At 38.1% G+C, this 242,031-nt stretch overlaps 2 protein-coding genes and 2 pseudogenes across 6 annotated transcripts; 2 read left to right on the top strand and 2 right to left on the bottom strand.

Moving 5' to 3' along the window:
• Positions 1-75,576: 75,576 nt before the first annotated feature.
• On the top strand, positions 75,577-130,032 carry APPL2 (adaptor protein, phosphotyrosine interacting with PH domain and leucine zipper 2). Of its 2 annotated transcripts, none has more exons than XM_004446780.5 (21): positions 75,577-75,864; positions 85,036-85,134; positions 98,024-98,083; positions 98,744-98,815; positions 102,772-102,859; positions 104,501-104,542; positions 104,699-104,757; positions 106,546-106,692; positions 110,390-110,472; positions 112,051-112,209; positions 113,670-113,858; positions 115,233-115,275; positions 115,361-115,417; positions 115,512-115,600; positions 120,261-120,419; positions 120,576-120,628; positions 122,246-122,420; positions 125,906-125,942; positions 126,154-126,294; positions 127,538-127,585; positions 129,076-130,032. In XM_004446780.5, the coding sequence occupies exons 1-21, from the start codon at positions 75,811-75,813 to the stop codon at positions 129,082-129,084; spliced, it is 1,863 nt and encodes a 620-aa protein (XP_004446837.1). In that variant the 5' UTR covers positions 75,577-75,810; the 3' UTR covers positions 129,085-130,032. The 2 variants fall into 2 exon arrangements, with proteins under 2 accessions (XP_004446837.1, XP_004446836.1); XM_004446779.5 differs by having other exon boundaries at positions 128,862-130,032.
• Positions 88,515-88,604, top strand: LOC111762127 (U6 spliceosomal RNA; annotated as a pseudogene).
• On the bottom strand, positions 106,691-228,527 carry WASHC4 (WASH complex subunit 4). Of its 4 annotated transcripts, XR_187743.5 has the most exons (35): positions 228,353-228,527; positions 225,399-225,538; positions 221,555-221,608; positions 221,396-221,461; positions 220,638-220,683; positions 219,630-219,697; positions 213,000-213,082; positions 211,382-211,424; positions 210,468-210,571; positions 209,756-209,876; positions 208,038-208,161; positions 207,799-207,926; positions 206,860-207,020; positions 190,938-191,064; positions 185,882-186,007; positions 176,781-176,888; positions 176,136-176,282; positions 175,930-176,009; positions 171,744-171,849; positions 171,043-171,159; positions 169,816-169,984; positions 169,393-169,547; positions 166,675-166,749; positions 165,849-165,953; positions 154,762-154,896; positions 153,328-153,436; positions 150,597-150,663; positions 150,089-150,175; positions 145,157-145,304; positions 142,302-142,398; positions 141,474-141,670; positions 141,047-141,146; positions 136,245-136,320; positions 108,585-108,670; positions 106,691-107,304 (listed from the first exon to the last, which is right to left on the bottom strand). XR_187743.5 is itself a non-coding variant. In XM_004446777.5 (34 exons), exons 1-33 carry the CDS (start codon positions 228,411-228,413, stop codon positions 136,253-136,255), a joined length of 3,522 nt encoding a protein of 1,173 aa, XP_004446834.1. In that variant the 5' UTR covers positions 228,414-228,527; the 3' UTR covers positions 134,108-136,078; positions 136,245-136,252. The 4 variants fall into 4 exon arrangements, 3 of the variants coding, with proteins under 3 accessions (XP_004446834.1, XP_004446833.1, XP_071075142.1); XM_004446777.5 differs by lacking the exons at positions 106,691-107,304; positions 108,585-108,670 and adding an exon at positions 134,108-136,078; XM_004446776.5 differs by lacking the exons at positions 106,691-107,304; positions 108,585-108,670 and having other exon boundaries at positions 134,108-136,320.
• LOC139440176 (putative COBW domain-containing protein 7) lies at positions 136,865-138,179 on the bottom strand (annotated as a pseudogene).
• Positions 228,528-242,031: the final 13,504 nt, after the last annotated feature.

The following is a 242,031-nucleotide window of genomic DNA, read 5'->3' as shown; positions in this document are numbered from 1 at the left end:
GTGTCCATTTGCTGTATGTCCACTTATATTCTTGTTAGTGGCACCGGGAATCTGTGTCTCTTCTTATTGCGTCATCTTGCTGCGTCAGCTCTCTGTGGGTGCAGCGCCACTCCTGGGCAGGCTGCACTTTTTTCACACGGGGTAGCTCTCCTTATGGGGTGCACTCCTTGTGTGTGGGGCTCCCCTATGTAGGGAACACCCCTACGTGGCAGGGAACCCCTTGCGTGTATCAGCACTGCACATGGGTGAGCAGGCCCTGGATTTGAACCCTGGACCTCCCATGTGGTAGGCGACTGCTCTATCCATTGAGCCAAATCTGCTTCCCTAATTTTCTCCTAGCCAAACTTCTAGTTCACTTCTAGAGCTTCTCTGCCTTCTGTAATCTACTGCTAAATCCAAGTATTGAGTTCTTGATTTCAGAAATTTTATTTTTTAGTTCTAGAATTACCAGTTGATTCTTTTTTTTATAGATTCCAGTTCCCTGATGAAATTTTCTATGTTATCATCTATTTTTTGAATATATAAATCATGATTATATTAAAATCTCTGTTTGATCATTCCAAAGTTTGGATCACCTGTGGGTTTCCCTTTTTTCTATTTTTTCTTTTGGTTCTTGTCTTATTTTGCCTGAGCTGCTATCACAAATACCCCACAAAAGGCTGGGAATTCATTTTCTCTTAGCTTTGGAGGCTGGAAGGCTGGCTGCCTCCTGTGATTGAGAGCATTCTGCTGCTGGCTTGCTGGTAATCCTTGGGTTTTTTGGATTTCTCTCTGCTTCCTGTGAGGATGGATAGCAACATCCTCTCCTTTCCCTTCCAGGTTCCCACTGACTTCCTACTTCTGTAGCATCCTTGTAAGGCCTCTGGTAATCCGGGTTAAGGTCCACCCTGGTTCAATTTGCCACACTTTAACTAAAAATTATATCTTCAGAAGGTTCTGTTTATAACGAGTTCACACTCTCAGAGATGTGGATGAAGTTGAAGAGCATGTTTAAGTTGGAGGTATAACCCAACCTACCATGGTTTTTAATCATTCGATCCTGACTCCTGGCATGCTGATCATTTTTTTTAATTGAATACCAGACATTTTAAAATAAAAATTGTAAAGAAAATTTGAGGATCTGGCTGCTGTTATCTTCTTTCAGTGAAGGTTTACATTTGCTTTATAATAGGTGGTTAGAGTATGGGTAGACCACCTTACTGCATTCTGGGGTTCAGCTGACTTAAAGTTGGGTTTTGATCTTTTGTGAGGGCTGTTCTATTTACACTTTGCCCTTTCAGGGCTTACCCTTTGGGGGATCCTAACTGGACATCTTGGGTAGCTGAGAGCAGCAAGAGCTTCCAAAAGCAACTTTATCAGGAAACCAAGAGACAAAATATCTACCCAATAATTTTTCAGCATAGAGAAGGGCTCATTTAGACAGCTTGCTCCTAACTAGATTATATTCCTAGGCACCAACAACACATTTTCCCCGGCAGGGGGGCCTTTCTCTGCTGCTCCTTCTCTGGTGCCCACTCTGCTTGGCAGAAGAAGTGGAAACAGGAATCCCCAGTAGCTCCCACCGTCCTAACAGAGCAGATAGGCCTGTCTGGATGGAGAGCACTTCCATGCTCCTCTCTGCCCACTGGTCCACTCACTCCTTGGGTCAGGTTTGGCATAAGCAAAGCAGGAATGTATTGACTTATAAAATTGAAAAGTACCTAAGCAAGGACAACTTCAGTGGTGCTTTGACAAGATGCTCAAAGTCATCAGGACTTAGTTTGCTCCATCTCTCAGCTTTGCCTCCATGTCAGGCTCCACATTGCGGTGGCACGATGGCTACAACAATCCTCAGGTGTTCTCAAGTTCAAGGGCAATGGGAAAGCCCATGCTCCTTTTCTGGTCATTCCTGCTAAATACCCAATAGTCATTCTGACTAGGCCTGATTGTCCTCACATGCCCATCCCTGAATCAGTGACGAGGATGGGAGGATGTGGTGATTTGATTGCCTAGTGCTCCACTCAGGCTACAGTGGATTAAGAGTGGGAAGGGGAAGAGCTGTGTAGACAGATGTGATGTAGGCATCAAGATGGTGCCCCTTCCCATTCCAGTCCAAGCGCCAAAGACTGACTTTTCAGAATGCAAATTAAATCAAATCCCCCTCTCCCATTTTCCTTGGAACCTTCAATGGCTTCCCATTGTTCTTATGGTAATGAAATGCCCTAATTTGGCCTAAAGGCCTGGCTTGGTTGAACCTCTAATCTGCTACTCCTCCTACACTCCCTCAGTTTCAGGACCTGTTTCTACCCCTCCAGCTCTCTGTGCCACCTGCCAGCACTGGGCATTTGCACAGGCTGTCCCATTCCTTTCTGGCTAATTCTTCCTTAGCCTTTAGAGTTGACTCAAATGTTATTTCTCTAGGAAAGACTTTCTAACTGTCCTAAGTTAAATTTCCCTCATAGAGACTCTCAGTCCTCGAGTGGTTATCACAGTTGCAATTTTATGTTTATATATGATTATTAGATTAACATCTGTCTCTCTCACTGAACTAGAATATTTGGGAGAGTCCATCCATGCCACCATGGAGCTTAACTTCTGAAAGGAAGAGAGACAAAACAGACAAAGTCACCAATTGGAATAAGTGTAATGAAGGTGAAGCTCACAGAAACCTGAAGTTAAAAACAAGAACAATGAATCTACCTAGATAGTGTGACCTGAGGATAGGAAGGAGCTAGATCAGTGGCTTTCCCATCTTCTTGGCTTCATGTTTCAATCAGATATGGCCACCTAAAGGGAGTCAGGACTCAGCACATAGAACCAAGGGACAGGTGGAGCCCAGAGGGCAGAGAGAAAAGTCAGCTGAGCAAATTCCCTAAGATTTCAGTGTGAGAAGGAAAATCTCACTATAGGAAATGTGAGATTTCCAGGAAATCTGGAGATTTCACTTTTACAGGAAATATGGTCTAGCCCCCTGCCATCAGGCATATGGTGAGGCCCCATTTTAGATGGCACACATTGTAGCTACTGCCTTTTATCTAGGCTGGTGTCTATTAGTTTTTATATACTATTAGCCATTTTATACACTATTAGCTCATTCCACCGACCCTCCTCCCAGTTCCATGGATAGTCCAATCCAACTCCCCCATCCTACTCCCTGTCATAGACCAGCACAGCCGAACCCAATCACATCACTGCACCACTGTCATGCTCATCCACTGCAGGGTCAGAGGCAGTAGCAGGTGAACTCTGGGGATTTGCAGGTCTGTGGTTAAAACTACAATGTTGGGAACGTTCCTTTGGCAAATATGGTAGGGGAGAATGTGGATGTGAGGGGGGTGGGTATGAGGGACAGGGTGCACCTGGGGCAGGCTTCTATGGACTATGTAAGTGTTCCTCTTGTCATAGTGTGTTATGTCAATGGATGGAAACCTACATAATAAACAGGAAAATATCAAACTCCCAACCTGGGGAGTCCTGCAATGTTCTCAGCTAGAGGCACAAGAATCCCTCAAGAACATAGGCAGTATCCAATAAAAGAAAACAGGCCAATATGTCAAACCCTCAATATTATTCGAGTAACTATCAATCTTATTCTTCAAAAATTGAAACTTCATGGTTACCCTAGGTTCTGAGGGGAGTGGGAGAGAAGAATAGAAAAAATGGGATGTAGGGCGTGTTTAGAATATTAGAATTGTTCCTCATGATCTTGCAATAATAGAAATAGGCCACTCCAAATTTCACCAAAACCTATAAAAGTGTATGATGCAATATGTCAGCCATAATGTAAACCATTGACCATGGCTAGTAGCAATGCTTCAATATTTGTACATCTGTTGTAACAAATATAACAGTGGTACCCACATGTAAAATGTTATTAATAGGGGAAAGGGGAAAGGCACTGGGTATATGCAAATCCCCTATATTCTCTATGTGACTTCTCTGTATCCTAAAACTTCTTTGAAGATAAAATGAAAGAAAAAAAAAAAAAGACATTGGGAGACTATATGGAAGAAAATGTCATTGTATATACAAGAAAACAGATCTTACAGTGATGAAAGACACAATATCTAAAAATATTTTTATTTCAAATAAAAAATTTTTGTATTTTATTGGTTATTTGTTATTATTTCATTTTCTTATTAATTTTATTTGATTATTTTGTTGTCTATTTTTGGAGAGGTTTTGGATCACAGAAGGATCATAACAGTGGTAGGGGAGGATCGCTGTTGCAGGGTGTCAATGATGGGGGGATGCATGGGAAGGCGTTCACCCGGGGCATGCATATGAATATGTTCAAGTGTTCATGGAGCATTTCTTGGTGGGTGGAGATCTACACAATAATCAAAAGAATATTGAATTCCTATCCTGGGGAGGTCTGCTAAATTCTCTAATAGGATAGTAAGAATCCCCCAAGTACAAGGGCAGTGCCTGGTGAAGGAAGAGAGACCATTACGCCAGGTCCTTGGTATTGATGATTGTACTTATGAACCTTTTCTCATGAAATTGAAACTTAGTCTAGAATTATATACTGCCTAAGTATATAATTATATACTGTATATATATACATACTGTATATATACAGTATATATGTATATATATATGTATATATATACATACAGTATATATATACTGTATATATATACTTATATACTGTATATATAATTATATAAGTATATATACAGTATATATACTGTATATAATTATATACTGCCTAAGAGTTACCTCCTATTTGTTGCTCAAATGTGGCCTTTCTCTAGGCCAAACTCAGCATATAACCACACTACTTTCCCCCTAGTGTGGAACATGACTCCCAAGGCTGAGCCTCCCTGGCACTGAGGAATTTATTACCAAGTTCCAACTAGCAAAGCAACTAGAAAAAGGCCTTGACCAAAAGGGAGAACTAGTAAATACAAATGGCTTTTTATGACTATAAGATTTCAAAGTGAGTCAGGAGGTCATTCCAGAAGTCACACTTATGCAAGTCTCAGCAGGATATCATTGACTGCCACAGTAAACAGTGCCTCAAATAGTGGGGCTCCTGAGGGCTCTAGAACATCCAAAAACCATAGCAGGGCAGACAGTTCAGAAATTTGGCACCCTGTCAATGGACCTTACTTTGGAATTTATGCACCCCAGTGTAACAGAGTGACACTTATTTATAGGTTCTCTACACATGGCTTTTCTGCCTTTTTATTTGAACCCATAATTAGCATTATACTTGACAAATATATATCCCAGAGATATATATTTATGTCTTTGATCCATCCATGTACCAAGTGAGCCCTGAATTTCAGCAGAGTTGCAACACTTACTTTCTTTTTTTTCAAAGATTTAATTTTTATTTATTCTTTCCCCTTATCCCCTGCCCCCATTGTCTGTTCTCTGTGGCCGTTTGCTATGTGTTCTTCTGCGTCCGCTTGCATTCTTGTCAGCGGCACCGGGAATCTGCATCTCTTTTTGTTGTGTGATTTTGCTGCATCAGCTCTCTATGAGTATGACGCCACTCCTGGACAGGCTGCGTTTTTTTCACACAGGATGGCTCTCCTTGCGGGGCGCACTCCTTGCATGTTGGGCTCCCCTATGCAGGGGACACCCCTCCGTGGCATGGCACTCCTTGCACACATAAGCACTGCACATGGACCAGCTCACCACACAGGTCAGGAGGCCCTGGGTTTGAACCCTGGACCTCCTGTATGGTAGGCAGATGCTCTATCAGTTGAGTCAAATCTGCTTCCCACACCTACTTTCTAGTTCATTGGACACACCCAGGACAACTAACTAGGAGATGATGATGGACAAATCCCATCCCAAGGAACAGAAAGTGTCTGCAACTGCAAGCAAAAGGGTTCTATCCATCTGCCCCATGGGATCTAAGCTCCCTCTCAATTAGCAGCAGAGTGGGCATCACCATCCCAAAATCTTCAAGTTTGGGGAATGAACAATGGACTAAAGTAGACTTATTATTCTACTATAGACTTATTATTATTCTAGCAATGTAAGAACTCTTATCATTGATGTAAAGGCAGTGGCCACCAGAGTTTCTGAGGGATGGGAGAGGGAAGAATAGGTGTAATATGGGGGCATTTTTGGGACATTGGAGTTGTCCTGCATGACACTGCAGTGACAAATACAGGCCATAGTATAGTTTGTCATAACCTACAAAATTGTACTGGACAGAGTGTAAACTATAATGTAAACTGTAATCCATAGTCAGTAGCATTGCTTCAATATGTGTTCATCAATTGTAACAAATGTACCACACTAATGAAGGACGTTGTTGATGTGGAACAGTGTGGGAGGGGGAGTGAGTAGGGTATATGGGAATCCCTTATATTTTTTATGTAACATTTATGTAATCTTAATCTTCTTTAAAAATAAAAGGAGAGGAGTAGCAGGTCAAAAATAGGCCTGTGTCCTCAATCCCTTTGTAAAGCATCCTTTTCAACTCAGCAGTCATCATCATGAGCCCTCATGATTTGATGTTATTACATTGTTTTAAATTGAGGTAAAATTCACATAACATAAAGTTAACCATTTCAAGGTGTAAATTTCAGTGGATTTTAGTACATTCACCATGTTGTACAGCCATCACCTTTATCTAGTTCTAAATCATTTTTATCACCCCAAAAGGAAATCCTATATTCATTAAAGGGTCACTCTCCATTTCCCCTTCCCCAGCCCCTGGCAACCACCAATCTACTTCTGTCTTAACAGTTGTATCTATTCTGGGCATTTCATATAAATGGAGACATTATATCTTAAATGTGGGTTTATTCCATAGTATTCTTTACACTATTGGAGCTTGTACATTGTTTTGTGTTCCTGTGGACTTCCAGGCTGAAAAGTTCCAACTGACATCAGGAGTAAAAGGTTTTATTCTGAGTTAGTGGTTGTTCATTATAATGAAAAACTAGGGGAAAATTTACAGCAAGCAAGTTGACAATCTCTTTCTCAGTGCCTAATTGGCACCACATATAAAATAAATAATGTTATGTCCTTTTCTTGGAAGCAAACAATTTGGAAAATATCATCATTTCCTTCAAAGAACTGTAAGCATTTTCCTTGGATGTCTGAGTAATCAGGATATGACAAATATCCATCTATTAGCTTGTATCATGTGGATGAGCTTGCCATTATGAATTGAATTCAAACCATGAGCAAGAAGTAGTTTGCCTAAAAATTAGCATTAAGAATTATTTTTGAAAATTTGCAACATCTGAATAATCTTTGATGGTTTAAAAACACACAGAAGACTCTTGATTGTTATACATCCATTTACAAATTTAACACTCAGTGACAATTATTAACTGAATACAGTACTTTCACTTGCATCATGTTTTAAGAACACATATTTTAAATGGTAAAATAGTATCAAAGCTTATAGAAACTTGGAATGACAGCTTACATAGATATATATGAAGTCTTTATTACAATAAACTGCCATTTTATAAGTTCGGTAAGAAATGGGGGCGGGGGTGGATTTTGGTTAACAGCTACATATTTGTTTCTTTAAACAGGAAAATTAAAGGAAGCTTGATACTGAAATTATGAAATCAACATTTCTCCTAAACCTTGTTTTCTAAAGAAAATCCTCTCATGCCTGGATTTTTTTTTATAGACTACTTCAAAAGAAACCAAATGAACTGCATTCTTACCATAATTGCTTTTCAAATGTGTTTGGATTCGTTTTCGGGACTTGGAGTTGTCCTGGGTGATGCTGTAGGGACAGTTACTGGACATTGTATGTCCTCCCATGGCCCACTGGGTGGAACATGGTAGAGTATGGGCTATGATGTGGACCATTGACCATGAGGTGCAGCGGTGCTCAGAGATGTATTCACCAAATGCAATGAATGTCTTATGATGATGGAGGAGATTGTTGTTATGGGGGGAGGAGTGGGGGGACGGAGGTGGGGGGGTATATTGGAACCTCATGTTTTTTGAATGTAATATTAAAAAAATAAATAAAGACCAAAAAAAAAGGCAGCCACATTGATATGTTCCAACATGCTAAGGAAACTTTTTCTTTAGTTACAACACTTTCATTGTCCAAGTATACTGACTATTCATAGAGATCAAACCTTTATGCTAGAATCTCAAACATTTGGCTAATATAGCTAGACTGTCAATATCGTTTCTAAGTTTAGTCGCTAATTGCCCTATCAAATGGTCCCGTTGCCATGACTAACTAAACAATATACGTGAATGGTTAAGGTTAAATGGGTTGGAAAAGAGGGTGGGGGGGACTGGAAAGTGAAAAGGAGACACTTAATCATTAGCTAAAGCAAAAGGAATTTGGACTCTATGCTTGGAAACCTAGGCTAAGAAAGATTCCTAAAAGGATGTGATTTCTAAATTCAGGCCCTTTTAGTAGAGAAGATCTGCCAGGATTCAGAGAGATGAGAACATTAATTCCTCATCTTAAATGCTTCAACAGATGACAAGAAGAAAAAAAAAACTTTATTAAACTACTATCATGTGCTTGAAGATCTTAAAATTGGACTTCAGATGATGCTTCAGGCTGGAAATGTCCTGCTTCCACATCTGTTGATTCCCAAATACATTGAAACTGCACTCTGAATCCCAATTTCTTACAGACTTTAATCCACCCACCTTGAGTTCCTCCAGTTTCACAGCCAATTGGCTGCTTCTACCCCCATCCTAAATCAGAATATTCCAGATGATTCTTTGTCTAATTCAACAACTGATTTTCTAAATGCCTTAACGGTAGCTGTGGTGAACATTATGTTTAAGATAGAACAGGGCATTAGGACTTGGAGCCAGACAAACAAGGGCTCAAGTTCCTGCCCTGCCATTTATGGCTGAATAATCTACAGCCTCCTGATCTATTTAAATCTATGTATGGATTTAATCTGTATACAATGCACAGAACACAGACTCTAGAGCCGGTCTGCTTGGGTTTGAATCTGAACTTCACTACCTACTAGCAAACTGTTTAATCACTGTGTCAGTTTCCTTATTTGTTAAAAATAAATAAATGAAAGGAAAGGAAAATAATAATACCTATATAATAAGATTGCTATGAGATTAAGAGGGCTAATACATCTATAAACCACTTCAAACAGCATCTAGTACGTGGTAAAATACTAAATAGAGTTAGATATCAGTAATAGTAATAGCAGCAGTAATGTTATTGTCATGAGTAATAGTTTTGTATGGGAAGTGAATGAGGTCATACGTGTGAAGTGCTTAGAGTACTCAGCATCCAGTGAGCATTCAATCATCTGTAGTTATTGTCCATGCACAACTTCAGAAAGTACAAAGGCAAAGGATGTTTAATCTCATTCATTTAACAATACACATTTTGAGTTTATTGTTTAGATTAAGTTGTGTGACATCTAAATGGGACCACACCATATGACTGGTGGCAGGGGACTGGCCCACATTTCCTGAGACCTGTCTGTGCCAGGTACTTACCGTACAAAGATGCACAGACTGGAGGCCAATCCACAGCAGTACCGCAGGCTAGCAGGGAGAGACATGCAGCAAAGTGTTCTAGGTGCTGTGCTGCACGTTTCCACGGGAGTCAGCGGCCGCCCATAGGAAAGGGTGGTGGTAAGGACATCAGGAAGATCAGGGAAGACTCCCAAAAGGAGGTGACACTTGATCTAACTCTTTAAATATGAACATGGCTGGCTAGCCAGATGGAAAAGGCAAGGGGCCATTCCAGGAGAGGAAGCAGATGCGTCCCACACTGCCACCAAGTGTTCCTTCTGTTTTAACACACCTGATCCTATCTTTCTCCTGCTTTAAATCTGATCTTGGCTTCCCACTGCCAAGAAGATAAAGGCTAAACTCTCTAGATGTTATTCAAAACCTTTCCACAATCTGACCCTACCTCCCTTTGTAGCTGGCCACTCGTCTTCATGAGCACTGTCGTTGGTTTTGTTTGTTTGTTTGAGCACTGTGTTTTAAGCACTGCAAACATGCTGTCACCTCTACATCTTTGCTCACACAGGGGTTCTGCCTGGCATGCCCTTCCCCTGGAATCTACCCAGTACCTTATACTCAACCTTCAAGACCTAACCAATGTCACCTCCACGACAAGTCTTCTGCTGTCCCCAGAAAGAACTGATGCCTCTTGCACCATAACTTAGGCACATTCCTTAACACACCGTGTCACTTCTTGCTTACCTCTCTGCTGCCAGCTCCACAAGAGGAGAGACTGGGTTTTATTCAGGTTCACATTGCCAGAGTTTAGGCTGGGTAAGCTCTCCATAAACCTGAGCTACTATTTCTCGGATGGATGCTGAACAAATGTTCATTGAGTGAAGGGAGTCAGTGTAAGTAGAAGTTGTTTGAGGAAGGAGTCAATAAACTAGATCAGAGATTGTTCAAAGCAATTTTGTGCAGAGATAATCAAGTACCATTTCCTGACTTCCTCACTCCTCAGTCTCTCAACCACTGGCTGTTGAAATGTACAGCCAGTGAGAAAAAAAGCAATTGAAACAAATTACACCTTTTGGGCCCCACATCCCTGGGAAACACGCAGTCCTCGCATTTGAGCTTCTCTTGCCATCCAGTGAGCATTTATCAGCTATTAAAGACTGTGACCTAGATTTGCCTGCACAATAAATTGGAAGTAACTCCTAACTATTGGCACAGAATAAAATTCTCATCCACCATAGCTTGCCAGAGACGTACATGAGGCCATTTCAGGCTCTGTTATTGGGAAAAGGGCCTTGGCCCTCAGATTTCCACACTGAATGGTGCTGAAAAGTGCTTCACCAAAGCCCCTGCAAAAGAGCAACACCCAGTAGAAGAGGGCCTGCGGCAGCAAAGGTGAAATAAGGTCCACCAATATCTCTACATTACACAGCTCCAGGGGCCACATTCATATTGTATTCTTTAGAAATGGCTGCCCTGGCGCACATGGAGTACAATGAGAACATGCCCCTTGGAGATGTGCAATACAGCAACACTGGACTGGTGGACCTAGGTCACTAGTTATCAGTTTTTACTAAGCATCAGGATGAGATGGGGTTTTTAATAAAAGTGCAGATTCCTGGGCCCCAGCCCCAAAGATTTAGATTTAGTAAATGTATTAGTCAGCCAAAGGAGTGCTGATGCAAAATACCAGAAATCTGTGGGCTTTTATAAAGGGTATAAAGCATAAGTTACTTCCCTCACCAAAGTCTGTCCCCACGTGTTGGAGCAAGATGGCTGCCAATGTCTGCCAGCGTTCAGTGTTCTCTTCCTCCTAAGACTCCATGATCCCAGCTTCTTCCAACACCAGCTATAGGCTGGAATAAGTTTTGTCTCTCTCCTGGGGCTCATTTCTCTCCAGGCTTGAATGCTCTGCTCTCTCCACAAGAACAGCTATAAACTGTAAGGCAAAAAGCTCATCTGTCATCCTTGGGCCTCTGCCATGTCTAATGAAGGTTCTCTCTTTCCTCACTTAACTGCTTCTCTGTGTTCTTCTCCTGTGTGTTTACTTCCCAGGACTCCAGCTCCAAAAACTCCAAACTCCTCCTCTGTCATACCATTTTCTCTGTGATTCCTTGCCCACCAAGGGGGCAGGGACTCAACATCCTACTGACATGGCCCAATCAAAGTTTTAATCATAATTTAATCAAGTAAAAGTGAAATCTCTAAATCCAATACAATATAACATGCCCAGAGGAAAAGCCCTGTTCACAAACATAATCTAATATCTATTTTGGGAGTTTATAAACAATATCAAACTGGTACCATAAGTCTGATATGGGCCTTGGAATCTGCATTTTTATTAACACTTCTCCCCTTTTTTCCACCCACCCAACCTGGTACCAATGCCAATTCCCTCTGCACCATCTGATGATCAACATTGACTTAGCAAGTACATTGCTTTGGGAATCATATTATATTTCCTAACATTTCCTCCTCCTCTCCCACCCCAGTCCAACTTTACATTGCTATGCATTTAAAATCAGTCACCACCACCCTACCCCTCTGCCCCTCATCTGCCAAGTCACCAGGGTTGGACCGCTGGGGTAGTCACATATTGTGGCCATGCTCACTAAAAATCAAGGCGTGTATTCATTATCAACCCACATACCATGTGTGAAAGTGCCTGCATATGATTTTTCTGCAAATAGGTAATTTTTCTGCAACCTTATGTCTTAGACACCACTCACTGCCATGGGAAAAGATATTTACCTTTATTGCTTTCTTCTCTTCCACAGGGGGCATCAATTTCCATCTCTTCCCTGGTTTTAAGCATGCTACAATCTCACCAATCATAGAAATTAATTCTACCATTCAAGTCCTATCTCCATGGGTCTTTCTAGCTGTTCTCCCTTTCTCTGTTTATGGACCACCTCTTACCTCTCCATCATCTCTTTCAATCTACTCATCAGCAGTATTTGTTGAGCATCTTCTGTGACCACCAACATCTGCACTTCTTGTAAGGGAAGACAAGCAAAATCTCCATTGTCCATAATACTGTTAGGTATTACTACTTGATGCTAAGAGCATACTAATTGATATATTAGGTGACCATAGGGGACTTCTTGATGTTTGCCTGCCCAACATCTCTTACCCCATTTTCTCATCACAAAAACCCAATTTTTGTTTGGGTAACTGTCTCTCATTCAGTGTGGTCCTCATGGGACTGTGCATGATGATAAATCAGTCAAACAGAGGAGAGGGCTATATTCCAAGCTAGACCAATTCAACTCTCTTCCAAGAATCTGAATCTTGAGCAGAGTGACACAAGAGTGGAAAGCAGTCCACTGATAGCAATGCCATCCTGATGCAATGCCCTCCCGATGCAATGCCCAAAAGATCCTGTCTATGGATTTCCCAGAGCTTTCCTAAGGTTGGTAATTCAATTCCTTCTTGATTTTTAAAACAATGCAATTTTCTTTCAGTATATTCCATTTTTCTTAACCTAAGTTGATTTCAAAGAAATGTGACAGATAGAGTGACTAATAAATATATTAGTGAATACTTCTTCAGAGACCGATCTAGAAGTACAAACTGAAATAGCTCATTGGCATTCTCAAGCTTTTGATTTCTTAAAGTGTTAATATCTCAAATGTGATTGTTCCATGGCTGATAAAAACCAGATTGGAGCTGTGGGAAACAGTTTGATGGATCCTCAAGAAGTTAAATATAGAATTACCATATAATCCAGCAATTCCATTTCCGGACATATACCCAAAAGAGTTGAAATCAGGGACTCAAAGAGATACTTGTACATGAATTGTTCATACCAGCATTATTCACAATAAATAGGAGAGGGAAACAACCCAAGTGTCTATCAACAGATGAATGATAAAGAAATGTGGAACAGTATATACACACAATGGAATATTATTCAGCCAAAAAAAAGGAATGATCACTGATACATGCTACAATTTGGATGAACATAGAAAACATTATGCTAAGTGAAATAAGACAAAAAGGACAAATATTCTGCGATTCCAATTATACAAAATAGATAAAATAAGCAAATTCATAGAGACAGAAAGTAGATTAGTGGTTGTCAGGGGATGGGGGCAACAAGGAATGGGGAGTTATCACCTGGGTACAGAGTTCTCTTTGGGATGATGGAAAAGTTTTGTTAATGGATGGTGGTGATGGTTGAATAACATTATGAATGTAATTAAAGTCACTGAATTGTACACTGAGAAATGATTAGAATTGCAACTTTTGTGTTTATATGTTACAATGCTTTAACTTTTTAATATATATATATATTATATATATATATATATATATATATATATATATATAGCCCAGGAATAAGATTCTTCAACTTTATTTTTTTATTAATAAATTTAAAAAAAATTTTTAAGATAAGTAGATCAAGAATCCCATATACCCAACTTCCCACCCACCCCACTCCTCCCACATCACTAAATTCTTTCATCAGTGTGGCACATTCTTTGCATTTGATGAATACATTTTGGAGCACTGCTACACAGTATGGATTATAGTTTACATTGTAGTTTACACACTCTCCCAGCACCTTCAGTGGGTTATGGCAGGATATATGATGTCCTGCATCTGTTCCTGCAGTATCATATAGGACAACTCCAGGTCCTGAAAATGCCCCTATATCACACCTCTTCCTCCTTCTCCCTGCCCTCAGCAACTCCTGTGGCCACTGTCTCCACATCAATGAAACAGCTTCTTCCATTGTTAGAGTCACAATAACTATATAGTAGAATATCTGTAAATCCACTCTAATCCATATTTTATTCTTCCATTCTGAGGACCCTGGGATGGCAATTCCTACTCTGCATCTAACTTGAGAGGGGGCTTAGATTCCACATGGCTTATGGATGGGTTCTCCTACTTGTAGTTGTAGATTCTCTCAGTTCCCTGGTGTAGTGGTTGACCATCCCCACCTCCCTGTTAGCAGACTTGGGCAAGTCCAAAAAACTGGAGAGTAAGTGCTGCAACTCTGCTGAGACTCAGGGAGCAGCCCGCACATAGTCAGTCCAGAGATTCAAGTCTCCCGAGCATATATACCAACCTCAGCACCAACCACAGGTTCAGTAAAAGTAACAGAAGAGGCATGTGTAGAGAGGTCACATCTGAGTCCAACTCATCACACTCAGGAGCATAAATTCCAAAGTAGGGGTCACTGACAAGGCACTGAACTCCAGAGCCATCTGTCATGACCATAGGACCTCGGTGTCTCTGTAGCCCTCAGGAGCACCACTACTTGGGGTTGTATCTATTTCGGCTATCTCTGAGATCCTGCTGAGATGTGTGTAAGCACAACCCCTCTGATGACCTCTTAACTCACTTTGAAGTCTCTTAGCCATATAAACCCATTTGTCCTTACTGTTTCCCCCTTTTATTCAATGTCTTTTTCTAGTTGCATCACCAGCTGGTGCTTGGTAAAAATTCCTTGGTGCCAGGGAGGCTCATCCCCGGGAGTCATGTCCCACACTGGGGGGAAAGTAATGCATTTATATGCTGAGTTTGGCTTAGAGAGTGGCCACACTTGAGCAACATGGAGGCTCTCAGGAGGTAACTCTTAGGTACGTTTCAGTACACAGGTTCCTAAACATAGTCATCAATATCAAGGGCCCATCATTGGAAGATTCTTCTTCACTGGTCTTTGCATTGCACTTGGGGAATTGTTGTTGCTCCATTGGGAAGTACAACAGAGATCCCCAGAATGGGAATTCAGTAACTCCCTCAGCTGTTTTATCAAACTCTACCCATTATGTCAATACCCAATGAACATCCAAACATATCTATATAATTTTTTAAAAAGATACTTAGATTACATAAATGATACAAAAAAAACATAGGGGATTTGCATATACTCCATTCCCAACCCCTCCCACATTTCCCACATTAATATCCTTCATTAGTGTGGTACATTTGTTACAATTGATGAACACATTTTGGAGCATTGCCACTAAGTGGATTATAGTTTACATAGTAGTTTATACTCTCTCCTGCACAATTTTGTAAGTTATGACAAGATATATAATGGCTTGTATCTGTCATTGCAATGACATTCAGGACAATTCCCAAGTCCCCAAAATATCCCCATATTACACCTGTTTTCCTCTCCCTTCCCTGAGAACCTCCAGTGGCCACTGCCTCCACATCAATGATGAAAGTTCTTCCATTGCTAGAATCACAATAAGTCTATACTAGAATACCAGTACGCCTACTCTAGTCCATCATTCATTCCCTATTCTTGAGGATTCCGGGATGGTGATGCCCACTCTGCCTCTAATTGAGAGGATGCTTATCTGTTCCTTGGGATGGTCATTCATCTCCTTATTAGTTGTTTTGGGTGAGTCCAATGAACTGGAGAATAGGAGTGCAACCTTGTTGAGATTCAGGGCCCAGCTGGCTCGTGAATAGCCCAAAGATTTAAATCTCTTGGACATACACCTATCAACTCTAGCACTAACTATAGGTTCAAATAGAAGGGGCAGAACAACTAAATTTTCAAAAATAGCCATCTCGGGGAAAAACAAAAAACAAATTGGAGTCTCTGAAATGTTCTTTAAAAGCAAGCTTTTATTCCAGTTGTTGATATATATATAAATAGCAAAAAATTACGTTTCAAAGAAGGCCTTCTGAATTTTGTTTGTTGCATTTTGAAAAATATAAAAATGGTTTAAAAAAAATATCTTCATGCCTTGGGAGCTCTACATTTCTGCAGGTCCCCTCTTCTAAGCTAAGGAATTTAATGGACCCAATATTTTCAAGATCCTTCACCCCACACCATTCATAATTCTTCCTAAGGGAGAACATGGACTCTAACTTGTATTATTTTAATTTGTTTTCTTGGAAAATCTTAATTTGATCAGCCAAGATTAGTCATGTAGAAAATCCTTTTCACTGCTAGTGGATGACAAGATGCTAATGTAGGAGAGTCCCAGAGAAGCTTCTTGGCAGGCTTATTGACTTGTAATGGTTTCTTAGAAGACTATTCTAAACCTCCACCCACAGCTTTAGATAGTTTTCTTCAAAAATGAAGTCTTTATCCTTTGGCAGGGAAAAATAATTAAGGCAATTCACTAGGACCCAAGTTCAAAGAGAACTATTTTGATAGAAGAGAGCACTTTTAGCTAAAAAAAAAAAAAAAATCCATTTAATTTTAACTATTTGCCATTATTTATCTATTTATTAAGGAGCATCAGGTACTTATTCTGGGCTCCATATGCAGACCTGTTAATATCATGTTTAGATACATTCACTCTAATACTCTCTTAGTAGAAATGTTGCCTTATTCTTATGATAAATTCCATCTACTGTCTTCCATCCTTGCCACTAGTTGCCAAGGAAACTTTTCTTCCTTGTATATAGTAGAATTTTATTGCCTCTTTAAAAAAAAAAACAACTCTTTGGGGCCAAGTGTAAATTGCATTTCTCACTTATTAGCAATGAGAGGGAAAGTGTAGTTTCATGATATATCTTAAATATATCATATTTCCAAAATATGGAAACACAATCACATATTATATATCAAAATACGGAAATGTTATATCTTAAATCATGTTTTGCCACATAAGCTAATACAGCAGTTTCCAAATACTAGCTCACATAAAAAATAACAGGGGAGGGAAGCAGATGTTGTTCAAGCAATTGAGCTCCCCCCTACCACATGGGAGGTCCCTGGTTTGATTTCCAGTGCCTCCTAAAGAAAGCAGTGAGCTGGCGCAATGGGCAGGCACGGTAAGCTGATGCACAAGAGACACAACAAAAGCAGGGAGCGGAGGTGGCTCAAGCAATTAGGCACCTCCCTCCCACATTGGAGGGCCCAGGTTTGGTTTCCAGTGCCTCATAAAGAAACAAGGAAGATGAACAGACATAACAAGTGCAAACTGAGGGAATAGGGAGAAATAAATAAATAAATAAAACAAATCTAAAAAATAAGTAAATAAATAACAGGGGCCCTTCTTTAAAAAAAACCTAAATCACCCACCCCAATCAACAAGCCAGAGTAAGGCATTTTAGAACTCCATCCCCCCACAGAAATTTTGAATAACCAGTAAGAGCTGGAATAAAGCTCCAGAAAATATTTAAAGGCCTGCAGTAACAGGACAAGCACCGAATCAAGAAAAAGGTTACTTAAAAGTGGTAGGATCCTGTGGTGGCCTGGCTGGCCTTTCCCTGACTCCTCACTGGCTGGTGTGCTGCCTGAGGATAGGGATGGCTAGATGTAGGACATACAGTGCCATGCCCTAGACAGTGAAGAAACTGTTAACTAGGGAAGAGCAGGCCCTTGTACCCACGTAAATGGGATTCATAGGGTCACATGCATGAGGCAAGGACAGGAAGGTCCCTACATTTTGGCCTGGAGCTATTCTCCAAACTCTATGTGTGATAAACCCAGAAGGAGAGCACTACTCAGGTCAATCTGCAAACACTGGAAAAAGTATTTTCTTTTTTCCTTTCTTTTTTTCTGTTAGCTCCTGGTTTCCAAAGAAACTTATCATAACATTAGCTGGATGCAAGCTTAAGGAACAGACATCTTCTAGTCTAAATTCCAGCAATAATACATTAATATATCAAAATGTCCATGTTTCTACAAAAGTTTACAAGATATACAATGAAACAGGAAGTGATGGCCTAAGCAAAGGAGAAAATTAAACCATTAGAAGCCATCAATGAGGAGGACCAGACTGGGACATACCAAGCAAAGACTTCCAAAAAGTGGTCCTATACATACTGAAAAAGCTAAAGGAAAGCATGAACAAAGAACTAAAGGAAATCAGGAAAATGGTAGATAAACAACACAAATAATATCAACAGGAGGGAAATTATGAAGAAGGACCAAATAGAGCTGAAGACCCATTAAAAATTCCCTAGAGGAATTCCACAGCAAATTGGAGTTGGTAGAAGGAAAAAAGAGTGAAGAAAAGTGAACAGAGCCTAAGGAACCTGGGGGCACTGTCAAGCATACCAATATCCACATTGTGGGAGACCCAAAGAAGAAGGAGGGGGTAAGAGTGAATATTCAAAGAAATAGTGGCTGAAAACTTCCCAAACTTAATTAAAGACATGAATATACACATACAAGATGCTCAACAAACTCCAAACAGGATAAACCCAAATAGGCCATGCTGCAGCATATTATAATCAAACTATTGAATGTCAAAAATAGAGAATTCTGAAAGTCACAAGAGAGAAGCAACAGGTCACACACAAGAGAGCCTCAATAAGTGTTGATTTCTCATCAGAAACCATGGAAACAAGGCAGTGGGATGACATATTTAAACCTCTGAAAGGAAAAAATTGCCAACCAAGAATTCTATATCCAATCAAATTGTCTTTCAAAAATGAGGGAGAGATTAAGACGTCTCAAGATAAACAAAAGTGAATTTGTCACCACTAGACTGGCTCTGTAAGAAATATTGAAGGGAACTCTTCAGACTGAAAGGAAAGGACCCTGTTGTCCTTTTGCATGAAGAAATAAAGACCTCTGGCAAAGGTAATGACATAGGTAAATACAAATGCCAGTACTAACGTATTTCTAGTTTGTAGCTTACTGTTTACTTCCTATGGAATAAAAAATGCAAATGCATAAAAAGTAAAGATAAATCAATGGTTTTGGACTTATAATGTATAAATATGTAATCTAGGACAAGAACTGAGTAAAGATCTGGAGACAGAAGGGTATAGAAACATAGTTTGTGCATGCTGCCAAAATTAAGTTAGTATCACATCAAAACAAGATAGTTATAGATTTAGGATGTTAAATTTAAGTCATATTGTAACTACAAAGAAAATATTGGAGAATATGCAAACTCATAGAGAAAGGAATTAGAATCAGGTTGATGGGGGTGGGCACAGAAAAGACAGGGAGTTAATGCAAAATGGATGTAGGGTTTCTGTTAGGGGGATGGGAAAGTTTTAGTAATGGATGTTGGTAAGGTTACTGCACCATAATGAATGTGATTAATCCCACTGAATGGTATCTTGGGAATGACTGAGCAGGGGAAGTTGATGTTATATTTACATAATCCCAGATGGGATTTTTTTTTCTTTTCTTTTTTCTTTTTCCTCCAGACAGGATTTAACAAGGGAGGAGAGAGGTCTCAAAAGGACATCATCAGGACTTAAAAAAAAAAAAAAGAATATAAATTGTAAGCTTTGTGTCACTGTTAAATTTCTTTAACTTGATAATGCCACTTAAGTGTGTATCCTTTTTCTTAGGAAATGTACATGGCAGTATTGAAGAGTCAAGAAGCATGATGTATACAACCACACTCAAGTGTTCAGAATATGGATAGACAGATGATATTATAGATAGATTAAGAGAGAGAGAGAGAATGAATTGATAGAATGATGGATAGACAGCTACAATCACATGGCAACTCTGGCAAAATATTACCATGAGTGGATCTGGGTATCAGGGGGAATAGGTTTATGTTTGTGTTCTGTCTGTGGGGTTTGTATTGTTTTTGTCACTGTCCTGAAAGTTTCAACGTATTTCAAAATAAAATGTTTTTTTAAAAATCCCAAACCTCTAAGCCTCACCTAATCAGAAACATTGTAATGGAATAACATGAACCATTTGAAAGAATGTTGTGGAGGTACATACGCTAAATAAAAATGTATCCAGGATAGAGTGACCTGGAAAAGCAAGCCGCAGAACAGTAGAATAATCACATTTGCTAAAAAAAGAAAAGAAAAGATAATGTACATGTGAGTGTATTATGCACCAAAAAAATATGGAAGCTATACACAGCAAAGTACTAGCAGTGGGGCATTATTTTAGGAAGTGCAAAGCAGAGGAGAAGGGATTTACTTTCTACTTTTCACTCTTCTGCATGGTTTAAATTGTTTTAACCAGAAGTATCTATTACTTTTATGATTGAAATTAACCAATCAACAGTGAAAATATGTTAAAAACTTTCTAAGGGATTTTGATAGTTAATTTTAGCAACCATTGCACCAGGCAAATGAGACAAAAGTCCATTAGGTCAATTTCTCAAGTAGAGGAATTGAGCTTTCTCTCAGGATACAAGTGCTTCCAATTATCCTGTAACTACCAAGCCTTAGGTACCTGCTAGCACTTGTCTACTCAGCAAGTAATAAAGAAGGGAATTTAAAATGGAGGAAAAACCAAACAACTCATATTGAAATTTGGAAGTGGAAACATTACAGCAGGGGTTATTAACCTTTTTGTTCCATGGACCACTTTGCCAGTCAGATGAAAACCATAGACCCCTTACTAATGCCACACTATACTGTGTATTATTTAATAAATATATCACGCCTACACTAACGTGTCCCCACAAGAATAATGTTTTTTTGAACTTCACTTCAAGCTCATGGACCCCTTGTTAAGAACTCCTGCATTATAGCCTGGGAGGAGAAAAAGAGCAATAAAACTACCTTCATAAGGACAGCAGACAGGGAAAATGAATCCCTGCTCACATCTCATACTTCCAAAACATAAAGGGCTTTGTTTCAGTTTCTTTAATGAAAAAATCCATAAATCAAGCTAAAATATTTACTGTTTTATTCCCTCCTGAAAAATGTAAATTTTGATTGTCAGTGGTCAACATATTGAGTGTTATTAAGTACATTGGTCATTTAACATTTTGAGGTAGGTCTTAATGAAATAGGCTGAATCAACCACAAATGGAATTATTTTAGTTTTGCACAATGGTAAAATTTCACTGCCACTAGCCAAAGAAATAAGAACTTTCTACTTCTTTGATATGGCTCTGAGACCCCAGCGTTTCACTTTGTTGCTCTCTTTCACCTCTTCCCTGTGCTAGACTGTTGGTCCAACTCTCCTTCCATTAGCTAATTAGAGATCAAAGCAACTGCGTGGCCATGTAAGGAAATCTCAGGACAAATTTCTGCAGGTAGGAATTAAGGAAGAAACAGATCATTCTCAACTCATGCCCTGCATCAGAATGACATGCAGTGCCTTTAAAACATTCAGATTCTTGGCAGCCACACCTGGAAATTTTGATTCAATATGTTTTGCCCAAGAATCTGTATTTTTAGCCAGTGCCCAAGTGAATTTGATGCTCCCCTAAGGGAAACTTTGGAGTGAAAATAGCTCTAAACTGAGAGTCAAAGGACTTAGGTTATAGGCTGAAGTCTCATGCTGTCTGGATTATTTTGGGAAATCCACATCACCTTGCAATGCCTTGCTTTTCTTCCTGGTGAATGAAAGATTAGATTACAATGATCTCTGATGTCTCTTCAACTTCTAAAGTTCTACTAAATTATAAATTATACTCAGGGATCCTTTAAATTTACTCAGGGATCAGGCTTTTCTGGAGGCTCTCCATGTTGCTTTCTAGTTCTGTAATTGCTTTTGTTACTATCTAATGCAAAAGCAGTTCATATCAGCTCTTCTGGAAAGTGAAGAATCAACGTCCTTTTTGTTGGATGTGTCTGCAACTTATTTTCAGGACCAGACCATGTATACCACAGAATTTCCCTGAAGTGCTGATCAAAAATTGCCAACAGGTCTCCCAGCAATGGATGAATTCATGTCTCTCTCCTGGCCTTGGGTAATTACCAGTTATCAGCCTCTTCTACCAGACTGTTCTAATCATATAATCATTCTAGGCAGATAGTAGTTGCTTACTCAACATCCCCTCCCCCACCCCCACCCCACTCCCCCGCCACCACCACATGCAATTTCCCAGTATTTTTTGCATCTAGGGATAATCATGAGACAAAGTTCTGCAAATGAAATATAGAGAGAAGAGTCCCTGGGGAAATTATCACTTCTTGAATAAAAAGGCAAATCCTCTTGCTCCTTTGTTCTATACCCTTCCTTCTGCTGCCCCTACCTCCTTCCACCTCTTTGGCCTAGAATTTGGATGTGAGACGTGGAGAAACAGTAATCATATTGCAACCCCAAGATGAAATACATGCGGATGAAGGTCTAGAAGCTTAGGATAGGAGAATGGAATGATGGAAAATGCTGGGATCCTGATGGTGTTACTGTGTCATAATACCAGTCCTAGCCTGTCAAGCCTAGACTTGAGACTAATAAACTTCTTTGTGTTTATGACACCAAGTGGGGTTTTCTAATTTTTGTAGAATCCAATAAAATGCATACCTGCTTAGCGTGATGGTTAAGTTCATGTATTAATTTGGCCAGGTTATGGTGTCCAGTTGTTTGGTCAAGCAAGCACTGGCCTGATGGTTACTGTGAGGATATATTGTGGACTTAAATTACCAGTAAGTTGACCGCAGCTATGGCTGATTACATCTTCAATCAACTGAGGAGATTGCCTTCAACAATGAGAGAAGTATCATCCAATCAGTTGAAGTCTTTAAAAGGAGGAGTGATGATTTCAGCATTCAGAAGGGGGAATTTCCATTTCTACTTCAGCAAGTCAGCTTCTCCTGGGGAATTCATTGAAACCTTCATTGGAGTTCTCAGCTTGTGACCTGCACTATGGAATGTGGACTTGCTCACCCACACAGTCACGTGAGTCAATTCCTATTTTAAAATCTCATAATATTTACATGTATATTTGCATATAGAATGTGTTAGATCTGTTGCCCTAGAGAATCATGACTAAAACAAATTTTGGTACCAGGGCAGTGGGGTACTGCTATTGCAAATATTAAATTATGTGGAAACTGCTTTGGAATTGAGTAATGGGTAGAGGCTGGAAGAATTATGAGATGCTAGATAGAAAAGGCCTGGATTGCTTTGAAGAGACTGTTGGTAAGCACTTTTGATGAGTCCTTAGACAGAAATGATGAATGTGTTACTGGAAACTAGAGGAAAGGTGATACTTATTTTAAAGGGACAAAGAACCTAGGGAAATTGAACACTGATGTTGGATGGAAGATAGAACTTGAGAGTGATGAGCTTGGATATTTAGCTGAGGAGATTTCTAAGCTAAGGGTGGAAAGTGCAGTCTGGTTTCTCTTTGAAGCTTATAGTAAAATGTGACAAGAAAGAGCAAAGCTGAGAACTAAGCTCCTGGGTACAAAGATACCAGAAATTGATGGTTTGGAAAATTCTGAGCTTCCAGAAAATGAGTCCTTAGAGAATAGTGTTCCATGTAAGGGTTTAAATGAACAGGGAACCAGTCAGCAATTTCTATGGAAGTCAGGATTGGAAATGAAGTTATCCAGGAAGGATCTATGGGAAGTTCTTTAGTCTGATGGTTTGGACCCCAGTGAACTACATGCAAAACTATCAAGTTTTTTGTATGATTTGTATGAATGGACTAAAGGGACAGATTGAAGGAAAAAGAAATCACTTCAAGGACAGAAGCTGGAAGCTGAAGACTGGACCAAAGACAAGTTCTCAGGCTAAGAGAGCAGACCCACCCATGTGTGTGGGAAGGGTGAGCCTGTCCTGGTGCTTGGAAAGGGCAGACCTTTCACCTTGTTCAGGAAGAGTGCTGCCATCCTAGTGCTCGGAGAGGGGAGGCCTATTTCCTGGGGATTGCGAAAAGCATGAACACCATCCTTATTCTTGTAGAAGGTTGATCCTTCATCTCAGGGTTCAGGGAGAGCATTGACACTGCACAAGTACCTGGAAGGGTTGGGGCTACCATTCCAGCAGGCCCAGAGAACAAAACATGGTTCCATAGATGATTCTCAGGCCCTGAAATCTAAAGGAGTATGCCCTGCTATATTTCAGAATTGTTTAGGACCCATAACTCCTATTTTCCTTATAATTTTTTCCCTATGGGGATGAGAATATTTATCTTATGCTTGTTCCTCCATTGTATATCTTAAGCAGATAACCTGTTTCACAAGTCCACAGACAGAGGGGAATTGTGCCCCAGGACAGATCATACTCATAACTGATTTTGATGAGACTTTGTTCTAAGCATTGTTTCTGAAATTACTTAAGGCTTTTAGGATATTAATGGAATGAATATATTTTACATGAAGAATGAACTTGCCTTTTTTGAGGTCTGGAGGGTGGAGTGTGATGGTTTGAAGTTGTATATACATGAGAAAAATATGTTCTTAAATTAAATCTGTTCCTGTGAGTGTGAACCCATTTTAAGTAGGACTTTTTGATATTACAATTAAGGTATGGCCCAGCTTAATCAGGATGGGTCTTAATCCTTTTACCGGATCATTATAAGTGGAATGAAATTCATACAGAAAGAGAAAGCCATGGAAACAAGAAGCTGGACATCAGTGGAACCCGGAAGAGAAGGGAGAGACTGGGAGATTCTGCCATGTGCCTTGCTGTGTGACAGAAGAGGCAAGGATCACCAGTAGGCAGCTACAGAAGGCTGGTTTTCAGGGAGAAAGCATTGCCTTGATGATGCTTTGATTTGGACTTTCTTTTAGCCTCAAAACCATGAGCAAAAAAAAAAAAAATTGTCATTGTTTAATTCAAACCATTCCATGGTATTTGCTTGAGCAGCCTAGGAAACTAAAACAACTGGCCAATGTGGTTCCCTTACTCCCATTTAAGAGATCATGCCTGCTAATCACCATTTTCTCTAAAATGCTTCCTTTTCTTTTTCCATCCTTCTTACCAAAGATTAATTAGCAGTGATTAATTTGCTAATTTATTTATTGATTTAGTATACGTTTTTTCATGTGTATTATCCGCAGAGCGGTGAAGGAAGAGAATAAGTCCCACTTTCTCCCCTGGAGTTGGGAATATAAGATATAGAATTCTGAAACAGTTATGTGAACATGCCAGACAGCAGGTGATCAAGTGGAAAAGAGTGTGCCTTGTTGAAAATATATTGCCATTCAGAGGGGGTTGGAAATAATACTAGCCAAAAACAATTTTCTAGACAAATATTTTTTCTTCTAGACAAAATTTTTACTTCAATCAAGCATTTTGGACAAGATTTTTTCAAGGGCAAATTGTAAGTCTATTTCAGAATAAGGAGGGTTAAATTTCTAAAAAGAGAGAGAGAGAATCAAAAAGTATTTGTAGAAAAAAGGAAATGTTTCCCTGCACGGCCCTCAGTTCCAAATATCTCATTATTTTTCCCAAGAGAGCCATGGAACCCTCGAGCAAACACAAAGCTCGATGCCAGATCATTCCTGAAAACTAGAACTCTAAAATGGTGATACAAATTATTTTCTTGCTATACCCTGTTTTTGTATGAACATAACATATTCTTACCATCAAAATCATATTCACATTAACTGCAAACCCTGGAGATGAGTCCCCCACAGTGCTAAATATAATGCCTCCTCAAATATGGAGTGGTTAAAACCTTTTGAATTGAATTACAAAGAGATAATGTATGTGAAAACACTTAAAGGCAGAAAAATGCTATAGAAATAAAGCTGTATAATTATTACAATATAAATATGGAAACAGGGTCCAATAAAAATTTTCATACTTTGGTCTCACTATACACTCATGCATTCTGTTCAATATGCTATGCAAATAAAATGTAGAAGCTATATGTTTAGAGAACAGAAATGTGAGCTCAAGTACCAAAAAACTCAAATTTGCAAATGGTCAGTATGGTGGTTTGAAACTGTACGTACCCCAGAAAAGCATGTTCTTAAATTTTATCTATTCCTGTGGATGTAAACCCATTGTAAGTAGGGCCTTATAATGAGACCACTTCAGTTAAAGTATGACCCACCACAATCAGGATGGGTCTTATTTCTCTTACTGGAATCCTTTACAAACAGGATAAATTCTGAGAGAGAAAGTCATAGAAGCAAGAAACTGAAAGCCATGAACACTGGAAAAGAAGGGAGAGACCAGCAGATGCTGCCATTTGCCTTGCCATGTGGCAGAGGAGCCAAGGATCATTGGCAGCTGGTCTTCAAAGAAAGTATTGCTGTAATGATGCCTTGATTTGGACATTCTCATGGCCTCAAATTGTAAGCTAATAAATTCTGATTGTTTAAAGTCAGTCCTTTTCATGTTATCTGCTTTAAGCAGCCCAGGAAACTGAAAGTCACCTTCCCTGAGTGGTAAAAAGTAAATTGTCGGGAAACGGACTTTGGCCCAGTGGTTAGGGCATCCGTCTACCATATGGGAGGTCTGCAGTTCAAACCCCAGGCCTCCTTGACCCTCGTGGAGCTGGCCATGTGCAGTGCTGATGAGCGCAAGGAGTGCCGTGCCACGCAAGGGTGTACCCCGCGTGGGGGAGCCCCACGCGCAGGGAGTGCGCCCGTGAGGAAAGCCGCCCAGCGTGAAAAGAAAGAGCAGCCTGCCCAGGAATGGCGCCGCCCACACTTCCCGTGCCGCTGACGACAACAGAAGCGGACAAAGAAACAAGACGCAGCAAATAGACACCAAGAACAGACAACCAGGGGAGGGGGAAATTAAAAAAATAAATAAATCTTTAAAAAAAAAAAAAGTAAATTGTCTTTTGTTAAATAAACAAACATATATTTATGTTTAAAAACCTATGAGCTTTATCAAATGTTTGGCATCATTTATCAGCCATACATCTATTATAAATATGTTTCTTTGGTTTGTCCCTTAAAATGTAAACATAAAAATGTTGATTTTAGAGTTGTCATTGATAGCTTTTACTCTTTCACAAATGCTAATAATAAACATCCTTAGGAGCAGGAAGGAAAGGATGTACAGATTTGTTTAAGGTATACCTGGACTTCCCAGCACAAAGCTAATGTCAAATATTCTATGCCATTGTTTTGGTACCTCTCTTTGGAGTGGTTGAACAAAGCATCCTTGTAGTGGGCATCTATTTGTCTTGTCTACCTAGCATCTCATGCTTTAGTAAAACTGCTCTTGGTTAGAGTGGGGACATGTGTAGTCACATGACCATTAAAAACTTTTTAGATTATTATGTCCTCTTGATCAGTTGACCTCCTCGTTATTTTTTTTTATAAAGAAGATTTTAACTATTTTCTTTTTTTAAAAAAGATTTATTTATTTATTTCTCTCCCCTTCCCCCCCACCACCCCAGTTGTCTGTTCTTTGTGTCTATTTGCTGCGTGTTCTTCTTTGTCCGCTTCTGTTGTTGTCAGCAGCATGGGAATCTGTGTTTCTTTTTGTTGCGTCAAATTGTTGTGTCAGCTCTCCACGTGTGCAGCGCCATTCCTTGGCAGGCTGCACTTTCTTTTGCACTGAGCGGCTCTCCTTATAGGCTGCACTCCTTGCACATGGGGCTCCCCTGTGTGGGGACACCCCTGCGTGGCACAGCACTCCTTGCATGCATCAGCACGGCGCATGGGTCAGCTAACAGAGTCAAGGAGGCCCGGGTTTGAACTGTGGGCCTCCTATGTGGTAGACGGATGCCCTAACCACTGTGCCAAGTCTGCTTCCCCTCCTCGTTATTTTGAAATGACATTTACCCTTCTTTATCCCTGGTAATATATTTTACTCAGAAATCTACTTTATCTTACACTTATATAGTCCCTCTAGTTTCCTTTTGATTAATATTTGCATGCTATATCCTTTTACATCCATTTACTTTTTTCTTTACATTTAACCTATTTTTGTCTTTACTTTTAAAGTATTTCTTGTAGGAAGCAAATACTTGAGTCTTTCTTTTTTTTTTTAATCCAGTCTGACAATCTCTGGCTTTTAATTGTCATGTTTACACCATTTACATGTAATGATTGATATGGTTAGGTTTAAAACTGTTCTCTTACTATTTGTTTTCTAATTGCTCTATCTGTCCTTTGTTCCATTTCCTTCTTTTTCTGCTTTCCCTTGGATTATATCCTTTTATTCTAATTTATTCTTTCTCTTGGCTTTTTTTTTTTGTATAGGACCTGGGGAAAGAACCCGGGACCTCATATGTGGGAAGCTGGCACTCAGCCACTGAGCCATATCGGTTGTCCTGAGCTGGATTTTTTGTTTTGCTTGTTTGTTTTTTTCAGGAGGCACCAGGAACTGAACCTGGGACCTTCCATGTGGGTACAGGTGCTTAACCACTTGAGCCACGTCTACTCCCCTCTCTTAGTTTTTAAAATATAATTCTTTGTTTTGTTATTTCATAGTTGCTTAAGTATTTATATAGTATACATCTTTCAACTTGTCACAGTCTACCTTCAACTGCTATTATACTACTTAATTTATAGTATGAGTGTGATACAATAGTATACTTCCATTTCTCCCCACCCAGTCTTTATGCTATTGTGGTCCATTTATTATACATAAGGAATAAAGCCCACAATACATTGCTATTTTTATTTAAACAGTTGATTATCTTTCAAAGAGATTTAAGCAATAAGAAAAACAGTCTTATACTATTACCCACAGAATTACATTTCCAGTGTTCTTCATTCATTTGCATAGAACCAGATTTCCAGTTGGCATCATTTCCTTTCTGTCTGAAGGACTCCTTGTAGTGTAGGTCTGTTGTTCATGAATTATTTCAGTGTTTATCTGTATTTAAAAATCTATTTCATCTTTGTTTTTGAAATACGTATTTGCTGGGTATAGAATTCTGGATTGACTGCTTTTTCTTTCATAATTTATTTTAAATAGGTTGCTCCACTGTCTTCTTACATTGTTCAAATGTAATCCTTATCTTTGTTTTTCTGTTCATGATGTGTTTCCCCCTGCCCACTCTGGCTGGTTTAAAGATTTTTTTTCTATTAATGGTTTTGAGCAATTAGATTATGATATGCTTTGGTATAGTTTCCTTCTTTTTTTTTAATATTTATTTTATTTATTTCTTCCCCTTTCCCCATTGTTTTGTGCTTGCTCTCTGTTCTCTGTGTCTGTTCGTTGTGTGCTCATCTTCTTTTTAGGAGGCACCAGGAACTGAACCCAGGACCCCCATGTAGAAGGGAGGTGCCTAATCACTTGAGTCACCTCTGCTCCCCGCTCATTGTGTTTTCCTCCTTGTGTCTCTTCATTGTGTCATCTTGCTGCATCAGCTCACCATGCCAGCCCATTGCATCAGCTTATTGTCTTGCTCGTCTTCTTTAACAGGTACCAGGACCCAAACCTGGAACCTCCCATGTGGTAGGCAGGTGCCTAACTGCTTGAGTGACATCTGCTTCCCAGTTTCCTTCATTTTTATTGCAGCTGGGATTTGTTGAGATTCTTGGAATGTTGATTTATAGTTGTCATCAAATTTGGAAAACATTTGGTCATTATTCCTCTAAATATCTTTTCTGTTCAAAATTCCACCCCTTTGTTAAATTCAATTACAGATATGTTAGGTTACCTCAAGATGTCCCAAAGCTCACTGATGCTCTTTATTTAAAAATTGTTTTCTCTTTGTTTCAATTTCTATGGCTTGAGAATCATTGATCTTTTCTTCTATAATATCTAATCTGCTGATAATCTCATTCAGAGTTTTTCTCACTTCATACATTGTAGCTTTCATCTCTGAAATTTAAATTGGAGACCTTTTTATATTATCCATGTCTCTAGTTTACATTTTATTATATGTGTTACCGTTATAATAACTGTTTTAATGTTTTCTCTGACAATTCTAACATCTGTTTCTGTTCTGTGTCAGTTTCAATTGATTGATTTTTGTCTGCATTATGAGTCATATTTTCCTGCTCCTTTGTATATCTGGTAATCTTTGACAGAATGCCAGACATTGTGAATTAGTCTTGCGGGGTATTGGCTATTTTTGCATTGCTAAAAATATTTTTTATCTTTATTCTGGGATGCAGTTATTTGGATAAGGTTTTTCCTTTTAGATCTTGCTTTTTAAGATTTGTTAGGCAGGATCAGAGCAGCACTTAGTTTAGGGCTAATTATTTCACACTACAGAGGCAAGACCCATCTGATTATTCTACTTAGTGCTCAAGGAGTTATAAGACTTTCCAGTCTGGCTTGTGAGAGCAGGCATTATTTCCAGCCCTGTGTGTGTTTTCTGGGAACTTTTCCCTTTAATCCTTCAGGATGGTTCTTTCCTACAAGTACTCTTCTGAATACTCTAGGGACACTCTTCAGATCCTGGAGTTCTTTCTCTATGCAGCTCTCTCCTCTCTAGTACTCTGGTAAACTGTAGCTACTTTGATCTCCCCAGACTCTCAGCTTCATTTCCCCAATTCAGGGATCTGCCAGGCTCCTCCTGGTTTCTGCCTTCCTGCATGGTGGCCTGGAAACTCTCTAAAGGCAGGAAGCTGAGGCAATTGTAGGGCTCACCTTACAATTCATTTCCTGTTTTACAGGATTCACTCTACTTTATTGCTTGATGTCCAATATCTTAAAAACTCTTTTTTCTTAAAATTTTCTGGGGTTTTGTTTGTTTGCTTCAGGTGGGAGGATATATCTCGTCCCTGTTACTCTGCCTTGATCAGAAGCAGAAGTTTCTGCCTTGTGGTTTCTTTGAAATATCTCTTTCTTAAGAAGCTACTAGAAGATTTTTACCAGCAAAATGATGTGTCTCTTTGGGATAGTCACATTGGGATAAAATGTAAGCATCAAGACAATTCCCAGTATAACACCAAGAGAAATTCTAAGGTAATAGCTATACTTTGGGTCTAGAGAGTGACTAATCCCATTTGGAGAAGAAAAGAATAATCTTCAAGAGAGAGGATTCCAGGGAGTAAAATGTAACTTACGCAAAATTGATGCCTTTGAGAGTTTAGAAGAGTATTGATAGATTTTGAAAGGTCTTTGATGGGAAAGATGGAAAATTGGCAATTATTAACCCCAGAAAAAAAAATAGTTGTACAAGACAGAAAACAGAGGCATGATCTACTGCTTTGTCTCAGAATATTCATATTTATAATTTGTAAACATAGTATAAATGTCGTCTTAATCAACTTGGCTCAACAGATAGAGTGTCCGCCTACCACAAGGCAGGTCCATGGTTCAAACCCGGGGCCTCCTTGACCCGTGTGGAGCTAGCCCACACAAAATGGTGATGCGTGCAAGGAGTGCCGTGCCATGCAGGGGTGTCCCCCGCGGAGGGGAGCCCCACGCGCAAGGAGTGTGCCCTGTAAGGAGAGCCGCCCCGCATGAAAAAGTGCAGCCTGCCCAGGAGTGGCGCCGCACACATGGAGAGCTGACACAACAAGATGACCCAATAAAAAGAGATACATATTCCCGATGCTGCTGACAAGAATATAAGCGGACACAGAAGGACACACAGCAAATGGACGCAGAGAGTAGACAACTTGGGGGGGGGGGGGGCGGGGCAGAGACGGGGAAGGGAAGAGAAATAAATAAAAAATAAATCTTAAAAAAGTGATTGCTTCTGGGAAGGATACTGAGAAGCAGGGAAACAGAAAGGAAGGTAGGCAGGGGACTGTTCTTTTTCATTTTAAGTCTTTTAGCATTATCTGGTGCTTTTTAATCTCTGTACATTAATTACCCAAGTGAAAATTTCTTTACAGAGTGGGGTAAATGGGAACCACTTATATTTTCTAATGTAACATGGATCTTTTTTAAAAAAAATGCCCTTGCACTTTTCCAATGCACCCTTTGGGGGACATACTCCCACTTAAGAACCATGGAAATCCTGGTCATCTCCAAACATCTCAATATTGAAGTAGCAATTACTGATTATTTCACTAAATTGGCTAACCACAAAAAAATAAAATAAAGCAGTACTCCTTTGCTGCATTTTTCTCCCCTGGGGGAAATAAAATTACTTTACAAAATTATTAAAGGTGTAGAGCTAGGCTTCTTCTTATATATAATGGACTGGGAGACTCTCACAAAAGGAGGTATGACTGAGGAGTGCCCGGGACAGTGCCAACAGAGGTTACTAAAGTACCAAGCCAAGCCCTGGAGTGACCTTGAAGCTCTTTACACTCAAGTGTGGAATCTTTTTCTACGTAAGTATGCAGGCTCGGTTCAAGCCTATTTTATGAAGTAAATATGGCAGGATTAGGTCCTTCGTAACGGTCAACCCCTTTGTTCTACCCCATCACCATTCACAGGGAGAAGGTCTTTTAGTACAATATGTTGAGGGTCAGAGAAAGAAGGAAGCATGTCAAGGGTGAGGAGACATCAGGCCCCATCTAATAGGTACTCTGAGCAGACTAGAAGGTGACTTAGAAGAAACAGACACATTCTTCTGACTCCAAGTGTGTCCATGATTGGCTACAGGTACCAATGGGTTCTTGCATGTCATGAACAGTATGATGCAACCAATACAGGGTACAGCCACAGGGTAATGTGTTTCAAATTTCACAAGCTAGAGAATCTGGCATGTGGTAGGCACTGAATATCAACAGATTTCTGTAGAAAACATAACACCTTTTCTCAGGTTCTTTTTCTTTTTTTTTTTTTTTTTTTGAGATTTATTTATTTTTATTGCATTTTTTTGAATATACATAGATCATAAAAAATGTTACATTAAAAAATGCAAGAGGAAAGTGGACTTGGCTCAGTGGTTAGGGTGTCCGTCTACCACATGGGAGGTCCACGGTTCAAACCCCTGGTCTCCTTGACCCGTGTGGAGCTGGCCCATGTGCAGCACTGATGCGTGCAAGGAGTGCCCTGCCACACAGGGGTGTCCTCCGCGGGGGAGCCCCACGCACAAGGAGTGCACCCCATAAGGAGAGCTGCCCAGCAGGAAAGAAAGTGCAGCCTGCCCAGGAATGGCGCCGCACACGGAGAGCTAACACACAAGATGACGCAACAAAAAGAAACACAGATTCCCATGCCACTGACAACAACAGAAGCGGACAAAGAACACGCAGCTAATAGACACAGAGAACAGACAACTGGGGGGAAGGAGAGAGAAATAAATAAAATAAATAAATCTTAAAAAAAAAAAATACAGGAGTTTCCCACACACCCCACACCCCCTTCTCAGGTTATTTTTAGTAAGTAATATATAACAATGAAATTATATAAGAGTGAGGCACATCGGAGTTTTAATTATTTCAGGATTTTGATGGAGAGTAATGTTAAAAGATACATTTTAGTTGTTTTCATCCAAATTCAAAAAATGTAGTCAATATCAAAAGGCATTTTCACCAAAAAAATTACCGTGGATATTTTCAGTAAATCTCATTTTCCTTCACCGAGAAGTATAAGGTTTAAAATTTTCAGATGATCATAGATTCTCAGGACCTAACCATATATGGTCATTAAATATTTGAAAGCCTTTTTATCTGGATCTAAACTACATTCCAACGGTGAGTTGAATTCTGCCTCTTGTCATTTTTAAAAATCCCTTTCCTTTTTAAACCACATTTAACCTCATCAATATCAAAGTATTAAAATTTTTCACTTGACATTCAAACCATGTGGGGATAAACAAAGAAGAAAATTAAGTTCCTCCCACCCTGTCCCACAATCCAGAGATAACTGTTGTCAACAGTTCTGCGCACATGCTGTTGCTGTGTATGTGTGTGTGTAACAGACATCTATTAAACATCTATGGGAAGTGGGCGTGTTAGATCAGGAGTCCTCTGACAGCTACTCCTTTGAATTTCCTGGCCTTCCCACTGAACTTCACTTAACTGTTTTTCCACACCCGTTTTATTGCTGCTTGCAGTCCATAACTCACGGATTATACGCCCCCACCCCAGCGGTAATGGTCACATCCACAATCTACACCACCCCCCTTTCCAGAGACCAGGAAGTACTTGTTAAAGTACTTGTGCAAGGTTTCACTTTAGGACCTCATTATTCACTCCCTTCTCAACATCAGATCAGGAAAAAAAAAAAAAATAGCAGACCTTACTAAAGGGGAAAACAAAGGAATTAAAATAGCTGAGAAAATAATTTTAGAAGGGCTTCTAAATATTCTTTTCTGTACTGGCCAAAGGAAAAGCAGGCCATGTTGACTGTTCTCCAGGGCTTCTCCATGTTCCTAATCTTGTTCCCTTGGCCTCGAGTCCTCCATCATTTTTAAGATGAGTTGTCCTGGGTGGTGTTTCATGGACAATTATGGGACATTGTAGATCCCCCCAGGGCCCACTGGATGGAACGTGGGAGAGTGTGGGCTATGATGTGGATCATTGACTATGGGGTGCAGTGATGCTCAGAGATGTTCTTACCAGGTGCAATGGATGTGTCACGATGATGGGAGCAAGTGTTGCTGTGGGGGGAGTGGGGGGTGGGGGCGGTGGGGTTAAATGGGACCTCATATTTTTTTAATGTAATTTTTAAAAATAAATAATTGGAAAAAAAAAAAAAAAAGATGCCTCCTTTTTCTAGCCTCCATTAGGAAACTATCCGCTCACCTTTCCAGAACTCACACGTCCTACTAGCAAGGCTTTTCTCACTCAAGTTCTGTCACCCACCAGATCAGTGCATTGCCCCTAAGTTATTCATTTCTGAATAACACTCCCGGGGTGCCAGTAGGACAACTCCCGGGGCTTTGTGGCTCCAGGTCTGGTCCCACTCAGGTCTCCTCAATCCTGAGCTGCAACTAGGTTTTAGTATTCTTCTGAGTGTTGAGTTGGGATCGGACACCCATGTAAACACATAGTCACCCCCCTTGCCTTGTTGTTATCAACATCTGCATCATTTCAGGATTGGTTAATATAACACTAGCTGCTGTAACAAATAAACTCCCAAATCTCAGTACCTTAACTCGTGAAGCTTAATGAGGATATTCGTGGTTGGTGGGGGCTCTTCCATGTTGTCATTCAGGAGCCAGACCCCACTTCCCTCTTACGGTCCTGCTGTCCCCTAAGGTCCTCATAATCCTCTCTACACACTTAACAAACCAAGAAAAGGGTGCGAAGGGTCATGAAGGGGTCCAGGCACCTGTTCTGGAAGTGGCATTCATCTCTTCTGGCCACATTTCATCCGTCAGGATGCAGTCACAAGGCCCCAACCACCTGGAAGAGAGGGAAGGACATTTAGTAGAGCTCTGTCCCCAGGAAGTAAAGGAAATGGCTTTTGTAAATACCTAACAGTCTGCCACAACCTCCACAGTCTCCATTTTAAGCAGCCTACCCTCTCCCTAATGCCACTTCCTGTGTTTCCAGATTATTTCCTCAAGTATACCAGTACAGCAATACATTTTCTTCCCCAGCCCTTCCCAGTCCCTTGATCTTGTCACTGTCTCTGGCCTCACTTCTTGTGTCATCACTTACCTTTTTACCTGGCTTGGATGCCAAGTTCCACCATTATAATCACCACCACCCCATGTGCACCCTTAACTGCCTTGTCCTTCTCTCCCTTTGTCTTAGAATGCCAATTGGTGGCTGAAAAACACCTCAAGAAAACTTGAAGCTATGTGTCAGGATCTACACATGTACCAGGAACAACTACCTCAGAACCCTCTACCTCAATATCTGGTTCAGGTCCTTGTGCTCTGCCTGATGACGTCATGGCCTAACCAATTCTCAGACAGGCCAACTCTCAACTCCATGAATACTGGTTTGGGGATTGATACCAATTAGTGATATTTGCTGATTTCTCTAAACCTAGTGTAACTCTCTGAATTCCTAATCACCAATCTGTTCCTAAAATCTCCTTAACAAAAGTTACTGCCTTGATCAACCTTATTTGTTCCCCTTTCCACCACATCAGCTACAGATCTCCTACTAAGTAATGACCACAAGCCAATGAATTTGGGCAAGAAAAATGGAGAGAGCCTTTCAAACAAAAGGAGCAAAATTAGCAGAGATGCAGAGGTGAGGCAATTGATAATAAAGTTCATTAGATTGAAGAAGGCCTCCTCAAACAGAAATTATAACTAGGTGATTAGGATCTTCTATTAGCCAAAGGGGTGCTGATGCAAAATACCAGAAATTAGTTGGTTTTTATGAAGGGTATTTATTTGGGGTAGAAGCTTACAGTTACCAGGCCATAAAGCATAAATTACTTCCCTCACCAAAGTCTTTTCCCACATGTTGGAGCAAGATGGCGGCTGATGTCTGCGAGGTTTAGGCTTCCTGGTTCTTCTCTTCCCAGGGCTCATTTCTCTCTGGGCTCAGCCCCTCTGTTTTCTCCACAAGGTCAGTTATAGACTAGGAGTCGCTCTAGGCTTTGTCTCGCTCCACAAGGCCAGCTGTAGACTATCAGGCGACCAGCTCTGTCTCTCTCCCCCAGGCTTCTGCAGAATAAAGAATCGCCTCTATTTCTCTGTGTTCTTTTCTTGTCTTTCCCTTCCCAGGTTCCAGCTCAAAACTCCAGCATCAAAACTCCAACTGACTCTTCTGCTCTGCCCTGTAGTTTTATGTGTCCTACTGACATGGCCCAATCAAAGTCCTAATCATAATTTAATCACGCCCAGGTACAGAGCAGTTTACAAATATAATCTAATATCTATTTTTAGAATTCATAAGCCATATCAAACTGCTGCAGATCTATTATTAGTTTCTGAGAAATATTAAAACACATTATAAAAGTACAGTAATAAGAACAGTGGTGTTGGTTTATGAGACAGACATACTAATGGAACACAATAAAAGATTTATAAGGTGATCTAAAATTATATAAGCATTTAGTATATGATGACAGTGGCAATTCAAATCAGTAGGAAAAAAATGGATTATTGAAATATTAGGACCAATACAACTGGGTAGCCATGTGGGAAAAAATTAAGTTGGAGTCATACCTCATTCCTTTCAGAATAAATTCCAGATGAATTAAAGATTTAAATGTAAAAAATAAACCTTATAGGTAGTAGATTAAAACTTATGAGAATATTTTACAAACATTGAGCATGAAAATCTTTTTAAGTATGAAACAATCTATGTATTGACAAAGAACGATTTCCAAGTTATATTGTTAAATGTGAAAAAGCAAGATGCAGAACAGAATATTTGCAATGCTATTATTCATGTGGGAAATAGGATGGATGAAAAAGAATGAATGGAATAAGATCTGTGTTTGAGTTAGTAGTATTATACCAATGTCATTTTCCTTGGTTTTGACTATATACTGTACTTAAGCAAGATGAGAAGCTGGGTGAAGGGTACACAGAAACTCTCTGTGATTTCCTGTGCTTCATAAACTATTTCAAAACATAAAGTTATGTTTCAAAAGGAATTGATGAATGTATACATGCATATATGTGTTTGCAGGTGAATGCATAAAATATCTGTGTGTGACACACAGTCAACTGACATTTATGGCCTCTGGGAAGGGGAGCTGGAGTGGGGTTTGGGGGGATAATTCTCTGTTCTTTATGAATTTCAAATCTGTGTGTGTGTGTGTGTGTGTTAAAGCAACAGCTTTTCAAAGAAGGATTTGCATAGTGAGGGTTCATGATGAAAATGAAGGAAGGCAAGTAATAATCATAAATGAACTGACTATTTCAACCCTGGGTTTCTTCAGAATGGGATGCCCCAGCGGGGAGATTAGTTTGCCCTAGGGCTCTTCCCTTAGCCCTCTCCTCTACTTTCTCTCTACTCCCTTGCTTTCAGAGACCATCTTTATGCTGATGATTCTCAGCCCTTCCCCACCAACTCCAGAATCATAGACCCACTTAGAAGTGCAGTAGGTGTCCGAAGTTTTATAGAACCAAAACAAAGGTATTTACTTCTCTCCACTTCCTCTCCTCCACCAGTTCTATATCTCCTTCCTCACTAAACCTTCAGTAAATTGCACTATCATACTCCCTCTTTCTAAAGCCAAAAACCTAGGGGTTATTCCGATTTTTACCTTTCCCTAAATCTTGCATTCAATCCAGCAGTGGATGTTGTCAACTCTACCTCCAAAATACAACCATCACTGGATGTTTTAGTACTTCCTCTTGTACCACCTTAGTTCAAGCCATCATGTGTGATCTCATCTTTGCAGCAGCCTCCCAACTAGTCTCCTTGCCTCCACTCTTACCTATACACAGCCCATCCACCACCCAACTGCCAGAGCAATGATTAGACTCTTTAACGCCTCTTCTTAAAGCCTACCAGTGGTTTCCCATTATGCTTAGATAAAAACCAAAACCCAACCATGACCTTCAGGGTCCTACAAGATCTCCAACCTCACCTCTGACCACTCTCACCCTCACTCACCATGTTCCCCTCCAAACACTCCAAACTCGTTCACACTTTGGGCTTGGTACTTGGCTGATCCCTCTGCCTGGCACATCATTCAACAGTCATTACATGGCTCCTTCTCATCAGTCAAAGCTTAACTCAGGTGTGAAGTCCTTAGCATGGTCTTCCAAATCCACCTGCCTAAGAACCACCTCCCCATTCGCTCTCTACCATACCAGCCCATTTTATCGTCATTACCTGAAATCACGGTATTTGTTTACTCAGTCACATGATTATTGCCTGTCTTTCTTAACTGGGGACTAAATTCCTGGGGAGCAGAGAGTCTTATTTTCTGCTATATCCCCACCGAAAAGGGGGTAAAAAACGATGTGTTAACTGACTGACTGAAGGCCAGAATTCATCCTACTCTGATGGTGAAGGTGACTCAGGAGCCAGGCCCTGGACCAAAGGCTGCTGTGGTCTGGTATTCCCATGGATGCGTGGGAAGATAACTTCTCTGAGAATAGGGAATTCTTTCCAGCCAAGCTATTTGCCATTGGTTCAAGGACAAGAAGGGCCTTAGCCTAGGAATCCCAGGGCTTCAGACATTACAGCAGGCAAGACATCTGGGCACAAGATTGCAAAGACTGTAGTGATAGTAGTAGCAATAGTAATAACAACATGTATTGAGCATGGTATTGATATTTGTTTTCGGCATTTAGTTTGTTAGAACTGTCCACGGTTCAAACCCCAGGCCTCCTTGACCCATGTGGAGCTGGCCCATGTGCAGTGCTGATGCACTCAAGGAGTGCCCTGCCATGCAGGGGTGTCCCCAGCGTAGGGGAGCCCCACGCGCAAGGAGTGCACCCGGTAAGGAGAGCTGCCCAGCGCGAAAGAAAAAGTGCAGCCTGTCCAGGAATGGCACCGCACACACGGAATCTGATCAGGCCAGCAATCTGTAACTCCATGCCTGCCTCTGGAGCATTTTCTCTCTCTCTCTCTCTCTCTTCTCTTTCTCTCTCTCTCCCTCTCTCCTCCTTCTGTGTCCGAAGTTCCTCTGCTTATAAGGACTCCAGTCATCTTGGATTAAGGCCCACCCTAATCAGTTTGGCCTCACCTTAATTAATAGGATCTTTGAAGATCTTATTGGCAAATGAGTTCGTGGCCACAGGACCTGGAATTGGGACGTGAACATGTTCTGTCAGAGACAGGATTCAACCCTTAGCAGGCACTATGCTAAAGGTTTTACAGGAGTTAACTCATTTAATGTTAGCAACTCTACCTAGGGGATGGTATTGTTTTTATCTTCACTTTATTGATTACAGGCTGAGTATAACAGATAAGAATGCATTCAGCTGTACTCAACAAAGTTTACTTGGGCTTGACAAAGGAATTGTTTATTTTTTCCCACTGAATAAGAAATCTAAAGTCCACAGCTGGTGCTGAAGCTACACAATATCCTTGAACCTCCAGGCTCTCTCTGTTTCCCTCTCCTCCCTTCTTGGCATGCTGGCTTTCCTTTCCAAGTCACAAGATGTTTGCTGCACTTCCAGCATCATGAAAGCATCCAGCCAAGAAGATCAAGGAGGGGTTTTCTCTTCCCAAGAATTTGTCTTATATTTGGGATGGATTCTGTCCCCACTCACCCCCACACAGACTTGCCCTTAAATATGGCCACACCTGGGTGGCAAGCCCACCTTTAAACTCATCCCTAGCCAAAGAGAATGAGAAATTCATGTCTGGCCAATGATGACTCATCCGGGGGCGGGGATAGGAGACCGACCACATCACACCAAGTGCTATCATGCCCATGTCTGAGCAGATCTAGGTTCTGTTGGCAGGAAGGTAGGGAGAGATGAAATAGATGATGTCAGTGAGACTAAAGTACAGAGATTCAAATCCAGGTAGCGTAACCATGAAACCTGCCATCCTAACCAGCTAACCAGAAGAATGAAAGGTCTGGTGCCCAGCAGAACAAGCAGATTTAATCATTGCATAGACTTTGTTATCTTAAGGCAAGAACGTGAATATAGGGAGGTGAAGATATCAGAATCCCCTGGATGGCTTTTCTAAACTTTAGCTCTCCACAGAAATTCTGCTATGACCGGGACTACAACTGTCCCATGCCCAGCCCCCAGTGGAAGTGGTGTGTTTTTTTGACCTACTGTTATCAGTGGCTTTGGATCAAGAGGGAAAAAAACAGATTAAGTACCATTGTCACAAGGAATATTTAACTAAAAACTTATTCAATTTTATGCCTTTTAATTGATTTTGAGGGCTTGTTTTTGTTTTTTCCACATTGTATTATAATAATATTTCTTTTTAAAAATTCTGAATCCTTGTTAAATTAAATGGGAAAGGGCTTTGTTTCTCGTGAGGCCAAGGTACTTAGGAAGATACTTTAAAGAAGCAAATGCCTAAATATTAGCCACTTTCAGGTTTTTTTCTCTTTTTTCAGCAAGATAAAGAAAAAATATTTTGAATGTAATATCTTTTAAAAAATGAGTAAATTGAGTAGAATTTGAGAAAAAAAAAGAATAAATAAATCCATAAATCTAGTTGCCTTTGCATTTAAGATTGTTAAATTGAGATTTAGTCAATCCAATTCCATTCAACTAACATTTACTAAGTGTTTACTGGCTACAAAAATGACCCCAGATCAAGATTGCTAGGTTCAAATCCTGCCCCTGCCACTTGGCTGTTTGAACTTAGGCAAGTTACTTAACAATTCTGTGCCTCAGTTTCCTCATTTGTAAAAGGAGGGTAATAAAAGCACATACCTCATAGGAGTATAGTGATGATTAAATGGGTTGATCTTTGGAAAGAGCTGAGAACAGTGTCTGACATAGTAAAAGTTCAGAATTGTTATTGTCAGGACGGGGAACTACCAGGAAGTCAAGGAGTTGAGGATATTTAGGGATCTGATGAATTAATTGGTGGACCATATGATCCAAGGTAGCTAAGGCAGAAATAAAATAAAGCTAGGAGGGAGCAATAGGCTTGGAAGGTAGATATGCATCAGAAAGCTGGAGGGAAAAATGGGAAAGGAAAGGATGGGGTTGATGGAGGTGAGATAATAGAACATATAGACTGATATGATATGTTGATAAGGGGGAATTTCAGAAATTTCAGTTTCTAGAGATGGCCCAGTTGGAGAAACAGCAAGTCTCGAGGTGTGATCAAGCAAGTGGAGGTGGCCAAATGCATTGGAGAGGAATATTATTGGAGCGGAGGTGCTGGGATCAAGAATCTGGGAGGACAGGGATGTTAGGTGTCTGAACTCAAGGATGTTGAAGGTCCCAGAAACAGTTCAGGCAGAAAAACAAAAAGCCAAATGCCAAAGTCCTATAATCCAGCTTGCTTTTCCCAAACTCATGAGCTCTCTGACCTTCCCCCTGCCCATCCAAGGGCCATTAATGGTATGGGCTCGTATTAGCCCTGGCTCTGCCTGCCTTCTACCCTCTGCTAACAGTACTTTCTTCAAGCCTCTATTTTCTAACTTGTAAAATGGGATGAATAATATCTGCCTAATAGGGTTGTAAGGATTGGATGAAGTGACGTGTGTGAAGCACTTAGTTCATACTTCGTGCTGGGAAAGAATACAAGCAGCCCTAGTATCCGGGTGCCGGTCTGACGCTCACAGGTAGTCTATATTGTTCTCTTGGAGACATAAACAACCTCGTGGGACATCAACGTCAGACGAGGCCACTCTGAGATTTCAATAAAGTGAGACAAAAACAAGGTTGCTGTGCAGCCCTCAAAATACCAAACATCTCCTCTCTGGGATAAAACGAGTGACTACTACTTCTTCACCAGGTACAGCTTTATCCCCACTAGTCTGATCTCCCTATACTTAAGCTTTATTAAGATGCCCAATCATAGACTTTCTGACAGCATCCAATCTAAAGCAGGCCCTCAGTTCATTAGACCCTTCCTGAAATTACTCAGCCAAAGCCCGGATCCTACAATAGGTTCTTTCTAACACCCTCTTCCTGAGATGTCCCATGGTTTCCCATGGTGTATGCCCTCCCTTAGTGCAGCAAGCAACAAACACAATTTGTTCAACTACAGGTATGCTCCTAGAGATGTTTGGCTGAAGAGTAGTAGCAGTGCTCAATTAATGGTAGTTATTATTTGGGAATTTATTTTCTCTTCCTCTTCTAATGTTGAAACATGTTCACAAAATGCAAGCATTTTATTTCTCATTGGTATTAAATTGGAAAATATAAGATTATCCTAGCTCTAAAGTTCTGAAAGTCTGGGATTCTAAATTTGATGCTCCCAAAGATTAAAGCAATTCCTTACCTTATCCTCTGTTATTTCACTTACAAATATATAAAGAGCAAGCATCTCATTGACATGTTTGTCTAGAAGTGTTTATGTACAGCCACTATTCTTAGACTGTACTGAAATAAAAATAAATTTCAGGAAAATGTCCAAAGCCATGTGTTCTACATTAAACTGATAACACTGTGACTTGGTTTCATGGAAGAAAAAAACAAAACAAAACCTTGGTGGTATTTTTCATCTCCTTCAGGATCACTGAGTGCTGGCAAAAAGAAATCTCAAGGTATTAAAGAATACTTTTCTCTTTATCTAGAAGTCCCTGCACAGCAAGTGCTGAGTTATTATTTGGATCAAAATCACTCGACACTTGTTAGTTCAGCCTGTCCCAGATTTGAAATGATACAAAGTTAGAGCCTTGTTTTTCTTGAAGGTTCATTCCTGATCCAAGAACTCATAGTCCTGTAGGAACATGTTGGTCCCTAGGAATGGGGACAGAGACAGTGACCATGACATTATGTAAGGACATGTAGCAACTGTTGATAGGCTCCTACCACTCCCCTTTTGCTTTTTCTCTTATCATATCCACTAAACGTTCATTAAAGTTCCTTTTAATTCTAAGATTCCAGCAGCATAATACTGTATTTTAAGACCCCTGGTCTAACAGGCTGCCATTCTATTTTTTTTCCACCCTACAACATGAAGTAAATGCAGCAAACATTCTCTGTGTTCCTTTTACGTGCACGGCATAGTATTAGGCACTGTGGGGAATGCATAGACGAATACGACATGCCCTTACCCCAAAAGAGCTAGAGAGTGGGCAGATAAAGTAGGGTGAAACAAGGATACAAATGACCAGATTCATGCAGAATGTGAAAAATGAGTGTGAACTTTTACAGGGAGGTGCCTGAGTAGAAGGAACTTGAAGAAAAGAAGCTGCTATTTAAAAGTTGCCAGCTGCTTCTCTAAATGGAAACAGAAATCATCTTGGTGCAGATTTTCTTTGTTCTGGGAAGAATTAAGTGGGTGGCTCTTCTTAGTAATGTATATGTAAGGAAAGTGGGTCCCTATTGTCCTAGAGGCATATGTAATAGACTCTCTGGTCTGACAAAAGCTACCAATGGGAGGAACAAGGGTATTATAAACCTGCTAAAGACTAATTTTTAAGGAGATTATAATGATGATTCTCATACAAAGTAAAATGAACATGTCAAAGGTTTTATTTAACTTATTTTTTAATATGGGAACTGGTAAAGTGTTGATTGTAATCAGTTCAAAGGAAAATGTAAAGCGGGACACTTATTTAGGTCAATCAGAAATGCTAAAAGGAATTTAGAACAGGTGCAAAACTGACTTTTTTGGAGGTAGGGATCAATTGTCTTTGGGGCAGACAGAATTCACATATCTATGGGAAAGTATCATTTGCATTACTAGTAATGCATCTACAATTTACAGATTTATCAAATAACTCAAAGATAATGAAAGGCCCCCAAAGAACCAAAGAACCCAGAAGAATGTGCTAGAAACACCTTGTTTTTCACTGAAGACATCAAGTAATTTTTTTTTTAGATGATACCGGGCATTGAACCCAGGACCTCATACATGGGAAGCTGGGGCTCAGCCACTTGAGTTACATCTGCTGCCAGCTCAGTAATCTTTTGGTCAGTTTCAAAGTTTTCACAATTTTTCCCTAGAAACCTCTCTGGGAGACTGAAATGGTCCTAACTGAACCTAACTGAATCCTGCTGGCAGAGAAAGAAATTTTCCACCAGGGAACAGCAGGCTCTAGAGGGCTGGTCCTGGCATGTGGCTGAAGCAGTCCCTCCGCTCCTAAACCCCTGACTGGGTGGCCATGCTGCAGGCGCGGTGACAGTATGTGTGAGTGTGAGCCCAAGAGCAGGCAGGTTGGAAGCTAAGCAGGGGGAAGCTTGCGCGGGCATCTTGGCCAACAAGGGCATGACCACAGAGTGGGCAAGACCAGTGACTGGACTGCACGGCTTTTCAGTGATGATATTGATAGTGGGTGAAAACCGGGGACTTCTAATAGCTGGCCAGATTTCCTAGGTGTTAAACTTCATGAGACTTTTGGAAATAGTCCTCTGGAATCAAGTTTGGGACCAATTGCAACCTAAATGGTGGGAACAGCATGCCGTAGTGTGTTCATGGGTGCCTATTGATATGTTTTAAGAAGGAATGGAGAGTGGGGTTTAATCAGCAGGATGTGCTAATGTGATGGATTGAATTGCACACCTCACTTTTGCACATGATATTGGAACTGGTCTACATTCTGGTAGATGTGGACCCATTGTTAATAAGATCTTGAAGGAGACCTGAACAGTCCATGGGCTCGCTGCTTGGCACAGCAGAGTAGACAGATGCACCAAACGAGGCTGGGAAGGAAAAGGGACAGGAGATCTACTCAATCTCAGATCTGCCTCCCTGTCAAAGGTTTTATTGTTGTTGTTTTTTGTTTGTTTGTTTTTATAACTTTTATATGGATTTGAAAAAAGGAGAATTAATCATAGACACAATTTGAAGCAAAAATAATTAATCATGGACTCATCCTTAGGAAGTGGTTTGAGGAGCTTTTCTAGTTTTTCTGCTCTGGTTAACACTAAGATACATATTCTGCCTTGTTCCTCTAAGTTTCACAGTGGCAAGAATAGGGAATGAGTGAAGCATTACAAGGATATGTGATACGTTTTCTTTACAAAGAAAGAGAAGCAAAAGGTCTGGCTAATAAACTCCACAGGGCTATATACTTTTCTATAGAAACTTTATGCCTACTCTAAGGTGCCTGCGAGGTTACGAGCATAATTTGTTTTGCTCACGCTACTGTTCATGCTACAAATTCCCTTTGATTATACTTGAGCTACAATTTCTTCAAGATGTTCTGCCAGTTAACATGTGGCCCTGCTAAATCAGGCTAGGCGCTAATGCAGGTTACCAGAGTCCTTTATAGATGGAGTGAAAGAGAAAGAATCCAGGGGGTGCTCCATGTGAAGTACGGTGTGACAGAAAAGCCGAGGACCAAGGGTCGGTGGCAGGCAGCCCCAGAATGCCATAGCCTTCTGGGAGAAAACATCAGCTTGCGGAACTCTCGATTTTGGAGTTCTAGCCACAAATGTTAGCCAATGCATTTCCTTGTTTAAGCCAGTCCATTGCATGATATTTGTCTTAGCAGCCAGGAAAATGAAACAGCTAAGTGGAGAATAATTAAGAGCGCTTCTATGCAATAGCTCACATCCATTGTGTTCTTTCTAAGTGCCAAATATCCAAACAATGCTTTAGCCTTATCTCATTTAATCTCGGCAGCCAATGAAATAAATGTTATTATTATCTTCACTTTAGAAATGAGAAAATTGGGGAAACGGACTTTGGCCCAGTGGTTAGGGCGTCCGTCTACCATATGGGAGGTCCGCGGTTCAAACCCCGGGCCTCCTTGACCCATGTGGAGCTGGCCCATGCGCAGTGCAGATGCGCGCAAGGAGTGCCGTGCCACACAGGGGTGTCCCCCGCGTGGGGGAGCCCCACGCGCAAGGAGTGCGCCCGTGAGGAAAGCCGCCCAGCGTGAAAAGAAAGAGCAGCCTGCCCAGGAATGGCGCCGCCCACACTTCCCGTGCCGCTGACGACAACAGAAGCGGACAAAGAAACAAGACGCAGCAAATAGACACCAAGAACAGACAACCAGGGGAGGGGGGAAATTAAATAAATAAATAAATCTTTTAAAAAAAAAAAGAAAGAAATGAGAAAATTGAAGCTCAAGGAGGTTAAGTCATTTGTCCAAGGACACATCAAAGTGTCAGTAACAAAATTTAACACAGAAGCCCTCATTCCAAAGCTGGTGTTTTTTACTCCTTCTGTACAATATTCCCTTTTAAGGATTGTTGGAAACTGAGGCACAGTGGCCTCACAAGGAGAGACGTGCTGACTCCATGGCTACACTTGCACCCTAAGAAATGCGGTAATTAAAAGTTCCCAGCAAATGGGATGAAGTTGTTAAAGGCTGAAAGAAAAGATGAGCACATACCTTTCGTAGTGAATAGAACACTTAGACTTTGTATCTTGAGATAAGATTTTTTAAAATTCCTTAGACTATGGGTAATGCTAATAGTTAACTGCATGTTGCTGCTTGTTGTTACATAGACTGGGGAATATAGAGAACCCCTTGTAAACAAAGTTGTCTGATGAGTCTCTACTCACAGACCCCCTGATGCCAGCTCTCTCGTTCTTTCTTCTTCTTTCTTTCTCTCTCTCTTTTCTTCCTTCCTTCCTTCCTTCCTTCCTTCCTTTCTTCCTCCTTTCTTCCTTCCTTCCTCCTTCCTTCCTTCCTTCCTTCCTTCCTTCCTTCCTTCCTTCCTTCCTTCCTTCCTTCCTTCCTTCCTTCCTTCGTTTTCTTTCTTTCTTTCTCACACTCCTTTTTCTCTTTCTTTCATTCCCAATACCCTTCGGGTCCAAATCTCCAACAAAGAACGTTGGTGGGAAAAAGGAGGAAAGGGAGAGAAAGGGTAGTCTCAGGGGTGTAACAATCATCCGTTATTTTGCCTCTTGAGAAGAGCACCCTGATTTTCCTCTGGAACAAAACCCTCCCTTGCTCTTCGGTTCACAGAGATCAGATGGGATTCACCCCCTCACCCCAGCTCCAGGAGTGAGCATGCCATGTGACCTGGTAATGGCTGTTGGAAATGCTCCACCCACTTAACCACAGTGATGAGCTGCGAGATGGGCACATGACTGAGGCCAGGCCAAGGAAGGTCAGGCCAAAGGCTTTTCCTAGTAATGCCATAAAGGAAGAGTACTTTTTCCCTCCCTTCTCCCCTCCCCCAAGATTGCTAGCCGAAGACGTGTAAGCCTAGAGCAGCTGGCGCATCACTGTTGGAGAAACTCTATATGAAGATGAAGCCAATCCAGGAAAGCAGAGCCTAGGAAAGAGAGACAGAGACCAATAACTAATCAGTTTTTGATCCAGTCATGCCTGACCTCCAAAACCAATTTCTTATAATGTACCCAGCATGAAATCCTAGTTCCTATCTGTGGGAAACGGTCAAGTTTAATTTTCACAAAGGGAAGCTGGAGCTAGCTCTGCTGTTGGAGGAGGGAGGGTAGGGGTTCCAGCAACTTTGGTGCACCAAGAATTTGAAAAGCGGCCCTGGAATGAGGGAGGGCCAATGGTGAGTGCTGGGGGCCAGGCCCGGGGAGAAAGCGGCGCCTAGCCCGGGCAGGGGACGGGGGAGTGAGAGAGCCGGGAATCAGAGCTGGCGCCAGGAAAGTTAGTTAGATCTCTCAGCTAGCTGTAACTCCTGAAGTATCCAATCAATGGGGAACAGGGGAGGGACCACGTGTTAGGTTTAGGTTATAAATATCAGTTTCTTGCTGTATGGCTCCAGGGCCATTTTGTCCATGTCACATGGCCGCCTGTTCTTGCAAGATAAAATTCTTTTCTCCTCCACAATCAGGTGAGCTTTTGTTTTCTTATACGTGCAGCATTCTTTCTAAACACTACCCTTAAGGAATTCGTGGTAGAACTTCGATCCCGTGGATATGTTTTTAAAAAAAACTTTAAAACTGTATTCCCCTCTTCAAACATGCCTTGTCTATCTAGTTACATCCCTTTTTTCCTTATACTTCCTGTCATTCCTCCATGACCCTCCTGACCCACTGCCAATGGCTAATTAAAATGCTTTTTCCCAGACTGGAAATATATTCCTGTTTAAGTCTATAGGATATCACACATGCACAAAAGCACACGCATTTTAGTGGTGGAACCTCTTTCCAAACAAAGTTTATCTGGAACTCCAGGATGCAGAAGTGTAGCCATTCAGATAAAAGGCGATGCAGGCAGCCTGAGGAGCAGAGGACAGCCCTGCTGTGACAACTCTTTTGTTGTTCTATCCTAGGGTTTTTAGTATATGATGCTGAGTTGAACAAAGTACAGAATAGAATTTTGACAAGCTTAATGATTTTTTAAAATTCTCTGTCAAATTTAGTCATATACTATGAGGATCCATCAAATTACAATCCCCAAACCCTTTCAATATCAGGCAGAAAACTCATTACATTAAGTGAAAAAAAAAGATATGTCTAGTTTCATCTCTCTCTCTCAACAATTATCTGTCTTATAAGCAGAATGTAGAAATTGAACCAATTCAGTCATTTAACTAGGACAGCTGTTTTTAAAGCTGTTCAAGATTTATCAGAAAATAGAGAAGGGAATCTCCTTGGATGGCTCAGATGTCTATTTTAAACCCCTGCAGCAGCAACAACACAGAAAGGTGAACATGTAGGATGTTTAAAAGTAGATGATTTTAAACAGTGAGTCAACAAAATCATTCTCATCTCTACAGTTTTTGGTTCTGAGCTGTGTCAGCACTGTGCTAGGTACCGTGAATACATCTTCTCATTTCCTCCTAAGTGCTCCCTACCCTCTTCGGGAAGTACTGATATCCTTGAGAGGTTAAGTGACTTCTTTAAGGTCACATTGCTGGCAAGAGGCAGAACTGGGACCAGACCCCAAATTTGCTTTGCTCTTCAAAGCAAGTGAAGTTTGTGAGTAAGCACTGGAACATGAGCCACCCAAATGGTCCAGGGGAGAACCCAGCCAGTATCTTCAGTACTTCCTCTAGTTTGGTCCTGTACCCTCTTACTCACCAAGATTTTATGGGTTGATTTATAATTCTGCCCCGCCCCCCCAAAAAAAAAGTTATGTTCAAGTCCTAACTCTGGTACCTATAAATGCAGTCATCTTATTTTCCTAGAACTGCCATAACAAAATACCACAAGTTCTGGAGGCAAGTTCAAAATCAAGTTGTCAGGTGAGCCGTGCTCTCTCTGATGACAGTTTGATTTGAGACTTCTGGCCTCCAGAACTATAAAACAATGAACTGCTATTTTTTTAGCCCACCAGTTTGTGGTGCTTTGTTACAGCAGCTAATACACAGGGAGAAAGGCTATTGTGGATGTTAAGTGGCAAAAGATTGGGGTTCAAGGTGAGGCAGTCTTCATTATTACTTGATCCTATCCTAAAGAAGGAAAAACAGATACATAGATTATGAAAATTTTCAGCATCATACAAAGAATCCTTACTAGAATAAATCTCTCCATAATGAACTACTGGGCAAAACCTATATCCTGATCTTCTTATTTCCCAACTTAAGGAGTCAGGGGTCTAAAAGTGACCTTAGAAACATCAAATAGCTAATGTTTATTTTACTTTTACTATATGCTTTACACACATATCATTATTCACACCTCACAGCAACCCCCTGCAATATGTACTATTGCTTCCCCCATGTTAGAAAAAAAGGACTCAGAGTTTCAAGGGTTAAGGAACTTGCTCAATATAACACAGCCATCTGGAAGTAGAGCTGGGATGTGATTTCGGTCAGTCATATTTTCAATCCATGCCAAACATACGAAAGGGTAATTTTCTAATTTTTTTGTTTGTGTAGAATTGGAACATGTTTTCTCATAGAAATAGTTTCTAAATGGTAGGGTTCCCAGGTCAACCTCTGGAAGCCTTTTTTTTTTAATGTTCTTTTTGTCTTTTTTTGTCCCCATATACCCCCCAGCCCCCTCAACCCACTGGAAGACTATTTGTGCCTTAATGTTGTTGAAACTCTACCTATTTGCAGGAAAATTAGCAGGAACTAGTTGTTTCAATCTTGGCAATGAAAGAAACTATGAAGCAAATATAATGAAAAAAATAACTTTTTAGGAAATCCTAAATATCTATGTTGGGAAAAGCAAAATCATTAGAGGGGGTAAAGAAAATAAATGGAAATTTTTGTAAAGATTCTGAAAATCCATCCTAACCAATTTTAAGCACTACAGAGGTGATTGCTGACCATTTATTATGGATTTGATCCAGATGCATCAGCCTCATTAATCATATGCTCATTTTAAAAATTAAGATTTTTATTTCTTTGTTTTTATTTTTTATTTTGCATCCAAGAGAGGTGTATGATAGAATGTGCACAAACTTTGGAATCAAACAGACAGGGATTATAAATCAAACTCTGTCAAATACAGAAGCAATTAAAAGATCTCTGTCCCACTTTAGCAAGACTTGAATGAGTTTGTATGTGGAAAACATTAAAGTTTGGATTCTGTAGTCATTTCTCCAAACAGAACAGTTTATGACATCTAGGGTACCTTATGTAATAGATAATTTGAGGAATTGGGGTGGCTAAGTTAAAAGGTTGGAATTAAGAAAGGTTAAAGTTAATCATGAAAAATGAAAAACAAAGTCTAAAGAGACCTGAGGAATTGGGGTGGCTAAGTTAAAAGCCTGAAATTAAGAAAGTTAAAGTTAATCATGAAAAATGTAAAACAAAGCCTAAAGAGACATTAGCATATTTTAAAAATCAACTCTGTTTCCAGACTTGAAGGAATCAGGCTAGGAACAAAATGAGAATACTAGTGATTGCCCAAAGGAAATCCCTGCACTCATTCCTTTTCAAGATGGTCTCCCTTGAATCAGGTCATAGAAGTAGAGGATAAGAAGAGACTATAAAAAGTGAGCCAGTTAGATAATACAAAGGATGGTGGTGAGGGCAGCACAACATTCACGTGAGTAATCCTGGAGGGGTTAACGTGGGGAAGTATATGTTGTACCTAGGATTCCAGCTAAAGAGACATGACAGTTAAATTCAATGCGTGGTCCTGGACATGCTTGATGGAGAAAAAAGGTTCAGAACAACTAATAAAAAACTAAACTATAGCTTTATATCAATGTTAAATTTCTTAACCCTTATAACTATATGTAAGGCGGTTACATAAATGAATATTCTTGTTCTTAGGAAATATATATAAAAGTATTAAGTGATCAAGGAACACGATGTATACAATCTACTCTCAAATGTTTAGAGAAAATAGAGAGATGACAATGATATGACAAATGTGGCAAAATGTTAAAAGTTAGTGGATCTGGGTATCTGGGTGGTCCTATATTGGAGTTTTCTGTACGGGTTTTGTATTATTTTTGAAATTGCTCTATAAATTTGAAATTATTTCAAGATGAAAAGTTTTTTTAAGTGCACCAATTAAATTTTCTTAAAATTGCTCTTACATCAAACCAGAAAGCAACCCTTTTTTTTTTTAATATTTTTTTATTTTTATTGACTTTGTAATAATATTACATTAAAAATATATATGTGAGGTCCCATTCAACCCCATCCCCCCACCCCCCCTCTCCCCCCCCCAACAACACTCGTTCCCATCATCATGACACATCCATTGGATTTTGTAAGTACATCTTTGGGCACCTCTGCACCTCATATACATTGGTTCACATCATAGCCCATACTCTCCTCCATTCCATCCAGTGGGCCCTGTGAGGATTTACAATGTCCAGTGATTGTCTCTGAAGTACCATCCAGGGCAGCTCCATGTCCCAAAGACGCCTCCACCTCTCATCTCTTCCTGCCTTTCCCCATACCCTTCGTCCACTATGTCCACTTTTCCCATTCCAATGCCACCTCTTCTATGTGGACATTGGATTGGTTGTGTCCATTGCACCTCTATGTCAAGAGGAGGGTCAGATTCCACCTGGATGCTGGATGCAATCCTCCCATTTTCAGTTGTAATCACTCTAGGCTCCATGGTGTGGTGGTTGTCCTTCTTCAACTCCATCTTAGCTGAGTGTGGTAAGTCCAATAAATCAGATTGTAGGTGCTGGAGTCCGTTGAGGCTCAGGATCTGGCTATCACATTGTCAGTCCAGAGATTCAAATCCCCTAAATATATCTTAAACCCCAACATTAACTGCACCTCCAGCACATTGGCATGAAAGTCTTATGAAGGGAGATCCCATCTGAGTCCAGATTCATCACACATAAACACCATTTCCAAAGAGGGGCCATCTGCCCTGGTAGTTAACCCCATCGGCCATGACCATAACTCCCGTGGGTCTCTTTAGCCCTCAAAGGAACCAATATCTGGGGGTTGTATCTGCTTTATCTGTCTCTCTGACTCTGCTTAGTTGTGCATGAGGGCAAACCTTCTGCCAGCCTCCAGACTCTTTTTTAGAAACTCGTAGCCATATAAACTCATTTCTCCTTTCCATTTCCCCCTTACTTTAGGTCAAACAGCATTTTAAAGTCATGGTATTTTATGTAGACATGGATATTCTGCTGATCCGCATTGAACCTTCCGTATAAGGTCATTTTCCAGTTGCATCATCAGTTGGTAGTTGATAGTGGTCCCTTGTTGCCAGGGAGGCTCATCCCCGGGTGTCATGTCCCACGCTGGGGGGAAGCAGAAAGCAACCCTTAGCCCTTTCCTCAAACATACCCACAAGACATTGCAAAAAACAAATCCTTTCTCAAGAACAATTGCTAGAAAATGAGATTTTTTTGAAGATTCAATAACCATCCATTTTTCCTGTATATTTTACGTTCTTTAATCTGCACTTTTGCAACTGGTCTTCAATAATATTGGTTGATAGATTTATTGGCTTTAAAAACCATTTCAAATTCTCACCTTGACATTCAAGAATCATCCAAATGTAGCTATTTACCCTCCTTTTTCTAATAAACGATTTTTTTTAAATGCAACAGGACTTTTCTCAGCATGTCCATAATATTTTCTGGCATGAAGTAAAGAAAGACCTGTAAATATTTTTTCAATATCAGTGTGTGAAACGTAATTTAAAACAAGATACTTCTTTTTCCATTCAGTAAATAAGAACACAGGAAAATAAATCAAAAGTTGATATCTGGTCCCTTGAAGAAGTTTTGCAAAATAGTGAAGATTTTCTCTTTTGACAATATTCTTCTTTCTATAAAAGAATGGTTTTCCAGGGGCAGATTTCATTATTTTAGCATTGGTGACCCTGTGGCCACAAGCTGAGAGAAGAACAAGGAGGTCTTTCAGGCTTCTTGAGATAAACGGTTCCCTTGGAAACCTGCAACACCTACTGTTTCCCCATCTCTAACGCAAGAGGAAGGTCACACTCCCACTGCCAAAAGCTTGAACTGGGTTAGCTTATGGGATTTTAAACCAAAGACTAAGGGCAGAGAGAGCCTCACAGCCATCTCCCAAGCCACAAAAGTTTCTTTAAGAGTCACTTTTTCCAAAGTTGCTTAAAGTCCTGGGAGTAACAATCTAGATGCTGCCTGTGTTATGAATGCTCAGCGATGGTGTGATGAGCTGGCAGTGTGGAGCACTCCAGGTGAAAGGAAACTGTTACAGCTGTGTTCACTGGAAGAGGGCAGCTTACCTGGTTTCCCTACCCCAAGAGCTCCTGTGTGTGTGTGTGTGTGTGCGTGTGTGCACAAGCCGCAGTGTTCACTTGACATTCATTTTCTTAGTTACTGCTCTCAACAGCTTCTTTAATACTTAGGCTTAAGAGGATTAAAAATTTGCCAGAGATCTTCAGCTAGTCTTGATAGAGCTGGAATATGAACCAGATTAGCCTGGATTGATTGTGATGGTTAACATAGCAGCACTTGTCAACTCAGTGTACTCCAGCATGGGCATCTCTGGGTCTGTAGGCTCTTCCTGGAACTGCATATGGCTACTTTGATCAGTAGGTGCTTGAAGCAGGCCAGAAACCAAGGAAATTACCACCACCCCTCCCCATTCCAAAAACCCTCCAAGTCCTTTATCCTACCCCCACCTCCTAGTCAGTTTTCCATATGCTGAGACCTCCAATAGCTCTCCAAGACTCCAACTCTACACCAAGCCCATTGCCCTTTAGGTAGAATTATTCTGAGATGTGTGTTTTACACCATTTCCCAATTGTCCCCCAAGGCAGCTGGACTAGGCTGTTTTCCCTCCCCTGTGTCACTTCCCTATCAGCGTTCCCTGCACTTCCCAGATAAACAACTTGCACTAAATCCCTGTGAGGGTCTGCTTTGGAGAAAACCCAAGCCAAGACAGTCATATAACCCAGTTTGGATATATAAATCCATAACCATGTGCATTAGTTTCCTAGAGTTGCCAACACAAATTGCTACAAAATGGGTGGCTTAAAAGAACAGATTTTTTCCTCCAGTTCTGGAGGATAGAAGTCTGAAATCAAGGCATCTGCAGGGTTAGTTCCTTCTGGAAGCACTGAGGGAAAATCTGTTCAATGCATCTCTCCTAGGATTGCCAGCAATGCTGGGAATCCCTTGGTTTGCAGACATATCACTCTGATCTCTGCAGCCGTCTTCACGTGGAATTCTCCTTTCTGTTTGTCTCTTTGTGACACTTCTTATAAGGATACCAGCAAATGTATTTAGGCCCTATCCTAATCTCGTATGATCTCATTTTAATTTACATCTTAATTATATCTGTGAAGACCTGATCTCCAAATAAATTCATAGTCAAAGGTAACTGAGGTTAGGACGTTGGGGAGACGCAATTCATCCCATTACACTATGTCTTTAGGAGTATTTTCTTTCAGGATTTTACAAAGGCCACAAAATGAAAAATTGTGACTGAGTACAGTATGGAAGAACTATACACATTAAACCATTATTTCATGTGCACCACTTGATGGTGTTTAACTACTATTTTCCTATTTCCTCTTCACTGAGGAAGTAGTGAAAACTGAAACATGAATGACCAAAGTAATCTCTTTCCTCTGGTCTTTAGTTTGGAATCAGTCATTCTGCTGATGTTCTTTGTACACCATTTTGGTGTGTTGGGTTGTGGCTTCTTGCATGGGGTTACTTATGCTTGGTCTCTGCTAATGAACTTTGTCAAGCTCTTAGCTATATAGTTTTTAATCAATTATATTGCCAAGATGTTGACCATTTACTTATTCCTCAGAGAATGGCTTCTCTGTTTGCTTAAGGACACAACTCTGTCACTTCACCTGTGCAAGGGATCCAATTCCATTCCTTTTGGTGGACAGTGAAACTTCCTGGGAGGGACCCAGGAAAAATTCCTCTCTGTGATCTGGTTCCATGACACTTCCTGGAAACATCAACCATCACCTGGGACCACAGGTGTTACTGCTCAGGGCTTTCTTATCCATTGCATTTTCAGTCCCTTCTTGCTCAGTGTTTCACAAAGGCCAGTGGTTCTCAACCCTATCTGTCTTAGTCATTTGAGAGATAACCAAGTTTTCTAATGATTTACATTTTTTATTTTAAGTTTGGAAAGATTCAAGGTTATCCTTATAATGACTTCAATTTCACTTGGATTTTAAAGTGTTTTCTTAAGAGAGAAAGGAATGGCATTAAAGCTAAGCCTAAGGGACTTAGAAATTTCCATAGCACATCAGAGAGTCATGGAGAAGGGACTGAAAACTCCTGGGGCAGTTTCCAGTCTTATACTAGGCAATGCTCAGTGTGTGGGAAAGTTGACTATGAGGTGTGGGCAGAAGGTGAGTACTGGAAGCAGAGGCTTACAGTTTTACGAAACAACTACTAGATAATAATAACTTATTATGGGCCAGCCACTATTCTAAACGCTTTGTATGTATTATCTCATTTAATCCTCAAAACAACAACAGGTGCTATCACCCCCATTTTTCAGAGTTTTAAGAACTTAACAGAGATCACAAAGCAACAAAGCTGGGAACAGAACCCACCAAGTCTGATTCCAGATTCTGTGTCCCTCTCTGTGACAGTTTGAAGTTTTGCAGATCCCAAAAGCATCGCGTTCTTTAAACTAATCCATTATTGTGGATGAGGATCCCTTTTGGTTAGATTCAGTTCAAGGACCTTTTGATTAGATCAGTTTAAGGCCTTTGATTGGACTACATCAGTGAGGTGTGACCCAGGTTAGGTCTCCACCCTCTTGCTGAGGTCTTACATAAACTGAGAAGTAGAAGCAGAAACATACAGAGAAACACAGCTGCCATTTTGACCCTGCTGTGCGAGAGAGGACTGCAGGAAGATGAGAAACCCTGAAAGGCTAAGAGAGAGGCTGGAGACTGGAATCAGCAGAGCAATCCTGAAGTGAAGAAAAGCTGCCATTCTGCCTTGCCCCATGGGTGAGTCCAGGATCCAGCAGCTGACCTTTGGTGAGAAACCATGTCTGATAATGTCTTGATTTGAACATTTTCACAGCTTTGGAACTGTAAGCTTTTACCCTAATAAATTCCCTTTATAAAAGCCAACCTATTTTTGGTATTTTGCATCAGAGCCTTAGCAAAGTAACAACACTCACTCTACCCAACATCCCCTTGACAGAAAGACTAATCTCAGAGTTTCTCAGTGTAATTCTCTCATTCCCAAAACTACCTCTTCTGGGAATGGCATGAAATTAGAATGGAGAGGAGGGCTGGTTTCCCTATTACTTTCCTCACTCATCTACTTATTCATTCATTCAATTGACAACTTTTTACTGAGTGCCTAGTATGTGCTAGGTATTGTGCTCAACTCTGAAATCTAACAGACAACAAGACAGACAAGATCCCTCCCATTCTCATGGAAATTATATCCTTTTGGGGGAACCAACAATAAACATATAAATAAACAAGAAAATGGTGACAATGAGAAGTGCCAAGAATACAATAAACATAAATGATAAAGAGAAGCTGGGGGCTACTTTAGAGTCAGTGGACAGTGATATTTGGGCTGAGATCTGAGTGATAAGAGAAGCTACCAAGAGAAAGGTTCCTGTTGCCACCTAAAGAGAAGACAAGCAGACACAGAAGAATGCACAGCAAATGGACACAGAGAGCAGACAATGGGGCAGGGGATAAATAAATAAATAAAACTTAGAAAAGATCTGAAGTGAGAGAGCCTCAAGCAGAGGGAAAGAAACCAGTTGATATAGTTTGTATTTGAAAACAGACTAAAGACCAGTTTTTCTGGAGTGAAGTGAGATAGCATGGGGGCTAGATGGGGACCAGATTATGCAGAAGCTTGTAAGCCATGCTAAGAATTTGTTTTTTTACAGTAAGTGTGATAGGAGGTGTGACGGCCAGTTCTGTGTTAACTTGGCTAGGCTATAGTGCTTATTCAATCAAACACAACTCTAAGTGTTGCTGTGAAGGTATTTTGTAGATACAATTAACATCTATCATCAGCTGACTCAAAGTAAAGGAGGTTATCATGCAGCAAAGCCACCAGACCAGGCCTAGACTGCCAACACTGGACTTTTTTGTGAGATAAATGAACGTCTATACTGTTTAAGTCATGGTTATTTTGGTTCTCTATTATTCATAGCTGAACCTAACCCTGACACTGTATTGGATTTTTTTGCTCCCTGGTCAGGATGTTTTGTAATAGACAAAAAAAAAAACAAAAAACAAAACACCTCTCCAGAGACTAGATGAGTCATATCTGGAATCTCTAAACTGGAAAATTTAATTTAATTTATTAATATCACCAAGTTTGTGCACGTGCTTATGTTATTGAATGCTTACTCTACATCAGATACTATTCTTTACTTCACATACATTAGTTTATTTAATCCCGATAAAAACTTTATTAGGTAAGGACTTTTATTAATTTTACCTTATCAGTGAGCATGTTGTGGATTAGAGAAGCTAAGAAAATAACTAGCGAGTGACTAAGGCAGAGCTGAGTTCCCCCAAGTCCATGCACTTCACCGCTACTGGATTATGCCTGCAGGGAAGGGTTGATGTGAGACCCTTTCTCTGCCCACCATAGAGCTTTACTTCCAAATCCACAGAGCACCAATGCTGCAAATGCCAAGGTCTTTGGGAATAGGATCCTGCTAAAAGCAAGGTCACTGTTATGTATGTCTCAGGAGAGACTTGCTAAATCCAGAGAAAACTGAAGAACAAAGAACTCCTCTGCTGACCTTTCTATAGAGATTGAGAGGATAGAGAAATTCTCCTCTTCATGAGTAGTTCTAGGTGGAGTGGACAACATGGGACCGAATGGAGTAAAATGGGTATGGGGGAGAATGAGTCTCACCACACAGGCAGAGAGCTGGGTAAGTCATAATGCCTAGATAGACCTAATGACACAGCCACATGGAAGCCACCAAGCCAGTTTCGTATTTGAAGCTTGAAGGATCAAACACTATAAATTCATAATTGACATGAAAAGCATTCAGAAAAAAGTGATTTACACATTTTGCTCTTCTGACCTCAACGATAGCACCCCAATCATACTGAAAGGGTAATTAATTCCCTTTCATCCTCTATGGTAATAAGCACTTGTTCATTCAAGAAATGAGTATTGAGGAAGTACTCTGTGAGGGGGCTGGGCTAAGCAGGGACTGAGACACACAGTGGAATAAGGCCCTCAAGGCTGGAGCAGTCAGGTGGGCGAGAGGACATGAGAACAGATCCTTCTGGCACAGTAGGCCAAGCCATAATGGAGGTAAGTATAGCGCTAGTGGCGCTTCAATGAGAAGCATCACACCTTGGGGTCTTGGAAGGTCTCCAAGATGATGGAGCAAAGTTTTGAGGGATGAAGGTTACATTAGTTCCCAAGGGCTGCCATAACATATCAAAACACCATAAACTGGGTGCCTTAAAACAGTTTATTCTCTTACTGTTCTGGAGACCAGAAGTCTGGAATCAAGGTGCCAGCAAGGCCAGACATCAAAAATTAGGAAAATTATAAATGAGTCTAACTGATACATTGGGGGAGATAGGTTATCATATATTCCAAGGTAAGGCCCACCGATGCGGTACTGATTTCCTGGGGTTGTCTGCCCTGCCTATAATGTCCAGATGGCTCTAGAGCCCCAGGAGCACCCCTACTGTTTACTGTGGCAGTCAGTGAGATCCTCCTGAGATGTACATAAGTGTAACCTCTAGAATGACCTCCCAACTCACTTTCAAATCTCCTGGCCATAAAAACTCATTTGCATTTAATATGCTCCCTTTTGGTCTAGGTCTTTCTCCAAATGCATTGTTAGTTGGTGCTTGGTATTAATCTATTAATCCCTCAGTGCCAGGGAGGTTCATCCCTGGGACTCATATCCCACATCTGGGGGAAGGCAGTGAATTTATACCTGAGTTTGACTTAGAGAGAGGTCACATTTGAGAAACAGAGGCCCTCAGGAGGAAATGCTTAGGCACTATATAGTACCAGGCCAAGTTTTGATTTTACAAGAACAAGGCTCATAACAAGTATCAACATCAAGGGCTTGGCACATTGGCCACACTCCTTTATTAGGTACTGCCCATGTAGTCCAGAGATTCTCACCACTCTATGAGAGAATTTAGTAGGAGTCACCAGGTTGGGAATTCAATATTCCATTGGTTATTCTGTAGGTCTCCACCCACTGAGACAATACCCCATGACCACATTAACACACTCACACTCCATAGAGACACATCCCTACACACACATCTCCCCCCCCACTGACACCCTGGACCAGTGATCCACCCCTACCACAGCTGCAACCCCTCTGCAACCCAAAACCTCCCCCAAAACAAAGCCAAAAACAATAAAAAATTATAAAATTAAAAATTAAAAAAAAATTAAAAAAAATTTTTTTTGCATTGTGACTTTCAGCACCATAAGATCTGTTATCTTTTATGCATATTGATAATTTCTTCAGTATGTTCGCCCAATGTCATTTTATTTTCAGTTTATTTTCCAAGATGCTTTATGTTACAGAAAATTCACATAGAAAATACAGGGGATTCCCATACACCCCACTCCCCTTGCCACATCCTACATGAGTATGGTATATTTGTTAACAGTTGATGAACAAATATCTAAGCATTGGTACTAACCAGGGTCAGTGGTTTATCTTATGGTTTACCTTTTGCACTGTATACTCTAACAGGTTCTGACAAAATGTATAATGGCCTGTAGCCATCAATGCAAGATCATACAGAACAACTCCAATGTCCCAAAGAAATCCCATGCTCCACCCATTCCTCCCTCCACCTCCTCTCAGAACCTATGGCAACCACTAGGTTTCAAATTTTGAAGAATAAGTTTCATAGTTACATGTGTTAATATTGAGGACTCGACAGTCTGGTCTGTTTTCTTTTATTAGGTGCTGCTATGTACTTGAGATGTTCTTGCCCCTCTATCTCAGAATATAGTAGGACTCCCCAGGATAAGAGTTTAATATTGTGTGGGTCTCCGCCTACTGAGATGAACACATTCATTTTCCATAGAGGCATGCCCTGGGTGCACCCTTTCCCACATATCCCCTCACCACCAATGCCCTGCACTAGAGGAGAAGAGATTCTTAAACCTATCCATTTAATGATATGCTACATCAAGTTTATATTTAGATAGTTAACAACATTCACAGGCCTTTTCCTTGAGAAAGGTAGTAGTGCCAAACTCTTCCAAAGAACAATGTAGTTAACCTGCTGTTTATACCTCACATCCACTCTGTCTTCCTTTCTAACAGAACACCTTCTCCAGGTTCAAGGGTAGATCCTTACTAGACTAGGCCAGAGATTGATGAATTACAGCCCATGGGTTTGCTACCTGTTTTTGTAAATAAAGTTTTATTGGAAAACAGCCACACCTCTTCCGTTACTTATTTTCTGTGGCTGCATTCATGCTACAACAGCAGCGTTGAGTAGTGACAGATGAGTATGTGCAAAACCTAAAATATTTACTACCTGGTCCTTTACAGAAAAAGTTTGACATCCTTGGTCCAGGCCAATGAGTGCACTGAATTCCTCTGGCAAATGTTATTGGTCCACAGGTGGACTTAAATTGACCAATCAGATTAAAGGGAAGAACTTATTAATATATTTGGTGCTTTGAGCATGGATTCCCTCACTTCCAGCAGATGCTGCATCAGCTGCTGCTAACAGCCATCTTATAACCACGAGCACTTCTATAGATGGCAGAACCAAGGGATAGAAACACCCGGGCCCCTTTTAACACTGTTGAACCACTAAATCAAGTAACCCTGAAGCCTGAAGCCAATTTGAATAAGGCTATCTCTTACTTGGAAGTAAAAGCACCCATTACTGCTATGTAAGGAATGCCACTTGGTCTAAAAGCCAGACTCACAGCAGGCTAAGTTACCTAAAACATAGCCACAAACCTGGAATAAAACAAAAGCGATCATGGTAAGAAGAAGCATTGCTACAAAGGCCATGCAGGTTGCCTGCAGAGAGAGGCTAGTGGCAGGCATGGACCCTTAAGCATAGCGTATTGGTATTTCCTGAAAAAAATTAAAATAAATAAAGCTCCCACTTCAACAAATGCAAGATGGTTTTCAAGGAACAGCAAATTAGATACAGTAAATTGGAAATTGAGGGTATGGGGAGAGTACTCCCAGGGGAAGCCTCTTGACATCAGCCCCTGAATTTACAGATTCAGAGGAAGGAGAAAGACACAAGAAACAGGAAAAGAAGAAGAAAAAAAGTAATTCAGGCCTATTAACACAATTATACATAAAGCATCTGGCACAATAGCTGCCATATATTTGTGACAGCTACCATTGTCTGCTGTTATTGTTGTTGTTGTCATTATTGTTTCTGAAGCATTCCAAAGCGCTGCATGTAATAGTTAATGTTGCTATAGAACAATTTCCAAGCTGCAGAAAAACAATCGCATCTGCCTTGTTTGAAACTTCAGTGACCTTTTGGGTGAGAAGAGTGAGCCAAAGTGCAGAGATTAATAATGCATCGTCTATGATGTGTCAAAAATCATGATTTAACTGCCCTTTATTTAAAAACCTAGAATTCCATGACAACCGATTCATGGATTGGGAATGAGTCCAAGGGGTCGTTTGATCCAGCTCCAAACATGCCATTGTTTAGCCCAGTCTTATTTAGATTAATGAAGTGCAATGAGTGGCTGAGGCAGTGGATGGGGTCTCTCCAGCCCCTGACAGGTGCTCAGAGGAGGAAGTCACCTGAGGGGACCCAAACTGTTCAGCAGCACCCAGCACTTAACAGAGGTGTGTGGAAATTAGCTTTTGACCCTCCTGCAAGGTCTCCACCTAAAACATTTCCACAATTCATTTCTCTAATTCATAGTTTCTGAAGTGAGTTTGCTTAGGCTTTCTAAAAAATTCTTCTTTTAGCCATGGTTAAGCATGAAAAATTTCCTCCCAGTTTGGAGAAAATTGGGGAAAATAAGCTGTGTGTGAGTAGGTACTTCTATAGAGAAGGCCCCAGTTATGTACATTCTTTACTACTGAAGAACGCTTTCAAACCTCAGGAGGGCAGAAGTTCTCCTCCCTCTTTGAGGAGAAAAGGGGTGAGAAGAGAAAATAGCCCAAGAACTCAAGCATCCAAACAACAAGTCTGTTTTCTCTCAGATAGCCTGAGCTGAGCTCTGGAGCCAACTCTGCCAAATGAGACAGACGTAGTTTTTTTTTTCTTAATATTTTTAAGATTAGAGACGTTGTAAGTTTACAGAAAAATAGAGTTCCCATATACCCCTTCCCACAGTTTTCCCTATTATTAACATTTTGCATTAGAGTGGTACTTTCGTAGAACTGATGAAACAATATTATTAAAATGGTACTATTATCTATAGTCCATAGTTTACATTAGGGGTTAAAATTTGTGTTGTATAGTCCTATGGTTCTTTTGAAAATTTTATTCTAGTAACATGTATAGAACCTGAAATTTCCTTTTTTAATCACATTCAAATATACAATTCAGTAGTGTTCACTACATTCACAATGTTGTGCCACCATCAGCACCGTTCATTACCAAAACAGAAAATTCTGTACCAAGTAAGCATTAACTCACCATTCCTTGCCTCCACCCTGGCCCCTGTTACCCTGTATTCTAGATTCTGACTCTATACATTGGCTTATTCAAATTATTTCATATTGAGATAATACAATATTTGTCCTTTGAGACACATGCAGTATTGCTTATCTGATACAGCATGTGTTTCAAGGAAGTAAACCTCAGATTTGTGAAACACTTAGGTGAGGGGAAAAGATTGAGAAGAGTATTCAGTGTGTAGTGACTTTCTTGAGCCAACAAGGAATAGCCTCTGGGAAAACTCAGTGGGAAGGCCTGAGTAGGAGCAGGAGCTAAAGGGTTGATTATGTTTCTGCTTTGTTAATTTTTGCAGGGGTGGGGGGAAATTTCTGGCAGGATCAAGCATCCTTCTCTTGGTACATGAGAACAGAACCAAGACAGAGAACACTGAGCAGGTGGAAGAAGAGAAAGTCTTAAAATATGTATGACTTGCTCTGGTTACCTCATGGGAGGTGCAGTGCAAAGGGGAGGAAGTGAAATGACATTTATTGAGAGTCAATTAGCATGTAAGGTCTTAAAGGGAAGGGACTTTGCCTGTCTTGTTTCCCAATGTATTCCCCAGGTCCTGGCGTAGGTCCTGACACGCAGTAGACACTCAGGAAATTTTTATTGAAGGAAGGAAGGAAGGATGACATGTCACAGAGCCCATTATGTAGTTGGCACTCAGTAAATATGTTTGATACAATTAATTTTTAATGAATCCCTACTGTTGGCCAGGCACCATGATAAATACTTCCTTCTTTCCATTCATTTTACGAATATTTTATTGATCTCCTACCATGTGCCATACACTCTACTGGACATTGGGAATTCAAAAAAGAAAACAGACAATTCCTGACTTCAGGAGCTTACAATCTGGTGGAGAGATAGAAACACAAGCAATGACAATGCAATACATGATTGCTAGGAGGCAGTGTATATGAAGTGCTGGGAAACAGAAAGGAGCATGTCAGCTTCTTGCAGGGAGTCAAGGAAACCTTTAAGAGGAGTCAGTCTCTGAGCTGAGATGAAGGATGAGCAGAGGTTTATAGGCATTTTAGGCAATGAGAACGGTATGAGAGTGAACTTCAAGTACTTCTTGAACTTCAACTTCAAGAATTTCAAGTTCATCCTTGCAGAAGAAAAACTTCTGAGGGGCAAGAAATGCCAGGGAATGAATGGAGAAAGGAAAGAGATAAGGTTTAAGCCTAATCATAAAGCGCCTGGAATTTCACTTGAAGCTGTTTGAATTCACCCTACAGAAAATGGGGAACAGGGCCAGCTTCGTAGGCATATGACCTGTGCATCAAACAGGGCCCCTAACTCAGAAGGACACCATGCTTGGTTTAATGCTCTGTTGTAGACAGCCTTGACATTCTGAATCACTTTATCTCTGAACTTGTGTTTTGTAAGTGAAGTTCCAGGGGACAACGGAGCATGCACACAAGCAGAGGAAAGATGTGCAATATGCGTGTTTGCATTTCCTTGCCTCTCTGTTAGTGTATTGCATCCTCCATGCCCCATGCACACAGAGTTCCAGGGGATTCAGTATGTTTGAGAGGTCAGCAAGTTCAAAGTGAGTACCAGGTAAGCACATTATGCTAACTGCTGTTTTCCATGCAGTACTGGTAGAATATGTGCGTATCAAGAAATGAGATAAAACAGTTAATTTTGTGAAATTTCCACTGTTTTGTTAGGAATGAAATACATATGTATGTACAGCTATAAAATGTGAATTGTGTAATTTCAGTGCTTCCACATTCTTGTTACATGCTCTTAAATCTGCATTTAAGACTGGCATTGAGTGCAAAAACGATGAACAATAACAGGCATGCTAATAATTTATCATTAAAATTTTTTTTTTGCTTAGAACACCATTAAATGGCAAATAAAAAAGCACCATAACAAGTTGAGAGAGGTACCATTTTGTACTTGGTCCCACAAATTATATGAGCTGTCGCTGATGAGAAGTCAGTGACAAACCTTGAGCAAAGAACAGACATGACAAGATTATCATTTTGGAACAATAACTCTCACCAGAGGGTGGAAATTAGAATGGAGGGAGGTACAACAAAGAGCAGGAAGACCCATCATTAGAGTAGCAAGGATTAAGGATAGGGATCTATGCGAGTGGTAGAGCAGGGACAGAGGGGATGGCTGGGCAGAATACCAGGGCTTGGTGATTCACTCCAAGTGGAGCTGAACAAGTGGGAAGGACAGAACTTGGACTCCCAGATTTCTGACAAGTGGGAGGAATAGAACTTGGACCCCCAGATTTCTGGCTTCAGCCACTGGGGAACCCCTTTGACTGAGATAGGGAGGAGGAAGACAAGGAAGAGGAGGAGGAGATCATTTGGAGTGGGTGAGGAAGGCCCCAATCACAGCTAGTGGTCCAAGTAGTGAGCGGGTGTCCTAAACCATCAGGGTCCTTCTCTAAGGTCTGCAGACTAAAGCTGCAAGACCTCCCTCTCCTTTCTCATACCAGAATGGAGTCTGCAGCTCCCAGTAAACATGGCCCCAGCCCTCGGAGACACAGGTCCAAGAGAATGAAGCCAACATGGAAAGAAGCATTTGGATGAGCGGTGCAGAGGGCCCTGAGAACTCTGAGTTGCTAGTTCCAGTCAGTTCCCAGATTTCCCTGTGCCCTTCCTGGTTACACAGTCTAAGAAATCCAGCCCCTCCCACCCCAACTCTCTCCCAGCCTTGTGTGTTTTCCTTAAGCTAATGTGAGTTAGATTTCTGTCATTTGTAACCAAAGGGTCATAGCTAATCCAGGACATATTAATAGATGCCTATGTTAAAGGCATATGAAAGGAAACGGATGTCGCTCAAGTGATTGAATGGCTGTTTCCCCCTTATCAGGTCCCAGTTTGATCTCAGGTACTGCTAAAAACAAAAATGAAAAAACAAACTCTTATTGGGGAGTGGGTGTAGCTCAGTGGGTGAGTGCCTGCTTCGCATGTATGAGGTCCTGGGTTCACTCTCCTGTACCTCATAAAAATAAAAAATAAAAAGGCATATGAGAGGTATTATCATAGAGAGGTATACTGAGGCTCAGAAAGGTCAGATAACTTGCCCAATTCTCCTGACTAGCAAACCACACTGCCACGACTCAAATGCTGATCTACCTCTAAAGTCAACAGCCTTTTCATGACCCTGAACTTCTCCCTAATCTGTTCATTATTCTTAGCATTCTTTTCTATAAACCCAAGGTTTCCAATTTGGAGATATGCATGCTACCAAGCTTCAGAATGTCTTAAATGACCAGCATTTCTGAGGATTGGACAATGCTTTCTCTGGAGCACTTCCCAGGCTCAGTAGCATTGAGCTGAGTTGCTAATTTTGCAGAAGTTGAAAGCCACTGACCTTGTGACTGAAAGATTACTTTCCTAAACTTTGTCTTGCTTTATGAATTCAAATGGGAAGCCAAGTTTTTAATTGCTATGAAGAGTTGCAAGGAAATGATTAAACTGAGCCTGAGCCTTCAGAACTTCAGAACATCTCTCTGTGAACTTTTCTTGGGCCAGCTTTTCTGTTTAGCGTTGCATTGTTTTCTTTCTCTTCTGTTAACCCAAACATTCTCAAGAGAGTCTTTCCTAATTAACTCATTCTGGAGAAGTATGACAGAGACAGTGGTCCCCAAATTGTTATTCTCCCCTTCTTTTTCAGTAATAGAACCCATGATTTAAAATTTTTAAATTTAACTTGAGATATGATTCACGTACTTTAAAATTCACCATTTTAGAGTATACAATTCAATGATTTTTTGTATAGTCACAAGGATGTATCCCATCACTACTACCTAATTTCAGATCATTTTCATTACCCAACCAATAAACTTCATACCATTAGCAGTTACTCTCTATTTCCCTGTACCTACCCCCATCTCCTGGCATCACCTACTAATTACTTTCTGTCTCGATGTATTTGCTTATTCTGGATATTTCATATAATTGCCATCAAAAAACATATGGCATTTGGTGTCTGACTTCCTTCACTTAGCATGTTTTCAAGGCTCCTTTATGTTGTAGCACATATCAGTACTTCATTCTTTTTTATTGTCAAATAATATCCAAAGTATAAATTTACTACATTTTGTTTATTCCTTTGTCAATGGATGACTGGGTTATTTCCACACTGAGGCCATTTAGGAACAGTGCTGCTGTGACCATTCATGCACAAATTTTGTGTGAACCTATATTTTCAATTCTCTTGGGCATATACCTAGAAGTAGAATTGCTGGGTCATATGGTAACTCGAAGTTTAAATTTTTGAGGAACTTATAAACTGTTTTTCCCAGCAGCTGCACCATTTTTCACCTCCATCAATAGTCTCTGGAGAAATCCTTTGAATTTTAGCAGGGCATACTGAACCTGGAAAAAAAACAATTTCTCGGTCTCCCTGTACCTGTGTGCAGCCATATGACTAAGCATTGGCTTATGGGATGTAGCAGAAGTGTTGTGAGTAATTTCTGGGAAGACATGTCCTTCTCTGTTGCATTCTTCAACCTGCCAGTTAGAAGGTCAACAAAGAGGAGGTGAAGCAGTTGTCTGGGCCATGGAGTGATTTTGGGAAAGGAAGCTGTGCCTGGTAGAGCATAGGATAGAAGAAGTCTGTGCCCGACACCATGGAGGTGCTCGCTAGCCCTGGACTACTTGCGTATTAGTTACAGCCAAACCTAACTGATGCAGTAAATGAATTTCTTCACTCACTAAGCAAGTTTTTGTTTCTTTTTTTATTGTGTTGATATTTATAACAAAAAAAATTCTTTTAACCATTTCAGTGGCATTAATTACATTTACAATATTATACTACCGATCCAGCAAACTTCTACTGAAAGCCCATTAGGGCCCAGGCCCTGAAACTGGCAATAAAGAAGTAAAGATGCACAAGCTATGGACTCTGCAGTTTAGGGACTCATATCTGAGGCAGGAGAGCTAGGCATGCAGATAAGACCATGATGTGTTAATAAGAGCATGCAGCAAATCCAATAGGCGACAGAGGAAAGACAGGTGAAATCGACCTAAAGCAACTTAGAGAAGGTTTATTTTTGCCTTATTGGTGTTTTCAAATTCCCCAAAAATATTAATCTTTGGAATTTGGGAACAAGAAATTGGAATTCCCGGGAAATCTCAGGAATTTCCAATATCATATGCTGTTCTTAAAATACTTCCAAAATTACTTACCCATTACAAATTTTTATAGATTTCTCAAAACTGTTTAATAAATAGGAAATATTAAGTTTAGTAGTATTTACAGAACTGCCACTTATGATGAATAATGAAACCCAGGGAAATGCCCATGAACATGATTTTTTTTTAAAGAGCTACTTATTTATTTATTTCTCTCCCCTCCCCCCCCCACCCCCGTTGTCTGTTCTCTGTGTCTATTTGCTGCGTCTTCTTTGTCCGCTTCTGTTGTTGTCAGTGGCACAGGAATCTGTGTTTCTTTTTGTTGCGTCATCTTGTTGTGTCAGCTCCCCGTGTGTGCGGCACCATTCCTGGGCAAGCTGCATTTTCTTTGGCGCTGGGCGGCTCTCCTTACGCACTCCTTGTGAGTGGGGCTCCCCTATGTGGGGGACACCCCTGCGTGGCAGGGCCCTCCTTGCGCGCATCAGCACTGCACATGCGCCAGCTCCACATGGGTCAAGGAGGCCCGGGGTTTGAACCGCAGACCTCCCATATGGTAGACAGATGCCCTAACCACTGGGCCAAGTCCGCCGCCCCCATGAACATGATTTTGTGGTATTTGAATAAAGTAATGAGTCTCTCCTTGGAAAGTTAACAGCACTACACAGAAATGTGCATCAAATTTCCAAATTAAGGGTGCATTTTTCTTCAAAAATTTGTTCTTTCTTGGAACACGATTCAAAGGATTTAGATAAAGTATACTACACATAGAAACATATTAATATTTACTTTACTTGCAGGAATGACTCATCCCTGGCAGTAGATAGGGCCATACACTTAAAACAAGGCAACACCTACAAACAAGACTGACAGATAGGTGGTAGCCGCTTTTCTCCTACACACTTCTGCCCTAATACCCAGAAAAGGTGACCTTCACCTTGGACTCTTCTACCTTGTGCTCCTTTTGTATCACGTGCATCCCTTAGCAGAACTCATCTCTTTTAACTGCTTGTCATCATTAGACAGTAAACGCCGTTAGAGGCAGAAAGCTCCTCTCCTTTACATGATTGACTCTCCAGTGCCTAGGTGGGTGCTTGGAACAAAGTGCACTCTTCCAATATGTATTAATTGCATTTAATTGACAGCAGAAGTGATAGAAGATGAATTTGTTAAGTGGTTGGTTGGGGAGAAGGGCATTCAAGGTGGAGGAGAATAATCTCTGCAAAGACACAGGCATTTGAAACAGTATATTTGCAAGGGCGACAATTAACTTTGTAATGACAGGTGGCAGGAGATGATATCAGCAGGGCAGGCAGGGGCTGGATCTGGAGGGGCTGTGTGCCCTGCTAAGGAATCCACAGACGTTATGCTGCAGGCAAAGGGGAGTATGGGGAGCTCCCAAGACAGACTGCCAGGGTTTGAATCCCACCTCTGAAATTAGCTAAGTGGATCTCAGGTAAGTTCCTTTTTTTAAAGATTTATTTTTTATTTATTTCTCCCCCTCCCCCCATTCCCCTCTTTGTCTGCTCTCTGTGTCCATTTGCTGTGTGTTCTTCTGCATCTGCTTGTATTCTCATTAGGCAGCTCTGGGAACCAATCCTGGGACCTTCCAGAGAGGAAGAGAGGCAATTGCTCTCTTGTGCCACCTCAACTCCCTGTTCTGCTACGTCTTCTTATTTTCTCTCCTCTGGGTCTCTTGTTCCATCATCTTGCTGCACCAGCTCTCCGTGTTGGCTGGCACTCCTGCGCAGGGTGGCTTTCCCTCACTGGGCAGCACTCCTGCATGGGGTGGCATTCTGTGTGGGCTGGCACTCCACATGGGCCAGCTCACCATGTGGGTCAGCTTGCCCTCACCAGGAGGCCCTGGGCATCAAACCCTGGACCTCCTATATGGTAGATGGCAGCCCAATTGGTTGAGCCACATCCGTTTTCTCAGGCAAGTTCTTTAAACTTCCTAGTCCTCAGTTTCCTCATCTTTAAAATGAGGATTATAACAGCAAACAAACAATAAAGAGATTAAATAGGTGAGATAATGCTGGTAAGATAACTAGTACAGTGCCTGGCACATATAAGAGCTCAATAGGTATATTTGCTATCATTATTATTTGTACTCTTCTGATTAAAATTATCACTAAAGGGTTTTTATATTGTTACTTTTATTAGAGAAGTTGCAGGTTTACAGGAAAAAAAGGTGCATAAAATACAGAGGCCAAAGGGTTTTGAGAAACATGGTCAAATTTGTATCCTGAAGGAAATTCTAAGGCCATTGGAAGGATGAATATTTCCTTCTTTCACTGTTTTCCATGTTGGTCTCCCAGACCTGAAGGATCCCTTCCTTGGTGTCTTAGGGGCTTTTCCTTTCCTCCCAGGGATTGGCTATAGGGAGGCAAAGTAAATAAAAGGACAACCAATGAACTATGGATTGATGTCCCAGGTGTGTGAGGTAAAGAAAACAAACAGTGATTCATTCAACAATCATTTAAACAACATTTGCTGTGGATCAGACAATATGCAGGTACCTGGGAGGGTGAGATGGAGAGAGTCCTAAGGTCACACAGTCATTGGCTTCCTATTGAGCAGGCTTCCTTCTTCCCTTTGCAGTGCAATGGGTATACTCCTGACACTCGGAACCTTGGCTCTGTCATGTTATCTGTTTAAGCCTCAGTCTCTGCAACGGTAAAATAAAGATAGTGATTCTTATGCTTTACCTTCCCATCTTCCAAGATAACTATTTCATATTCTCTTCTCGTTCCTCAAACCTCCAATATCTTCTCCACACAGTTGTTTTGAGGTGATGAACTTGCTTCTTATTTTACTTTTGGAAAAAGACTTCATCTCCGCCCATTTAATCTATCAACCTACTCTCCATATATCACTGAATGCAGTGTGTGCTTCTGTCTACAGTCATCCCATCATTTGTGATTTGGGTCCCTTGCTCTTTTGCCTATTCAAGGACTTTCCTCCTGTCCCTTCCCTCCCCTGTATCTTCCATTTTTTCCTGCTCTCCTGGATCATTCTTATTAGTATACCACAAGCTAAGAAGACCAGCCTTCTACCTCACACTCTTCCTATCCTTTTATGTTTTCTGTAAGTCAATTAAAGTTAGGTTTCTGTCATAATTAACCAAGAGTCCTGATTATTACAGGGTACATAAATAAATATCTATGCAAATAGCATGATATAGATATTAGCATTTCCATGTCATAGAGAAGTAATCTGAGTCCCAGAAAGGTTAAATAACTTGCTTAAAGTCTCCAACTTCTTCTAGTTTAAAACAAGGAATCAAATTTTTAAAATCTCCCTTGTTTACCAGACCACTCTTTGAAAGAATGATCTTTATTTGCTCCCTATACTTCTTCCCATCATTGCTCCTGACCACACTCCACCTTGCTTTGAAACAAAAATGTTCTTGTTCAGGCTCTTATCAAGGTCACCAGCAAATCCACATGTCAACTCCCAGTTTTTACTCTTTCTTGATCTCTCAGCTGCATTTGACATAGGGGGTCAAACCTTTCTGAGAACACTCTCCCCAGCCAGCTTTTAGGATAGTATTGTCTCTGATCTTACTAGCTGGACTTCTAGAGAGGTATTGTGGTCTTCTGGTTCTGCTACCTCCTTAGCTGCTGGGGATTGTTTGGGGCTCATTCTTCCAAACTCTTCTCTTTCTTGTCTATACTCAGTCCCTAAGAAATCTCTGGGCTCACATGGCTTTAAATATCATCTACATGCTGGTAAATTCACAATGTTATATCTTTAAGCCCAATCTCTCACCTAAACTCCAAGTAGTGTATACAAATACCCACATCATACCTTCACTTGGATGTTTAAAAGGTATCTCAGATGCAATGACACAAACAGAATGATTGATGCCACCACCACCAACCCACTCTGCCCCCCACGTTTCCCACATCAGTGAATCATGGGACCATTTACCTACTTGCTTCCTTTCTTTATCTCACACCCTGTACCCAGCATGTTCTGCCAGGTCAACTTTGAAAATATATTCAGATTTCAACGACTTCTCACCATTTCCACCACTGCCATAGATACAGATATCACTTTTTTTGTTATTGCTTGAATTATTGCAATAACCTCAGAATCTGGGAGATTCTTTAAAAATGTGTCAGTCGTGACCACTCATGTGCTTATATTTAGAATGGCTTCCCACCATATTTTTTAAAAGTCCAAAATTCTTACCATGCACTCACGGTCTTCAGTGACCTGGAGCTTGGTACTCTTCAAACTCATCTCCTCCCATTTTTCCTTGATGCAGAGCCTTAACAACATGGCTTACTCATTGACTTCATTCAATTCTCAGCTCAAACAGTGATCCTCTAAAAGAATCCTTCCTGATAAACCCACTTCCCATCGACCTGTCGTCCCAGTTCTTTTTTCCACCTAGCATTTAACACTATTATCGTATGCATCTCAGTTCCTTCTGTTTATGGTTATTGCTCATTTCCGAGTAGGAGCTCCATGAGAGCAAGGACTTCAGTTTGCTTCACTTCTGTATCCTCAGCTTTTAGAGGAGAGCCCAGCACATAGTAGGGGCTTAAGAGTGAATGAGTGACTGAAAAAACTTACAATGTGATGGTATCAAATGAAATGGTATTTATGGAAGCACTTTTAAAAATTCTGAAGTACAAATCATGTGCAAATTATAATAACATGAATTATATTTTAAAAAGCATTTACCAAACAATTGCTTTCTTGCTAGGTAATATGTTAGGCACAATCATTCCAGAAATAAATAAGACAAAGTTCCTCCTCAGTCTCTACCTGGAAGCTTGGGTGTGGGAGCAAATAGATGTGTTATTCTAGAATCATCTAGCCAAGTGCTATGGAAGCATATGGAAAGAAAGGAAGATTTATTTTGCTTACAGGGACAGGAATGAGGGAAGACTTCACAAAGAAAGTCACATTAAGCTAGGATTTGAGGGCTGAGGTTGGGTTTGCCAGGCAGAGAGGCAAGAGCCAGGGTGCTACAGGCAGAGGAAAGAACTTCAACGTCTGTGCTCTACTGTGCAGTTTGCTAAGTATCTGAAAGCACGTGCCTTCCTCTTGCCTACCTTTATCGCTTACTTCTGAAGCCCCAGGACTTCACTGACTGGTCCTCTGGCTACCTGTTTGTTTCTCACTGTGTCCTTTCCCAATTATTCCTCAAACGGTAAAAGGTTACTACTGCTCAGTAGAGTTCATCCTCTCCCTAGAGAACAATGGCAATTCTTGACTATCTGTCTTGATACTTCCTGTCAGCAAACTTGCAACTGTCTGGGGATTTCAGATGTTTGAAATCCACCCTCACAATAGCTTAATAGGATCAGATATAGTTTTTAAATGAAATATTTTTAAAATTTTCATATTAACTGCATGAAAATCCCTCATACATAGTTTCTCACAGATGAGCTTTTGAAAAAGAGGATATTTGACTTTAGAATTTAAAGGAGAACCATAACAAGGACAGTGCAAAATAAGTGGAAGACCCAGTGCTTAACATTGGGCAATCTATAAAATTTATTAAATGAATGAATGATTGAAATAATGAATGAAATTAATTTAGAAATATTTTGTATTCCTAGAGTTGGTTTTACAACCATAGTAGTTTTGAACTGGGGATGCATTTTCCCATAGAAACAATGTTATAAATGGTACTTAAGTGCCAAGAAATCCCCATAAGGCTATTTAACCCATAATGTAGGAATAAAATTCAGAAAAGTAATGGTATTGTGTAAGATACACAGTTTAAACAATTTCGAGTGCTGTTGAAAGTAAGTTTAATTAGAAACACATAAAGTGGCACATGAAAAATGTCATGGTGACCCCCAAGGGGACTCGTGAGATCTTTTGAGGGTTCTAGATGGTATTGCCTCCTTTGTATGTCTATTTTCCAGTTCATTTGTATGCATTTATTTCCTTTGGTACAATCATATCCTTGTACTAGTATTGCAATCAGCATATTGTTATTATTTGCCTGGTAGGCTGTCAATAGCTTACATTTTGGCTCATAGTTGGATGAAAGGGTAGAAACAAAGCAAGATGAAAAGAAGGGGAAATTTTTCCTAAGTTGTTAGAAAAGAGTTGGAAGAAATGAGCATGTCAAAAACAGCAAATATTTATTTGTTATTGTGTGCCTGTAGTATCCAAAGTAAAAGGAAGACAATACCCTATGCTCTTGAGGGTAGATCTATGGTATAAGATCTAGCCGTAGGAAGAAAAAGTGTTAAAAGGTAAGACATGTTGGATGACAATCAATGCACTAGCTGTTCAGAGGAGGGAGTGATCAATTGAGGCAAGGCAGTGGAAAGGAAGAAGTTGATTTTGGCCTTGAGTGGAGGATTTCAGTCAGGAGAGAGTCTGGGAAATTGTATTAGGTGCAATTAATTAACTGAATAGTTATTTGGTAGAAAATATAGGAAAAGAAAGCAACATCGCATGAGCACCATTCCACCTAAGGGGCAGAAAGAATATGGTGTGGAAAAAGAATGTTAGAAAGTTCCCTGGAAGGTCATAAAATGACCTCTGGCCAGAGGAGACAGAGAATAATGACCTTGGAGTTTTCAAAGGGATAGGCAGCAGGTAATCAGATTTCCAGAAATGTCTCCAATTCAGATTGTGCCTTAATATATCTAGGTGTTTCTATAGAATAAAGGATTTCTATTATTTTATTTTATATTTCCTGTTGATTTTGGTAAGAGTGGTCTATTAGACAAATGTTACTGATTTCTAAAGAAGGAACTTCTATAACCCTTGCCTTTGAGAGAAAATATGTCAAATTCCATTTGTCAGTATTTCTCCATCGTTCCTCCTCCCTCCTCGTTCCTCCTCCCTCCCTTCTCTCTTCTGTTTGACTCTGATCAGATCACTCAACTCTCTGGGTCCCATTTCCTTTTCTCTAAATGACAACACTGGACTACATTGTCTATCCCAATCCTAAAAATGTGATTATTAAGTTTCCCCAAATGACAAAACATAAAATATGACGATAAGACCTAATCATATTGCCCAAATCAGATAGCTGTGGCTTCCAAAACGGCTACTTCTGAATATCCCAGATAATTCAGTTATCCAGTTTTTCCTAGAACAAGGTGACTTCTACTCAGAGCTGTTTACGGGGCATTGAGATTGATGGAGGAAAAAAGTGGGAAGTTTAATATCTTCCTTCTATTTTAAAAGTGTGAACAAAAAGACAAACATACAAAAAAAAGTGCGAGGGACAAAAACAAAATCTATCTGCTTCTATCTCCGATTCAAAAGGCTTTCTGGGTTGACACACATAGATAAAACCTTTTTTCACGCTTCTGGGGGCTGAAACGCATTCACTGGTAAAGGGATCAGAAGGCCTTCAACTACTGAGTTCTAACACCCCTTGGGTTCACTGACCAGTGCGCAAAAACCTAGGGACTGCAGGCTCCCCCGAGCCATTGGACGCGGGCGGAAGCAGGGCAGCCACACTTCCGTTGTCCCGGCCGGGTACTCGCCACACTTCCTGTTGATCCAGCCCTGCTGAGGGTTGGGATGGGAGGAGGACCCGGGGGGCGGGCGGCGACGGCGGACGCTTGCGGGGCGTGGGCGCGCGAGGGGCCGCGGCGAGTTCGGAGCGTCGGTCCAGTTGCCTGAGTCCCGAGCTCCTTCGGCGGCCGCGCCTCCTGCCCTCCGTCTTTCTTTACGTCCTTCAGTCCGGCCGCGCGACACCATGCCCGCGGTGGATAAGCTCCTTCTGGAGGAGGCGTTGCAGGACAGCCCCCAGGTACATCCCGCCGCTCTGGCCTGCGTTGTCCGCAGGGGTGAGGCCGAGGAAGCCCCTCCAGCTTCGGGGAAGAAGCCGCGCCGCCTCAGGGTGCCTCCCCCGGGGTTCCTCGCGGCTAAGGAGGGGGCGGGCCCGGCTTTGCGTCTTGAGCCCGGGAGACCGCGGAATGGGGGCACCCCTGTGACAAAGCTGGAGAACCCGGGAAAGCCCCCTGGCGGGAATCACTGAGTCAAGATCCCTTCCCATACTCAGCTAAAACTGAGGCTGCCGTGTCTAAATCCTTCACTTACTAGCTGAGTACCCGGGCAGATACCTTAACCTTTTTATTCCTCAGTTTTGTCCGCTGTGAAATAGGGATACTAATTGTATCTGCCTCATCGGGTTGTTAGGAAGATTAAATGAGAAAATGCCTGCAAATTTGTTAGTGGACAACGTCTGGTATGGATGGAGTAAAGAGTCACAGTGTGTTATTTTTACTCCTGCTACCGATGTGGTGGGACCTGGTGAATATCGCGCCAGTATGGGAGGCAGTAGCTTGGCTTTCTTTCCATACGGTACCAGCCTCCTTTGGAACTGTTTTCCCATTTGTGAAAAAATTACAGTTCCTGCTCCATTTGCACACAGGGGAACTTCATTAGCACATTCGAGATACAAGTCAAGTCCTTTGAGCTCAGCGACGAAAGCTGGTGTGTAAATATAGCAATGAGTGCAGGATAACATTAGTTCATAATCCATTGTACCTTTCCCCAAGGAACGTTTGTTCTTCATTTAACTTTTCCCCAGCTTCGTATCTGTTCTTCTGGTTCTGCGTCTTTGGTCATTTAAATACATCTCTTAACTCCCTAGAGTCTCAACTCTGAAAAACTGGAATAGAATTCACCTGTGTTCCTTCACAGTTTCATCTTCTCTTCTTTTGCTTCCTTTTTCTCCTGGAATTTATCTTTATGACTTTACCTACACCTTCCCTGCATCTCTTCAGTTCAGAATAAGTAGTCAAAAAGGCTATGTGCTTAGTTTCCTTGTGCCCATTTCTTTGTGAATCTCCAAGTGTAGGCAAGGAACTGAGTGAGCTGTGATTTTCTTTTGGCAAATTCACATCCTCCGGTGTGAATAACTTTTCAAAGGCCTCTTTTATACAGCACTAGCCTTTCGGAATTTTAATGGAGAGGACCAAAGCCTTTAACATTTGGTGTATTGTCCATCGTCACACCTGTTGTGTGTGGGGTCTGGATATACTAAGTGTAGGATTTCTAATGATCATTCTGAATAAGGATTTCGGTTTGCTTTGTGTTGGGGAAACTGAGGTGCAAAGATACATTGCTTTCCAAGCTGATTATGATGATGGCTGAGCCAGGTTAGAGAGGAGTACCTCAGATAAACGAATATATACTGTTTCTGAGAGGTTTAAAAGAGTTAACTCAGCTATGAGGAAGTAGGAGGACTGGGGAACAAGTCAGGAGACCTGAGGTCAAATTCTGGCTCTGACACTAACTTGTCGTGTGATTTGGACAAGTCACTTTTTCTCATCTGCAGAATATCTGCAGAGCAAAGGACATGGAGCAGATGATCTTTGAGGTGCTTCAGAGCCTTAAATTTCTGTTTTGTCTGCATGGTTTATAATGAGCTTATATGTGGGAGAGAAGGTTTAGAGGCATTGTTACTGCTATTTAATATTCCTCCTAACATAGGGAATTTATTTGTCACTGCTTTGAGACTTAGCTGTCCCCCATGAGGCTTTTTGGTGAGGTTGTACAGAATGGAAGCAAGATTCAAGGAAGATCTTTGATAGTCATCAGATCCTGTTTATTTAGTAGTCTTGTATGTGGCGTATGCCTAGTACAACCTTTACTTCAAAGGATACTCATAGACTTGGAACTGGAAGGAATCTAATACAACACCTTCACCTTGTGGGTAAAGAGTAAAAACAATAGCAAGTGCATTTTATGTGCTAGGCACTGATTTTCCTCCTGACAACCGTTTAAAGTAGGCCCTCTATTAAAAATACCGAGGAATAAAGAAGTTAAATAACTGCCCAAGATTACACACTAGTTAAGTGGCAGAGGTAGGATTGGAACCCAGGCAACCTGGCTAGACTGGGGATGTTGCTCAAGTAAGCACAGCTACCTAGCACCTGGCTTTTCTGTCTTTGCTGACCTAAAATGTTTCATTCAAAGGAAAAGATCCTAAGAAACCATCTATTGTTCATTTTGTCTAGTTTTCTGTACAGTAGTTATGAGGCCTGTTCCAGTAACCTCTCTGCATGTGATTAATCAAATGAACACACAAACTTTTGTATTTGGACCAAGTGACCTAAGAAAAGCTGAATACCAGTAGCCCAACCTTAGACTCGTCTATTCATTTCCTCCTTTTTTAGGTTGCAGTGCAACACAATGTGTTATAAAACTAGTCTGTGTATTTCTGTTTATCTTGATATATGAGCAAATGTTTAAGGGATTAAGATACTTGCCTCCATTGCTGTTTGTGAAGCTCTGCAACTGCCAAGCACTGGGAGGTGGTAGGAACTTAATGATGAGTAAGGTAGGAGTGCCTGTCCTCCACTAGCTCACAGTCTGTTCCAGGAGCCAGATAAGTAAGGCAACAGGTCAGTAGTACGGACTGCTGTGATAGAAACACAAATGCAGCTTTGAGCTATTGCAGCTCACGCTCGTTCAGGGGCATAGTCTCATGTTCTGTAAGTAGTACACATTTGAGATAAGATGAAGACAAAAACATTGTTGCTTGCCTTTTTTTTTTTTTTTAAATTGACATAATTGAAGCACAGAGCTATTAAGGATTTAGTTCTGAGATTATGCAGTAAATGGCCTAGCTGGGAACAGTCCTTTCCAAACTGGACCCTTCTTTACTTGAGCAAGATGTGACAAAGCATAACCTGGATTGTTTCGTTTGCAGTCTTGTAGTGGGGCTTCTTCTTTCTATTCTCTTTGTTTATAAAATATTTTTTCCTTTCAGCAGACTTGATTCTACTGAGACATTTCTCTCCCTCTACCAGCCTATGGGTATATGCTTTTTTTTTTTTACAATCAGCTATTAACATTGTGTGAATTGTACAATCATAGGGTATTCTTGAGAGTAAAAAATTGTCTAGGACTATTTTATTAGGTTTCTTTACTCTTAAGATTGAGAGATGATATGGAGCTTATATCCATAAAGGGTTAGGTTTTGCTTATCTTGCCGAGCATACTGTTCAGAGTATAGGGTTATAGAGATGAAGGAAATCCTCCAGGGATCCCCCTTGGGTTCTTGCCTGGAGCAGATGAGTTGGAGTCCACACTGGGATGGTCATGAGAAAAAGCAGGTTTATTAACGATGGTGGAAGAACAGGAAACAGGGGTGTCTCAAATCTGCATTTCTCATATGCAGAAATTCTAATATTTTATAACAGGGTGCTAGTGAATAATTGGGGTGGAGTTTGCACAGGTTCTTTGATAAACATTGAGGGGCTGACCAGGATGGGGTGGGTATCAAATTGGGGTGAATCACAAAGTTACAATCATTATCAGAGATCAAGGAGTCTGGGAGAGGGGACACAGAAAGCAAAGGTCAAGGTTTTTCATATTAATTTCAACCAGATGAAGGTGGAATGGTCATTCTTTCAATAGAAACGTTTCTATGCAAAGGTAAGATCCTTCTGGAATAATGATTACAAAGGCAGGGTTTTAGTTGAAAAGGGCCACATACAAAGGGTTAAGTCAGTCTAGCCAGTTTCAGTAATTTCAGATATCAACCTTTGGCTATTTTTTAATTTACTGGAAATAAAAAGGCATGTATCTAATGATTTAGTAATCATAATTTATTTGTTAATTCTTATCCTTGATATAAAAGGGTCAGTACAATGCCTAGATATTTAAACTATACTGGGTTTTCTAGTACTACAGAAGATGAAATTCAAATCCTGATTCTGCCAGTTTACCTTTGAAAACTTACTCAACCTCTCTGAGATTGTAGTGTTTTTGTTGTTTCATTTATTCTAACCTCCCAAAACTTTTATATCAAGCTTATGAGCTTATATTTTGACATATGTAAAAATACCTATTCTAATAGAGTTATTAGGCCCCAAGGCTGGACCTTTGGGGATAACCAGAGTAAAAACTTTAACACGAGGGTCAGGCAGAACTTAATGTTTATTATGTCTGCAGGAGCCAAGGTCGGTCTAAACAGACCCAACTCCTGTGCTATGGTTTTACTCTTGCTTAAAATACCTAGGTTACTACTTAGCATTTGCTTTGATTATGCATTAGCTTTTATGCTTATGGATGAACACAAATAGCTAGTTATATAACTGTATGATTAGTATGTTCAGGAAATCATGCTTGCACATATATTGCATGATTGAAAAGGGACGGATAACTCCACTCCTGGGTGGGGATTTTACTATGTTAATTAAGCAAGTTGAAGTGAGGACAGCAGGGGCTTCTGCTGCACAGGTTTGGCCAACTGGTTGAAGCTGGTCTTTATACTTCATTGCTTCAACAGGATATTCTTAACCATAGGAGGCACCAAGGGAGGGTTGCATTTCCTTAACTTCTAATTTACATATAATTATTTCCTTTGTATCCTAGCAACAGGGAGAGAAGTTACTTTCAGGCATTCGGTCATCCTACAGCTATCATTGTTAATGAAGAATAAATAATGTGTATAAATTGTGTACATGTCTGCATGTCATAGTAGCTCCATAAATGATTGCTATTATTATCTTAAAAATGATACACACCAGTGTCTACTTGACTTTTGGGGGATTTTGAGCAGTTGCTGTACCTTTGCCTGGTCTTTGGTCGCAATCTTTTTTTTTTTTTTAATATCTCAAAACATCCCTGTTGTTACAAATATAATTTTGAGAAGATATGATGCTGGTGAATGTGAATATCAAAATAATGCCTGAAATAGATGGGCATAATTTTCCCAAGGGCAACCATTCCTAGTTAAATTAGAAAAAGAAGACTGGAGTTTTCCTCCCAGTTCTACTGGGTGTCATAGGACACATGTCCAGGGTGTTAGCAGAATGCTCTAGGTCTGGGATTCTAGGTTTTGGCTTATGTTGCATAGAGGAATTAAAGGACATGCCATAGGGTAAGCTAGGGAGTAAAGAGTTTATTAAGAAACAAGAGAAGAGATAGTACACAATCCCAGACAGTGGTGTGAACATGCTACAGGGTGAGAGGCATGGGGCCCCAAGGTAAGCCTTTTCAAGACCTCTTCTGCCCTACTTTCCTAATGTTGGGGAGGGACCCCACCTTTTTGCTGTTCTGATTAGTTGCCTTATGACCCTACCTGTTAATGTTCAGGAGCCCAATGAGGAGGCCTTTTGTTTGGAGTTGACTGGGACCAGCGGGGAGGCCTGTTTGGAGCTCCCCCTTGACCCTGGGCTTCTCCTTGACCGTGGGAGAATTCCAAATGGGACTTCACTGCCAGGATCTTGGTGGGGTCTTTCTGGCTTTGTTCTTAGTAGTGGCCTTCCTTAGGGTTTCCTGGACTGGGTCTCATGGCCATGTTTTCTGCTGGGTCCCAGCTATGACTCTTCTTCCCTTTTTCACTATGCTAATCTGCCTCAAGAGCATTAAAAAAACAAACCACGAAACACTGTAATGTATTTCCTTGGCAGTTATCACAGGTAAGAATGTAACCAAGGGTTAAGAATTAACAAGTAATTATGATTACTAAATCATTATATAGATGCCTTTGTATTATAAAATAGCAAAAGGTTAATACCTGAAATTACTGAATCTGGCTAGAATGGTCCCACCTTTGTTTATGGTCAGTCTAGACTAACCCTCACCCTTGTGTGTGCTTGCCTTTGTGATCCTAATTCTAGATTAGGGTTCTTCTTAACCAGGAATACATGGGTTGAGTTGAAATTAAAAAAAATAATTCTTGGGACGTGTTGGTCTGGGTGTGATATATTTATTAAATAACACGCAGTATAGTGTGGACTTAGTAAGGAGTCTGCAGTTTTCACCTGATTGGCAAAGGGATCTGTGGAACAAAAAAGGTTAAGAACCCCTATACTAGACTGAGCTCAGCCTTGTGTATGCTTCCTGTTACGATAATTCTAGATTGAAATCACCCTTGTGTGTACTTACCGTTGGGATGGTAACCACTCCACTCACCACTGTTTAATATCCATATGAAAGACCTTATAACCCACCTTTGTTCTGTATACCCCTATCCTAAATCCTTGTGACTGATCCTAGTTTGCTACCTTAGCCCTGTCAGTCTGGTTTAGCCCCTTAATGTTTGAAACTATGTCCAGTTCCTCCCCAATTCATTAGCACCCCGATGTCATAAATAGGGTTTCTGAAGATTGGAGAGGAAGTGTTGGGCCAGTAGGCCACTATTCTCCCTTGCTTGTGCAACCAATAAAACTCTCTTTTCGAAACCCAGTGTCTCAGGAATTGGCTTTAAAGATGCATTGGGAGAAAAGAACCCATTTTGTTTGGTATCAAGGGCGTGACAGTAGAATGAACAAAGAGAGGCCAGCGCTAGACAGCCTATATCCTGCTTCCTTGGTCTGTGGAACCAAAGACCATATAGTCTTTACAGCTTTACCCTCCTGCTTCCTAGTCATGTGAAGTTGAGCTTGTTCTTTGACCATGATGAGCCTCAGTTTCATCATCTGTATATATCAGCTTATCATAGCACGATATCTATACCTCAAAAGGTTGTTGAGAGGATTAAATGAAGTAACAAATGTTTAGTGCCCAGCACAGGGTCTGGCACATAGGATGTACAGAGTAAATGATAGTTTTAAGTGTTTTTTTCCATCCTCTTTGTGGAGATCATCTGTTTAAACTCTGTCTTACCATTTTCTCCTCTTCCTTTGTGTTTTATTCCAAAGAATATTAAAACCAATAAATAGGACTCAACTAATGGATTATCTGTAGTATGAAAAAAAATTAGATAACCTTGATGTAGTCATACCATTCCTTCCCATGCCCCTAGAGATATTAGTTGTAAGAAAGAAAGGTACCAGAATCATAAAAACATTAGTGGGCTTCTTCAGTATTGTGCACTATGAATATACAAAGATCCTATTGTGTTAGGTAACATTAGTTGATAACTGTGGAGGTAAGAAGGTTGCTGTCTTATTAAAATGAAATCATATATGTAAAGCACTTAGTGCCTGGCATAAAATCAACAGTCAGTAAAGTTCATGATCGTCTTCATCAGTATCATCCCTGCTATTACTGTATGTCAGACACTGATTGTCATTAGCCCTACAAATTAGTGTAAGAGCCTGGATTTGGACCCAGGAGTGCCAAGGTGCCAAGGTGATCACATATTTTCTGAGATGCCCTAGCAGACTATAAGCCCCTGGAAAGTGTAGCATCAGTTTTTGTCACATTTGAATCTCCATACCCAGCATAATGTTTCAGTAAATGTTGGGTGAAGGCAGGGGTGCATGTCTGAATCAGTGAATACTGAATGACAGACCACTGTAGGTTCTGAAAAATTTTTAATGGTAAGTACTTTTTTTCCCAAAATAAAAAGTATATTTTAAAGAAATGTAATGAAAAATTCTAAACCAGTGTGTACCACCTACCAATTGATATCCATTAGTGAATTATTAAACCCAGTGGATCATACTAGTATTTTTATTTACAGATGAAATAGAACAAAATATGAAAAAATATGAAATAGAACAGAATAGAAAAAAATCCGAGTGTGTATATGTAGTAATGATAAACATTGTTTGGTGACACTTTTGTTCAGATCCTGATGGAAAATGTGTTTTGACTGTGGATTATAATTTTTTAAAAATTGAGGAACTCTATTCTAACACACAAAATGTAGATGATATGAGCTATATGATGTTTTGTTCTCATTGACAGCTTTTTAAAGTATATTATAATTTATTTACTTATTTGTCCTTCATTTGATAAGGATTAGTACAGAAGAGAGTACTGTTGGTCTTGGAACAGGTATTTTTAGCCTAGAGGACACTGGACAAAGCTTGTACTGTTCCAAAGTGCAACAGTGTTTGCAGAAATCAGGGGTTGAATGTGTGTGGTGGGAGGTAACGATCCAAATGCCTGGGTTCCTGTTCTTTGAGGGTGCTTTGTGGATCCATGATTGCTCTCTTGCCTTAGGTAGGTTAGAAAAGGGAGAAGGGAATTGAAATTCATTTGCAGGGAAGTAATGAGCCTTAATGGATTGTTCTTTGTAAAACTGTTTGGATATCCTCTCGTTAAAGGCATTTCTGTTACTCTCCATTCTATGTCAAATGAGTTATTTTCTGAAGTACAGATTCCATTATCACTAAAGTAGTATTTTAAATGCCTGCTGTGCTGGGCACATTAGTGAAGGTCCCTTGAGTAAGTATGGTCTCTTGTGTGACACCCAGATGTTTCTTCATACACCCTCCAGCATATAGACATTTCTTCACTGCTTAATGAATGCCAGGCACTGTGCATGAAAATGATAGGAAACACTTTTCATCTAATGGCATTGCTCAGCTGCTCACAGAGCGCTGTGTAGGTAGCTTTCCTGAAGGAACCAAGCTAGCATTCTGGTTAAGTTGCTGTTTGAGTCTTATGTCTACAGCTACCACTGGTGGGCCCAGAGTACATGAAGTTTCCTATCCATGAGTGTGAAAATTGGTTGCATAAAATATGACAAAAACCATGGAAATTGACGGTATTTCTTAAGAGGAAAGAATGACCCACTCCTGCAAGCTGTCCACAATTGCAAAAAAAACCAGACAGATGGTTCACTGCTGGGTGATTATACTCTAGCAGACTTGGAGTCCTGATTACACCCCAGATACACAGATGGGCCTCGACTTTGAATTAGTTTATGGACTTGAGAGGCTTGCTTCCCTTTTAAAAACATTTTTTATTGGATGGACTTTTGATTTGCTTTTTAGGGTGGGGTCTAAAGTTGGGACAGATTAATAGCCTTTCAATCTAAATCTTTTAAAAATTGGCCTGGTACTCAAATTTTATTCATTTTGTCCCTGTGTGATAGTCTAAAGTATTATAAAAGGAATTCTAAATTAAAGCTCCAGGAATCAACTTGGATTATATTGGCAATACAAAGATAAAGTCAGAACTAACATGTACCATCCCTTCCCATTTCAGTTTGTGTGTGTGCTTTCCAAATTTCCTTTGTAACTTTTCCATTTAGAAATAAAACGGACCTCTTCTTTTCTTACAGACTCGCTCTTTACTGAGTGTTTTTGAGGAGGATGCTGGCACCCTCACAGATTATACCAACCAGCTGCTCCAGGCAATGCAGCGTGTCTATGGAGCCCAGGTATGCCACTGCCCTCACACTGGAGAGGAGCGGAGGAGGGGCCTCTGCCCTCATCTTGAACTTCTCTTCGGAGGTTGAGAAACTTGAGCCAGAACATCACCATTCAAAATTTTGGAATAAAATCAGAATTGTTTTTATTTCTTTTTACCTCCACAACTATGGACTTTCTGTTTCATTGCTTAAGAAAGAGAGTAATTTTTCCTGTAACTTTAACCAATAGCGAGGGACCACATAACTGCTTTTTTTTTTTTTAATTCATCACCAGAGGGAAACATTAGAATCTTCTCTTCCTATTATGAATGAGTAGGTTCAGTATTTTGAGACGTGTTTTTTTGTCTTTCTCATTAATGGGCAGTCTTAGATGTTGATGTGGGAAGGTAGAGATGTTTTTTCAAGTGCTTCCTCTGAAAAGACTTGAGTCACTGTTCTGAAACTATTGGATGGCATCTTTGTTTTGAGGAACAGATAGCTCTGGCTTGCAAAACTTAGGAAAATAAATTGCTGAGTAGCAAAAGTCAATCTTTTTAAAATCAAGAAGTGCCTATGTGTGGTGTTTTCTAAAAGAAGACTTGTGAATTCATTAAAAATAAAATTTGTGTTACACATCAGAATATAATTGCCACTGATAATTTTCATTATAGATTCCTTGCCAACTTAAATCTGTATATGTTAATGTTTCTTTTTCTCCTTGATGATCTCTAAAGAGATACTACATGAGTATTAAGAGCTATATTAATAATAAATGATTGTATGATTAAGAGCTATATCTTACTTAATATATTATTGTTTTTTAAAAAGATTTATTTATTTTTTACTTAATTTATAATTTAAACCTCCCACTGTCCCCCGTATGGGTCTCTTGTTTGATTGCTCATTGTTTGCTCACCTTCTCCAGGAGGCACCAGGAACCAAACCCAGGGCCTCCCACATGTGAGGTGTGTGCCCAGTGGCCTAAGCCACATCCACTCCCTAAGGGCTGTGGCATCTGCTTGGCTTGTGGCATCTGCTTGTTGCTGTAAGGTGCAGCGTCTAGCTCTCATTGTGGCGGTGTGTAGGCATCTGCTTGTCTTCTTTAGGAGGCACTGGGACCTGAACCCAGGACCTCCCATGTGGTAGGCGGGTTCCCAACTGGTTGAACCACATCCACTTCCCTATCATTGTTTTTTCAGTTGTTCATTTATCCAATAGATACTTTAAAGATTATGTGTGAGGCCCTGTTATAAGTTCTGAACACAAGGCAGTAAACAAAAATTCCTTTCTGTGGAGTTGACATTTTAGTGGGGAAAGATAAGACAATGAACACCATAAATATGTAAAGTATGTAGTATGTTAGGTATTGGTATATTCTATGGGGAAAAATAAACCTAGAAAGGGGTGTGGGGACTAGCAACCTAAATAACATAGATAAGGAAGACCTCACTAAGATGATCATTGAATAAAGACCCTACGAGATGAGGGAATGGACTGGGTAGTTATCCAGAGGAGAGAAAGTAAGTTCATGCAAAGAGTTTTCTTGATGAGTAATGAATTATTGATAGGTGCTTTATTGGAAGGTTAATTAATTGTATGTAGGCATATACATAGTTGTTTATAAACAACTTTTAAATGAGAGAGGTACCTTTGTCATATAATCAAAATCATTACAATTAGTTGAGAAGAATGAGAAAGATGGTTTTGAAAAGGAGGAAAGGTATTTTCAAGAAAGTGTTTCTTTTGTGACTGTCATTAGGATACTATAATAGAGTGAGGCTTATGATAAAAAATACTATGGACTGTGTAATGAGGATTATGCAGTTTTAAACTGTGCAGAGAGCACTTTTCCTGCAGTGTAGTGGATGATCAATAATTGCTTGAATGGAATTAAATATTAATATAACGTATTTGAATGCCAACTGTAGATTAGGCACTATGCAATTAGAGAAATAAAGAGACTCAGTCCCTGCCGTTAGGGAATTTACAGTTGGATTGGGAGATAAACAAAACAATTACCAAAAATCTTAGGGCTGTTAGGAAGGAGAGTCATGCACACAGAGCAGTCGTGATAGGCACTGAGAAGGGGGATGCCTGTGATTATTGAAATTTATTAAATACTGAATAGCTTGTAGGCATTGTTTCAGGGGCTTTTACATTGATTATCTCATTTAATTTCCCACGAACTCTGTGATATGGGTATTGTTATTACCCTATTTTATACGTCAGGAGACTAAGGATTCCAAAGATGAGTTACTTGTCCAAATCCATCCAGTTAGTATATGGCAGAGCAATCTGCCTGAGGCCAAAGTCCAAACTCTTAATTACTAACCACAGGATGGTGGCCTGAACTAGGCAAGTGACCATAGAAGGGGAAAGACATGAATGAATTTCAGAAGTATTTAGGAGGCAAATTGGTGTTGGATTGGATATGAAGAAGTGGGGTGGGTAAAGGATGAATCAAGAATAATGGTCATGTCTTTGACTTGAACGTCAGGGTGGATAGATGGGAGAACATAGAAAGAGGAGCAGGGTATATGGGGGTGGAGGGTGGCACAGGGTGGCAAGGGCCAGGGTATGCAGATCATAATTCTCTCTTGAAAGGCTAATTTTCAGGTGTCCATGGGACATCAGAGTGGGGAGAAAAACTTTGTTAGAAGTTCAGATCCAGAGTTCAGGATGGTAGATACAGGCATACAAACTATATAATATTATACAAATATATTTATTAATTAGAACTAATTTTAACAACCCAAAGAATCATGTACTCATTTGTCATTTTTTTTATTTTGTAAGTCATTCAGAATTTGGAGACATCAATACTTTGTTGATTTTTTTTGTTGTTGATATTTTTGTATTTTTCCTAAAACATTCTAAATTTGTAAAAATAGAAATTTTTAACCAGGCTTATGTCAACACTTGATTGCTATTAAGTATATTGAATACTGTCATTAAATGATTTGTCTTGTTGAGGCCTAGAGCCCTAGGACTTAAGGGACTATGTTTGCCTCTCCCAAGGGTCTCTGTTCTGCCATTCTACGTCTGTCAGAATCACTTACTTGGAGATGTCCAGACACCCTCTTATGCCTTTTTTCTTAGACCCAGATAACCATGTTTTGCCAAAATTAAGTGGGTCTTGCATTCTGAGAGACGGTAACTGGCTTTTAATGCACACCACATGACCATCACATGGGTTCTCCTGCTGGCCAGAAACCCTTCCCTCTGCCACAGAATTTCCTGCGGCAGATGCTGCTGAGAATGTCTGGTTAGCGCTGCCAAACACAGTGATCCAAACAGTGATAGGCCACACTCAGATTTGCTTAGTCAAGGTCAGTTGGTTTTTCAGATTTGAAAGCTCAGATGTTTGTAGTTTCATTATTTTTTCATTAAAAAACAAAAAACAAATATGCTTGCTTCAGCAGCACATATACTAAAATTGGAATGATACAAAGAAGGTTAGCATGGCCCCTGTGCAAATTCATGAAGCTTTCCATATTTTTAAAGAGAATATTAGGTGTTTTAAGGTTAATTCAGAAAAGAGAGAAATAGGTTTTGCATTTTTAAAAATTTGTGTGTTCTTCTATTTTAGAGGTTTGAATCGCTAGTCTTTTTATGATCAAAATCCTATTTAGAAAAACAACTGTTTCTTAATTGTATCTTTAGAATATGTGTTCTTAACAATAAAATACTTGTATAAACAAAAACAGTTTTTCTGACTCCTCTTTGATTAGTTTGTTTTTATTTACATTTCTTTAAAATAGTAATATTTGTCAATGTTTTTATTCAAATTTTTACCTAACTTATGTTTTCTTGATTTTCTTTTCATTTTGCTCCTTAGTGTCTGTGTATACCTAGACATGTTTGATTTGATTAATAGAATTTTATAATTGGATTTTTAAAAACAAGCATTTAGCAAGAGTTTTTCTTACCTTTATAGTTTAAAAGCCAGGCTTATGCCATTGATAAATGATAAATATTCCTAAAAGGTAGGTATATTAATCAGACATTGTAAATATATGGATTTTGATATAGTATATGCCCTTCAGACCATAGTTTAAGAAAGAAGAGCAGGAAAAACCAGAGGAAAGTTGTGTGAGTGTTTGCTGATTGTGACTGTTTTATAGGAAAATGTTAAAATTTATTTGGCTTGAGCTCTGTAGCAGAGCTATAAGTGGTGGCTATTTTTAGCATCTCACACAAACCCTGGATTCACATCTGGTCTCTTAACTGTCAAATGTTCCTTTGCATGGGGTGGGAACTGAGTACTCCTTTGCAGTCATTTGAGTGAAAGAAGCTCTACACATTTCTAATGCATTAACAAAGCAGAGACTTATTACTTAGAAAGACCTGCTATTTTCTCAACTAAAGTTAAAAACTTCAAAAGTGTCTAAGTAGATGCATATATATACATACTCCGTTAAATCTGCTCAAACTTTGTGCTTAATACACTTAATGTAATACTTGTTTTGATTCTGTATAGCTACCATAATTTTCTCTTCTAAAGAAGTTTAAAGTTTTTAAATAAAAATGGATTTATTAGGGTCTCACAATGAAATCTAGTTAATAATCTTATTTCTTTTCTCCTTTCTGAGAAAACAGAGGTAAATGAAACCATGTTCCTGGCTTTTACCACCAGTATTAGTGAAATCTGGAAACTTTTACCTTTTTTTCTCCTTTAACAGGTGACCAGACTCTATAGTTCTTTCCTTTAGTCTGGATGGAATTTTTTATGTGCTTATTTTGTTTTTGTTCTGTAAAGTAAATGTTGGGAAGCGGACTTGGCCCAATGGATAGAGCGTCCACCTACCACATGGGAGGGCTGCGGTTCAAACCCCGGGCCTCCTTGACCTGTGTGGATCTGGCTCATGCGCAGTGCTGACACGCGCAAGGAGTGCTGTGCCATGCAGGGGTGTCCCCCGCGTAGGGGAGCCCCACGCGCAAGGAGTGCGCCCTGTAAGGAGAGCCACCCAGTGCAAAAGAAAGTGCAGCCTGCCCAAGAATGGTGCTGCACACATGGAGATCTGACACAAGATGACACAACAAAGAGAAATATAGATTCCCGGTGCTGCTGATAAAGGATAGAAGTGGTCACAGAAGAACACACAGTGAATGGACACAGAGAGCAGACAACCGGGGGGTGGGGGTGGGGGTAGAGAAATAAATAAAAAATAAATCTTTTTAAAAAATTAAATTAAAAAATAAAGTAAACATTGAATGGAGTTTTTAAAGCAAGAGCCATAGCTAAGACTCTTTCACTTTCTGTCAGCACAACAGTCTTAATCCAACAGTCATTTCTCTGCACCTGTTCTTAACCAAACCTTTTAGAGTTCTGAACTACTGATCCTAAAAACCAAAAGCCTGAATTGAGATGGGCATAGAATCTTCTCAAATTGGGGTAAAGACAATGGGAAGGAGCTGGGAGTAAAATACTTCAAAGGGAAAATATGTATGTATTTAGTATAATTTTTAAAACGTCTTTTTGTTATTGATGACAAAAACCAGATACCAAGCAAAATAGATTACCTCTTGGGAAACAAATGAGAGTAGTAGGCATCTAGGAGTGTGAGCTTGTATTAGGGAAGGGAGAAGCATATGGGGGGGAGATAGTGGTCAGAGCTGTATATTTTAGTAATAAAATAATATCCTTCCTTTATTAGGCATATAAAGTACCAGGCACTAGGCTAGGCATGGCCTGTGCATTATCTTTTAGCTTTCATAACACAGCAGAGGTATTGTAATATATATTTGCACATGATGAAACTAATACTCAGAGAGTTTATATAGCTTCCTTAACATAACACATCTGATGAGTGACAGGACCAGAATTTGAATTCAAATCTTTGACTCCAAAAACCTGCACCTGCACTCTCACTCTAAACCACTTTGCTGTACTCTTTTTCTTTTCTTTTCTTTTTTTAATTTTATTTTAAAGAAGTTTTAGATTACATAAATGTTACATAAAACATAAGGGATTCCCATATGCCCCACTCCCTCCCCTACCATACTTTCCCACGTCAGCAACATTCTTCATTAGTGTGGTACATATGTTGTACTCTTGGTACTCTGGTCTGCAGAAATGGCTGTAGAGGCTGAGGAAGTATGTACTTTAAAAGTCATTCTTGTCACTTGGAACAACAAGTCCATCTGTCAGCCTAACTACTTTATAATATATTAGAAGTAGGTGGCAATTCTTTTTGTATTCCAAAATAATTTTCCTTGTTTAGTTTGTTTTTATTCGTAATCATTTTAATCAGTGCATTTTAGCAGCCCTGAAAAGCAGTCAACTTGGGGTTTTTATGGTAGAAACTGAGAGCAAATGTGTTTGTAGCCTTGGCATGAGGGAGCAGAGGGTCCAAGTGGTTTCTAAAAATAATGTCATAGCCTGGGTTCCTGCTCCTCGTTTGCATGTATGGTCTACAGCTTTTCCTCATGCTGGTGTTAAAGGCTTCCAAACTGGCATGAAAGACTGTTTTGATTTAGATTCTTTCACTTGGAATCAGACGTGAGTTCTGATCTTGGCTCAGCCACTTGCTCTGTGATCTTGGGCAGGTTACTTCATTGCCAGAGTTTCCTTACCTGGTGAACAAAGGTCATAATAATACACACCTTATAGGGTTGTCTGCAGGGTACTAAGTAAGATCATGCCTGGCATAAAGTGCTCTCTTGGTGTTAACATGACTGCCTTCCGAGTCTTAAAATAGTTATGATGGCCTTATGCACTGGTACTAATTTGGTTTAATAGGTTTTGGTCCCTGATCCTGATTTTCTTGAAGGAGCAGTTTACAGCTGCTTTCTTCACTTCCTCCTTGGGTATTTGATATTTGCTCTTCACGCTGCCTCAGTCTGGTCTCCTTTTCCCGGTTGAGCTCAAACAGGGGATCTTCCAGCCCTGGTCCATAGTCTCTTTCCACCTGAACCCCTGGCAACCTCTGATTCTGTTAACGACATGCCTCTCTGAAGCTGTCTTCCTTTGGTTTCTGGGGAAAGATCTCTCTGGGTCTCCTCCTAAGTCTCTGTCCGTTGTTTGTGGTTCTCCTTTCCTGGTACCCTTTTGCTGCCTGCCCCTTAAATCTTGGTGATGTCCAAAAATTCCATGGGAAGCCGCCTTCTCTGATTAGTCTCCATTTGTTCCCTGGGCAAGATCACTTCACAGATAGGCCAGCCATTTCTGATCTCTGTTTCTAACCCTTGTCTCTTTTCTTGAGCTCTAGGTCTTTATTCCAAACGACTCTTGCCTATGGTCACTGTGCAGAGTGAGGCATTTTTCTGCTCTTTCTTGGCTATTATGGTACTCTCTGAATCAGTCTTCCTGATGCAGGAAGATTCTTGCTTCTTCAATTTTTCCTCTATCCTGTAGCTAAATATGAATCAAGCACATCAAAGCTTCCCTTCACCTCCCCTTAAGATGCTTCTGTGGCTCCCTGTAACCCACATGACAGATATTTAAACTTCTCAGCAAGGTCCATAAAGCTCTTCTTGAGCTGGGTTTCAGCCTCTCTAGCTTCATCTCTGATTGTTTCTGAATGTACCGTGCCCACTACACACTTTGTGACTGTGTTGTGCCATTCTTGCTGCCAGGCATCCCCAAACCTGTTGTCCTGGCAGATGACCTTCCCAAGTGTTAACGACTAACTTCAAGTCTGAGAAGGTACTTCTGATACCTTGTCTTTTCTTCCCTTCCCTCCTGGCCAAAGCGCCCTTCACCTGTGTATCCAGGCACCCTGAACTTTTCTTGGTCAGAGGATTTGAGGTATATTGAGCAGAGGTTCCTTGTTCCTTTGAGCGCTTTGAGATCCCAGAGAGCAGATTCTGTATGTCTCTCATGCCCAGGATCATGCCTGGCCCCATTCAGTGTTTGATAGGTAGGTGTCGAGTGAAGGACTGAATTTGAGTTATCTCCACCTAAAAGTCAGCACATCCCAACTGCACTCTTTTGTGTCATTTCCAAACCTGTCTTTAGCTGAGAGCTCTATTGTCCATCTGGTCACCCAAACTGGAAACCCAGTTTTCTCTGATTCCTCCTTCTTCCTCACTGGCTATAGCCTGTATTTTTTGTCCCAGAAATAACTCTGATATTTATGCCTTCTCTACTTTCTGGCTGAGGTTCAGGCCGCCTTTTTTAGGTCTCACTTCACTTCTTCAGATGGTCCTCTGACAAGACACCTTATGCTGTTTTTGCTCCTCCTTCAGTGTTTCCAACATAGACACTCATGGTTTTTCTTTAGCTCATGTTTGACCTTGTCATTCTCCTGCCCAAGGAGCTTCTCCATTGCCTCCAGAATAGTCAGAGCCCTCAACAAGCATCCCTTTCTGGTCTTACCAAATGCGATTTTCCAGCCTTCATTCTGCTGCACTCCTCACTGTTCCCTTTGTGCATCCTGTCTCAAGGAGCTACTGGCCTAGTACAACCCAGGACCCCCAGCTTTGCTGAAAGCACTGGGATGAATGAGACTTTCAGCAACATCTCTGTCCAAATGTTCAGTATAGATCCAAGCAAGCCCTATACATTGTGACTTTTGACTGCAAATGAATTTCCTTTGGCCCTGTTCCCCAGCCTCTCCATTCTTATTCACGATGGATGGTGCTGCCCACAGGACTCTTTGGGTGGATTCAGGTGATAGTTGAGGTTGGTAAGCTTCTGTACTACAGTAAGATAAAACATTCCCTTGCCAAAAACTCAGTTTTCCTTTCAGGTTTGCTAGCCATTCATCTTCCTGCCTTGGCTATGACCTTGGGGGGTTCTGCTTAAATGGTAGATACTGTCAATAAACCTTTGGTCAGAGTATCTTTTTTAAGGATTCCTATGAGGTATCAAATAGTGTAGAAAACCGGGGAGCTATCCATAGTGTCAAAGAGAATCTTACCTGTAGAAATCCATTTAGACTGTAAATGTTAGGCCACCTCTTTTGTTGGACTACAGCTAGAAAAAGCATGGATGTTATGTTCACATCTAAAGGTCTTACAAGAGCTGCCTACCTGGGTAGTCACTGGACACAATTTTGGACTTTGGTTCGGAATAGCATTAGTGTTAAGACCTTGGTCTTCACATTCAGAGTCTTGCAGGCTTTGATCTGCCAATTACTAGTTGTATTATTATTTATTATTTTAGAAAGTTATTTTTCCTTTCTGAACCTTAGTTTCCTCACTTGTAAAGTGGATTAGATACATAGGAGTAAGGATTATGTGCTAATGGATGAAAAGTGCTTAACAGCAGTGTCAAGTACCTAGAAAAGAATAAATGTTAGCAGCTAACCTCATTGTTGTTATTACTAATATTTACTCTTCTTCTCAGCTCCAGTTTTGCAGGTCTTATTGCAGAGATAATTATGCTAGCTTAACTCACAGGGTGTGGGTTAATTAGCTGATGTTGGTAAAGCATTGCATAAAGCCTTTGTGTGCAAAAGATTCAGTGTGAGTAAGGTTAAAGTTGGTCTAGTTCAAAAGACTTCATCTAGTGTGCTTTTCCTATCCAAGAGAAATTCATTTTTCTTTCATTTTCTTTCTTTTCTTTCATTTTTGTTTCAAGGCCATTCTGTAGATAATTTTTCCTATGGAATTATACTGGTAGAACAGAATTTTAATGGTTTTGCAGCCTGAAATCATACTCATTTGAAAATACACCGAGTAAGGTGTTTCCAGGAGAAACCTGGCAGAATCGTTGTACAGAATAGTTTCGGAAAGCAGCTGTTGGCGTTATGACCCCTTCTTCCCTGAGCTGTGGTGCAGTTTGAGTAGCACATGAGGGTTCTCCCCTTTAATTAGCTTTGGATACAATGTGACAGATGCTGGCAACAACCTGGGAGGTTTTCCCATTATATTCAGAGCATTTGCCAGTGAGCTCTAAAGAAAAGAATACAAGTTGTTTATATGAAGACCTGGAGTTGATCAGTATCTGAACACATACATGAGGGAGTAATATTTTAGAGTTAGTTAAAAATAAAGAAAAGTATGAGTTTTAAGAATAGAAAATGTTCTTTGAATCTGAAATGAATAGAGTGCTTCCTGAGGGAAGCGTGGCAGAAGAGTGGGTCTTTTTTTTTTTTTTTTTTTTTTAAATTTTTTTATTTTTTATTGACTTTGTAATAATATTACATTAAAAATATATATGTGAGGTCCCATTCAACCCCATCCCCCCCCCCAACAACACTCGTTCCCATCATCATGACACATCCATTGGATTTTGTAAGTACATCTTTGGGCACCTCTGCACCTCATATACATTGGTTCACATCATAGCCCATACTCTCCTCCATTCCATCCAGTGGGCCCTGTGAGGATTTACAATGTCCGGTGATTGCCTCTGAAGTACCATCCAGGGCAGCTCCATGTCCCAAAGACGCCTCCACCTCTCATCTCTTCCTGCCTTTCCCCATACCCTTCGTCCACTATGTCCACTTTTCCCATTCCAATGCCACCTCTTCTATGTGGACATTGGATTGGTTGTGTCCATTGCACCTCTATGTCAAGAGGAGGCTCAGATTCCACCTGGATGCTGGATGCAATCCTCCCATTTTCAGTTGTAATCAAAGAGTGGGTCTTTTGAGGCATTTACTGTCTACGGCACGGTCCGCAGGGTATGGCTATTGGGTTGGCCTCTTGTTTTTATAAATAAGGTTTCCTTGGAATGAAACCACCACTCATCTGTTTATGTATTGTTTATGGCTGCTTTCATGCCACAGCAGCAGAGTCGAGTAGTTGTGACAGAGACCATGTGGCCTACAAGGCAAAACTATTTACTCTCTGACTCTTTTTAGAATATATTTGCTGAGCCCGATCTAATTTAATAGGACATGAGATCATAGAGAGTATTTAGGAGTGTGGGTTTTAGAATTGGACAAACCTGGATTCACATCCCAGCCCTAACACTAACCAGCTGTGTGACCTTGGTGGCTTACCCTCTGTGCCTCAGTTTCCTCATCTATAAAACTGAGTTAATAATAGAACCTACCTCACAGGGCTGTCAGAATTAATTGAAGCTGAACAATGGAATGTACTTAGTATAGCAACTGACATGAATTAAGTGCTTGGTAAATGTTAGCTGCTATTGTTAATATCATTTTGTGGGTCTGGAAATGATATTCCATATTGTGTTGCCCCCAGTCAGATGCCAAGCTAGCAGAACAAATCCACCTTAAACCTATTGCTACTACTCAGAGAAAAGGAGCAAGGGCTTTTCTGATAAAGCAGAGCATGGACCTGGTGAGTGGGATAAGACCCTTGTCCCCGTGTAGTCTGATCTTCATAAAACAGCCTGCTGAAGCTGGGCAATGGACAGAATATCCCAGTTGGTCGCTTCCTCACTTCGTGTTCAGTTGTTGTATTTTATTGCCTTCCATTTGTGATATGTCCTTGTAGGGTTTGGAGGTATTTTTTTCCTTTTGATACCATGATTCTAGACACTGTTTTAAAGTTGGAATTTAGATGAACCTTCTAACCTTGTTCGTTCATTCTGTCATTCATTCAGCAACATTTCTTGAGTGTCTGCTATGTGCTAGAAAGTGTTGCATGTTCCTGTCTAAATGAAGGGCCTAGTGTTTGTGGATTTGTTCTTTTGCCTTCTTGGCTACATGGCCACCAGCTCCAGTTAGTTTTGAAAGGAGTAGCACACCCGATGCCAAAGCCAGGAGCTTTCATTATATTTGCCCAACTTTACTCTGGGGAAGAAAGGAGAAAGTCATACCCTCGTGGTCTCTTAATGCCTGTTCTTTGGGGCAGATGGAGAAAGGGAACAGGTGGGCGGATAATGTGCAAAGAGGGCCCCCACAAGTAGAATTGGGCTCTGATGGGTCCTGCAAAATGGAACCATGAAAAATAAATCAGCCTTCTGCAAAGCTCAGGACTTACTCTTAAAGAAACAGCAAACCCAGGAGAGTTAGAAACTATGGGGAGGCCAAGGCCAAGAAGGTAGGCCAGTGCCCACTCCTCATCTGTGCTAGGTCAGACCGGATGACTCTGCCCCTCTCTTATGAATAAGCCCTGAATCTGAAGAGGTGCTTTAACTGAGCTTTAGAAATGTAAGGCATGTTTTCTTGGCTGGGGCACATTGGTGGTAGTAGGATATTGGTAGACAGCTGGAGATTGTAATAGGTAAGAGGAGAAGAAGATGGACAGTATTAGCCAATGAAAAATGGTATAAAACAGACCTCCCAGGGCATCACAGCTTTTAAAGAATAGTCCTTTCCTAAGATTTTCTGTGACAGTTAAGTTTAGTTGTGCTTCTGGGTTACCATTTATCACTGCCGACTTAATCCTCTTAAGTCTGGTAGGATCTGATTATGTCATTGTTGCTGCTTAAATTCCCACTGTACTTAAATCCCAGGCTGTGGGGTCCTGGGATTTACCAGCCTTGTCTTGCTTCCACTACCTGTACCCCTTGCCCCAGCTACACTCTCCTTTATAGCTCTTCAAATAGGCTATGTTCTTCTACCTGTTGTTCCTGCCTTCTGGAAAGCCTGTCCCCATGGCTAACTCCTAACCTTTCTTCAGGTGTCTGCTTAATACAGCTCTGTCTTGGGGACTGTCTAGGTCCTCCCATTAAAGCCTCCCATTGCATCAAGTATTTTCATTTGCACTTTGCATTACATTTGTGTTTTTTTTTGATAGCTGCTTCCCAATGGACCACGTCTTTGTTGTTCATTCTTGTACTTCTGGCACTTAGCATAATGTTTGGCACGTTAAATTTCTTACTACATTTCTTAACTGACTGAATGTCTGGAAGGAGCAGTAGCTTGTGAAGGGTAAAAAAGAAAAAGTATCTTTAATCTCTTGTTCTGTTTTGGTTTTGTTTTCCAAATAATTTTGAACAATACATTTTATTATTTCACAGGTGCATATATATATCTTTTAAGAGATTCTCTCATGTGGCATTTTTATGGTGACTGTGTATACTTTGAACAACTCTTTTCTCGTCTTCCTATAGAATGAAATGTGCCTGGCCACTCAGCAGCTTTCAAAACAACTGCTGGCATATGAAAAACAGGTAATGGTGGCATATGTTGCTGTGCACAGTACACTCTGAAGTGGAGTTTTTTAAAAAGGAATTCTCATCCTATAGAGACTGGCCTGCCTGCCTGCCTCCCTTCCCTCTTTCTCTCAACTTTCCCCTTTTTCTTCCTCCTTCCTTGTCTCCCTCCTTCTCCTCCCTTCCTACTTTCCTCCCTCTTGTCCCTCCTTCCCTCTTCCCTTCCTCCCTTTTTCATAATTTTTTTCTTTTGTCTCATCTTTTCCTTTCTACTGATAAAGTCTAAGTGGTGATTATCCCAAAGTCATTATATTAATAATATATTCTGATTATCCTGTAGAGTTAATAAACTGCCCCTTGAGGATCATAGTCTCTAAGCAACTACAACTGAATCAACAGTAAGCAATTCCAGGGAATAAACACTCAAAGACTCGGTTATGTACAGGCAGAATGATGATAGCCAATGAAGGAACGGCCAGGGTAGAGCAGTTTGAGTACATTGCTGGAACAGAGAAGGGGAGAGCTCTTCTTTTTGTCAGTTAGACACTTGGGGCATGATGTGATCTTGGGAGAAGGGAGGAAGTCGATGTTGAGGGCAGGATATTGTGGGGTGATGGCTATAGTACTGAATTGTCTGGCATTCAGATGACACCTGGCTCTTTTATTCTTTGGTCTTAGAATTTTGCTCTTGGCAAAGGAGATGAGGAAGTGATTTCTACACTCCACTATTTTTCCAAAGTAGTGGATGAGGTAAGATAACAATGTGACAAACTTATTTGATTCTTTATTGAACTTTCATCTTTATTTTGGCCCACTTTTCATTTATAGATATTTAATTAAATATCTGAGAAGGTCTTGCAGCTTGTTGATCTCCCAAGTTTCATTTCATAAGGCAAGTTGTATACTATTATGTTTCTGATTTGAAGGGAAAGGCTTTGATATACAGGAACAATTTACCAGATGAAAAATATAAGAGCTCAAGTGGCATTAGTAGTGGGCAGAACCCTCTTCAAAAGTAGGTAGGTAGAAATAATTCCATCTTTCAAGGAGTTGGCAATACTTAAAATAGAAAATCATGGTAAGAGTAAACAGAACAGTAAATGTGCAAATGCCATTCAACTGTCCAGTCATCGATATGAAATAGAGTTGTTTTCAGTTTATAAAACCAGAAACTAACATTCATATAAATTGTTCATTCAGCAAATCATTTCAACAAGCCATCATTCATTCAATAAATAATTGACTGACCACTTACTATTTAGCAGACACAGTTCTGGGCACTGGGGTACAACAGTGAACAAGCCATCCACTCCTCACTGAGCTTCATCCTCTGTCTCATTACTGTGGAGCTCCTTAAAATGTGTATTGATAAAAACATTTGAGCAGGGGAAGAAGAATCTTTCTTAATTAACAGTGAATAAATAACCAAGAAGGGAGAAGCAATAGGGTGGTACACCCACTGAACTCATAAGAGAGATGCTGAGGAAATGTGGTTAGTTGTCGAAACCCCAGAACCAAAATTTCCCGTTTAAATATTTGCTTGCAACCACATTTACATGGGTAGGAATGATGACTTTCAGTGGGAATGAATCGTTCTCAAAGGATGGAACTCTGGAAGTTTGATTTCATAGGTTGTATAATGGCATTCTGACAGCTTAGCACTGTAAGAAATTTTTAAAACAGGCCTCTGGATTTAGAAACCTAAGAGTTTTCAGTTGTGAACTCATATGGGATCCAGATCTGGGAAGAGGAGAGTAGCTTTAGAAGTGGTTTTCTCTACTAACTTTAGGGCCTCAACCATGTGGAAAAAATTTCAAGACAAATAATTTGACTCAGAAATTAAAGAAAAACCCAGTTAGGATAGAAATTTCTGTGGTTTATACTTAATTGAGTACCTTGGAATCAGATTTTCTATGTTGTAAGGCATGCAGAGATTTCCATCCTTAGTGATTTCCTCAAAAGCAAGGTTTCTGGATCATTTCCTTGGAATGCATCTGAGACAGGAAGTCATTATAATTATAGATCTGTTTATTGAATTTTGAATGTGTGTGGGGCACTCCAAGTGTTTTCTGTGCATGTTACTGTTTTATCTTCACAATAACCAGGCAAAGAAGGAACTGTTAACTCTTTTTTTTTTAAGATTCATTTTTATCCTCCCCACCCCATTCCCCCCATTGTCTGCTCTCTTGTCCATTCACTGTGTGTTCTTCTGTACACTTGAATTCTCATTAGGCAACTCTGAGAACCGATCCTGGGACCTTCTGGAATGAGAACGAGGCGATTACTCTCTTGCACCACCTCAACTCCCTGTTCTGCTACATCTTTTTATTTTCTCTTCTCTGTGTCTCTTGTTGTGTCATCTTGCTGTGCCAGCTCTCAGCTTCCTACAATGGGTGGCATTTCCATGCAGGGTGGCGCTCCTGTGCAGGGCGGCATTCTCTCCTGGGCCGGCACTCCACGTGGGCCAGCTAACCATGTGGGCCAGCTTGCCCTCACCAGGAGGCCCTGGGCATCGAACCCTGGACCTCCTATGTGGTAGATGGCAGCCCAATGGTTGAGCCACATCTGTTTCCCTGTTAAGTCCATTTTATAAGTGAGGATATTGAAGATGATCCCTGCCTGCTTTTGCCGCTTCCTTAGTGAAAGTGCTATGTTTAGAAGTGATTGACCCTTACATCTCATATGCCCCAGGGCAAAAAGTTGCTACTACAAATCCCTTGATCCTTAGGAAGAAACTAGGAAAACAGTGAGTATCTAGGAAATTTACCATTCTTGAAGTGCATAACCATTAGAAAGCCACTTAATTTCTGAGATTGGGTTGCTTCATCTGTAAATGACAGTAATAGGAAAGCCCACTTAATTGGGCTGTTACCAAGATAAAATAATGTATATCAAAACATCGAATGCAGGGTGAAGCACTTATAGGTACACTTGTTGGCTTTCATGCAATTAACTGTTAGGAAAAAACAGTACATTTCTTATTGAAGTTATTCGGAAAATCTATCCTGGTAGCATTTATTGGCATGGCTGTGTTTATGTATTTCTAGTAGAATAAAGCTGCCATGCTTTAACTTGATTGAAAGGTAAAGTTGTACATTAACAGCATGTCCTATAGCTCTCTTGCCTTGCAGATGTTTGACGTCAGGCAAATCTTTAAGTTTATCAGAACAGCTTCTTTGCAGATGTGAACCTTGGAGAGTCAGATCTGGTGTTGGGAGAGTGGGGGAATGTGGGCAGAAGGGTGATTCATATATGTAACTGATACCACTGCTCATAAAGCTCTGCTGAATGTTTGCTCCAGAAGATGATTATTGGGTCATTTTTCCCTTTTTACCCAGCAGTAATCCTGGGGGTGGCTTAAAAAATATCTGGAAACTGGGAAACGGACTTTGGCCCAGTGGTTAGGGCGTCGGTCTACCAAAGGGGAGGTCCGCGGTTCAAACCCCGGGCCTCCTTGACCCGTGTGGAGCTGGCCATGCGCAGTGCTGATGCGCGCAAGGAGTGCCGTGCCACGCAAGGGTGTCCCCCGCGTGGGGGAGCCCCACGTGCAAGGAGTGCGCCCGTGAGGAAAGCCGCCCAGTGTGAAAAGAAAGTGCAGCCTGCCCAGGAATGGCGCCGCCCACACTTCCATGCCGCTGACACCAACAGAAGCGAACAAAGAAACAAGACGCAGCAAATAGACACCAAGAACAGACAACCAGGGGAGGGGGGGGAATTAAATAAATAAATAAATCTTTAAAAAAAAAAAAATATCTGGAAATATGTAGTATGGTGAAGGATCCCTTCCACTGTATTCATTGTTAACATCTAGACTACCAAACATTTGAACTTTTTGTCAGCTATATGAACATGAAGGACAAACTCTGTATCCCAGTATAGGAGAAAGAACAAGAATTTTAGGTCTGACAGCCCAGGTATAAAATTCCAGCTAGGACACTTGCTTGCTCTCTGGAATTGCAGGATTACTTGACCTGTCTGTAAAATGGGGTAATGTTAATTAACTCACAGAATAGGTGAGCACTCAGTGATATAAAGCATGTAAAGCTAGCATACAAAAGTGCTCAAAAATAGTAGCGCTGATAGTGATGATAATTTTTATTCCTCATAGACCATTTATAAAGACAGGCTGTAGGTAGAAGAAAAGAAAGAATCAAGAGCTCTTAAAATTATCTGATGAAGAGGATCAAATTTGAATACAGTCATCTTGTGATTCTTGGGCCCTTTTTGAAGAGCAGAGACTGGAAATCTGGCTGAGTTGTCTCAGTAGGGTAGTGTTTTTTCTCAGGCCCAGGGCTGGATGTGGCTTGCCTTTCCAGTGTGACTTAAGCTCTCTCTGCGAGTGAGAGCTCCCAGTGGCCTTGCTGACGCAGTGGCCTGTGTTATGCACTGGCAGTCACTGTGTTCACTGCAGGCACATAAAAGCGTTCTCATTCTCCAGGCTGGGTGTGACTCTGATTGAAAACACAAAACCAGTTTGCACAGTAAACAGAGTAGCTATGGGCTCCTTTAGCAAGTTTCACTGGTGCCCTGGTTAGTTAGAACCTTGTATTTAGTTTTTTAATACCGCTAGGGCTAATATCGTTTACTGCTTTATGAAGGGTCTTTATTTGCTAAGGAGGTCTAATCACACAAAGGTGTTCATTATGATCCCTTGGTGTCAGGCATAGTGTATATAATTTTCTTCTAAAGATTTCTTTTTCTTTCAGCTTAATGTTCTCCATTCAGAGCTGGCTAAACAGTTGGCAGACACAATGGTTCTACCTATTATACAATTTCGAGAAAAGGACCTCACAGGTAAATGAACCGAGTTCCATACCAGTTAACTTCAAAATATTGTTTAATTCATTAAATAATTTTTACCACAGTTTGAATTTCTTAAAACCTGTCAAACTTGAGGAATGCCTTTCTCTGAGTGATTCAATTTGCCAGCCTTTTATTGACTCCCCACTGTGTTCCTGGCTCACCTCAAAGAGGTCACAAGCTAATAAGACAGACTCTGAAATAAATAGTTGTAATATCATGTGATGAGGGCGGCAAGATAAAGATGAACAAGGAATAGAAATAGCACACAAAAAGGAGTGATTGCCCTTTTGTTGGATAAGGGCCAGGCAAGGCTTTCTGGAGAAGTTAATCTCTGAGCTGGGTTTTGAGAGATGAATAAATGTTTACTAAGTATACAAAGATGGCAAGGCTTTTAATATACAGGTTTGAGAATATTTGTGAAGGCACAGTGAATGCTTTGGAATGGAAAGTTGGAGGCTTAGAGAGGAGAGGACAGGGTAGGGACCATTCTTTTATCTGTGCCAGACTGGGAATGCAACTGTGAACGAGGTAGGCAGGCTCCCTGTTCTCTTGCAGCTTAGATTTAGCTGGTGAAAGTATCTGTGTTAGTTGGCCTTTTGCATTGATTTAGGTTCTTCAACCAAAATAAAACTTCAGAAAAATTTTATATTGGGAATCAAGGTAGTATCAAGGAATCAGAAATGAATATAAAAAAGAATGAAAAAGCATGTTAAAAATCCTAGTTGATGTTAGAAAAGGGAACCCAAATTTTTTATTCCTTTTGTTCTTTCTTATTTTATTGAAAATATTTTTTAGAGGTAAAGAATTATCTTTTCTAGAAGAGCACTGATATAAAAAATTGATGACCAAAAAAACTAGTCTAAACCTTGGGTACTGAAAGATCTACTGAGTATAGTATAATACTTCCTTTCTAAACATACATCACCTTAAACGTTTTTTAGGCAGAAAAGATGCAGTGAATCTAAGGGCACTGCATATTCTTTGTCAGTGATGATTTTAATAAGTCAAATTAAAATGGCAACAACAGGAAATTTAGAGGTTCTGGGTGTAGTCAATGCATTCTGAGAAAGGTGAACCAAGATGCTTTGGTGGAGGCATTTTCGGGACATTGGATTTGTCCTGTAGGACATTGTAGTGACAGTGAAAGGCCATTATATACTCTGTCATAACTTAAAAAATTGTGTGGACAGAGTGTATAATGTAAACTGTAGTGTATGTGCTTCAATATGTGTTCATCAATTATAACAAATATACCACATCAATGAAGGATGTTGGTAATGTGGGAAAGTGTGGGAGGGGGAGAAGTGGGGCATATGGGAATTCCTGATATTTTTAATGTAATGTTTATGTAATCTAAGGCTTCTTTAAAAATAAAAAAAAAAGTAATTATTAAAAAAAAAAAAGATGCTTTGGGGTGACAGAATCAGAACCTAAGTTTATACTCAAGCCACAAGCCCCAGTGAGACCAGGAATCCTAGTAACCAGGCCAGGGTCCTGTGAGAGCAGAGGAGGGTGCTTGCAGAGGCTCTCCCTTTCCACGCGCATACTTTTATTTTCTTTGGAAAGAGCATCAACTCAGGGTGGCATGTTTATTTTTCTTTGCTCTAAGATGTTCTCTTTTGTCTCGTTCAGAAGTAAGCACTTTAAAGGATCTCTTTGGACTTGCCAGCAATGGTAAGCATCTCCCTTCTTGATGCCATACATGAGTTTAATGTGGGGATGGTAGTGGTGGGTGGAATGGGTGGGTATTTTAGTATTTGCGTGAGAGGAGGAACTGAATGAAAGTTCTTGCCTTTTAACCCATCTGGATGCTGAAATGTCTATTTTTAGAGCATGACCTCTCAATGGCAAAATATAGCAGGCTTCCCAAAAAAAAAGAGAATGAAAAGGTAAGAATACCTTCCAAGTTATTTTTCACTTCATATTACTTAAGCTCCTTTTGTGTCTTCCTTTTGTGAATCCATGACATTGAGTGTCTTGCTAATTTTTTTTTTTACCTGTTGGCTTTATTTATTCTGAATCTCATAAGAACTATGTTTCTATTCTAGCTTTCCAAACTGGTTTATTAGATACTGACTTGGAACCACTGTAAAATTTTGACTACATATTGATTTCTAACTTATGCTTAGTACTCCTTAGGATTATCTACTCCTGTGTCCCACTCAGGTCACCTTGAACTCATTGCTGTCAGTGTTGAGACTGATTCTTTAAACCAGGGTTTCTTAACATTTTTTGCTCCACAGACCCCTTTGCCAGTCAGGTGAAAACCCCTTCTCAGAACATAGTGGCAGATAGGTAGTTTTATGACACTCAACATTGGCATGTCTTTAAACTAAATTTTAGGATTATTCAAAATTATGATTTACAACTTTCCCATAATTTTAATACCTGATAACCTAACATGGTTCAACATCTGTTCAAACAGTCATTTTCAGCAAACATTTAGAAATTCGAGTTTTCCCATGGCATCATAAAACCATTTCCACCATCCTTACCAACCTTTTTGTAGGTAGATAACCACTGCTCTTAGAACATGCTACATCAAAATAAAAATCATACTAAGTCCATGCTTAGTATGTTTATTATTAATAAATCTATCACACCCACACCAATATGTCGCCATAAGAATATTCTTCAATGCATAAAATAAAATTACAAAGGAAATCAGTTATATATATTGAAATACAGTTATGAAAACAAACAAAAGATACAATACATGTGCTTCCAATTTTTTTTTTTTGAGGTACTGGACCCAGGGGACCTTGTATGTGGGAAGCCAGAGCTCAACCACTGAAGGACATCTGCTTTCCTGAGCTGGTTTTTCATTTGTTTTGCTTGTTGTAAGGCCTAAGCACAGGTATCACGGTAGGGAGATAGGCCCAAGGCCTGAGCACGGGCACCATGGCAGGGAGCTGCTTATGCTTTTTCAGGAAGCACTGGGAACTGAACCTGGGACCTGCCATGTGCCTTGAGCCACAGCCGCTCCTTGTGCTTTTTTCTTAACACATTAAGTAATAGCTAATACATCAAAAATATAGGAAAGTTAAAGTTAAATTTTATGTTTTAAAGACATGTCAATGTGTAGACTGTTGTTGTTTATCTTGAATAAGAACATTAACCTGTGGTGTGGTATTTGACAAGGCAACATGCATATCATGTTGGATATCAAATCAAGTAAATTTTTTTTTTTCAATTCAAGCTCGCGGACCCCCTGAAATCTTTTCACGGACTCCTTTCCGGACCCCTGGTTAAGAATCCCTACATTAAGCTTTGTTTTCTAGGGGTTTTTTTTTTTTGCTACTATAGATAATACTTAATAAATTCATGCATGTAAGTTTTTTACTTTTGTTACATGATTCCTTTGGCCTAAATGATTTTCTTGGAATACAAACCAAAATGTTTATGGCTTTCAATGAATACTGCTGTGTTGTTTTCCTAAAGAACTATAATACTTTGTAGTGCCACCAGCAGAAAGTGTTGCCTTGACTTCATTGCTTCCTCACAAGCTTTGAAATGTTACTACTTTGATGCATTTAATTTAGATATTTTTGAAACTGAAGAGGAACCTTATCTGTATTTTATTATATTTACCATGGAAATAGCTATAAACAAACATGATTTGAAGTTGCATGCTCTTACAGAATTGACTTGAAATTTTTCCTTTCACTTTTAATCAGGTGAAGGCTGAAGTTGTAAAAGAGGTGGCAGCCACACGGCGGAAACAGCACCTTTCAGCTCTTCAGTACTACTGTGCCCTTAATGCACTGCAGTACAGAAAGCGGGTGGCCATGATGGAGCCCATGATGGGCTTTGCCCAGGGACAGGTAGGGGAGGCCCTTTACCTGAGGGATGGGATGAGCACAAAGCCAGGTATGGAGGACAGCATGGCATTTTGCTGAGATGCCATTTAGGAGAAACTGAAGCATCATCATGGGAAGAAACACAATGAATAACCTCCCTGGCATGTCTGAGATTCAGCACTTGGAGGCCTCCCAGTTGGGCCGGATGATCTTTAGCTGGGCTTTAGTCTGTAAGTTACGGAAATGACAGCCTTGGTCCCAGCCCTTCCTTGGGGAGGAGCCTGTATGGTCCTTTGTCTCTAAGCCAAAGGAAAGGCAGACCTGGCCCAAGAAGGAGAAGCTCACTGCTCAGGTGGTTAAAGCTAGGCTTTTACCTAAGATTCTGCCCATGCTTGCCTCTTTCCCCCCATTTGGTGGTCTTTTGAGTATTTGTCTTGAGAGAGGGTCCAGTTTAAGAATGGGGATTTATCTTTTATGGCACCATTGTGGTGGGGACAAGCGTCTGTGAATGTGAGGCAAGCAGCACCACCTCCTCACCTTCCATCCCTGCCCTGAATTAGTCCCACTTGTGTTGACTCCAAAACTTCACTTTGGCATATGATAAATACACCCCAGAATCTTCTTTCAGTTGATAGTCTAGGAAAAGAAGGGGATGTGAGGAAGCAAAATGTTGGTAAGAAAAAAATCACTTTTTAAAAACTCCCACATGTGAGCATCTATTACTTTTATAATACATTTTTTAAAATATATTTTTTATATATTATATATTTCTTTTAAAAAAAAACACAAACACAACATCAATTTCATTCAGGGAGAAAAGGAACAAGAGAGCATCTTTAAAAATTCATCTGTCTTATTAGTATGGTTGATACATTGTGGGATGGTCAGGACACAAAAATCAGCTTATGCCATTAGAGATAACATTTAAGACAATATAATCTTCTGAGTCATCTCTGTGAAGCTGCATTACAGCAAGAAAAGCCAAAGCCTAGTCCTGTCCAGCTGTGGGCTTCGGTCCTCAGCAAATCCTTGGGAACCATCCAGCTTCCTCCTAATGGGCACTTGTGCCTAAGGTGTGTGCGCACCCATCTCTGTGGCCCTCACTTTTCTCCTTCAGTTAAGTATTGCTTCTCTGCCCCAGTAGATGTTTTAGTTTTTTTTAGAGAATACCAGTCCTTCCCTTGTTCTGTTTAATTAATACCTCCTGACATGTCTGTCCTCCCACGAGTGATAGTCCTTGGCTTTAGGCCTGTAAAACTTACTTGGGCAGAGGGCCTGGGGTCAGGGAGGTCGGCCCCAGGGTCCTAAACTTCAAATCTTAGAAAGATGAACTGCTCCTGGCTGATCTACCACTACTTGGGGCAGTTGGTTGCTAACAGGAGGGTCCTGCAAGGCCAGGAGGATGGGTTTGCTCTCAGTTGGTTTCACTCTGTTTTATAGCCAAGGACTATACCAGTTTTCCCAGTCTAGACTTCTCAAGTTAGTGTTGCTGGTAACAAGAGTTGAAGAGGAGGCTGCGGGTGTGGTAGCACATATCTAGCCTGTGCCTAGGCAAACAGAACACAGCACACCTGATTTTGTTGGTTGTCAGGATGGCACTTTTCATTTTTCATATGAAAAGTACCCAGTTTTCAATACACAAGACCAAATAGTCTCTTACTCTATAGATTTTTTAAATCCTAATGAAAACTGTAGTACCATCTTTTAGACAAGTTTGTTGTCTAGCACCATGGGTCTTTTGGATGATTCAGAATATAATCTCCTTCTGTCTGATTAGTCCTTTTAAATCAGTGTTTATTGAGCACCCAACATTGTTAGCTAATGGTTTTATGACCATTGAATTTCCTGCAGTTCATCGAGGCCCATTTACTTTTTAGATTATGTGCCAATGAATCAGGCTTTTCAATACCACCCACCTTGGTAGAGGTGAGTTGACTGCATTCTGCCTTCCCTGGCTCTTGTTAGACAGGTTTTCAATTAAGTCATGGTTCAGTCCTCATGCCTATGAACAAACCAGAGTTTCATAATCATTTTATGAGCACACAAAAATGAAATTTGTGATATTTACAGGATAAGTACCATGTCATATGGCTGTGGAAGCCAGTGTCTTATCCTTTCCTTCCATCCATCCATTCATCAGATGTTCTTTCAGGAATTGTATGGGCCTCTGCCCTAGGTTCCAGAATAGTGAAGGAACAAAGACATGGCCTGACAACATAAATCTTGAAGTTCAGGGAGGAGGGGAGAGGAAGAGCCACCAGGATGTTGTGCCTTTAGAAATGCAAAATGTTCATTTAACAGCTTTGATGTTTAACATTTCTGGGATTCAAAACAGCATTTGCATTGTTAAACTCTGTATGATTCAAAGATCATGGGGTCATAACATCTTGGATGTATTACCTTGGATTAGGATAATTAGAATCATCTGTTTTTATGTTACCATGAAAACCAAGGACGGTGGTATACATGTTTCCCCAAGGTGTCTGGAGAACAGAAGGAAGGCCAACTGAACTCCTCAGAGTGAGCAAATTTCTATACTTAAAACCCAGGGCGAGGTCAGCTTCCAGATCAAACAGATGAACTGGGGTGATGCCAGAGAATACCTTAGTCAAGCTGAATGTTTTCTCTCCTTTTTCATGACCTAGGCTCCTTGTTACCTCTCAACAATTAGGCATGTAACATGAAACAGTTCAGACCCAATATTTAGATTTTTAAAAGCCATGACCGTAAGAAGAAATAAAAACTTAAGCATTTCCGGATGGAATGGTTGCAGATGTCAGTAATGAACAGGGATACCCTTCTTCTTTTCTCTCTTGTACCCCTACCCTTCAAGGTTTGTCAAGGGATCCACACTTTCGAAGAAGTGAAGGTGTAGGAGTCACAGGAAGTAAGGGCTTCCTTCTCTTGGTGTCCAGAAAGCCAGCAACTGCAGTTTGTTTTCAAATTGTGTAATTCTCGGGGTTCCTAGATGCCACATTCCCCTGGAAAGGTCACAGAACATTGGCAATCAGGAGGGACCTTGCGTACCAAGCACCTATGAAGTGGTAGGGCCCCACTATGTCCCTTACGTATTTAATGTCGGGATTAGAAGTGGCTTCTAAGGGCCTTTAATTAACCCAGGTTTCCTTCTGCAATATCAGCCATGTTGCTTCCTAGCCAGCCTGTATTCAGAGGAGCATGTGGCTCGGTGAATGAACCCATTAGGTGGTCAGCTGCTTTTCCTTTGAGAACCTTGTGCTGCACTACCTCTGGTGCTTGTCATTTCTTTTTCAGGCTGTGCCTAAGTCTGTCATTTGTCACATATCTTTTTAGCTCCTGGAGGTAAAAGGGTGAGTAAGACCTAATCTTTGCCCTCAAGAAACTTACTATCTAAATTCACAGCAGTAAAAAGCTGATGAAAATAACATAAAAAACAATTATCAACAGTAATAATTATTGAAGCACCTTGTATATACCATTCACTCAACTTATGCTGTTCCTGATGTTTACAGCCTTTCAGCAAGATTGCTAGGTATCGATGTCCCCATTTTACAAATGGGACATTTTACCATTTTGTCAGCTGGGCACGTAGAAGTCTGGTAGAGATACCGCAGCACAGTAGGTAGGGAGAAGTCAATCAGCCAAAATCAGCTACTGCATGGGGTTGGCCTCAACATTTAATGGATTCATTTGGGCACCTTGTCCTGGGTGTTTTTCAGAATATCATAATTATATCTTTCAGATTAACTTTTTTAAGAAAGGTGCAGAGATGTTTTCAAAAAATATGGACAGGTTTTTGTCCTCCGTTGGCAACATGGTTCAAAGGTAAGGCTGTACTCTGGTTTGGATCTTCTGTGCTTTTTGCTCTCATACTAAGCCAACCTTTCTGGGAGGTGGGGAAGGTACAGACTGTAAAGGGTCCCATTGAGCCCCTGTCCACTCCATGATCTCTGAGAAGCAGCACCCACACCTTAGCCATTGCTTTCTGACTGTTTGTGGTACACAGTTCTGGAGCTCATGACCTGTGTGGAGCCCAGAGTCCTATCCATTACATTAGAAACTAAAATAACAGGTTAAAATGTCAGCAGGGCTACTTCCTCACTAAGTTTGTATTTGTGTTTCTTAGGGTCTTCTTTTGTTAATGTTCAAGTTTTACATGTTGTAAGCATTTGAGTCTAGTTTTCATTTGCTGTGGATTTAGAAGAACTCTTTGCTTTCTTTCCTCTGAAAGCTAATGGTAGCAGCCAGAAGTGTGCTATACCTTCCAAGAAACTCTGTCACATTAATTTATAACAGATAAATTAAATTGAATTAATTTAACAAACTGCAATTCAGCCTTGCAGATGCTTGTATTTGAAAAAATACATCATCACTGGCTCAGACTGCCATCCCCACACTCAGCTGACACTGTGACTTCTCCGTCTCCCCTTGCCTCCTGCCATCAGCTTCCATGGTAGGAGGCACATGGAGATCATAGGCACCTGCAGCACCAAGCTCATTTTATTAAGAGCTCAGACAAGTGATGACTTGAGGACTTCTCATGATTTCTGGAGTATAGAAAGCTGTCTTTTTGTATACATGATAAATCATGGAAATATAAGTATAGAATTTGATTTCATGCAGAAAAAAGAAGTTGTTTATATTCTTGGGTATGTTGTACTTTAAAATACCTTATGAAGGCCAAGTACTGGGATTTATCTAAGCAGAAATCTACCTAAAACATTCTGAAAAATCAGACTAAATCCCAAGAAAAACTAGTGCTGAGCATTCATATAAACACAAGGGGAGAGTTGCAGTTTATGAAATCGTATAATCCTTGAAAGTCACTAGGCTGTTTTTTTTCCTGATTGCTGGCACCAGTGTATGATGTAGGTTAGATGTATATTTATGCTAGAAGCTCTTTGTGATACCTGATTTCAGTTTCCTGGCTCTTACTTTGGTTGTGTACCCCTGGAAATGTTAGGAGACAGTAAAATAAGAGTAAAACAGTGTCTTCACTGTTTCTTTCTCATCCTACTTGAACTCTCAAAATTCTTTGGCTTTCAGAGTTTCTGGGGAACCATCCAAGCTACAAATACTTTTCCTGTACTAGATATTTTTTACTAACGGATGGCAGGATGTTCATGCCCCCATTTTGGGGATGCCTTAGTACATTCTTTCTGCAATTCTAGAGCCTATGTTTTCCCTCCTCATCAGTGTTTCCATAAGCTGCTCTTAGGCCACCAGAGGACTGGACCAGCCGCCTGACAGGACCATGACCCAGCACACACTGGCTACATGGCCTTCACCCCATGGGCTGGGTTTAGTTCTGAGTCATCCCTCAGCTACCTGACAAGGCATATTTAGTTGCAAGGGCACCAGACAGCAGTGATGAATGACTGACCTAACACTTTCTGTCTGAAGCATTCAGGTGGAACTGGAAGCTGAAGTTGAAAAGATGCAGGTGTCCCAGCAAGAGCTCCTTTCTCTTGATGAATCTGTTTATACTCCTGACTTCGATGTAGCTGTACCACAGATCAACAGGAACCTCATCCAGAAGGCTGGTTACCTTAATCTTAGAAAGTGAGAATGGCATTGCCTGCCTGTTCTTCTAGAATCTCTTTCTAGAGGTGGCTAAAAAGCAGTCTTTCAATGCCCATTAAAGCTGAGGGATGAGGGGTGGGGAGATGGGGAAGAACTCTCACCACACCACACTCCCATCCACAGCATAGGAAGCCTCTGGACCCAGATCCCAAACTGCACAGGAAGATGGAGTATGTGAATAAATACCCTGTGCCATGGACTCCAGGACACTGTAGACCACCCCTGTCCCTGGTCACCATGGCTATTTATAAACAGACCACTCTTAGGTGTTGTTATCCTGGACTACTGAGAGTGACCCTGTCCCCTTCTTCCTTGCCAGTTGGGTCAGGTACAGGCAGTGTGCTAGAGACCGCCCACTGAAGCAAGAGTCTTAGAGTTAGAAAGCTTTTAGATTCATTTAGAGCCATATAGATTGGCTCACATATTTAACACTCAAGTTTTGAACTGCCCATTTTGAATTAAAGGGGTGATAAGCAATTACTTTTAAGAGCAGAGGATATTATCATGGTGTGGTAATGAAGAGACCTGACTTTGGTATCAGCCCTAATTGGGCTGAGCCTCAATTCTTTCATGTGTAAAATAGAGCTAGTAATTGCACCTATCTGATAAAGTTATTTTACAAGGATTAAATAAGTTAATTCCTAACAGGTTAGCACTCAAATGTTAGTCATTGCCATTTTGGGGGAATTACTGTAATTATTGGGGCAGAAAACTCAATGCGTTGCTACTTAGTAAATATTGAATCAGGTAAATGTATTTGCTATCCCCCAAGTACAGGATATGTGAAGATGACTTTACCAGCTGTTTTCGTGCTGGGGTAGAGCCCCTCAAAGTCTATAAACTCGTTGACATCACAAGCGCAGGGTTCCCCTTTAGTTCTGTAGGTCTAGGAAACTCCATACGTCTTTGGTGTGATTTGCCAGCAGCTGAGTTTTCCTCCTTTAAAGCCCACAAAGCAGGAATCACTTCCCTCCGCAGCAAGACCCAATCTGGTGTAGGCCTCCAGGATCCTGGCTGTATGCTGTGGACTAAGGCTGCCCTGAGGTCTCTACCTAGGTTTAGAGCAATTCAGCGTCTGTGTTAAGAGGTGATCTTCAGGTTTTCAGTTTCTCCTAATGGGGATGGCCTAATTCTAGCTGTTGGTATCAGGTTTAGGAGTGAATATGGCTGCATTGGGGTAGGCATAGCCTGCCCATGTATTTGGAGTTGGCCTGGGGACAGGTGTCTCCCAAATGAGCAGAGCCCACAATCTCCTAGATCCTTCAAGCTAACTTGTACCTCTTCTGCTATTCTTTTCGCTTGAATTATTTTCAAAGCAATTTCCTTTAATAGAAAGAAACTATATTTCTAAAATGCCAGTACCCACAAAGAGGCAACAAGACTTTGAAATGCCAGTCTTGCTTCATGAAACTAATTGATTTTTCTAAAACTGCCTACAGTAAAACAGGGCTGGTCACCACCACCTGGGAGAGACTTTACTTCTTCACCCAAGGTGGGAATCTCATGTGTCAGCCCAGGGGAGCAGTGGCTGGAGGTTTGATCCAGGATCTAGACAACTGCTCGGTGATGGCGGTGGATTGTGAAGACCGACGATACTGCTTCCAGATCACCACTCCAAATGGAAAATCGTACGCCTCATGGGTTTTATTTGGGAGGAGACCAAGTTGAGTGACTCCATCCCTGCCAGGGCCTTCCTAGCTCATTCCTGTGTGCCAGCCCTCCATGGGAGAGGCCTATTCCGGGTATTGTTGACCTTTTGAGAGGATGGTTTTATGTTCTGAGTAAACACACATGACCCATATGGGAGTAACCTGCCTTAGTAAGGGGCCCCAGTGAGGGTTTGTCTGTGGTTTGTGTGTAAAATAGTGATAGAAATAGTTGGCAGCATAGGTTCTTGAAGAGAAAGGCTGTGGCAGCTCCTAACTTATTCCTAAACAAGCATTTGTATTTGTATTATAGTGGGGCCAGCATGAGGGGACTAGATAAGGAAGACCTACCCAAGGAGCCAATATTTCCAGCTGAAACAGAAGATGTGGGCAGCTCTTTCAGCTTCAGCAGTTTCATTTGATCCCATGCTTTTCCCACATATCCCCTTGTATCTCAAGGGTCCAGAAGAGGTCATGCATTAAAAAATGGCAACCTTGATGTTATTCATAGTGCCTCTCACTTAGAGCAGTGGTTTTCAAACAGCTCCAAAGAGGTCCGAGTCTCATGGAAATGCCTTAGCTGCTCTACCTGTATTTGCTTTCTGTGTAGGGTGCTGAGTACGATCCTATTTGATCAATAGTGTGTTTAGGGTGGGGTGGGGAGGCAGTGTTGGGATGGTGTCGAATGTCTCTTCCCCCAGATTGGCTGAGCCACTTCAGCTATCGTCCCTCTTTCTTCACTGATGAGAGACCTAGGAATGAAGATGCTTATATTCTAGTCATGGTGTCATACAGTTACTTAACTCCCCTAGGTCTCATTTTCCTCATATATAAAATAAGGATAGGATCTCTGTCCCCTACCTCCCATAGATATGAGGAACCAATGAGCTAGCAGGTGTGGAATCCCTTAAAGTATTGAGGCCTTCACATAGGTAAGGCAGTAGTATTTTTATCACGTATCTGTATTATTCCACATATAGATTTTTCAGTTCCTGCAAAGGAGTGGACCAGTTCCCAAGTCCTGGTGTGGTTGGGCAGGAATCCTGGTTGCCCTAAATAATCCAAGAGGTGTCAACAAGGATGCTCCTCACGGCAGAATCACACACTTGGGCTAGAAGATCTCAAAGTCCAACCTTTTTAATTTATAGATGGGAAATCTGAGCCCCAGTGAAAGGATGTGTTGATCCAAGGTCACATAAGTGAATGAGCAGTGGAGCCAGGCCCAGAGCTCTGTTTTCTTTTCTTTCCATCATGCTGCCTTCCTGCCCTTCCCTTTTGCACCCTGAATTCAGTTTATGTAGGAGAATCCTGTCACTGACATCTGGAAAGCACTTATTTAGATGTGTTTTGTTTCAGGGGAATAATCCTCCAAGCAGAGAGCAAAAAGGAAAATGAAGAGGTAAAGATTTTGTTTATTTCACTTCATTTCTAGTATAGTGAATGATTTGGGGATTCAGTGTACTTTTTTTTAATGCCTTTTACAGTGGATATGTGCAATAAATAACATCTCCAGACAGATCTACCTGACCGACAACCCAGAGGTAATTAACACTGCCTGCATCTTAGCCCTTTTCTCAATGTGAGAGAGAAGCGTCCACCTCCTGGGACTGAGTGTGCCCTTCCTGTGGCTTTTAGGCAGTCGCAATCAAGTTGAATCAGACGGCTCTTGAAGCAGTGACTCCAATCACAAGTTTTGGAAAAAAACAAGAAAGCTTGTGCCCCAGGTAACTAAAGGACAAAGGTAAACTAGCTTTCGTGGAGCCTTCACTGGAATTTGACATGAGCTGTTACTTCATCCTCACAAACCTCCGCAGGGGTGGTGCTGAGCCCCGTTGTACAGAAGCAGTAACTTTGACTAGGAAAGACTGAATAGTTTGCCCATGTTCACACCATAGAAAAGTGGCAGAGCCAGGGTGCAAACTGTCTGATTCGATATCCATATCCTTCCCACTGGACTATGCTGCTGTAGTCTGAGCAAACAGAAGAACTAGAACTATATTGGGGATCCTGCTAGTCTGGATTTTGTATCAGCATCAACAAAGTATGTGTCTATATTACTATCCAGGCCTTATCTGCACACATGCAGATTTTTCATATGTGCACTTAAATTTTGTATTTACACATATTTATTTGTTTTTTGTAATTGTTCCTTTTAATAACTACACACTCTTCCTTTATTATTATCCTACCAAATATTTGGGTTATCTCTCCGTCCTTTGTTTGTTGTTATCCTCTGCACTATAGTGAACATCTTGATGCATACAGCTTTTCTTGTTTCAAATACTGTTTTAGGATATATTCCACCTTTGTCTTTAAGAGAGTTTCTGTTTGGTTAAATAGTAGAGGGCTGTATATTTTGCCATTCTTATAAAAAGTATGGAATCAAAGGGTAAATTTATGACTATATTTGGAGTCTTATCTTTTAATGGCATAGTAGAAAGAACCCCATTTAGTGTTTTACAGATATTACCTAATGACTCCAGAAGGAAATCATTACAAAGCTCAGAGTGGTTAAGTAGCTTCCCAGGTCTCTGCTATGCAGTGTGGAAGCAGTGATCCCACACCTAGCATTGGGTACATGAGAGGGTATAGTAGAAGATAAGACCAGAGAAGAGATTAGAGTCCAAGTGTGACAGTCTTAGGTGTCAGGCTTAGGAGTAAAAGGCAGTGAAGCAGAATTGAAGATTTTGAGAAAAGGAGTACATAATCAGAACTGGGTTTAGAAAGATTGCTCTGTAGCACAATAGAGGATATATTGGATAGGGTGGGTAGAAAGACACATCAGCATTTTTCTGTAGTAGCTATGAAAGAGAACATGAGAACTGGAACAAATGTAGTAAAAATGGAAAAAAGGCAACATGTCTGAGAAACATTTCAATGCTGTAATTTAAGGATTTAACAGTTTTTGGATGAAGTGGGTAGAAAGACACATCAGGATGTTGCTGTAGTAGTAGCATGAAAGAACATGAGAACTGGAACAAACATAGTAAAAATGGGAAAGAGGCAACAAATCTGAAAAACATTGCCATGCTGTAATTTAAGGATTTAGCAGTTTATATAAGTAGTGTGTGCTTAATAAGTACAGTTGCCAGGAAGGCATCTAATGAATGGAAATGGAAGATAAAAATCCATTGAGTGGGGGTTAATTTGTTAGTCTTCTCCTGGATAAACGTATTTATCTTTTCTAGTTTGTAAAGCCACAGGAATGTTAGGCACCATGGAGAAAATGCTGAGTTGGAGTTCGATTTCGATTCTAGTACTAGCTCTGCCTTGAACACAGCTAAATGTCCTTGCATAAGTCACTCAACTCTGGGCCTTCATTTCCTCAACATTGGGAAATAATAATAAGTAATTAGGTGACCTTCAAGGCCTCATTCATTTCTAATATGTCATCATTCAAGGGTGCTGCTGTAAAAATTTAATTGGTGTTAGTAATCAGAAAATGTGACTTGGTTTTCTAAATAGGTATAATGTGCAGTTCAGATACAGTTATAATCATTCCATGCCTATTTTTTCTCCCTAAAATTAGGTAAATCACCTCTTAGAATAAGTAAATCACATTCTTAGAAAGGACTCCACAGAAGGAACACAGAAGAATCTCTGAAAAATTATTCTAGCCAGCCAGCTGAATCAACCCAAGAGATTAGAAGGGTGACAGATTTGGCTGCCAGAACCCAAGCTGCATGGGGAAAGGAGTTCTGTATATCTTAGGATCACCTCCTTGAGAATGAAAAAATGTTTTGATGACAATGTGGGAAAAGAAGCAAAGAAAACTGCTCTCGGGAACAAACTGCCATTTATTTTTAAGCATGTGTATCCTTTCCTCATTCTATAGTTGTTACATATCTAACATTTCACACCAGTGTAAGAGTCTATTTGTTTATCCAGTGATTCAAATATTTGTTGAGTATCTATTATGTGCCAGCCACTGAGGTAGGTTATGGCTTCTGCCATCATGAAACTTATAGACACTGTAGTGGGATAAGAGAGGCAAAAAGTAAATAGTTAAAATGGAGAAAAGAGTGCTGATGGTCATGATGAGGGTGCTGTGAAGGAAAATAAAGAGAAGACATGAAGGGCTGTCTGTGGAGATCATATTTAAACTGAGAATAAAAGATGAGAAGTAGCCACTCTTGCAAAGATCCAGAGGGTAGTGCATTCTGGAGAAGATTATGGGGGCCGTGGGGCAAAAAAAGCTTTGTGCACTTGACTGAAAGGAAGCCAGTGTAATCTACAATGGTAGGCAAAGGGAGATCAAGATCCAAGATAGGGTTGGGGAGGCAGGCAGGGGCAGATCATGAAAGGGTGCTGAGAGACACAGGTGTTGTGTGTGTGAGGGAGAGAGATGATCCACTTCACATTTTTCAAAATTGGCTCTGGCTGCTATGGAGAAAATATTAGAGCTGAGCAAGCAGTATATCCAGTAAGGAGGCTATAGCAGCCATTCCAGGTGAAGATGATGGTGGCTTAGGTCAGCATCGTGGCAGAAGAGATAAAAAAAGTCAGTGGAATTGAGAATGTAAGCATAGGTAAGTATAGGATAAATAAAACATGTAGGGCTTGAGGTCTGTGAGATGATAGAGCAGAAAGGATGGGACAGATCAAAGGATGGCTACAGTCTGGGTTGAGTACCTAGGCAGATGGTAGATTGTTTAGAGAGAGAAAGAAGAGTTGTTGGTGGGAATCAAGAGTTCAATTTGGATATGTTAAGCCGAAAGGCCCAGTGAGATGTCATGTGGTCAACAGATGATAAATCTGTAGTGCAAAGAAAATGCCTAGGCTGGATATGCATTGGGACCTCATCAGCTCTGAAATGGAAGTAGAAGAGATCATCTAGGGAAAGAGTGTAGAGGGAGTGGTGACATCTGCAGAATCCTAAAGAATTCCAGCATTTGGGGTAGAATGGAGAATAAACTTCAGGAAAGGTAGGAAGAAACATAAAATGTGTTGCCAGCAGAAATCAAGAAAGAATAATTACATAGAGGAGAGGTCTGTTATATAACTTTAAGCATTTTCCTGGCAGTGAGGTGACCTCAGTTCTTAACCTGGCTCACCCACCAGATAAATGAGTGCCTTTCAAATTATTCAATTTCTCTAGATGCCTCAGTTTACTTTTTTGTTAAATGGCCTCCAAGGTCTCTACTTAAAGTGACTGTCCACAAGTCTTTGTATTGTGTATCTATCCATATTCCATTAAATATACTCATTTATCAAATCGCTGTCAAAGTAGTTCATACAATATATCCAGTTATTGGCATGGTTGAGAAATTTGGAAACATTGACATACAAAATACCAAATGAACAAAAAGACACTGAAAATGTCTTATGTGCCAAACAATGTAAAATCAAAATACTTTGATATTCTTTGTCCCTCAAAGTTTATACTGTGAAGAAAAAAGTAAGTGAAAAGTGAAACTACAGTGCTGTAACACTGCAAGAGAGGAACCTGGTAGGAGATGATTCATTGCTATACAAATGGTACACTCTTTTAATGCACCATGATCTCAATACCAGTCTGTGGGCCCAATGCTCAGCTAAGGAAGCACAAAGAGATACAAAACTGTCCCTGTAACTTACTGAAAAGTACCATAGGCGTTCAGGGGAGGAAGAGAAGTCCAGGCTAGTCTGAAGTATGAGAGTGATTGGGTGTACAGCAGAGTTGGGATGGAGATAGAAATGAGAGAAAGCATGGTATGTTTGGGGAACCAGTGTACTCTAGTGGATTGTGCCTGAAAGGAGTGGAGAGCGAGCAGGACTGGAGGACAGGGGTTCTTAACCTTTTTTGTTCCACAGACCAGACCCCTTATTAAGTCCACACCAATACTGTGTATTATTTAATAAATATATCACACCTGCACCAACATGTCCCCACCAAAACAATGCTTTTTTTTGAATATCAATTCAAGCTCACAGACCCCTTATTATGAACCCATACTCTAAGAGAAAGACTAGAGCCAGAATGTGACTGAATGCCAGGCAAAAATGTTTTATTTGTTCAGCAAATACTTGTGAGTGCCTACTATGTGCCAAATAATAAATATGACTTAGCTCTGGCTCCTGCCTTCAAAACCCTCTCTCATATGAGGAGAAAGATAAAAACAGAATATTATTGCCTAATACATTAAGTGCTGTAACACAATGTAGAATGGTGTGCAGCCAACATAACTGAGGAAGCAGAGAGATCTGAAGGTTTTTAACCAAGGACATGAGGCCCTGAATGAAGTCTGAGGAAGAATTATTTGTAGATTAGTTTCAGGGATTGGTTGAAATCATCTCCCTTGTATTTCTATTCCTAAAAGTCACATCCACATTTAAAATTTTTACATTCATTTTAAGGGCAGAAAGCTAAAAGGGATTTGATTTTTTTCTCTCTTTATACTTTAGCCAGAACCTGAAAATTTCAGAGATGGAAAATGACAAAATTGTCCCCAAAGCAACAGCCAGTATTCCTGAATCTGAACAATTGATTGCACCTGGAACACCTATTCAGTTTGATATTGTACTTCCTGCTACAGAATTCCTTGATCAGAACAGAGGGAGCAGGTACGGGATAAGGGAGATTATCTTTGGGAAAAATGAAAATAGATTTGACATCTTAAGTCCCTACTGCAAAGGCTGGTGCCATTCTGACTTAAGAGTTCATGTGTTAAGTGTGATTTTAGCTTAAGCTTTTATGATTGACTCTGGCTTTCCCACTAGACGTATCAACCCTTTTGGTGAAACTGAGGATGAAACATTTCCAGAAGCAGAAGGTAAGTGGCTAGTTTGGTATTCTTACTCTTTCCCCTGTCCAAAATGAAATAAGGTGTCAAATCTTGTTGTGGAGAGCTATGATGTGAAATACGAATTGGAATTATAATATGGGTTTATTCTCTGAAAACTCTTTAGGACACATTCAATGACAGCAGGTAAATTGAGGGGAAGTTGATTTTTTACAACTGTTTTTCACCATTAGCCATACCCATTACCCATTTTTCAGCTACTGCTAGAAATGTTGTCAAATCTAAATCTGGTATCACATTACCTCAAAAGTAAATTCAGAGGATAAAATAGTCACATTAAAATATAGTCTGGGTGAGTCATGAAATATTATCCTATTACATTTTAGAAAATGAAGAGCATAAATAATTAATTCTTGAATTTGAAGATGACATGATTAAATGGTATTTAAGTTCAGATTTTGTTAGATTTGTTGTTATATTCTTTTAATGTACAAAAGAACCTACTCCATAAAGCTGATCATAAGCTACTACATTCAATAGGGCAGACTATGCATTCCCAGCCAAGGCAATTTTTTAACTAGAAGTGCTGGAAAGACCTCATTTTAATATAGCATCATAACTGGAGCTTGAGAACAATGAAGCTCCACTTACTTAAATTTAAAAGTAAGGCTTGAGAATTAGCACTGTCATCATTCCTTAAACTCTGAACAAAAAAGAAAAAAAAAAGTTTTATGATGTTACTAGGCTATGTCCCAAATCTGGCTCTCTGCATTTGTAGCAAGCTGACCTTTCAAATATTTTGTAATTTAGAAGACAAACAGCATTGAGTATTAACAGTCCACACAGAAAATAATCTTCGTAAGGGATTAAACATTTCTAACAGTTACATCAGTTATATTTTGCTAATGAATTTTTAACTCTTAAATTATCTTTAGAGGAAGGATCCTGATAGGGAGGGCAAGTGAGGAAAAAGTGAGCTTCTCAGTTTTATTTTAATGGGTACGTGAATTACTGTTTTTACAAGATATAAATGTTTAAAAACATTCTTCATTGAAAGTGAAGATTCTTCTAGTTATGTTTGCTATTACTCAGTTTTGTCAGGTTCTATACCATTATCAATACTAGCAGCTCATCAGAAACAAATTATTTGAGATCTCTAGTATTTCATGAAATATCACTGCCTTTTAGAATAAAATGTATGAATTGAATGAGACCCAACATCAGATCTTTCTGCAAATAAATTTTCTTCTGTAAGTGGATTTTAAGAATGGGCCAACATACTGTTGGTGAAAACTTTCTTTCAGGGAAAAAGAAAGATGCGTATACTGTCACTTACATATAGTCACCTACAGTTTAGTGCTGGAAGGATGTTCATCTTGCTACCACCATCTCATTTTACCTGTGAAGAAAAAGAGGTGCCTTTCTAGTCTAATGAAGTAGTTCCAAACATACTGACAAAATGTTGGCATCAGTAAATGATTCAGGGCTTTGGCAAGTGGGTTTATAAACACAGTATTGAAAACTATCAAAGCAAGCAAAACCTTGAGGTCTTCCACTCATCTCAGACCACCAGCATGTCAGACACTGGTCTGCAAATCAACAGCAGGCAGGAAATGTGATCCTCACCAGAAAATGTTTTCTTTGCAGATTCTCTTTTACAACAGATGTTCATAGTTCGGTTTTTGGGATCAATGGCAGTTAAAACAGACAGCACTACTGACGTGATTTATGAAGCCATGAGACAAGTTTTGGCTGCTCGGGCCATTCATAACATCTTCCGCATGTCAGAATCCCACCTAATGGTCACCAGTCAAACTCTGAGGTACATTCAATTTCATTTCCAGACTTTCTTACAGCTTCATTTGATTCCCCTCTTAAAGCACATCAACCTACCTCGAATAGTCATGCTGGAATATTTGCTTGGATTAAATAAACATGCTTCTATTTTTTTCTATCTCCACCCCTTTTTACATTTTGATTTTATAAGATATAGGATAGAGGATGCTCCCTTAAAAACAAGTACTAATGTCTTTAGAGGTTCCATGGAGAGTAAATAAATCTCATAAAGATGTCATCACTAGAGTAACTCTATATTATATCTTAGAGCTTGAAAATCAGGGGTTTTTGGTTTTTTTCATTTTTTTAAGAGTACTGTTTATAAAAATTAACATTGAAAACAGACCATGAACTTGCCTAAAATAACTGGACCACCTGCAAGGAAAGGACAATCTGATTATTTTGTTGGAAGGGTCAAAATAAAGAGGCCAAGCAACATTAATTACATAAATTGGATGACTTGGGATTTCAGGTAATAAGATACATGTAATGATAAATAACTGTCAGGTCACAGTTAAGAATATGTGTTATAAAGAGCTGGGCTGCCCCAATACTGTAGTCACTTGAAACTTAAGCTAGTCTGAATCAAGAGTGTTATTAATGTAAAATATACACTGATTTCTAAGACTTCCATCTCCCCTCCAAAAAAAAGTATGCAGAGAATCTCAATAGTTTTTATATTAATGTCAAACTGGTAATATTTTTTATATTTTGGATTAAATAATTTTAATGGTTTCTTTTCACTTTTTAAAATTATGGCTGCTAGAAAAATTTAAATTATGTGTGAGGCTCATATTCAATTTCTATAGGAGAGCACTGCTTTAGAACCCAAATGTGTAGGTTTATTCCTAACTTTGGCATTTACTTGTTGTATGACCTTGCAGCAAGTCATTTATAACCTCCATACCTTCATTTCTTCAGCTATAAAATGAAAATAATTATATCCATACCCCATAAGATTGTAATGAAAAATAAATGAGTTAATATATGTAAAACACAATGTGACTGCTACATGGCAAGTGCTCAATAAATATTAGCTTCAGAAAGTTAACCAGGAGTTCAACAAAGAATAAGAGTTTCTTGCAAATTCATTAAGTCAGTCCTTTTCATTTGTTATGAACTTTATCCTGAGAATAAGGGTTTTATGAATAAAATTTTATAAACTGGGGAGTGGATGTGGCTCAACCAGTTGAGCAACTGCTACCCACATGGGAAGATCCCAGGTTTGGTTCCCAGTGCCTCCTAAACACAACAAGCAAACAAAAGAAAACTGAACTCAGGGGAACCAATGGGGCTCAGTGACTGAGCACTGGCTTCCCACATAGGAGGTCCTGGGTTCACTCCCTGGCCCCAGTCTCTCAAAAAAACAAACAAAACTTATACACTTATTTAGAGCCTTTCCCCAAGTATGTCCTGGGCCTTTTTAAGGCCTTGGTTCATTGTTTTTATAATCCAAATAGTCAAGGAATAATGTCCACCAAAAAGATCAGAGGAAATAATATATGTAAAAGAACACTGAAAAACTATAGTACATCAAAGGACATTATTAAAAAAAGTGACAACTTCTAAAAGGAGAAAATATTCACAAGTCTATATCTGATAAGAGGCTATTATTCCAAATTTTAAGAATTCCTAAAACTCAACAAAAAGACAAACCTAATTAAAAAACCAGCAAAGAACTTAAATAGACAACTCTCTTAGGAAGAAATACAAATGATCAACAACCAAATTGAAAAGATGTTCACTACCATTAGGGAAATGCAAATTAAAATCACAGAGTTACCACTTCAAATCCCAATGGCATGGCTGTAATAATAATTTAAAAAAAAAAAAAAGAGTAACTATTGGCAAGTATGTAGAGATCACATATTGTATGATTTCATCTATGTGAAATATCCAAAATAAGCAGATAAGTGCTTACCTGGGGCTGTGGGGAGAAGGGAATGGGTAGTGACTGCTTCAGGAGTTTGGGATTTTCTTTTGAGGTGATGGAAATGTTCTGGAACTAAAGAGAGGTGATGGTTGCACAACATTTTGAGTATACTAATGATACTAATATTACAGTAAATATGTGCTTTTTACCCCAGTAAACACATACACACAACTTTAGTGGAATTTATAAGTTTTAAGACTATTTAAAGATCTTAGAAAATGGAAGAGAGAAAACAAAAAAAGAAAGCAAAGGATCTTAGGAGACAAATACAAGTTACCTGATCAGACAGCACATTTTCTTATTTCTTAAAGAGCTACTCAGAAAATATGATATGCATGTTTTAGTTTTTCATTTATAGAGAAATTTTACAAAATACCTAGATAGAAAAAGTTATCCCAACTGAAGGGAAATTCTTTTGTGATGTTTGTTCTAAAAATCATTAAACTCATACTCATTGATAATATAAATAAATGACATTTGTATAGCTTCAGAGTTATACAACTTAAAATTCCATACACATTTTCTTGTTGTCATATCCACCTCTTTGAAACGGGGGTTCTTATCACACTTTTACAGATGAAGCAGTTGATAGAAGTCAGGGTGACTTCCCCAAGATCTTAAAATGAGTAGCCAGTTTAGAATTCAATCCTGAACCCTCTAATTATGACCGCCATGCTTTAGCAAGTATAACTGCATATATTTCAAACTGCAACCATTTTTTTGGCTACAGCTTTACTGAGATAAAATTCACATACCATACGACTCATTTAAAATGTACACTTTAATGGTTTTCAGTATATTCAGAGTTGTGTAACCACCAGCACAATTAGGAACATTTTCATCACCCCAAAAGGAAATCTCATACCCAGTAGAAAGAAAACAGGTTTTTACTTTTATCTATAACATTTATAGCCATCAATAATAATTTAAATCCAAAATTAATTCTATATATCTAAGATAGCAATGAATTCTTCAGTGCAGTTTATTTTCTCAGGTACACAAATCTATTAAATTGTGCTTAAAATGTTAAGAATATATTCTAGAATACATCCTTCAAGTTATTCCTCCTATACACAAACTGAAATAAAAGTTTTGTCAAAATCCCGTCACTATTTTCTCACCCTCGTCCATATTTTTTTTAAAAGTTAAACTTAAAATGTGCTGATCCAGCACTTCAAGGAAGAAACAGAAATTCAATTATTGTTTTCCATATAAATTATGATCCATCTATATTTTACAGCAAAAGTATTGAGAATTATAATGACTCTTTGGGTAAGCACCAAAGTCTTGCTAAATGAATTGTTTAGCTATATTCTTCCATCAAAAAATGCCTTGAGCTTTACACAGGTTCATCAAAGGCAGAAACCATGCACATGCTTCATATAGATGGCCACACTGAGCTGTCTCACCTTTACCTTCAACCAAGCCTTATATTTTCATATTTAGGGGAGGTTTGATTGCATTCTCAGTTTCTACACTCTTGTAAGAATGTAAGTTTGTCCAATATTTGTGATATAATCAATCTCTTAACATTTCAGGTTGATTGATCCTCAGACTCAAGTAACAAGAGCCAATGTAAGTATCCTCATACACATCGTTAGAGGTTATTCCTTAATTCACCTTTGTATCCACCTTAAACGCAGAGTAGGAGCTTACTAAATATTTCCAAATTAAATGACTGATCACTAATATTGCACTTTTTTGGCTAACTTTTTGCATATAGAAATGCCTTACTTGTTTAATTCCAGTTGTATGATATTCAAGCTATTCTTATTTCTTTTTCCAGTTTGAACTTACCAGTGTTACACAGTTTGCTGCTCATCAAGAAAACAAGAGACTGGTGGGCTTTGTGGTTCGCATTCCTGAATCTACAGGAGAAGAGTCTTTGAGCACATACATTTTTGAAAGCAACTCAGAAGGCGAAAAGGTCTTATTTTTCATAATAAGATTCTATAACACATCAGTCCAAAACAAGCCCATGCTTTTTTTTTCTAAGATTTATTTATTTTCCCCCTTCCCCTCATCCCGCCCTGCTGTTTTTGCTGTCTGTGTTGTCTTCTCTTCTCAATTTCTCTCCTCTAGGATTCACCGGGATTTGATCCTGGAGACCTCTGATGGGGAGAGAGGTTCCCTGTCAGTTGTACCATCTCAGTTCCTGGTTTCTGCTGCACTTCACCTTGACTCTCCCCTTGTCTCTCTCTTGATGTCTCATCATCTTGCTGCGTGACTCCTTGCGCGGGCACTGGCTCACCACGTGGGCGTTTGTGTGGGTGCTGGCTCACTGGCTTGCTGCATGGGCATACTTTCTCTTCTTTTCACCAGGAAGCCCCAGGGATCAAACCCAGGTCCTCCCATATGGTAGGCAGACGCTCTATCCGTTGAGCCACATACACTTCCCCAAGTCTGGTTCTTTAAAAGAAGATTTCCAGTACTTCCCTTGGTGTGTGCATGTCCCCATCTAGGCGTTCAAACAATAATACCTCCTAGGAAGGTGGCCCCACTGAAGAAAAATTAACTGGATTAAAATTTCCCCTTGGGAAAAAACCCATCAACCAAAATAGAGCATAAGAGAAAGCACTTTAAGGGCAAATATAATGGTTTAGTAGGAATATCAGGAAATGTTATGAGCAGTTCCCCCAAATTTGTTCTTTTAAAGACAAAACAAAACATACAGTGGAGAAAAACTAGTCTCAAAGAGCAAACCAAGGAAGAAGACAACATCTGGGAAGTGTATCTAAGCTCTTCTTTTGTTTAATATGGAAAACTTTGTGACTGCACTTATTCAAAGTTAATCTGTCCTTTCAGTAAGTAGCTGTTTGCCACTGTGTATATTAACATGCAGTGGCTAAGTTGGGTGAAGAGAGAAAGGAAAAAAATAGAAGTCCTATCAAGAATTTTAAACACTGGAGGAACTTAGGAATTCACTCACCTGGAATATTTTTTGCACACCACAAATTGGCAGTAGGAGACCAGAACTGTTGGACACTAATGCTCAGAGCCCTATGTTGTGAGCCTCTGATGGCAGGTCCTGTGTTCCCATGTTCCCATGTTGTGATGTGATATGAGGGAAATAGTGACCTCATTGTATGCCCATAATCTTTTTTTTTTTTGGCCAGAATCCTTTATCCTTTTCTACTTTTGCCAAACACTGCTTTTCTTCTCTTTTACAGATATGTTATGCTATTAATTTGGGAAAAGAAATTATTGAGGTACAGAAGGTAAGGTGCCATTTTAGTGCTGTTTAACAACTATTCAAAAGACATTTGTTCATATACTAAGATTTCTCTAAAAGAAATGATGCTCACTGGGTATTGTGGCCAAGTTTGGCATTTGCTTTGAAGCTTCCTAACCATTAGACATTTTTGACCAGCTGGTTCCACAATCACTGATAACACACGGAGCTAAATAACGCTGCTGCAGCTCTTGCTTTATTTTTAACAGTCTTCTTGCTTGCATACTAGTTGGCTCTAGGTTCCTTTCTTTCAAATTATTTATTACCTACCATGAGCTGTAAGGCCTTGCTCCTTCCTCAGTGTGGTTGGCAAACCAGCAGCACTGACAGACATCACCTAGATGCTTATTAGAAATAAAGATTCTCAGACCTCCCTTCCAGCAGTTTACAATCTGCCATCCATCCAACAAATATTTGAGAGCCGGGTTTTTGTTAAGAAAAACCCTGCAAGTAAAGCAATGACCAAGGCAGATACAGTCCCTGCCTTCTAGTTCAGTGCTGTACAGTAAGAACTTTTTGCACTGATGGAAAGAACCTCTATCAGTATTTAATACAGATTGAAATGTGGCTAATGTGACTGAGGAACTGGATTTTTTATCCAATTATAAACTTAAAACAGTAACATGTAGCTAATACAGTTTTAGTCTGTTAGAGAGGGCAGGAGGACCAAAGACCAGCACTAACATATATGAAAAACAACAAGCAATGCAAGTTAGTATTTAGGGGTATAGTTAAGGGGTTAGCAAACTTTTCCTATAATGAGCCAAACCCTTTAGGCATTGCAGCCAATGTCCCTTCTATCACAGTCTCTTAACCCATCTGTTATAATACAAAAGCAGCTATAGATAGTATGTAAATGAATGGGCATGACTTTAAATAAATATAGAGTAGATAAAACTTTATTTACTTCAACAAGTGGTGAGCTAAATGGCCATAGTGTGCTGACTCCTGGTGTAGACTAAAAGTGAGAAAGATAGTGAGGACATTATGAACACAGTTCCTCTGTAGACTCTTTTGGGGGAAGAGGATTTTGATTTAGTTATGTAAATGATATTTTGGCCAAGAGGAAAAACTTGGTCCAGGTTCTACAAACTGTAAAAGTTTTTTTAGAGCAGCAAGGAGATCTACCTGAAGGTACAAGAGAGACAAGAGTTAGGAGGAATGAAATTAGATTACAGAAGATACCAGAAGGCAAGCCAAAGGGTTTTTTAAGTACATCTTAAGCTGTTTCTTTTTTCCCTCTTAAACTGTCATAACTTCAGGATCCAGAAGCATTGGCTCAATTAATGCTGTCGGTACCACTAACCACTGATGGAAAATTTGTACTATTAAGCGATCAACCAGATGACAGTGATGGAAGTCCAAGTGAAAATAGAGGCGCAGAATCTGAAGCCTAACTCAATTGCGCCTTTGGGGGAAGAGAACACAGGAAGGAGAGCTACCTCCTTAAGATTTTCCAACTTCTCTGATACACAGGCACACTAACCTGGTTTCAGAATGCTGACAATCGTTTGTGGAATGTACTCGATGCCTTGATACTGAGACTTGGGAGGGGAGACAGTAAGAAGTGGTTGACAATACATTCCTACCCATCTACAAATGTTATTTTAGGTGCTTTGTGGTAAGTCCCTTTCTTAGATTGCATTGTTCAGTGCTGAAAACGAAAGTTATGAAAACTGCATTGTTCACTTTATTTGAATGTCATCTCTTCAATTTCTAGTATCCTTTTTTAAAAATGGCAAAAGCCTAGATTTACAATTTGATAAACACTAAATATTTCCTAATAATCTATTTTTGTATTTTACTTATTGAGCTTTAAGTGCCTGTCATTCTGAAAATTGTGTATTTATATAATCTAGTTCGTCTCATAATTGGACCTAATAGCATTAACTTGTGCAGTTAGGTGAAGAGCACTGCTTTGAGGCCCAAATACTAGCAGAGATGCAGGCCTAGTTTTGATAACTGTTCCAGACAGCATGCAATAAAAAGATTAGCAGATTAGTAATTCAAAAGATATTGAATTTTCCATTGGACCCTTAATGAACCAGTATTCACAAGTTTAAGGTCCTTTTAAACATGATTATTTTTAGTGGTGGATCACTGTGGACAGGGTGCAGCTCTACCAATTCCTGTTTCTTCTGAGCCAGACCCTCCGTAAGGAAGGGACCAATTAATTTTTAAACTTAACTTGAAGCACAGCTGGTTGTGCTTATTAAATTCCTATTTCTATCCTGACATATCTGGTTCCTGGCATCCATGCTCACTTGAGTTATGTCACACCATTCCATCCTGCCTATGAAATTAGCAGGTAAATAATGATCCTGAATTGGTACAGTGTGTTTAATTGTAACCAAGTTCAACAGATTATCATTCTCTTTGTAATAAATTAACCTAGCAATAAATGCTAGCAAATAAAGTCTATCATCCTGTTTCTTTCTTCGCTGTTTGTGGTTATTTTCTAGAACATCCCTGGGAAAAAACTAAGATCAGTTCTGTAGCTTTAACAGTTATTTTCTAAAAACCGAGGGCACAATGAAAGGGAAAAGGATGTATTATTAAAAAATCTCTATTCAACATGAGTAGAAATATATGATCCCATTGCCAAAGTTTTTTAAAGATGCAGCTTCTCTCCTTTTAAAATGGTGGATTAATAAAACAACTCTTGCAACCCAAAACTAGGTTAATGTTAAAAGGTCCATATGAATACTCATTTAATTTTTACACCATCAGAGACATAATGAGCTGCTGAGCCAGTGTGAGATTATATGTCATGAAATTATTAGTCCAATGTTAATACCTTACAAATTTGTATATCATAACTGTATTAAAACAATGAGTTGCCCGACAGGTTGCAAGAGGCATAGTCCTGAAAATATTTTTTCCCCTTTAGAATCTGGGGGTGGGGGGGGGGTGGGGGGTGGATTTTAAAGTCCTGAAAAATTACGAGGTTGGAAACTAATCTTAAAAATTGTTTATGCACTATAAATGTATGGCATAACTAAGACACAAACATGCATGCAAACATAAAAACTAAAATGCAGTGTGTTAAAATGAACTGTTAATTTTATCATTCTCTATATGATATTTTTTTAACTGAGAGAAGATATTGGCAAGCACCTATGAGCAACAGAAAATACAGACCCCAGAAAACATAAAATACTATAGTTCTTAAGAAAAAGGCAAATTACTTAAAAAAAAAAAAAAGGGCATGAAGGCATTTCATAGAATACAAACACAAAGGGCTTTTTTTTTTTTTTAATTTTTTTTTTTTTAAGGGCCAAGCCATTTTATTGAGGGACTTCTAGGGGCTGAGGAAGGGTTAGGGATGAGGTCCAACGTGACCGGCAGAGATCTCCAGGCCTCACAGCTGTGGATAAAGCCAAAGGGCTTTTAAATATAGGAATATGCTCCAAGTAATCAGGAAAATGTAAATTAAAACCACACCAAGGGAAACGGACTTTGGCCCAGTGGTTAGGGTGTCCATCTACCACATGGGAGGTCCGCGGTTCAAGCCCTGGGCCTCCTTGACCCATGTGGAGCTGGCCCATGCACAGTGCTGATGCGCGCAAGGAGTGCCCTGCTACACAGGGGTGTCCCCCGCGTAGGGGAGCCCCACGCGCAAGGAGTGCGCCCGGTAAGGAGAGCCACCCAGCTCGAAAGAAAGTGCAGCCTGCCGAGGAATGGCGCCACCCACACTTCCCGTGCCGCTGATGACAACAGAAGCGGACAAAGAAACAAGACGCAGCAAAAAGACACAGAAAACAGACAACCGGGGGAGGGGAGGGGGATTAAATAAATTAAAAAATTAATCTTTAAAAAAAAAACCACACCAAGATAGTATTTTACATTCACTAGACTACAAAAATGATAAAATGATAAAGTCGGTCAATATCGAGTGTTGTTAGGGATGGAACAATTAGGAGCAGTAGCAATTCCACTGCTACAAAATTCTACTCCTAACAGTGGCATTCTATCTAGTAAACCTGGAGTGCACATCTATAGACCTGGCAGTTTCTCATGGGTAAATACTCTGGAGAAACTTTTAACACACATACCCAAAGATGTGTAGTGAGCAGCACTTTTCACCATACCACAAATTCAGCAATAACCCAAATGTCATCAAGAGAAGAACAGATAAAATTTCTGTGTATGTAATGGAATACTAGAGAAGTAAAAATGAATGAAATACAGCTATGGGCATCAATAAAGATGAATTTCAAGTCTAAGTAAAAAAATCATACAGAAAGATTCCATTTATATTAATATGTAATACACCACTATATTATTTAGGAAAACAAAGTTGTAAAACAAAAAATGGTTACTACAAAATCTCACATAGTGGTTTCATCTAGTGGAGAGAGATTCAACAGGAACAGTGGGAGCTTCAAAGGCAGTGATAACAGGCTCTTAACCTACATGGAGGCTACCCAGGTATTCTTGTTTTACCCTTTAACCAGTACATATATATTATAGTCTTGCATGCATTGTGTATTTTTAAATAGTCATTTATTAAGAAATTGGATGACTTGGCCTTTCAACTTAATGAAGTGTGTATTAACAAACATTAAAGGGCTCTAAAATTAACAGGTGTCATGTAAATGAAAGGTGGGACAGGATGGAAAATGAGACCACTTTAGAAGATGGCTGTCCTCACCAGTTTTCATTTCCAAGTGCTGCCCTTGATTCTTTAGCCATCATATATCATTAGTCTGACTACCTTTAGGGAAGAGCAGAACCTTCCTTACATGTCCATACCTAGCAGAATCCTTTAAAAAGGAATAGTTCTTAAGAGACACACTCAAACTTTTATACCTAAAAGAGCTATAATAACAGCTAACACTTCTATGACAATTATATTTCTACCTGTTAAGAGTCATCATCATAATACATAAAGTCACTATTTTTTTTTTTTTTTTTTTTTTTTTTTTTTTTAAGCAGCTTCCCCAGTGGAGTAGGGCAGGTCACTTGCTGATGCCTCTTTTTTTTTTTTTTTTTTTTTTTTAATTTTTTTATTTTTTATTGACTTTGTAATAATATTACATTAAAAATATATATGTGAGGTCCCATTCAACCCCACCCCCCCACCCCCCCTCTCCCCCCCCCCCAACAACACTCGTTCCCATCATCATGACACATCCATTGGATTTGGTAATAAAGTCACTATTTATTGATATATAAAGTGGTTTACACAAATTAATCTTCAAACAACCTATTAACTACTTTCTACTATTATCCCCATTTTATGTCTGAGGAAATGAAGCACAGAGAGGATAAGTAAGTTTCTCATAAGGAACATAACTAGGATTCAAATCAGAACCTGGCTCAAAGTCTTATGTTTCTAATCACTGTGCTAAACCCTCAAGAGAAAATGCCTCTCACAATACATTAAATAAAGTTCGAAGATTAGTCTGAAACTCAGTAAGTCTATCAAGTTAGAGTACATCTTTGATTCCTCCAATTCCTCCCTTATTCCTGACTGTATTTCAACTAATGGGAAATGGAGGGACTGGTTGAAGGAGGGGGGATAAAGGAGAACCAAACTTACAAATTAAGGAAAAAATATCCATTTACTTGTTCAACGTTTTAATATACTACATATGACAACTTCTAAATAACTTGCACAAAAGGCAACAAGGAATTAAAAGAGCACAATGAATAAGCAATAAAGGATGTACCAAAATCTATTCATGAGAATGTGATCCCATTGCCAAAGTTTTTAAAATTAGGTGCAGATTTCTAAAATTCTAATGTAGCCATCACCATACAATCTCTTGAGTTCATGACATAGTCCTATGACTGCATTAAATCTCCACAGATTTCCATTTATTCTGGGTTTTTTCTTTATTTGAAATCTGACACCCGATTAATTTTTTCCTAACATTTAAAAATCTTTGTTTAAAAAGAAAATTGTAGCACTAAAACTGCCCATATAAAGGGCCTGTAATAACTGGAAAAATAATCATGCTAAAATGATCAAAATAGTAAGTCTACCTTTTACATTTAGCAATCCCAGCATAAATGAGTAATGTGATGATGAATGTAAAAATATTATCTTTCCAACAATCTTAGAAATTTACTATCTCAGAAAAAAAAAAACAGCAGCAATGAGAAGCCCTTACCAAGAACAATCTCTAGTATTAAAGTCTCTTGTATATTATTGTTTCAATTCAACTCAAGTTTGCAAACATTACAGTTACTTTTTATAAACTCTGTAAACGAATGGTCTCTTCCCAGGATTAGTATTTAAAATAGAAAATTCGTATGAGTTCTTTTTACTTACAAAGAGCAAGCAATGGAAAGATCAAGAATTTATAAAGGAAAAAATTTTTCACCTGCTAAATATGGAAAGGAGCCAAGCCTCCTCAGTTTATAATTGAATTTTTTGCCTATGTATATGTATTTTTTAAAGTAGAAATTCCATATATTTTATTAGATTAAAGGGGGCCCCAAAGAGGTCTACTGGTTTAAAAGATTCGATTTTAAACATAAAATCCAGAGGAAGGCAATATTTGAAATTACATTTATTGATTTTTATACATATTGTATTCTACTCTTAGAACAGGGAGCTGGGGTGCACATTAAAGAGGTAACAAACTTGCCATCTTTTATAAAATCTAATGAGAACTGACAATGTTATGGTTAGTCTTTAATTCCTGAGAATTTGAACATCACTAAGTTTTCTGTGAATTTAACAAATGTTCACATCAAATTTTAAATTATAATATGTCTGAAAACAATAAAGATATTAACATTATGTTAGCAAGTATACCATCATCCAAACATATATATTAACTGAAGGTTGAACACACTCAAGCCCTGTAGCTCTAAAGTTTAATATCACTTAAATACATAATCTTTTCAGATTTTATTCCAAATATAAGAATTTGTCATCATCTGTCCAGGCTGTGGCGACATTATTTTGAACTACAGGTAAAATAATAATCAGTTGCTTACTTCTAACTGTAGGTATCCAGAAGTAAGCATGTGAGATCTATCTAGTATTAATAAAGTAATTAATTTACATGTGGGGATAAATGAATGGAAATACCTTCTTCTCTAGTTACAACTTCCATCAAATGAAGGGGGAGATTTTAAGGTGGAGGAAAAAAACTGTTGTATGAAATAGTGACTAATTTGATACAATCAAATGCAAGATCATTAATAACATTTACAACAATGAAAATGTCAGAATATAAATTATTAATTATGCAGCATGCTTTAGGGCCATTTCTATAGTTAGTATGAATTACAAATATTAAATGCCTTTTCCATCCATTATCCATAATTCTGTATGTCGTGTTTACACATTTAAAAAAAGCACTTCCTACATATTTCTTCTGAAGTGTTTATCTTGAGCAAAGTTACCTTGACCCTAGCCAAAGACTACAGATAGAGCATTGGACAACCATTCTAAAAGCTGGAAGTCAAACAATGTTAGAATTACCTGCAGGATTTACTCAAAGAAATGCTCAGCAGACAATTGCAATGGAAAAATTAAGCACTTTCAATATGATATTGGTACTACATTTAAAGTTTTAAACTTTTTTTTGAATCATTGGAAAGGTAACATTTTATTTTATTAAAAGAATATAGGTCATAAGTAGCCATTTAACTACTAACTTGCATAACTATGACAAAAATAAGTCTACTAGCCTGCCAGAAACAAAATTTACTTGAAATCTTCCTGTACTTTTCAAAATTGGTAAATGATTTCATTTATTAAAACTTTATTCTCACCGTGGTAGTTTTTAAAAGCCTGCCCAGTACAATTATGTTATCTGATGTCTTATATATATATATATGATTATATATAATCATGACCAAGATTTCAATATAACTTTAATATAGCAGACACCTTAGTTTGGATGTTGATATTCTCTGATATGGGCCACAGCACCTTCTATCAGAGGTGAAGCTTCAAAAGGAGGACTCTGAATTATCTGGATTTGCTTTCTTCTTGAGTATTAGTAAGTCTTAAATTTAAAGCAGTTGTTGAAGGTTAAATATTCTCAAAGCAATGTAAACTAGTTATAAAATGTCTTACCAAAGACATGAGCAAGCAGCTCCTTTGAGTCACAAGAAATTAACAAGAATGAATGATCAGTTCATACTGTATATAAAGAGTGCATAATACACTTTTGCTTCATCTTTAATATAAAAGCCATCTTTTTAGATTTCTTTTAAATAACAATTATGTATGCTTCATGAATTTCAGGCTCAATTCCTGTTTTTAAAACATGTATTTTACTGTCTATACATATATGCATTGAATTTCCAATGAGTTCAGGCAAATATGGATCAAAGTCCTCTGCAAATACAAAATACAAACATAGATTTTAAGAGATCTGAGGAAGCAGTTTAGGAATTTGGATTCTTCTCTAACTTCACTTCAAATAACTGTTCCTAGGCACATCTTCTAGCCTAAAGTCCAGCAAAATCCAATTTTCAAGTCTCATTCTCAACCTTTAGAAAGTAGAGCCTTTGGAAGAAGAATGGACAACTTTAGAGCACTGCCTTAAGGAGTTGCAACACCTAAATATTTTCCAGAGTTATGACCCAGGAAACAATTCATCAATAGCTTAACATCCATGTCACTGGCAATAAAATTAACACAGTTCTGATGATTTCACATGGGCAACGCATACCATCAATATCACTTCACAACAGGATCAGCAGACACAGCACTGTCAGGCAGGTCTCCATTGCTTGTTTTAGTTTCTTCTGGAGGCATGAATTGAAAATAACAATGGAAAATATTTATATAGTTATGGTCATTTCAAAATTAGTAAGTAAATAATGCTATTTGAAAAGAAAGTTAATGTTGCTAAATTGCAAAGAAAATGCTGCATCCACCAAATGTTTATATCAAAAATTATACCTAATTTACCTTTTTTTTTAACTGCTAGGGTAATCAATGCAAATATAATGTTTCAACTGGTTTTTTTTTTAAATTTAATAACAATATAGTCATGTTTATGCAGTCAGCTGAAGTTCTAAGAAAAAAGGACAATGTTGAATCAAGTTTTATAATCATTATTATAAATAACTTGTAAGTAAGAAACTCGGCATATATGTACTCCAACGCCAATTCTGGAAAATAATTTTTGTGAAACACCTGTCTCAAAAAAAATAGTTCAGAGGATGTAATATTTCACTGTATGAATGTCATGTTTTACAGTAGTGATTTACTATATTTTATATATTCTATAAATACCTAAAATAGTATATTGGCATTCATAACAGAAATAATGCAAAGGAATAGATACTTAAACTAAACCCAGCAGGAAATTTACTCCCTTTTTGTTTTTTTTAATCATTCAGTCCTTTTGATAAATGCTTCTAGTATTATGGACAAATTTGATGATCTTTGAAATGTGCTGTCCATTGCTTTTCTGTTTCTGTTACAGCAGCTATAAATAGTTGTGTAAGGTTATCCTTATCTAAATTTCTGTCAATAACGACCAATCTGCTTTTCCTCTCGGTGCCATCTTTCCAGGTCACTGGAGTCTCCTCCAGATCATTTGGCTTGGACAATCACTTGTGGTTTATCTTTGATACCAGCCCCTTTAGTCATTATGACCTCCATGCAGTGGCTATCCTTGTTTTCATGTTTGTTTCCCACAGAAGGATTCTGAATAAATATATTTAAACTTTCTGGCACTTTGTGATTGTAACAATATTCTGATCAAGGTGAGGTTGTGTTGCCACACATGTTGAAGTTTTTTCTGCAAACTTATTCCAGAAAGACTGTCAAAGGCTTGAAGATCCAATACATTAGCAAGATCAACTCTTGACTTTGGGTTCCAAAATTTTTCCTATTCCATTTACTGATCTAATGGTTGTTCTTACATTTGTTTAAATCCTCTTCTGGAACCAAGTTTGTTTTATTGATGATGATCATATCTTCCACAGCAATCTACCTAGTAGCTTCATGGATAAAGCCATCAAAAGCCATCAGCTTTTCCTTCTGATAAATGTTTTAAACCATATTTTGAGTCCACAACAGTTATGAGATCATCAAGCTAAATATCATTCCCTATTTCAGCATCAACCCCAAACACAGAAGCCACATCACCAGGATCTGCTAAACCAGCAGTTTCTGACAGTATGTAACCAAATTCCCCTTCTTCTGAGAGGCAACTGTTTCCAAATTCTACCCACTCTTTTAGAATTCTCCACCCTCGCTGACAGCTAAGGATTTCTCTACTTCACTTCCTTCCCCAAAATTCCTTCAAAATAATGGCTATTCTTATGTAGTTCAGAAGTCTTCCCAGCACCTAACTACCTGGTGATACCTGTGATGGATATTGGTGCCAGAGTCAGACTTTTCTTCCTCCTCACTGCACTTCATTTCAATGGGCACCATTCAGGACAATCTTTCTCTGCTTGCTCCTCTTCCTCATCCACAGCACCATTATCCTGTGACATCATGGCTTCCCAACTAGTTTTTAATGGGGGTGTGGAGTTGAACATATCAAATTGCACCTGGGGTAGAGTTTCAAACTGCGTAAGTGCCTCTCACAAGTGGGATTTTGATAACCCTCTTCTAAGGCAGGCAAGTTCCTTCCAGGCCGTTTTCCCTCACCAGGCCAAGAATCACTGCTATAGTGTCACTGTTACTGACAGAAACATGGTTGCAAACACATATCAAAATTGTACTGAGGAGTGCGTGCAGCTCTAATGGTTGAGCGCCTGCTTCCTATATATGAGGCCCCAGGCTAAATCCCTGGTACCTCCTAAAAAACGAAAAAAACAATTCTCATTTGGGAGCAGATATAGCTCAGTGGTTGAGCACCTGCTTCGCATATATGAGGCCCTGGTTCAATCCCCAGTACCTCCTAACACAAAACAAAACAAAAAAATTGTACTAATTTTCCACTTGTATATATAATTTTTATTTATTTATCCTCCCTCCTCCCCAACCCACTGTCTGCTGTTTTCATTCGCTGTGCATTCTTCTGTGTCTGCTTGTCTTCTCTTTAGGTGGCACCAGGAACTGATCCTAGGACCTTACAGAATGGGAGAGAAGTGCTCAATCTCTTATGCCTCCTCAACTCCCTGGTCTGCTGTGACTCTTATTGTCTCTCCTCTGTCTTTTTTTTTTGCTTCCTGCTGCACTGGCTTTCCACTCAGACCAGTTTGCCACACAGGCCAGCACTCCTGCACAGGCCAGCACTCTACTTGGGCCAGCTCGCCATGCAGGCCAGCTCTCTGCTCAGGCCAGCTCGCCACACAGGCCAGCTTGCCTTCACCAGGAGACCCCAGGAATCAAACCCTGGACCTCCCATATGGGAGATAGGAGCCCAATCACTTGAACCACATCTGCTTCCCTATAATCTATTTTTAAAAGCAACTTTTTATGTTTATGAGAGAATGAATTGCTGGCTTTCCGGGCAAAATGTTATGTGCACATATTTTATTAACAGACAAAAACTATATGACTAATATATTCCAGGAACTGTGACTATTTCTTTGAGCAGCCTTTACCAGAAATAGAGTCTTAAAACAGAATAGTGACTTAAGCATTTTGAGTGCTATATGTCAGCCAGCAATCCAGAGAGTTCCTAAAGAAAAATGGACCAAAACAAGAAGTCTCATTGCCATGAGACTGAAGGGTTTGTTTTAATTCCTTAGGACTTAAAGCAAATATCCAATACATCCATAGACTTCTTCCAGGCACATGGTATGGACAAGGTTCTGGCATCATGAGATGACTGAGCAGAAAAAACCTAAGCAGTAACTGGGTTTCTTCACAATTTAGATTATACTCAATTCAAATTCTTCCAAAGGGTTTCACTAAATATGCTTAGTCTTGAAACACAATATATATATTTTTCATTTAATAATTGTATCTTCCAGGTAACAGCCTGAAATCATTTTCAAGCACATTCATGTTACTAATTCAGTCTAGATTCCGAATATGCTCCTAACTAATAAGTAACATCTAATTTATGTAAACTGTGAATAACATAGTGCATATAAGTGGTTTATGCAAATGAGTCACCTCTACTCTATAAAAATGTTTTTATTTTAAAATTTAATTATTTTAAAATAAGATTAATGAAAACATCTTGTTTTATCAGAGTAAGGTTTTATGAGTTAAAGTTTTGGTAGGTTATGAAAGTTTTATGAAATACAATTAAGAAAAAAGGGGAGACCAACCATGAACTAATAGTTCCTAAATTTCAAGTCTGAGAAGAAATGTATCATGGATACATTAGGTATGAAACATTGAGCAATATTCTGTCATTAACATGTATAAAAATTTTCCTACCATCCTACATAGACTACAATGGACAAAATTGAGTTCCTTAATGACTCAAGTTCATTGCTGTTAACTATCAGTTGTTATGGCTATAATGCACTCTTAATTTTCCAAGGCCTGCCTAGGGAGGCGAGCAGGAAGCTGTTTACTATGATACTCAATAGCTTATACACCTCTTTAATCACCAGTCTATTTCTGGTCATCAGCAGCTCTGCCTTCAGCCACATTTAGGGGTCCTTCCCTAATCAGTTCCTTCTAATCTAAGTTGAGATGTGAAAGAAAAAGCCACACCAATACTAAGTGTCAATAATAGGTGTGTATATGGGCATGCTGTATTGTTGTTTACACGACTTTTTTTTTTTTTTTTAAGATTTGTTTTTATTTCTCTCCCCTTCTTCCCGCTCCCGCCCCCACTGTCTGTTCTCTGTGTCCATTCACTGTGTGTCCTTCTGTGTCCGCTTCTATTCTTGTCAGCGGCACCGGAAATTTGTGTCTCTATTTGTTGCGTCATCTTGCTGCGTCAGCTCTCTGTGTGTGCGGCCGCCACTCCTGGGCAGGCTGAACTTTCTTTCACGCTAAATGGCTCTCCTTTACGGGGCGCACTCCTTGCGCGTGGGGCTCCCCTGCATGGGGGATACCCCTGCGTGGCACGGCACTCCTTCCACGCATCAGCACTGCACATGGGCCAGCTCCACACAGGTCAAGGAGGCCCTGGGTTTGAACTGTGGACCTTCCATGTGGTAGGCGGATGCTCTATCCACTGAGCCAAGTCGCTTCCCTACATGACTTTTATGTCAACCTACAACTTCTCTAATTTAAAAAATATAAATGAGCCAACTTTCTTCAGGTACACTACCAAATTTCAATGAAAAAACACCTGCATTACGCTTCTAAATAAAAGTTGAATTTCTGTTTTAAAAAATAAACTAACAAAAAAACAAAACTTGTTAAATTTTATTTATATTAAGATGAAACTGAATAATCTATTGAAATGCATAATCTATTTAAGTTTCTTTTTAGCTTCACACATGATCCACACAGGTTTTTCTTTTTCAAAAGACTTATTTCTAGGTCTGTATTATTTCCTAGGAAGCTGGAAGTCTGACCAGATAAAATGGGACATTAGTGTCTACTATTAAAGATAGATTTACAGGTCTTTCTGAATTGAAACCACTCACTGACCTTCCTTTTCTTTCTTTTCCTGGTTTTCTTCAGCCGCCGTCTTGTCTGCTCTGAAGAAAATTCTTGCACTGCTCAGTGAGAAATAGAGCAATTCAAATTCCTAAGTAAATAAAAAAAGACTTGAAAAGGTGAAAGTATTTACAGCAAAGTATTAAAATATTTATATTTTAATGTCTATTTTTTATTATAAATATATTTATATTTTAATGTCTATTTTTCATGTTAAAAAACTCAAATAGAAATCATAAATACAGAAACTGAACTAAGTAGACACCTGTTTTCCAGATCTGAGTCAAATGTATTCTCAAAAATACTCTTTTCACTACTATTTATCTCACTTGCTAAAATGAGGATTACTATATGGGTTGTTTTTTAAATATCAAGAAGTAATGGATATCAAAAAATAAATCAGAGCATATTTGACTACCTGTAGAGAGACATCCAGTCGCTTCTGTGTGAGATTCATAGTTTGCAGGAGTTTTTCATCTTGACTAGTTGATTGTACATTTTGTTGCTTAGCAACCGCTCTTATCTCCTTCAGGTACTTCTCTCTAACCGACTGAAACCAGTGAAGTGAATCAAACTCCTGGTACTGATCCAAAAGCTTTAAAATGTAAGCCACACCTGCAGTCATTAACAAAACCACAGTTAAATTACATTAAGTTCAGAAGTTTTATTCTCTTCCTTCACCAATAACTTGTAGCACTAACTGATCATTAACCCTCTTTCAAGTTATACAAGTTCCTATTTGCACAGGCAAATAGTTAAGTTTATCAACATTGCTTAATTCCGCCTTATTTAAAAAAAAAAAAAAAGCCAAAGTATAAAGAACTAGCCCACCAAATCAACTAATCAATTAATAAGCCATCCAAGAAAAAAATAACAATAAAGTTGTCAAGAAAAATCACCTGGAAAAACTTCCAGAGCTAAATGGACATCAACTGAGAAAGCTGCAGGGAAACTAAACACAAGATGCTAAACCTGTAAAACTATGACAAAAAGCAAAAGCCAAATATTAGGTCAAACTTACATTGAGTGATTAGTAATACCAAGAGGGCACTGATAGTTATAAATGATGGAAAAACAAATACATATTGCCAAAGAGATGGCCCAGCAAAAAAATAAACAGTAAAAATACTTGTGAAAAACTAATCTATAATGAACACATAAAAAACCTGTTTTCTAGCAAATATTCCTAAGAATCCATTACAAAGTGAACATAAAATTAACGGGAAGACAATTTCATTAAGCTTACCCATGGCAAAACCATCATCAGTAAAAGCAGCTCCAATTTTATTTTTTTTATTCAATTTCTCCTTGCAACTAATGGAATGCTCTACAAAGTTGAGGGTCTAAAAAGATATAACATATAAGGAAAACATTGTGCTAAGAAAAACTTCAGAATTTAGATCCTAAAACAGACATTTCCAAAATTATAAATATAATCTTTTTTAGGTTCCTATCCTTTTGGTTTGAAACATTTGCCTCATGGAAACAGCTTCTTGGTTAAGGACACAAATCTGTGTCTCCTTAATGGTTCTTTTTCTTTCCAAATCCTTTAAAAATGGACACTCCCTCAATCATCACTTAACACTAGCACAGGGCCTTGTATAAGATTTGTTAAACAGATTATCCACACTTTAGGGATGAGGACACTGAGGTTTGGGAGATTTAGTAACCTAATTTACTAAAGTCACATACTAAGTGAAATTTGGAGACAGAAGTAGTCCTGATTTACTTCAAAGCACACATATTCTAAAGCAGGGCACTTCTTTTCACTCAGCCCACTCAATCTAAAATACTACTTCTTATGTTCATGGTTACAAAGGGTAAGTATCTTTTGCATAAAGGTTAAATTCCGCAGTTCAAAATTCATGACTCTTCCTAATATTCATTCACTATTTCCTTAAACAAACACTCTGCCACAAACTTATTTACACACTATGCCCATACTACAGTGTTCTTTTCATCCAAGTTTTGCCACTTAATAGCTGCATGACCTCAAATAGGTATTTAACCTTTTTAAGCCTCATTCTCATCTGTAAAGGTAGATAATAAGTGTACCCATTTCTCAGGGTTGTGAAAATTGAGATAATTTCCTTAAGAATTCAGCACACTACTTGGCCCAGTGCTGCCGTGCTCTCACTCACATAGCCCCCATTCCACCCTTTAAGGCCCAGGTATAGAAGCTGAGTGGCCAAATAGCAAAATAGCATTAAAGTGTACAAAACAGTACTTCTTTTGAAAATTCAAACTTCTCCCAAATACCTTATCTAATCATATCACTTATTTAACAAAGATTTACTGAAGCTTACAATATAGAAGCCATTATTATTAAGCACTTCAGATAAAAAATTGAAAAGAATAATACCAACAGAGTTCATACTCTAGAACAGCCCTGTCTGCTGCACAGAACTGTCTGCAATGATAGTCCAATCCTTAACCACAAGCCAGGTGGCCACGGAGCACCTGAAATGTGACTAGTGTTTCTGTGGAAGTGAATTTTTAATTTTACTAAATTTTAATTCATCTAAATTTAAGTAGCCACATGTGGTTACTCATGGACAGGGCAGCTCTAGATGGGTAGAGAGACCTGTTTAAAAAATAATTATGAAGCAGTGTGATAGTGCTATAATAACTTCTTGGAAACAAAATATCCAGTTTCACTTTTATTGCCTATAACACTCATTTGGCAATTAAATCACTTATTTGTGAAATCTTTATGAACTAATAAATCTTTTTTAAATACCTCTCTCATTTATGTTTGTCTTTTTCTGGACCTAGAATGTAAATTTAAGCACAAAAATGGTGTCCTATACTTCTTTATAGTGTTCTTAATCCATTTTGTTTTCTCCATCACTATCCGTATTCTGACAGCTGCCCTATAAAACTTCAGATTCTACTCTAAGCTCCATCAATTACTTCTAAATTAGAAGTATGCTGAGAGGTCACCCTAAATTAACTGCACTGTTATCAAGTACATCTATCTAGGTCAGATTCCACTCCAATCTGATATTTTCTTAAGATGAAAAATGATGCTTAGCAGATGAATAGACTTCTATACCACAGTTATGACATAATTGTGATAATTAACAATAAATAAATACAGAATACAGAAACAGCAAAAATTATAGAAACAGTAGAAAGGAAAAGCCGGTAAGGAAAAAAACTGTCTACGGACCATCCGCAACTTTCAATGGGTGATTATGGTTATAATTTGTAAGACATGTGTTAATAACAATTCAGGCTGTAATATGAAAGTTACTCTTTTTTTAGAAATTGTAAGTTTTACAGAAAACGAAGAAATTATGGCATTCCCATGTAACACCCCGCTGCACACACACACACGCAAACACAGTTTTCACTATTACCAACACTGCATTAATGTGGTACTTTTGATACATCTAACAAAAATTACTGTAATTAAACTATTAAGTGTAGTTCATAGTTTACATTAGGGTTCAATATTTTTGTTGTACAGCTCTATGGTTTTTTAAAATGCTTATTCTGGTAACATATACATCACCTACCAACTAAAATCTCCCATTGTGGTCACTTTCAAATACATAATTCACTGGCATTAATGACATTCACAGTGTTGTGCTATCATCACCACTATCCCTTACCAAAACTTTACTACCCCAAACAGAAACTGTATCAACGTAGGACACCTTCATTGGGGTAGGAAACCTCTAACTACGGATTTGCAAAATGTTCTTGATAAAAAGTTAGATGTAATCAAAAGCCACATCTGCTTGGTGGTATATTTAGGTTTTAGAGATATTCATTTATACATTTTTTAAAATTTATTGTAGAAACACTTAGAAAAAAAAAAATTCTTATTGTTATAAGGTGTATTTCTGCCAAAAGATCATAAGGTATACATGTATTTAAACCACACTAGGATTTCTCTGGAAGTTAACAAATAAGAATCCATCTTAAATATAAATAACTTATTCAGCATGGCTAATGAGTAAAAATTCTAGTCCACATTGACTGAGATCAGATTTAGTTTTATCTACAAGAATAAAGTCTGTAGGCATTTCATGCTGCAAATAAACTGCATTTATTTATTTATTTTTATTTTTAAGGTACTGGAAATATACTCACCAAAGGGGGAACAATGATATAGAAATTTCGGAGATGTATATTCTTTGGCCTCCGAAATTCTGGTGCAAAAACATCCACAAGCATTTTGAAATATTCTGTGCCTTCGGCAGAATTTCGCGTGTGATCACTAAGGACTGAATCCAAATGCCTAAAACGCAAACAAGAATTTACTTGGTTCCTTTCTCAAAAAAAGGTGTAGCTTTTTCATCAGGTTAGATGAGAGCACTCAAAAGCAATAAACATTATAAGACATTTATTTCCTTAGAATTCAGAATGAACTCATTTTCTTAAGGGTAGAAATTAAACAATACTGCTTCATTAATTTAGTCCCTAAAATAGAATATATAAGCATCTTAGAATTTGTAAAGGAATTCTATGTTTTTTCTTGACACATTGAACGCTGGAGAATCCCATTTCATTGTTAACAAATTCCTCTTCATTAATGCTGCTTCTATACCTTCATGCCTCAAACTGAATCCTAGCTCTTATAAGAACTTAGCTTTCCTTTTTGCCTTCTGAAACATTAGCTACTTTTCTTCCTACATCCCTCATGTTCAGCTACTGCCACTAACAAATTATTATTCCTCCACCACTGGAAGGCAAAAATCTCTCCTTTGATGCTCACATGATCCAACCATACTAGCTAACTCCTCCCTCAGCAGGCATCTACTAACCTCTTTAACCGCTACCCTCCATTTATCTAGGACTTTGAAAACTGCTGTAGTTGTCCTCTCTTAGTCTGGAGGACTTGACTATCTATTTGGGTAAACATTAATCATTATCATAAGCTCAAAATTCTTGATTTCACCTGTAGTTACTTTTATTTTAACTTCATTTTAGCTATCCACTCCTTTGGACAAATCTGGGCCATATCACCACCAGAGAGTTTTACCCTAGGAGTCTTAAAAGACAAAACTCCACTTTCTGACTTCATCTTGTTTAAGTTTTCACTCTTACTACCATTTCATCAAATTTTTGAATTTTTTTCTGTATCCCTAATACCATGGCTCCATGGTTACAGCTTCTTCCCATCGCAGGTGTAGATTAGCATAAAGTTCATCTCTCTCCCTAGGGCTTTTTTCTTTCTGGGCTTTCTCAGCTAATACCATCATAAGTACTCCAAATAATTATTATTAAATGAATGAATGAAGTTAAATGGCAGGCTATCCAAACTGCCTTCAATCTAAAAACACACAGTAGTTACCAAATACTTGACACAACCCTGAGTTTAATTCCATATCTCTAAAATAATCTATTGCTGTAACCTGAGAGTTGCTCATTTTCATTCTCTAAAGCAGGGCATCTGTACCCAATCCATATGAGATAAACAGAAATTGAGCATATGCTTAGAAACTTTTTAGAAATTTAACAAAGAAATTTTAATTTCTGATGAATCTAATAAAAACATTGAGATTGCATTTTATAAATCTTTGAATTTTTTCATCTAATTTTTCTAATAATTCATTTTTACTGATTTCATAAAAATAAAATACAAATTAAAAATGTATGGGACTATGGCCAGTCAGAAACTTAAAACAATGATTGCTTATCACATGTGATTTGAGAAAATACTGCTAGAGAGTAATCATTAACCCACTTAGGCACAGATTTCTTTGAAAATTGGATTAAAGCTATGAAATCTCTGCATACAATACACACAAAAGAAATTTTGCATCTAATTCATTTTATTGTATTGGAAATTTGACAATATAAAACAGGCTATAAAAGAACTGTCTTGGTCTTATTTTTTTCTATTATTTTAAAAAGAAAATAAATCTAAATTATACAAATAAATCAAGAAGTAAATTTTAATTCTCCTCAAAAGTACATTTTATTAAATAGACTGTTTTTGCTTGAATTGAATGTGAAGTTAATATTTTTCAGTGACCTCTGATATGGCAACACATCAACTATTATATCTACTTTCTACTTCTGATTTCAATGGTAGCAATGCTGAAAACTCTCACTCATTATGGAATATAAAACTGTGGCAGTTTGGTATTATTTATGAATTCAAAAAAGGAGATATTGATTATATTTGTAAACTGGTCTGTTCCCTTGGGTATGATACCCTTTGACTGATTTAGATTCAGCAAAGATGACTTTAATTAAATTATGTTAAGATAGGGCATGCAGGGTTGAGTCCCTGTCCCCACTTGGAAGGCTATATAAACAGATGCTCAATCAAAAACAGGAAAGTACATACACCGAGAAGAAGAACACAGAGAGTTTAGTTTTGGATCCTAAAGCCCAGGGGAGAAAGCTGAGCCATTTAGCATGATGATTTGCAACTGAAGAGCCCTGACAGCTGAGAAAGCCCAGAAAGAAAAAAGTCCTGGGGAGAGAGATGAGTCTTATGCTAATCTACAACTGAGATTGGAAGAAACTGTGACCATGGAGCCTTAGGAGAAAGAGGAAGGCTGAAACCTGGCAGAGACCAGCAGCCATCTTGCTCCAACACATGGCAACAGACTTTGGTGAGGGAAGTAACTTATTCATTATAACCTGTGACTAAAAGCTTCTATCCCAAATAATGACCTTCATAAAAGCCAACAGATTTCTGGTATTTTGCATCAGCACCCCCTTGGCTGACTAATACAAGTACCAAACAAAATCAGAGATTTCATTACCTCTTTATTTCCAAGACTCAACAGTATTTCCAGGTATTTCCAAATGTGATGGAGCTTATCCTCATTAAAAAAACATGCATACACATTTTCTAATATATCTTCTTTTCCCCCTTCCAATTTTTTATTTTAATAAATTTCAAACTGATTAAAAAGTTAAATATAGTATAATGAACACCTATATATCATTCACCTAGATTCAGCACTTGTTAACAATGTAGGTAAGTGAATGTGACTCAACTGAGAAAGTGTCCGCCTACCATGTAGGAGGTCCAGGGTTCGGTACCCAGGGCCTCTTGGCCCATGTGGTGAGCGGGCACAAATACAGTGCTGCCACGTGCAAGGAGTGCCATGCCTCACAGGGGTGTCTCCCACATAGGGGAGCCCCATGTGCAAGGAGAGTTGCCCCACGCAAAAAAAACTGCAGTCTGCCCTGGAGTGGCACCGTACACACAGAGCGGACGCAGCCAGATGATGCAACAAAAGAGACACAGATTCCCGGTGCCGCTGACAAGAATGCAAGCGGACACAGAAGAATACACAGTGAATGAACACAGAGAGCAGACAATGGGGGGGAAGGGGAGTGAAATAAAAATAAATCTTTAAAAAAACAATGTATGAGAGTTCTGAAAACTGTATTTTTTCTGAAAACTGCAGACCTTATGTCACTTCACCCACAAGTATTTTACCATGAATATACCAAGAACTAAGACATTATCTTACAAAGCCATGATACATTATCATACCCAAGAATAAATTATCTAATATATAATTCATATTCAAATCTCCCCAATTATGCCCCAAATGTCCTTTATAGTTATTTTTTCCCAATCTAGAATACAATTAAGGATCCCCATTACATGTGGTTGTTGAGTCTCTTTAATCCCTTTAATCTAGAACAGTCTCTTGCCTTTTTTCTCTTTCATGACATCTGACATTTTATAAGAGTCTAGGCTAAGTATGCTGTAGAATGTCCCTCATTCTGAATTTCTCAGATTGTTTCCTCACATTTAAATTCAGAGAAAACTTTTCTGGCAAGAATTCAACATAGGAACTTGCTATTACATTGTATCAGGAGGCCACAACATGTCAGGTAGTTCCATTTTTGGTAATGCTAAGATTCATCACTTTTTTACAGGGGTATACATCAATCTCTCCATTGTAAAGATATTTTTTTTCTCTTTGTGATTTTAAGCAATTTATGGATGATTTTTTTTTTTTTTTTGAGACTGAATGTTCTCCAAAAACTTTTTACCCAATGCTTCAGAATCCATTGGTGGTTCTTAACATAACTTCCAAGTATTATAATGGGGGCTGTAAAATGCTGAGTTTTCCCCCTTAATTTTCTCATCCCTTCTACATTTATGAGCTGGCATTCTTCTGTAAAAGGAACTTTACCTCTTCATTCCCCAAACCTTTCTTATCAATGTAACTCATGAATTTCATTCTTTTAATTTCATTTTTTATTTAATGTATTAATCTATTTCCACCATTATTCTTTTTCATTATTCAAATTATCTTCGCTCTATCTGGAGTTACCTTTTCATGCCTTACTCAATAAACTGTTAAAATCAGTAGTAAGAAAAGCTACAGTTTTCCAAATTCTTATCAATTCTGCATATCTCTTTCGAGCTTCAGGTTATGCTAAAAATCACTACTGACTCAAACCTGTAGCTGTGCACTGTTCCATACAACAGCCATGAGTTATTTAAAACAAGATAAACAAAATTAAAAATTCAATTCCTCAGTCCCACTGGCCGTATTTCAAGTTCGATAGCCACATGTGGCAGTCACTAATGTACAAGACAGGACTGCTCTAGAATAAATGGAAGGAGGGACTGGATTCACAACTGCATTGGCAAATACAAAATTAATGTAAATAATATATTTATTTTTAAATTCTCTAGCAGCCACATTAAAAAAATAAAAAGAAACAGGTGAAATTAATTTTATCAATGAACTATGTGGCATTCTTTTTTGTACTAAGTGCTCAAAATTAATTGTATGCCCATCAGCACATCTCAATTTAGACTAACCACACTTCAAGTGCTCAAAAGTCACATGTGGCTAGTAACTATCATATTAACAGCATGTTCTAAAAGATCCCTTTCTAATGAAGTTGGAAAGAACTTAGTATACCATATTCTTAAAAAAAAATAACATTTCATATATGAGACCATCATTTGTATAATAAAAACCCTGAAGTGTTTTATACATCACCCTTGAGTATCTCTTTAATATTTTAAATAATTTAAGCATATCCTTTTTAAATCTCCACATTTAGAGTGCTTCAAAATTAGATTACCTTGCTGCTTTTAATGTTTCTTCTGGAAGACCTTCTTCTTTTACTAATTCTTCAAAATTTACAATATCTTCAAGATCAGGAACAAATCTATATAAGAATTCAAGAAGCAATGTATTAGGGCAAGTAAAACATATGCAATTGACACAGATATGAATGGGGTAATATGGGGCTCTAAATTTTCAACTATATATTTGGAAAGAAATTTGCACTTCAGTTGTATCATTAATTCACCACTTCAATTACAAAACTGAATTTTAGATATGCATAACTAAATTTTAATCCTCAAAACCAAGTAATCTTTAGAACCATTCACAAACTGTTTTGATAAATTAACTATAACCTTGATAAATAAATATTTTCAAAGATAAGATCTGCTACTGTCTTAAGATTTTAACTAGTAGAATTAATGGCTTTCTCTTCTCTACAATACTACTTCCAGTAAAGAATAGATTTGAATAAGATACATTTTTAAATGGCATAAACAAGGCAAAGGTGTTTGCATCCATACCTAATGGCATTGCTGCTACAATGAAGGCCACCAGATCTTATCATTCGTACATAGCCCATAGCATTACCTTGAAAACCACACAAAAAAAATCAGATATTTCTATATACACAGTTAAACTCTATTAATCAGGAACAGAATTACATACAGCAGTCAATTAAGTACCAAAAGATTCTCCTGTATTTTACTTCAGGTCTTGTTCCAGAAAAAGCAAAACTGTTAATATATTTCTGCACTTAAAATATATGTCTATTAAATTTATAATAAATATTTAAAAATAAATTTAACTTTCACATTTGATAAACCAAAAATTTTAAATTGAATACATAAAAATATCAAATATTTAAAAATAACCATATCAATAATTTCTTCATTCTCACAAGGAGAGCCTCTCTCTCACACACATGTATGCACATAAGTGCGCAGGAATACAAACACACAGAGATGCACACAAACACAAAGCTGGACATGATATCAAGAAATATTTATTAGATACCTTCACAAATTTATACCTCTACCTGGACCTCTCCTCTAAATGTTATAATTTTTATCCAACGCCTATTTCTTCATGTCTAAGAAGAGTTTTAAATACATCCTAGCCAAACTCAAGGCCTGGTCCCCCAAATATATTGCCTATCTCAGAAAGTGGCAATTCCATTCTTGCAGTTGCTCAAGACAAATGCCTTGGAGACATCCCTGACTCCTTTCTTTCTCTTACACATTATATCTAATTGGTGGGCAAATTATGTTGGCTCTTCCTTCAAAATACAGTCAAAATCCAATCACTTACTATCACCTTTCCAGCTATTACCCTCTCCAAACCAGTGCATCTCCTATTTAGACCACTGCAATATGCAATGGCCTCCAGGTTTTCCTATTCCACCATTAGCATCCTGTCCCACTCCCCAATCTTATATCTACAGAGCAGCTAGTGACTCTTTTAAAACTAAGTCTGAGCATGTCACTCCTTTTTTGAAAATTCTACAATGGCTTTCCATCACAGAATAAAATCCAGACTCCTTACATGGTCAGCACAGCCCTTCATAATCCTGCACTCTGCTGCTCTTCTGACAACATACCCCACCACTCAGGTCTTCATTAACTCCATTCCAGCCCCTAACTGTTCCTCAAAAACTGCTAAGCAGACTCAGAGGTTTTGTATGGTATGCACTTCCCCTAAATATGGCACATGACTTCTTCCCTCCCGTTATTTAGGTCCCTGCTTACATATCACCATCTCAGAGTTTTCCCTGCACATTGTCAAATAAATAGCACTGCCTATCCCCATTATATCTCCTTGCTCTGCTTTTATTTCTTCATAGCACTTACACTAACCCAAAAATATAATTCTGTTTGCATCTTTTCCAACTAGAATGAAAGGTCCATGAATCCTAGCATAAAGGGTCTCAACTCCTGCACATTAAGCAAAATTGTGTGTGTATATGGGACACAGTTCTGCTCAATCAATTTTTATCAAATTCTCAAACAGGGCTAAGAACGTATTGCTCCAGAAGTTTGCCATCTTTTATGACACCAAATGTCTTCTTAAAGAAAATTATAGTTGTCTGGCAATACCTCATACTACATAGCTTAAAATAAATATTTACAAAAGTAAAATTCCCTAAGTTCTTGTATTAAATATAACAGAAATTCCTAATAAGCAAACCAATTCATTTATAAAATTTAAGTTAGCATTCAGTGATTTTGCTCCAGAACTAAATGCTTGTAACATCTTTCTCACTAATAAATTTCAAGCCTCTTGAGAGTAAAGGCTGTGTATTTCTCATCTTTTGTATCCCCATCACCTAGTAGTGTATCTGGCATATAATACAGTCTTAACAAAAGTTTGACAAATGAACAAGCAAATTTCAGGAGGCATAATTTTACCAAAATATAGTCAATAAAGAATTTACTAACTTTTCAGGGTTTACCAATGTAAAGAATATAAAATAAAACAACTTTAGGCTTAAAGCTGAAAAACCCTGGTTTGTATTACAGCAACACCATTTATATATTTCTCTTTCTCTTTTTTCATCTTTAAGGTAGTAATTACACATCTATCTCACAGGGTTATTGGGAGGACATTAACAGATAATTTAGATGAAAAATTTAAAAATATAAGAGTTTGTATCTATGATTATTGATAAATGTAGTTCTTTTAAATATAATGTACTATATTTCAGAAGACAAGCTCAAGAAATTACAGGCATAGCAGAAGGACAACTCAAGAATTTATAGGCATAAATATGAAATTATATGATATAAAAATTATAACAGTATATCTCATCTATAAATTTATAAGTGACTTATTAGCTTAAATTATTAGCTTTTCATGTAAATCTTTTATACCTTCCCATTTAGACTGTAACCTGGGGGAACCTCTTTTAGAAGTCCCAAACACAGTAGGTACACAGTTGTCTTATTTGGGTCTTACCAATCGACTATTAATTATGAATATGATCTCTGAGATGAATTACTTATTAAATATATTTTTCATTCCATTGAAGACGTTTTCTTTAATTTATATTTGTCTGCAGTCTATCATTTATTTCTGAAACAATATAATCATACCTGAAAATGTTTTGGTAATAAAAGAATAGAAAATTACCCTAATGGAATAAAGTTGAACTCAAGTATTCATATAATAAGCTGTGTATTAGTATGAGATATGAAATACAAGGGATAGATTCTTAGGATATATACTTTACGTCCCAATACTTTTTTAATAACTTACCAATTTGGCTGATGAGTTGCCTGAACTGATCAAGGTAGCTCTGTCCCTCTGGTGTTATTCCAAGTTTTCGGATGCCCCGATTGAATTTTTCTGCTCTTTCAAAAGGATACTACAAAGATAATTTTAAGACTACCTTTATTAAATACCCCAAAAGCATAAATGCCTACCATCTCAACCACATCAACACCATTTTTCTAATTTTGTATTTCCATTATGCTTTTAAAAAAAAAAGCAGTCAGGTCTAATGACAAAATATTTATAGAGTGAAAAGCACCAGTGCTCAAAGTCGATATAAACAAAAAATTTTTCTGGCATTAGCTAAGTAGAATAATAACATCATCAAACTTAATTTCCTCACCATCATTAATAGCACTCAAATCATCTAGAGAAGAAATCAATTCCTCCTATACACATTTGTTAATTAACACATTGATTGGGATAAAATTTCTAGTTGCCATCACCAGTAAAAAAGACTTTTACATCTTTGTGGATTAAGATTTAGGAAAGTACTCATTTGATAGTAATAAAAAAAGCAAGAAATTCTTACACAACAGAATGATTATATCACTGAATACTAGTAATTTCTGTTCCAATAAAAATGAGTTAATATAATACTCCATTGATAACTGTAATTTAATTTTATTAGATCATTTTACTAGAAAGTAATATTTTGCTGTTCTAACATTTAAGAGAACTACCAAGTATTACATAAGCGGAATGGAACTAAGTGAACCTTAAAAAGGGTAATTAAAATAGCTCTGGAGATAGCATATCAATAGGAGACCCATTTAAAGTGTCAGAATTGTAAATACTCATAGTCATTGTCCTGGAAATTCCTCTTCAAGGGATTTTTCTTTCAAAAATAATCTCAAAGCACACAGAAATAGATGTATAAGAATGTTACCTGCAACACTGAACAGTGAAAAATCAGAAAAACCTAAATATCCTTCAATCGGAAAAGATTAAATAAGCTATGTTATAGAACCATACTATCAGAACGAAGTAGATCTATATATACTGACATGTGAGGAGAACAGTATGTATACAATTATACCATTTTTGTTTTTAAAAAACCAGCATTATATGTTCATGTAAATATACATTTGTCAGGAAGATATCCGAAAGGCATCACACTATATGAACAACAGTTACCTCTAGAAAATGGAACTGAGAAATAAAGAAAAATGAGGGAGAACATTTACTATACCATTTAAATGTTTTAAAATGGACATGTATTACTTTAGTATTATTTTTAAATTTTAAAAAAAGCAACACCTGACTACACTAATCATTTAATTTTTCCTTAAACCTTAACCTACCACTGTATTAAGAATACTAAAAACTCAGTAGAGACCTAAATAATGAATTTTTGCATGAATATTTACTAACACTGAAGAGTTGAACCAACTACCTCAAACAGAATATAAAGAATACCTTATGATCATTTTGGTCCTTGATTTCCCTGAAAAATCGAATATCTTTAATCAATCTGGATTTGATATGTTCATCATACATAAATTGGCTAAATATATAGAACTTCTTTTTCAAAAACTGGTAGGTGAAATTAACCTATAAAATCAAAGTTCAAAAAATTGAAAAGAAAGTTAATATAAAAATAAATTTGAAATAGAATCAATATAACCTATACCACATTTGTCCAAATAATTAAAGTTATGTGTTACCATACAAATTTACAGAACTTTCTTTAAGCAACTCCTACACATTTTTACTAGGAAAAAAAAATTGAAAATGCTATCATACTAGGACAAAGCTATAGTAGGAAACACTAAACTTAAGACCCTGGTTTTTAAGCCATAAATCAGTCAGAAATTTCTATGTTCCTGAATTGACCAGATTACATATTGACATTTGTAGACTGACAGGAAAGTAAGAAACATGATGCTTTTTGAACTTTCCGAAGGGAAATAGTAAGCATTCTATTATTATCCATAAATATTTTTAATAATTTTATTGATATATATTAGTAAAGCATACAATCCATCCAGAGTGTACAATCATTGTATTTGGTATAATCACATAGTTGTGCATTCACCTGGTCAACCATTATAAGAGCATTTTCATTATTCCAAAAATAACTAATAATAATAATAATAATAATTAAACAAAAAAGGCTTTACCCCTTTATAATCATTACTCAATTTCTTTATTCTTCCCCTGTTGTACATAGCTAATATTCTGTTTCTGGTTTTCTTATTTGTTTCTATTTATATTTTGCATAGATGAGTCAAACAATAGGTAGTACCTTTTATCTAGTTTCTTTACTCAGTATATTTCCTTTTTTGTTTTACCCTTAATGGAAGATTATTAATATACTGTTGTACACTACTGTCCATATTTTGTTGTGGTTATATTTTTACCTGACATTAACATCTTGTAACATTTGCTCAGTTTCAGAGAAAAACAGTCTTATATATGCAATATTATCCATATTCATATTTCACATGAGGTTTTGCTATGCTATACAGTCCCATGCTACATTTTTTAGCTTTCCTTCTAGTAATATACAGGACCTCAGATTTTCTCTTTCAACCACTGTCAAAACCATATATTATTAGCACTGCTAGTTACAACACTATGATGTGCTTTCACCTTTTCTATTCATTTCCAAAGATTTATGAATAACTTTTATTAACTGTGCAGATTAACCCTCAGCTTTCCATTCTCTACCTTCATTATACTTTGTGATGATTTATATTCTAGTTATTAACTCCATGAGTTTACACTATACATTTAGTTCATAAAAGCACAATCATACAGTATTTTCTTTGTGCGTCTGGCTTGCTTCACTCAACATAATGTCTTCCAGGTTCATCCATGTTGTCATATGCTTCCAGATGTCATTTCTTCTTACATCTGCATGATATTCCATCATATATATACACCACAGTTTGTTTACCAATTCTTCAGTTGATGGGATACCTGGGCTGTTTCCTTCTTTTGGCAATTATGAATAATGATGCTATGAACATCAGGGTGCAGGTGTCTGTTCATGTCACTGCTCTCAGTTCTTTCTGAGCACATAACTATAGTGCTATTCCCAGGTCACATAGAAAATCTATATTCAACCTCTTTAGGAACTGCTAAACTTCCTCCACAGTGGCCAGACCACTGTACATTCCACCAACAATGAATAAGCATTCCTATCTTTCTACATCTCCAATCTTTATAGTTTTCTCTTTTTAACAGTTGCCATTCTGATAGGTGTGAAATGGTATCTTATTGTAGCTTTGATTTACCTTTCCCTAATCACTAGTGATGTTGAACATTTTATAAGCTTTTTTCATCATTTGTATTTCTTCTTTGGGCAAATGTCTATTCAAGTCTTTTGTCCATTTTTTAATCAGGTCATTTGTCTTTTTATTGTTGATTTGTAGCATCTCTTTAAATATGGATATTAAACCCTTATCAGACATAATTATCAAGTATTTTCTCCACTGAGAGTTGGCTGCCTTTTGACAAAGTTCTGTGAGGTGTAAAAGTGTTTAATTTTGAGGAGGTCCCATTTATCTATTTTTTCTTTTGTTTCTCATGCTTTGGGTGTAAAATCCAAGAAATCACCACTTACCCCAAGATCAGGAAGATGTTTTCCTATATTTCATGTAGTTTTATGGTCTGGCACTTATATTTTGATCTTTGATCCATTTTCAGTGGATTCTTGTAAAGGGAGTGAGATAGGAGTCCTCATTCATTCTTTTGGTTATGGATATCCAGTTCTCTCAACACCATCTGTTGAAATGTCTGTTTCCTCTCAGTAACAAGAAGTTGGTAGGTTTGTGAAAAACCAGTTGGTCGTGGAGGTGAGGTCTAATCCTAGACTCTGAGTTCTACTCCACTGATCAATGTGTCTATCTTTATGCCAATACCATGCTGTTTTGGGGTTCTTTTTTTTAAGATTTTTAATTTATTTCTCTCCCCTTCCCCCCAGTTGTCTGCTCTCTGTGTCCATTCGCTGTGTGTTCTTCTGTGTCTGCTTGTGTCAGCAGCACCCGGAATCTGTGTCTCATTTTTGTCAGGTCATCTTGCTGTGTCGCTCTCCGTGTGTGACGCCATTCCTAGGCAGGCTTCACTTTTTTCACGCTAGGCAGCTCTCCTTACAGGGTGCACTCCTTGCATATGGGGCTCCCCTACGCGGGGGACACCCCTGAGTGGCATGGCACTCCTTGCACTCATCAGCACTGTGCATGTGCCAGCTCACCACATGGGTCAGGAGGTCCTGGGTTTGAACCCTGGACCTCCCATGTGGTAGGCAGATGCCCTATCTGTTGGGCCAAATCCACTTCCCACCATGCTGTTTTAACCACTATACCTTTGTAATATATCCCAACATCAGACAGTAAGAGTCCTCCTACATCACTATTCATTTTTAGGATGTTTTTGGCTATTCAGGTGACTTGCCCTTCCAAATAAATTCGGAAAATACCTTTTCTATTTTTGTAAAGTAGGCTGCTCAAATTTTGATTGGTATTGCATTGAATCTGTCAATCAGTTGGGGGGAGGACTGACACTTCATATTTAGTCTTCCAATCCACAAACATGGAATGTCTTTCCATTTGTTTAGGTCTTCTTTGCTTTCATTTAGCAGTGTTTTGTAGTTTTCTGAATAAACGTCCTAAACTTCCTTGGTTAATTTGATTCTAAGTATCTGAATTCTTTTTGTAGCTATTTGTTAAGTTCAATTTTTTCCCCTGATTTCCTCCTCAGATTGTTCAATACTAGTGTACAGAAACATGACTGATTTTTTGCATATTGCTCTTGTATCCTGCCACTTTGCTGAGCTCATTTATTAGCTCAAGTAGCTTTGTTGTAGACATTTCAGAATTTTCTATATATAGGATTAAGTCATCTGCAAATAGTGAGTATCTGACTTCCTCTTTTCCTATGTGGATGTCTTTTATTTTACTTTGTCTAATTGCTCTAGCTAGAACTTCTAGGACAATGCTGATTAACAGTGGTGACAATGGGCATCCTTGCCTTGTTCCTTATCTAAGAGGGAAAGCTTTCAACCCATCAAGTATGATGTTGGCTGTGGATTTTTCCACATATGCCCTTTATCATACTGAGGATCTTTCCTTCTATTCCTAGCTTCCATAGTGTTTTTATCAAAAAAGGATGCTGGAGTTGTCAAATGACTTTTCTGCCTCAGTTGAGATGATCATGTGGCTTTTCCCCTTCTATTGTGTTAACGTGGTATATTACGTTAACTGATTTTCTTGTGTTAAACCACCCTACATACAAGGAATTAATTCCACATGACCATGCTGTTGTATTCTACTTGCAAGTTGTTGTTTGTTTGTTTGTTGTTGTTGCTGTTTGTTTTTGAGTCACTGGGGCAGGGGAATTGAACCCTGGACCTCACATGTAGGAAGCTAGAGCTCAACCACTGAGCCACATCGGCAACCCTGAGGTGATCCATCCCTTAGTTTGCTTGTTGTTTCTATTTTGATTTTGTTTTAGGAGGCACTGGGAACTGAACCTGGAACCTCCCATGTGGGAAGCAGGCACTCAACCTCCTGAGTCACAGCAACTCCCCTCAAGTATTTTTATTGAGAAGTTTTGATCTATATTCATTAGAGAGATTGGTAATTTTCTTTTCTTGCAATTTTTTAAATCTGGCTTTGGTATTAGGGTGATGTTGGCTTCTTAAATGTGTTGGGTAATTTTCCCTCCTCTTCAATTTTTTGGAAAAGTTTAAACAGGAATAGTGTTAATTCTTCTCTAAATGCTTGGTTGGAACTGACCTGTAAAGCCATCTGGTACTGACTTTTTTTTGTTAGTAGATTTTTGATGATTGATTCAATCTCTTTAAATGTGATTGGTCTGTTGAGTTTTTTATTTCTTGTAGATTCAATATAGGTTGTATGTGCATTTTTAGGAATTTGTCCTTTTCATCTAAGTTGTCTAATTTGTTGGCATACAGTTTTTCATAATATTCTCTTATGATCCTTTTTGTGTCTGTGGGGTCAGTTGTAATAATGCCTTTTCATTTCTGATTTTATTTATTTGCATCGTCTCTCTTTTTTTCTTTGTTAGTCTAGCTAGGGATTGTCAATTTTATTGATCTACTCAAAACACTGGCTTTTAATTTTGGTGATTTTTCTGTTTTTGTTGTTGTTGTTCTCAAATTCATTTATTTCTGCTCTAATCTTCATTATTTCTTTCCTTCTGCCTTCTTTGGGATTGGTTTGCTGTTTCTTTTCTAATTCCTCCAGGTGTTGAGTTAGGTCTTTGATTTTACCTCTTTTTTCTCTTTTAATATAAGTGGTTAGGGCTATAAATTTCCTCTCAGCCCTGCCTTTGCTGTATCCCATAAGTTTTGATTCCTCTTGCGATATATACTAATTTCTCTTACAATTTCTTCTTTGGCCCACTGATTGTTTAGGATTATGCTGTTCGGTCTGTGCACATCTTTTCCCTTCTTGCCTATTACTGATTACCAACTTCATTTCCATTATGATCTGAAAAGCTGCTTTGTATAATTTCAATTTTTTTGTATTTATTGAGACCTGCTTTGTGACCCAACAGGTGGTCTACCTGGAGAAAGATCCATGGCACTCGAGTAGAATGTATAACCTGCTGAGTTTGGATGCAGCATTTTGTTTATGTCTGTTAGGTCTAGCTCATTTATCATATTCTTCAGGTTCTCTGTTTCTTTGTTGATCTTCTGCCTGTTTGTTCTATCTAATGATATGAGTGGTGTGCTGAAGCCTCCAACTATTATTGTGGAGATGTCTATTTCTCCTTTCAGTTTTGCCAGAGTTTGCCACATGTATTTTGGGGCACTCTGCTTAGGTACATAGACATTTATGACTGTTACTTCTTCCTGTTGGGTTTTCTTTTATTAATATACAATGGCCTTCTGTATTTCTTCTTGTTTGCAGTTAGTCTGATTTGTCTGATGTTAATACAGCTACCCCTGCTCTTTTATGGCCACTGTTTCCTTGGAATATCTTTTTCCAACCTTTCACTTTTAGCTGATTTGTATCCCTGGATCTAAGGTGAGTCTCTTGTAGACAGATTATGGATAAAATATCTTTATCCATATATCTTTTGATTGGTGAGTTTATTCCATTCACATTCAATGACATTAGTATAAATGCATTATTTACTTCCATCATTTTATTGTTTGGTTTTCATATGTCTTATAAATTTATCTCTCTTTTTACTCTTTTGGTTATCCTATCTGATGGTCTTCCATTCTACACTATCCTAGACCCTCTCTTCTGTCACTTACTTTCGGGCTATAAGGCTCTGTAGCAGTTTGACATAGTTGTGAATTCTAAAAATAGATACTGGATTATGTTTGCAAACTGGTCTGTACCTCAGCATGATTAAATTATGATTAGGGCTTCAACTGGGCCACATCAGTAGGGTGTTAAAAGGCACAACAAAGGACAGAGTTGGAAGGATTTTGATGTTGGAGTTTTGATTTGGAGTTTGATGCTGGAGTCTTGAGCTGGAGCCCCAGGAAGTAGGCACACAGAGGAAAGACAAGCAAGCCCTGGGAAGAGAGGCCCTCAGCCACGAGAAGAACACAAGAGGAAAAGAGATGGCTCCTTAGACAGAGCAGAAACCCTGGGGAGAGAAACAGAGCTGTTCACCTGATAGTCTACAGCTGACCTTGTGGAAAAACAAAAGACCTGAGCCTGGAGAGAAGCCAGCCCTGGGAAGTGAGGAATCCAGGAAGCCTGAACCCTAATAGACATCGGTGGCCATCTTGTACCAACACACAAAAATAAGACTTTGGTGAAGGTAGTAACTTATGCTTTATGACCTATTACCTGTAAGTTCCTACCCCAAATAAATACCCTTTATAAAGGCCAGCAGATTTCTGGTATTTTGCATAAGCACCCCTTTGACTGACTAATACAGGCTCCCTCTAATGCTTCCTACAAAGCTTGATTCTTTTTTACAAACTCTCTTAGATTCTATTTGTGAATACTGTAAACTCATCTTCATATTTAAAGGACAATTTTAATGGATAGAGAATTCTCATTGCAAATTCTCTTTTAGCCACCTAATTATATCATACCACTGTTTTCTTGTCTGCATGGTTTCTGATGAGAAATTCACACTAAATCTTACTGGGTGTCCCTTGTATGCGATGGTTTGCTTCCCCCTTGCTTCCCTCGGAATACTCTCTTTTCCTTTGGTGTTTGACAATCTTGAGTAGTATGTTACGGAATAGGTCTATTTGGAATTATACTGATTGTGATATGTTGTGCTTTTGGGATATGTAAGTTCATTTCTTTCATGAAAGCTGGGAAATTTTCAGCCATTATTTCCTCACTCTTTCTGCCCCTTTTCTCTTCTATTCTCCTTCTGGAACTTCTTTTTTTTTTTTTTTTTTTTTTTTTAAAGATTTATTTATTTATTTAATTTCCCCCCCTCCCCTGGTTGTCTGTTCTTGGTGTCTATTTGCTGCGTCTTGTTTCTTTGTCCGCTTCTGTTGTCGTCATCGGCACGGGAAGTGTGGGCGGCGCCATTCCTCGGCAGGCTGCTCTTTCATTTCACGCTGGGCGGCTTTTCCTCATGGGCGCACTCCTTGCGCGTGGGGCTCCCCCACGCGGGGGACACCCTTGCGTGGCACTGCACTCCTTGCGTGCATCAGCACTGCACATGGCCAGTTCCACACGGGTCAAGGAGGCCCGGGGTTTGAACCGCGGACCTCCCATATGGTAGACGGACGCCCTAACCACTGGGCCAAAGTCCGTTTCCCTCCTTCTGGAACTTCTATGACACCTATGATGTTGCACTTCATGTTATCATTCAACTCCCTGAGACCCTGCTCAATTTTTTCCATTCTTTCCTTTCTCTGTTCTGTCTTCAATTTCAGCTATTCTGTCTTCTGCATCACTTATTCAGTCTTCTACCATTTTTCTAATTTGCTGTTATATGTCTCTAGTGTGTTTTTCATCTCACCTATTGTCTTTCATTCCCATAAGCTTCTATTCAGGTTTTTAAATTCTTCTTCGTGCTCACCCAGTGTCTTCCTGAGGTCCTTTATCTCTTTAGCCATACTGCCTCTCACCTTGATTTGATTTTGGAGATTTGCATGAACCTCACTGATTATGCAAATCAATATTGTCTCAAATCCTATGTTTCATCTGGGACTCTGATATATTCCTTTGCTTGAGCCACCTCTTCCATTTTTTTAGTATGGCTTATAATTTTTTGTTTATGTCAAGGCATTGGAATATGATAGTGAGTTTACGATGATGCTCAATTTTTCTCTCTTGCATAGGGATTTAGTGGCAGGAGGCTGTGTGTTACTGCCATTCTTTGATTCATGGTTCCACCTCTTCTAGCTCTTTAGGATTATCCCTGTTTAGTTGCTCAAATCTGTGCCATGGACCCAAAAATGGCTTGCAGACCCATTTCCCAGGGCCTTGGGGAGAAAGACTATAAAGACCTGAAAAAGCCTCTCTTATTATTTCCTTTTAAGTTCCTTACATGCACTTCCTTGGTCCCTGTGATGGTTAGGCTAATGTGTCAACTCGGCCAGGTAATTTGCCCAGTTGTTTAGTCAAGCGAGTACTGGGCTAACTGTAATACAAGGGCATTTTTGGACTTTAGTCACCACTGACTTTACTGCATAGATAGCTGATTACAATTATATCAGTCAGGGAGATTGCCATCAGCAATGAGTGATGCTTTATCCAATCAGTTGAATGCCTTAAAAGGAGAAGTGATTATAGCATACAGGGAGAATTTCCCAGATCATCTTTGGACAGCCAATGTCTCCCAGAAACTCATCAAGGACTTTCACTGGACTTTTTGAAGCCCCTGGTTGCAGCCTGCCTGCAGAACCTGGACTTGTGCATCTCCACACTCATGTGACAGACTCTGATAAAATCTCTTACTATTGACAGATATCTCTTGTTGATTCTGTTTCCCTAGAGAACCCTGACTAATACAGTCCCCCAAAAGATGGTGCTCTTTATTAACCCTCTCAGTTCAAATCCTGGTTGGACTGTATTCACTACAACAATGACTGCAACAATGTGACAGAGGATCCTGCCTCACATCTATTCAGAGCCTTGCAAATTAAACTTTCTCAGAAGTTGTTCTCCAACCTTTGCCAGCAGTCCCTCCCTTTTCCCAGGTAGGAAATAATTCCACTCCTCTCCATGTCTTCAACAACCTTTCCTAGTCAGTAGTGAGGGTGTTTATGAGAACTGGATATCTTTTGTCCCCTGCCCAGCTACTAGGGCAAACAATGGCATGGCTTCACCCAGCCCTGAAGGGCTCATGGAAGAGCAGACCCAATTTGTCAGCCAAAAGCTGAATCAGCTTTATGCTGCATCTCTCTCTCTCCCCTTTCCTGGGGTGGTAGATCCTTGTGGCCCCCACTGACCACAGCCATTGGCCAGAAGCTGGAGAAATGAAAAGCTATCTCCTCTAAGGGTGGGGAGATAGATGTCAGCAGCTGCAGCTTTCACTCGAGTTTTCCTTTTGAGATTCTTTTCCTTTGCCCCCTCTCTCTTCTGGGTGGTGTCTTTCTCTTGGTGCCCTAAACCCTAAAACAATTTTTTTTTTCAGGCCATTTCTGCCTGTCCTCTAGCTACTTTTCTGGGAGAGAAGTGAGTCCTTTGTCTCTCTAATCCTTTATCTTCTTGGAATTTCCCTCTCCTAAAATTTTCTTCCTCTTATTCTCAAAGAAGCTTTAGACTACACAAACGCCACACTGAAAATACAGAGGATTCCAACACACCTCATCCCCTCTCCCTCCCACTCCATAAATATTTTTAAGCACCTCTTATGTGAAAGGCAATGTGTCTGCTTTCTTGCTACACACAGCCCTTGTTTTCATGAAGCTTATCTTCTAGCAATTGCAGCAGGCATTTGAAGCAATGCTAAATAAATTATTAACTCACAAAAATGGCAAATTCTAAAAAGTAAATCTCAACTCCAAAAGTGCAGGTGCTTTGAGAATATATTAAAAAAGGTCCTGACGAAGTACTCAGAAAACCCTGAGCTGAGACTGAAATCAAAATAATATCGTAAGATGATTTCTAACTTACATATGGAAGGCCTATGCTAACTTTCATCTACACCACTCTGATATATTACTAGTGGTTTCAGCAAATTTATGCCCTTTTTATTCAGTCTTCACTGACCTAGTTACAAAAATAGGTGCTTTCTCAGAACTTTTCTGATGGCTTAAATACTGTAGTCCCCCAGTTTTGTTTCTGTTTCTTTGTTTCTTCTTGATCTCCTTTGTAGTCTTATCCTTCCCATTCATAATAGTGGGTAACTGCCAGCCTCTGGTTCATATCCTTCTATGTCCATTTTATCATCATCAGACATATTTTTACATGCCTTTTAGACACACAGCAGTGAAACAGATGCTGAGAATATGATCAGTATAAGACACTTCTCTTGCTTTAGAGAGGCTTACAATCTAAATAGGGAGGCAGGATATACACATTTTTTAAAAATTAAGAGGTAGTAAGTGCTAAGGAATGCGAGATACAGAATCACTCAGGACTAGACATATATTTGGGAACCATGTACAATAGATATTAGTGATTAAAGATATCTCCAACAGAGAAAACTGAAAGTAAAAATGAACAGCAAACTAAGCCCTGAGCCTTGGAATACATCCAAATTTAGAGGGTGAAAAGAGAAAGTGAACCACCAGAAAAAGAACCAAAAGTGATCAAGGAAAACAGCAGAAGAATCCCAACAGTACAGAGTCTTGAAAGGCAGAAGAAGAAATTCAAATTAAATGATAAACTAATGAATCCCAGTGAAGTCTGATCTTTATATCCACTTGCATACCACATATTTCCACTTAGAAGTCTGAAAGGTACCTCAAGTTCAACATATCTAAGACAAAATTGATGACCTCACCTACTGACCCTCCTCCCAAAATCTTTAGCATCCTCCATTGGTAATTAGCAAAATAGAACTTCAGTCTTTTCACTCATCAATTCAAAACATTTCAATGGAGTCTCCACTATAATGGTCCCAACCTAACTTTCCAGTCCTCACCCTACTCCCTCACTCCCAAATCTGCTTAATACCAGTTTTCTATTTAAGCATCCACAGTCTTCTCCTCTAAAGAAGAAATTTACTGTCTGAAAACCAGGTAAATTCAAAGACTTCTTCCACAGAAGGGAAAATAGCAAGAACAAATGATGCTAAATAAACTGCCATGTGTGATTCACTTTCAAAAGCAACTTTTAGAGAATATCAGAGAAGCCACAAGATAGATATATGCTAAAGCCCTCCTATCTCCAATGCTATTTATAATGGTGACCCTGAGATGGTAAAATATCCTGAAGTGCCTTTTTAGCACAGAGTTTCCATCACTTCCAATATAATTTTAGAGCCAGATATTTTAATTATACAAACCTGAATAATGGAAATTCAGGTATAATATAAATAGGTAGTATATTTTTAACATAGTATTCTCTCAGAAAATCATTTTCCAAACTACTAAATTAAACAGAGATCTGTAACCCCTACCCCCTTACCCCGACAAGAAAGGTTCTTACTGTTGTATTCATGATTCCTGTGCCATGTGTTCGAATTGAATTAGCAATGTGCCGAATATTAATAGTGTTCAAATGTTTGTTATTGCTTGTTCGTTCAATAAAAATCTGCAATGAGACAAATTTATGCTCAATAACAACACAATCCATGGCAGACACTGGTCAGACACTTATCCAAAGAAAATTTTAAAATCTATTTCATTAAAGACAATTTAACTGATATGGTGTTTAAGAAAATAAAGCAGGGAAACGGACTTTGGCCCAGTGGTTAGGGCGTCTGTCTACCATATGGGAGGTCCGCAGTTCAAACCCGGGCCTCCTCGACCTGTGTGGAGCTGGCCATGCGCAGTGCTGATGCGCGCAAGGAGTGCCGTGCCACGCAAGGGTGTCCCCCGCGTGGGGGAGCCCCACGCGCAAGGAGTGCGCCCGTGAGGAAAGCCGCCCAGCGTGAAAAGAAAGTGCAGCCTGCCCAGGAATGGCGCCGCCCACACTTCCCGTGCCGCTGACGACAACAGAAGCGGACAAAGAAACAAAAGCAGACAAAGAAACAAGACGCAACAAATAGACACCAAGAACAGACAACCAGGGGAGGGGGGGAAATTAAATAAATAAATAAATAAATAAATAAATAAATAAATAAATAAATAAATAAATAAATAAAAGAAAAGAAAAGAAAAGAAAAGAAAGCAAAGGAATAAGCAGGATAATCGCTAAATAATTATTTTTCTTTGTTTATTTTACTAATTTTCACACTTGAGAATCAATTCCTTGCCCCTCATCCTTCCCACTATATATCCACACACATTAGAAAAAAATCTCTAAAACTTACCTGATTGTTGAGATTATAGAGGTATCGAGACACAAATATATGAATGTTTCTCATAATTTCCAAAACATCTAGACCCTACAACACAATCCATAAAGAAGTTCTATTATTCTTAGTTTAAGATAAGTGAAATGTGCATCAACACAGTGACTTATAATTAAGTTTCCTGAGATTAAATTATTTAAAGAAAGAACACTAAATACAAAAGGTATGAACAAAGGTTAAAAAACTTTCTGACATGGACAATCAAGACTATCTGCTGGGTAAAACCTGGCTCCTTGTTTGCTTATTTCTTTTGTGCAGACAGGAACGGTTACGTTTGAATGTTCAAAGACCTACGACCTACAATCATTTTTCCCACTGCAGCAGCTTGGTATTGTTTATGAATTCCAAAAATAGATATTGGATTGAGTTTGTAAATTAATCTGTTCCTCTGGGCATATTAGATTGTATCAGATTCAGCGGTTTCACTTTTACTTTATTAAATCAAGATTAGGCTTTTTTTTTTAATTGACTTTGTAATAATATTACATTAAAAATATATATATGAGGTCCCATTCAACCCCACCCCCCCACCCCACCTCTCCCCCTCCCCCAGCAACACTCGTTCCCATCATCATGACACATCCATTGCATTTGGTAAGTACATCTTTGGGCACCTCTGCACCTCATGGTCAATGGTCCACATCATGGTCCATACTCTCCCCCATTCCATCCAGTGGGCCCTGTGAGGATTTACAATGTCCGGTGATTGCCCCTGAAGCACCATCCAGGGCAGCTCCATGTCCCAAAGACGCCTCCACCTCTCATCTCTTCCTGTATTTCCCCATACCCATCAGCCACCATGTCCACTTTTCCCAATCCAATGCCACCTCTTCTATGTGGACATTGGATTGGTTGTGTCCATTGCACCTCTATGTCAAGAGGAGGCTCAGATTCCACATGGATGCTGGATGCAAGGATTAGGCTTTTATTTGACCACATCATTAGGGTAACTCGATTTGAGTCTGTGTCGCTCCCCCCTCCCCCCCCCCCCCCCAGCTCCCCTCTGTATATAAACAGATGCTAAATCAAAGACAAGGAAGTAAATACATGGAGAAGGAGAACACAGAGAGTTTAGTTTTGGACACTGGAGCCCCAGGGCAAGAGCTGAGCTATATGCCTGATATTTTGCAGATGAAGAGACCAGAGCCCTGAACAGCTGAGAAAGCCTGGAAAGAAATGAGCCCCAGGGAGAGAGATAAGCCTTGTTAACCTACAACTGAGATCAGAAGAAGCTGGGACCACAGAGCCTTAGGAAGAAAAGGAAGGCTGAACCCTCACAGAGCCTGGCAGCCATCTTGCTCCAACACATGGCTTTGGTAAGGGAAGCAACTCTTTATGATCTTGTGACTGTAAGCTTCTATCCCAAAATACTCTTTATAAAAGCCAACCAATTTCTGGTATTTTGCATCAGCACCCCTTGGCTAGCACATCAACCATCCTTAAAAAGATTTTTATCTGTCTTTCCAAGAATTTTCTCTACATTTTAAAACAAAGTAAACTAACTGTCATATTCTAAAAGGTAGCTAGCACTTGCTAGAGACCATTTATAAAAAATGCCCGCTATTTTTCAGCCACTATGCAAGGTTCTTTATATGTTATTTTCAAAAAATGAGGTAATTTTCTTCTAATTCAGACAAATAAACTGAAATTAAGAGTTCTCCAAAGCCAAATAACTAGGTAAGAGATAGAATCTAGATTTTAGAAAGATTAATTCCACATTCTTACGCTTCTTTTGATTACACCACACTACCTTTAATGTACAAGTTATTTATTAAGAATTCTTCATTCTTCAGATATTACTTTAGCATCTTGTGGTTTCACATAAATTGTTCCATAGCTTCTCAAATTGAGTCTCAAAGTAAAATCATCATGCCTCTTTGATTATGTTTTTATCATAATCATAGCTATTGTCATAATCTATTCTAAAAATTTGCTGAGGCATTTTTTTTCTCCCACCAGCTGTGAGTACATTAGCTGGAGCTGTTAATATTTATCTTTCTGTCCTTAAACCTAGTATGCAGTAGGTTCTCAAATACTTGTTGTATAAATAAATGAATGAAAGGATATACAAACTCATCTTGGAAACGGTCTTTATATGCAGAAGGATGAAGCAAAAATTATGATCTCTAAATTCAAGAACTAATTGTTTTTTGGTAAGTATATGAGACAGGCCTGGATTATCTTAGCAAGAACTGCATGCCAATTAACTATTACCATAAACTATTATATTCATGAACTATTGTCACATTGTAAATTAGCATAGCTAAGAGTTTCTTTACACTCCTCATTTCAAGAACAAATACATTTATAATTATATAACTTTAACTATTTTTCTAAGATATTAAAATGTACATACTATATTCAGGTCTCAAATCCTTAACTGTGAACTTTATTGAACTTTTTACAATTCTGCAGAAGTCATCCCACCATCCCAATGTGTTTCTAAAAATTAACATCTAAGTCTAAGTATATTTCAGATGTTCAACAGGAGGCTGATTATAAAGAAGCATGTGATAAATTATTTCATTAAGCAAATTAGCAACCACCTTATTTTTGTTCAAGTATGAGGTTTTATATAGCAACTATTTTCTTAAAGCTAAAAGAAAAAAAGATTTTCTAATGATATCATGTTACCACGCTGCAGTAAGATTATGCTAGAAACATTTTATACTATACCTGTTCCAAAGTCTGACTAGGAAGATGTGCCTCTGTCATAACCAATCCATAACGTTGAGTAGCTAAATTTCTCATCTCACTGTAAGTGGCCCAGTCATGAAGTGCAACTGTTGTCAGATTATAGAAAGTTTTGTCTAGATAGTGAGTTACATAAGCTACAAAAAAAAAAAAAAAAGGAATTTTGACTCACTGAACAATAGAAAAAGAAATGGAGCTAAAAAAAAAATAAACTTGTCTTTGAACATTAAATTTCTTTCAATAAAATAAGGTGTTAACAAAATAAAAATGAGGAAAAAACAAAAAACAATTAAAGAATATGTAATATATGAAGTAACAAGATACCCACAAGTTTTGTTTTATGTTTTTAATAATTGGGGTAAAAAGTACAGAATATGATTCTAATAAGGAAAGCAGAACACTCACCTCGAATGTCAATGAAACGATTGAAAAACCGAATTGGGTTCAGAGAGAAAAAAAGGGCAAGATCTTTCATGCCAACTTTGAAAGGGTTTCGGTCATCCAGCTTTAAGTGAGTATGCACAGAAAGTCGCAGGTCTTTCTCTATTTCTTTGCACAACTTATCCAGCAAATGCTATGCATGAAAGAATTGATACCATAACCTTAATTTTTCAAAATGATATTCCAATTAGTAACTAGCTCCCTAAATACTCCATTCTAAAACCAGATTTTTATTGAGAAAGTAAAAATTGCTTTGCTTTCCATTTTAAGGCAATGGTATTTTTATCAAAGAGCAGTTAAATAAATTCTAAACCTTTATTTTCACTGTACTTTAAGTTTATTACTCTTGAAAATAAAAAACTATTGACTGCTGGCTTCATTAATAAGGAATGTGAATATACAATATTAATACTTACAAAATACAAAAAAACAGCAAAAAAAATTACAAGAACCAAAAGCAAATGAGGAAAGTCCCTGAAATCATGCAAGAGGAAAGAAAAAAAAACATCCTTATAGAAATCATTAAAAATCACAACATTCATCAAACTAAAGATAACAAAATGAATATCTTTTCTGATCTACCATGGGGTTATTAAAAAAAAAAACAGACATGGATAATCTTTTTTAAATAGTAATATTTAATATAAGAAATCATATAAAAATTTTCATAGATTATAAAACCGAAGTATGCTTATATTCTGAAGTTTACTCATTTTTAATTCTGCCCTCCAAATAAAAATATCACTAGATGGAAATATGCAGCACTCAGTGTTTATAATACACAATTCATTAAAACAGGAAGGACATATTACATTGCATTTAAATTATTTTTTTACACAGCTAAGTCTTTTAAAACTATAATTTCCTGCTATTAGATCTCCAAATGAAATTCATCAAAATATTAATAACTAAATTACCTTAACTGTATTATCATTACAAGCACACACCATTCAAACCCACTTTGCATTTGCAATCTTCAAATCTAGTTTTCTACATAAAAATTAGAAACTACAGACCAACTTAACCTAACAGTGATACTATAACTAAAAATTGTTCTTTTGTTTTACCTAGTGATTCATAAACGATAGTTTTAACTGAGTGAAAGCTTATTACTATGACCCCCCCCCCAGTTTTTCCAAACACTGGATTTCAAGTACATTTTCAGTTCTTCCATTTCAAATATGATGTTACCTCATTTAAAATTTCCATAATTTCCTTGTCATAGCAATCCAGAAGTATTTCATAGGACTCTAAATGCCTTGCATGCATCATAGCAGGTACACAGTCACGTAAAGCACTGAACATGTACTAAAAAGAAAATTTAAATGTACATGAATTGAGATAAACCAGAACTCATTTAAACATGACAAAGGCTAATTATTTGTCTTTAAAGGCAAAACCTCAAGGATAATTTGTTTTTCTGCAAGATTACCTCACTTCCTGAAAGAAGTAAGATTTTATTCTCTACACTACACAAATACTTCAACTGAATATACAAGAAATTCTCATTCATTTATCCTTTTCTATATTGAGCAAACATACTTATTCTCATAAACAAATAGAAAGATGTGAATAACATGTACTTTGCTAAATAATAAATGTCAGGTTATTGTGACACAAACTAAAATCAAGTGAAATGGGAATGATTAGGAATGAGGGGAGGGGTTAAATATAAGACATTAAAATTAACTTCAATTAGTACTAATATTAAATTTAATTACAGACTATATAAATGCTAAGTATGGATAACACTGTACAACACGGTTATTAAGAGTCAAATTTTTAAATGGTTTATTAAGTCAAATGATCAGTTGTAGTTTAAAACTCATTGGAATGGTTTATACCATGACTAAAAGAATGACAGGTTTAGTCTTTGATTATTCTTTACTTACATGTAATCTGGCTGCATCAATGGCATTTTCATATACATCATCTAAATAAATTGGGAACACTGCTCGATGCCAGTATAAAAAACAACAGTTGCACTGTGTTTGGACTCTACAATGTAAAAGTAGTAATTAATGGTAATAAAACTGAAGTATCCCAAAAAGATAATGAAAAGAAAGGCAGACTTTATATAAAGGTAAGACTCTGTCTTCATTATTTTTGCATTCCCTACATCCCTTAATCCAAAATTTAGTACAGAAAAGTCACAAAATTAATAAATTTCAAATTGTTACAATGGTAACAAAAACTCCAATACACAACACTGTCAGAATTCTGCACATATGCTTTAGTTTTAAAAGACAGTTGACAACTAATAGAGATTCCTTTGAACAAGAGGATTAAAATAAATTTATTTTCAGTATTATTTGCTATGACTACAGACTTAAAATACTTGCATCACAAGTACCATTCTACCTGTACCAACAATGCAAGGCCAAGCCTTTCTAAAAAGTATAACAAAGAGAGAAAAGATCACATGAAACACTTCTATAATCTTTCCTTTTGGGATAAAGAAATGATTTCTAAATATCTTATAATGAAAATAATTAGAAAGTTCAAGCATGGAAAGTTAAATGCTACTAAGTATAAAAATGTCAGCATCTCAGAGCAATAACAAAACATTATAAATATAAGCATTAAATAGAAATTGAGGTGAAACTTTAATCCAGCTGGGAATCAAAATCAAAATTCAGAAGACCCATTTTTACTTCTAGAAACACAGTGCTTGCTTAATGACCAGAAAACAGTAAAGTCACAGAGAGCTAGAAAAATGAGCCTTCCAAAAACTAATTCAGAGCCCACTCCAACCAAGATGGCAGAGTGAGACATTCCAGGGCTCATTCTCCTAACAGAGGCTTTGAACAACCTCTCTATTTTTAGAGCTAGCAGAAACATCGTTCTCAAAGTTCTGGAAAACAGTCAAAGGGTTGCAGTCACAGGGTACGTGCCAAATGAAAAAGGCAACTTCAAAACAGTAGGAAAACCTCCTGGTATCTTGACGCAGAGCCAGCCCCCTGGTTCCAGAGGGAGCAGAAGGACCTTTGTGCATGCAAAGAACCTTCGCAGGACATACAGTGAAGCACCCAGAACCATGACAAAATGCTATTTTCTAGAATGAGGGCATTCTTACCTGCATAAAAAGGGGAATTCCTAGGCCCACATATTCATGCCCAGGACAAGACACATGCACAGAAAAGAGCTGTGCATTTTTTTCCTGGAATACTACCCAAACTTATTATTAGGATAGCTAAACTCTGAAGGTAAGCACTTGCACGAGCCAATCTGTAAAGACTAAGACAGGTATTTTCTTTTTTCTTTCCTTTTTAAAAATCAGTTCCTAGCATTCAAGGAAATACCTGTCATATCACTAGTTGGTTACAAGGTATGGAACAGATATTTCAGAGTCTAAATTCCAGATATTACACAATTAAATATCAAAATATTCAGGTTGTAACAGATTATAAAACATACAAATAAACAGGAAGCACTGGTCCATGCAAAGAAGAAGATCATTGCATCAGAAACTATCAATAAAGAGGACCAGACCTGGAACAAACAAGACAAGACTTTTTTTAAAAAAATGGTCCAAAATATGTTCAAAGAGCTAACAGAAAACATGGGCAAAGAACTAAAGGAATCAGGAAAACAAGAGATAAACACAAAAGTCTATCAATAAGAGACAGAAACCATGAAAAGGAACTAAACAGAGCCTAGGACTACAATAACAGAAATTATCCCTAGAGGTCTTCAACAGTAGATTGGAACTGGCAGAAGAAAGAATCAGTAAACTTGAACATAAGACAATTGAAGACATTCAATCTGAGAAGAAAAAAGAAGAGTGAACAGAGCCTGAGAAACCTGTGGGACATTATCAAACATATCAATATACACATTGTAGGAGTCCCAGGAAGTGAAAAAAGAAACGCCATAGACCACTGGAGGCTCTGAGGGGAGTGAGAGGGAAAAATAGGTGTAATTTAGGGGCATTTTTGGGACATGGGAATTATCCTGAATGACATTTCAACGATAGATATAGGCCACTGTATACCAAGTAATATCTTGCAAAAATACATGTGCAGGAGATGGTGTAAACAACAATGTAAATTATTATCATCAATTAGTGACAATGCTCCAAGATGTGTTCATCAACTGTGACAAATGCACCACACTAATGAAGGATGTGGGAGGGCTAGGGAGTGGGGCATATGGGACTCACCTATATTTTTTGTGTTAACATTATATAACCTAAGTTTCTTTAAAAAAATAAAAATTAAAAAAAACAAAGGCCACAGAGACTACCTAAAGAAACAATGGCTGAAATGAAAGACATGAATATACACATCCAAGAAACTCAACAAACTCCAAACACAATAAAACCAAATAGACAAACATTAAGATATAGTAAAATCAGACTGTCAAATGTCAAACAAAGAATCCTGAAAGCTGCAAAAAAGAAGCAATGTCATATACAAGGAAGCCTCAATAAGATTAAGTAATGATTTCTCATCAGAAACCATGGAGACATGGCAGTGGGATGACATATTTAAAGTTATGAAAGGAAAAAAATTGCCAACCAAGAATTCGATAGCCAGCAAAACTGTCTTTCAAAAATGAGGGAAAGATTGTCATTCCAACATAAATAAAAGCTAAGGAGGTTTGTCACCACTACATTAGCCCTATAAGAAATACTAAAGGGAACTCTTCAGGTTGAAAGGAAAGAACACTAGAACAAATCAAAGTTGTATGAAGAAATAAAGATCTCTGGCAAAGGTAATGGCATGAGTAAATACAAATGCAAGTACTATTATATTTCTGGTAAATTACTTTTTATTTCCTATAGGATCAAAAATGCAAAAGCATAGAAAGTAAAGATAAATCAAAGGTTTTGGATTTATAATGTATAAATACATAATCTGTGACAAGAACTACATAAAGGTACAGGGATGGAAGGTTATAAGAACACAGTTTATGCATGCTACCAAAATTAAGTTAGTATCACCCCTCATGAGATTGTTATAGATTAGGATGTTAAAACCTGATGAATGTAGCTGGGTTTATGTTTGGGGAGATGGGAAGGTTCTGGGAATGGATGGTGGTAAGGGTAGTGCAACCCTCTGAATGTGATTAATCTCACTGAATGGTATGCTTAGAAGTGGTTGAGGTAGGAAATTTTATATTGAATATATGCTTCCACAATTAAAAAAAAAAAAGCAACTAAAAAACAATGACAATTAAATACAATATATGATCCTGGACTGAATCTAATAATGAAGAAAAGGCTCAAAAGATTTTATTGGGACATATGAAAAAACTGGAATATAAACTAAGCTACTAATGACAAATTTCCTGAACTTGATAACTATACTTAAGGTGGTTACATAAGTGAATATCCTTGTTTTTAGAAAATGTCCATACATTCAATGGAGCATGTTGTATACAACCTACCCTCAAATGTTTAGAAAAGAGATAAGATGGACAGACAGACTGAAAGATAAGTGGCTTGACGGATGGATAGATAGAATGATATGGTAAATGTGTTAAAATGTCAAAATTGGTGGATCAGAGGATCAGGGGATCAAGGAAAGAGGATGAGTAGCTGGAGTTCTCTGTTTGGGCTTTGTGGTTTGCATCTGCCCTGTAAGTTTGAAGTTATTTTAAAATAGAAAGTTTATTTTTTAAAAGATGGGAAAAAACCTAATTCAACTTAATGACTAGTTAATGACAATAAAATTCAAATTCATACCCCAAAATTTACAGAAGATTATTTGTTATGAATCTCTAAAGTGTCTCAAAAATAAAGGAATCAGTGTTAGAAAACAGAAAATTTAAAAGTCCAGTAGAGATAACCAATCATAACCACCACAATATGCAAAAGGATCCAGCAGATGCTATGAAGTTGCATCTGGATTTTCTCATGTGACTTCTTCCAGATGTTATATTGTTAATGTAGAAACAAAACTAAAGAAATATGATCCCTAATCTCACTCTCACTTTGGCCATGCTAAAAGAGTTACACAGAGGAACTAATGCGCTATCTGGATTTTACTACTACTTCTACTACACTGAAAAGAAAATCCATGTTTCTATTAATCCTGCCTTTTGAGGAAAATTATATTTGCTAGTCTCACTTACCGTTCTCTAAGTTCACTGATAAGATCCAGTTTTTTCATGACTACTTGAAGTGGAAAGAGTTCTTCATCTTTAAATGTTTTCTATCAGAAAGGAGGAAAAAAGGCAGAGAAATTACACTCAAAGTATGTACAGGATTGCTGGGTCAATAACAAGGGAAATGTGAAAGCTTAGATATCATTTTTATTTCATAATAACAATATACTTACCATTTGTGTGCCAACACTTAGTGCCAAAGAAACAATAAGTCGTCGTTGCTTTGTGCTTGGTCCATTTAGGGTATTTTCAGCCAAAACTAGAGCAGACAGTACATCAAGACGCTGTTCACTATACTTTTTGTCAGAAATTACTCTTTTCTTAATGATAAAAGTAGAGAAAACAGGAAAATAGTTTTGTTTTTGAGGCAATAAAAGACTCAGGAGAAAAATTACATTTTTTCCCCCCCAATTCAATTTAGTTAGACAAATTCTTTCCACACTGAAATCCTTCTAATAATGTTGTGCACTTTGCTTCTGCAGCATTGTAAGGAATACCAAATCTATTAGTCATACTTTAAAAGTATCACAGTAATTTGAAAATATTTCTAAAACACATAATGAATCAAATGTCAAAACTACATACAATGGTAGTTTTTAATAGAGGTATGTTAATGTATTAAATGCTGTAACATCAGAGAAAAGATAACCCTGATAACTCTAAGTAAAAATCATAAAATACCATGACAAACTAAAACTCAAGAAATATGATCAAGAATATTATGTTTGAAAAGGCTAAAATGGAAAACACATATAAAACAATAAAATTATGTTGAAAAAATAATCACTTTTGCATTCCATACATCCCTTAACTCATACCTTGGCTACAGAAATAGAATTAAGAGCCTGATGTTGAAGGTGCTGTGTTATATGTGAAACCGAATCAGCCACAACCATGCTTCTTCTATAGAACATATGCTCTACTGCCTAAAAAGAAATGGAAGTAGTTGTGTACATTAACTTTTTAAAATAGTTCCAATCATTTTTATTAGATTATTTTTATTTACTTGTATAACTACCAAAGACACATGAGCAAGGACAGTCACAGTATTATGTGTAATAAGGAAAAACTGAGAACAGGTTAAATAAATCATGGCACTTCTACTATATGGAATACTATGCAGCCATTCAAGAATGAGATAAGGATGAATCTCAGAATCATTATGATAAGTGAAAAAAAACAGAGATGACAGAATACATGCTAAATAATTCTATTTAAATAATATTCTAGAAAATGAAAACTAATCAATAAAGACAAATATCAGAAGAGTGGTTGCCTAGAGCCGGTGGTGAAGGCAGGGATGGGCTGAAAGGCACACTAGAAAAAATCTGAGGGTTATTGAAATGTTCTGTATTGTGATCATGATGGTGATGTCTTCCCAGGTATAAAGATTTATCAAAATTCACCAAATTATTTACTCTACATGAAAAGTTTGTTGTATAGAAATTATAACTCAATAAAACTGATTTAAAAATGAGGCAAACCCCCATGGTATCTTAGCCCCCTCTCAATCAGAAACAGAGTGGGCATCACTATCCCCAAATCCTCAAGATTGAAGAACATACATACGGAGGGAATGCAACTATGAACTAAAGTAGACTTATGGGAAGTGGACTTGGCTCAATGGATAGAGCATCTGCCTACCACATGGGAGATCTGCAGTTCAAACCCAGGACTTCCTTGATCTGTGTGGAGATGGCCCACGCGCAGTGCTGATGCGTGCAAGGAGTGCCGTGCCACACAGGGGTGTCCCCCACGTAGGGGAGACCCACATGCAAGGAGTGTGCCCCATAACTAGAGCCATCCAGTGCAAAAGAAAGTCCAACCCGTCCAGGAGTGGCGCCCCACACACTGAGAGCTGACACAGCAAGATGACGCAACAAAAAGAAACACAGATTCCCAGTGCCGCTAGTAAGAATAGAAGCGGACACAAAAGAACACACAGAGAATGGACAGAGAGAGCAGACAATTGGGGGAGGGGGGAGAAGGAAAGAAATAAAAAAAGAAATCTTTAAAAATAAATAAATAAATAAATAGACTTATTATTCTAGCAATGAAAGAACTTGTATCACTGATAAAAAGGCATTGGTCACTAGAGGTTCTGAGCAGAGGGAGAGGGATCAGTAGGTGTAACGTGGCCATTTTGGGGACATTGGAGTTGTCCTGCACGACACCGCAATGATGATTACAGGCCATTACATATTTTGTCGAAACCTATAAAATTGTGTGATGCATAATGTAAACTATAGACCATGGTTAGTAGCGATGCTTCAATATGTGTTCATTAATTGTAACAAATGTACCACACTAATGAAAGATGTTGTTAATCAGGGAAGGTGTGGAAGGCGGAGGGGTGGAGTATATGGGAATTCCCTATAATATTTGTTTTTATTTTAAAAATTAATATTTTTTATTACAGAAGTTGTGAACTTACAAAATAATCATGCATGTGTAGAATTCCCATACAATAATCCTTCACCAATACACCACACCATTGTGGACATTTATTAAAGATTATGAAATAATATAATCAGACTATTATGGTCCATAGTGTATATGTGGCATCTTTTTCCATACCTCTCTATTATTAATACAGTATATCTTTGGCATTGATGCAAGCATATTACAGTATTGCTGTTAACTGTAGTTGTATTACTGTAACAGCAATGTATACAGGTTACATTACTTGTATTTTTTCCACATTACCACATTACTTCTCCACATTACCACTACCCTGCAATAGTGACGTACTTCAATCTTCAGCATCTCTCAGTTCACTGTGTTATTCAGTCCCCAGATTATTTTCTAGCTTTATTTCAAATGAGTTATATCCCTAGACTACCCTTTTTAGTCACAATCCCATTTATAAACCAGCTGCTACTCAGTATAATGTGTTACCATCAACTCTATCCATTTCCACACATTTACGTCCAAGTTAATTAAAACTTCTATATACATTAAGCATCAGTACACCTTCACAACCCTCCTATCTCCTAATAACCTATACTCTAGGTTTTAACTCCATGTGTTTATTCTTCATATTTAATTCATATTAGTGAGACCACGCAATATTTGTCCTTTTGTACCTAGCTTGTATAAGGTGTGAGATAAGGGTCCTCCTTATTTCTTTTGGCAAGCCCCTGTATTTTCTATGTGACATTTATGTTATCTAAAGCTTCATTTTAAAAAATGAAGTAAGCTATATGTACTGTTATGGAAAGAAAACCAAATCATATTGTTAAGTAAAAAAAAGTATTTAAAAACTAGATCTTAAATTCTATACCTAGAATCATACTTTTTTATGATAGCAATTTCTAGAAAAATATATAAGATATCAACAATGATTTTAATGATAAATAGAAACAGGGAGTTAAGGGATTTTCATTATGTATGTCATTTCATTCCATATGAATATTTCACCATTTTTTGGAACCAATTTTAAGAAATCATTTTCCCTTTCCATTTTCTGTTACTATACATAGCTGACTTTTTAAAATACTATTTAGTATCTCTGCTAAACCAGAGACAGTTTGCCATTTTACATTTATATATTCTACCTGAATAGCAATTTTTAAATTACTGAGGTGCACCAGCTGCTATAAAGACAAAGTGGAAAATTAAAATTACAGATAGTTTTAGCCAATTTCAAGCAAAACCCATTTTTTGAAATAAGGTATAACTTCATAGGTATAACTTTAAAAATCCTGTATAACATTATAAATGTTCTTATTTGCAAGCCAATCAAGTCTAAAAAAGAAAACTCTTTAGAAATATATTTGTTAAAAATAAATATATTCATAAGTATGTCATATGAAAACCTCAAATAATAGACAAATTTCTATTTTTAAAAATCAATTACACATCAAATAAATCAACATAATTAGAAGCAGGAAACTAATTAGTAAATTATAATGAAAGGAAATTCAAAAGTCTAAGAACAACCTGTAAAAATGTTTTTAGATGCTAATGGATTTATCTAGTAAATTCTTTCTGGTTTTTGAGTAAAACTAGTTTTTATAACATTTAAATTGTGTCAAGACACAGAAAAAGAGACGAAAATTACACAATGTGTTGGAAGCACATAAGTATTAAGGGAAAAAGAAAAAGCAGAGCAGGTTAAAACATTCTCAGTACCCCCAGGCCTCAGTTCAACCCATATCTATTCGCCTAACTCCTTTATTGCCTTCCCATTTCTGTTAGCATCTTTTTAATAATACTACCACCCCACCTCCCACTCCCCAGCATCCCTAAATCACTTTACCCTATTCTACTTTTTCTTTCTCCTTTAAACACTTATCTGCTTCTAACACACTATGTAATTTACTTATTACTTTGTTTATTGGGTAAATTCTAGAATATAAAGCAATTTTATATTACAAGTGCCTAACGGTGTCTAACACAGATTAGGCATTCAATAAATATTTTGAATTAATTTATTAAGGAATTAACTTCAATGTCAAGATGCCTTATAAGCACAAAAAAACTAAAATGGAACGAACTCATTTTGCATACAAAGACCTTTATTTTAGCTCATTAATTCAATCCAGATTATTTGCCATCAGTAATGGCAATGTAATCAGAGGCAAGTTATTTAATCTTTCTGATGTGCCTCCATTTCTCACATGTAAAAGAGGGCTAATAACAGTTTCTACTGCATAAGGTTGTTGTGAGGATTAGTGTTAATACAAATAAAGCATTTACAGTGCCTGCACAGAATAAGCACTTTAGGTGTCAGCTATTATTGTATTGTTAAAGAACTGCTTTCCTAGTATGATAAACATATAATTCACAACTACAAAATAGGGCATATTAAAGCAATGTGCTTTAAATTCAAGACAGGAATTTTTCCTTTTATTCTGAACACACTAATTCCCTAATAGGAAACACAACTGTTTGTTTACAGCTATATATCCAATGCCTGACAGTGTGTGTTTCATACAGTATGCCCTCATATAATAATTTATATGCTAAATGAATCAATACATTTAATGATATGAAAGGTTATGAAAATAAATTCAATAAAATTCAACACCCATACCTTAAAAAAAACAGAATGCAAAAAACTTACATTCAGAATACAGAGCTACTTTAAAACAGGCTATGACTACAGATGATCTAGTCTGAACCTATAGCCAAAAAGATACTTTTAGATTAAAGTATTGTGTTGGTCAGCCTGTTAGTCAGTCAGTCTGATGCAAAGTACCAGAAATCTGTTGGCTTTTATAAAGGGTACTTATTTGGGGTAGAAGCTTACAATCACAAGGCCATAAAGCTAAGTTACTTCCCTCACCAAAGTCTGTTACAATGAGTTGGAGCGAGATAGCTGCCAGTCTCTGAGAGGGTTCAGCCTTCCTTGTCTTCCTAAGGCTCCACGGTCCCAGCTTCTTCAGGCTTTGTCTCTCTCTCCCTGGGGCTTGATTCTTTCTGGGCTCAGCTGCTCTGTTCTCTCTACAAAGTCAGCTGTAGACCTCTATTCCCAGGGCCTCTGCCGTGTCTATGGAGCCATCTCTATTTCTTTGTGTTCTTCTCCTGTGTCTTTACTTCCCAGGGTTCCAGCAGCAAAAAACTTTCTCCTCTGCCCTTTAGTTTTCTCTGTGAGTCCCTGCTCACCAAGAGGGAGGGGACTCAACATCCTACTGACATGGCCCAATCAAACCTTAATCATAATTTAATCAAGTAAAAGTGAAACCTCTGAATCCAGTACAACCTAATAAGCCCAGGGGAACAGACCAGTTCACAAACATAATCCAATATCTATTTTTGGAACTCATAAACAATATCAAACTGCAATAAGTATTATAAAATCGAGATCAAAAAAGAATGCCCATTATCACAAATATTAATAGTATTTTGACATTTATAGCTAATGCAATAAAGAACTAAGAAAAATCAATATTAAAAGGTGAGGAAAATTATAACAACATATGTATAATAACCAAGATAATAAAAAAGTATCAGGGAAGCGGCTGTGGCTCAAGCAAATGAGCTCCTGTTCACCATATGGAGGACCCGGGTTGGATCCCCAGGACCTCCTGGTTAAAAAAAAAAAAAAAAAGAAAAGCAAAAAGGCATCCCAGACCTGAGCAGTGAGGCAGGCACAGGCCCGAGCCCAGTGAAGTGAAGTACCGAAAGAGACAATGATGCAACCAGATAGGGGGAAAAAAAAAGTATCAGAATTTTTGAAATGTTTGATAGATCTATTAACAAAAATTAGAAGTATTTCTATACACCAGGATTTAACAACAGAAAATGAAGTAAAAAGTATACTCATTGGTTACATTGATTTGTTTACACTGACTACACTGAAGAGCTTATATTTATAATAAAAATGCATTGGCTCCAGATGTGTTTACAAAATTTATAAAGAAAATTGCTCATCTGGGCCTAGGTACTGAGTGCTAAGATAGGTAAATCTCTCTCCATGATTTCGGCCGAAAATTTTATTATTTTTATGACTCAAAGAACATTAAACTAAGATTTTTACTTAAAATGCTCCCAGATTCCTAACACCTCCCTGAAGAAGGTGAAGAATTTACTATTAACCCAGATCTCATAGAATAGAAATAAAATTCCATCAACCATAAGCTCACAAAGAGCAAAACATGAGTAAAATACACCAGTATCAACTAGAATCTGAAGAAACAACAAACAACAGACTCAAACTCTTAACAAAGACTGAAGAGGACAGAAAAAGAATACTCTCCAACTCAGTTTATAAAGATAGCAAAACCTTGATAACTAAACCAGATAAAGACATTATGAAAGGGGGGCGGAGGACTTGGCCCAGCAGTTAGGGCATCTGTCTACCACATGGGAGGTCCACGGTTCAAACCCCGGGCCTCCTTGACCTGTGTGGAGCTTGCCCATGTGCAGCACTGATGCAGGCAAGGAGTCCCCTGCCACACAGCGGTGTCCCCGTGTAGGGGAGACCCATGCGCAAGGAGTGTGCCCCATAAGGAGAGGCGCCCAGCGCGAAAGAAAGTGCAGCCTGCCCAGGAATGGCGCCGCACACACGGAGAGCTGACACAAGATGACGCAACAAAAAGAAGAAACACAGATTACCGTGCTGCTGACAACAACAGAAGCGGACAAAGAAGACACAGCAAATAGACAAAGAGAACAGACAACTGGGGTGGGGGGAGGGGGAAGGGGAGAGAAATAAAGAAATCTTTAAAAAAAAAAAAAAGATCACCAGTTCATGGATAAGAAAATTTAATATCATAAAGATGCTGGATGCCTCATTGATAAGCAAATTTCAAGCAAAAAGAGTTCTGTGGTATTTCAGGTTTTTGTGGGGGTTTTTTGTTTGTTTGTTTTTAGTGAAATTGACAAGTTGATTTGAAAATGGATGCAAAGACCCAAAAACAGCCAAGACACTCCTGAAGAACAAAGATGGGAAACTTTGTGCTTTCAGAGAGCATAGTATGGTATTTTCATAGTGGAACAAAATAGAGAGCAGAAGCAGAGTCACGGGCATACAGAATCATGATATATGGAAGAGGTGGTAGTACAAGTTAATAGGGAAATGATGCATTAAAAAGGTGCTAGATCAGTTGGTATCAATATGGAATATAAATAAAATTGGATGTGTACCTCATACCATAAACAAACTACTAATTTCAGAAAGATAAGTGACTTAAATATAAAAATCAACATAAAACTTTTAGGCAAAATCATAGAATAGGTAAAGGAGATATGAGAAGGACTACCATAAAGGATAAGATTGGCAAACTGAATGTTTAATAAAAAAATTAAGAACTTTTGTTCATCAAAAGCCACTATGCAGAAAATAAAAAGACAAGTCAATGTACAAGAAGATATCTTCTACACAGAAGGGATTAGTGTTCAGAATAAACTAACACCCCAAATAAACTTTTAAAAAAAGCAAAATATCCAATTAGAAAATGAACAAAAGACGTGAACAGATTGTTCACAAAAGAAAAAAGTTAAAACTATTTATTAACAGTTAATAAATAACTGAAAAGATAACTCACCATCATTAACAGTCAGGGAAATGACACATTTAAAAATCATAATCAAAACTATTTATACAAATGAATTTGACCAAAAAAGAAATAATACAGACTGCTAATACCAAAGGGGACATTTTGCAGAGGAATGCAAACTCTAATATATTGTGGGAGGTATGATATAACCATTTTGGAAAACAATTTGTAATCACCTTAAAAAGCTGACATGTGCGTAAGGCACAGTCCAGCAATCCACTTCAAGGAATATGTCTTAAAAAACTCTTAAACGAGCCCACCAAGAAACATATATAAGAATGGCAGCAGGGAAGCAGATTTGGCTCTACGGATAGAGCATCCGCCTACCACATGGGAGGTCCAGGGTTCAAACACAGGGCCTCCTGATCCATGTGGTGAGCTGGCCCACGTGCAGTGCTGATGCGCGCAAGGAGTGCCCTGCCACGCAGGGGTGTCTCCTGCATAGGGGAGTCCCACGTGCAAGGAGTGCGACCCATAACAAGAGCCACCCAGTGCGAAAGAAAGTTCAGCCTGCCCAGGAGTGGCAGCCGCACACACGGAGAGCTGATGCAGCAAGATGACACAACAAAAAGGAGACACAGATTCCCAGTGCCACTGACGAGAAGAGAAGCAGACACAGAAGAACACACAGTGAATGGACACAGAGAACAGACAACTGAGGCAGGGGAGGCAGGAGAGAAATTTAAAAAAATAAATCTTAAAAAAAAAAAAAGAATGGCAACACTGTTTATAATAGCAAAAATTGCAAACTACCCAAAAGTCCATCCATTAGAAAGCGACACAGCTATGAAAATGGATAAACTACAGTTACTCACCCCAATATGGATGAATTCAAAGTTTGAGTGGAAAAAAGGAAGTCAGAGTACAGGATGTATTGCTTCATTACTAGAAACTTCAAAAACATACATAACTAAACAATATATGGTTTTAGATTCATCCACATGTGGTAAGCCAAAAAGAAAACATAAAATTCAGGACAGTGGTTTCCTCTGAAAGGGACAGGAAGAAACATACAGGGGCTAATGAAAATATTGGCAACTTACGCTTTCTTAAGTGAGATGGTATGTACTTCAGTATTTGTTTATTATTATTTTTTAAAACTATACTTACATGTTAAATAAGATATGTATTCATGTATATATGTATATGTATATTTACATATATGTGTCTGCATATTTCAAAGAAAATAAATGTAACTAATAATATATCTTAAAGAAAAAAGGCTGAAAATTTAAAGGCACAATTTTTTTAAAAAAATTTATTCCTTAAAAATTCTAAAGTTATTAGCAGAAATTTACCAGAAATCCTTGATTTCAATTTTTGCAAAAGGTTAAGCAGACCATGAGGGTTTCTTTTTTATTAATATTTATACAGAGTATTCTAGGAAATATTTTTTTACTGTATTTTCACAAGTGTACTATGATTCTTAATTCATCTGGCCACTCTCTAAATAGTCTATACTGTTCCAAGCACAAAATTACAGCATATTCCCTAAATTACAAAATAAACAGCTTCATGTTAAATAGCATCATATGCACTGAAATACTAAAAATCATAGATAATGTCCCATGAGTATTTTTTTAACGTCAGGTAACCTACATAAAACATCAATGAGTAAAACTTTAGTAATACCACTCAAGCTAACCTTTTCATTTTCCTTCTCCTTTTCTCTCTCACTAATGTTAACTTTTAATGAAGTTTAAATAATATTGGCCATTCGCAGGAAGTTACTCAGAAATTTTCTCCAATGGCTAGTTTCTTTATCCAACTGAAATAAATTTACTTTCCCATAATTTTTTGTTCTCATATAAAACAAAACAAATTCAGTTAAGTCAAATCTTAGAAGACCATCACAATATAAGACCCAGTCATTTCCCAATTATGATGGCAAGGTAAAATAATCTGAAACCTACCTTGAGAAGTTCAACAAGCCTACATAATGCCTTAACTGAGGTTTTGGTCATTGGCTTTTGCATGGACATGTAGAGATTCATTGTGGTTTTAATAATGGTACTAATACTATATGCATATAAGAAACCCTGTAAAAAATAAAACATTGATCATAATCACAAGGGATTTTCAATAATAATACTTCTCAACTAAACAATATCTAGCATTTCAATAATATCTAGATTATTGAATATAGATATTCAACAATATCTAGATTTTCAATAATAAATACTTCTCAACTAAACAATATCTAGCATTTCAAAAGTTCATTTTAAAGCCAGCTCTTAAGACTCTGAAATACTTGTCCCCACAGAGATAATGTTAACATGGCTAACTTTCAAAACATGCCATAAAAGCTTATCTAACCTATCACACACCAGAAGTTTAGTACTGTTGAAATTACAGTATGTAACCACAGTTAAAGATTCTTTCCACTAAAAGCTAACAAACAACCTTCAGAGAAACAATTTGGATGACAGTAAGTTTTTTATTCATCCTTATCTGCCAGAGAGGGCGATAAAGATTCCTATGTGCTACAGCTTAGGGCAAGAGCTGAGGATTCTAAGGAGCTAAGAATTGAAAAGTGAGAAGGAGGAAGAGAGTTGATCTCTAGCTAATACAAATATCCAGCGGTATTTTTGAGTTGCAAGCTAATTATCCCTTTTGTTTTCACCTAGGCCAATCCCCACTGTCCACTGCTACCATTGCCTCATCAGGCTCTTTCTCCTTCTAACCCAATGAGAACAGATTCTCATCTACCCTTCCATTCATGAAGGAAGTACACAGGTCTTGTGAATCTTTTAAAAATGTTTAGTGCTAGTAAGCTCAGGGAAACAGGATGGGAAAAGAAAACAGGAAAAACTAATATTACCTATCAAATATTTTTTCATTTAGAACCAAGAGGCACACAAAGAAATACAAAGGTAATAATGGAGATTCTTTGGGCTTATGAAGGACTAAAATAAGATACATGTACAGTTTAGAGATGAACCTACACTATTCTATTGTGAATACATTCAAGGGGCTGGGGTAGAAGTCAGAGAATCTCAACCCTTTTCTCCTGACCCAGCTTAGGTGAGAGATTAACTTACTCTCCCATCAATAACAATGGGTCACTAAAAAGTGATACTTAATGTGGGACAGGAGGTGGAAGTTTCTCTGAACCATTAATAGCTCTGTGATAAAGAGATGTGCTAAGTTAAGAGAATTAAGGAATGAAAGAGGGTGGCATTCTAAGAAAGATGACAATAAGACCAACGCTTGGGGAACACATGAAGGACAGACCAAAAGTTTTACTTTATCAGCTATAGGATTATAAGATGCTGCACTATTGCAGCACTGGGAAAAGGTAAAAACAGAAAGAAGAAACAACAGAAGTTACTCTAGGCAGGCAGAAAAAGGAAGTTCCTTTTTTGAGGGGAGAGGAGACTGAGCTTAAAGGACAGAGTTCTTGGGCCCATATCGCCTCATTCTCAGATGGTCATTAAATTATGAAAGAATATACATGAAAGACATATTTAAAAATCTAAACTGGGTAGATATGCTTCTGTTAATAGAAGTATAAATATTTTGGACCAACCCTCCCACTGAGAACTAGGAAATCTGGGCAAAATATTTTTAAAATCTCTTGAAAAGCTATAAAGAAAATAAAGATCCCAGAGAAAAAAGAAACTCAGAGAAGTGAGACTTGCATTTGGGTCTGCTTTCCCTAAGAGGCACTCCCCATTCCAAAAGAGAAGAATGAAGACTGAGAAGCCAAATATATCCTTCAACATTACCTCACAGGGAAGGGGGATAAAAATGGGAATTCATAGCCCATTAAGGGAAACGGACTTTGGCCCAGTGGTTAGGGCGTCCGTCTACCATATGGGAGGTCCGCGGTTCAAACCCCGGGCCTCCTTGACCCGTGTGGAGCTGGCCCATGTGCAGTGCTGATGCACGCAAGGAGTGCCGTGCCACGCAAGGGTGTCCCCCGCGTGGGGGAGCCCCACGCGCAAGGAGTGCGCCCCGTAAGGAGAGCCGCCCAGCGTGAAAAGAAAGAGCAGCCTGCCTAGGAATGGCGCCGCCCACACTTCCCGTGCCGCTGACGACAACAGAAGCGGACAAAGAAACAAGACGCAGCAAATTAGACACCAAGAACAGACAACTGGGGGGGGGGGGAATTAAATAAATAAATAAATCTTTAAAAAAAAAAAAAAATAGCCCATTAAGGTTGGGAGGGGGGTTCTGATAAACTATGTACACTTTGGTTTGGGATCCTGAATGACTACCCCTAAAAGTTAAGGGTAAAGTGGCAAAAGAACAGTTCTCACAAGGTTTAAAGTCCTGCTTCAAATCATCTCAATCCATGATTAAGTTGAGGAAATCTGGGTTGCTAGTTGTCCCAGACTAGCTGTGTACTAAAAACAAATATAAATCCTCTCTGGAAGAAGAAAAAATATCTGGATCTTCAAATTATGTCTTCAGGTTTTCACACACAATGTCTGGCATAAAAATATAATCAGGTTACAAAAGAGGTAAAACATGTCTAAAAATCAAGAGTAACAAGAGATAAAAAGAAATATGCTGAATATGTTGAAAGGAATAAAACACAATGTATTTCAGAAGAGAAGCAGAAATTACAAAAGAAATGAAACTGAACAGTAAAATAATTAAAGTTAAGAACTCAGCAGATGGGTTTAAAAGCAGATTAGACAGAGTTGAAGAGAAAACTAGAACAGAGAGAGAACAGAAGAGAAGCAATACTTGAAGAATTAAGGACTGAGAATTTTCCACTAATCTCAAGCTGCACAAATTACAACAAAAACCCCAAGTAGGTGCATAATAATATTGTTGAACACCAAAAAGTATATGTTATAAGCAGTTAAAGACACGTTATATTTAAAAAGCAACAATACTGACAGCTGACATCTGAACAAATCAAAAACAAAAGAAGCCAAAGGACAACGGAACATTTTTAAAGGAAGAAAGAAAAAAAACCTGCCAATCTAGAATTCTATACCCAGCAAAACCATCATCAAAAATGAAGTTCAGGGAAGCGGATGTGGCTCAAGTGATAAGGCCTCTGCCTACCATATGGGAGGACCAGGTTCGATCCCTGGGACCTCCTGGTAAAAAAGAAGAAGAGAAAGCGTGCCTGTGCAGTGAGCCAGTACCCATGTGCTGAGCCAAGTGACTGCACAAGTGCCCATGTGGTGAGTCAAGAGCCCACGTGAGTGTCAGCATGGTGAGTCAGTGCCCGCATGTGATCCAGTGCCCACTCAAGTGAGTCATGCAGCAAGATGATGATGCAACAAAAGAGAAACAAAGGGAAGAGTCAAAGCAAAGCACAGCAGAGACCAGGAACTGAGGTGGCACAACTGACAGGGAACCTCTCTCCACATCAGAGGTCCCCAGGATCAAATCCCTCTGAATCCTAGAAGAGAAATATGAGAAGAGAAGACAAAAAAAGAAATAGATACAGACAGTGAACAGACATAGCAAAAAAACAGCCGGGCAGGGGAAAATAAATAAATCTTAAAAAAAAAAAAAATTAAGTTCAAATGAAGACTTGCTCTGACAAAACTGTGATACTTCATCAAAAGAGACTCATATTTAAGGAAATACTAAAGGGTATTCCATAAGTAGGAAGTTGAAAGTTCAGAGATGCAAGAAGGATGAAAAGCAACAGAAAGTGTAAATACACAGGTAAATCTAAATGAATAATGACTTTGAAAACAATAATATCTTAAAAGGTTTAAAAAATACATAAAATCAAAATACACAATAGCAACATAAAAGGTAAGGGGGGATAAACAGAAATAAAACATTCTAAGATCCTTATACTACCTAGAAAGTGGTAAAACTACTAATTTATGTTAAATTTAGATAGGTCACGTAGCATCTTAAAGTCTCTAGAGTAACCATTAAAAGACCAGTAAAAGAATGCAAAATTAATAAACCAACAGAGAAGGGGACAAATAAAATGATAAAAAAATAATCCGAAAGAAGGAAAGAAAGGAAAAGAGGAGACACCAAAACAAGTGGGACAAATATAAAGCGATAAATCAGATGATAGTTTTAAATCCAAGTACATCAGTAATGACTAGTTCAATTTTAAAAACAAAAATTTTAAGACTGGGGGGAACATAACTGCTGTTCATAGCACAGGCATTACTAAGAAACCAGAAAGTCTGAAAGTAAAAGAACCAAAAAAGACATATTATGTAAACATTAACTGAAATAAAACTAGTATTGCTATGTTAATATCACTCAAAAGAGACCTAAGGTAAAACGACTTACTAAAGGTAAAAAGGAATATTTCATAATGAGAAAAGATTCAATTCACCAAAAGATACAACAATTCTAAATGATATGCACTTATTCAGCCTTAAATTATATAAAATTAAAATTATGGAACTACAAGGATAAACAAATATACAATAGTGAGATGCTAACACTCAACTATCTCAGTAACTGAAAGAGTAAAAGCAGCAATTTACAAATATGATCTGTTTAGACATATGTAAAACACAACAAATGCAAAATGCACATTTCATTATTTTCAAGTATACATGAAATGTTTACCAGAATTGAACATAGACTGGATCATAAAGTTAATCTCGGCAAATTTCAAACGACTGAAATTATTGCCAGAAATGAATAATAAAAAGATAACCAGGAAATTCTCATATACTTGCAAATTAAGAAATGACTTTCAAAATAACCCAAGGATCAAAGAAGAAATCACAATGAATATTTAAAATATTTTTAACTCAAAGATAATAAAAATACAACACATCAAAATTTATGGGATACAGCTAAAAAGCCACGCTTTGACAGAAAGGTAGAGCTTTAAAGGAATATATTAGAAAATCTAAATTAATGAGGCATACAAAGATCATCAAATCAATTTCAGTATCCATTTTAAAAACAAAAATATATCTTATTGTTTCCCAGGTCTTTCCAAGTCTCTATACTTTCTATAAATCGGATTAATAAATGACCCCCAAAATATTTTAAGTAAAAAGATATAACTACCTGTATAAAAATATTACATCTATTGGTTAGGTCTTCAGCAAATTTATCCATTCTCTGCTCTTTAGATAAAATTGATTCCATTTTCATCATCCATGAGCTCACAAAGACGTAATAAGACTGTACATCTCTAATAAAGAAAATATTTGGGTTATTCAGCATAAGAAAGAAAATCTACTTCCATTTCTTCCTATTGATATCCTTGCATATTTTCTTGCAGCATCTATTTCATTTTTCTGGTTTTCTAAAATTAGATGTTAATATACATATACAATTTACACACTCAACACTCAGTGAGTACCTATATAAGTTTCTCAATACTGGGAACAACAGTGAAATCAGCAGTAAATTAAATACACAAAAATCCCTGCCTTCATCAAGCTTACATTCTAGAAAACAGAGTTCTACAATAAATAAATCAGTAATTAAAATCTGTAAGACATCAGATAATAAGTGGTATGGGGGAAAAAAAGAAAGCAGGGAAAATGGATAGAGACTAAGGTGGAAGGTACAATTTAAAATAGAGTAGTCAAAGAAGGCTCATTGAGAAAGCGATTCTGAGCCAAGACTTGAAGAAGATGAAGGCACAAACCATGTAAATATCTGAGAGAAGAGAATTTCAGGAAAACAAAAAACAAATGCTAATGTTCTAAGATAGAAAGTGTATCTGCTGTCATGTTTGACTAATAACAAAGAAGTCAGTAGGACTGGGCAGGGATGAGAATAGAAAAGGAGACCAGACAGATATATGGATGGAGAGAGATTTACTTAAAGCCTTGTAGGGAGTAAGGACTTTGCCAGTGGGAAGGAAAAACCACTAAGAGAGTTTGAGCAGAATGACTTCTAACTTTGGTTTTGAAAAGATCATTATCACTTTGGCTGATATGCTGAAAATAAACTACAAAGGGAATTAAGGTAGAAGCAGGGGAAAACTTAAAGGGCTATTGTAGGTATGTGGGAGGAAAAGGTTGATGGCTTGAACCAGAATGGAAGAAATGGAAAGGGTCAGAATCTGATTACAAAAGTTAACATTAACTGAATGCTTACTATTTGCCAAACAGTGTTCTAATCAGTTTACACAATTAATTCACTTAATCCTCACAATAACTTATGAGGTAGATACTATAATCGACATTTTACAAAAGAGGAAATTGACACACACAGTGGTTAAAGTACCCAAGTTCATAGAACTAGTAAGCAGCTGAGTTAAGGGTTAAGCCCAAATTCAGGAAGCTTGTCCATCCCAGATAGACTAAATCAATAAATATAATTATCTACACTATACAAAATGATTATAAACACTAAACTCGTCTACCAATAGATCTCAATTCAGATGATGTCATTTAAGCAGGAACCTTTTGACTCACAAGCTAAATTTAAGGTACACTTTTCTTTTAAAAACTTACTGTACAAAAAAAAAAAAAAGGGTAATTCCCCTTTGTGGAAATGGATGCTACTCTTTCTAAAAACTTTGTTCAGTTAGATAGGGTAAAGAAATGTCCTACTGTTGCTATTCACAATCGCCTTGAGCATAGCTCTTCAAGGCAAGAGACAAAAATACTCATTTGATGGAGATTAAAATGCCACAATGAAGTTGCTGGCTAGCCCAGAAGAATTCAGTCAGTCTGAAGGGGGATTACCGCCCCCCCAAAGTTTCTTTAATAAATGTGTTTTGGGAGGTAAAACCCTAGCATCAAATCTGAGAAATACGGTTTCTGGAGAATCTAGACTCCAACAGAAAAAGACACTAATAGCCATATTTTCTACTTTACCTTGAATGTACTGAAATGACTTGTAAATTATTTAATTTAAAAGTGTGGAACACAGAGAAAGAGCAGGATCTTAGGGAAACAGCTCTACTTTTGAGGAGGCTATGCTCAAGATTCAGCAGGGACATAACGCATAGGTGGGAACAGAAAAGTCATGAGCAATAACCAGAAGGAAGAGGCCTAGGCTATGGAGCGCTCCCTGATATCAACCACATCAATCACATTATGAAGGTAAAAAGATAAATACAGTAAAGAGCATTCAGTCAGTTTTACATCAGACTGTGTAGGATAAAGGAGAGGTTTGTTGGTTCTGTGCACCAATCCTACAACCAGATGATCTTTTATCTTGTAAATACATAAAAATGAAGCGGCTTTAAGTTTTAAAAATCAAGTTACTTGACATAGAGTCCAAAAATGGTCAAGGATTCTGCCACGTTGTCAGCTTCATTTCAAAATACAAACAGGAATATAAGAACGAAAAAAAAATTCACTCGCCCCAATATAAAGTACTGAACAGTGTCAATAACCATTTGAAATGAAGGTTCATATCCCTATGACACAAATAGTATTTTCCAGTGTCAAAATGGTTGTGAATAAAAAGCAAAAAACAACAAACCACAAATATTGTGCCCCAAGCAAGAGGATGGTTGAGGCATTTGGCCACATGGAGTCTACTAAATGCTGGGGGAGGGGGGGTTCCTCTTCACTTACATAATGATCTGTGGAGCCAGACCTTGAGACAGCTCTTGGTCCCTTAGTCAAAAGCTCATGCTGGTCACACCATTTCCCTTATCCTAGGTTTTCTTTTATGGGGGTTTTAGGTTTCTTTGGCAGAATCGCAGGGTGAATAAAGAAAACTGCCCCTTCAGCTTCATGGACTTCTATAGTCACTCTATGGGTATAGCTCTGGAATCAAAAAATTTGGAAACATAAAATTTTATCATGTGAGGGACTGAAATTATACAAAGCACCTTCTCAGATCATAATGGAATGAAACTGGAAATCAATAATAGACAGGAAAGATATAAATTCACAAATGTGTGGAGCTTAAACAACACAATCCTAAATAATCAGAGGGTCACAGAAGAAACTGCACATGAAATCAGTAAATATACCAAGAGAAAGAAAACAAGAACACAACTTATCAGAACTTAAGGGATTCAGTGAAGGCAATCTTTAAAGGGAAATTTATAGCCCTAAACACTTGTATTAAAAAAGAAATTAAAAATCTGACTAACTGGAGAAACTAGAAAAAGAAGAGTAAACCAATACCAAAGAAAGTAAAAGGAAAGAAATAACAAAGACTAGAGTGGATATAAATTAAACTGAAGAGAAAAAAACCAATGGAGAAAATCAACAAAAAGCTGGTTCTTTGAGGAGATCGATAAAATTGACAAACCCCTAGTGAGACTAAAGAGAAAAAAAGAAAAAAATGCAAATAAATACAAAGAGAAATGAAAAGGGATAAGTTGCAAATGACCCCATAGAAATCAAAAGGATCATAAGAGGATATTATGAGAAACTGTATGCCAACAAACTAGACAACCTAGATGAAACTGACAAATTCCTAAAAATGCAAACCCTACACTGATGCTACAAGATATACAAGAACCTAACAAATGCATCACATTTAAAGAGATTAAATCAGTCATCAAAAATCTCCCAACAGAGAAAAGTCCAGAACCAGATGGCTTCACAGGTGAATTCTACCAAACGTTTTGGAAAGAATGAATACCAATCTTATTTCAACTCTTGCAAAAATTGAAGAGGAGGGGAAATTACCCAACATGTTTTACGAAGCCAACATCACCCTAATACCAAACCCAGATAAAAAACAATACAAGAAAAGAAAATTACAGACCAATCTTTCTAATGAACATAGATGCAAAAATTCTCAACAAAATACTTAAAAACTGAATCCTACAGCATATCAAAAGACTTATACATCACAGCCAAGTAGAATTTATTCCTGGTACTCAACACTGGTTCAGCGTAAGAAAATCAATTAACATAATACACCACATTAACAAACTGAAGGGAAAAAATCACATGATCATCTCAATTGATGCAGAAAAGGCATTCAACAAATATCCAGGATCCTTTCTTGATAAAAACACTTTGAAAGACAGGAATAGAAGGAAATTTCCTCAATATGATAAAAGGGTGTATCAAAAACCCACAGTCAACATCATACTCAATGGAGAAAGGTCGAAAGCGTTCCCTCTAAGATGTGAACAAGACAACGATGCATACTGTCACCATTGTTATTCAACAATGTAAAAGAATTTCTAGCTAGAGCAATTAGACAAGAAAAAATTAAAAAAATAAAAATAAAAATAAAAATAAAAGTTAAAGGTATCCAAATAGGAAAAGAGGAAGCAAAATCTTACTATTTGCAGATGATATGATCCTATATTTTAAAAATTCGGAAACGTCTACAACAAAGCTACTTGAGCTAATAAATGAGCTCAGCAAAGTGGCAGGATACAAGATAAACACAAAAATTAGTAATGTTTTTGTTACACTAGTATTGAACAATCTGAAGAGGAAATTAGGGGGAAATTCCATATACAATAGCAACAAAAAGACCCAAATAGCTAGGAATCAATTTAACAAAAAAGTACAGAAACTATACACAGTAACCTACAAAATAATGCTAAAAGAAATCAATGAAAACCTAAACAAATAGAAAGACATTCCATGTTCATAGATTAGAAGATTAAATATCATGAAGATGTGAATCTGACCCAAACTGATTGATACATTCAATACAAATCAAAATTCCAGCAGCCTACTTTACAGAAATAGAAAAGTCAATGACCAAATTTATTTGGAAGGGCAAGTGTACCTGAATAGCCAAAAGCATTCTAAAAATGAGGAGCAACACAGGATGAATTTCACTGCCTGACCTTGAAACATATTACAAAGCTACAGTGTCCAAAACAGCATGGTGGGAAGCAGACTTGGCCCAATGGATTGGGCGTCCGCCTACCACATGGAGGTCCATGGTTCAAATCGCGGGCCTCCTTGACCCGTATGGAGCTGGCCCATGTGCAGTGCTGATGCGCGCAAGGAGTGTTGTGCCACGCAGGGGTGTCCCCCACATAGGGGAGCCCCACACGCAAAGAGGCGCCCCATAAGGAGAACGGCCCAGTGCAAAAGAAAGTGCAGCCTGCCCAAGAATGGTACCACACACATGGAAGGCTGACACAACAAGATGACACAACAAAAAGAAACACAGATTCCCGGTGCCATTGATAAGGATAGAAGCGGTCACAGAAGAACACACAGCGAATGGACACAGAGAACAGACAGGGGGGAGGGGATAAATAAATAAATAAGTCTTTTTAAAAATAAATAAATAAATAAAATAGCATGATGCTGGCTTAAAGAAAGACAAATGCATCAGTGGAATAGAACTGAAAGTCCAGAAAGAAACCCTTACATTTACAGTCAATCAGTTTTTGATGAAGCCACTAAGTTCATGTTGATGGGGCAAAACGTCTCTTCAACAAATGGTGCTGGCAAAACTGGATATCTATAACCAAAAGAATCAAAGAGGACCCCTTTCTCACTCCCTATACAAGAAGCAACTCAAAATGGATCAAAGACCTAAATATAAAATCCAAGACCACAAAATTACTAGAAGAATATGTAGGGAAACACCTTAAAGATCTTGAGGTAGGTGGTGGTTTCTTGGATCTTACACCCAAAGCACATGCAACAAAAGAAAAAAATAGATAAATGGGACCTCCTTAAAATTAAACACTTTTTGCACCTCACAGGACTCTGTCAAAAGGGTGAAAAGGAAGCCAATTCAATGGGAGAAAGTATTTGGAAATCACATGTCCAATAAGGGTTTACTATCTAGGATATGTAAAGAGTTGTTACAACTCAACAATAAAAAGACAAACAACTCGATTAAATGGACAAAAGAACAGACACTTGTCCAAAGAAAAAAATAAATGGCAAAAAAATACATGAAAAAATGTTCGACATCACTAATGATTAGGGAAATGCAAATCAAAACTATAAGATATCATTTCACACCTATCAGAATGGCCCACTATTAAAAAGACAGAGAACTACAAGTGATGGAGAGGATGTGGAGAGATAGGAACACTTATTCACTGTTGGAAGGAATGCAGAATGGTACAGCCACTGTGAAGGACTGTTTGACAGTCCCTAAAGAACTTGAATATAGATTTGCCACAGGACCCTGCAAAACAACAACAGGGTATGTAACCTGAAGAACTGAGTGATACAAACAGACACCTGCACGCCAATGTTCACAGCAGCATTATTCATGTTTTCCAAAAAAGTTGGAAACACCACAGGTGTCCAACAACTGAAGAGGAATGGATAAACAAACTGTAGATAGTCACATGGTGAATTCTATGCAGCTAAAAGAAGAAATTAAGTTGTAAAGCATATGACAACATGGATGAACCTGGAGGATATTATTTTTTTTTTTTTTTTTTTTAAAGATTTATTTATTTATTTAATTTCCCCCCCTCCCCTGGTTGTCTGTTCTTGGTGTCTATTTGCTGCGTCTTGTTTCTTTGTCCGCTTCTGTTGTCGTCAGCGGCACGGGAAGTGTGGGCGGTGCCATTCCTCGGCAGGCTGCTCTTTCTTTTCACGCTGGGCGGCTTTCCTCACGGGCGCACTCCTTGCGCGTGGGGCTCCCCCACGCAGGGGACACCCTTGCGTCGTGCGGCACTCCTTGCGCGCATCAGCGCTGCGCATGGCCAGCTCCACACGGGTCAAGGAGGCCCGGGGTTTGAACCGCGGACCTCCCATATGGTAGACGGACGCCCTAACCACTGGGCCAAAGTCCGTTTCCCTGGAGGATATTATGAGTGAAGCCAGTCAGACACAAAAGGACAAATACTCTAAGATTGTGCTACTATGAACTAAATATATTGAGTAATATGTGGTATGCTTCCAATTATATAAATTGTAAATATAAGCCAATTTATAAAGATGAAATTAGTCATTATGTAGGGCTGGGGAAGGTATGCAAAGGTGTGTGGAGTTTTTCTTTTTGGAATAAAGAAATTGCTATAAATTTTTTGCGGTGATGAATGCACAACATTGTGATTATACTAAAAGCCGTTGATTATATACTTTGGATAGATCATATGATATGTGAACATATCTCAATAAAACTGCTGAATAAATAAATAATTGTGCAAGAATAGCTAGAAATAGGAGCTATGTACAGCAGGGGAAACAGAGAGATCAAGAGGTAAAGATTTTCTTGTTTGCTTGTCTGCTTTTGTTTATCATTACTGAAATAATGAAAATGTTCTAATAATGATTGAAATGATGAATGCACAACTACGTGATTATACCAAATACCATTGATTGTACACTTTGGATGATTGTATGCTTTATTAATATGTAACAATAAAAATGATTTGTTTAAAAATAATAAAAAAGTAAATAAAAGAGGATATCAGGTGTCTTTACTGCCCCCTCTCCAAGGCTCTTGGAAACTGACCTGCACCACATTACTGGGTCCTTGGTCCTGCTTTGAGCAGTTAAATAGGGGAAATCCTAAAAACTGAGAACAAGTTGAATGAAGAGTCAAAGAACTGGGATAGCACACAGCTACTAAACAGTAAATCGTAGGCAAGGGAAAGAAACTGAATATCAGAGTAAACTCTGCATCAGAATCAAACACCTAGGCACCAGTAAAAAATTACAAGCTATACTAAGAAAAAGGAAGCTATGACTCAGGCAAAGGAACAAATCAAAGCTCCTGATGAGACATATGACTTGAAACAGCTAATCGATGAGGTTTATACAAATCTCCTAAATCAAATCATGGAAATGAAGACAATATAGCTAAAGAAATAAAAGACATTAAGAAGACACTGGATAAGCACAAAGAAAAATCTGAAATCTTTGATAGAAAAACAACAGATATTATGGGAATGAAATACTAAAAAGTGAGATTAAAAATTTAATAGACCATCCTTCTCCACTCATCTTTGCCCTTGCACTTGGGGGACTGCTTCTGTTCCACTGGGGAATGTGACAGAGCTCCCCTGGCTAGGATCTCAGCACTCCCTCAGTTGTCGTTTGTCATTTTAACTACTATGAAAATACCCAATAAATATCTGAACATTTTTATATACCCTGTATACATGCCCTGGAGAACTCCCTCTCAACCAGTTGCAACTCCTATTCTCCAGTTCGTTGGACTTACCCAGGTCAGCTGACAGGGAGGTGTGGTCAACCACCACACCAGAGAACTGAGAATGCCTACAACTGCAAGCAGGAAAATCACATCCATCAACCATGTGGGATCTAAGCACCCCTCTCGATAAAGAGGTGGAGTGGACATCACCATCCCAGGGTACACAGGATGAAGGAATAAAATACGGATTAGAGTGGACTTGCTGGTATTCTACTATGGAACTATTGTGACTAGAAATGGAAGAAATTGTAGCATTGATGTGGAGAAAGCGGCCAGGGGAGTTGCTGAGGGCAGGGAGAGGGAAGAAGAGATGTGATTTAGGGGCATTTTCGGGACTTGGCGTTATCCTAAATGATATTGCAGGGACAGATGCTGGATATTATGTACCCTGCCATAACCCACTGAATGGACTGGGGGAGAGTGTCAACTACAATATAAACTATTATCCATGCAGTACAGCAATGCTCCAAAATGTATTCACCAAATGCAATGAATGTGCCACAATGATGAAAGAGGTTGTTGATGTGGGAGAGTGAGGGGGGGTGGTATATGGGAAACATTTTTTAATGTAACATTTTTTGTGATCTATGAATCTTCACAAAATAAAATTTTAAAAATTAATTTTAAAAAATACAGTAGAGGCACATAACAGCAGATTTGAAATCATGGAAGGAATAATCAGCCATATAGAGGAAAGAATAACTGAAATTGAAAAGAGAGAAGAACTGAGAGAAAAGAATGGAAAAAAATTGAGCAGGGAGTAAGGGAGTGGAGTGACAGCACCCAGCTTACCAAAATATGCGTTATGGGAGTTCCAAAAGGAGAAGAGAAGGCAAAAGGGGCAGAAAAACATTTGAGGAAATAATGGCTGAAAATTTCCCAACATTCATGAAAGACATGAACATACATGTCCAGGAAGCAAAGTGTACCCCAATTAGAATAAATCCAAATAGACCACACCAAGACATGCAATATTCAGAGCCAAAGATAAAGAGAAAATTCTGAAAGCAGCAAGAGAAAGGTGAAACATCATATACAAGAGATGCCCAATAAGACAATGCATATTTCTCTTCAGAAACCATGAAGATTAGAAGAACAGTGGTATGATATAATTAAGGCACTGAAAGACAAAAACTGCCAGTCAAGAATTCTTTATCCAGCAAAACTGTCTTAAATTTGATGGTGAGTTTAAAATACTCACAGATAAACAGAAACTTAGGAGCGTTAGTAAATAAGAATACAGCTCTGCAGGAAACACTAGAGAAAAAAAAAAAAAGAGGCGAGAGAAATGCTTAGAGGAGAGTGTAGAATGAAGACTATCAGAAAGGGCAATCAAAAAGGTAGTAAGATGGACAAAGATAAGGCATGTCATATGAAACCCAAAGGAAAAAAATGGTTGAAGTAATGCATTTACAATATTAACAATGAATGTTAATGGATTAAACCCCCGAGTCAAAAGCCATCAATTGACAAAATGGATACAAAACATGAGCCACCCATTTGCTGTCTGCAAGAGAATCACCTTAAACACAAGGATGCAAACTGACAGAAAGTGAAAGATTAGAAAAAGATATTTCATGCAAATAGTAACCAAAAGAAAGCAGGAATGGCTATACTGGTGTCAGACAAAAAACTTTAAATGCAAAAAAGTGATGAGATGTAAAAGGCCATTATATATTAATAAAAGGGTCAATGTACCAAGGAATAACAGTCATAAACATCAATGCACCTAACCAGGATGCCCCAAAATACATGAGGCAAACTCTGGCAAAACTGAAAGGAAAAGCAGACGTCTCTATAATAGTTGGAGATGTCAACATGCCACTCACATCAATAAATAGAAACAGATCAACAAGGAAACAGAGAACTTGAAAATATGATAGACGTCTCTATAATAGTTGAAGATGTCAACATGCCACTCACATCAATAGACAGAAACAGATCAACAGGAAACAGAGAACTTGAAAATATGATAAATGTGCTTTACCTGACAACATACAGAACACTGCACCCCAAATCAGCAGGTTATATATTCTTCTCAAGTGCTCATGGATCCTTCTCCTGGATAGACCACAACATTGGGCCACAACAAAGTGCTCAATAAATTCAAAAAGATTGAAAGTATACAAAACACCTTCTCTGATCACAACAGAATGAACCTGGAAATCAATTATTAGGGAGAAAGGGGAAATTCTGCAAATGTGTGGAGCTAAATAACACACTCCTAAAACATCAGTAGGTCAAGGAAGAAATTGCAAGAGAAATTACTACATATCTAAAGACAAAAATGAGAACACAACTTATCAGAACTTACGGGATACAGCAAAGGCAGAGCTGAGAGGAAAATTTATAGCCCTAAATGCCTATATTTAAAAAGAGTCAGCTAAAATCAAAGATCTAACTTAACTTAAAAAACTAAAAAAGAAGAGTATATCAATCCCAAAGCAAGCAAAAGAAAGAAATAAAGATTAGAGAATAAACGAAATTGAGGAAAAAAAGAAAAAAAAAACAACAACAGGAAAATCAACAAAACCAAAAGCTGGTTCTTTGAGAATATCAATAAAATAGACAAACCCTTAGCAAGATTAACAGAGAAAAAAAGAGAGAAGATGCAAAAACATAAAATCTAAAATGAAAGGGGGAATGTTACAACTAACCCCATAGAAATAAAAAGGATCATAAGAAGGTTTTATGAGAAACTGCATGCCAACAAACTAGACAATCTAGATGAAATGGACAAATTCCTAGAAACACACTAACAACCTACAATGACTCTACAAGAAACTCGGGAACTCAACAAACTAATCACATTTAAAGAGATTGAATCGGTCATCAAAAATCTACCAAACAAAGAAAAGTCAGTACCAGATGCCTTCACAGGTAAATTCTACCAAGCATTCTTTTCCAAAAAATTGAAGAGGAGGGAAAATTAGCCAACACATTTTATGAAGCCAACATCACCCTTATACCAAAGCCAGATAAAGACACTACAAGAAAAGAAAATTACAGACCAATCTTTCTAATGAACACAGATGCAAAAATTATCAACAAAATTCTTGCAAATCAAATCAAACAGCATTTCAAAAGAATGCTACACCACAGTCAAGTGGGATTTATTTCTGGTATACAAGGGTGGTTCAAAACAAGAAAATTAATCAACGTAATACACCACATTAACAAATCGAAGGGAAAAAAACCACATGATCAACTTGATGGATGCAGAAAAAGCATTTGACAGAACCCAGCATCTTTTTTTCTGATAAAACAATTCAAAAGATAGGTATAGAAGGAAAATTCCTCAACATAATAAAGGGCATATAGGAAAATCCCCAGCAAATTCAATGGAGAGAGGATGAAAACTTTCTAAGATCAGGAAGCAAACAAGGATGTCTACTGTCACCACTGTTATTCAACACTGTGCTAGAAGTTCTAGCTAGAGCATTTGAGCAAGAAAAAGAAATAAAAGGCATCCAAATGGGAAAAGAGGAAGTAAAACTCTATTCATAGATGACATGATATTTAGAAAATCCCAAAATATCTACAACGAAGCTACTACAGTGAACAAATGAGCTCAGCAAAGCAGCAGGATACAAGATCAACATGCAAAAATCTGCAGCATTTTTATACACTAGTAATGAGCAAGCTGAGTAAGATATAAAGAAAAAAAACTCCTTTTACAATAGTAACCAAAATACTAAAAATCTAGAAATTAATAAAACCAGGAATGTAAAGGATATGTTTTCAGAACACTGCAAAACCCTGCTAAAGGAAATCAAAGAAGACAAACAAATAGGAGGACATTCCATGTTCATGGATTGAAAGACAGGGGACTCACACTCCCTGACCTTGAAGTGTGTTAGAAAGCTACAGTGGTCAAAACAGCATGGAATTGGCATACAGATACATTGACCAATGGAACTGAATTGAGAATTCAAAAATAGAACCTAACCTCCAGGGTCAACTGAGCTTTGATAAGCCTACCAAGTCTACTTTTCTGGGACAGAACAGTCTTTTCAACAAATGGTGCTGGGAAAACTGGATGTCCATAACCAAAAGAATCAAAGAGGAGCCCCATCTCACTCCCTATATAAGAATCAACTCAAAATGGATCAAAAACTTAAACACAGAAGTCAGGACCATAAAACTCCTAGAAGATAACATAAGGAAACATCTACAAGACCTTGCAGTAGATAGGGTCTCTTAAATCTTACACTCAAAACACGAGCAATAAAAGAAAATAGACAAATGGGACCTCTTCAAAATTAAACACTTCTACATCTCAAAGGACTTTGTGAAGAGGGTAAAAAGGCAGCCTACTCAATGGGAAAAAATATTTGGAAATCACACATCTGACAAGGGTCTAAAATCCATGCTATATAAAGAGATCCTAGAAATCAACAATAAAGAGGCAAACATCCCAAATAAAAAATGGACAAGCTACTTGAATAGACATTTTTTAAAGAAGAAATCCAAAGGTGGAAAAAACATGAAAAAATGTTCAACATCATAGTGATTAGGGAAACGCAAATCAAGGATACAATGAGGTATCACATCACACCTACTAGAATGGTCACTATGAACAAAACAGAAAACTACAAGTGTTGGAGAGGATGTGGAGAGACAGGAATGCTTATTCACTATTGAGGGAAATGAAGAATGAATGGTACAGCCACTATGGAAGTCTGTTTGGCAATTCCTAAGGAACTTAGATATAGATCTACCATGTGACCCAGCAATACCGCTACTATGTATACACCCAGAAGAACTGAGAGCACTGACATGAACAGATAGCTGCATACTGATGTTCACAGCAGCCTTATTCATGACTGCCAAAAATGGAAGCAACCCAGATGTCTATCAACTAATGAATGGAAGGAATGGAAAAACAAAATGTGGTATATACACGATGGATTATTCAGCTGTAATAAGAAATGAAGTTGTAAAGCATATGACAACATGAATGATACTATGTTGAGTGAAGCAAGCCAGGCACAAAAGGACAAATACAATGAGCAAAACTCATGAAGTTAATAGCTAGAATATAAATCACCAGAGAATAGAATGGGATTAGAGAACAGAAAGTTGAGGTTTAATTTGTGGAAAACTGGTAAAAAGTTGTTTGTAAATGTTTGTAAATGAACAGAAATGGTGAAAGCACATCATAGGATTTGCAATTAGTAGTGCTAACATATGGATATGATAAGTGTTTTTTGCTGTTTTTTTTTTCTTCTTTTTTTGGAGTAATGAAAATGCTCTAAAATTGACTGAAGTGATGTATGCACTACTTGGTGATTACACCAAATGCCACTGACTGTACACTTTGGATAAATTATATAGTTCATAAAAAACAATAACAAAAAATAATAGGGTGGGTTGGGGAAAAATACACCAAATGTAAGCAATACTTTGACAATGCTCTTTCATAATTTGTTACAAATGTTTCATAACAATGCAAGGTATTTGTGGTGGGGTGATATATGGGAGCCCTATATGAAGTTATGCAGGTTTGTTTTGTAAATTCACAATTTTTACTATACACTTACGGTGTATGTATGTTCTTGAATATATTTCAAAAATCATTTTTAAAATAAAAAAAAGAAATAGTATAAAGTAGCAGCTAACATCATGAGTTCTAGAGCTCTGCCACTTACAAGGTATTTAAATTTGGGCAGGTTTTAATCTCTCCGCACTTCAGTCTTCCTATCTATAAAACGGTGGCACAACAGTACCTAATAGAATTTTCTAACAATTAAGAGAAATAATATACAGGAAGTTCTTAGAATATTTACTGGCTTACAGTAAGCATTCAGTAAATATTAGTTGGTACCTCTATTATTTCTCACAAGAAGATTGCGACAAGGCCTACATGAGATAGCATGTTTAAAGCCTTTAGCGCTGCTAAATGGAGCTTGATAATGTTGGCAATTACAACTTTATTATCTGTTACCTCCATTTTTGGTTCAAGTTCAGCCTTCTAGAGCCACAGAAATCAAGTCTGTTCCCTTTCAACCTAATGCTCCTCAAATTTTTTTTTAAATCCCCATCATTCCTCTGATTTCTCTTTTAAAGGCCAACCTATATAGACTTTACTGAGTCCTGAAAGAGTATGGTTCTCAGATCCTCTGACTGTGATCACCTTCATCTAGGGACACTGCGGTTTTCAGCCCTCTTATAATGCACCACCAAACACTGGAATCGACAGAATTCTATGGAACTAACTAGTTTCTTAGCCTGGGTACTACAACACTAATCAAGGTAAACTACGTATGGGCATTTTTAGCAACTATATCACACTGTTAAAGAATATTAAGTTTCTGATAACTAAAATATTCCTTTTTTTTTTTTTTTACTACTACTAAACCTGATCTTTGTCTTTCCATCTTATGTTTTAAACTAATCTCTTCTATTTAAACCCAAATGTATGTCTATCCCTCCTCAACTTTGTTCGAGGCTACATTAGAGACCTCTGAAATCTCTGCCATTAGCAGTCCTGTCTGATTTGGGTTGTTGTACTTTTCCACTGACTTGATCACAAGACACAGGAGTACTAAGAGATGCTGTAGGGGATATCCTGTAATCCAAACATCCCCCATTGGGTAGTAGCACCCCAACTTTTCCTTGATAAATCAAGAGAGAGAACAGGTTAGAATCCCTTTTATGCCTTTAACCATGTCATAGAGAAAAACTGTGACCAGCAGAGCCAATGGCAGAGTCTACTTAAAATCTTCATCCGGGGAAGCGGACTTGGCCCAATGGACAGGGAGTCCACCTACCACATGGGAGGTCCACGGTTCAAACCCCGGGCCTCCTTGACCCATGTGGAGCTGGCCCATGCGCAGTGCTGATGCGCACAAGGAGTGCCCTGCCATGCAGGGGTGTCCCCCGTGTAGGGGAGCCCCACACACAAGGAGTGCACCCTGTAAGGAATGCTGCCCAGCGCAAAAAGAAGTGCAGCCTGCCCAGGAATGGCGCTGCACACACAGAGAGCTGACAAAACAAGATGACGCAACAAAAACAAAAAAAAGAAACACAGATTCCCAGTGCTGCTGATAAGGATAGAAGTGGACACAGAAGAACATACAGCGAATGGACACAGAGAGCAGACAACTTGGGGCGGGGGGGGGGGGAAGATAAATAAATAAAAAATAAATCATAAATCTTTAAAAAAAAATCTTCATCCAGGTCAACAATTATGTTGAGGCTGAGCGATGGGAACATAGGGGTTCTTTATACTCTATTTTGTCTATGTTTGAAATTCATATAAGAGTTAAACAAAAATAAGGACATAAATAAGAGAAGAAACAAAGAGTTAAATGCATTCATTTGAAGAGTAGGACTATTGTAGAGAGAGGAACTGGGCAAAGGACAAATATTTTTCACTTTAAGTTTCCAGAACTTTTTTTTTAAGGTGGTATTGGGGATTGAACTCAGGACATCATACATGGAAAGCAGGAACTCAATCACTGAGCTACATCTGCTCCCGCCTTCAGAACTTTTTGATTTCTTAAATATTTCCATGTGTTACTTTGATAAAAATAAAAATAAAGGGGGAAAAAGAAAATACATCAAGTTTATGTCCTCCAAATGTCACCACAAACACAATATTTTTAATGTATCAACTTATATCTACATTGTAGACTTCACTTTATCATTTTATTTAGACAAAAAATACTTAATAAACTGATAAAATGCACCTGTATATATACATATACTCAAACAGTATAATTCGCCTACATCTTAAATTGAGTTTAAGCTTAAACATTAAGGAAAAAAGCTCATAGTTCTCCTGGAAATAAATCCCCCGGAGATTTGCCCAATCTTTTCTGTGATAATGAGTAAGAATGTTCAAATGTATTGTGACTCCTTTCTATACACTTAAAAAGAGCTGAAAATAAGATCTGAAAACATAAGCTATCTTAATGTGCTCATTACGGTTGTTTATAAAACCTACTTGGTAAGTGACTGAGCTTTCTGCTGTAAGAAAGTATCTCTGTGCATTTTAATGGCTTGAAGACTTTTTCTATCTAGAAGTTTGGCAGCTGCTGGTATTTTCTGGATCAGAAAATTATCCGGAAACCAAATAATATTAGCAGTTAGAGTGATGGCTGGTACCTGAAACAGTAAAGGTAAGGGAGGAAATCATTAAGTGAAGGTTACACAAACTGTTTAATAGTTCTACAGTACACAGTGGAAAACAGTTTTCACTTCATGAAAAAATAATCACAAATAAATACTTATTTATATATCATGAGACAAATATTTTACTATGGCACAAATTTCTACACCTGGTGTTGAGTATGAAAATAATTTTATTCTGCCTGAACATTAAACAACAAATACTATATACAAACTAAGGAGTTTTCAGATAAATAAAAATATGCAATAGCAAATAGAAATTTATAGCCTCATGACCCTTACTGTGACTTCATATTAATGAAAAAATAAAAGATACCCAAGATGGCTGGGTTCTCATGGTCATATATCATGTGACTCTATATACAAACTGAATTTTCAACTTTAAAATCAGCTGGGACATTGTGGAAATAGCAAAATGTAGAAAAATATTATCTTAAATTTATTCTACTTCAATAATGAGAATGAGGCAAGAGGAAGAGGAAGAAGAGGGGGGAAAAGTAGTACTGGTAGAACTAGAAAGTTACTATCCCAGAAAAAACTGAAAAATACATACCAATATATATTTATAGTAAATAGAATTACTGGTATTTTCATATACTATGTTACTTATTTCTGAAATGGCTGGATTTTAAAAGAGAATATTATGAAATCATAACTTTTGTAAGCAAGAATAATATACATTTTTAAATATCTATTTTTATCCTAAATCTTTTTATCTGATCAAATTGAAAAAATAAAGATTCCAAGTTCTTACCTTTTTACAAATGTCCAATAAAGATTTATAAAACTTTTTATCAATAGTTCGAAAAATTTGAAAGTGCAATACAAAGAGTCCACAAATTCCCACGTACTTGTCTCTCTGATCAATTTCAGAAGGTTCTCCTTATAAGACAGCAACATGAGAGAAATGGAGAACAGATACTTAAATTCTGCTTTCAAGAAAATGCAAGCTTAATTAAAAAAAAAAAAACATAAAAGTGCATTTTACATTACCGAGTTTGGCTTCTACATTTGCAAAAATCGAGCGAATACTATGTGCAAATTCTTCAGCAAAAGTGCTATTTTTTGATACAGTCACTCCTCCATTGAGAGAATCAAACTGCTGTTCTATACAGGACTAGACAAGAAATATTTAAAGAGAAATTTAGAATCTCATTAATAAGCTACTAAACAGTCTCAGAGTGTAAGATAAACTTCTACCTTCATCATTTTAATTTTACTAAAACTGAAGCTCAAGTTTTTTAGCTTTAATCTAATCCAACATCTAAATCCTTGTTAATGGAACATGTGTATGGACTTATATAATTTGAGTACCAGATATATGAATGTAATAAAACTGAACCAAAAAACTGAATTTCCATGTTAAGAGATGCACACAGTGCTGCTCAGTGATATACAGATGATACATGGAATTAAGCACTGGGAAACGTTTTTTATTTTACTTTGCACTTTTTTGTTTTTTAAAGATTTATTTATTTATTATTTCTCTCCCCTTCCCCCCTCCCACCCCGGTTGTCTGTTCTCTGTGTCTATTTGCTGCATCTTCTTTGTCTGCTTCTGTTGTTGTCAGCGGCACAGGAATCTGTGTTCCTTTTTCTTATGTCATCTTGTTGTGTCAGTTCTCCATGTGTGTGACACCATTCTTGGGCAGGCTGCACTTTCTTTCGCGCTGGGCAGCTCTCCTTCCGGGGCGCACTCCTTGCACGTGGGGCTCCCCTATGCGGGGGACACCCCTGCGTGGCACGGGACTCCTTGCACGCATCAGCACTGTGCATAGGCCAGCTCCACACGGGTCAAGGAGGCCCGGGGTTTGAACCGTGGACCTCCCATGTGGTAGACGGACACCCTAACCACTGGGCCAAGTCCACTGCCTTACTTTGCACTTTTAAGAGTAGACTTTATTTTGTCTGTTTACAGTTTTTTTCCCCTGCACTTTGTTACAGCATGTGAAGAAACGTCTTCTGGAAAAAGATTCAGTAATAAAAAAAAAAATATCTTCTGACCCTAACAGACTAACTTAGTTAAATGGATACAAGAATCAGGATCAATCTGTTAAAATTGTGATAGTGTAAAATATAAATTATATGTAGTCTTTGAAGTAGATTTAAAGTAGAATATAATGCAATTTCTGGTAGAAACTATGCAAAGCAGTGATGTCCAATAGGACCTTCTGCATTGATGGAAATGTTCTACATCTGTGGAGCCAATTTGATGACAGTCAAGAATTAGGTGGCTATTAAGCACTTGAAATGTGGCTACTATGTCTAAGGAAGTGAATTTTAAATTTTAACTTATTTAAGTTTAAATAGTCACATATGGTTACAGCTACCATAGTAGATTGTACAGACCTGAATTACATTTCCTGAGGCTAGGAATAATCAGTCTTTTAGAAGATAGTTTTACAAACCCAAATCAAGAGGGTAACAGCAAACAGAACACTTAACACAACTGCTTGAATAGCTTCTAAGACCCTTGAATAGTTTTATCCTTCTTATATAACTAAAAAAAAGTCCTTATACCAAATACAACTAGTACACTATTAATTTTGCTTGATTGATACTAGATAATGAAATAATTATATTTTAGTACACCATGTTTTAAAGCCAAAGCACTTTTTTAAAAAAACACCTCTAAAGTATTCTATAAAAATTTCCCACTACAATTCTGAGACAGTCAACTAAAATAAGCCCATTTGTTGCAGCTATGCTTACCTGGAATATCATTCCATCAAGTAACTGCCCTTCTAGTTTCAACAAGAACTTTTCAAATGGCTTTAGTTTTTCTTCCTGAATCCCAAATTTTGAAGGATTATGATGGACAGATTTCAGTAATCTTGTGGAAGAAAAGGAGAAAGCTTATACATGCCTACTGAATTCCTCAATTAAAAATTTAAAATTTCCTCAGAAATCAAAATTCTATATTTACAATTCTTGTTTGGATCTACATATTTTAAAATTTGAGCAAAAACAATCCTAATATATTTAATTTTATCATGCCGTTTTAATTCATCTTAAATTCAGATGTCTAGTGCTCTGTACATACCAGGATTTCAGTTAATACTTATAAATTGAATAAAGTAAAATGCCTTCATCTAAACAAATTTTGGAGTACATAATAAAATGAAACCAAGATCAGGACAAAAACTGGCAGTTGGATAGAACACAAGGAAAAAAAATAAAGGTAGGCGAATCAATGAATATTCTACTAGTTAAGAATTAAAGTGCTTCCCAAAGGTAAATCATACCCTCAAACAAACCCATCTGAATTTAAAGAAAGGCTATTGTCTTCATAAAAACATATAACATGAGATCGCTCCATATATAAATCTCTAGGTCTTTTAAAGTCTCTGCATTTGTTTACTTTTTACAAGCATACTAACTATACAATGTAAGAGAATATTTTAAAATATTTTAGTTGACTCACCTTTTGTACATAGTCCAGTGGTCTTTCAATGTGATATGATTATCAATAATTTCATCCAGGGTAAGCAAAACTGTTAGCAGTTCTCCCAAGTGCTCATACATAGTCTGTCAAAAAACCTTTAATGACTATCATTTAATCTCTTAGAAGTTAATTATGTGGATTTTTTAAGTAAAGTCCATTGAGCTCATTACTGAAATTAATTTAAAAAGGGGGTAAGTCAGTTTATTAAGCTATGGGTTTGATCCTCAGATAAGACTATTAGCATTACACAGAGAAATACTCTGCCCAGTATTTCATCCTGAATTTTGATCTTATGAATTTGTTTCACTGTTCAAAGAGATAATCTGGAGAATCTGCATTGAGCCACTACTGGGAAAAACTGAAGAATTACACTGATAGTGGGTCAGTTAGGCTTCATCACCTCCCAGGTGAAAAAAATGTAAAATAAAATAATAAACAAAATCTTTGGGGGACCAGATGTGGCTCAAGCAGTTGAGCGCCCGCCTCCCACATAGGCAGTCCCAGGTTTGGTTCCCGGTGCCTCCTAAAGATGACTAACAATGAGCAGACATCAAGCAAAAACAAAGGAACAGGGAGCGTTTAAGCAGTTGAACGCCCGCCTCCCACATGGAGTTCCCAGTGCTTCCTAAAGAAGAAAAGGAGACAATGAGCAAAAACAAAACAAAACAAAAAGCACAACAAGCAGACAATGAGCACAAACAAGGAGCAAAAACAAGCAAACAGACTAGGGAGTCATCTCAGGGTGGTGGGGGCAGGGGGGAAATCTTTAAAATTCTTGCTGTAATTGTACTCTCCAATCAAAAACAGACTAAAACTTAGAAAATTATATACATAAACTCCAAAATGAAATGCCATAAAAATTAGTTTTACAGGTCAAGGTAAATTACTTTTACCTGAAAATGAACTCCAGTTGTCTCTATAATTTTGGGTGCAATCCTGTAATAAATAACACCCAGGTAAAACAGTTTCCTTTTTTTGTCATAGTTCATTTTTATTTCAAGGAATACACACAGCAGCAGAAGCTCTTGGAATTTTAATATATATTTAACTTTATCAATGATTTTGTAACTAAAATTTAAGAGATTCAAGGAATTACTACCACTTTATACTTTCCCAAGAAAGGAATGAACTTGTGCATACCAAGTCTGGGATATTCTTGCCTGTACCCAACTCATGGGTAAGGATATAACAATATATGGCCCATGAATAATCTTAGCCATATAAACATAAAGGATCTAACTTGGGATGGAGATAAAGAGAAATAACAAAGTTGATATGTATATCTTTCTACCTATTAAAATTTCTCAATTCCCAACTAGAATCTCTGTTATCCTTCCCCAACTGGCACTGAACTAGTCCGCTTGTCTTCAGTAAGGTTTATTTCTGAGTTCTCATCCCTACTGAAAAACAATGTATACTACTGGAATCATACTAAAATCAAAAGCCACAGGATATTTCAAATTTTACTTCACAGAGATTTAATTACTCAACAGTAAATAATTGAACACATGTATTCCAAAGCAAATATTGATATTTTACAATATATAATGCATTTTTTAAAGATTAAACACAAAATTCAAATAAATTTAATCAGGATGGGGGGGTCCTCTCAGCATTATATACTAGATACTGGAAAGAGGAAAGGGAGATGTGCTCTTATTCTCTTCTGCCATAAGGGCAACTTCAATAGGACAGAATACAAAATAAACACCATAACCAAAAGAGAAAACATGGGGAAAAAAGCAGTTAAGATAGTCTTCCGAGTTCATGAGCAGAATTAAGATGCAGCATGGCAGAATAAGAACAATGAATGGACACGTGATCAGAACAGCACTTAAATTGCCATGGAATTTTTAGCAAACAATTTCTCTGGGCCTCAGTTATCTAATCTGATCTTTCAGAATTCCTAGTCATATATCTAAACAAGTTACTGTAAAGATTTTTAGGTATAAAGCATGAATCAAATGAGATATTATTTTGTGATAGTAAGAATAGCTAGGGCTCTGTGAAAATCTGATCATCTTTCTTGATTGGGACAGTGGTCCCCAAACTTGGATGATCATAGAATTACTGGGGAGTTTTAAGAAAATATAGATTCCCTAGCCCCACTCCCCAACAGTCTATATTTTAAGAATAACCACATGACTCTAACAAGCCAGGGAACTGTTAATATAAAGGAGAGAGGCAAGGAATTAGGATAAAGAATATGGTACATATACTAATTCCATAGTAATCTTTTTCTTTATAATCAAATTTCTTTTCTAAGATTATTCTGTCAACATTCTCATTCAGACAAAATAATGGGTTCACCCAACATGGGAGAATCTGTAGCTTATTAACTTATGTAATATGTACATCAAGCAGTGTTTGAAACATCATGAATGAATGAATGAGTGAATGAGTGAGCAAACAAATGAAAAACTATTTCAATTACTAGGTAGTTAGCTAGTTTCAGTAAAACATTTCCTTCATCTCTATCATAAAGATAAAAGTATTTCTAAAATCCATTACTTGTTACTGATATAGAGGGCAGCCAATTGATGGACTACATTCATCACCACTTCATAGCACCTCGTAACAAAACAAGACAGTTCCTGAAATGACAAGTTGAGTATATGTTACAAAGTTGCTTTTCAAATGTCACCATTTCTGACTGAATTTTCTGGTAACAATTCTAAACAAAGCAAAATAATTTTCCAGTAGAATCTCCAGTTAACCAGCACCCAGACAACTCAAGCATTTCTCAAGCAATCAATACTTAAGACTCACCTCCTGCATCCCAAGACTCATCTCATGCATGCCTTTTTGCCCCCACAGCTTTTCAATCATACTTCTATTATGTTTTACTTGCTCATATTACTCCTAAATGACAGGGACTGTTTCATTCCTTCTTTGAATTTCCACTGCCTAGAATGATGGCTAACATGCAACTGCTACTCAATAAATGCCTGTTCTTTTAAATGAACAAATGAATGAATACTGAATGAATGAAGAAGCTTAAAAGGTGCCAGTTTAGAAAGCATGATGATGAGGAGAAGACATCTCCAGAAGTCACACTGAAATAACTTCAAATGTTTATTTCCCTTATCCATCCATAAACAGTTTTAGCACACAGAAAGTGAAATATCAATTATCCTGGGGATGAGTTTGTCATTAGATAACACTTAGCTTCCATATGCCATGTCCCCAGAACCTCTAAAAATTTTTTTCACAGCTCTTAATTTTTAAACCTATAGAAACAGTTTGTATCTAAATTATTTAAATCTGATTAAGCCTACAGCTGCTCTATATTATAAGTTCTATAAGGGCAGGATTTCTGTTGAGTTTTGTGCATTGCTGTATCCCCAGCACCAAGAACACTTCCTAGCATATATTAGGCTCATGAAAATATTTGTTGAATGTTTACAAACCTGAATTTTATGTAGTTGTCAAGGAAATCCAAAGCAATTTAAATATTAAAGTTCATAAAAAATGAAAATCAATAATACATCAGAAGAAATCATAAGAGAAATTAGGAAACAATGTGAGACAAGTGAAAACAAAAACACAAAATACCAAAGCTTATGGGATGCAACAAAGGCAGTGCTCAGAGGGAAATGTATTGCTCTAAATACCTCTATTTAAAAAGAAGAAAGATCAGAAATCAATAGCCTAACTTTACACCTAAAAAAACTAAAAGATCAAACTAAACCCAAAGTTAGTGAAGAAAGGAAACAGTAAAAATTAGGGCAGAGATAAATGAAATAGAGAATAGAAAAACAAAAGACAGAATCAACAAAACTATATATATTGGTTTTTTAAAAAGATCTACATAATCAATAAACGTTTACCCAGACTAAAAAAGAAAAAGAGAAAGAGGACACAAATAACTAAAATCAGGAATGAAAGTGGGGACATTATTAACGACCTTACAGAAGTAAAAAGGACTGTAAGAGAACACTGTGAAAAACTATATGCCAACAAATTAGAAAACCTAAATGAAATGGACAAATTCCTAGAAACACATATATTACCTAAACTGATGTAAGAAGAAACAGAAAATCTCAACAGAACAGTAATCAAAAACCTCCCAACAAGAAAAATAAATAAAACAAATCTTTGAAAACAAAAAACAAAAAACCTCCCAACAAAGAAAAGTCCAGGACTGGATGGTATCATTGCAAAAGTCTACCAAACATTTGAAGAAGATTAAACACCAACCCTTCTCAACTCTTCCAAAAACTAGAAGAACAGGGATTAATTCCAATCACCCTATAAGGCCAGAATCAGCCTGATACCAAAGCCAGATAAAGACAGCACAAGAAAATTACTGAACAATATGTCTTATCAATATAGATGCAAATATCTTCAACAAAATACTGGCAAGCCAAATCTAACATGATATTAAAAATATTATATAACATGATATAGTGGGATTTATTCCAAGAATGCAAGGATGGCTTGGCATAAGAAAATCAATATACAACACCACATTAATAGAATAAAGGGAAAAAACAGCATGATATCTCAATTGATGCAGAAAAGGCACTTGACAAAATCCAACCTCCTTTCATGGTAAAAACACTCATAAAACTAGTAAAAGAAGGGATTATTCTCAAGATGACAAAGGACATTTATGAAAAACTCATAGCAAATATCACAATCAAGAAAAACAGAAAGCTTTTTTCCTAAGATTGGAACAAAACAAGGATGCCCTATGTCACCACTGTCATTCAACACTGTACTGAAAGTTCTAGCCAGAACAATGAGACAGGAGAAAGAAATAAAAGGCACTGAAATTAGAAATAAAGGACAAAAATTATCCCTTTTCACAGATGAAATGATATTATATGTAGAAAATTCCAAAGAATCCACAAGAAAGCTATGAGAACTAATAAACGAATTCAGCAAAATTGCAGGATATATGGCAAATACATACAAATAAGTTGGGTTTCTATACATCAGTAGTAAACAATCTGAGAAGATAAAAAAACAATCCCATTTAGAACAGCATTTAAAGGAATAAAAAACTTAGGAATAAATTAAACCAAGGAGGCAAAAGACTTGTACCCTGAAAACTACAAAACATTGCTGAAGGAAATTAAAGAAGACCTAAATAAATAGAAAGACATCCCATGTTCATTGATTGGGAGATTTAATATTGTTAAGATGTCAAACTGACTAAAAGGATCTAAAAATTCAATCCAATCCCAATAAAAATTCCAGGACCTGTTCTGCACAAATGGAAAAGCTGATCCACAATTCATATGGAATGGAAAGGGCCCCAAATAATTAAAACAATCTGGAAGAAGAACAAAGTTAGAGGACTCACACTTCCTGATGCCAAAACTTATTAAAAAACTACAGTAATTAAAACAGTGTGGTGCTGGCATAAAACATATAGATATATAGACTAATAGAATAAAGTTGAGAATCCAGAATTAAATCCACATCTATGACCAGTCAATTTTTTATAAAGGGTGCCTGTCTATTCAAAAGGGAAATAATAATCTCTTTTTAACAAAAGGGGCTGAAAAAACTGGAAATCCCACATGCAAGATTGAATCTGGGCCTATACCTTTCACCACATAAAAAATTAATTCAAAATGATCATAGACCTAAATATAGGAGCTAATACAATAAAACTCTTACAATAAACCATAGAAAAATATCCTTAGGACCTTGTGGTAGGCAATGGATTTGTAGATTTTACTTCAAAAGCACAAGGAACAAAAGAAAAAATAAATAAATGGACTTCTTCAAAATTGAAAACTTTTTTGCATCAAAAACATTATCAAGAAAATGAAAAGACAACCTACAGAATGGGAGAAAATATCTAGAAACCATATATCTGGTAAGGGTTTAATATCCAGAACATATAAAGAACTACAACTCAACAACAAAAAGCCAAACAACCCAATTTAAAAATGGGTCAGGGATCTGAATAGACATTTCTCCAAAGAACATAATAAAATGGCTAATAAGTATATGAAATGATGCTCAATATCATTAGTCATCAGGGAAATGCAAATTAAAACTACAATGAAATACCATTTCACACCTACTAGTAAGGTTATTATTGAAAATTTGTAAAGAACAGTGTTGGTGAGGATAGAGAGAAATGGGGACCCTTGTACACTGTTGGTGGGAATGTAAAATGGTGCAGCCATTGCAGAAACCAATTTGACAATTCCTCAAGAAGTTAGACAGAGTTACCATAGGACCTGGCAATTCCAATCCTTCATATTACACCCCAAATAGAAAGCAAGGACTCCGACAGATATTTGTACATCAGATTTCACCACAGCATTATTCACAATAGCCAAAAGGAAGAAGCAACCCAAGTGTCCTTTAACAGATGAATGGATAAACACAATGTGGTATATCTCATACAACAGAATATTTTTCTGCTGTAAAAAGAAATGAAGTGCTGGTACATGCTACAACATGTATGAGACTAGAAGACATCATATTGAGTGAAACAAGCCAGACACAGAAGGCCAGGTACTGTAAGACTTCTCTTACATGAAATACTGAGAAATAAGCAAATTAACAGACAGAAAACAGAATAGTATTTAACAGGGGTAGGGGAAAGGAGAGGAGGGCTTGGGGATTCATTGCTAAATGAGCATGAGTTTGGTTTGGGATGATGAAAATAGTCTGGAAATAGTTGAAAATTATACAGTATTATCAATATACTTAATGTTGAAGAACTGTCCACTTAAAATGGTTAAAATGATTTTTATGTTACGTACAGTTTAACACAATTTCTTTAAAAAGACAGATAATGAAATTATTCACTTTACACTAAGAAATGTGAAAATGTTTGTAAAATAGACAAGTTTCTAAAAAAAAGTATGTCAAAACTGAATATACATAAAGTTTTAGAGCTTTCTGTTGAAGATACTGAATCAGTAATTAAAAATTCTACTCAAAAAAAAACTTTATTTAGGTTTGGTCTAACAAACATTTAAATGACAGTTCATTCCAATCTTATGCAAACTCTTCCTGATAACAGAGAAGGAGCAACTATTCTTTAATTCATTCTAAGAGGCTAGTAGGACTAAACCAACAACAGACAAGTGAGATATGACAAGGAAACTACAGATCAATTTTACTCACACACATAGATGTAAACTATTGCAAAGATAAATATTAAAAAACAATTAATCTAATGTACATTAACATTTTAAAGAAGAGTTATTTGATCATCTCAACATGTTCAAAAGAAGCCCTTAATAAAATTCAACACTATGATGACCAATTTCATGTGTCAATTTGGCTAAGTTATGGTGTCCAGTTGTTTGGTCAAGCAAGCCTGACTGTTACTGTATGGGTATTTTTTAAATGGATTAACATCTATAGTCAGTTGACTGCATCAAGGGTTGATTACATCTACATCAACAAAGGAGACTGCCTTCAGCAATGAGCAGAGTCTCCTCATCCAATCAATTGGAGGTCCTAAAGACAGAACTGAAAATTTTATAAGTCAGAAAGAATTCCTGCCTCTCCTTCAACTATCCAGCTTCTCCTGGGAAATTCAACCTCACCTTAATTAGTTTTCAACTTGCAACCTGCCCTACAGAATTTGGACTTGCCAATCCAAATTCCTATAATAAAACTCCTAATATATGTATGTGTGTGTGTGTGTGTACACCCTGTCAGTCATGTTTCTCTGGAGAACCCTAACAAAATATCAAGTAGGAGACCAGGGACAGGAGAGAATTTGCTTAATCTGGTAAAGGGTATATAAAAAAAGCATAAAAATGGTTTCACAATTCTAAATAGTAAAATATTATAGAAATTTTCTCTTTAAAACCTGGAGCTAGACTTAAGACTATCATCACTTCTACTTAATACTGTACTAGAAGTTCTAGCCAGACAATAAGATATCATTTACACTTATTAGACTGAAGAAATTTCTAAGTCTATCAACGTGAGTGAGTCAACACTGCTAGTAGGGATATATACTGGTATAAATCACTTAAATAATTTGGCATTATCTTCAAGGTTGAAAATATATATACTCTATAACACAGCAATTCCACTCTTGCACTCCACCTAAAAACAAGTACTGACTGTTCAAAAGAGCATGTATAAAATAGAAGAGAAAAAAAAAACTAGAAATAACTCAAATAAATGTTCATAAAAAATAAGTAAATTTAGGCATATTCACACAATGGAATAATGCACAACAAATAAAATAAACTTATAACTAAACTTATGATTAATCTTAGGAACATCAAGGCTAATTGTTTTAAAAACTCACAGAAAACTACAGTACAACATACCTTTTTATAAAGTTCAAAAAGAAACAAAACTAAGCATTTAAGAATGAATACATAGAAAATTAAATTATTTTGAAAAAGCATGATGGAAAGGAAAGAGACTGAGTAAGAATACACAAGCAGATATCAGTATTTTTAATGTTCTTGTTCTTAAGTCAGATGGTAAGTTTGTGGTTATTTGTTTTATTAAGCTTCGTAATTTACATGTCACAGACTTTTGTATTTATCAATTATATTAAACTTGTGAAATAAAAATAAACAAGGTGGAAAACAGTATGTATAGCATGCTATCATATCACTTCTGCATTCCAAATGACCCAAAAGTGAAGCATGTTAACTCCAAGGCAGGTGGAATTAAGGGTATTTTTTTCCTAATCTAAAACTTTTGCTTTTTTTTCCCATCTGGTACACATACTGCCTTTATAATGGAGAGGGGGGATAAAGTTACTTTATTCTTTTGAAAACATTAAACTAAAAGACTGAGAATAACAAACTTTTCAGCAAAGAAGAGTATACTAAAGTGAAATGTTTGGTTAGAAGCATCAAGGGCTGCTGCTTCTAACAACTTCATCATTGCTCATGTAACAACTTAATTATCTCCATTAACATTCCCTGAAATAAACTCTCTTTTCCTACCTGATACAAAGTTTAAATTAAGTGAAATTATAGAAATAAACTTATTTTAATACCTGTTTCACTTTTGCTATGGAAATTTTTCAGGAGTTATGATCTCCTAAACTAGAATCCAATGCTGAATGAGGGCCCACCTTTAGAGCTCACATCCTAAGCAGTTAAAGATTTCAGAAGGCTTTTTAATTATTTGTAAATTAAAGTTTTCAAAGATTAAGCTTAAAAGAAAGTAAAACTCAGTTACCTGTAAAAATGAAATAAATCTCCCCATTTGAATTTGGCAATCACCTTCCACCATGCTGGAATCTGTAGCTTTAAAAGAAACATGAGGAATTTTATTTCAGCTTTTTAATTTAACCTCAGTCTATATCAAAAAAGAAAAAAAAGCGATTTCATTACGACATCTTCTAATCTGCATAGTTTGGTAAAACACAGAATATTCAAACTGAAGAGAAAGAAACAATCATAATGACACAATTAAAAGGAAACATCTGTCTCACTATTAAATGAATTTGAAGAAAATTCTCATCTAGCTACAGTTCTCTGTAACTTTAAAAAGTATCACAAATCAACCTTAGAGCACTTGCTAGTTTCACTCAGGGTTTTTTTTACCTGTTTACCGAACAAGTAAACAAATATTTTGAATGCTTATTTTCTTTCACTATTACAATATATAATCATGGTAGGTGTTGGGAATTGAATCATGTTCTCCATAAAGACATGTTTAAGTCTTTATCTACGTTCCTGTGGATGCAAACTCATTTCTCTGAATAGGACCTTTGAAAATATTATTAAAGTATAGAGTCATTGATGAATAGGGACATCAAAGACACTATTTAGATGAGCCTAAATTGAATTAAGGTAGCTTTAATCCATATTATTGGAATCCTCATAAGGAAATTCAGATGCTATCAGGCAGAGAAAGCCACAGAAGGAAACCACAAAGACAGAATGCCATGTGATGGAGGCGGAGAGGCAAGCCAAGGAAGTCCAAGCATTGTGCCAAGCCAGCACAGAACACTCCAGACTCCAGAAGAAAGCATGACCCTACAGAGACCTTGATTTTGGATTATTAGCCTCCAAAACCATGAGACAATAAATCCCAATTGTTTAAGCCAACCACTATGTGTTATTTATCATAGCAACCCTGGCAAACTAAGACAGTAGGCCTAGATTTGTCTGTTAATGTTTTTTTTATTTCAATCTCAAGAAAGGCATTGCCAAATTACAATTTTGAAAGTTTAAGACTTACCTCCTTCTCCATAAAACAAGAGACCATTATAAAATTTTGTTTCAGCCTGATTAAAAAAAAATAATAAAATAACTTTAAAAGCTGTTATTTGGTTTTTAAGCTCCTAGGTTCTTTCAGTTCTCCATATTTAAAAAACAAAGGACTGTATCATTTATATACAAATTCACTTTAATTCAAAAACCACTTACAATAGAGACAAATCTTACATATCTTTAGAGTACCAAAGCTATTACTCAAAGCTATTTCATGATTTCTTTAGCCTTTACTTTGTCTTATCTGACACTCAGTCTCATATCATCTGATTAGTTCATGGGAGATAGAAGGCAAAAGAGAGAGGCAAAAAAGGATGGTATTATCAACTTCCATTGGAGTTTTAATGGCTCATGAGTAAGGAAACACAAAATTAAATACATATTGAAGATTCAAAACCTTAAAAATAAGATCGGCTATATCTAGAAAACCATTATATATGGCAGGTAACACAAACTTTGGAATATGCAGACTTATATTCAAACCATTACTCTCAGCAAAATGTTAAGCTCAGTTTTCTCATCTGTTCCTCACCTACCTCCCTGGGTTGTTATAAGGACTAACAGTTTTATCATAGGGTTTACCACATAGTAAGTACTCAATGAATAGTAGATACTGTTATTACTAGCACTTTAAATAATTCACTCAACAGTCAATAAATATTTACTGCACACCATACATATATATATACAGGTATATAAGTCTTTAGACAGGATATAAAAAATTACCTCATATTTTAATTTCTTGATTTCACAACAAAGTGCAGCATAAACAGTGATGACTTTGTTTAAGACCTAGTTTCATGAGTAAAAACATAAAAGAGGAAGTTATAATGTTTTTTAAAAAACATTTTTAAAAATAGATTTTTCAAGTTTGGCAATCTGTACCTTGTTTTCAGTCTTTATGAGTTCCAAAAGAGAAGACTGTTCATAAGGCAAAAGCTATAGAAACAAAGAAAAAGGACATTTCTTTTTAATTTGAAAAATCATTGAAATTTTCAATATACGAATTAAGACTACCTCTAATATTTTAAACTCATGTTAAACTCTGTACTCAGCATGAGCACCATGCCAACTATTTTGTCCAAGACAAACTCATTATAGGATAATAAGGAAAGTGAACAAGTTCAGGAAGAAATAAGCCCAACATGACACAATCATGTTGCAATGACTGTAGCTAGCTCTAGGTTATAAGATGGCTGATGATGATGGTGGTGCAAGAAATTGCAAGGTAATATTATTCAGCTGTATTTCTTATGACCATGGAAATGACCTCTCATTGTTTCAGAATTTGCCCTGCAAACATAAATTTAATAAGATATTGAGCTAAAAGAATCAGAATAAATTATCATACAGAAAAGAACAAGGCAGAAAAGAGAAAATACCTTGTATAAATCCATGGCTCACAAACACTTAAAATACAGTGTGCAGTTCACTTATCTTATAAGGTCAGTTCAATTCTCACCTACTTCATAAAGCCTTTCTAATCATCATTTTTAAGAGAGCTCTTTATTAAGTGTAGTCTTAGAGTTCACCTTTGTCGTTGATTACATAATAACAAGTATATAGGTAAATTATACTTACTTTTTCTCAAAACGTTGTAATTTTTTGTTTAGAGAGATTTTATCTAAGCTTATGGTTTTCCCATAACATTAAGCAAAGAACCTTGTGTAGTAGAAGCACAAAAAATAATTGTCCAACAGTAAAACAACGAAAGGAATGGAGGAAAGCGAAGGGCTGGGAAGGAAGAAAGACATTTCAGTATGAGGATAAAATTTAAATGATTAGAACTCTTCTATGGGAGAAGGTAAGAGCTGAGAGATGATTTCACCCTTTCATAAAATATGATAGTTGAGACAAATACAGAATTCTGTTAGTACTAGAGGAGGCTATTAAATATTAAAGCCCAAGACCAAATTTTTAAAAAAATAAAAAGTATCATTTAATGGCAAATGATAAACTATAGCAGTTTGATATGGTTATGACTTCCAAGAATAGGTATTGAATTATACTTGTGATCTGATCTGTACCTAGGCATGATTAAGTTATCATTTCATATTCCTGCCAGCACAGATAAAAGGCATGGTGAAAAACAGAGTTGAGGTCTTTTAATGCTGGAATTTTGATGTTTGAGTTTGATGCTGAAGATCTAAGCTGGAACCCTGGGAAGTAAGCTCCCAGAGGAAAGAGAAGCCAGCCCCAGAGAAACGCAAGCCCCAGGAACATAAGAATCCAGGAAGCCTGATCCCTCGCAGGCGTGGGCAGCCATCTTGCTCCAAACAGACTTTGGTGAGGGAAGTAACTTATGCTTTATGGCCTGGTATCTGTAAGCTCCTACCCCAAATAAATACCCTTTATGAAAACCAACCAACTTCTGGTATTTTACATCAGCACCCCTTTGGCTGACTAATAAATACATAAACGTATCTCATTACCCCAGACTGAAAATGACAACATTCTAGTGGAAATATTATAAACCATGATTCTAAAAGAAGAACAACCAGAGACACTGATAGATTTGGGGGAAAGATTTTTAAAAGAAGACTAAGCTTACCCAGTCTGGTAAAAGAAAAATATGAGAGGGAAGTAGATCCAGTTTAGAGTAAAGGAGGGAGCCAAACGAGTAAAGGAGGGAGCCAAACTGCCTGGCTTTTTCACATAACTAGATGTATAACTTAACTGAACAAGTTACTTAACATCTTCATCTTCTAGTTCCTGCATTTGTAAATGGAGATGATATCGTATCCATCCTACAGGGCTGTGAGAATTAAAAGTCCACACATGTCCTATATCTCAATAATAAAAAGACAAATAATCCAATTTAAAAATGGGCAAAGGATGTGAAGAGACAAATTTCTCTAAATAAGATTTACAAACGGCCAATAAGCACATGTAAAGATGCTCAACATTATTAGGCATCAGGGAAATGCAAATCAAAACCATGATGATGTAACAGGTCATACCTACTAGGATGGCTATAATTAAAAAGACAGATAATAAGTGTTAGCAAGGATGTGGAAAAACTGGAAACCTCCTACAGTGCAGGCAGGAATATGAAATGATACAGCTGCTTTGGTAAACAGTCTGGCGATACCTCAAAAAGTTTAACACAAGGTCACCATATGACCATATATACCATTCCTAGGAATATACCAGAGATAAATAAAAACATATATAAACATAAAAACTTGTATATGAATGTTTAAAGCAGCATTATTCATAATAGCCAAAAAGTAGAAACAGCCCAAATGTCCTCAAATGATGAACAGATAAATAAAATTTGTTATATCCATACACCGTATCATTTGGCAATGAAAAGAAATGAAATACTGACACATGCTACAACATAAATGGGCCTTGAAAACTTTATGCTAAGTGAAAGAAGCCAGTCACAAAAAACCACATATGTATGATTCCATTTATATGAAATGTTTAGAAAAGGCAAATACATGGATATGGAAATTAGATTCATTAGTGGTTGCCTAGGGCTGGGGAGGCGGTTGGGGGAGGCTACTGATGGGCATAGGATTTCTTTTTGAGCTGATGAAAATGTTCTAAAATATATTATGAGGATGGTTATACAATTCTATGAACAGACTAAAAGCCATCAAACTGTATACCCTAAATGGGTGAACTGTATGCTATATGAATTATATCTCAATGAAGCTGTTTTACTTTTTTACAAAGTCAACATGTGACAGGTCAAGGCCTGGTATAGAATAAATGCTCAATAAATATTAGTTATTATTTAAATAATAATAGGATACAGTTTCAAAGGAAGTACAAGATAGCTAAATCTCAAAATGGAACAGAGCAAGTGACTTACATTACACGTTAAAAAAAAAAAAAGTACTCCTATATTAAGATCCCATAAATAGCATGAGGGAACTTTCCGGAAATGACAGGACTATTCTATTTCTTGAATGGGCTACAAGCATTTTGGATGCTCAGCAAAATTGATGGAACAGCACACTCAAAATCAGTGTATTCTGGGAAGCAGATGTGGCTCAACAGATGGAGCATCCACCTACCATATAGGAGGTCCAAGGGTTCGATACCTAGGGCCTCCAGGCTTGTGTGGTGAGTTGGCCCATGCACAGCGCTGTTGCATGCAAGGAGTGCCAGCCCATGGAGGGATGCCCCCGTGTAAGGGTGCCCCTCACGCAAGGAGTGGCCACTGAACAAGGAGAGATGCCCTGTTCGAAACCACAGGCCACCCAGGAATGGTGTCACAGACACAGAGAGCTGATGCAGCAAGATGATACAACAAAAAAAGACACAGATCCCCAGTGCTGCCTGATGAGAATACAAGCGGACACATAAGAACACAAAGCGAATGGGCACAGAGAGCAGATAACAGGGGAAGGGGCGGGGAATAAACAAATAAACGTTCAAAAAAAAAAAATCGGTGTATTTTACTTTATGTAAAATAACTTCAATAATAAGAAAAAAATAAAGCCTAAATATTCTATTCTATCTTTATTTTCTTGATGATGAAAAGCAAAGGCTTGCTAAAAGAGTATCATTCTTTTATACTAAAGCACTACCCACTTTAAAGTTTTTTAAAAGCCAGCTTTCCTGAATGGCTTCGAGAAAAAGAAATAAATTTTTCTTCAAGTTTCTTTTAGCTCTCTAGATTCCAAATAAAAAACATATATCCTTTTTTTTTAAGTTTTCAAGATTTACTATGTCCTGAAAATGTAAATATAAGTAAAATAAAATAAAATCAAACCTTTAATGCTATTGGATCAAGATTGAAATCCCAAACATCTCCAATAGAGTCATCGAGGGCATCTTCAATTCTTCTCAATTGAGACGTATATTCCTCAAGAAATTTCCCATAATTCTTAAGTTGGACTTCAGCATGAATTTCTAAATTTAAATTTTAAGACAGTATGTAGTAAGTACCAGTAACAAATAATTTACAGGATATTTATTACAAATAACCTCAAAAGTCACAGCAAATTAAATACTAAGCATTGTTAAACTTATTGTATTTGGAATGTCTAATCTTCTTGAAAATAAAATTTCAAGTTAAACAAAATAATTCAGCTTTCAATCATAATTCAGCTTTCGATCTTCTCCAACTAGATAAAATAATTTCAAAAATATATAAAGATAATCTTAACACTCTATTAGGAAAAAATATCTAGCCCTTGACCACATAATCTAGGGTTTTATACAATCAGAATAAATGCTTTAAGCAATTCTTCTGCAAAAGAAATATTCATAACCTGATAAGGGTGCAAAAAAATCTGTGCTGCCAGTAGAAGCAAATTAAAAAAAGGAATTGTTACTTCTAAAAATAGGAATCTACTATTTAAAAATACAACTACTGATTCTATTTAAATGAAGGTTTCAGACCTGCTTCATTATAATGAATATTATTCCTTAAGGCCCAATATTTATGAAGATATTTTATTTACTTCATTTTTTTAAGAATTGAAAAAGCTAGTAAAGAACACTGGCTAAGTAAAGAATAATGTGCTTATATTTAGAGAATCTACATAATAATAGACTACTCCAAAAGCAATGTAATAAACTGGACAAAAAAAGGTGTGTCTATTCATCAAAATGAAAGTAAATATTTCACCTTATACATAGAATTTATTCCTTATTCCCTAAGGCAGCAAATTCATATCCAACTCAGTTTCTTACCAATGTGACTATTTTATTCAATCTTTGTCTTCTAAAACAGGTAGAATTTTTCTCCTCAAATTAGCAATGCCAAGCAACTCTAACACAAGAAAATGTGTTCTGACTCATGTTATATTAAAGTATAAAGACCTAGCTCCCCACCTCCCTTATTTTGTAAATGACACTCTGAAATTTTGGGGGATTATTTTCGTTTCGTTAAGGTTCTTATCTGATAGTAAATTTTGGAAGACAGTCTAAATGTGATTCATACTCAAAAAATTAGTGAAAACCAGACAAAGGAAGGAAAGAGAAGTCTTCTCTTTCCCACAGCTTAATATGAAAACTTAATGAGGTTCTCAGAATCCCAAGTAGATGTCTTATTCTCATTTACATGCGAAATGACCAGAGCTGCACGTGACCAGTAAATGAATACTTAAAAGTTAATGCAAAAAAAAAAAAAAAAGGCCAATCTATCACCCATTTAATCTAGAGTATCGAAATAGCAGGCAACAGAGAACCTATAAATACATTAAGACCCCTGCCGATAAGATAATGAATGTTGTAAACTTGATGAAAGTTAAAAATTTTTAAAGTAAGAACTACACTGTAATTCCTTAACAGTAAAATTCCAAAAACCCATTCACATGCTCATCTCCTCCAAAAGACTGAATTCTTATTTTATCTTTGTATCCCTAATACCAAGCACAGTCACAGGTATATAGAAAATGTCCGTTAAATGAAAAAAACCATTCTTCTATAAAATGAACCATTCTCAAAGCCAATAACATTTTTATACTTCCAACTTTTTTGAAGATACTAAAATACAAGGCTTTGTCCATAAAAGTTCACATATGACAAGGTGCAGTTCACTTTATAACAGTAAATTCAGAAACTTCTGCACAAAAGATTAAAGAATTTTGTCATTACCACCAAGATTTCTTAATACTGCATAATAGCTAATCCCCTATGGAATGTTTTGTGAATAACTGCAAGCCATCCTGGATGTAACTCACCCTTCCTTGAGAGGTTAATAAAACCTAACTATTCCTAATTTTGTAGACATTAGTCTTGGTAAAATCGAACAAAATTCAACTGGGATTTTTAAAAAATGACTATCGCACCTTTAAAGAATACTACGCATGTAAAAAGCAAATTCACAAGCAATATATCTCATATCCCATAAACATATTAACACTACCGGAGATGAGAAACAGATCGCCAACTTGTATTAATCTAAAATTTCGCTAAAAAAAATTACTTGTCCTCTAAATTTTGCAGAAACTGAATCTGTTAGATTTTTGGTGGTGGGAGGGAGGAGGTGGGCTTTTAAGTTAACAATCAAAACAATCTAATGTTATGAAACAAAACTTGAAGCAGATTAGTTGTAATTCTTGAAATCTGGTTGCAAAGGAAACTACAGGATACCATTAAAATACATCACTTTTTTAAAAAAGGCATGGAAGGGAATAAATTGACATTCATCTGTTTTTATTGTGTAGAGTTCTTTTTCGCTACCTTCCACGGTTATGAGACTGTGGAAGATAAAACACTCAAACTTCCAAAAGTTGGTTTGGGATGAAAAAATGAAAAACAGGAAATCGAAACAGGAACCCAGACATCAGATCAGCTTCAAAAACTGAACACTTGCGAATCTGGCGCAAAAACAAAACAAAATAAAACGAGAGGCCAGAGACAAGCCCAGCCTCAGTTTCCCAGGGCTGCCAGGCCTCCCAGGACGCGCCCCTCCAGTGCCTTGGGGCTGCGGGAAGTGGACGCCGCTCCCCCTAGGGAATATCGGAATCCCCAGGAGCGTCACCGCCCCGAGCGCGGAGCCCTGACAGGACCAGCATGACCCGCCATTGCTGGGACCCCAAACCCGAAAGTAAGGCTTTGACGACGCATCGCTCTCACACCCCAAGGGGCAGAAAGTGTCCAGAACCGGACCGCTGCGCAGCACCCGCGACGCAAGTCCTCCCGCAAGGGCGCTGCCGGGGCTGAGGTTGGCCAGGGGAGCGTCCACTTGCAGCTCTTGCCCTGACGCTCCCTTACTCTGTGAGCCGTCGTCAACGCGGTCGAACTCCCAGTCGGGTGACAGAGTCTCCACCGCCATCACCCCGGCGCCTCCCACAGACACAGCCCCAAAAGCACCCTGGCTGCTACAGCGGCCTCAACCCGGTGCCTGTCACGGCACGTGACTTCCGGCTCCAGCCCCGCCCCCGCCCCCGCTGGCGTGGACCGGCCGAGCCCGGCGCCCCTGCGGGCCGCGGGGGCCACTGGGAAAGCGAGTCCTCCGCTGTGATGTTTAATAACTGAGGGATTGTCTGTGTAGCCTAAAAAAGGCAAAATTCAAGGAAGGGTTGCTTAAGAGGAAGGTATGTTCCTCCCGGACGGCACCGTCCCGGCCCTCTTTCCAACACGACCATATTTCCATCTCGCTCCCTGTACCTACGCATCGGAGTATCTGCCACTATCCTCCTGCATATCCTGGGCGGATTGGTTTTTAGAAAAGACCCCTGCAAGAGAGGAGTTAACTTGGCGAATATTCTAGTCGGGAGTCTTCTACTTTGTTTACCTTGTACTAAGCGACTCTCCGCCTCCTCTTATTTAAAGTGGAAGGAAAGAACCGTTGTTTAAGTGCTTTTTAAAATGCTCCTATTGTCGACCTGGCTTTTCCAGAAATAGAAATCTGTGCTACCCAGTTACTCTATACGTACACTGATATCTGTCTGCACAGGAATATTCATTGCAGCTTGTGTTTTGTTTTGTTTTATTTCAGCTTGGTTTTTAACGACCTAGTGTCCAGCTATAAGGAATGATTACACAAATCGCAATATATCCATTTTATGAAATCCTAGACAGCTGTTAAAAGAAATGAAATAGATTTATATCACTCTGGAAAACCTACAGGAGGCAGTTGCAGGATAATAAGTAAATTGTGATTCCAGTTATATTTTTTAATTATACGTGCAAGTGTATGTATATGTGTATATGTAAATACATAGAGAACTCAACTCACACTAAACAGCAAAGGTCACCTCTGGAAAAGGTGTGTGGTGAGTAAAAAGTGGGATTCTCAAGTTTGGTTGGGTCTACTTATGTATTTTTTGAATCTTTAACAATGAGAAAAGATGAAGGTTTTATGTAATCATAAAAAGTATAAAAAATAACTTATTGCAGTTCAAAAGGTCTCTTGAAGGGCATTCCTCTAAGGCCCTTGGATCTGCAGGGGGCCGTGTATTAGTTGAGTGCCCACTGGGTACAGGTATCATATTAAATGTGTTGGCTCATGGCCGAACTAGAAAGGAAAATTCCTTCACTGTGTTTGCAGTCTTAGCATTTTAGAAAGGGGGGAAACAGCTTGAAAACAACAAGTAGTTAAGTGTCTGACTAGCAAACTTTTTTTCCTATACTTTGTGTGTGATTTGAGTATAATTACTGTATTACTTTGCATTAATCACAGTACTCAGTCTCCCAACAGTTAGGATAATTTGGAGTTACTTGTCAGGAGCAACTTGAATCTTCACATACACTAATCTGTTAAAGTTAATAGATTAGTACCAAGAGACAGTGTCATGTAATAATTAAAAGCACAGTTTCTGGAGCCAAATTGCCCAGGTCCAAATCCTGACTCTGACACTCACTTGCCATGGGATCTTGGGCCAGGTAATTTAATCTCTGCATCAAAATTCTCATCGGTAAAATGGGAGCCACACTAGATTGTTATGAGGACCAAACTAGCTTTTACAGGTAAGATGCTAGGACAATGCTAAGTATATACTATAGAAGTGCTTGCCATTGTGAACCAATATAATCTTATTTTTTAAAACTCTGAGATATTGCCTGACATGAACTTAAGTATCTTTAAACCAAATTCCACAAACTAGAATTTAAAATTCTGTTATGGAATTACATATTAGATTCTAAATATAAAAATACATTCACTATCAACTGGAAAGTGTTATCTGAAGTTATTTATTACAACGGATGCCTTATATCTCTTAGGCCTGGATTCCAGGAGGCAAATAACCATTTTGAGGAATTAAAAATCCTTCCCTCTACTTCTCTTCATTCACAACAGTGCTTGCAAGCTTGGAAATAGAAGGGGAAAGCTTTTATTTTTAGATCCTCTAAAAACTTTAGAAAAACTGCCTACAGAAGAACACCTACCAGTAACTAGGAATCTTTGCCTTTAATCTACAGGGCTTTACACCCACAACTTAAATACCAGTTTATTTTATGCCAAAATATTTTAATATACATTATATAGCTAATGATTTGGTTAACTTGTTTCTTAATATTCATTTAAAGTGTACCTCTTACAATAGAAAAGCTATGGTAACAGCACCCCAAAGACATCTCACTTAGTAATTTGTTACAGAGTTCTATGTGTATCTGTCAAAAAGATTCCTAATATGTTTAATTCATGTATTTATTTCCAAAATAATATGTTACCTAGACATCTTTCTCTATTGCCCACACTGCTCTCTGAGGGAGGTTTCTCAAAACCTATCTAACTAGATCACACACCACTTTAAATCCTTCAGTGGATTCCCATGGCCTTTGGCATGGAGGTTAAGCTTCATGGGATGGAAGACAAGCCTTCTTCCAACCTGCCCTTTGATTATTTTCTAAACTTTCCACCCACCTTCTCTCCAATGTATACTCACTTTGTTTGGCTGAAGTACCAGAAAACTTGCAATTTTCTTAAACAGGTCCTGCTGTTTCAAACCTTTGTGAGTTTACTTGTACCATTCCCTTAAACTAGAGCCTTTTTTTAGACCTGGTCCTCCTGACTAAATATAATATTGTGAAAACCCAGTTCAGACGTTAGTTTTTATATCAGAACCTGATAGCTTCATAAGATACATTGGGTGACAAGTGGTCACACAACTCAAAGATTGCCTTTCCCAGCTTCACCCCTAGTCAGGTGGCCATATCATTAAGTTTTGGCTAAGGAGATATAAATAAAAGCTTGGGATAAAAAGGAAAAATAGAGTAAACTGAGATCAGGAGTGATAGTAAAGATAACAGCAGCTGTATTAGTCTGCCAAAGGGGTGCTGATGCATGTACCAGAAATCTGTTGGCTTTATAAAGGGTATTTATTTGGGGTAAAAGCTTACAGTCCAAAAGCCATGGAAGGTCCAACACAAGGTACCATAGGAGTACTTTCTCACCAACGTCACCTGCCACATGTTAAAGCAAGATGGCAGGTGATCTCTGCCTGATTTCTGAGGGTTTCCTATAGCAGTCTCTGGCATGGGCTCATTTCTTTCTGGGCCTTCTCAGCTGCTTAGCTGCTCTGTCTCTTTGGCTTCAAGTTGTCAGGCAAATGGCTCATCTCTCCCCCAGAGCCCCAGGATCAAACACAACAGAGCTCTCTCTCTTCTCATCTTCTTGAGTGAGTGCCCATTTATATCAGCCCACCAAGGGGGCAGGGACCCAGCCTGAGTCTTGCCCTACTAATATGGTCTAATCAAAAGCCCAAAATTGATTTTATCAAGTGTAAAGCAGAAAGGTCGAGCCCAGGAAGACCAACTGAATACTTTGATACTCCAAAGAAACCACATGGGGAGGCCAGCAGCAATCATGCCATTTATTTACTCACATGTCTGATGACAGCCAGTCAGGTAGCTACTGTGCCATACAACAGAGAAGCAAAGATTATATAGGGCTAGATAGCACAAAGAGGTGGCCTCATTAATGCATCGGGTGCATGTAGCCTAGTAAATGGTTAACAGTGAGTGCATATATACAGGGGAGGGGGTCCCACGTCAGTAAATCTTTTCTTTGAAGCAGCCTGTTATTTCTATCTCAGTCTTAAGCTCTCTCCTGCTGAGGGGGAGTGGGCCATCAGCCTATATGGCCCTCTCCCTCCCAGCCCTACTCTCTTCAAGATATGGAAAGGGCATTCCTTTTGTATACTCTACATCAAGTAAACTTAAAACCTTTAGGAAAGCAGATGTGGCTCAAGTGATAGAGCCTCTGCCTATCATATGGGAGGACCTCGGTTAGATCCCTAGGACCTCCTCATGAATAAGAAGAAGAGAAAACATGCCTGCACGGCAAGCCAGTGCCCACACGAGTGCCTGTGTGGTGAGCCAGTTCCCATGCAAGTGAGTCACACAGCAAGATGATGACACATCAAAAGAGAGACAAGGGGAAAGTCAAGGTGAACCACAGCAGAAACCAGGAACTGAGGAGGCACAATTGACAGGGAACCTCTGTCCACATCAGAGGTCCCCAGGATCGAATCCCAGTGAATTCTAGAGGAGAGAAAATGAGAAAAGAATACAACCCAGACAGCAAAAACAGCAGGGTGGAAGGAGGGGAAGGGGGAAAATTAAATCTTAAAAAAAAAAAAAATCCAGGAGCTGGCAAAATATTTATTTATCGCCAAAAATCGACTTTAGGTACATCCCTCATGATTTTTCTATAATCAATTAAACATTTAACAGGAACTATGCCCAGACATCTCATCAAATTCAACTAGACTAGAAGCAAACTCATAATCTTCCATTCCAAAACCTGCTTTGCATACTATATGTAATCTAGGTCTTAATAATTAGCTGCGTTTCCCACCTAGGATAAGTACTGTGGAGATGCCCTCTCTGTCTCTCTCCTTTCATCTTCCTGGTCCAATCAGTCACAAGGTTTAGTTCATTTTATTTTTAAAATGTCTTCCATATAGGTCCCTTTTTGCTTCCCACCGTCAGTGGGATTACCTGCTTAACCTATTGCAATTTCCCCCTAAATAACCTTCAATGTCACTTCCAACTTCCTTATTGATTACAAAAGTATTTTCCTGAAGTAAGACATAATTACCTCACTCCACAGTTTAACTATGTGTCAGTGAGGAAAAAGAACAAAATATCAACTAGTTACTTTGGGGCTGTGGTATTACTGGTGATTTGTTGTTTTTTGTTTTGTGTGTGTGTATATATATATCTCTGTATTTTCAAAATGAATGGAAGAAAAAAATTTCAGTGGTTTTCATCACTATTAGCACGGTGTACAGGCCCTATGAGACCCAATACAACCTTTCTAACTTTGCTTACTCTCCCCAACTCCAGTGAATACTCTGTTTTGGCCTACTGGCTTACAAAATGAGTTATAAGAAGTCTCCTCCTGGGAAACAGACTTGGCCCAATGGATAGGGCATCCACCTACCACATGGGAGGTCCGTGATTCAAACCCTGGGCCTCCTTGACTCGTGTAGAGCTGGCCCATGCTCAGTACTGATGTGCACAAGGAGTGCCATGCCATGCAGGGATGTCCCCTGCATAGGGGAGCCCCACACACAAGGAGTGCACCCCGTAAGGAGAGGCGCCCAACGCAGAGAGCTGACGCAACAAGATGACGCAACAAAAAGAAACATAGATTCCCAGTGTCACTGATAAGGATAGAAGCGGTCACAGAAGAACACACAGGGAATGGGGGAGGGGGAGCGGAGGGGAGAGAAATAAATAAAAAATAAATCTTTAAAAAAAAAAAAAAAAGTCTCCTCCTGAAGGTGCCTTAAAGGCCACTGCTGGGTGGTAAGTAACACAGAGAGTCCCGGCATCCTGTTATTTTTTAAAAATATATTCGACTTCTTCAAAAGAACTTCCTTAAATAATGTATTTAGCTCCCAAACAAAAGTTTCAAAAATCATTGTCCTAGCTACTGTTAAGAAAATATTTCCTGACTTTGCCATGTTCTTGCTTTCTTTCATGACATTGCACTTGCGGTTTTCTCCGCTTCTGGGCATTTCCTCCTCCTTAGAAGCTCAGTTTTTGTGGGACCAAGGAGGGGTGTGGTTAAAAATCTTTTGTGAAAATACATATCACCCCTTTCTTGTATTCTTTCAGCCTCTTTTCAATCACTCCTTGTGTAGCTCAAGTATAATCAGGGGAAATTTGAACAGTAGCATGAGCAAACCAAATTATACTTGTAATCTAGCAAGTACCTTAGAATACGAATAGTTTCTACAGAAAAACACATAGTCCTGTCAAGTTGGTATTAACAGACCCTTTACTTCTCTTTCTTTATTAAGAAAATGTATGATGTGTCCTTGTAATGCTTCACTCATTCTCTCCTTATAACCATGAAACTTAGAGGCACCAGACACAATATGTATCTTAAATGCTAACCAGAGCAGAAAACTAGAAAAGTTCCCTAAATCCTTTCCCAGGAATGCTGAGTCTATGAATAATTTTCTGTTTCAAATCATGTAGGGTCTATGATTAATTTTCTTTGTTTCGAACCTATAGAGAACCTGTAAGACAACCCGTTAACAGGGAGGCAGATTTGAGATTGATTACAGCTCCAGTCCTCTGCCAGCCAATAAAGCCTCTTTTCCTTCCCAGCCTAGTTCGGTTTACCTGTCCATTCTGCTGTGCAGAGTGATGAGCCTGTGGACTGTTCCAGTCTCCTTCAGTTGATGTATTTACTCACCTATTCACTAAACATAACTCCATGATTCTTCTGTGACAAGAACAGTTCTGGGTTCTGGGGTGCAAGTTTGACCAGCACACTCACTATTCCTGGATTAGGTCCTCCTGCTTTGTGTTTCCATAATTTTGACCAAGAAATAGCAAGGCAAGAAAGGTGTTTATTTGGGGTCTTAGCATTGCAATTTAGAGAGCAACCCCAATTGTGTCCTGTCTTGGCACTTCCAATCAAGGATTTTTAAAAAAAAGAAAACTGCGTAAATTGTGATTGGTAGATATTCAGATGCTCCAAATGTCCTTTGGATTAGATAGCTTACTGATTTCTTTATCTTGTGGTTTGTTTATGGTGTTCAGATATCCTTGGAGTTATTGCTTGTGGTTATGCATATTTTGGCAGTTTGTGATATCTGGCTGAGATGTGCATAGGTGAACAGTCTACTCCCTCCATTTAAAATCTCTTAGCCATAGTAAGCTCTTTTGTTTTATTTCTTCTCACAATAGCAATCTGTGTTTCACCTTTCATGGAACTAGTGACACTTGGCTTAATCTCTGTAGTCCCTGCTGGACCATAAGCAACTTGAGGGAAGGAAATGCAGCTGCCTTGTTCATCTCTCTATGCCTAACACCCACCACAGTGCCTAGCAGGTGTTCAAAAATTACTTGTTGAACAATTGTCCTTAAGTTTGACAACAGTCTTGTGGGTACAAACAGGCACTTTTAAATGAAATCAGGAGCATGAATGAACAATTGCAGACATTCTGGATGATGTTATCTCTCCACAGTGGACTGACCCTATTTTCTGGCAATCAACAAGAGTAAGGCAGAGCTCATTCCAATCCAGGCTGATAACATGTCAGGAATAGGCTGCAGTCTTACAGTTGTTGTTCTACTTCTAGTCTGCATTCTCCTAGGGTGTCTTCTAAGAGTCCCAGATGAGAACCTAGTGTGTTTATTGGACTCCATCCTTCTTAGCAGGTACTAAACTGCAATATCTTGGCAATAAAACTGCTTTGCTGTTGTGGGACCCCGACTTGCCTGTTTCTTATTGTAAATGTTACTCATGTTCTGTTGTAGATGTTGCAGTTGTTCCCTATTATTGAAGATTATATTACAGTTCTAATACCAAACAGCTGCTTGGTAGTTTCCAATAAATATAAGGTGGAAACTAGGGTCAAGGCTCTCAGTTCCAGAAGCTGTGAGTCCCCTGGTCCCATCTTTATCTCCTCTCTTGTGCCTCTCTCTCTGTCCTGTTATTTCATAAGTTCTGCATCGCCTTCCCTTTGAGCCAACCTGTTGCTGAGCTGGTCTCAACAACTGGCACCCAACATGGGGCTCCAAACAGGGCTTGAAGGGAAGAAGGATTGCCTCAAGCGAAACTAAAGCGTTGTGATGGTGGGGAGCCCCGAGTGGTTTGAAAAGCCTTCGAAGTCCTCCAGGGTTTGCTTGTATTTCCCCAGGAGACAGAAAATGTCTTGTGTGGGTACCAGCTCATTGGATAAAGCCATACCATGAACGCCAAGAGATGACAAAAGTTCCTGTGGAACCCAGAACCTCCGGTCATGCAGATGGAGAGACCGATGCTGGAAACTGCACGGCTGGGTCTCATTCTGAAGCCTAGAATGACTTTACATCAAAGTATCTAACCTAAACAACTTGTTCAAGCATGGCATCATAAAGCAAGTATGGCTTGGGGACAGAAAAAGATTAAGAAGGAAATTGAGAGGAGGAAAAGTGGAAAACAAATGTTGAATTATAAAAGGAAGCAATGGAGAAATTCTAATAATAGATTTGGAACTGCTTTTGTGTTCATTCAATGTCAGTGGGTGTGTTGTAATTGTTTCAGTGTATGTGATTGTTCAAAAAAGAAAGATACAAAGAGAAAAAGGAAAAGAAAGAAAAAGGAAGGAAAAGAGAAAGAGAAAGGAAGGATAAAATGAAAGATGTAAATATTAAGCAAGTATTGAAAAAGGTAAAAAGTTTCTGGGAATGCTAACTGAAATAAGGTGTATTTTGTCCTAAAATATGCGGGACAAAACTAGTATGTGTATAGTAAGTTGTAAAAGTATTGTGATAATATTCAGTAAGATAATGTTTTGTAAAAGTAAAACAAACCTGAATGAATACAAAAAGTGCAAAAACTGTGTGAAAAGGTCAACAATGGACTTTTGCAGTTCTTCAAGGCTTTCTTCCCTGGCCCGATGGCAATGAATCTGGCTGCATAGAAGAAACCTGTGGCAGTGACCCTACTAAAAAACATCAGAGACAATGGTATTTTAAGGGCCTGGAAAAGGCAAACAATTGGTACAAGCTGTAAGGTCCCTGCTGCTCAATAAAATTCTTATAGAATTTAGAGGGAATATAGAGGGAAGCGGACTTGGCCCAGTGGATAGGGCTTCCGTCTACCACATGGGAGGTCCACGGTTCAAACCCCGGGCCTCCTTGACCCGTAGCTGGCCCACGCACAGAGCTGATGCACTTGAGTGCCCTGCCACACAGGGGTGTCCCCCACGTAGGGGAGTCCCACGCGCAAGGAGTGCGCCCTGTAAGGAGAGCTGCCCAGAGTGAAAGAAAGTTCAGCCTGCCCAGGAATGGCACCACACACACGGAAAGCTGATACAGCAAGATGACGCAACAAAAAGAGACACAGATTCCTATACAGATTCCCATGCCGCTGACAACAACAGAAGCAGACAAAAGAAGAACATGCAGCAAATGGACACAAAGAACAGACAACTGGGGTGGGGGGTGGGGTAAGGGGAAAGAAACATTAAAATAAATAAATAAATCTTTAAAAAAAAAGAATATAGAATATAGGTAAGACAAAACTATATTCTCTGCTGTAATTGCTAAATACAATGTTTTCTCATGTTTGTGGAGTTTGTAATGACTTAGCCTGTGAAATGGATGTGGCCAGCACTAAAATCGAGTACTGGCCTATATAGCCTTGCCAGGTGGTCATTTTAAGCCCATGAGAAATGAAAGTCTATTCATTAAATGTCTGCTAGTTGGAAGTCTTATTGTTTGTTGTTGTATAATCTATAGTAGTTATGGATTATATGTAAAATGCTTGAATACTAATCAGAACCTTAATAATGAAATATATTGTGTACTTAAGTGATTTGATGAACTATAAGTGATACATAAATGTACCTTGATGTAATCTCTTGTTTTAAGTTTGAACAATCCTGGGACTGAATATATTGAGAAAGAAATTTAATGAGTATTGTTCAAACCTAAAAGTGAAAATATCATGCAGGAAGCTTTGTTAATCAGTGAAACGTCGTGTATGTAGACTTTGCAAAAACCAAAAGGGGGAAATGTTCTGGGAAACTGACTTGCCTGTTCCTTATTGTAAATGTTACACCTGTTCTATTGTAGATGGTGTAGTTGTTAGATGTTGCAGTTGTTCCCTATTATTGTAGGGGATGTTGCAGTTCTAATAGCAAACAGCTGTTTGGTAGTTTCCAATAAATACGAGGTGGAAACTAAGATCGAGGCTCTCAGTTCCAGAAGCTGTGAGTCCCCTGGTCCCATCTTTATCTCCTCTCTCGTGTCTCTGTTTGTGTCCTTTATTTCATAAGTTCTGCATCGCCTTCCCTTTGAGCTGGTCTCAGCACTTTGCTTTTCAGCCATTTTCTGCTTTGCTTTATAGCCTGTAGTCCTATAAACCTTAAAGTTCAGCAAATGTTGACTGTTCTTGATGGTCACATAAATATTTATGCTTGGGTCTCCAGGGCTTCTGATGCTTCTTCTGAACCAACGAACTAGGCTGTGATATCCAAGGAGACTCATGCTGTGCTCCAGGCTAATAGCCTGACTTCCCCCCAAACTTCTCAAAGTCTGGTGGCTTGTGACAGCCCTCATGATTCTGAAGTGGAATCCACAGATCAGCATTTAGCAAATAGTAAATAGGCATCTTTACACCAAGAAGCAATTAAGATTCAGTTCACAGCTGTGTCAAGTAAGGGAAAAAAAAAAAAAAAAAAGAAGCCTGAGTCAAGGCTTCTGGTTCCAAAATAATCTAATACCTGCTACTCCATTGATTGGGAAGTAGCCCCAAATAGCATTGCTTCTGAAATGGAATATCCTACAGAATAGTTAAATGCTTTGCAGAACTATAAGATGCTGTTAACCATTTTCAGAAGAAAAGTCTTTTCCCATATAAGCCAACAGGACTTCTGAAGTTGTTAAAATATATTGAGGGTGATATATAAGAATAGGAGCCTGTTGTAACACAGTGGCATTTTACTTCCAGAAACTATTTTCCCTTTATATCAAAATTTCCTCAATGAGATAATAGTAAAAGAAAAAAAAAATAGTTCAAAAGGGTTTTCTAAATTAAGTCTTTCTTAACACCTCATTGGAATCAGCCTAATGACTGAAAGAAATCCATGAAATGACAAGTCATTTGATATATGTTTAGCTACTTGAGATTTATGGTAATTCAGAACTTCCACAAAATTTGGGATGGTTATTATCTCCCTCTGAGGTATTTAAATGTCTTATGATATATAAAAAATTTAAGATCTTAGTTTTTTTAAAGAGAAGTGACAGCTGTATGTATCTGGTCTATTCCAGGAACATGAGTTTCTACTTTTAAGGAAATTTAAATCACTAGGTAATTTTCCCATTTAAATTTTTGTGATATGAATAATTCTGTCTTTTTGGGGAGAGGTGTTAAAGTCAAATGTTCATATGTTCATTGAATTTGATAATATGAGAAGCAATTACGGTGCTGGTGAGTCCTTCATTAAAGCAAACTGAATTCTGATGTTAAAAAATATTAACAAATGCCTCAAAGTGAAAACAGGTGTCACGATTTGGGTATACTTTTGCATCTCCCTTATCTCCAAGATCTTGGATCGTAAGTGCTGGCTGCCCAAACTTCAATTGCTGTTTTCTCCACCCAATGAGACTGCTGAAAACTGTTGATTTCTCTGCCTCTTAGTATCTACTCACTGCCTAGCTTCTCAGCCTCTCTCACACACCAAGCTCTGGTAAATGCTCCAAGAAGGAAAGCAAAATGTAAAATGGTGGACTTAATTCAGTGAGCTGCTTTTCCCTCCGGGACCTTGGTACATTAAATCTTGGCTGCTGTACCGAATGCCTTCTAACAGGTATCCTAAAAAAAATGTATCTCTTCTGTTCTTGATATGAATGTTAGTTTACTACAAAGGTCTCTGTCAAGCTGGAAAAGGAAGTCTCCTTTTATGTTTTTAATATCTGTAGGATTTATACCGATGTGTACATTTTTCCTTTTTTTTTTTTTTTTAAAGATTTATTTCTTTTATTTCTCTCCCCTTCTCCCACCCACCCCGGTTGTCTGTTCCCTGTGTCTATTTGCTGCATCTTTTTTGCTGGCTTCTGTTGTTGTCAGTGGCTTGGGAATCTGTGTTCCTTTTTGTTGCATTCTTGTTGTGTCTGACAGGCTGCACTTTCTTTCGCGCTGGGTGGCTCTCCTTATGGGGCGCACTCCTTGCGCATGGGGCTTCCCCACGCCGGGGACACCCCTGCGTGGCAGGGCACTCCCTGCGCGCATCAGCACTGCACGTGGGCCAGCTGCACATGGGTCAGGGAGGCCCGGGGTTTGAACCGCGGACCTCCCATGTGGTAGACAGACGCACTAACCACTGGGCCAAGTCTGCCGCCTCCATTCTTGATATTTGTTCTTTTTGCCTTCTCTTATTTTTCATGACCAATTTCACAAAAATAGTATTTAATTTATCAGTTTTTTCAAAGAAACAACTTTTGGTTCTGTGAATCCTTTATATGTATTACTACAGATTCTCTAAGAAGCAGATGCCAAGATGATATTAAACATGCAAGAAATTTATTGGCATAACACCCATGAGTGAAAATGGAGAAGGATCCCGGGGAAGCTGGGAGAGTCATCAGGCTACAATGCAAGTCTGACCCTTTGGGAAAGAGAGAGGGAAGAGAAGAAGGCTAGGGTAGAGAATTAGACTACTATATGAAATTCAAAGGAAGTTTGGTGGGCCAATGGGAGTCACTCTGTAGCAGTTTGATATGGTTATGAATTCCAAAAATAGTATTGGATTATATTTGTAATCTAGTCTGTACCTGGGTGTGATTGAGTTATGATTAGGGTTTTGATTGGGCCATGTCATTAGGACATTGAGTCCCCGCCCCTTGGTGGGTAGGGACTCACAGATAAAAGGCATAGCAAAGGACAGAGTTGAGGGTTCTTGAAGTTGGAGTTTGATGTTGAAATCTTAAGCTAGAGCCCCAGGAAGTCAGCATGCAAAGGAAAGAGAAGCAAGCCACGGGAAGAGAGGTCCTGAGCCAGAAGAAGAATACAGAGGAATAGAGGCAGCAACTTAGACATGGCAGAAACCCCAGGGAGAGAGACAGAGCCATTCACCAGATAGTCTACTGCTGACCTTGTGGAGAAAAGAGAGGAACTGAGCCCAGAGGAACCCAGGAAGCCTGAACCCTCACAGACTTCAGTAGCCATCTTGCTCCAACACATGAAAATAGACTTCGGTGAGGGAAGTAACTTATGTTTTATGGCCTGGTATCTGTCCCCAAATAAATACTCTTTATAAAAACCATTTCTGATATTTTGCATCAGCACCCCTTTGGCTGACTAATACACACCCTGTCAGAGGATATCTGCATCTCCCAGGAATGGGCTGCATTAGTATCCCTGTCACTTTTAATCATTGGCTGGAAACAGGTGATGGGAAGCATGGCCTCAGTATGTATGTAATGATATATTTCAGAGCACGGTAGCTGGGGCCTTCAGTCAGCCATGCTCCTTGGAGTTGGATATCTGAAGGCACATATTCTTGGCCACCACAATGTATTTTTTATTCTATTTTATTAATTTCTATTCTTATTTAATATTTCCTTTCTTGTATTTTTTTCAGGGGGTGGGATTGAATTGTCCGGTGTTTTTTCCTAACCTCTTGAAATGGTGTCAACATTGATATCCAACATTTTTTGTTCTAATTTATGTAATTAAGCCTGCAAATTTTCCCTCTAAGCACATTTATAGTTGTACTACTGCCAGTTTTTATCATGAGGAAATATTAATAATGAAAAACAACAATATTTTATAATGGGCATCTATTCAGCATTTTATAATTTTCAACATGTTTTCAGGGAGATTAAGGATTGGCATCATCAGGTGTTACAAACTAAACTAAGAGAGTAAGTCACTTGTTAAGAGCAAAGCAGTCCAAAGATTCAAGTCTCCTGAGCATACACCAACCCCAGCACCAACCACAGGTTCAGTAAAAGTGACAGAAGAGGCATGGTAGAGAGGTCACATCTGA

This window comes from Dasypus novemcinctus, chromosome 12, assembly GCF_030445035.2.
Source record: "Dasypus novemcinctus isolate mDasNov1 chromosome 12, mDasNov1.1.hap2, whole genome shotgun sequence".
Lineage (NCBI taxonomy): Eukaryota > Metazoa > Chordata > Mammalia > Cingulata > Dasypodidae > Dasypus > Dasypus novemcinctus.
This window is presented reverse-complemented; position numbering and strand designations above follow the sequence as displayed.

Excerpts from the sequence above, each read along its gene's own strand:
- APPL2 (XM_004446779.5), top strand. The coding sequence starts at position 75,811 with ATGCCCGCGGTGGATAAGCTCCTTCTGGAGGAGGCGTTGCAGGACAGC. Across the intron at positions 106,693-110,389 it reads TGGGCTTTGCCCAGGGACAG|ATTAACTTTTTTAAGAAAGG; the intron begins GTAGGGGAGGCC and ends TATATCTTTCAG. Across the intron at positions 115,601-120,260 it reads CAAGAAAGCTTGTGCCCCAG|CCAGAACCTGAAAATTTCAG; the intron begins GTAACTAAAGGA and ends TTTATACTTTAG.
- WASHC4 (XM_004446776.5), bottom strand. The coding sequence starts at position 228,413 with ATGGCGGTGGAGACTCTGTCACCCGACTGGGAGTTCGACCGCGTTGAC. Across the intron at positions 219,698-220,637 it reads CTTGTTTTATGGAGAAGGAG|CTACAGATTCCAGCATGGTG; the intron begins GTAAGTCTTAAA and ends TTTCTTTTAAAG. Across the intron at positions 211,425-212,999 it reads GCCCTCTATATCAGTAACAA|GATTGCACCCAAAATTATAG; the intron begins GTAATGGATTTT and ends TATTTATTACAG.